This window comes from Seriola dumerili, unplaced genomic scaffold (assembly GCF_002260705.1).
Source record: "Seriola dumerili isolate Sdu_G_001 unplaced genomic scaffold, Sdu_1.0 BDQW01000147.1, whole genome shotgun sequence".
Taxonomy (NCBI): Eukaryota; Metazoa; Chordata; class Actinopteri; order Carangiformes; family Carangidae; genus Seriola; species Seriola dumerili.
Genome location: NW_019174402.1, coordinates 2827511 through 3115868, shown reverse-complemented (window position 1 = coordinate 3115868; position 288358 = coordinate 2827511). Strand labels below are relative to the sequence as shown.

At 40.7% G+C, this 288358-nt stretch overlaps 14 protein-coding genes across 25 annotated transcripts; 8 read left to right on the top strand and 6 right to left on the bottom strand.

Annotated features, from left to right (window-relative positions):
- The first annotated feature begins 61792 nt into the window (after positions 1 to 61792).
- Positions 61793 to 66465, top strand: LOC111225194 (protein FAM180A-like). Of its 3 annotated transcripts, none has more exons than XM_022749918.1 (4): positions 61793 to 62076; positions 64975 to 65072; positions 65193 to 65532; positions 66382 to 66465. In XM_022749918.1, exons 1-3 carry the CDS (start codon positions 61989 to 61991, stop codon positions 65520 to 65522), a joined length of 516 nt encoding a protein of 171 aa, XP_022605639.1. In that variant the 5' UTR covers positions 61793 to 61988; the 3' UTR covers positions 65523 to 65532; positions 66382 to 66465. The 3 variants fall into 3 exon arrangements, with proteins under 3 accessions (XP_022605639.1, XP_022605641.1, XP_022605638.1); XM_022749920.1 differs by lacking the exon at positions 66382 to 66465 and adding an exon at positions 66248 to 66347; XM_022749917.1 differs by lacking the exon at positions 66382 to 66465 and having other exon boundaries at positions 65193 to 65870.
- LOC111225193 (solute carrier family 23 member 1-like) lies at positions 65875 to 76581 on the bottom strand. The gene is made up of 13 exons (XM_022749916.1): positions 76534 to 76581; positions 75468 to 75608; positions 74757 to 74914; positions 72887 to 73046; positions 69540 to 69721; positions 68955 to 69075; positions 68696 to 68852; positions 68332 to 68585; positions 67988 to 68152; positions 67774 to 67882; positions 67571 to 67666; positions 66354 to 66618; positions 65875 to 65921 (listed from the first exon to the last, which is right to left on the bottom strand). The coding sequence occupies exons 1-13, from the start codon at positions 76579 to 76581 to the stop codon at positions 65876 to 65878; spliced, it is 1902 nt and encodes a 633-aa protein (XP_022605637.1). The 3' UTR covers position 65875.
- A 10966-nt stretch (positions 76582 to 87547) lies between these two features.
- Positions 87548 to 118219, top strand: LOC111225198 (protein bicaudal D homolog 1-like). Of its 4 annotated transcripts, XM_022749928.1 has the most exons (10): positions 87548 to 87763; positions 104395 to 104607; positions 107142 to 107294; positions 107806 to 108303; positions 110064 to 110456; positions 110557 to 111315; positions 111417 to 111568; positions 111721 to 111931; positions 114028 to 114113; positions 115740 to 118219. In XM_022749928.1, exons 1-10 carry the CDS (start codon positions 87548 to 87550, stop codon positions 115858 to 115860), a joined length of 2802 nt encoding a protein of 933 aa, XP_022605649.1. In that variant the 3' UTR covers positions 115861 to 118219. The 4 variants fall into 4 exon arrangements, with proteins under 4 accessions (XP_022605649.1, XP_022605648.1, XP_022605647.1 ...); XM_022749927.1 differs by lacking the exon at positions 114028 to 114113 and having other exon boundaries at positions 115740 to 115820; XM_022749926.1 differs by lacking the exon at positions 115740 to 118219 and having other exon boundaries at positions 114038 to 114869.
- Positions 118220 to 122614: 4395 nt separating this feature from the next.
- Positions 122615 to 172063, top strand: fgd4 (FYVE, RhoGEF and PH domain containing 4). Of its 4 annotated transcripts, none has more exons than XM_022749936.1 (18): positions 122615 to 122717; positions 150308 to 150391; positions 159408 to 159563; positions 160122 to 160332; positions 162920 to 163343; positions 165999 to 166088; positions 166278 to 166423; positions 166649 to 166805; positions 166991 to 167129; positions 167213 to 167271; positions 167376 to 167522; positions 167899 to 168071; positions 168383 to 168413; positions 168528 to 168608; positions 168693 to 168818; positions 168981 to 169118; positions 169250 to 169390; positions 169492 to 172063. In XM_022749936.1, exons 1-18 carry the CDS (start codon positions 122615 to 122617, stop codon positions 169759 to 169761), a joined length of 2676 nt encoding a protein of 891 aa, XP_022605657.1. In that variant the 3' UTR covers positions 169762 to 172063. The 4 variants fall into 4 exon arrangements, with proteins under 4 accessions (XP_022605657.1, XP_022605660.1, XP_022605658.1 ...); XM_022749939.1 differs by lacking the exon at positions 122615 to 122717 and adding an exon at positions 138840 to 138905; XM_022749937.1 differs by lacking the exons at positions 122615 to 122717; positions 150308 to 150391 and adding an exon at positions 152975 to 153038.
- Positions 172064 to 172505: 442 nt separating this feature from the next.
- On the bottom strand, positions 172506 to 187999 carry nup205 (nucleoporin 205). Its single transcript, XM_022749892.1, has 42 exons — positions 187965 to 187999; positions 186621 to 186763; positions 186313 to 186484; positions 185919 to 186063; positions 185604 to 185763; positions 185215 to 185443; positions 184887 to 185051; positions 184602 to 184777; positions 184322 to 184438; positions 184078 to 184215; positions 183781 to 183931; positions 183290 to 183495; positions 182962 to 183144; positions 182574 to 182624; positions 181928 to 182137; positions 181566 to 181803; positions 181272 to 181461; positions 180949 to 181069; positions 180714 to 180795; positions 180352 to 180516; positions 180092 to 180216; positions 179796 to 179910; positions 179263 to 179412; positions 178933 to 179007; positions 178603 to 178760; positions 178424 to 178504; positions 178054 to 178245; positions 177608 to 177809; positions 177400 to 177498; positions 177116 to 177264; positions 176570 to 176761; positions 176327 to 176448; positions 175866 to 175998; positions 175453 to 175579; positions 175224 to 175297; positions 174970 to 175098; positions 174559 to 174685; positions 174164 to 174336; positions 173815 to 173944; positions 173466 to 173594; positions 173152 to 173228; positions 172506 to 172969 (listed from the first exon to the last, which is right to left on the bottom strand). Exons 1-42 carry the CDS (start codon positions 187990 to 187992, stop codon positions 172817 to 172819), a joined length of 5982 nt encoding a protein of 1993 aa, XP_022605613.1. The 5' UTR covers positions 187993 to 187999; the 3' UTR covers positions 172506 to 172816.
- Positions 188000 to 188437: 438 nt separating this feature from the next.
- Positions 188438 to 192307, top strand: agk (acylglycerol kinase). Its single transcript, XM_022749964.1, has 14 exons — positions 188438 to 188704; positions 188793 to 188832; positions 188924 to 189003; positions 189086 to 189161; positions 189257 to 189382; positions 189485 to 189579; positions 189752 to 189821; positions 189985 to 190064; positions 190164 to 190221; positions 190849 to 190996; positions 191100 to 191197; positions 191362 to 191432; positions 191560 to 191644; positions 191771 to 192307. The coding sequence occupies exons 1-14, from the start codon at positions 188595 to 188597 to the stop codon at positions 191903 to 191905; spliced, it is 1272 nt and encodes a 423-aa protein (XP_022605685.1). The 5' UTR covers positions 188438 to 188594; the 3' UTR covers positions 191906 to 192307.
- A 4196-nt stretch (positions 192308 to 196503) lies between these two features.
- kiaa1147 (KIAA1147 ortholog) lies at positions 196504 to 200912 on the bottom strand. Its single transcript, XM_022749947.1, has 10 exons — positions 200684 to 200912; positions 200319 to 200575; positions 199510 to 199609; positions 199210 to 199368; positions 198099 to 198252; positions 197853 to 197991; positions 197454 to 197585; positions 197092 to 197242; positions 196852 to 196920; positions 196504 to 196708 (listed from the first exon to the last, which is right to left on the bottom strand). Exons 1-10 carry the CDS (start codon positions 200770 to 200772, stop codon positions 196513 to 196515), a joined length of 1446 nt encoding a protein of 481 aa, XP_022605668.1. The 5' UTR covers positions 200773 to 200912; the 3' UTR covers positions 196504 to 196512.
- Positions 200913 to 201957: 1045 nt separating this feature from the next.
- Positions 201958 to 206090, top strand: LOC111225233 (wee1-like protein kinase 2). The gene is made up of 11 exons (XM_022749977.1): positions 201958 to 202287; positions 202421 to 202629; positions 203048 to 203105; positions 203482 to 203651; positions 203750 to 203871; positions 204009 to 204155; positions 204266 to 204370; positions 204451 to 204536; positions 204705 to 204875; positions 205000 to 205148; positions 205672 to 206090. Exons 1-11 carry the CDS (start codon positions 201958 to 201960, stop codon positions 205835 to 205837), a joined length of 1713 nt encoding a protein of 570 aa, XP_022605698.1. The 3' UTR covers positions 205838 to 206090.
- A 3388-nt stretch (positions 206091 to 209478) lies between these two features.
- bcl2l13 (BCL2 like 13) lies at positions 209479 to 224725 on the bottom strand. Of its 2 annotated transcripts, none has more exons than XM_022749951.1 (7): positions 224618 to 224725; positions 223334 to 223538; positions 221095 to 221184; positions 220114 to 220270; positions 218956 to 219028; positions 218618 to 218746; positions 209479 to 212350 (listed from the first exon to the last, which is right to left on the bottom strand). In XM_022749951.1, exons 2-7 carry the CDS (start codon positions 223473 to 223475, stop codon positions 211286 to 211288), a joined length of 1656 nt encoding a protein of 551 aa, XP_022605672.1. In that variant the 5' UTR covers positions 223476 to 223538; positions 224618 to 224725; the 3' UTR covers positions 209479 to 211285. The 2 variants fall into 2 exon arrangements, with proteins under 2 accessions (XP_022605672.1, XP_022605673.1); XM_022749952.1 differs by lacking the exon at positions 224618 to 224725 and adding an exon at positions 223939 to 224091.
- Positions 224726 to 225484: 759 nt separating this feature from the next.
- LOC111225219 (V-type proton ATPase subunit E 1-like) lies at positions 225485 to 229938 on the top strand. The gene is made up of 9 exons (XM_022749960.1): positions 225485 to 225624; positions 226060 to 226125; positions 226608 to 226717; positions 227402 to 227468; positions 227894 to 227983; positions 228065 to 228133; positions 228278 to 228372; positions 228584 to 228671; positions 229293 to 229938. Exons 1-9 carry the CDS (start codon positions 225592 to 225594, stop codon positions 229353 to 229355), a joined length of 681 nt encoding a protein of 226 aa, XP_022605681.1. The 5' UTR covers positions 225485 to 225591; the 3' UTR covers positions 229356 to 229938.
- A 7-nt stretch (positions 229939 to 229945) lies between these two features.
- On the bottom strand, positions 229946 to 237517 carry LOC111225218 (mitochondrial glutamate carrier 1-like). The gene is made up of 10 exons (XM_022749959.1): positions 237392 to 237517; positions 235868 to 236245; positions 235510 to 235632; positions 234451 to 234506; positions 234121 to 234211; positions 233653 to 233768; positions 233209 to 233398; positions 232381 to 232553; positions 231550 to 231625; positions 229946 to 231431 (listed from the first exon to the last, which is right to left on the bottom strand). The coding sequence occupies exons 2-10, from the start codon at positions 235885 to 235887 to the stop codon at positions 231290 to 231292; spliced, it is 987 nt and encodes a 328-aa protein (XP_022605680.1). The 5' UTR covers positions 235888 to 236245; positions 237392 to 237517; the 3' UTR covers positions 229946 to 231289.
- A 3743-nt stretch (positions 237518 to 241260) lies between these two features.
- On the top strand, positions 241261 to 273587 carry LOC111225228 (cat eye syndrome critical region protein 2). Its single transcript, XM_022749970.1, has 18 exons — positions 241261 to 241380; positions 256753 to 256847; positions 259321 to 259504; positions 260280 to 260407; positions 260654 to 260737; positions 261342 to 261409; positions 261545 to 261705; positions 265397 to 265486; positions 265848 to 265998; positions 266964 to 267093; positions 267186 to 267223; positions 267321 to 267412; positions 267571 to 267697; positions 268445 to 268812; positions 268983 to 269141; positions 269470 to 270274; positions 270855 to 272916; positions 273536 to 273587. Exons 1-18 carry the CDS (start codon positions 241261 to 241263, stop codon positions 273585 to 273587), a joined length of 4914 nt encoding a protein of 1637 aa, XP_022605691.1.
- A 4615-nt stretch (positions 273588 to 278202) lies between these two features.
- On the top strand, positions 278203 to 284438 carry LOC111225201 (adenosine deaminase 2-A-like). Of its 3 annotated transcripts, none has more exons than XM_022749931.1 (10): positions 278203 to 278490; positions 278914 to 279240; positions 279992 to 280211; positions 280995 to 281208; positions 281835 to 281962; positions 282095 to 282185; positions 282366 to 282474; positions 283063 to 283220; positions 283349 to 283551; positions 283644 to 284438. In XM_022749931.1, the coding sequence occupies exons 2-10, from the start codon at positions 278934 to 278936 to the stop codon at positions 283732 to 283734; spliced, it is 1521 nt and encodes a 506-aa protein (XP_022605652.1). In that variant the 5' UTR covers positions 278203 to 278490; positions 278914 to 278933; the 3' UTR covers positions 283735 to 284438. The 3 variants fall into 3 exon arrangements, with proteins under 3 accessions (XP_022605652.1, XP_022605651.1, XP_022605654.1); XM_022749930.1 differs by having other exon boundaries at positions 278203 to 278496; XM_022749933.1 differs by lacking the exons at positions 278203 to 278490; positions 278914 to 279240; positions 280995 to 281208 and having other exon boundaries at positions 280035 to 280211.
- Positions 284439 to 284521: 83 nt separating this feature from the next.
- On the bottom strand, positions 284522 to 286538 carry LOC111225202 (RIB43A-like with coiled-coils protein 2). Its single transcript, XM_022749934.1, has 7 exons — positions 286422 to 286538; positions 286225 to 286306; positions 285595 to 285915; positions 285386 to 285504; positions 284964 to 285164; positions 284707 to 284873; positions 284522 to 284609 (listed from the first exon to the last, which is right to left on the bottom strand). The coding sequence occupies exons 1-7, from the start codon at positions 286536 to 286538 to the stop codon at positions 284540 to 284542; spliced, it is 1077 nt and encodes a 358-aa protein (XP_022605655.1). The 3' UTR covers positions 284522 to 284539.
- Positions 286539 to 288358: the final 1820 nt, after the last annotated feature.

The window sequence follows — 288358 nt, the reverse complement described above, 5'->3', positions numbered from 1 at the left end:
GCAGAAAAATTTCAAAAAACGTCATAGTATATACTATGGTAAAAAAAGTCACAGTATAATAAGGAAAAAAATGTCAAAAAATGTCACAGTATAGTAAGGCAAAAAATATCAAAAAACGTCATAGTATAGTAAGGTATAAAAATGTCAAAAAATGTCATAGTATAGTAAGGCAGAAAAATTTCAAAAAACGTCATAGTATATACTATGGTAAAAAAAGTCACAGTATAATAAGGAAAAAAATGTCAAAAAATGTCACAGTATAGTAAGGCAAAAAATATCAAAAAACGTCATAGTATAGTAAGGTATAAAAATGTCAAAAAATGTCATAGTATAGTAAGGCAGAAAAATTTCAAAAAACGTCATAGTATATACTATGGTAAAAAAAGTCACAGTATAATAAGGAAAAAAATGTCAAAAAATGTCACAGTATAGTAAGGCAAAAAATATCAAAAAACGTCATAGTATAGTAAGGTATAAAAATGTCAAAAAATGTCATAGTATAGTAAGGCAGAAAAATTTCAAAAAACGTCATAGTATATACTATGGTAAAAAAAGTCACAGTATAATAAGGAAAAAAATGTCAAAAAATGTCACAGTATAGTAAGGCAAAAAATATCAAAAAACGTCATAGTATAGTAAGGTATAAAAATGTCAAAAAATGTCATAGTATAGTAAGGCAGAAAAATTTCAAAAAACGTCATAGTATATACTATGGTAAAAAAAGTCACAGTATAATAAGGAAAAAAATGTCAAAAAATGTCACAGTATAGTAAGGCAAAAAATATCAAAAAACGTCATAGTATAGTAAGGTATAAAAATGTCAAAAAATGTCATAGTATAGTAAGGCAGAAAAATTTCAAAAAACGTCATAGTATATACTATGGTAAAAAAAGTCACAGTATAATAAGGAAAAAAATGTCAAAAAATGTCACAGTATAGTAAGGCAAAAAATATCAAAAAACGTCATAGTATAGTAAGGTATAAAAATGTCAAAAAATGTCATAGTATAGTAAGACAAAAAAAATTTCAAAAAATGTCAGAGTATAGTAAGGCAAAAAATGTCAATAAACGTCATAGTCTAGTAAGGCAAAAAAAAAAAAATGTCAAAGTATAGTAAGGCAAAAAAATTTTAAAAAAAAACGTCATAGTATAGTAAGGCCAAAGCATTTCAAAAAACGTCAGAGTATAGTAAGGCAAAAAATGTCAATAAACGTCATAGTCTAGTAAGGCAAAAAAATGTCAAAAAATGTCATAGTATAGTAAGACAAAAAAAATTTCAAAAAATGTCAGAGTATAGTAAGGCAAAAAATGTCAATAAACGTCATAGTCTAGTAAGGCAAAAAAATGTCAAAAAATGTCATAGTATAGTAAGACAAAAAAAATTTCAAAAAATGTCAGAGTATAGTAAGGCAAAAAATGTCAATAAACGTCATAGTCTAGTAAGGCAAAAAAATGTCAAAAAATGTCATAGTATAGTAAGGCAAAAAAATTCAAAAAACGTCATAGTTTAGCAAGGTATAAAAATGTCAAAAAAATGTCGTAGTATGGTGAGGCAAAAAATGTCAAAAAACGTCATAGTATAGTAAGGCAAAAAAATGTCAAAAAATGTCATAGTATAGTAAGGTATAAAAATGTCAAAAAATGTCATAGTATGGTAAGGCAAAAAAATTTCAAAAAACATCATAGTATAGCAAGGTATAAAAATGTCAAAAAAATGTCATAGTATGGTGAAGCAAAACATTTCAAAAAACGTCATAGTATAGTAAGGCAAAAAAATGTTGAAAAATGACATAGTATAGTAAGGCAAAAAAATTTCAAAAAACGTCATAGTATATACTATGGTAAAAAACGTCACAGTATAGTTAGGCAAAAAATGTCAAAAAATGTCACAGTATAGTAAGGCAAAAAATGTCAAAAAAACGTCATAGTATAGTAAGGCAAAAAATGTCAAAAAACTTCATAGTATAGTAANATGTCATAAAATGTAATAGTATACTAAGGAAAAAAGTTTTCAAAAAACGTTATAGTATATACTGTGGTAGAAAACGTCACAGTATAGTAAGGCAAAAATGTCAAAAAATGTCACAGTATAGTGAGGTAAAAAATATCAAAAAATGTCATAGTATAGTAAGGCAAAAAATGTCAAAAAAAACGTCATATTATAGTAAGGTATAAAAATGTCAAAAAATGTCATAATATAGTAAGACAAAAAAAAATTCAAAAAACGTCATAGTATAGTAAGGCAAAAAATGTCAAAAACCGTCATAGTCTAGTAAGGCAAAAAAATAAAAAAATGTCAAAGTATAGTAAGGCAAAAAAGGTCAAAAAACGTCATAGTCTAGTAAGGCAAAAAAATAAAAAAATGTCAAAGTATAGTAAGGCAAAAAAGGTCAAAAAACGTCATAGTCTAGTAAGGCAAAAAAATAAAAAAATGTCAAAGTATAGTAAGGCAAAAAAGGTCAAAAAACGTCATAGTCTAGTAAGGCAAAAAAATAAAAAAATGTCAAAGTATAGTAAGGCAAAAAAGGTCAAAAAACGTCATAGTCTAGTAAGGCAAAAAAATAAAAAAATGTCAAAGTATAGTAAGGCAAAAAAGGTCAAAAAACGTCATAGTCTAGTAAGGCAAAAAAATAAAAAAATGTCAAAGTATAGTAAGGCAAAAAAGGTCAAAAAACGTCATAGTCTAGTAAGGCAAAAAAATAAAAAAATGTCAAAGTATAGTAAGGCAAAAAAGGTCAAAAAACGTCATAGTCTAGTAAGGCAAAAAAATAAAAAAATGTCAAAGTATAGTAAGGCAAAAAAGGTCAAAAAACGTCATAGTCTAGTAAGGCAAAAAAATAAAAAAATGTCAAAGTATAGTAAGGCAAAAAAGGTCAAAAAACGTCATAGTCTAGTAAGGCAAAAAAATAAAAAAATGTCAAAGTATAGTAAGGCAAAAAAGGTCAAAAAACGTCATAGTCTAGTAAGGCAAAAAAATAAAAAAATGTCAAAGTATAGTAAGGCAAAAAAGGTCAAAAAACGTCATAGTCTAGTAAGGCAAAAAAATAAAAAAATGTCAAAGTATAGTAAGGCAAAAAAGGTCAAAAAACGTCATAGTCTAGTAAGGCAAAAAAATAAAAAAATGTCAAAGTATAGTAAGGCAAAAAAGGTCAAAAAACGTCATAGTCTAGTAAGGCAAAAAAATAAAAAAATGTCAAAGTATAGTAAGGCAAAAAAGGTCAAAAAACGTCATAGTCTAGTAAGGCAAAAAAATAAAAAAATGTCAAAGTATAGTAAGGCAAAAAAGGTCAAAAAACGTCATAGTCTAGTAAGGCAAAAAAATAAAAAAATGTCAAAGTATAGTAAGGCAAAAAAGGTCAAAAAACGTCATAGTCTAGTAAGGCAAAAAAATAAAAAAATGTCAAAGTATAGTAAGGCAAAAAAGGTCAAAAAACGTCATAGTCTAGTAAGGCAAAAAAATAAAAAAATGTCAAAGTATAGTAAGGCAAAAAAGGTCAAAAAACGTCATAGTCTAGTAAGGCAAAAAAATAAAAAAATGTCAAAGTATAGTAAGGCAAAAAAGGTCAAAAAACGTCATAGTCTAGTAAGGCAAAAAAATAAAAAAATGTCAAAGTATAGTAAGGCAAAAAAGGTCAAAAAACGTCATAGTCTAGTAAGGCAAAAAAATAAAAAAATGTCAAAGTATAGTAAGGCAAAAAAGGTCAAAAAACGTCATAGTCTAGTAAGGCAAAAAAATAAAAAAATGTCAAAGTATAGTAAGGCAAAAAAGGTCAAAAAACGTCATAGTCTAGTAAGGCAAAAAAATAAAAAAATGTCAAAGTATAGTAAGGCAAAAAAGGTCAAAAAACGTCATAGTCTAGTAAGGCAAAAAAATAAAAAAATGTCAAAGTATAGTAAGGCAAAAAAGGTCAAAAAACGTCATAGTCTAGTAAGGCAAAAAAATAAAAAAATGTCAAAGTATAGTAAGGCAAAAAAGGTCAAAAAACGTCATAGTCTAGTAAGGCAAAAAAATAAAAAAATGTCAAAGTATAGTAAGGCAAAAAAGGTCAAAAAACGTCATAGTCTAGTAAGGCAAAAAAATAAAAAAATGTCAAAGTATAGTAAGGCAAAAAAGGTCAAAAAACGTCATAGTCTAGTAAGGCAAAAAAATAAAAAAATGTCAAAGTATAGTAAGGCAAAAAAGGTCAAAAAACGTCATAGTTTAGCAAGGTATAAAAATTAAAAAAAAACGTCAGAGTATAGTAAGGTATAAAAATGTCAAAAAAACCGCATAGTATAGTAAGGCAAAAAAATAAAAAAATGTCAAAGTATAGTAAGGCAAAAAAATGTCAAAAAACGTCATAGTATAGTAAGGCCAAAGCATTTCAAAAAACGTCAGAGTAAAAAAATGTCAACAAATGTCAAAGTATGGTAAGGTATAAAAATGTCAAAAAATGTCATAGTATGTTGAGGCAAAAAATTTCAAAAAACGTCATAGTATAGTAAGGCAAAAAATGTCAAAAAATGTCATAGTATGGTAAGGCAAAAAAATTTGAAAAAAAGTCACAGTATAGTAAGGTATAAAAATGTCAAAAAATGTCATAGTATGTTGAGGCAAAAAATTTCAAAAAACGTCATATTATAGTAAGGCAAAAAATGTCAAAAAATGTCATAGTATGGTAAGGCAAAAAAATTTGAAAAAAAGTCACAGTATAGTAAGGTATAAAAATGTCAAAAAATGTCATAGTATGTTGAGGCAAAAAATTTCAAAAAACGTCATATTATAGTAAGGCAAAAAATGTCAAAAAATGTCATAGTATGGTAAGGCAAAAAAATTTGAAAAAAAGTCACAGTATAGTAAGGTATAAAAATGTCAAAAAATGTCATAGTATGTTGAGGCAAAAAATTTCAAAAAACGTCATATTATAGTAAGGCAAAAAATGTCAAAAAATGTCATAGTATAGTAAGGCAAAAAAATGTAAAAAAAAATATCATAGTATAGTAAGGTATAAAAATGTCAAAAAATGTCATAGTATGTTGAGGCAAAAAATTTCAAAAAACGTCATAGTATAGTAAGGCAAAAAATGTCAAAAAATGTCGTAGTATAGTAAGTCCAAAAATGTCAAAAAATGTCATAGTATTGTAAGGCAAAAAAATGTAAAAAAAATATCATAGTATAGTAAGGTATAAAAATGTCAAAAAATGTCATAGTATGTTGAGGCAAAAAATTTCAAAAAACGTCATAGTATAGTAAGGCAAAAAATGTCAAAAAATGTCATAGTATGTTGAGGCAAAAAATTTCAAAAAACGTCATATTATAGTAAGGCAAAAAATGTCAAAAAATGTCATAGTATATACTATGGTAAAAAACGTCACAGTATAGTAAGGTAAAAAATGTCAAAAAATGTCACAGTATAGTAAGGCAAAAAATATCAAAAAATATCATAGTATAGTAAGGCAAAAAATGTCAAAAAACGTCATAGTATAGTAAGGCAAAAAAACTGAAAAAATCGTCATAGTATAGAAAGGCATAAAAATTTCAAAAAACGTCATAGTATAGTAAGGCAAAAAAGTCAAAAAATGTCATAGTATAGTAAGGCAAAAAAAAGTCTGAAAACGTCATCGTATATACTATGGTAAAAAACATCACAGTATAGTAAGGCAAAAAATGTCAAAAAATGTCATAGTATAGTAAGGTATAAAAATGTCAAAAAATGTCATAGTATTGTAAGGCAAAAAAATTTCAATAAACATCATAGTATAGTAAGGCAAAAAATGTAAACAAATGTCAAAGTATAGGAAGCCATAAAAGTGTGCAGCCGGAGTTTGTAGAGGTGAACCAAGCCAGAACAAAGATAATATTCCACACAAGATGCCGCAAGACAGGATTCGAACCAACAACCTTTGGAATGAAAGGCAAGGCTTCTAACCACTGTACTGTCCTCAACCTTATCAAAAGGTAATATTGGTAGAAAGGGAACCACAAAGACGTCATGGTTTAGGAAGCCATAACATTATCCAAAAATGTTATAGTATACTCAGGCATAAATCATGATATTATAGTAAGGCAAAAAAGTCAAAAAATGTCATAATATAGTAAGCCAAAAAAATTTCAAAAAATGTCATATTATATACTATGTTAAAAAAAACCTCACAATATAGTAAGGCAAAAAATGTCAAAAAATGTCATAGTATAGTATGGCAAAAAATTTCAAAAAACGTCATAGTATGCAAAAAATGTCAAAAAACGTCATAGTATAGTAAGGCAAAAAAATGTCAAAAAACGTCAGAGTATAGTAAGGCAAAAAATGTCAAAAAACGTCAGAGTATAGTGAGGCAAAAAAAATTTAAACAACGTCAGAGTATAGTAAGGTATAAAAATGTCAAAAAACATCATACTATAGTTAAAGATAAAATTGCCAAAAATGTTATAGTTTACTCAGGCATAAAACATCATAATATAGTGAGGCAAAAAAGTCAAAAAAATGTCATAGTATAGTAAGACAAAAAAAAAGTCTAAAAACGTCATAGTATATACTATGGTAAAAAACGTCACAGTATAGTGAGGCAAAAAATGTCAAAAAATGTCATAGTATAGTAAGGCAAAAAATGTAAACAAATGTCATAGTATAGGAAGCCATAAAAGTGTGCAGCCGGAGTTTGTAGAGGTGAACCAAGCCAGAACAAAGATAATATGCATATTCCACACAAGATGCCGCAAGCCAGGATTCGAACCAACAACCTTTGGAATGAAAGGCAACGCTTCTAACCACTGTACTGTCCTCAACCTTATAAGAAGGTAATATTGGTAGAGAGGGAACCACAAAGACGTCATGATATAGGAAGCCATAACATTGTCCAAAAATGTTATAGTATACTCAGGCATAAATCATCGTATTATAGTAAGGCAAAAAATGTCAAAAAATGTCATATTATATACTATGGTAAAAAAACGTCACAATATAGTAAGGCAAAAAATGTCAAAAAATGTCATAGTATAGTAAGGCAAAAAATTTCATAAAACGTCATAGTATGCAAAAAATGTCAAAAAAACGTCATAGTATAGTAAGGCAAAAAAATGTCAAAAAACGTCATAGTATAGTAAGGCAAAAAAACTGAAAAAAACGTCATAGTATAGAAAGGCAGAAAAATTTCAAAAAACGTCATAGTATAGTAAGGCAAAAAATGTCAAAAAATGTCATAGTATAGTAAGGCAAAAAATTTCATAAAACGTCATAGTATGCAAAAAATGTCAAAAAAACGTCATAGTATAGTAAGGCAAAAAATGTCAAAAAATGTCATAGTATAGTAAGGCAAAAAATTTCATAAAACGTCATAGTATGCAAAAAATGTCAAAAAAACGTCATAGTATAGTAAGGCAAAAAATGTCAAAAAATGTCATAGTATAGTAAGGCAAAAAATTTCATAAAACGTCATAGTATGCAAAAAATGTCAAAAAAACGTCATAGTATAGTAAGGCAAAAAATGTCAAAAAATGTCATAGTATAGTAAGGCAAAAAATTTCATAAAACGTCATAGTATGCAAAAAATGTCAAAAAAACGTCATAGTATAGTAAGGCAAAAAATGTCAAAAAATGTCATAGTATAGTAAGGCAAAAAATTTCATAAAACGTCATAGTATGCAAAAAATGTCAAAAAAACGTCATAGTATAGTAAGGCAAAAAATGTCAAAAAATGTCATAGTATAGTAAGGCAAAAAATTTCATAAAACGTCATAGTATGCAAAAAATGTCAAAAAAACGTCATAGTATAGTAAGGCAAAAAATGTCAAAAAATGTCATAGTATAGTAAGGCAAAAAATTTCATAAAACGTCATAGTATGCAAAAAATGTCAAAAAACTTCATAGTATAGTAAGGCATAAAACATCAAAAAATTTCACAGTATAATAAGGCAGAAAACGTGAAATAACGTCAAAGTATAGTAAGGCAAAAAACATCATAGTATAGTAAGGCATAAAAACGTCATAGTATAGTAAGGCACAAAAACGTCAAATACACGTCATAGTATAGTAAGGCATAAAACGTCATAGTATAGTAAGGCATAAAATGTCACAGTATATTAAGGCATAAAACGTCAAAAAACGTCACAGTATAGTAAGGCATAAAAAGTAACAGTATAGTAAAGCATAGAACGTCAAACATGTCATAGTATAATAAGGCATAAAAACGTGAAATAACATCATAGTATAGTAAGGCATAAAACGTTATAGTATAGTAAGGCATAAAAATGTCATAAAACATCATAGTATAGTAAAGCATAAAACGTCATAGTAAGGCATAAAACGTCAAAAAACTTCATAGTATATTAAGGCATAAAATGTCAAAAAATGTCATAGTATTGTAAGGCATAAAATATCATAGTATAGTAAGGCAAAAAACGTCATAGTATAGTAAGGCATAAAAACGTCAAAAAATGTCATATTATAATAAGCCATCAAAACGTCAACAAACCTCATAGTATAGTAAGGCATAAAACCTAACAGTATAGTAAGGAATAAAACGTCAAAAAATGTCATAGTATAATAAGGCATAAAAACGTCAAATAACATCATAGTATAGTAAGGCATAAAACGTTATATTATAGTAATGCATAAAACGTCACAGTATATTAAGGCATAAAATGTCTAAAAATGTCATAGTATAGTGAGGCAAAAAAGTTCATAGTATAGTAAGGGATAAAAACATCAAAAAACATCATAGTATAGTAAGGCATAAAAACGTCTTATAATGTTACAGTATAGTAAGGCATAAAACGTCAAAAAACATCATAGTATAGTAAGGCATAAAAACATCAAAAAACGTCACAGTAAAGTAAGGCATAGAACGTCAAAAAATGTCATAGTATAATAAGGCATAAAAACGTCAAATAACGTCATAGTATAGTAAGGGATAAAACGTTATAGTATAGTAAGGCATAAAAAGTCATAGTAAAGTAAGGCATAAAAACATAAAAAAACGTCACAGTATAGTACGGCATAAAACGTCAAAAAATGTCATAGTATAATAAGGCATAAAAACGTCAAATGACGTCATAGTATAGTAAGGCATAAAACGTTATAGTATAGTAAGGCATAAAAACTTCAAAAACACGTCACAGTATAGTAAGGCATAGAAACATCATAGTATAGTAAGGCACAAAAACGTCAAAAACACGTCATAGTATAGTAAGGCATAAAACATCATAGTATAGTGAGGCATAAAAACGTCATAGTATAGTAAGGCATAAAAACATCAAAAAACGTCACAGTATAGTAAAGCATAAAACGTCATAGTATAGTAAGGCATAAAAACGTCATAGCATAGTAAGGCACAAAAAGGTCAAAAACGCGTCATAGTATAGTAAGGCATAAAACGTCATAGTATAGTAAGGCATAAAACGTCACAATATATTAAGGCATAAAACGTCAAAAAACGTCATAGGATAGTAAGGCATAAAAAGTAACAGTATAGTAAAGCATAGAACGTCAAAAAATGTCATAGTATAATAAGGCATAAAAACGTGAAATAACATCATAGTATAGTAAGGCATAAAACGTTATAGTATAGTAAGGCATAAAACGTCACAGTATATTAAGGCTTAAAATGTCAAAAAACATCATAGTATAGTAAGGCATAAAAACATCTTATAATGTAATAGTATAGTAAGGCATAAAACGTCATAGTATAGTAAGGCATAAAACATCAAAAAACGTCACAGTATAGTAAGGCATAAAACGTCAAAAAATGTCATAGTATAATAAGGCATAAAAACGTCAAATAACGTCATAGTATAGTAAGGCATAAAACGTTATAGTATAGTAAGGCATAAAAATGTCATTAAACATCATAGTAAAGTAAAGCATAAAACGTCATAGTAAGGCATAAAACGTCAAAAAACTTCATAGTATATTAAGGCATAAAATGTCAAAAAATGTCATAGTATATTAAGGCATAAAACCTAACAGTATAGTAAGGCATAAAACGTCAAAAAATGTCATAGTATAATAAGGCATAAAAACGTCAAATAACATCATAGTATAGTAAGGCATAAAACGTTATAGTATAGTAAGGCATAAAACGTCACAGTATATTAAGGCATAAAATGTCAAAAAATGTCATAGTGTAGTAAGGCATAAAAACATCATAGTATAGTAAGGCATAAAAACGTCAAATAACGTCATAGTATAGTAAGGCATGAAACGTTATAGTATAGTAAGGCATAAAACGTCAAAAACTTCATAGAATATTAAGGCATTAAATGTCAAAAAATGTCATAGTATAGTAAAGGATAAAAACATCATAGTATAGTGAGGCAAAAAACGTCATAGTATAGTAAGGCATAAAAACTTCATAAAACGTCATAGTATAGTAAGGCACAAAAACGTCAAAAACACGTCATAGTATAGTCAGGCATAAAACGTCATAGTATAGTAAGGCATAAAAACGTCACAGTATAGTAAGGCATAAAAACATCAAAAAACGTCACAGTATAGTAAAGCATAAAACGTCATAGTATAGTAAGGCATAAAACGTCACAGTATATTAAGGCATAAAATGTCAAAAAATGTCATAGTATAGTAAGGCATAAAAACGTCAAAAAACGTCATAGTATAGTAAGGCATAAAACGTAACAGTATAGTAAAGCATAGAACGTCAAAAAACGTCATAGTATAATAAGGCATAAAAACGTGAAATAACATAATAGTATAGTAAGGCATAAAACGTTATAGTATAGTAAAGCATAAAAATGTCATAAAACATCATAGTATAGTAAAGCATAAAACGTCATAGTAAGGCATAAAACGTCATAAAACTACATAGTATAGTAAGGCATAAAAACGTCAAAAAATGTCATAGTATAGTAAGGCATAAAAACGTGAAATAACATAATAGTATAGTAAGGCATAAAACGTTATAGTATAGTAAAGCATAAAAATGTCATAAAACATCATAGTATAGTAAAGCATAAAACGTCATAGTAAGGCATAAAACGTCATAAAACTACATAGAATATTAAGGCATAAAATGTCAAAAAATGTCATAATATAGTAAGGGATAAAAACATCATAGTATAATAAGGCAAAAAACGTCATAGTATAGTAAGGCATAAAAACGTCATAAAACGTCATAGTATAGTAAGGCATAAAACGTCAAAAAATATCATAGTATAGTAAGGCATAAAAACGTCATAGTATAGTAAGGCACAAAAACGTCAACAACACGTCATACTATAGTCAGGCATAAAACGTCATAGTATAGTAAGGCATAAAAACGTCATAGTATAGTAAGGCATAAAAACATCAAAAAACGTCATAGTATAGTAAAGCATAAAACGTCATAGTATAGTAAGGCATAAAACGTCACAGTATATTAAGGCATAAAATGCCAAAAAATGTCATAGTATAGTAAGGCATAAAAACATCATAGTATAGTAAGGCAAAAAAGGTCATAGTATAGTCAGGCATAAAAACGTCAAAAAACATCATAGTATAGTAAGGCATAAAAATGTCTTATAGTGTCATAGTATAGTAAGGCATAAAACGTCATAGTATAGTAAGGCATAAAACGTCAAAAAACATCATAGTATAGTAAGGCATAAAAACGTCATAGTATAGTAAGGCATAAAAACATCAAAAAACGTCACAGTATAGTACGGCATAAAACGTCAAAAAATGTCATAGTATAATAAGGCATAAAAACGTCAAATAACGTCATAGTATAGTAAGGCATAAAACGTTATAGTATAGTAAGGCATAAAAACGTCAAAAACACGTCATAGTATAGTAAGGCATAAAAACGTCATAGTATAGTAAGGCACAAAAACGTCAAAAACACGTCAAAGTATAGTAAGGCATAAAACGTCATAGTATAGTAAGGCATAAAAACGTCATAGTATAGTAAGGCATAAAAACATCAAAAAACGTCACAGTATAGTAAAGCATAAAACGTCATAGTATAGTAAGGCATAAAAACGTCACAGTATAGTAAGGCATAAAAACATCAAAAAACGTCACAGTATAGTAAAGCATAAAACGTCATAGTATAGTAAGGCATAAAACGTCACAATATATTAAGGCATAAAATGTCAAAAAATGTCATAGTATAGTAAGGCATAAAAACGTCAAAAAACGTCATAGTATAGTAAGGCATAAAACGTAACAGTATAGTAAAGCATAGAACGTCAAAAAATGTCATAATATAGTAAGGGATAAAAACATCATAGTATAATAAGGCAAAAAACGTCATAGTATAGTAAGGCATAAAAACGTCATAAAACGTCATAGTATAGTAAGGCATAAAACGTCAAAAAATATCATTGTATAGTAAGGCATAAAAACATCATAGTATAGTAAGGTAAAAAAGGTCATAGTATAGTCAGGCATAAAAACGTCAAAAAACATCATAGTATAGTAAGGCAAAAAAGGTCATAGTATAGTCAGGCATAAAAACGTCAAAAAACGTCATAGTATAGTAAGGCATAAAACGTCAAAAAATATCATTGTATAGGAAGGCATAAAAACATCATAGTATAGTAAGGTAAAAAAGGTCATAGTATAGTCAGGCATAAAAACGTCAAAAAACGTCATAGTATAGTAAGGCATAAAACGTCAAAAAATATCATTGTATAGGAAGGCATAAAAACATCATAGTATAGTAAGGTAAAAAAGGTCATAGTATAGTCAGGCATAAAAACGTCAAAAAACGTCATAGTATAGTAAGGCATAAAACGTCAAAAAATATCATTGTATAGGAAGGCATAAAAACATCATAGTATAGTAAGGTAAAAAAGGTCATAGTATAGTCAGGCATAAAAACGTCAAAAAACGTCATAGTATAGTAAGGCATAAAACGTCAAAAAATATCATTGTATAGGAAGGCATAAAAACATCATAGTATAGTAAGGTAAAAAAGGTCATAGTATAGTCAGGCATAAAAACGTCAAAAAACGTCATAGTATAGTAAGGCATAAAACGTCAAAAAATATCATTGTATAGGAAGGCATAAAAACATCATAGTATAGTAAGGTAAAAAAGGTCATAGTATAGTCAGGCATAAAAACGTCAAAAAACGTCATAGTATAGTAAGGCATAAAACGTCAAAAAATATCATTGTATAGGAAGGCATAAAAACATCATAGTATAGTAAGGTAAAAAAGGTCATAGTATAGTCAGGCATAAAAACGTCAAAAAACGTCATAGTATAGTAAGGCATAAAACGTCAAAAAATATCATTGTATAGGAAGGCATAAAAACATCATAGTATAGTAAGGTAAAAAAGGTCATAGTATAGTCAGGCATAAAAACGTCAAAAAACGTCATAGTATAGTAAGGCATAAAACGTCAAAAAATATCATTGTATAGGAAGGCATAAAAACATCATAGTATAGTAAGGTAAAAAAGGTCATAGTATAGTCAGGCATAAAAACGTCAAAAAACGTCATAGTATAGTAAGGCATAAAACGTCAAAAAATATCATTGTATAGGAAGGCATAAAAACATCATAGTATAGTAAGGTAAAAAAGGTCATAGTATAGTCAGGCATAAAAACGTCAAAAAACGTCATAGTATAGTAAGGCATAAAACGTCAAAAAATATCATTGTATAGGAAGGCATAAAAACATCATAGTATAGTAAGGTAAAAAAGGTCATAGTATAGTCAGGCATAAAAACGTCAAAAAACGTCATAGTATAGTAAGGCATAAAACGTCAAAAAATATCATTGTATAGGAAGGCATAAAAACATCATAGTATAGTAAGGTAAAAAAGGTCATAGTATAGTCAGGCATAAAAACGTCAAAAAACGTCATAGTATAGTAAGGCATAAAACGTCAAAAAATATCATTGTATAGGAAGGCATAAAAACATCATAGTATAGTAAGGTAAAAAAGGTCATAGTATAGTCAGGCATAAAAACGTCAAAAAACGTCATAGTATAGTAAGGCATAAAACGTCAAAAAACATCATAGTATAGTAAGGCATAAAAACGTCATAGTATAGTAAGGCATAAAAACATCAAAAAACGTCACAGTATAGTAAAGCATAAAACGTCATAGTATAGTAAGTTATAAAACGTCACAGTATATTAAGGCATAAAATGTCAAAAAATGTCATAGTATAGTAAGGCATAAAAACATCATAGTATTGTAAGGCAAAAAAAGTCATAGTATAGTAAGGCATAAAAACGTCAAAAAATGTCATAGTATAGTAAGGCATAAAAACGTCATAAAACGTTATAGTATAGTAAGGCATAAAAACGTCAAAAAACATCATAGTATAGTAAGGCATAAAAACGTCTTATAATGTTATAGTATAGTAAGGCATAAAACGTCATAGTATAATAAGGCATAAAAACGTGAAATAACATCATAGTATAGTAAGGCATAAAACGTCATAGTATAGTAAGGCATAAAAACATCAAAAAACATCATAGTATTGTAAGGCATAAAACGTCATAGTATAGTAAGGCATAAAATGTCAAAAAACATCATAGTATAGTAAGGCATAAAAACGTCATAGTATAGTAAGGCATAAAACGTCACAGTAGTAAGGCATAAAACGTCAAAAACATGTCATAGTATAATAAGGCATACAAACGTGGAATAACCTCATAGTATAATAAGGCACGAAAACCTCAAAAAAACGTCATAGTATAGTAGGGCAAAAAATGTCATAGTATTGTAAGGCATACAAAGGTCATAGGATAGTAATGCATTAAAATGCATAAATCGTCATACTATAGGAAGGCATAACACACCATAGTAGGCTATAGTAAGGCATAAAACATCAAAAAACATCATAGTGCTGTAAGGCACAAAAACGTCATAATACAGTAAGGCAGAAAAACGTCATAATACAATAAGACATAAAACATCACAGTATACTAAAATTACTAAAATGTCATAGTATTCATGTTGACATTTTCATGGGAGCTTTCCACAGAAATAAAACTCTATACCATTTCGTTTACTCCTACTAGCAACATGACTGCTTGCCTACAGAAGACAGAAGTCAGGGTTAGCTTGCTGGTTAATGCCAGCTAACATGGTTAAATAACATCAGCTGACATTTTCCAGTTGACATTATAGGCATAGACATATATATGTATATACATACGCCGCATTTGTCGCTTCAGCCCGTTGCTGCGATACTTCAACGTCGCCGCCACATTGGTCCAGGCGAAACTGCCCTATAAACAAGCAGGAATAAACAGAGGAGCTGCATTTTTTCTGGATAAAAAGCTTTATAATGTTTATATTTCTGAACCGATCTCAATGAGACGTTTTTATATTCAAGGTTTTATGATCTACATGCATTAAAAAAATTAAAGACTCTTTGAAATCGGTTGAGGAATATAGATGTTATAGAGCTTTTTATCCAGAAAAACTGTAGCTTCTCTGTTTACTTGCTCTTGTTTACAGGACAGTCTTGCACAGACCAATATGGCGGCGATGTTGACGTATGATCCAGCGGCCAATGCGGTGTCTACATCTCTATATGTCCGTGGTTATAGGTACCACTGTGATATTCTCACATGACGTGAGCCTTCACAAAAGCCTGCCTAGATAGCATGCCTAAGTCGAATGTCTTGTAGACATAGCCTCTTGGAGGGCACATTGGAATGATCTCATATGATTTCACTACAAACATAGAGCGAACGAGTTCACTCAGATATTGGTAGGGACAATTCTGTCCTCCCAAAATATTGGTAGGACATGTCCCTACCGTCCATGCACAAATTTATGCCCTTGCATGCAGTTACACCACATCCTGTTCAAATTATTTTTACACAGTCTAACTGTAATATGTTCCTGCCCAAACACTCATACTTGCTTTTCTAAAATGAACTACACAGACACATGTTGAGCTTATTAGTTTATTTGGATCTCAGTGTCACAAGCAGGGAAACAAACTATTGTTTCCAGGCTGTAATGTGTCCTCATTTGCCTTTAAACCTTTCAACACTTGCTAGCATATAATTTTGTTAGTTGTTATTAGTGCTGCACAGCTGGGAGTGTTAATGATAAACCGTGTCAAGAATCCGTTTTCATTGGCACCATCATTATGTGCAGCAGAAAGCCTGTAGATAGGAAGTGATAAGGCAATTCAGCATATTAAATTCTGCATGGTACAAAATAGATATGTCAGAAAAAATCTATCACAAAAATAAGACATAAAAATACTTTCCTCCTGTAGAAAATCTCATGCAACTTTCCTGCTCCTCTATCAAAATATTCAGATTTCTCTCACGTCACTAGTTAAACCCTGGATTCCCTGTGTCCAGCACCCAACAAAATGAAGTCTGTCTTCCACTCTTATGATTTACTGTACGTCACTGCTTTATATGACCTCTTGTATTCAGAAGAGTTCAAACTGGGAGAAAGGAATTTTTCTTATTATACTGTGATCTCAAAAATCTGCCTGCTGTTATCAAGCAAATATTTTGTGGTATGTGCTGATGAACTATCACCACTTTGATCTGAAGCGCTTGAGCCCAGGCGCTCACAGCACCCGGCCAGCTTCTGTAGAGCGGACGGCTGTGCGTGATGCTGAGAAGCCCTCTCCTCTGGACCCAATAGCCGTTGTTATTACTTGATAGAAGAAGCATTAAGATGAAGCTCCTGCATGAGATGCAAACTCTGCTTCACATTATTGAAGTGTTTTCATCTTCAGAAAGGAAATTGTCTTCCTTTGGCGTTATGTTACAATGCAATATGTGCAACTGCATGTCAGTGTAACAGAAGCTACTGTTTTTAAATACAAAGCGCTCATTAGAAGATGTCAAAGTTCACAAGCAAGGGGATTTAAAGGCTTTCTTGTATCAAATCTTTCAGTATACTGTAGGTAAATACACTATCATGGGTTTTTAAGCTGCACACTGTTTTGGACTTATTGTATACAGTAGCCTAAAGTGAAACACAAGCACAACAAAAATGGGTCAATCTCTCATAACACTATTTCTGCAGGATATTTCCAGGCCATGACCTCAACCGTTTGCATGCTTACATGCTAAACAAAGATGTTGAACATGGTAAATATTGAACTTGCTTACCTTCAGCATGTTAGCATTGTCATGATGAGAATGTGAGCAAGATAACATTAGCTTGTAGCTCAAAGCACCATTGTACCTAATGCAATATCCGAGCCAAGTAGGATAAACCATTCACGTCAGCCTCCAAGTGAGTGAGCAATTCTGAGCCAGAGATATTATATACACAAACAATATCTCCCCCCTCGTGAAAGAAACTACATACATGTCAACAAACTGTTGGTACCACTGCAGGCAGTTACATCAAAATAAAATTCAATACTAATACAATGGATTCAGCTAATTTTATAGGAGTGACACGCTGGTCATATCTGAAGTGTTTCAAACTGGTACAAATACGTAACACGACAAAAGCAGCGAATCTAAGATATTTATATTTATCCAGTGTTAACACAGAGGTATTAGCATGGCTATAGACTCCTAGCCTTGTTTTTTTATGAATTCTGAACAGACACCTAAAAGTTTTGTTGTTATCCTATTGTATCCCACGTTAAATACTACAGAATATTCTCCTCTTTTGGAAACTCAGTTTTGTACCTTCTGCATATATTCTAATACCAAGCATTAGAGTCATAATCAAAGCCAAACCCTCCCTTCTCATGAATCCTTTGCACATTGAGTTCCGTCCAGTAAAATGACAACACATTTATCAAAATGACACTGTCAAATCATATGCGTTCAGGACTACATGTAGATGTAGATATGCAGTGTAATAACACACGCCTGGAATGAGGTTTAGATATTATCAGTGAAATTAGTGTGCGTATGTGTGTGTAGAGAGAACTCTGGCACACTGCAGGAAATGAACACACAGGGCCATAAATCTTCTCTTCAACGCTACAGCACACTATATTTGGTTTTTAGCCTTCACCCCAGCCTCCTGACAAGTGTACACAGTGTACCGGTCTTCTGAAAGGTTTGAAGCTGGAGTTGCTGATGCATGTGATTCCCAGAATTCAGGTTAAGAGTCTCAGTGCCAGGTCTCACCTAAATGTCAGTGCAGACATGCAGGAATCCTTCAAAACCCATAATGGGTTCTGACTAATTGTTGGCAAAGCACCACTCTATTCTATTTCCCAGTTTGGACTTTATGCCCACATATACCAGCTACCAGTCAACACACACTCATGCTTGTGTGTGTGTGTGTGATCTTTCATGTGCGGTCGTGTGTGCTTGTGCAGGTGTACAATGTAAGCATAAAAAAGGAGTCAGAGACACAACCCAGATCCCCATCTCCCTAAAATGGCCACCCCTGAGGATTTACAGAGCGCTATTAACAGCCAAACTCTAGAGGCCTTCCCAACACACCATTTTGTGTGTTTTTTTGGCAGCTGAAACCTACGCATATAAGGAAATGGCCCCATTTTTTTTTTTCGTCTAAACCGACAGAATGTACTTTGTCTTCTTTCTGCCCTCACTGACATCGAGAAGCAGAACTGCAGTGTCCTCCGACAGTGCAGTGTGTGTGTAGACTTACGTGGGTGTGTATATGCCATATGTGTGTGTGTGTGTGTGTGGTAGCCAGAGAGGACGCAGGTGCAGCCTGAGCGTATCGCGACATCAGAATTGATTAGTTCCAGAGACAGAGACAAGATGTGAGGATCCAGCAGTGCACTGTCAAAACAACAGGCTCTTCTCCAGACAGCTGGATTTCCACTCAGACTATCACATGGACCGCGTGCATGCTTAGAGGGAAAGTACTCTGCGGGACCATAAGTCCTTTAGGCAGTACTTGCTGCCGCCAGAAGATCAATGTCATGCAATAGAGGGATGGAGAGGAATTACTCATTTGACCTGCAGAGAGGTGATTCCAGGTGATTTAACACATAATGACAGCCATAGCAGAGGTCTGCAGCTGTTTCAGCACTAGTGCGGGTGAACAGATTGCATATCTAAATGTAAAACATGGTTTCATCAATAGACTTTAGCATGTGTGGTTAATTTCTGTGCTGCTTATAGAGAATTGATCAGATTTCAACACTCACCAACGCCTCAACTTGGGGGGTGGAACTCAATAAAGAGTTCATATTTTACGTCAAAGTCATCACTAGATGAGTAACATGTTTACATGTTTACAACTCATAGACAATACAAGTATGCAATAGGTAGAAATTGCTTTGTTTTAAGTGGCTACAAGCCAAAAAAGGTTTGGATAGCACCAGAAGTAGAAAGATTGCAGTCGAGTTCATTGGGAAAGCAGTTGGAATCAATTTGGGACACAGTTGTGATGGAGAGACAATGCAACACATGCTTGTGGACAATGTTTTGCATCTGCAGAGGAAAGTCAGATTTTAATAGAGTTGGTTCCCATAATGTGAAGTGAACCAATAAATCATTACCAGTCGATTTGTTTGCAAGTTGTCTGCAACTCGTACTGTTTTAACTGGCTGGAGGAAACAGTGACTAATGAGCCTCTGCTCAAAAAGACCTAACGAGACATGTTTACTGTGCTAGGCAGTCACATTTATTAAGACACACAAAGTCACATGTCACAGTGCTGTGTTAACTGTCGAGTCCATCACAACATCATATTTCATCACAATTATTTGAGGGCTATTTAAGGTCTTCACCTGTCTTTCTAATTTCCTATTCATGCTGCTGCTGCTGCTGCTGCTGCTGCTGTTGGCTGCTCCAGCCTACACCTGCTGTAGTTCTGCTCTGTTTATATCCATCTTGGTGGTGGTTTTCTTCTATTTAATACCCACTGGGGGTCATTTCCATACAGTGTTCTGCAGTGCTGCTGTAGCAGGGAGACTTCTCAAGTGGAGAAGTCTTAAAGCCAAGTCAAACTGTATTGTCATCCTCATTTGCCATGTGATGTAATTGTTTCTGACAGAAGTGAACTGAGCCGGACATACATCATAACAATCTTTTCAGTCATCTGTCTTGTTATCAAGTTGCTCTCTCAACACTTAAGGAGATAAATACAAAGCCTAAAATGGTAATGTGGTCCAAACAGAATGAGTGAGAGATATATGTGTATATGCACGGAGGGATTACATGAGACATGACTAGAAGCAGACAATACTTTGACAATGAAATAGTGCAGTTGCAAGTAATCATGTGGAAGTCAATGAAGTGTATCTGAAGAGAGAACACATCAATCTTATAACTTTCACTAAAAACTTCTATCTAAATTTATTTTCCCCAATTATTTAGTTCGCTAAACTTCACTGTTAACTCATCTTCTTTAATGGGATTTTTTTTTTTAAATATGTGCTTTTGTCACTGTATTCAATTAGAGGTATTCTGCAAAACAGACTGTGGTTGACAGTTGTGATACAGTGTTGCTTATTTTTTTTGCACACAGCCAATTTCAGTCAGAACCCAAATGATGATACCAGTTAATGAGGGATTCATGATGCGACTGCAAAGCCTCCGCATCTGGGCAGGTTTCCCATCTGTCCGATGATGCTGCCATGTTGATGGAGTACAGCCGTTGCACAGACTCCACTGCACTGTCCGTCTCTCATGGCTCCATTACACCCTAATGCATTAGCGAGTCAAACATCATGAAATAAGCACAATATCAGAATGTCAATGAACATCAGCTTCAATCAGAAGACACTAACGTGAAGGGAGGAAAGTAGCTAAAGGCAATGAAGAGTTTAGAAATTTCAGAGGCTTTCAGGATTAGTATCTTATCTCCCCGTTGGGTGTGGGTATATTCAGGGTAGCATGATGCATTCAGTCTGTTGGAGGCTCGGCTGCTGGTGTTGACATGACCTGAGATGGAGCATGATTGAAACTTGAGTTGGCAGACTGAAGTGCAACATCAAAACTAGACAACTTGAGAGAGCATGGAGAAAAAGTAGTAGGCCTTCTACTGGTTGAAGTTTGACTTCATTAGAGCAGAGAGAGGGAGAGAGAGAGAGAGTGGCAGACGATACAGCGGGGTGTGTGTCAGAGGAAATATTAATTATACCTTTTACACAGCTGACTTGCCTTGAAATCCCTTTACATTCCAGCTCCTGGAGTCTGTTTACCTTACTGTTATAGGAGCAGGAAATTGTCACTCTCAACGCTGAGCAGCAAATTAAACAGAAAATTGTCATCCCTCAAAGTGTGTGTATTTGCAATAATTAGTGTTTGTAGTGTGTGGCTTCGGGTTGACATGTTTTCAATATTGTTTTTCTGGTTACTTGTACAATGAGAAACCTTGTAATATCCATGCAATATCCTCTACGGACTAACATGACCTAAGTAGGTGGTTTTATATGCTGCAGTTTTGACTCTATTTCAGCTGTAAAGTATACTGCGTGTATTGGCTCTAAAAATACACACCACTTGTTTTTATGTCTTTCTTTAGCTGTGCCTTTCTGCCTTAATGTATCTCAGTCTAAAAATGTAAGATCAGATCAGATGAGCTACACTGTACCCACCAAAATGAAAATAAATAGGCTATTTGTCAGCAAAGTAATTCATTAGCACCATTTTTCGGTTTATCAGCTCATACTGCAGATATTACTGACAACTGCGACTTCATTAATGCAGCTCACTGCCATGCTGGCCAATGGAGGCCGACCACTCCACTTCCTTCCTTTACTGTTTGCAGCCATCTGTTAAAAATCATTTCGAAGCGCTCCGTCAATACATTCCTGACAGCTGCAGCCATTTATTTCAAGTAGCCACTGCTATACTCTTGTTCCTAATCACATTAATGTACTTACCCCACTCCATGAGAGCATGCATATCAGAGAATGTGACCTGTATAGCGATGCATCCAGCTGTTTAAAATGCTGCACATCACTGTGTTAAGTGGATATTTATAGTGAGAGCTCTTGTCAGTTTAATTCTTTGTACCCCGGCCAGTTTCCACTGAAGATAAATCTACCGTAGCGGTTGAGCTCCTCGCATAATATGTTGCTGCACAAACTGTCTGTGTGGAATGACCAGACCAGAGCAGGCACACCTAACAGTACCCTTCACCACAGACTGACATCTGGCTCAATATTTTGGAAATAAAGATGCATTTAAAGTGCGTGTCTGCTCCTCAGACTTCACTTCTGATTAAGCTCGTTATCTTGCTAAAGGGAGTTCTTGCTATTTTTTGCACGGGTACCATCAGTCAGCTCCTTCTTGGCTGGACCCCCCTAGAGCAGCGTTGTCCAGCTTGTTATTTATCCTTAGCGCAGTGGGAATGGCTGATTAAGTTCCTCGGAGACCTATTAGAGCAGGCAACCTGTCCCGCTCAGCCACTGCCACCATCCATCATGCAAATCTGGAACACGGACACCACGCTCAAGTCTGCCACAGCCTGCTTTATTATACCCTCATGTCAAAAACCAGTAAAAAGTCTGCTGCTAACAACTCTGGACACTTCCTTTAAAAAAACTCCCATACCAACAGAAATGGGACACCAGTGGGTGAGTGTGGAAGGAGCAACAGGTCTTGTATCAGTACGGTTTGGTTAGCCAAGTTTGACACCCCCCACCCCCCCCACCCCCCCACCCCCCTCTTGGTCCTGCCTCATATCTCTTCTCCCTGCGGTAGCTGACCAGGTAGCTGGATCTTGGACAGACGGCGGGCTGCTGTGTGTTATTCTACCCTCGACTCTGGTGAAGGAGGTAATTTGCAAATAGGCTTCAGGACGCTAAGCACCAAGGTTTCAGGCTAGAGGCCCCCTGACAGGTCTGATATGAATTCCAATGGAAAATCTCTCAAAACTGCGGTTTGGACATCTACCAGTGGGTCTGACTGAGCTCCAGAAGTATCCTGGGGGCTGTTTATACTTACACAAACAGTATGTTTTCTCTTAATACTTTTTCAAATGTGAAATTCATTTGTGGTGATAATTATATCTATGATTACCACAGAAATTAGAATATGCCCTGAGAATACTAATCCATTCTTTCACATCTAAAGGTTATTAAGGTGTTTGAGGAAATGCTGTGCAGCTATTTCATTTACTGGCTACCTTTTAAATCGATCTCTTAAACGCTTGTTTTTAACATGAACAGTTTTCCTCTTGGGATCAGCTCATATGACAGACTCTTGATAAGGCCTTTGGGTCTGGCCCTGCAGAGGTATGATCACACACAAACCATTTAACGCTAGAAAATCTGAGCTGATGAAGTAAAATCGCTTCCCAAGTTTCAGCTTGTTACAATGATGAAGTGTTTATTTGGCTGAAATACATTCAGCGCTGTTAAAACAATTAACAGACAAGACCACATTTTGATTCATTGTTTGCCAAGACGTGTCTGTGTTTTTCATCTGTTTAAGCAACCTAAATGCAGCCTCACACACGTGTGGAGTCTCCCCGCTCACACGCAAATGTGTCTTCTGTCAAAAATACCTTCTTTTTTTTCCCTCTGAAACCAAAAGGATTTTTTTTTTTTTTCAAACCTGCTCTTTTTCAAACAATGCTCACAGCCCAATTACAAGCCTGATTGTAATTGATGCCTTTGATTGTGTCAAGCTTTGCCATCCACAACCAGGCGAGTAGCTTGAGGCCACAGACCTTCATCATGTGAAGAGAATTCCCAAAAACAGCACACACCACTGCTTCTGTTGTGTATCAAACCAGACTGAGGAGAAAATAGCAAAACCGAAAATCCACTGATGCTGTGTATTTACAGCGTAAAAGACAATATACCCTCCCATTTTTGCAGGAAATGCATGCTTTCGGGTAGACGCATAAAAACTGTTAAATGTTTGATCAGATTTAAACTAATAAACTAAAACTAATTAACACCCCATATAAGACTGAACTGTTTTTGTGCAGATAATAGCTCTGAGTTATGACTCAGTTGTTGTTGGACGTCAGTTGTTGTTGTTACCAGCCCAAACGACCTGAACATCAACCATGTTTCATTCAGCATATCACTCATGAAATGAGTGGATTTAGTGTGTTGTTCCATTTTGGTGGGAGAAGCAAAAAAAGGAGATCTGGAATCAATCAGAAGATGTTTATGTATTTGGCAAACTGATATTCACTTAATGCTGAGTGTAAAACAGAGCTGAGGCAACTGGTGGTTAGCTGCTTACTATTGCAGCCATTAGGCTGTCAATTTTAAACCAGTTATATTTCTTCATTAGCTTGAACCACAGTGCTTTACTGGGCTTTGAAGGCTTTTAATGATAAGAGTCTAAGTCTTATTGGTGAGTGTGTGCAGCACCATGACCAGCTCCTCCCAGTCTCTATTTTAACAGCTGTCTCGCGTGTGAGCATTTATTTCTGTCAGTTTGAGTTTGTTTTTCATTTTATTTGTTCATCTTTTGGTTTGTGTATTTGTAGGTGGATTACAGTTATCCAGAGTGTGGTGTGTCTGCGTGTGACACAAGTGCCGAGGCTTAGCAATGTGCAGTAATTAGCCATAATATAACATCATCATAAAAAAAAGCCACTCTCCTCCTCTGACTCTGTCCAGCTATCTAACATGAACAGAGTTCACCGAGTTGAGAGTAAATAACATGGTGTGCAGTGGGTGTATTTTTAGACAGCGCAGACCATGTAACACACCGTAATGTGGGTATAAAACTATTTTATTTATCTGTTTATGAAAGAAAAACTGCTTTTTCAGCAGACTGGATGCAACACTATTCTATATGATAATACTCACCATTATATAAAGTGTAAGGCTTTTAAACACAGTCACCGACACTGTGTGTAAATGATTTTTGCTGATGTTCACTATAAGAACTCTCCAGTATAATCTACAGTGCTCTCTCACCCAAATGACTTTTGTTATTCTCACATTTGGGCTGCAACATGCGATAACGATAAAGTACTCTATTGACAAAGCAAGTGTGTGTTTCTGTTATTTCTTATCAGTCGGCAGTAGGAGCTTGGATATGAGAGGGTTTCAGTCACAGCCGACACGACTGACCTTGTCGAGCACAACACAACGCCAATTCTGAAAGCAAAGTATGAGGTTTCATTTTTTACATCCTCCTTCTTGTCACATCCTTACTTCATGAAGTAAAAGAAACAAATTGAATCAGATTTGCATTGATTAAACAGTGCAGAATGCAGGTCATTTAAATCTCAGCTGAATATGAATTTGTCCATGCAGATGTACTTCTGTAAGTTAGAAATGTTCAGAAAATTAATTAGAGGGATTTAGATGAAATCAACCTTCCCAAGGGCATGTAAATTCAAATCATTACTGGTCACACACATGGAAGTGGATTTTCTCTCAATTTGCAAAATAAACAGAGAAATTGCCTGCTTCTTGGTCTGGGCCACACAAAAAGGTCAGACATGTCCTGTGTTAAACCTCCTTTATTGCCTTCTGTTTCGAGGAAACAATGTTGTTAATGAGGTGAAAAAATGTTCCCTAAATCATGATGGAAAAAGTCAAGTTGTGAGATTTATATTTCTTCTTTCTAAGCAGTTTGTACTACACTGTTTTGAACCACTCAACAGGATCTTAAAACAAGATTGAATCCTGCTTTAACTACAGGAGCAGATTAGTTTCAGACATTCTGACATCTGAATGTCTTGATGATCAAAGATGTGGTGTGTTTTGTGTGTTGGAAGCTGACTCAGCTCACACAAATTTTCCATCCAATGGAATCTGTTAGTTAGAAACATACAGTAACTCTTGTTTTCATTTGTCCGCTGCAGCATGAAAGAGGCATAATGTTTTAATAAGAGCAATCGGTATCAAAGATGGTTCTTTATAGGCTCTCTGTCATCGTACAGTGTTACACACACACACACACACACACACACACACACACACACCACAGCATCTTTGTTATGAAGTGACTGTTGGCGGGTATTGTGGTACTTTTACAATGAAATGCATTGAGCTGTCAGTTGGAGATGGGAGCACAAAGTGTTTGCAGCATCAACAATACCAGTAACAAAATCAGCTTCAAAGTCTAAATCCACATTTAATCAAAACGGGTAGAAAAGTGCTGCTGCTGTGATTCATTGTGGATGTGTTCTTAATGGTGTTTTTTTCTCCACAGGAAACTGAGACTTCCTGCTGAATTTACAACCAGTGAATTTTAGAGTGATCCTTTCTTAATTTATTTGAACTTTTTTTTTTCTTTTTTTTAATTGAATGCAGCAAAACATGCAGCACTCAGACAAAGAGTTTCATTGTGTGAATGTTGCTTTGTAATGACCCCAGGTATGGTTTGACTCACAGAGCAGCTCTTTGTGTGATGGACACCTGGAGGAAATAGTAAAGGAGGACGGAGGTGGTGCAGAGGCAGGACTGGTTTGTGGTTCAAAGGCTGTTTCTCCTTCTTTTCTGTATGATTTACTGTGTGATTCATAGTCCTGATTGGACTGAATGAGTTACTGGACAGTATGTCAACATGAAATAAACCACATTAGTCACTCCAATTAATTATGGTTGTATCAATATGAAATCAATGCTATGTCTTCATAAGCAGCCAACAAACCTTTTTGACGCAAGTGCCACTGTGGTTGCCAGACCTCTGACCGGACAACGATGTCCAGTGAACTGCAAGGAGCTAAAAATGTTCCCCCCGCAATTACATGTTCACCACAATTTCCTGGAAATCCCAGGAGATCATAAATCACTGTTGGGTCAGTCAACTAAAACACTTGTCTTAATACAACATCAACAGTAAATGACCCATCAAATGAACATCTGTGGGCCATATTTCGAAGGCTTCCCCATTAGCTCCAAGTGCAGGGGACCACATGTGAGAGGCGCTTGTGAGTCACGACCGACTAAATAAAAAGGTACAGGTGAGATGAAAAAACAGCAGATTTTATATTCTGCCACAGTGGGAGTCGGCTGCCCGGCTATGCTCAAGGGTGCTGTAAGAACAGTTGCTGAAAGAAGTTAGAGACTAACTTTTTTGTGTTCCCTGCCCTTTTCCTTGTTGGTTGAGGGAGTTAACGCAGTGACCTTTTGTTCACACCCCGGTTTCTGTAACCTCACAGCTACAGCCGCTACAGCAGTTCAATCAGCCAGCTCACGTGGAATGATTTATTATTGATGTTGAATATGTCCACAGTTGATATTTGGCGTTGGGGTTCTGATTGGTCACTCAACACAAGAATACACAAAACTTTGCACAACAGGGACTGGGGAGTGACGATAATAATGTTAAGTGCCAATGTAGGAAGTAGTGTGCTTCATTTGTAGCAAGACAGAAAGTGTGGAGGTCAGGTGGTGGGTAAAGTAGTATCTCTGACCTTTTCACATGACCTGAAATTACCCTCTGCCTTTTTACTAACCTTTCTCAAACCTTTTCTTTTGGTTTTAGTTTTTCTTTTTTCCTTTTCTTTTTTTTTTTTTTTTACTCTCCCAAACATACCCTTACCATAATCAGGTGTTTCAGTTGCCTAACCCTAAATGACTCTATTATAACTTAGGTTCAGGAACAAAGACGAGACTTTAATCCAGTTTCCTATGCCTACTTATATACAGTAGGTGTGTCTAACCCCTCTCTCTTCCATTAGTGTCAGGTCTCACCTTTGACCATAAATGTTCAGACTAATTTCCTAAGCATCATAGTTATCATTTCCTACCTGACAATCACAAACTGAAAAGCAACCTTCGTGATCGTTTGGTCATCTCTGAGCCTCCTCCACCCAAAGCCACCTCCTGACACCCACCGCTAACCACTTAACCATCCCGACAGCACTGATCCAAGTACCCCAGCAAGATACTTGGATCCAAGTTGATCCAAGTGTTGTTAGTGCTGGAGATTGGCACAGCTCCAACTCTCATGGCAAACATCCAAAGGGACAGTCACTTTCTACAGTGTGTCCTCAAAGAAAAGAATACTCCTTCTCTGTCATTTCAGCAATGACAGGGTGGATGATGAAGCCACAAAGATAATGGAGACGAGTCTTACTGTCTTGGTTCCTCTCCACTACACCTCCTGGTGGTTCATCGATCCCCACCCAGCACTTTGTTCATCGCTTCATGCACAATTTCATCCCAACCTCTCAACCCTCCTCATCCCTCTGTCCCCCAATCCTCGTTCATCCAACTCTGACTTTCAATCATACCCCCTGTCGACAACCCTCTTCTAATCCCCCACCACTTTGCACTTTTTGGACATTCATTTACTACAGTTAATATGATATAATCACAATTGTTTTCTTACCTTAACCATACATGTTGGTATTGTGCGTCAAAACTCAATGTCAACTTAGACTGAGTTGACATTGAGTTGTCTGGCAAAAGCATTGGAGCAGTATGTAATATGAGAGTATAGCAACAGACTCAAGTTGACAGTCTGAACTGGCTTGCAGGCCTCATTTCATAAACACTAGCACTGCATGCCAGTGGTATTGCGTCCATATTGTTTGCTTTTATGGAAACAAAACATTGCAATCAGTAAAACATGATCCCAACCATCTTTCTGTTCGCGATCCAACTCAAATGGTTCAAATTTTGTAGCAAAGATTATAGTGTAAATCTGTAAGGTAAACACAAACATTCAGCAGTGCCTGCCTCCTCCGTGTTTGGCACATGTGAGAAAATGGTTTCTTCTGGGGGGATAAGTCATACAGCAGATGAGCAGAAGAAGGAGTGAGAGAAGAAGGTGAGTCATGGTGAAATATGATGTTTTTTTTATCATTTGTCAACATGTTAAAACTTGACTTTTTTTCATATTGTTTTCAAGGTTTGCTCTATGATATCCATCTTTCCTCGTCAGCCTGCCGCCACATCAACCTCCTCTACTTGGATACTTGGTTTTCACGTGTGCTGGAGGTTATCACAGGACAAATTAACCAATCGTTGCAACATTATCCAGTTAGTGAGCAAAGCGAGCGTTGGAAAGCTTCCATGGTAGAGATCTAAGAGATTTTGTTTTGGTCGTCCAGAGGAGCACGAGTTTGTTTTAATGCTCAGCACTGAGCCAAAGTGGATGGTTGCTGGTGTGCAGACCTTATCCAAGATGATTATAGATTTTCACCATGTAATCATCTCCTCTAATCACATGATAGGCCTCTCTACTTTAGGCATCATACTTAAAGGCAATTACATTAAGTTTCTGGTCAAATGTCGAATTCTTGAGAGCTTGTTTATATGCAAGATATGTGAGCTCGGGTTTTGTTTATGTATTGCAGAGGCATCTTAACATTTTGCCAGATGTAGGAGCAGTCTGAGCTCAGGGCAGGGAGGTAAATATTGCTAGAGGTTGCTTGTGGTTTTGGATCTGTTGTTTCTAAGAAGAACCCAGGCAAAAACCAAAACCATTGTGGTTAAAGGTAAAGAAGTGGAATTATCTTATCCAGAAGTAAACAAGGAGAGATGGTAATAACTGTTCATTTTTGCAGAAATGAAAACAAGAGAAGAACATTTTTTTATGTTCACCTCCAAGTATTGGGTGTCTTAGATAAAAAGAAATCATTTTACCTTTACATTTTATTACCTTGCATGTTCTTGAAGCAATCTGGATACAATCTGGGTGAGAGTGTAAGTCACGCCTGATAATAATCAAATCATCTACAGCATGCAGTCCTTTACATTAATCAAATATATTAGTTCTGAGTCAGTGTACTCCTCACTTACCAAACACACTTGTCTGCACTATACTAACTGACATCATCAAGAATTTGACGCTCTACCATCTGTGTTTTATCATAAGCATCCTCTCCCTGGATAGCTCCTTTCACTGCTCATAATTTTTTCGATAAACAATCCCAAAGGTCGACACGGGGAGGGAAAAAACAGGAACGCATGAAAAAAGGTCTGGTTTGGTAATCAGCGTTAACAGATGTCCAAGGCTTTGTACCAAGTAAGAATAGCATTTGGGAAATAAATGCAGCTTATCACTTCAAAGGCTCCCGGTGGGCAGGATGCTCCATTTCTTATGAACATGAAAAAGTAGAAACGGTTTTCATTGCCAAGAAATGCTCATCCATCATGCCATCGTATGACAGTGGAGACAGTGGCCGTTATATGCTGATGTGATAAATCCCTCTGTTTCATCATTGTGATATTTGCCAGTGTTCAGCCCTTGATGGGTGGTGAGTATATTAGCGATAGAAGCAACTATATTTAAAGTCATCTTGTATTTATGTGTCTCTGTGGCAAAGCTTGCTTAGTAGCAAAACAAAACTTTCAAATAACAAATATTCATTGGTTTAAACTGTAGTGAAGTTGATATCATACATTCAAAAAATATGGGTATTGACAGGAAGCTCCCACATTTTAAAACAGAACAAAGTGTGCTTTGGCAATGGTTTCACTGAACTCATTTGTGGTCTTAGGACACTCTAGCAGAATAAACAAAAAACCTGAAATCTGACAGGAGTTGCTAATTTCATCCACACAACTGAGCACTGATAATATTACAACATGGCTAAACATGAAATAGCTGAATATAACATAAATGTATATTAAAAGTAAAAGTATGTTTATGAAATTAGCTACAGACATTCATGTTCCCCTCAGGGTAAACCGTAGTAACTTTGGTGATCCTTTGACTTTTCCTCTTGAGCTATATTTTGTGTTTTGCTCATGTGCTAATTAGCAAATGTTGTTAATACTAATGTTGCCTGCTTACATGCTAAACTAATATGGTGAACATGGTAAACATCATAACTGCTTAGTATCTATATGTTGACATTGTCACTGTGAACATGTTAGCATGCTGATGTTAGCATTTAGATCAAAGCCCCAATGTGCCTAAGTATAGCCTCACAGAGCTGCTAGCATGACTGTGGACTCTTGCTCTATTTACGCCTGTCCACCCCAGTTATGTCCTAGGCTATAAATTCTATGCAGTAGCCTACATGGGAACCATTGTCATGAACACAATCCATTCTGTTATTTGGTTATTTTTTGGTTGACAGGATCATACTTTAAGTATTTTCATGGTCAAAACGAATGAGATTTCCCTCTAAAATACAAATTCATCCAGCAAACAGGAGCAGCTACATTATAATTTCATTTTTGAACCTTTTGCTCTCCCCTATAACTATATCGGTTTCAATTAGTTATTATTGTCATAATGTAAAGTACTGCCAATCTAAACCAAGGAGTACATGCTTGACATAAAGCTTGTGATATTGAATATTATCATAGAAGTTATACCAGTAATTTCCCCCAATTAAATAGCTGTGGCCTTTGGCCTTTCAACAAGGGTTTCTTTTGCTAAGGTGGGTGGAAGCCAAAGTGTTCCTGGTGTATCATCACTTTTATTTTTAGACTGCTTTGGATAGTACATTTTACACAACCAAATAAAATATTTAAGCATTAGACATTTACAGAGCTTATGCATGTGACAAAACAGTGTAGTATACAAAGGTCCATTACCTGCATGAAAGAAAAATACAAGTATGAATCTAAAAGTAAACAGAAAATGACTTGTTGAAAACACTCCTAGCATTTCTCCACATGGTTTTCAGGGATCTTTCTTTCTCTCCCACACCTGGGTGGTTAACTGGCAAAAATCATTCTCTTGTCATTCATCACAGAATTTACCATCCAACACAAGCACCGCCAAACCTTTTAGTGTATTTGGTTTTCCAGGAATCTGAGACCACATTCCCATGTGGGCATTGTTCATTATGAATAGATTTGTGCATTTGAAATTAAACCAGAAGTCTTTCCTCGCCCTTGTATTTGATTCTTTGCAGAAGTCTATTTAACTTTCACTTTATTGAGAAAGGTCAGAATCATTTTCATTGCAGACCGAGAACAGAAAGCTACATTATATTAAAAATGCATACTGTGTGAAATCCTCAATGCTCCTCTAAAACACAAAACTGCGGTGCGTCTGACCCATTGTGACACTTGTTGCATTATTTATGGTTCATGAATAATAAACCGAACATCACAACAACCCTGAACATCCCTGTGAAATATCAGATAAAAATGTTTACAGTTCATTTATGGGCCAGCCAGAAGATTATCATTTTTTCTTTCTAACCCATAATCTGCAGGAAAATAAGTAAGTGAAAATGAAAAATAATTAAAATATGTGTAAACTTTTTTTGTTATTGTTATTGCATCTAATTTTTTTTCTGACACTGTAGCTGAATAATTATTCAACATGCAGGCCGAGGAAATGTACCCGATAATTGCTTTTGAAGGAGACCATTTATGCTTCCATAAAAGACCAGTTCTCAACCAAGCAACATTAATACTGTTGGCTTGTTTTCATCTGGGAGTCACCTGGCACTTTAGGCTGTGGACTGTTGAGCAGCCTTGCCACGATAATTAGCCACTACATGGCCCTCAAATCACTGCTCTGTTCATTTAGCCAAGAGAGGAAATAGAAGAGTGAGAACAGCCTGAAAAAAATCCAGACTGGACTTTTGGAAATGCTGTTTTATAATTTTTCCTCCATTTTGTACCATGACTATAGTGTCAGAAAATAGCCATATTCTTAAAGGAATAGTTTAACTTTCACTTACTTGCCAAGACTCTCATGTCTGTACAGTAAATATAAAGCTTTAACCAGCAGCCACATTGCTTTGCTTTGAATAGGTCCATAACCTCCTGTAAAATCACAACATATTGTTTTTGAACTTTGGCTTTTGTACAAATTAAACAAAAAAGATTAAATGTGGTAATTTGTGAGCTTTAGAGCTGCTGGTAGGCAGTTTTTTTTCCTCCTCCTTGAACAGAGAAGAGAGCCAAGCTAGCTGTTTCTCCCTGTTTTCCGTCTCTGTGCTAAGCTAAGCTCACCATTGTATAACATGTACATTGTCAATTTCATCATTTTTTTTTACAAAGTAGTTTGAATTACTTTTTCTAAGTAGCTTTAGTTAACCAAATGAGATTTAACAAGATAGCTTTGCTGTGGTTCAACTTCTTTCAGTGTGAAGTAATCAGTAGCTTGCAAAGCTATGCATTCAAAGTAGCTTCCCCAATATCCAAAATCCAACTAGCAACACTTCTAAATCTCAACAATTAGCACATTACTGCTCCGTTTAATCTGTACAAAGCCAAACAACAACAAGGTCACCATTTAATTGTGCAAGACTAGTTTTTGTCCCCTGTATCAAGTCCTAATGCTAAGCTAAGAAGCTGCTGACATTAGCTTCCTACATACTGTGCAGACACGAAAGTGGCATCAATCCTCTAAGTCTCAGCAAAAAGCTGAATATGGGTATTTCGCTAAATTTCAAACTTGCCTTTAGGTGCACTGAGTAATCAATCAGCACATTATCAAATAGCAAAGGAGGGGAAAGGCTTTAATAGTTTGTATTTTACACATTTCCCTTTGTGTCTTGAAAGCAGTTGACACAGCCTGTTGTGAATCATGTTCTGCCCACTCACTAGGTTTCTCTCTGTGTTAAAAGAAAGAGCTGGCTTTCACACTTGTCATTCCTTCGCTAATTCAAGATCAGCCTTACACTCCTAATTACTCACTCATTCATCCTCTTCACACAGTCTTTCTTCCATTCTGTTTCATGGCACCAGCAGCCAGGAATGCTGGGAGAGCGTCCTCATTATAGAGGAGACAGCAGTTTGGGAATAGTTCTTCAAACACAAGTTTGGTAGCTGCTTTACTTGGAGAGATACAATCGACCTTGGAGTGTCCCTGTGGGAGAAACACTAAAGCTGAGTTATGCGGCTGAGTGTGGGAAGAAAAGTGTAATAACTTTCACCTGAATGCCTCCACTCTACCAAACACCATGGGTTTGTCATTCACAGGCGTCAGACCCCCCCTGCATTCAGAGCAGGAGGCCCACAGGCATCTAGCACTAATGAGGCAGCAGGCATTTCTCTGACTTGTTACAAACCACTGTGTGTGGAGCCTTTCTCTTGAGCTGAAGCTGCACCCAGTACCAGCTACTATTTCTCAGAGTGAAAGGGATTCACAATTAATGATGCAATTATGCTAATGGAGTTGCCAGGCTGCTGGTTTGCCTCCCCTTCTACTAAGTATCAATCCTGTTGAAGAATGGCAAAGTGAAAGCATCACTGCTCAGACTCAGGACGTCGTATATTTACCCATGAATCGGAGGTTTCCTGAGAAATGGCAGGCGGTGCAAAGTTGATCACTACAACTGGCTTAGAAAAAACAAAACTCTTGTATATTGTCACTCAGCTTTTCATGTAAATGTGGAGTGTAAGTCTGACAGACTATAGTCTTGAGATCTAATCAAGTTTTATCCACAAAGTGAGTCATTTATTATTGACAGTATGACATCATTGTAGCTGAAGCCACAGACCGTAGAATGAGCTATTCTGGCATGAAGGTGCATTTTCCCTCTGTCAAGTAAGGTCCAACCTTTTCCATCCACCTTTAAGTCGAATTCGCCTAGTCCGGATGGTCAGATTGAGTCAATTTACATGTTGTTCATGGACACGCTCAGTTATAAGCCTGTGTGATTTTCAGTAGACCATACGGACACACCTTGACATCCGCTGGTCATATAGTTGAAAAGGCGCCTGAGAAGACAAATGCCAGTATGAAGGAACTTTTATTTTTTTTCTCGATCGTGACGAATGACCATTTAATGAAAAGAGGGCTGTAATTGTGCTTGAAGTGGCCACATTGGAAAACCCAGGGAGTAACCCATATTTTCACTGGCACTTCTACTATCATGTAATAAAGATTGCCGAATTACTTATGTTTCCATTCAGGACCAATGCCTAATAATTTCACTCAGTGTTTTTGTTAACCCTCAGTATAGCAGGCGAACCAGCAGCAACAGCAGATTATTCTAACTCAACATGTCAGCTTGCAGTCCTGTTGTAGCTTAAAATGCATTGACAAGCATTTATTTATTTATTTATTTATTTTGCCATTATCCACTGAGTGTGTGGGCAGGTGATATCTCAGTAGAGTCTACCACCATTTTTATAGCAACCTTAACAATGGTGTTTCACAGAAAGGAAAAACATCTCTATGGTTTTGGTCATTCCTTCTCAAAAGCCATATGTGTTGGAAATGGGTTTTTAAAGGCATTTTGTTATTTTAATAAATCTTTTTTTTCTCTCTTTTTCAGTCATCTACCATCAATCTCCTCAGTGCACCTGGAGTTTAAAAATTGTTTCTATTACTGTCCTGATTTGTGGAAGTAGTATTTTTTTTTTTGTGTGTGTGTTCAGCTTCTTTGCCAGAAGCTGTAGTCACTTGCTATTGTTTGCTGTTTTGGCTTTGCAGTCATCTCATCTCTTTGGTTGCCAAAACACTCACAGCCCTGACACATGCAACTAGTGCCAAGCTGCTAATCACACCTTCTAATCAGGCAAATAAAATCAACTAATTCATGCAACACTGAAAATAAAATGCTTGTTTTGTTTGCTTGTTTGAAGACAGACATTTCCAGACTGGATACAACGTAGGTTTTTTACTGGCAGGAAATGATTATTTAAACATCTTGCAACCCACAGTGCAGCCAACCCTCTAAACTATAATCCATAAACATGTAGATGGTGATGCTCTGGGGTGGTTGTGTTTTGATTAAGCGGAGGAGAGTTGTAATTGGAAATGTTACACCTGCGAGTCTTTGCATAATCATATTACTTCGTATGCTGAGGTCCGCCCCCACCCCCACCCCCCCCCTCCTGATTTCATCAGCGAGAAACTGCATATGTGGGCATGAAGACATTTGTGTGATTGTTTTGCTCCACTGTGCTTTGGCTCGCATGGGTGAGTAAAGGTTAATTATATAAGCAATGCACGAAGGAGAGGTGCGTGCCAGCCACAGATAAAATGTTGAATTAAAGGGCTATAGACAGAAGCTGTATAATGCATTTTAGCATTTGCATTTTGGATTAAAACTCATGGTAGCTTATCATTTTATTATGGTTTGATACAAAATGTTATTTCATTCCCTCTGCTGCCATTGACAAGCTTATTGCAATTCTCCAGTCAGCTTTACTAACAATAACTGTCACATTATACAACAACTAAAACCACACTACACAACCTGAACAATGGCTACCCAGAGCCTGACAATCAGTCAGTGGAAGAAATGAATACTAACTAATGGTAAACAATCCTGTCTGTGTTTATAAATGTGGGCAGGGGGGAGTCTGCTCAGGGTTCCCAGGAGATTTCCCTCCAATGAACAATACCATGGCTGCCTGAGTGTTTGCTCTTGTCTGTCACCTGCCAGATGACGACATGAGAGGAAGAGCCAACAGCAGCTTGAGTCAACTCCAGACTGTGATGAGAGCCCGGTAACACGGCAACAGAGCTGCCTCCGAACTCTGTGTGGAGACAAAGTAGGTTACACGAAGGTGATACAACAGCTCGTAACATGCATGTTTTTGTGGACGAGGTGTGTTTGCAATGCCACACGGATGCAGGAAAACGTTTTAGCATTCGATAATCATTAGTTGTGTATTTCAAAGTTTGTTCCAGTTTCTATAATTAATCAGGTTACACTTTGTTTTTTCATGTTGAAAGCATAGTTAATGAAATGAAAACAACTGTGCTGAAATCATAATAACCGTAATATTTTGATAAGCGGACTACAACAGCATGGAGGGCATTTCACAAAGTGTTGTTCACACACAGGCTCTCCCTGCTTCCTCACAAAATGACATCTCATATGTGTGATATATTGCAAGTGGAAAATGTAACACAACACTTGCACAGACAATTAATGTTGTAAGTGAAATGTAGAGTATGTGGGTAAGCCTCCACACATGGAAAGAGTTTACAGGGATACAAGCTGTCACGGTTATTTAGGACTGTATTATTATTTCTCTATTAATGATAATAATAATTAGAATGATAATAATAATAATAATAATAATAATAACAATAATGTAATTAGAAGAGGAGGATAATTTATTCTTCTGTAAGTAAATTTCATTAAAACAATCAATATGACACCAATAAACTCAAATACAAATCTCAGATCCAACATATACAACATGTACAGATGCAGTTTGTATATACATGTGAATATACAGGTGAAAATACACTTAATTCCAATCATGAGACTAAGTGTCCTTTGAATGTCTCTGTTATGTACAGAGTCTAATGGGAAAGTCTTCTTCTTTTTTTTGGACATATTTGTTCAGAAACAACACTCAAATTTAAATTTTGACCTGATGGTGATGCTACATGAAAAGTGAAGGGACAGCCAAAGTTATTAAAATTCATCCTGAGGGGGGATATGAATGTATGTGCCACGTTTCAAGATACATATACAACAAGTTTAGACATTTCATTCCTCATTCAAGTCACAGGATCCCCAAAGCCAGTTGGATTCATCCTCTGGGGACCATGAATGGTTGGACGAAAAGTCAAATGAAATCCATTGAATAGTTGTTTAGATATTTTAGTCTGGACACAAAGTGGTGGACCGACCAACTGACTGATCAGTCAGCAGACCTGCATCACCTTCTCTGGAGCCATGCCATTAGGACACAGTAGCTGCTCTCATGCGACAGAGCACTTATTCATTCATCCACAAAAATCTTATTTCCTTCCCCTTAATGTGCCCTTCACCGTATCAAGTACATGACAGTCGCTGCACAATGACATGGCTGGACAAAAATTTCACTAGACAGGTTTTATTCTTCCATGTTAGCTCTTAAACACAGTAGCTTGTCATCCAAATCCCAGCACCACTGCCAGGCATATAGCAATGTATAAAATATGCATTTTAAATCTATATTTAGATAATATCGTAAAATATCCCCCAGAAGTTCTTCTCTCCTTAGCTACAGAACAATACATTATGGAAACGAGTGCCCTTTTTACTTAGTGTCTTTCCTTTTCACTTTTTCATATCTCTACCCTAACACCGTTTTTTTTTTTGACCACCTAATTTACATTTCAGTGGCAGTTCTAGTGGAAAGACTAACAAGGAGCCGTCAAAGCCTTCGCCCAGGGCTTCTGTTCAGATGTGGTCCACTGTTTGACAGATGAAACACTGGTCAATCCCCAGCTCATTTCCTTTTCTATTGTAGGGAAATACTGCGGGTTCTGGCAGTTGTTGAGCTGCTGAGCGAGCCCCACGTCTCCAGGTCTGTTCTAGTGTCACAGAGCACCGCTCATGTTTAGAGTGAATGCTGTCTGTGATGCTGTGGCGAGGTTTCATTTATGACGACAGATCTTTTAGTCAGCTTGTCATCAGACTGAAAAAAAATGGCATCTACCGCATCCTCCTAACTATAAACCAGAGTTTAAACAATTACTTAATCGATGTGTAATGGAATAAGATGCACATGATTTGGAGTTTTCATATCAAACCAGCAACAGGTGGATCCATAAGCAGGGATAAAGAGCTCCCTCAGGGGGGGCTTATCACCAGGTGTACAGAGTAAGTGAGCGTCCCCTGCCCATCCTTTCACTTCCTGTCGCCCTCACACTGTGACATTTCAGTCATGTCCCCCATAACAGAATGTCAACCTGGGTGCTGTATCCTGGGCCATTAATCACCCTAATTGAATAAAGATGAAGAGAAACCACTGTGATGAGAAAGGGCAGAAGAGTATCGGGGGTGTGATTTAATGACCCAAGTGATTTATGGCAGAGCATAACACCCTGCTTAGGACTGTGTGGGTGGCATGTCAGAGGACAGCTCGCAAAAATGCCCTTTCCACCGTTCTCCCTTTAGTACCCAGGGCAAACACCCCTGCTGCACCTCAGCATCGTAAATTTGAAGCCGACAGAGAAACTGGGGCCAGTGTGAGAGGGAAAAAGTCTGTCTCTGGTGTGGAGTAAAGAGAAAGGAAAGGAAAGGAAAGGAAAGGAAAGGAAAGGAAAGGAAAGGAAAGGAAAGGAAAGGAATGGGAAAGAAAGTCCAGGTCAGTCTCTGTGGGGCCTGTTCTGCTGAATGCAGCATTAAACTGACAAATTAAAGGTGAACTTTGGTGGAGTATGGTCTCTTCCAAGGCTCATTAGTACACAATCACAATTTCTTTCATATACTGCAAGGTATATGGCTGCTGCAAATATTCAGTTTGATTAAGGCGTCAGAAACAGCATCCATGAATGAAAGATAGCGCACGGTTCCTACATCCTGTCTTATTCTTTTGATTCATTTCATCTGGATTGAGGAAAGGAGCGGCACACTGCAGTCCCTAGTTTAATGAGGGCTTTTTTTTTCACAGGAAGAAGCAAATGGGCACACACCTGTTTTTTGAAAAGCCTCCTCCTTCCTCCTATTCGCTTACAGATTTCAAAGGGAGCCTAATAACATTCACAGACACAGTGTGATTACATGGCATGTTAACACTCCTGAAGACAAAGTCGCGTCTCAGGCCTAGAAGGGAAATTTATTTTACAGCAGGGGCAGCCTGACACAGATGTTAACAGAATCACAGCCATCTGCCTGAAGGTGGCCGCCACTGTGTGCTACCTGCTGGTAAGTCATGCCATGTGCACGGTGGCACGGCACCATCAGGTCATCCGCAATGAAGGAAAGGTTTAAATCTGAACACACGCAGGTGGTCAGACACACACTGGTGTCATAGCGCACAGGCACAGAGGCTGAGGCGCCTCCTCGTCATTTGTAGGCTGTCGTCGCACGAAACGCAGTGACTGCAGGTTGGTGATTAATGGGCTTCTCAACATGTCTGAGCCTCCGGGTGCTATCACAGAACGCGTGCGGGTGTAATATTAGATTCTCAAATACAGCAGAAACGCTGCCATGAGTGTCTTGCCGGAGTATTTTTATACAAGCCCCTGGCTGACTGTGCAGGCTTGTTTCAATATCTGTGAATTTGCCTTTAATTCATTTATTGCTCCCAATATTCCAACCTCAAGACATCTGGGCCCAGCCAGGGGGCTGAATATACAGGAGTATGTTGAAACAGAGGCGTATCCTTGGTCCTTTTAAGTTCTCCAATGTGCACAAGAAACATTTTCAAAGCAAAGTCAGGCAGCTTCCCCAAAGTGACTCAATGCCAACAGAGGATGAAGCAAAGCGCAGGGCACTAGTCTTGGATGAGTGGCACTAAAAGCAGAGTCAGCTTGTGTTGAAAGTTAGAAAGTCGAGAAGATAGCAGTGTTTTCAATGAGAAGGCTGGATGGAAACAAATGAAGCAAACCACCTGTGTAGTCACGTCTCCCTCATTATCGCCAACCTCTGTTTCATGACAAAAGAGGAGAAGAGAGAAGTCAGATGATCTTCACATTCGCAAAGTTTTTACTGGAACTTGTTTGATGTCTCATCAAACATCTCAAGGCCCGACTGAAGTCAAGGCTGTGAAGCTCTCCAGCAGGGTAATTGCACCTCAGTGGCAGCTCTTTTCCTTACAGCAGGAGGCTCCAACTCTGCAAGTTTGCATGCATTTGGTCTCCTTATTGCCACATTTACATAACACCAACAGTCGAAGGCCAGACTGTGGGCGAGGAGACAAGGAGAGAAAGACAGGGGCACCCCAGAGGATTTACTGACTTTTATGACGCATGTTAATGCGGATAGCACACACAGCTTGCATTATCTTTACATAATGTCTTAAAAGGTGATTCATGTCTTCGCATACTGCATAAATATTGGATTATACACTTTCTTGGAGAAACATATTCATGCTAGTGACAGGACGAGGCTGCATGTTCCACATTTGAAGTCTGTGAAACGGAAAATTACGCTCAGATGAGCCAGGGAGCTCCAGCAGAGTTTATTGTCTTTTCTTATCTCATGTTAGAATTTGAAATAAGGTGAAGTCAAGGCGGGTGCGGTGGTGTGATGTTGACTGAACATTGAACATGCCATGAATTAACAATTGATGTTAGTCATGTAAAAAACATCAAAATTATGCATTAGTGAGTATCACAACCCCGCTCAAGGCTGGACAAAGGAAGGAAGATCATACATGAGTTATAACTAAAAATAAGTTTGTTTTAGAGAACTGAAAGGAAGGAAACCAGTCTTAAAACAAACAAAATACAACAAAACCAAATGGAGTGGAAACCATGGGAAAGAGAGACTGGCTAACTGCCACCAGCTTATATAGTGCAGCCGGTCCAGGTGAGCTGAGTCCTCCTGACGACCGAACCCCACCCATTAGGCTCCTGCAGGGAAAGGCCTGCTTAGAGAGGGTCGTCAAAATTTCTATTTCTTCCCCAAGTGGAATTTACTATGGTACTATATGAAAGTATCGTGGAATTTGTCTCTGTATTTAACCATCCTCTACTTCTCCTTCTCTATAAGTATGCATTACTTTCATGATCAAAACACTTTTATGGATAAAGAACAATAAAAAAATGTTTAATTTGAAAGGAGAGATTAACTTGAATAACTGTTTTTGAATGTGATCAGTAGGAGTAGATGCCTGCCTTTGTAATAAATGATTGAAACCGACCATGTGAATTTAGAAAAGAAAGGAAATAACCCACAGGAAGTCCTTCTTTACGTTTACTACCCTCTGGGAATTCTTAACTCCACAGCCACCACCACAATCTTCATCTCATCTGGTTGCACCGATCATAAAGTGCTCAAAGCTGAACCTTCCAGGCTCTATGAAGTCACCCACGTTAACTGCTCATGTTGCACATGAAAAGCAGAAACCTAACATAAAAACTTTACCCCTTTTCCCATATCATAATGAAATTGTTAGACAGGATAATTTCTTTAAATTAAGGACTTTAGGCGATATGTGTCCCTCTGCTGGCATAATGGAGAAATGCATCATTAATTCTTCTGAGGGGACGTTGCTATCATTAGTGTGCCAAATGATGATTTGTCTGTGTGTATGTGTGTGTTGTACGTATAGTATGATTTGTAGGACAGACACACCCCTGATGACAGGCCTGTACGTTTCCTTAAACCACTGGAGCTATGAGGCATTAAATTAATGAAATACTTGCCTTTACTGGTAATGATCTTTGAGTAATATTGGATTTTTACATCCTTCATCAAATCCTCATTTTCTCTTCTCTGTTCAATGTCACACTTTTGGAAAGGTGTCAAACTGCCGTCCTCATGGAAAACTGCTCTTTTGGCACCACTTTCAGCATCCCTGCACAATATTTGTGGGAGGTTGGGAGAGTGGCTCATATATTGAAGTTACATGCAACATTTTAAGAGGACTGAGGGTCAAGTAGTTTACCATGATGTGCCTGGTGCTGTGCTTTTCAGCAGCAGAGGGGCAATACGAGGACAATAATAGCAGAATTTATCAGTATAATCACGACAAATAACCAAGGAAGATTTGCCGCAGTGGCATGATGAAAACAATGCAGTAAAACCAAAATAAGACATTTTAATATGAGGATTAAAACTGTATTTTGCATGGTTGAAAGCTATTTTATGTGATGATAAAATACCAACCTTCTACATCCAAACATACAAAAAGACAGGTATGTATTTTAAAAAGGGTAACCAGTGAGTAAATCACCTCTGGAAAAGGTATTGATGCAGTACAGAGTCTCTCTTATGACTTTTCTTGCCCTATGTTGCATAATTATGAATTCTGTCCTGCTTTAATGACCCTGTAAAAGTCAAATAAATACAAAAAAAAAAGCATCCCATTTTGTCCTGGAGGTTAGTACTTTGGGACCTCCCTCTGAGATAACAGCAGCGCTCGAACAAAACTTTATTGCCTCTTGCTCAAACTGAGCTCTGTCTTTGAGTGAGGAGCACTGTCAGCATATATTTATACACATGGAGGTTATATGACCATAAAGCGTGGAGATAGAGAGCAAACAAACCATCTGTTTGGTAGTAAAGCTAAAGGACGGTGATAATATTCAAGGCAATGATGCGGATCCTGCTGCTTTTCCAGCTCCTGCTCTTAATGCTTAAATGTACCCTAAATTTGAGGTTTGATAATCAAACTAAACTCTGGACTGGAGCATCAATCTAAATTTTGGTTGTCCTCCCACCGCAGATCAGGAAAAAAATCCCCAACACGGGATGTTTAATGTGGTAAGCTCATCTGAAGTCTTCATGATGCCTGTGCTTGTCCCTGGACGTCATGCTCATTGAGTAATAGGCTTTGAAATATTAGGAGCAGTCAGATAGTCCCACTGTCACAGTAGCTGAAGACTCCAGTGTGACAGACCGTGTCGAAAGGCATAATCCCACTTTCCACTTGCACCGATCCATCAATCTGTGAGGATTCACAATGTTATAATGTGGTTTATTTTACCCGTCTCTCTCTCTCTCTCTCAGAGTACCCACCTAGTGTAAAAAGGTTGAATAAGACTCTTTTTAACACTCTTTCCCTGCTGTTGAATTATCTATTAGCACATATATGACAGAAGTAGAGTTGTTGTGTTGCTGCTGTCCCTGGCAGACAAGTGCAGAGCTCTCTAAATTATGGATCTAGTCGTTCTTCTTGAATTATGCCACTGATCTGCATGGAGTCGAACTGCTGGAGTTTTTGCATTCAGCAAAGATAGCTGTGTAGTCGTAGTTGTTATTCCAAAAACGGAGACAGAGTAACCTCAGCGTTACTTTCTGATGCATAATGTTGTTTTATCCCCAACTTATTCAGTGACTTATTTACTTTTAAACTTTCTGCCTCCATGTTGTAATGAAAGTTTATATCATTTGATCAATAAAAAACATTAAGTATTGAGGGAAAAAGTTTCAGCTATCTATGTCAGCGCATATTGCATGACCCCGAAAAATCTGCTCTGGAAACACTGTAATATTGCAAACAAATAAACAAATAACCAGATCTTCTCCTCTCTCGGCTTTATGAGTGTGTGTCAAGACTCTCATCCTTCAGTATCCTATAAGAGGAAGAGCACACGCAGGGCTAGCAGTTCGTCTTCGGGTGGATTAGAAAGAGAACTCCCTCAAGATAAAGATGAAGACAGATTCCTTTAATATCTTTGTCATAACACAACCAGGACACCTTGCCCTCAGCCTGCACTCCTTATAGATATTGTCAAGTCAAAAATGATTACGGCTCTGTGGTTAGCAAGGCCACCGGGGGGATAAGGGACCAGCTGTCGGTTCTCACAGGGCATTGGCACAATCAATCATTTGTTGTGAGGAAGTACCAGACAGCTCGAGGAAAAGTATAAGGGCAGGGATATGATGTAGACCCTTAGCTTTAAACACTGAACAAACAGTATGTAATCAGCAAACAATATTTGATAGCATTCAACCACACAAACCCTTCATTTGAGTTTGGTTACATATTCATGCTGTGCAAATGAGCATAGTTCAAATGCAGAGAGCTTAATTTGGAACTGTAGACACATCCCCAGGTTTTCCAAAGATGCCAAAAATGTCAGACTGAATTACACAGAATTGTGTAGAAAATGATACACAGCATACTTACATTTGATTCGATGTCGGGGTTATATAAAAACAGCAGATTATAGTATTTGACTCCCAGTGTGATGAAGCTTCAGTGAAGTTTAGGAAGATACTAAATATAAATGTGATATTGCATAAAAAACATTGACAGATATGTCTCTGCAGCCTTGCTAGCAGCTGTGCTTTCAGGTAAATTTGAATGTCAGCATGCATGCTCACATTGACAATGTTAACATAATGACATTTAGCTGTTCATCATCTTATTTTAGCCTGTTAGCATGCTAACATTTGCTAATTAGCACCAAAACAAAGTACAGCCATCCCTAAAGCACTGACATGAAAAAAGGCAATTTTCAACCACTTTTTAGCCATGCTAGTGGCAGCGTTTCCAGAAAGAGTGTTCCAATAATTCTAGATAATTAACGGAAGTCAATGAAACTAGTTTCTACTGAACCTGAACTGTGCTTGGAATGAAAATTGCGACTTTATTCCAAGAGGTACGGTAGATTCACCGAGAAGGTTTTTGTGAACTGGCGCTTTAAGGGGAAGTCAGCGGACAGATTGCGAACATTATGGTTCAGATAGTTAGATCTAGTAAATGTCCCATTCTCTTTTATTATTGTAATGATGTTTTATCCTCTGCACATGTCATAAATAAGAATCTGATGGTGATTTCAACCCAATAGACCCAAATCCAAAACATGTTTTGTGGAACCCCCTTGGACCAAAGCTTTCCACAGCACTTAAAAAGCCAATTTCTTAACATCTAACCAATGTTGGAGACATTCCACGATGGCACTGTGGTTGAAAATATCCTAAAGGAGCTCTCAGGGTGAGAACAGAGTGGAGGATGTTAAATCTTACTCCTCCACTGTAATTCACATATGACACACACAAGACAAAAAGAGAGCGATTAACCTCTTGAAAACAAGCCTCTTCCCAGCCACAAGAATGCAAATGAACAGTGTGTTTTCAATTATATGAAACCAGCTCCCCAATAGGTTGCTTCATTTAGCTGCCTTTCTTGGAGTCGCGTATAATGCTCCTTTTCAATGAATCACAGTCTCGAAAATAAAACATGTCTTTGTTCAGCCACCGTTGATTGGACGGCCACAGAGGCTTGTCACAAGTTTCTAATTTTCAGATCAAACTAGTGGTGGATTACTGGATATTCATGCAAAAATAGGCTCCCTCCCTCAAGCAAAATGCACATTTTTGTGGGCTCTGACAAAAAAAAAAAATGCCATGGTAACAATTATGAAATCTGCACTACAGTATTATTGCATACTCTAGCGTTAAAGCAGTGAATAATGTCAGAAAGACAATTTTTTGGTGTCTGACATCTTTTATGACACCAAAAAATAAAATAAAAAATTTTAAGACCTTCTTAATTCATCTTTATCCATAAAACATGTGAAAGGCAACAACAAATGATAACATACATCTGTAATCATGGGGATGAAGCTTGGTGGCTTTTGCTTGGTGACAAAACTTGGACTGTTAAAGTTCTCTGGATTGTGGTTCACCAAACCTCCCTAAAGACACATAAGCCAACTAATCTTTCCCAGGCAGTCCGTGTGCCAGATAGAGGTTTGCTTAATTATTTCCCATATGAAGGGACCAGTTAGCACAATGTGTGTTATTATGCTCATCCAGTGGGTGCTGGTTTTCATGTTGTGCCCCCATGCACTCAGGTTTTTCAGACTGTATAATTTCCCCCAGGTCTCTTGAACATGGCTGTCACTTTGACTCTGTCTCATAGTTGGGAAAGTGGCCACCTTCTCCTAGGCAGGCATCTACATACTCGGCTTGCCTTGGCTTGTAGACAGCGGGCTCCCAGTTCCCAGTCCAGCTTCGCGCTCTCCATGGAAGGCCCGGCTTGTGTGTGTGTGTGTGTGTGTGTGTGTGTGTGTGTGTGTGTGTGTGCAGCCTGGGAATAGAGGTTGAGAGGTTGGAGTGGGGACAGAGAGGAGGGAGCGGAGGCTGAGGAAAGAAGAAGGGGGCGCATTTGAAGGGATATTTCCTTTCATGGCTTCCGCTCTTCTCATTTTCTCATCATTATCAGGATGTCTGGTGCCAGACCTCCAGCTTGATCCAGCTGAGGTGAGAGATGAGATACAAAGTGCAGACAAAAAACTGAAAGTGGCAGTTGATCACTTTAAGACGAGGGGAAAATGCCAGCTCCTGGTCAGAGGTCTGCTTTTGATTAAGCCTGTGGCTCCTCCACCAGGAGGGGTTAAAGAAAGAACACTAGTCCCATTTATTAAAAAAAAACAAAAAAAAACAAACAACTTATTTATTCATCTGCCCACCCCCCCTTTTTTCTAAACCTCCACTAGATTAATCCCCAATTCTTTATCAGCAGCTTATTCCTCTTCACATCTCAGCGTGTTGCACCTCCTTGACTTCAGCTGTCATGCCACTGACAGAGATCCACAAAGGCCCCTGCACCTCCACTCCCACTTTCCCACAGCCTTGGAGAAAGATAGAGGTTTATCTGATGTTTAATTTACAGCGCACACTGCAGCTATACATCCACCAGCAGGCTACTGCCCTCCTCCGCCAGGCCACAACCTCTGTTGGCAGCCTGTGATGAGTTGTGCAGCCGCAGCCAGCACTTTAATACGCTGCCAAAAAAAGATTTGGGCAGAGAATAAAAATTGTGCTATAGGCAAAAGCATTTCTGCAGGGCTGCTGAGAGACTGAGCGGTTTCTCTGCCACAGGGATCCACAGCACAGTGGGACAGAGAGAGCTTCATGCACTCATAGAGACATTCCAGACATGCACAGGAATCACTACAGAAACCGTCAATCTCTCTTCCCCCAGGTTTCATCTTTCTCAACAGCTCAAAGACTGTTGCTATGTTACATTATTATTATTATTTGGAAAGGTGATTTATCCTTAAGATTTCAGTTTTCTTTACCTCCCGCTGTTACAGTAGGGAAGGTAACAGAAAGAGTAGTTTAATACTACCACAAACTGAGCAGCTACTCTGATTCTTTACCTTATGTTTCCTGTGGGTTCTTCACAATAAAACACAATTCTTATGTGAAGTAGCAGTGGGATGTTCGATTTGCATTAGCAGTAAGTGAATATAGCTCTGCTGCAGTGTAGAGGGAGCAAACAGGAAGCAGTGCAGCTGATATCAGTGTGATAAAAAAGAAAACTGTGCTGGATTACATGCATGTATCATTTCCTGTGAATCCCTCATGCAGATGTAGGCAATCTGAAACCAGCCCGGGAATGGCAGACTCCACCACTGCTAATAAAAACTACTATACATAGAGGTAATTATTGAAAGTAAATACACTGGATGGCTATTGCAGGAAAAATGTCAAATACAGAATCCAAAATGGGGTTTGATTTGATGAAAAACTCAGGGATTATAACTATAAATGCTTTATGACTCTTGCTTGGCTGTAAACTTTAGGTAGTAACAGTAGCAGGTAAGAATAAGTGCTGCCAAATCTAATCTTACCTTCAGACTGAGTGCGCTGACTTTTTAAATAGAGTCACTGCAAACATTTTCCTTGGCAAATGCTTTTCTTTCCAGTTTGAACTTAAGCTCCGCTGCTCTGCATTAACCGCTCTGTATTAGAATGGATCATTCATTAAATCAAAAGTGACTTTCAGGAAAACAACACAAAGAACCTGTTGACAGGCTGTGTATAGACAAATAAAGACTTTATTGACCCAGTCCCTTTTACAGTCCACTTTGAGGCTTTAAAAAGGGCTTTTCTCTCTGGGCAACATTAATGAGGTTTACCAAACTCCACTACCCAAAGGTATTGTGGTCTCCCATACAGCTGAGAAACTCTGTAATACTCGAGTATATGTGATTATTAAAAACTTATGGGGAGTATAATGGATAGGATATTGGTGTCTGGGGTAGATGGCATTAGCCGCAAGACAACAAACATTATTCTGATGCAGTGCACTCTACATTAGCCCATGAGACATTGATATATTACTTTTTACGAAGCACAGCTTCTGCTAAACGCTGAGGTGTGTGTTTACGTTGATCATATCCAGTGATATTTCTGCAGCCAGTCCTGTTTCCCCTTAACCATAAGTCATTGTCATGTGCTCTGGTCATTTGTCTCTGAATATACACAAGTGGAAAAACTCACATTCAGAGGGGTCATATTGAAGCAGCATAAGTGGAACAGCTTTGAGATTGTGATATTTTGCAAGAGGCACAGTGACAGGCCGGTGCAGAGGGGCGAGAGAAACTGGAGAGTGCGCTCATTATGCTGCCTTGACCTCTGAGGTCAGGGACAGGAAGGAAGCCGGCGGACACAGTGCCAAACTGGAACAGAGGTATTTTTTTTTTTGTTTTTAAACCAACCACAGATAATGAGATTTATTGTTTTCCACAGGAATGAGAAGGATAAAATTATCTCTGAACATCTCTTCATACTTTATCATCACAACTCAGTGTGTTGTTTATATTCAGGTTATTTATCTGTTTTGAGAATCCATGCAAGAATTCCACAAAATGTATCATGTGCTATACACTGTGTGAAAGAGGCCAGGCTCCCATCACTGCTAATAATATGGCAAGTACCTATGTAAACTTAGTATGAATCTGCAGGAAGTACAGTAGGCTACTGCAAGATTCATGCAGGACCACACAGAAGTGCCACAAACTGTAGTTCCTCCAATGGCCACCTGAGGCTGGCTCCAAAAGCGAGTCAGTTCACATAGACTCCCATGTTGAAATGCTCAACTTTACAGCATGAATCCTTATATAACTCACCTCTTTAAATTTTATTAAAGCTTAAAGGTATGCATAATTGAGGGCGTGGCCTCAGGTGGGTACGTTCACAGTCTACTAGCTGTCTGCTCGGCATCACTGCAGCTCTTTTGAGTCATTGAACGTGATCCCTGGGGCGTTTGTTGGGGGATTTTTCATGCACATATGAGACAAGTTATATGGCTTTCTCTCTTTGTCTTTATTTACAGTCTATGAGTTGAACCTGATCATACAATTACCACAAAAAAATCCAAGTAAATCCAATCCCTGTTTGTGCCCTGTATTGTTTCCTGAAAACATCCAAACATGAAGGTGGCCAGAAAATGTGGAAACGTCATTGCCTTTTCATGTTTTTTGAAAATGTAAATATTTAAGGTCTAACTCTCTCTGACCACACCCTGTGTAACTGAACAGTGTGATTAGAAATGTGCTCAGTTACACCCATAACCACAATCAACAGGGAAGCCACAGGGTCCTGAAGTACACAACAATCTTGTCAACAAAGAGAAAAAATTCAGGGGTTGTTGAGTTACTCTTTAAACAGCTTGTACATAGTTTAATTTGTCTTTTTATATTTTTCTGGGATTATTTACAGTGGCGGATTCGTACACATTTGCTGTATTGAGTAATTACAGAAGCTTGTTGTAGCAGTAGCCTACTTACTGAGACTTCAGTTTAATACTTGGGTTGAATGTATTTTTTACATATTAAGAATTATACATTAAACACGTTGTTTTTATTAATTATTAGTCTATCAAATAGCTATCACCTTGTTATGGATATATTGCATAAATTGTGGGGAATACTGTTTAGGTTATATATAGCAGTATAGTTTAAATTATACACTTCATGGATGAGGGTTAGGTCAAACCAGTGAAGTCTAATACATTTATGGAGAACTCGGGAAAGGAATCACCAGAGAATAACACTACATGTTTGCCGTGCTCCGATGTGATACTGTACAAAGAGACTGGAGATCGGTGCCAGGATTTATACATACACCCCGTGTTTTACAGTAGAGAGCCAGTGCAAATGCCCTGGAAACATCCCATTGGTTTGTGAACCGAAAGTCTGTTTATTTTTATTGCCTACAGTTGTGAATAAATGAATGTAAACTGGTTGCACCTCCCATGAGACCAGACAACCAAGTCATTAAGTGTGATGAAGCTTTGCTGGAAGGATGGAGGGGAAAAACGAGGAAGTGACAGAAAAGGGAGGGCTTGGGGGAGTGAAGGAGAAAAGGAGGAGAAAGAGGGAGGGAGGATGCAGTCTGGAGAGAGAAAACACTTAAGTTTAATTAAGACTAATGTGCATTGGGTAAGACCCATCATGTTTAGGGAGGACTGGTGTGGAGAGTTCGGCACAGCAGGCGAGCATTCACAACAGATGAGGCATGGCCTGATGTAATAAAGTGTTTGACGCCTGCAGCGTTGATCATGTTTTGCCACATCCAGCAGGAAGGGAAGGTCAGCAACTGTAGTGGAGGACAATTAAGACATAAGAACATAGTCAAGCATAGCCATAGCCTCAATAAACATACTTAGGTTATACTTCAGGTCTGTATTTAATGACAAATATTATAAGCAAAGCATTTTTCTATAACAACCACAAGCCTTTGTCTGCAGCTGTTAAATTGGCCTGACTTAGAAAGGATCAGGGTGAAAGGGTGAGACTGTGTTGTTATTAAACATGTGGCAATTGCTGTAATGATATAATGACTTCAAATTGTAATGCATACACAAAAACATCTTATGATCAGCATTTGGCTCCAAGTGAAGCCAACAAAAATCAAAGTTAAAGAGACTTTCCAACAGGATTATGCTCATAATGATCAGCTGCTGTGGAAGTGCACACCAAGCCTGAAATGTTTCCTTTCCTACTCTGCACAATGTGTTTCATACACTGACTTTCTTTTATAGCTTTTGTGCTAGTTTTGTCTCATTTGTAAGATTGTAGGATGATATCTGATTGAGGAACGGGACTGGATTCAAACCATCATTAAACTTTCATCTTCATGGCCCTGAATTCAACCATGAATTTACAGTACCTCGGTTGCTAGAGACATTTCATACATACAAATATTTATGTAGGTAGTGTAGATATTACTGTGAAATATGTGGGTCATAAATGAAATAAGGAGTGCAGCAAGCAAAATATGTCAGCCTGTCTTGTTTTTTTTTTTTTAGATGGACCAAGTACTAATCTCAGTAGATTCTGACTCAACAACATGAAATTTCTGCCTTTTTATTAGCAATATTTTGTTATGTTTGTTATCTGTGAACATAACTGGACAGAATCAGACTGCATTAGTCTGATCTTTTCACCTACTGCCATCATCAAGCCAAATTTGTATTTTTCTTTTTTTTTTTTTCTTTTATAACTAGAGCTCAACAACAGGTCATAAAGTAAAGTTTTGGGCTCTGCTCGAGCTCAGTTACTTTGTCTTTGTAAAAGACAGAATAGTCTCGGACTCAGGTCGGGTTTGGGTCTCAAATTCAGCAGTACCAGGCAGACTAAGTCAGGTTCCTCTGGGTCTGAAAGGCGAAGGTATGGGCTGGGTTCAGGTTGTGGTTTTGGCCCATTCCAACCCTGTCTCACTAACCATGATCTTTCTCTAACCTTAACCAAAGTGCTTTCGTTGCCTAAACCTAACCAAAGATGGGACTGTGGATGCAAACTCTGGTCTCTGGTGTGAGAGTTGTGTGTTTTGTACGCCTACCATTCACCCCGAACACGTCCTGGTGACTGCACTGCTGTTAATAAATGTAGCACTTCATGCAAAAAAAAAAAGCTGGCTCTGAACTTAATCTAACCAATGATTTGTTTCCAAAAAAACAGAGGTTTCTGTTTCAGTTTAATTGTAGCCTGTATCAGCATAATTTTTTGGAGACAGGGTTGCCGCCTGTGCAGAACCATTTATGACGAATGACATTCCCATCCCACCTCAGCTTTACTCATTGTGTAACATGTTGGGCTCTAATTAGAAAGTCTCAGCATGCTAACACACTCAACTAAGATGGTGAACATGGTGAACATTATACCTCCTAAACATCAGCATCTTGTGAGCATGCTAGCATGCAGACGTTAGCATTTAGCTCATAGCAGTTCTGTGCCTGAGGTCAGCCTCACAGAGCCGCTAGCATAGCTATAGATGACATCACGCACCAAATGAATAAATGTCTAATCACAAAATTACAGTTGTGACTTGAACACTGTGAGTTGTCCTGTAATGTGCCCTCGACCAGCAGTGTCTCCAGTGTGTTGAGGTTTAGCACACAGACAAAAGAAAAACCAATGTCGGTTTACAGATGTGGCAAACGTTAATTCCTTTATTTATTCATTTTCTTTCCCACTTACTCCATTTCATGGTCACAGGGGTCTGGACTCTGTCCCAGCATGCACTCAGTGGGAAGTTAAGTTATGGCAAAATGTGATTTAAGCAGTGAGAGGTCTGGATTTTATTGCCGACTGTGTCTAAACAGACAGTGAAACTTGCATAACTACTTCCTCCAGACTTCTCAGAGACTAATTCTACAGCAATTTAGTCATGGATACACAGCACTTCAAACAGGGGGCAGGGTGCTAACATTGTCCTTAAATCATGTAAATGGTTATTAAATCTAGTCTATCATTAAATCTACTCTAAGACAGATGGATATACATGAGAACACACAAGAGAAGCATCTGATGGGAAAGTGTAAAATAATAAAAGCACAGTTCAGGTTTGACAACAAGGTGATATGGGGTGAATCTCAGCAGAGCTGCTGATTTATGAGATAAGTGCAATCTGTAGCACGATCCACATGTGTATATATATATATATATATATATATACACACACACACACACACACACACACATATGCACCACACATACGCATTAGCTCCTGGGAGACACTCCAGAAGAGCTGTGGAGACCAAACAGCTGCTCTCACATATCACCTTTCACTACCACACCAAAAGCTCGCTAATGTCCATGTAGATACAGTCAGACAGGAAACGTCAAGGTCAATGTTAATTAAACTCACCAAAACAAATACCGATAGAGCCAGAACAACACACAGGAATCCTCTAACGATACTGTAAAGTGAGGCCCTACGCCCTCCTTTTACCAAAAGGAAACAAAGCAATGAACTAAAAGATAGATGAAATAAAAAGTAATTGCATTGTGGATAGTCATCAATTTTTCCATTTTGTTCTGGAACAGAAAGACACGGCATAATTGGCTTCATCTGTTAATTTTGATCCACATTCGGAATGTAGTCTAATAGCATGTAATCTTCATGATTACTACAACCTAGGCAATCTGGCCTTCATTTTATATTGCATTATATTTTGAAATCATTATCCCACCACTTTAAATTCCACCTCTTAAAATGGCTTTCTGGGTGTACTGATTAATGACATTCTTTGGCAGATGAGGCCACTAGACAAAGGAATAACTACCTTGTATTTTTTTCTTTTCAGTTATGTTGTTTGTAACATTTGAAGAATGAAAGAGCGCAGAGTGGTTATGCAGCCTCTTCTTGGTTAATTGACACATACAGTTTTTTCAAGGAAATAATTTCTCTCTAGCAGAAGAGTCTCTCCTGTATCTGAAAACCTGAGCCTGTTTATACAGTATCTGCCAGTGGTGAATGGAGGAGCACAGTGGGAGCAGCAATAAAAAAATCTCCTAATTTCAACTCGATTTGATGCCTCAGGAAAATATTTATATTGTCTTCTAGTTTGATAAACTGCTGTGGATGTCTTTCCCACTGAATCAGTACTCATCCACCTCTTGCCAGCAGAGATGCTGTCACCACAGGTCAGATATCCCGTTTTTACGATCAGTGCATTGCTCATATCCTAGTTTCTACTGCTGACAAATCATTAGTCACATTGTTGACCAGCCGGCTTTGGCACCCACTGGGAGACTCTTTGTCTATGATGTCCATCTGTTATTGTTTATAATGCAGGTTTGGCGTGTCTTGCACTCCATCTGCATACACTGTGCTGCACACGAGAATAGCTGAGTAATAAAAGGGCTGAAAGTGAAGAGTGAATGTGCAGCAATTTGCTCCTTTGAGACTATAAAATTTACTGGATTACTGAAGACAGTCATTTTCTGTAACTAAACTAAAGAACTAAATACCTGCTTAAAAACTGAACCACACTCCCCTTTTAGTGCGTGACACAGTTAGCGGTGAGACCACAGAAGGAGTGAGCCACCCACTCGACATTCCCGTATACAGAGAGGTTGTTTTGATTGAAACTGTATTGCATGTGACGGGTGAATTATCCCAGAGACTGCACAAAACTGATTCCAGTAAAACGATGTGTCCAGGCTCCAGACCAGCGTAGTCATCCAAGAGCAGCCTTTTCATTGTTAGTCATCTACCTGGAAAAGCTTTGGTGGAACTTGTTTGTTTGTTTTTTGCATTATTGTACACAGAATGTGAAATCAACAAATATAGAAAATGTACAAGAAGTTATATTAAAGTTGTGTTTTATTTTTATGTTTCACTCGACTCTGCAAAAGTCAACGGTGTTTCAGCTATAAAGCCTCTAAGACATCTAGCTTGACAGTTATTGTAATAACTGCAATTCCTCTGTTATTGCATAAACTACAAATATTGCATTTGCCATACAACTGTCTACTGTATATCAACTTTTTCTCAGTATGATTACAGCTACATTTTGTTTATGAACAACACTACCTCTGTGTCTCCCACTGGAGTCTGACCAGGACGCCCACACAGGGATGGGAGACATGAGTGCAGCAGCAGTCTCATCACTCTTGCAGCATTAGAGTCGGATCCCTACATTTAGCACCGCCTGGGTCTATGATTTCATTACAGATGCTTGATTCAATACTAACAACTCAGACGACTTCAGGTCAATTACTCAATGACAGCGCTGCAGGCAACATCATCAATCACCTACAAGTGACCTTCATCTCTTCTTCCCCAGTATACGCCGCAGCTCGACCCCGTCCTGTTCTCTGTAACAGCACACTCCGAGTCCCTTTCCCCTCCTTTTTTAGCTCAACTTGTCTGATACATACCAGTCACACCAGCATACAGCATCCACGCCAAGTGCACAGCTGTGAAAACAATTGTTTGACATTTATTTCCCAAATCTGCAGACTTAAAGTTATTTTGTATTCGGGCTCTGAGCTTGTGCAGAACCTGGGTATGCACAGGAGAATGTGTAATCGAGAGGGCGCCTTATACAGTATATGGTGGGTCACTGAGAGAGAGAGAGACATCAGATTGACAAGATAAGCCTTCTCTTCTGAAAGCCCAAGGTCAGGACTATACCTATCGCACAGAAACAGAGATGTTCAGTTGGACTGAAGGCATAAAGAAGCAAGACAAAGAGTTTACAACCATGCAAGCAGCTCTGTGAAGCTATGCTTGAGCTAAATGCTAAAGTCAGCATGCTAACAAGCTCACATTGACAATGCTAACATGCTGTTGTTAAACAGGTATAGGGTTTACAATGTTCACCGGCTTGCTTACATTTACTAATCAGCATTAAACATAAGAAATCACCACAGTTGCTACATATCATTTAATTTCCATTCAAAACCACAACTGCGAACCTCGTGGTGGTGAGTTAGAGGGTTATCAAAGTCACTTGGCTTGATCCTCTGGGGACTGTGATTTTATGGTAATCCATCCTGTAATTATCAAGATATTTCAGTATGGAACGAAGTGATGGACGGACTGAGACCAACAATGCTGTCCCTAGAGCCATGACACTAGCATGGCTAAAAAGGAGGAATAAAAAGGAACAAGAAAGGACTTGAGAACTTAGCTCAAGTGCATTAGAGGAAAATGATAGAGTGAAGTAGACAATAAAAGCTGAAGGGGGCTAATGTAATCTCCATCAGCCTGTGAAAGAGCTCAAATAGAAAGCCAGTAGCCTTAATTGTAATGTCAATGGAATGTAGGTCCATTAGGATATTGACTTCAATGTCACGTTAACTGTGGCAACATAAACATCAGTCCCATATAGTCTGATGAGTTTATATTGACATTTTATTGGGCTTGTGTGTGTGTGTGTGTGTGTGTGTGTGTGTGTGTGTGTGTGTGTGTGTGTGTGTGTGTGTGTGTGTGCGCATGTCTACACAAGTAAAATGTTGGAAAGTGTGTATTCATAAAAAAACAATTTGAGTGTTTACTCATCAGTCTGAGTGTAGCTCACCACTCCCCCCCTTTTTCTTTGTATTATTTCGCTTTACGGGTAGTAAAACATTAAAAGGATGATTAAAAGAATGGTCTCCTTTTTGGCCAGTTGGTTGAGATGCGGACACACTTCCCAGCTCCCAGCAGGACCCCCCGTTATAACTGAGGTAATGGCCTTGAACTGCAGCAGTCTTCACAGCCTGAAACATAGCCCCACGGTCACTCTCCCAGATTATTGAGCCATTACTACAGCTTAACTAGGAGAAGGAAGAGGAACCAAACTTGCTTCAAAGAGATGGAAGCGAGCTGTAAAATGAAGTTTTCCCTGTACAGAACTGAAAAAAGTTGTATTTTTATTTGATTTTGCACGATCATCTGTGCTCTGCATCGCTACATTTTCCCTCTGATCCTAAAGGAAGGAGGCTGACTGTAGATGGTCAAGGTCAAGGTAGATGAGAGGAAGCAGCAAAAGTACAAAAAGCTAAGGAGGATGTGGAGGAAGAGGGATATGTGAAGAAAGGAGCAAAAGACCTTGGATTTACATAAGTGACTATTGTGGATTTGGCTGAGGATTTGCAGACACACATAGTATATTCTAATAAAAGTGCACATACGCATGCACGCATTCACAAACTCAGACAAAGACTCTGAAAAGTGAATGTGAGTGATGAGGGGCATGTTCAAGGCCTTGCCACTGCAGACAGCTCATCTGTCGTCCTCAGAGATAAGAGGAGGATTCAGGCAGGATGGGTCCAGAATGTGAGGCAGACTGTGTCTCTGTCTGCAGGCTGAGCATTCAAGATTGAAATCTTTGAATAACCAAGCTGAATAAGATGAGAGGCAATAACTCAAAACTATATATTCAAGGATTTTCCTGCAGTTATTTTGTGTAAACTCTTGGAGGTATGGAAGTTTAGGAATGACAATATTAAATGAAGAACGTTCCATTGCACTGAAATATCTTTTACAATGTGTATATATAATGTAGAATACGAGAAGATAAAATGTTTTATAATGTATGAGCATCTCCAAAATAAAACTGCAAGTCTTGGCGTCATCTTTCCATCCAAGTCAAACTCTCTTCTTCATTGAGTAACAGTGTAATGAAACTAAATGTGAATTGGAATTTGTATTTTGTCATCTAAGTGAAGTGTACAGTAATGTGCTTCCTGTACTGCAACAAAACCTAAAAAGTAATAAATATGCAAAAATGCATCTAAAATGTAAATGAGCTATTCAGATTTAAGTACAGAGGCTGAGTTTGTGTTTTCATTTTCACATTTTTTCAGTATATTTTTAGCTAATATGAACATGAAAATGCCAACAGTTCATTTCAGTTTCATTTTAGTTTCATTTAAAACATGTCAGAGTTGTGCTCTGGAGTAATTAAACACCCATAGTTTTAATTTAATTTTGATTTTGACACTTGATTGATTTAATCTGTGATTTAAACTGTGATTTAATCATGAAAATAAAAACTGGATTGTTTTATTTATGTCATATATCATGCATCAACAAATGGGAAATTAACTTTCAAATGCACTGATTTATCCTCATATAGACTTGTCATTCCTAGATGCCCAAAGCATCTTCCAAAGAACAGAGTACTTTGTATATAAACACTCCACAGTGTTTCACCATCTGCAGTTTATTTCCACACAAAGAAATGTTTAACCTATCAGTTGGTTCTCGCTCAGTCTGCATTTGTGTCTTCTTAAAGCTCAGGAGAGAAAGCATACCATCAGAGCACTTATACTATTTATTCTTATCATCCTGAAACAATACAATTGCTGTTTTTGGGTCCTGATGGGGCTGGATATTTGTTGCAACTTAAACCCAAAATGCGAAAACATGGGTCATTTATCAAAGTACAGTAATTGTGTTCAGTTCAGAATCCAAAGTCTGTTCTGTTCCCACACTGCTATTTTTGGTTGCGATTTGGAAGCAGACTGTCCCAGAACATCACGTTTTGACTTCAGTCTTGGGGATTTCGAGCTTCCCCATGCAGCTAATTACAGTCATGGCTGTGCTCTTATGGTCCATGTCTATGAAGAACAGATGGACAGTGGGTCTGACAGTCTGAGTCGGTGATGTGTTACCGCGCCAGCCAGAAAGCTGGTCAGGGAGCGTGTCCCAGAAGTCAGAAATGATGAAGAGTTAGTATCACTTTAAAATCAGGAGGGTGGCTGAACGGATCATAAACTGGGTTTGGCCTGCAGACAGCAGCATACAATACAACTGCATAGTGATGACAGATGGTCGGTGAGGAAGCTGGGATGTCTGCAGTACCAGGCTGTGAAGTGGCAACTGCCCAGAGTGTGTGTTTCTCCAGCTTCTAGCATTGAAAATGCTTTAATGTGAAATTCATACAATAGTTTACCATGACTGTGTGTTTGTGTGGTTAGTAAGGTATTCAAAGTTTACAGCTTCACAGAATTAAGTGGAGTTGTGCCAAACGTCTTGTAGGCACCTGCATTAGACCTAAAATCAAATACAGGTAATAATGATGTACATTCACATTACATTCACATTTCCCAGGTTATCGTATTATTGATAAGAAAGTAGAAAACACTCAAATGAACCTTTCAGCTGAGGCTGCCCACAGATAGACAAATGCTTCCATCTAGTGGAAAGGTAGAGCTATTACAAATATTATTACAGATTTTAGGAGCTAGGTTGCAATTTGTCAAGGCATATTCTTTTATTCTACATGGTGCATTATATGATTTTATCAAATTTTGAGGCCAAAATAACTTGACTTTTAGTCCCTAGAGCATATCCACAAAAACACTGGATCCTACATGTCCCATAAAGCAAGTTGATATCATCCTACACTGTTCCATTCCTGCCTGATGTTCACCCACATCTTGCAAACTCTGCATCCCCAGTTTGCAACACAGGATTTCTGAAATCTCAAGATGAAACTGAGATACCCCTGATGACATCATCAGGGTTTATTTTTCTCAGACTTGACAAGCTCTCTCCAGAGCCACAGAAGACATTATACAACTATTTTCACAGGCTGCATAAGGTTCCTCATGATCAGTATATTGAACATCATGTGTAAAATTGGTGGATTGCCCCTCTAATATGAAATATAGATGAAAACTGAAACCAGCCCTTGTGCTTAGCATATCACATCATACGTTTCTGTTTTATTAATATGTTGTTGTAATTGTCTCTTATGTCTCCAAAGTGACCTTTTGCGGTTACCTTTGTTATTCTGTGATTTTGTAGCCACAGAGTTTTTGCATAATATTCTACATGAGGCATTTTGACTTGTCACGGCAGGAAAAAACACAGGTGTAACTAATAACACTGATGACAGCTCTGTTCTGTTAGAGCCAGCGTGCACACAGAGGCCTGCCACTGCCACAGAGTGGAATGCAGCCCTAATCAACATTATTAGTAACACCTGTGTGTGACACAGTAAAGCGTCTGCCATGAGAACGGTTTGGACTAACTTGTTCCCTCTCTCTCTGGAAGAAGTGTTTGTATCCTTTACTGAAGTAAGAGAACCAATATCACTATGTACAAATACATCAAAGTCCTTCTTTTCAATGTTATCTGAATAAAAGAAGAGCAGGAAATTATTTTCAACAAAAAGTACTTGAAGTATCAAAAGTGGTAAAAGCAGTAAGTAGTGAAGGTTAGTGATATATAATTATATGTTTTATAAAACTAATGAACAATTTTTCTTTTTTTTTGATGAACGATTGAATGATTGGTCAAGATGGAGCTAATTTTAAGTACTCGGCATTGGGTCATTGAACCTTCAGCCATGTATGATATTTCATAAGATGATCATAAGTTTGGATGTACAATATGAACTATAGTAGTCACAAAAAGACAATATTTCCCTGTACAACGTAGTGGAGTGAATGAAAAAAGTGGCATAAAGTGGAAATATTTCAACTGAATACCTCAAATCTTATAAAGGATGCTACTTGAGTAAAGAGTTACACCACACCACTGTTCGATGTTTCCTACACAGGAACACTCAGCAGTTTAGTCCCTGATGAGCAGTAAATTTAGATTTCAGACACTTAAATCATCATCATTTTGGGTCATCAGTGACAGTACTGTGGGATTTAAAAAAGGAAAAAAGAAAAACTTGTTCCATTTTCAGGAATTTTTGATATTGGTATGTTGAGAAAAATACAGCCATTGCTTTCTTGCTTGTGTGTGTTGTTTTTTCCATGTCATTACTGACTCTTTTACCTTGTACACTTTGTCTGGAAGATTTGAAAGACAATGTGGACAGTCCACATGTTGTGCCACAGAGTGATAAGCAGGGTCACTGAGTGCAAAAGGTGCAGCAGGATATAAGAGTCAGAAATATGTGGACGATGTCTTTTTCTGTTGTGTAACAGTCGGTCCGCAGGCATATCCTGTCTTAAATTTTTCCTCCCTTCAGCGCTGCCAACTTGATTTTGTTTGTGAACAAGTTCAAATGCAACATCAGACACATCAAGCCCCAGTGACTGACTGATTATTACTAACTAGGTGATCGTCCATTGTCAAAAGGACACACCCTATGCTAACACAGAGCTCTAGCCATCTCTGAGTCACTCACTAAGCGCACCATTTTAAGAAAGTAAATTATTTGAGGCCACAGCTCTCTTGCCAGCTGTAACACAGTCTGCATTCCTCTGCAGCAGCATGACTGCCACATCTCTCTGAGTCTGACTGCCACAGAAACACATCCTGAGGGTGAGGGACAGATGCATGGAAATAACATCTAGAAAACATAACCATGTGCTGTGCTCACGTGTTGGAATCAGGTTATGTGCCCAAATGGAATTAATTGTTGTTAATAGTGTTAAAACAAATAAAAATTTATTTTACATGGTTGCACTTCTGGTTACTGTTCCTCAGGCTTGTGGAGAAGGTGCATGGTGCCAAGCAGTGAACAAAGTTTTTCTTTGTGGTTTTCTGCATATGTTTTATGCCTAGCGCTTGGGGTGCGTGTTTTGTATAATTAGAAACAATAACTTAAAGGGGTTTCATGTTGATGGAGTGTGAACTTTCCATAGTTGTCCTACTGGAGAACACCACCCGATGGTCATCCTGGCACCAGCGCACATGCTCCAACCCGCTGAGGGAACATGCTGTTGGTAAAAACAGAACTAACTTTGACCTCAGAGGTAAATAAACACAGCTCCCATAGGATGAATAAACATGTTCTCTCTCACTTTCAATTCTTCAACCCACAAAAACAAGCCAAGACAAATCAGGCTTTGTACTACAAGATTATTTTAAAAGTCAGCAACAACAGATGTGTTCAACAGACAGAAAATGTTTCACATGACAAGCTGCTGGCTGAACAGACTGTAAATAACAGTGACAGATTGCTAAACTGAGGCTGAGAATAACATGCTGTACATGATTACATGGTTTGCTGGTTGCAATTGAACTATGGTATACAACCTTTCAAATTTAAAATGACTATGACTGGATACACTGATGAGAATTAAAATCAGCAGTGGATTTGAGGTCTTGATGAAAGCTTACATGCATTAATGTTATTAAGTAAATAAAGATAAATGAAAAAGTAAAAATGCTGCTGCTAGTGATGAAGACGATGCTTATAAAACAGACAACGAGGTGTCATCAGCATAAAGGCAGTAAAAGGCACAGGCAGACGACTATTGAAATGAAACCTGATGACAAGCAGCTGAAAGAATGAAAAGGCTTTCAGGCGGGTGTATGAGGGAGAGAGAGAGAGAGAGAGCAAGCAAGATCAGATGTTGATGGGAGGGGGGGGGAGAGAACACAGTCCCGAGGACAGACGGAGTCAGAGAACACGAATGATGAAGAGGGCGTATGGTACGATGTTATGTGGGGCTGCAGATGCACAGTAAAGAGAGGTGGAGAAATGCAAAAGAAGGGCACAGTGGGTGCAAAGAGGCAGAGACACAATAGTAGGTGAGCTTGAGCAGACCTCTGTCCAGCCACTGTTACGAGACACTTGACACATTGTACAAGTGACATGGCCACCATGCTACCCTGGAGGATGATCGCTGTTGGTCTTTTTTACTGCTATATCAAAGCAGGTGTCACACAATGTCGGACTAAAGGTAAGACTTTTATTAAATCCTGAATGGCAATAAGTTCATTTTCTGTATGTGGCGGGTTTATATTGTAATTTTTTCACATAGCAAGCAGCATATTTCGCAGCAGTGGTTGATGGTGAATTAGTCCCAACAATGGGTTAACTGTTTTTGTTTTGTTTTTATTATGCGTCTGGGCTGCCGGAGAATTTTGACAATTGTTGATTCTGTGTTAGATCTTTCAATAAACACAATTCGATTCAATCCAGATTCAAAATCCTAGCTTTTTATGGAACAGTGATTAAATTAATCTTGGCTGAACATTGAGTGTTCCTTGGTTTAGCTGCACTGTAATATTAAACCACGGAGAGAGTGACCCTCATCTTTTAATTTCTTTCCAAACCTGAGTGTTTTCACTGAAAACAGCTTAAAAAATATTGTGGTAATCATAGCTTTGCCAATAGAATGAATCATTATGTATATTGGACATGAATAGCTACATACTTATCTTTTTTCTTGTTGTTACAAGGCAGAGCAGAAGAATTCCTGCACCATTAACACTGTTCTGTCTGGAGGAGCACCCTTCAAAACAAAATAAGGAGTGCAATAACACCATATTACATACACAGCTTTAACAGAACACAGCACAGTACCAAAAATACAATAGAAGATTATCACATTTATGTATTTATAGATTAAATATCAATTCCAAATAATAGCACATTTCACTTTTGTAGGTTCTGCTGTGGGTTCAGAGGTCATCTGCACATGTTTCTCATGAGAGACGATGGCAGGGGTCCAAAACTGATCTGAGAGAGGAAATGAATGAATGAAGAGTGAATGAAAAGCATACCGCTGAGGTATTCAGACCAGCTCTGCTCATGGAATCCCTTTTGTCTGAGTGTTTCTGGTTCCATCACTCGATCAAAAAGACACTACAGACAGAAACAGAACTTAAACTGCAGTGATAAACTGCAGAACCACAACTGCGATGGTTAAAATCTCTGGTTTGGGTTATGGGCACGCTCCACTGACAGGAAGTTCCAAGTCATGAAATGAAAGCAGCAGTAAGGAACACTTCATCATAAAAAGCTGGACTCATTAGAAGTACATATTTGGCCTCTGCCATGCCTTTGATACAAAGTTCAGCTGCTAAACATATTCTGTGTGCAGTTTGCTGATGTGATGTTGCGTGATCTCTGAGTGTGTCAAATTTCCAGCTGGAGCGGCCAAGCAAGTGAAGCTGCCCGGCACAGTTTGAAAAGCACAGAAAGCCCGTGATCTTCGTTAGCATTTTTCCTTTTGGAAATACCACTTACATCAGCAGTTTGTTGGCCATCAGTATCAGTAAATACTACCATGTGATTTCAGCCTAGCTCAAACTATTTGCTCGCAAACAAAACAAAACAAAACAAAAGGTGCATTTCAGTTGACACAACTGGATTCTTTGGGAGGATAAGCAAAAATGAGGAAGTGGTTATTTAGTGGTTAATAATACATAAGTACTACTCCAGACTGGATGTCAGACAAAACTGCTCAGGTTAAATGAGTTTGATTGCAATGCTGCAGGTTCATGTGACAACATCAGACATCAAAGTGCATTTCCAGTCAGTATCAGTATCAGTCTCTACCTCAATATCTGCATAACAAGGGGGGGGGGGGGGGGGGGGGGGGCTCTCTGGTCTTCGTGCATCTATGTCTGCATGATGTCCTTTTTTCTTCATGGTTTCCCTTCATCTGTTCTCCTTTTGAACTACTCGACATTGCTACCTGCAGCTTATCCTTTAAACCATATGCAAAGCAAACTGCCTGAGCCCTACATTTTACTCCCATTAATAAAACCAGCCAGCAAAGAATGTTGGACATAATGGACAGTGCTTTAAATCAATTCTTGGCACGAATTTCTTTCTCTCTTGACCTTTTAGCCATGCTAGCACTATGGCTCTAGGGATGGCAATGTTGCAACGGCAGTACGTTGGATGGTAGGTCCACCCCTTAGGCCAAAACTGAAATACAGTACCAGTGAAAAGCTTGGACACAATTTATGAGACAGTGTATACCAGCTTTTGACTGGTAGTGTATATCTAAACAACTATTGAATCAATGGCTATTCATGTTCCCCAGAGGAACAACCCCACTGACTGGCGATCCCTTACCTCTAGCACCCCCATGTGGTTTTGTGCAAAATGTCTTGACCACTATTGAATAGATTGCCATGACATTTGGTACACACATTCATGTCTCCCTCAATATGAATTCTAATAACTTTGGTAATCCCTTCATTTCTGAACATAAGCTATGTTCCCAAATCAGTCAAGTCAAGTATACTTCACTGTTTTATCCTAACAGAAAAGCAATCATATTGTCCATGAATTCTTGACATTATGAATAGGTTATAAGCTGACACCATGCTCAAGTACAGGGAAGGGCTTTAGTCTGTGACCTTTCTTTGACTGCACAAGAGCTATTGCAGCTAACACACTGTTCTAAACTGTGATTTTGAGGAATTCCGTTAAAATGAGGCTGAAATGCTAAACCCACACACTGCATGTTGAAATCATCTGGAGCCGTGTGTTACTCCGCCTTTGATTCCTCTGCAGCCTTTGAAGTTGGAGGTCATGTCTCATCGCCTGCAGATAGAAGTCATCTGTAAGGTCAGAGATCGCAGGGTTTGAAGCGCAGTGTGTATATCATAGATTAACTGCTGTATATGTTGGTATGGGACCAATGGGTGTCATATGTGCTAGAACGTCAGCACCCCGGTGAAATCTGCATTTCGTGGTACCTAACAGTTTTGAGTTTGTTTGCTTGACACAGATATAACTTCAAGAGGCCTTTAAGGTACCACCGCACGCAGTAAATCACAAGACAAAAAAAACAAACAAAAAAAAACATTCTCATAATCTGTGTCTCTTTACCTACTAGCCCTGTTCCCAGCTGCAAGCAGAATAAAAAGAGGGGTAGCACATGGGGTGAACCCTTCTTTCCACAACTCCTTTGATGATGTTCATCTACTATTTGAGGTGAGACAAATCTATCAATAAATACAGACAGGTTTTTTTTTTTATTTTAAGTGTGAAACCAACAAAACATCAAGGATGAACTATCACTGATACAAATTTCCTCTCTGTTTTACCAAACAGATCCTACTGGCGGGCGTACACTTTGATGCCAACGGAGAGTTTTCAGTGAAAGATGCCGAGCTGGCTTCCCTCCGCAAGACACGAAACCTGGAGGTCATCTGTGAGGAGACTGTTCCCCGGAAGCTAACAGACATTTTCAGGCTCATCTCTGGCCTTTCAAATCGTATCGGTCGGCTGCATCAGGAGGATTTCGAGCGCACTTTGCTGACCTTGGTATACATTGCCCAGCAGATGGTCAACGCCACTACTGAGCATCAACGAGATGTATGGGCGGAGTCTTTTGTTAGCTTGTACAAAGCCGTCAAGCAGGATCTGACAGGGACAAACTGAACGGACACAGGTACTGGTACACAGATTAATAGTTTATAATGCATATAAGAAAAAATATCCATTGAGATCAGTGGATAGTCCTGGTTTGTGCTTTGAAGAAATATCATCTTTTGTACGATGACGGCTACGTATAGGGAGCCTGAGAGAAAAGTCCTGTCAGAAAATGTCGCCACAAATTGGTAAAGTGCATGGACTGGTAATGAAATGATATTTAAAATATTGATTGTCACAGCAAAAGTTGATTCAAACATGAGGTACTGTATAAACATGAAATATGCAATGGATCTATAGGTTGAATGTGGTATTGAACATCATGGATTTACTTACATTCACGTCTTTTCAGTGTTTGTTCCCTAGCACCTGGGTGTGATCACACTCAAAGACTGATAACAGAGAAACCTAAGAAAACACTGTTTAAAGTCAACAGTGTTATGCCTGGTGAATACAAATTACTGCAGAGAAAAAATGTTTTTAAAATTTCTCTCTCTCTCTCACACACACACACACACACAAACACACACACACACACACACACACACACACACACACACGGCTTTAATGTTGTGGCTGGTCAGTGTATGAATGTCAGCTTGCGTTGATCAACAGTTAACAAAAACCCTATGAAAACTAGGAAGTCCATATATTAGTCATTCTTATGCAAGATGTCATCTGCAAATGTCACTCCTAAAAGGTCATGTGAAATCCTTTGCACCATGTTGTTACAGTACAGTGTCTTGAACAGAGGACACAAGGTCCAAACTGAGCTGCCTCTGATGGTATTGTCTTTGGACAATCCCCGAAATGGCACGCTGAAGCAAGTAAACAACTTACAGAGCGACTCCGACAATGATCTGTGCAGGCTCCGGGTGTCCCAGTGGCTGCTTAGGCTCCAGGGATTTTGCATCTACTCCGCATCCATCCAGAGAGTTGGGCGTGCCAGGAGGGCAGAACGGTATGTACCGGATCCAGGAAGAGGAAGACAAGTAAGAGCTGATGCCAAAGGGAAGGTCATAGACTTCTCCACTCTCCAGTGTGTTGCTGGAGTCGTCCTCGTGAGCCTTGTTCCAGGCGAGGATGCCTCGCTCATGCTTTGATCCTGTTGAACGCATGTTAAATGTGTTAAACCATGTTAGCACAGCTTACTGAAAGGAATGAGATCACTGACTCTGTTTTCAAGTTATTTTCTGACTTGCTTGTTTGTTTTTCATAAAGCCTGGGACTGATGTATGAAGTGTTTCTTTCCAACCGCACAATATTCTCTTCTTAAAAACTGTCATTTCAAAACTGTTTTGGAACTAAAGCTGAACATCCAGTGGAAATTCAGTTTCATGTTCTCTACCTAGCTGGATTTTACACTACTTAGCAATGGTGAAAAGTAAGTATGTTTACTCCAGTTCTGCACTTAAGTGCAGTTTTGAGGTACATGTACTTGAGTAGTTAATTTATCTGCTACTTTATACTTTTACTCCACTACATTCATTTGATAAATCTAGTTACGAGTTACTTTCCACATTTACATTAATAATACAAAACATAATAATTAAGTTGTTCTGTGTTATTACAGGTTAAGATAAGACTTTATTGACCCCCAAGGGGAGGGGTCATAAGCTACTTTGCAGTATATACAACAAAGTGATTAAAACAAGCCCCACCTTTACCAGCTGCAACATTAAGCAATGTACACATTAATGAACAAATAATTATAATACAAAAATATAATATATAATATGAAATTCATTCTGCTTAATGAGTACTTTTACACTGACCCCATTTCAATGGCCAATTTCTTCCTACTCCTTTCTTAATCAAACCAACACAAAATATCTAACCATGGCCCCTGACACTCAGCAGTCACTTGATAGAAGATGACCATCAACAATGAAATAAGGGGTGACCCTATAGTGTTTTGCCTTGTAAAATCACGGTTTTGACTCCGCCATTGGCATTTAAAGTACTACATTTACATGCAATCACAGACTCAGTGTATTGTAACATACATATAACAATTAAATCAATACACTTATAATTCAATGAAAATAGAAGGATACCTGGAATGGTGTTGTCAAGTAAGAAGCCGAAGAAGCCTCCTACAAACATACTGGTTGTCAGAAGTACCTGCAGCACCTGGTCAAGTTCTACTACACCTGAACACAATGCAACACAAACAGTTAAACCCTGCTCCAATAGTCAAGTAACAGTATAGTGCTTCTTCTGAAAATACAGATTATACAATGAAACTTTATCCGTGTACCTGTGGCAATAGCTTTGGGGTTCTTTAATATCCAGTTAGGAATGACCAGACCAGAGAACATGGAGAAGCCAAAAATAAAGATGTTTCGAGACGAATTCATATCTGCGTACTGGAAGAAAAGTCAGAAAACACATGGGAAAGCTTTAGTACTATTTTCATGCAATATTTGTTTTTATCTATTTTGCTAAAATGTGTGAGATTTTGTTGTGTGTACCTGCAGATTAGAAACCCCCGCTGCAGAGATGACACCAAACATAACCATGAACATCCCTCCTATCACAGGTGATGGGATAGTGGTGAATATAGCGCCCACTTTACCAAACACACCCATGACAACCATCAACACTCCACTGGCTACTATCACCATGCGACTGCCAACCTGCAAGAGGAAGCGATTTACCTCTTCTTAAAACTGTCTGCTTTTAAAAGGCAACAGTAAAACTATCATATTTTTGCTCATGGATAAATATAAAATCAGTATAGGCCCTACACAGAGAAATTTTATCTACAAAGTTGCTATAGTAACTAACTTCCAGCTGACACAAAGGTTCATCTTACCTTTGTGATTCCAAGAGCGCCAACGTTCTCGCTGTATGAGGTGGTACCATTGCCTGTACCCCAGGCTCCAGCCAGCAGACAGCCTATTCCCTCAATACCAATACCCCTGTTGATGGCATGTTTAGGGGGAGGTGGAGCTCCAGACAGCCTGGCACAAGCATGGTAGTCCCCTACAGACTCTATCATGGAAGAAATCACACCAGCGAGGATGCCAACCACTCCTGCCAGGCTCACAGTCGGTATCCCCCACTGACCTGTTTGAATTCAAACAGTATACTTATAGACTATAATACTTTTTTTCTTTATGTTTTTTTTATTATTATTACTGAAAGGTCATTTCAGGCGACAGTCTCGCAGGCTCTACCTGGGTATGGGAAACTGAACCAGGGAGCTTGGCTCATAACATCTCCCTTTAGATCAGTTCGTGCCAGATAACCATACTGGTCTGGTTCAGCAGGTAGCACATTGTAGGTTGTCAAAATGTAACAGATGAGCCAAGATAAAGTGATTCCAAGCAAAACCTGAGGACACATAGAAAAAACAAATCATTTTTATCATCTACTCAAGAGGTAAAAAGACTAAATGCAAAATGAATTTCGTAATTCTTAATGTTTTATACATACAGGGAGAATCTGAAATACATATACACGGGAGGTGTGCAGTTTTTTGTCCTTGCTGTACGTAGGAAAGGGCACAGGTATGTGACGGAGGTACTGTGAGAACAGGATAATCAGTGCAGTGGTCCTGTGTGAGAGAGAGAGGAGTATTAAATGTACTTTAAGTAGGACTGCACTAATATGTAGCTGAAGCTGTAGTAGAGCAACTCAGGTTCTTTGGCAAGAACTTTTAATAGGCTTTCCTGCCCTGCCAGGAGATTAAAGCTTTACACAGATTTTAAGTCTATTAGTATTTTTAAAACCTTGGCTGTACTCTAGGCAAAGGAGGAAGCAGGTTTAACATGACCCATAAAACATGTTTGATTGAGAAAAAATGCATTAAACTGGCATGAACTCCATTTAAGAACTCTTTTAACTGTCGTGTAAAACCGACAAGGGTTGTGTTAGTTGTAACACAATCAGAAATTCTGAAGAAAAATTAAGTTATCTTAAATTTTATTAAGTAATATAATCACAGAGTTGAAGTAGACTACCACGTTTTTGTACTCTGTAGCACAATGATCCCAGTCTCTAAAATGACATTTTACCCACATGGAAGAGATGCCCCAGTGGTTTCCAGCACTCATTCCAGCTGAGTCAAACAGGGACAGTCCAATGAGAGAGATGGTGGGAGCGATGGTGAGAGGTCCAATGAAGCGCATGAAGAGGCCGATGAGGCCGGAGAACCCAATAAACACCTGGAAGAGCGAGCCCACCATGATGGACCCCTGGAGCTGGAGACAGACACAAAAAGAAAGATGATGAAATGTTAAAATTATCATAAAAGGTATTTGCCAGAACTGAGCACAGTAATCTTGTTACAAGCAAATTACACCAAGTCTGTCTGACTACCACATCTAACATGATAATGATAAGGTCAGGTTGCTAGGCTGCTTTCAAAATGAAGACCACATTTCTTTGAAGTGTTGTGATTCCCATTATTACTGGCCACAACAGCATGGTGTGTGTGTGTCATCGTGGCAAAATGTGGTCCTGGAGACACCAACCACAGAGGTGGTTTTGAGTACTTTGTCTGTGGACTGGGGATTTTTGTCACTGTACGATGGAAACACAATCGTGCTACGGTCACGAAACTTTAAAAGTTTGTGTAGAAACGTCTACCGAGTACTCACAGGTTGGAGTGTCAACATGTGTTTGTAGGTCTGCAGAGGAAGACCAATCATATTTGATTTTGCCTAGCAATCATTGCACAAAACAATAAAAGATTTTGCATGGAGAAATAGTGTTCCCAATTCTTTTTTGCTGTCAGTAATCAGTTTTATTTTTGTGTTTACCCCATCCACTTGCATACAATCTAAAGTCCATTGTAAAATTGTAGCGACAATAAAGTGTGCCCTTTTCATTTATTTACATTCATAAGTTACAGTAATGTCTCAAAATTAACATATATTGGATGGGATGGAAGTGCAATGCCACTCTTATTATTGTGGACCTTCTATGAGCTACACACAACCACTGAGAAAAGTCTATTTCTTATGATTTCAGACTGTTTCTCATCAATTACCACAACCACAACCGCAGCTACAACGACAACAGTAGCTCTGCATAGCTGATGTTATCACACACTGGAGCAAAGATTCAAGCTAGCATGAAATGTGCATATACAATATTACCGTTACACAGCAATCAAACACTGTCTACTTTTGTTCAGATGAAAGATCTGTTAAAAATTTGTGTTTGTCTCAGCACAGGCACTGACAATGACACAAATGCTAATTTGATACACTAATTTGATTTCCAAGGGACAGTATTTTCATAGGACAACACTGACATAGGAAAGTTGACATCCTCCCCACAGGAAAAAAAACTTGAACCCAGTCTGCACTCCACCAGTGTCTCGCATCTCCTTGATGAAGCCTCCAATAGGCTATTTAAGATGCTACTAATGTCAAACTGGCAGACAAGCCAGCTGGGAGAGGGGGGCCAACACGTCAGTTGCAAATGTTGCACTAGTTACTTTCATCAAATACACAATCATAGAGAGACATTATATTGCTAGTCATAACAAACAACAAATCATGATTACAACAGCCGCTGGAAGTCAGCTAACAATAAAACATAACAATGGGTCACAATAACCTGCTTGAACAGATGACCTATGGGTACAGGAGGGCAGTCTCAGTGGTTACCTACTCTGTACTTTCCTGTTGGCACTGACTACTTATGAGCCCTCCATTTTTAAGCAGCCGAACTACCTTGGACCTCAAACTAGCCAGTCAGCTCAGTCTTTAAAATGCCAACAGGAAAACTAGTATGAACTAGAAAACTAGTAGAGTATGTTTTCAAATCAAATAATATATGATTGCTTGGCAATGTAGAAATGTTTTCTACTGTAGATGCAAGTAATATTAGCTACCAATAGCAGCGAGCTAACAAGGCTAAGATGTTTCCTGTAACAATGCCGCCAGGAAAAGACCCAGTGGGGACACAGACACACAGAGGAAGGCAGATTCAGTGGAGCTGTCTTTAATAAAAGATAAGCTTACAGGCAGATGGGTGTATGAAAGTGAGTAGCTGAGCTGGCAGGCAAATAAGCAGGAAAAGGTAACTTGAAAAAAATCTGGTGACAGGCACAATGGAAAAACACTAGGAGACTAGAATGGCACTCAGTAGAGCATGGACCTCCACCAATGCCAAACAATCTTACACAACTTTCCGGTCCTGATTATTTGGATCTGCACCAAATTCACCAGAGTCATAGATCTCCACACCATAAATATGTCTGATTTTCTACATCAAGATCCAAACATTATTTCCTGAGAAATAGAAATTATTATTATAGTGTTGAAAATGCCTGATCTTGCAATGGTGGAAAGTGATTAAGACAATATGACCTGCTGACAAACAAAAAAAAAAAAAAAACATACGTGAAAACATAACCTCCTTGGCAGAGGTAACAAAATCAGGTAGCAGGTAGCAGATGCACAAGAAAATGCTAGGGAACAGAACAGATGAACTGACAGAGTGGAAGAAAGACGGGGACTAAATACACAAGGCAAGGGTGATTGAGAACAGGCGAAACTAATTGGGGCAGGGCAGGGAATCACAAAGGCAGGAAAGACACAAGGGCGGGAAATAAAACAACCAATAGACACACATGTCAAGTAATTTAAAATTAAACAGTAAATAATAACTCAGAGTCTGGATATGAAGTCACACAGAGGTGCAGATCTTGACAGGTTCCAGTCCACACAAAGCAGGTGCTGTTTTGTAGTTGAGCAGACCTGTGTGTTTTATCTTAAAGTAGCAATACTACATGGTTTTGTTGTTTTTTTTGTTTGGCTTGTTTTGTATTTTTGTTGTTGTGGTTGTTGTTTTGGCCACTTGGAGGCAGAAATCAACAACTAGTTGAGTCATATTTGCTCTGCTTAGGTCTTTGGCAATTCCTGAGAAATACATTATAAACAACTGTGTAGTTCTGAAATACTTCACAATGCTAAACAGCTAGTTGTTGACTTTGTATGTCTGCAGTTGTGGTGCTGGGCAGGTAGCATACAGTTGTTTTTTCACTGAAAATAACTGTCTGGAAACAAGGTTAAGACATATGACATTGAACCAAAACATCAAATTGCTACAGTAAAACCATAACAATAAGCATAAATACAATAAAACTCTCTGTAGAGAGAGGGTGGATTAGGATTAGGAACAACCAGAAATGGGAATTTTCTAGTCAGATTTTCAACTGGCTTTAAAACTGGTGTATGGCCCTTTAAATGTGACCAAAAAAAGTATATATATATATATATATATATATATATATATATATATATACACACACACACACACACACACACATACATAAAATGATTTGGCTGTTAACCAAAGTTTTGTGGGTTATGCTTTACATTGTGGTTAGAAAGATCAGATGGTTTACATACTGCTCTCATTCGACTCTGCCACACATCTGTGAATTCTGTGGAGGTGGTGTTGACTAGGCTTGCATTCTGGGTCCAAGCAGGGCATGTCCACTCTGGCATGGACAGCATTGCCATTGAGGGGGCTAACAATGTGAATGTGCCACCTTGAAGGATGGGCAGCCTGGAAATAAAGATGGTAAAGATACATCAGGAGGCAATTAACAGAAGAGAGCCAGACAGACATGACACCAGGATGGGAGTTTTTAAACAGGTCATACATGATCAGATATCATATATTGGGAAAGATAGTTTGGGGTGACTGGTAAAATTAGGCTGACTGCCATTTGTAATTATCTAAAAAGCAAGGCCTATTTCTTTCAAATGCACATGAATGAATGGTTAATTTAAATCACGTGAAGGTAGAGATTGACTCTAATTAGACAAACTGCGAGACCACAAGAGGTTAAGTAAGTTAAAATCATCTGCCACATAATAAGCCCCGTTATACTAGTCACTTCACTTTCAGCAATTCACATCACACTGTAGACAGTGCAACATGCACAGCCGTCTCTCACAGCCAGTCATAACAGTCAGAAGACAAAGGATTTTTGTAGAAAACATGGAAAACTCAGGGGAATAGTAAAGACATAGCTAGAAAATATCTTTTGATGGGCGTTTACAATGTTTTCATCCTAAGGGACACAAATAATTAGCGTTGTTTTTCTTTTAGTTTACCCAGAACAGAGTATCATTAAACACACATTGTTTTCCTTAGAGCTAACCTCCAGGTATTTGGAGAGAGACAAGAAAGCATCAGCGGTGCTAAACCAGGGGAATGTGGATTTAGCAAGAACTAGATTCCAAACATAATAAGATGGAAATTCTTTCACTAATCCTACTGTGACACCAATATTCAGCCAGGCTGAGTCTGCACAAGCTTAGTACAAATTCAGAGCTCCAAAACATGGTTTCAGTTTGTAGTTCTTCAAAACAAAATCAGCCATTACATCATACTGATTCTCCTATGTGTATGTAACTACTAACAAGGGGTAATACTGTGTGAGATGGGTGATGCTCATTTCTGTTTTGACATTTCACACAAAACTTTCTCGCATCATATTGTTTTGTATCACATCCTATCGTATCATACGTTCTACTGTATGTCATACTGGATGTGCAGTAGAAAAACTAGATGGATAGAAAGATACTTTATTTATCCCCTAGGGGAAATTCATGTGTCTATTAGCTCATTGTTAATAATAATAATAATAATAATAATAATAATAATAATAATAACAGTTGATAATAAATAAACAATAATAATTAGATTAGTCCATATCCTTCAGCTGTGGTGTTGTATAACCAAATAATGCTAACTATCTTGAGATTATAGTATCAAGGTAGGGTAAAGTAATAAACACTGTTGAAGCCATCGTGGCTCCATCATGGCTCAAATACCTTAACATCTGAAAGCATCTTTATGTTAAAGTTCAGCTATTTGAAATTTTTACTCTCTGATAATCCCTTAAATAGAGGCTGCTCCCACTAACACAGTGAAATATTCTATTGTTCATGGTGAGGGCTGGATACTGACTTTGGCAGGCCTCTCAGTTCAAAAGAGATTAAGAAGGAAATCCTAGAGGTTGTTCTGTTCAGCTTGTTTAATTAGAAGGAGCAGCATTCTTAATTCCACTTTAATGCACCCTGCTGTACTTCTGTGTTAAAGCACGAACCAACACAACATGACAAATCTTATCCAGTGAATTAATGTAAATTAGGCTTAGATGGAGGAATCACTGACTACAACTATCTCTAATTAAACAAAACATTTATCACCCCAGCATCCTACAAATATCATCCTGCTCATTAACAATTTCTTTTTCTTTTTTACCTGATGCCAAAAGTAACTTGCAACAGAGTGCAAATGCCAGAGACGAAGAAGATTGTACTGATGAGGTGGCTTTGTGTGAGGCCGTCATGTTGCAGACACAACCCCTGAGACAAGATTAACGGGATGGCGATGATACCTCCAAATGCAGTCAAACAGTGCTGAGAGAGCAAAAACAGGAAGAATATCGAGAGATACATTTATTTTACGGTTGATGTACATGTGGAAAAGATAGCATGACATTTTATGTGCTTTGGGGAAATAATCAGCAAGAAGGTAATTCAATCACCTTAACACAAATTACATTTTGGTACAACATTGAATATCACTGTGAAAGTGCAGTGAGTGTAAAGCCTGTGCAATACATGTATACTTAATGAACCATGATAGATGCTGTACAAATGGTAAGATGATGTAAAGGAGAAAAATAAATTGTTTTTATGTGTAAATATAACTCAGTCAGGAGTGATCACAGGTGCTAAACACATAAAACAAACTCTGACTGCCGTCTCAACTGTATCTGAAGCAAATTTCACAATCAGGCCTACATGAATTAAACAAACGCTAACCAACCGTGAAGGAAGCATCAAACCAAGGCTCTCATGTGACACTGTGGTTATATTTGCATTGTTAAATAACATCAGAGACTCTGCTACATAGGCTCTTTATCAGGAAATGAGTGGAGACTCTGTCAAAACCCCTTTGCTGACGCACCTGGATGCCTAGAATGATGCACAGGTACCAAGGAGGAACATCTGTTACACAATACGCAAGCTTGTTGTTGTCTCCATCCGTGAGGGAGTTCAGTTCTCCTCCATTTTTTTTGTCAGGTAGATCACAGAAGCGTCCTTCAAGCTTCAGTGAATCAGACAGAAAGGCAGACAGATGTCAAATAAAGATACATGTGAAATGAAGGGATGCTGCAGGTCTCCGTTTGGCATTGTGGCAATCTGTAATTTCGTAATATGGGTCAAACGTCAAAACAGAAAACAACAACAGAATGCCTAACAAACACTCATTCATCCTAGACAGCTTTGAGATGCCGATACACTTTGCTGTCTGAACAGTTCATTGTGAGGGAATGTGGTGAACTGCCTGTTAGCTCACGAGCTTCTAGCAGCCTTAAAGTAAATGATTTTCACAAGACATTAATTTTCTTTTACCGCATCCAAGACATTACAGGGTAGTTTGAACAAAAAGCCACAGTCGGATATGTAACTCATTTTCAACAGTAGTGTTACAGGTTCAAAGCAAGAATTCTTTCCTAAAACAGTTATTGATTATAAGTGATTTCTTTCTATTTATTTTATGAAAGTCCAGACAATGTCTCATCTTTTTGGATATACTTTGGATTGAATCCACACAAAAAACAAAGTTTCTGCCTCTGTTTCCCTTTCTAAACAGCGTGATTTTAATCACAGAGGAGCTGGAATGTAAACAAGTAAATTCATATGCATCCATGACGATACTTTGCTAGATATGCTACATGGTGTCAATTATTAACTGACCACAACATCTAGTTTCTGCTGTGGTACTTAAAGTCGAGTCACGATGCATGTATTATACAGTTCGGTGATCAGAGGAGAGATTAATCAACAAGTTAATACTTTTACATACAATCCAGATATGTTAACATTCACATAATTTAAAAATAAATCACTGGATTTTTATATTATTATTTACAGGTAAGAATGCTGGAATGTGATATTTAACTAATGTATTCTACATTTTACAATGTATGGAAACTCTTGTAGAAAATGAAATAAAAATTTATACTCACTGCAAATGCATAGTTATCAAGGCCATTACTTTCCTTTTCTGGAGCCATGTCAGCTTCAGCCTATAGGCTCAGGTGGTGGACTTCTGAGCCCGAAAACAAACCAGAAAAGTGAAAAAACATCAGTCAAAGGGGAGGGGTCATGGGAGAGGGAGTCTGATAGAGAAGGGGGTGGGGGGGTGGATGGGGGGCAGTATGGTAGGAAGGAGCAGAATTGAAACAAGAGATTGCTGTGCTTGTTACCCAGCAGCTCATGTGAACCCAATTACATCAGTAACAGCAGCTGACCATCCAGCATCTGGCAGGCAGGAGATATCCCTTCAGACAACTCTTTTCTCTCTTTCTCCGTCTCTCTCAAACACACACACCTTTTTCAGAGCCTGAAAAAGCATTATAACAGAGATATGAGTTACTGAGATTGGTCTACAGGTTAGCTGAGGGAGCAGATTCTTCAAGGCAATACTTACTGTTTGCTCTGGCCTGTTGTTTCAGCCACTGTTGAGTCAGATTCAGAGGTAGTGAACAGATAAAAGTCTCCAGGGCATAGCTCAGTTATGTCTTGCCCTTTCCAGCCTACTTTCCCTCTAATTTTAACACCAAATGTTTGTTTTGTGAGGGCAAGCTTTCATAACTATCACATGTTCCCAGTCTATCACGTGATGCAAAGCTGTTATTGATGATGGTTAAATGTTCGGTAAATGTTAACTTCATTTCCTAATTTACCGTACAGCTCTACTTTCCCTAAAATGATATTAGATTAAATTAGATTATTTGTCTAAGGATCTTGATAGCAGGCCACATCTACTTAATTAAGGGGACCCAAACGGCATTCCTACTGCTGCAAAGGAAGTTTGGTCACACACTGTTGGCATCCGTATCTGGGTGCATTTTCACATCCATTTCACATCATCCATCTCTCCATGTCCCAAAGTCAAGATCCAGGTCCCAAACTGTCAGCTGCATGACACCAGGAGCAAGAAAAAACAAGCAACATGGGGGCTTTCAAGAGCAAAACTGATCAAAAGCAACACTTAAACAGCTTCCCACATACAGATATGTCGATTTTAATGCCCATCTCACGTAATGTTTGAAAACCAACACTGGAGTTTCTTTAGCTATTACTCCTGCAGTTTATCAGATGCTTTACTACAATACAACATGCACACATTACACCCCACCTCTTTTCAGCCTCTGGAGTTACAAGAAATGAAACTCATTATCATGTGGTACACATCTCATGATGCATCTCATTATTTTCCAGTTGTTGCCAGTCCTTGTACAGCACACAATATTTCAATTGTATAACAAGAAGGGAGTCTGTGGTAGCTCTGTGAGGCCGAGCTAAATGCTAACTTCAACATGCTAACATGCTCACAATGTCAATGTTACCACGCTAATGCTAAGCAGGTGTAACGTTTATGGTATTCACCATCTTAGTTTAGCAGTTTAGCATGCTAACATTCGCTAATTAGCACTAAATGCAAATGTATTTAGTTGTAAATCGAAGCATCGGACGAATTCATACATTGAACTGCCGATGGCGCCAGATGGAAAGTGAAGGGATTACCAAAGTTGTTACAACTCATCCTGTAGTAGCACTTGGCGTCACTCTTACGGGTGCAGTTCTTTTACTTGTCTGTATGTCTTCTAGCACGGTGAAAACTATAAAGAAAATAAACACTAATGTAAGCAGTTCATATAAAATAAACCCTTAACTTTTACAGTGTAATACTGTACATGCACACATTCACTCACATTAACTTAAAAATGCCAAAATACATATAAATGAAAAGCATTTAAGTGCTGGCTAAAACAGCTCATTTAACCCATAATGAATACTTCAAGGGTGCTCAACTTAGCACATTTAACTTTCCTCTTAGCATAAAATAACGTCATATAACATCACCAATACCACTTGCAGTTTTATAACTTATTTACACAGAGCATAACGTTGGTTAACGTTGGCATAACGTCGGTTGAGCAAAGCGAGGTGCTTTGCTCAACCGAGGGAAACGTCTTGGATTTGGCTAGCCTCGTGTACACAATTAGCACTGCTAATCTGATGAGAAACTCCTCTACAGAATCAAACTGCACCGCGGCACGCTGAGCATAAACAAACACATACACAGAACAGTGTCCATAAGCGCTACATTGAGCATAAATGATACTATATAATTGACTGAGCTGCATTACATACCATTTTCGCTCACACGGAGACACAGGTGAGGAGAGCGAGAACAAGCTAGGGGACTTCAGACATTTTTTTAACACAGGTTACGGGGCGGCAACCCGGCCTCACTGCTTCAACCCGATTACATGAATGAAATAATTGAACTCAGTGACAGCACTAGTGGCCCCTTACACATCCTGAAGGCAACATAAATGTCTGTACAATTTCATGGTGGTCAATTTAACAGCTGTTAAGATACTACACTCAAAACCACAAATGATTACCTCGTGGCAGTGACAGAGGTAAAGTCAGGGCATCACCAAAGGACCATGGTGTCTGTAAATAATTTTGTGGCAACCTATCAAATAGTTATCGAGACACACCAAAATAGACCAAGGTGGTGGACTAACAAAGCAACTAAACCAACCAACATTGCCATCCCTTGAGCTAAGCTGCTGGCAACTAGTAAATAAATGTGCATATGGGATCATCATGCAGTTAGAAATTACTATACTATGCTATACTATACTATGATGATACTATTTAGAAAACTTCTGTCTTGATTTTTTTGGACTGTTCAGACAGGGGGAATAAGAGCTTGAAAACAAATGCACATAAATAGAACAGTTAAAGGAAACTGAGCTCACACGAGACTTGCAAAGCAAAGAGAGAAGCACAGCTGAGAAATCATGAGGTTATCTGTACTGTGTGCATGTGACTGTGTGCAGTATATAAAGGTCCATCATGTATCAGTTGACGGCCTAGGATTGTAGCCAGTATTATTTGAGATTATTTATGAAAGCTGAATTAGGCCAGCGTATTACAAATGCTATGTATGTATATTTTAGTGTTAGCATTTTTTTTTAAATGTATTTTACCTTCACAATGAGTAGTTTCAGTAATATACAGTTCAACCACTCATTGTTGTCATCTACTCATTAAAGCTGCTTAATCAAAGTTCTGACTACCCTAACATGACTCATCTTTATGAATGTGTGTCCAATCACCAAAGCAAAGCCAATTATGTGAAGAAAAAAGTATGATCTGCCTTGTTGATCATGTCATTCACATCAGGCTCTGTGTCAGACACTAATTCAGACGCGCATGATCACATCAAGTCACAGAGACTGTGTACCTCGCAGTCTGCAACCAACAGAATGGACGGGGAAACCTTTACAGATTAACATGTTACACATGTAGAAATTAAGAGGCAAAAATTAATATTGATTTCATTTAAAGGCCTATTAAAGACAAATGTGAACAGAAGCTGCAAGTGCAAGAAAAACTTAATTTTCTCCTCTGCAAAATGTGCTTTCATTACCAGTATCTAAGAATAACATAGAAATCTTTGAAATCCAGGGTGAAACATTTTGAATTGGAATATTACAATACACACATAGACCAATATTTTGGTAATGATGCAATTTCAATGTAACAAGATACTTTTATGTCCCATTTTTACATGTATTATGTTACATTAATACAACAAACTAACTTGTTTTGTTTCAATAAGAATTATTTTTGTCAGAACAGAGTACAGTATATGATGTTGTCATAACAAGAACTGTGTCTCAGGGTAAATGATTAGGTTTATCTAGGCAATAAAAATGTGTAAAATAATATGTTATCCCTGAAAAGTAGTTGAACGGCGCACAAAAACAATGAAGTCATTATCCTCACTGTAGCATGCTGGGAAGTCCTGAGGAGATGCAAACTAGGAGACTGTAATAACATGTGATGTGATAAAAACTGCCTAAGTCAAGCTGTTTCTCCTGATCCAGTATCTCGCTGCATCCCGTGACCTTGCTGATTCTACAAAGAGGGGAGCTTTGAGTTCATTCAAATAATGTTTAACCTTTGTTTAACCCACACACATCAATGGCGCAGAACAACATTTTTGTTCATAAAATTTATTCTTCCATGACCATTCATTAAGTATTGTTGTCATTAATTTACTGCAAGCTTCCCTTCGAATTAAATATATTTTTTGTTCCCTTTGTTTGAGTCCTCTCATGGTTTCACACTCTCCATGCTAGATTACCTACGGACCACAAGAGACTCAAGTGTGTCACATGTTGCAGAGAAAATCTGTTGTTTTATTTACATAAATCTTAAATCATTACACCACTGCATCTATAGCTACTGCAGCATTAAAGCTCAGTGTACACAAAAGGTTAACACTGCATTTGGACAAGAATCTAACATCTGTCAGTAAAGTTATTTAGATGTGCAACTTATAATTTTACGCATATGTATATGTGACAATGATGTAGGTGCACCATGTCATTCTTCACATGGTCTGCTCACTCTGCATGAGGAGCACTTGTATGATGATTTTCTGTGGCTCTGCAGGAGTCGTACTGTAACAGAAAGCCTGCTTTTCAAACTGGGAGGGAAAATCAACTGAATGAACCACTAGATGGAGACATACTGAACGCACGAGACATTATCTCCTGCACGCCACAGGGAGTCGCTAACAGCCTGTGTTCCCAGTGTCTGAAAGGTGAACTGAAGTGTTAGAGGGTATACTGAGGCCAACGTAATAAAGATTAGACTTCCAATAAATCAGGTGATAAGAAATAGGAGCAACAATTTGAATATGTTCCATAGTTGAATGTTGTCTCTGCTGTTGATCAAGCCACAAAACCACAGAGATTGTGTTTAGGACTGGCCTTGCAAACGCAAGAATTTGTTAGTAAAGTATGTGCGTGTGCATGTGTGTGCGCGTGCGTGTGTGTGTGTGTGTGTGTGTGTGTGTGTGTGTGGAGAGCGATAAGGGCAGATAATTATATCAAGAGCATAAGTTTATATATTTACTATGAGCACACCTTAAATTAGCAGTTCATTACTGAGAAAAAAGATACTGATGGGAATAGATGTTGATTACTAGGTTTTGCCAGAGGTATGCTGTTATATACTGCCGGTTGCTCCTCCCTAATGATAACCATGTGATGCAGGTCAAACACAGGCTGACAGGAGAGGGAGGACAACCTTACTGTCCTCACCGTACAGATAGTAGAGTGCAACGTAGAGGCCAGAGAGGAGAAGATGAAGTCAGGGCACAAGAGTTTGTTTCCTTAGCCTGAGAGGCGTTCGTAAGAGAAGGCGTCTGAATAGCAGTGAATAAGTCTGTAGTATAAAGAGACATCTGATGACAAAGGTGCTGATGGCAGGGGATAGAATACTGGAAATGTGGAATAGAGGAGATACGGAAAGAGAATCCTGCGTGGATCAAGAAAGAGAAACTCAGCCGTGTAAAAAATTATCCCATTCCATTGAAGAGATACTGAGGAGGCCCACATGTGTCAGAAAAGAGAAAAGAGTTCATCGTAACTGGTCTGTTATAAAGGAGAACACCAGAGAACCAAACCAGCACTCGTGTACAGGTATGTTTTGGTTTTTTTACCCTTTTTATTAACTGTCTCAACAGGGTTTGTTATAGCATGGTTCTCACTGAAATATGATTCCAACCATTATATTCATTTTAATGTTGAAAATGTATCTCCATAGAAACACCACAAATTAGACTACTTGAAGAGACCACAGACTGCACGAGTGAGTATTATACTTTATATGTAAGATAAATCCAGAAACACTGATGGTGATCCTGAGCTGCATGTTTAGATACATGTGTGAATGATGCTGATGATGAAGATGACAGTGACTATCATTTGTTTACAGGTCAGAGGAAAAAGAGGCAAACAAGGGTCACATTCACACCGTTCCAGGTGCAGGAGCTGGAGAAAGTCTTCCAGCAGACTCACTACCCAGACGTCAACACCAGAGAGCAGCTGGCCTCTCACCTGCACCTCACCGAGGGCCGAATACAGGTAGGACACATACAGCTCATCATTTGCGATAATTGATAATTGATAATTGATAATTGAGTGTATTTGTTAAGATTTGCCAGTTGCCTGTTTTTACACGAATGAGTGACTTTTTGTACGTGTCTATGTGTGGTTTTACCAAGTTCCATCATGTCAATATTCAATCATACATTTACAGGTGGTTTGTGTAAATGTTACAATACTCAACATCTAATATGGCAATATTCAACAATAAGAAATAATTCAGAAAAAATTCAAATATGCACAACAGCAACAAATTTGTGTCAAATCCAACCCAATATTTTTTTTCCTTTTCTTATTAAGTTTGGTCCCGTCCTTAAACATCAACCACATACATTGTTTTTATTTTGTAACTGATTATATTTTACCAACGTTTTTATTTACTAATTGTAACAATTGTAACTTGTCCATAAGTCAAACTGGGGTTGCAAACAATTCAGTGAATGCTCTCAAATAATCGACTGATAATACTAAAATGTCATCAGTGGAGCAATAGTAATGGTATTAAGGTATTACCTTCAAAATGATAAATGACACGTTACACGATGAGATGATGTGTACTGAAAACTGACGTGCACACTAAAAATGACTGGGGCAATTTGTTTGCTATCTCGGTTATAAAACCGTCTGAGCCAAGATATTGTTTTTTTGAGCTGGTGTTGTATTACTGTCAGGTTATTTATTGAGAATAAAATATGGACAAGGACGGTCACTGCTCTAGCTCTATTTAAACTTACATATCACTATGTGTTAATAATTGATAATGATATGTGTATCCTTAGCAGTTTTCTGTGTCATATGCACATCATTTTGTACAACTAACAATACATTTGTGACAGTTTTAAAGTCAGATTTGAGTCTATCCCATTTTAAAATATTTAAAATAACCCAACAGTAATACATATAAAAAAAACACTTATACTGGGTCAAAACAACCCATTAGTCCTGGGGAAAGTGACTCCAGTATTGTGACGGTGCTATATTGACCCAAATCTGAATTTTTAACCCAGTTATTTTCAGTGTGTAGGATGATTTGCTCTCAGTAGAAAGTGACATGAAACTGGGTCTTTCTTTACTCTGCTGTGGCTAAGAAGAAAGTATATATCATTCTCATTAAATGTTTTCTCATTATGCGTCGTTTGTGCTTTAGATTTGGTTCCAGAACCGCAGAGCTAAATGGAGGAAGGCCGAAACACTGAAGGATCTGGAGCTGATGACCAGACAGCCCGTACACTCAGCCACTCATGAGCTGCATTATTATGAGGTAATGTATGAGGTAACACTACTGATCATACTGTAACGTCCATTTAGTATTAAATTAACTAGTTGAAAGAGGGAATCTCCGGTGAAATCACTTGATGGGACAAAATAACAGTGGAAAACTGACTTACAGCAGTTATCTGACGCAATGATTCCTTTGTTGTTTCTCAAGGATTATTTCTCATTTGTATGCGCTCTCTCTCTGTTCTTACAGAAGGCCCCGCTGCAGGCAGTGTGCTGCTGGCTGCCATGCTGCTTACCTAAACCTCTTCAGTCGAGGCTGTTCCTCAGAACAACAACAACACCGGCCTCGCTGACCAACACACATTCCCCAGATTACAGAACTCTCTATTTTGATCCGCTGTGGACAGAGAGATAGCACCTTCAGTATTCCCATAATGATGACACTGTCCTGTTTCTTTGATTACATGTGGTACAAAGATCATAATGAGTTGACACACAAAACCACAAAATGTAGACTGTGATCTGTAAACTGTGACAGCTGTTTGTTTGAATATTTAGCTTCAGTTGTCAAAATGTGTTTTATATACTGTGCTGTCCACCTGGAATAAAGTTTACATGTTTGCAACTGTGCATTTTTGTGATTTAGTAATAAAATTGACCTTTCAGTGTTGATATCCTTCTTGGTTACTGAAAGCCTTCAGCTGGGTTTCTTTGTAATAAAAGACCTTGTGATAAGTCTGTACTGATGTATTCGTACAGATCAAGGTTTGAGGGCACTCGTTATACTGTGACATGCTTCTTGGTAGAGAGCTGTGTATTCACTGTGTTATTGTGAAGGAGAGCCTTCAAGTTTTTTTCATGACACCACACTTCCTTGTCAGAGATAAGATATTGCACCGCCATAAACTGTTCATCTGTTTGACTTTCTGACAACCTCTCCTTATCTTAATTTGGGCTTGTAAATGGAGGTTATTGGCAGGTCAGCTGGGAAATTTATAGAACTTGTCATATAGGATCAAAGGGAAAATTACTATTACTGGTATTACTATATATTGGGGCTGTAGAGATACAGATGAGTGACAAATTAAAGGGAAAACCAGAAAAATAAGTGGAGAAACAAGATGACAATGGCCGCATCCATAGGGCACGAGAGGTCACTGAATTGTTTGATGAGTATGAAAATGATGTGGCCTTCACAGTCACCAGATCTCAACCCAGTTGAACACCTATAGGAAATTTTGGCCTGATGTGTTAGACAGCGCTCTGCACCACCATCATGAAGACTCCAAATGAGGAAATATCTTTTGGAAGAACGGTGTTCATCTTTCCAGGAGAGTCCAGAGACTTGCAGAATCAACGCCAAGGAGCTGCTCTAGTGGCACATGGTGGCCCAACACCTTCCTGAGACACTTTATGCTGGTGTGCCACCCATCTGTATGTAAATAATTGTGACATAAATGAAATACTATAATAAAATAATATAATATATATATTATACATATATTAATGTCTTAATTCATCTTTATTTATTTGTGAAATCAATATTACAGACAAGGCTCCAGTAAATGTATTTCACAACCTTCCCATTAATAATATCTGTCTTCTATTTACCCTGAAACCTGCTTCCTGTGAGAGTGATATCCTTCTGAGAGAAGGCTCCAGCAACCGCTCACATCACTTTCTTTCCCAGAAGTGTTACATAGGCCATTTTTTAAATAATTACTAATTATAAGAATGATAACACACCAACGCTATCTATACCATAACTTACTTGACAGCACCATTACTGATTACATCTAACAAGCCTCTGAGCGCGGCTAAACTTTTCACCCCGGTTATGTCTCCCTTTATTGCATGTGTAAGCCGCAAGATAAACTGTACTCCTGGCTGCAGGGGCGGGGTCAAAGAGGACAGGACAAAAATAGTTGGTGGAAAGCATCAAACAAAAATTAAAAAAAAAAAACATAACCACATTTGTATAATCAAATTTTTATCATAAAGTGGGCGATTCCAAATTGGCATCTATAGTTCTGTATTTATTATAAGATGAAAACATGATATGATTGATAATATCACAAACAAAAAAACACTATTCCCATAGGTGATTACAATGAAAATGCTTTTCATTACATGGAAATGGTAGACCATTGTTGCTGTCCTGAATGGTAGCCTACTTATTAAGGAGAAAGATATAACACATCTGATAATTACAGCTCTCCTTAACATTTTCTAAGATAGTAGCAGACAGTCATTGTGAAATTCTCAATAGCATTACTAGTGAAAAAGGGCCATAAATCAATCTACATGTGGTTATTGAAGGGACCAGTCAATAACACTTGTCTTGTATTATTTTGCACAGTACTCTGGTAGATGCACTGGCTAATAGGAGCTCTCAGTATAATGGATTCAGGGGAATTAATAAAGGACTTCTACAAAATGAATACATCCCATGAGGGAATTTAAAGTTGTCCGAGTATTTGCTGTGTGATTCCTGTAATGTCTGTACTTCTAGTGGCCAGTAATGAATTTAGTTTTCAACTGTAACATTATGAAGTAGGAAGTAGGTCTACCTAGGTGAATGAGAGGTTTGTATACTATAACTCATATAATCCAATAGAACTGTTATTTCGCAAAGTCTCACTTTACGGTGCCTGTAATGTTGAATGTAGAATTTACAGCAGAGCTGTTGTACTGAGTTGCATTAGATTGAACATGTGTACCAAAAAAGTGGCCACTGAGTGTTTTATTTTTATGTTGAATCTGTTTTTAAAAGTTTTAAATAGCTTACAAACAAAGTTAATAAAATCTTTATAAGGTTTACAAAGATACCAACTGGAACAAATAAGATGATCTAACTAAACTGGACATGATTTTACATAAGAGCTCACAAACGCATGAACAACTAAAGCTGCACAGCGGCCAGTTGTGCTGCCTGGATATGATTATGCTTTTAACGCATGAAATATAAGTTCAGCTCATAAAGATTAGTTCTGAAGAGCAGAATCTATCGGGATGAAAAATCCAGATGATGCAAGTTAAAAATAATAATACTCTTTTCAGCCATATGTTTCACATATGATAATAACAGTATTAACAGTACGCTCATGTACCTGTACCAGCATTAATGAAAGCTGCATTCCACATCTTCAACATCTTTGACAGTTTTGAGATTTTCCTGCCATATCGCAAGTAAAAATATCTGCTGTTATTAAATGTCTAATGCTGAACTATACAACAGCCAAATCATTTTTAATTCTACTCTGTTTTTCTTTTATTGTTCTCATAGAAACTTGTAATATACAAATAGATAGATAGATAGATAGATAGATAGATAGATAGATAGATAGATAGATAGATAGATAGATAGATAGACAGATAGTACCTCAAAGTGGCGGACAGGTGGCGCCCTTGCTCCCGTGAATAAGCAGAAATGATGCTCTGTATTTTGCTGAGTGTCATACAAACAACACTGACCTAATTTTAACTCGCAAGGCTTCATCTAACAGCCGTTATGGCCGTCTTAATGTTATTTATCAGTTATTAAGTTCTGTTGATGACACCGCTGAGGCGATTGTAAATAATCGGTTTCGTTTTATATTTCTGTTGCCTGCCTGCACCGGCTCTCAGGAGAGAGGGGGGGCGGATATTCAGTATCTCTCAGCCTCCGCCCGCCTCTGTGGCTCTGTCCAAAGCGGTGGAGAGACAGGGAGGTGAGGGGGGGGGGGGGCGCAGACCGACAGGGGGACAGACAGAGGCACAGAGAGAAAGAGGGGCGATGGCTGCCGGTGTAGGATGCGGGGAATCAGTGGATCAGTACCGGGCCGAGGTGGAACGGCTCACCCAGGAGCTGGCCGAGGCGAACCGGGAGAAGATCAGGGCTGCGGAGTGCGGTCTGGTGGTGCTGGAGGAGAACCAGGCGCTGAAGCAGAAGTATGCAGAGCTGGAGACCGAGCAAGAGACTCTCAGGAAGGAGTTGGAGCAATTACAGGAGGTAGGCTGGACGGGGTTGTGTTGCTGTTATTCACACCGTGGCGAGGCGAAAGCACTGCAGTCAGGTGTGTGGGATCAGCTGCACCAGCCCAGCGGGTGTCCACCCACTATGACTGATGTGTTTCTTGTTGTGTTACCATGCTCTCAGCGGGTATCAATAGACCTTAGTGCCATCCGGAGCAGGGCCAGAGTGGGGAATGGGGACCGGCAGGGGTCGTTGGGTGGTCTCCAGGGTCCTTAACAAAATGAGCAATAATTTAATATCACTTAAATGTAATTTAATTGAAAATCCTCCGAATAGGGATTACATAACAACGTCTTATCTTATGATGGTATAGGTTTCATTCCCTCTGAATAAGTTATAATTCTAAAAAAAAAAACGTGAATAATTCATGCTGTTTCTGTGCAATGAAGCTACAGAAAGCAGCACTGAACATCATAATATCGGTTTTGCAAGCTCAGGATTCTGCAAGCACACAGTAACACCCTACTCCACCTCCCACACCGGTGTATTTCATTGTTTCAAGACTCCTTCCCAGTGTGTGCATGGCGCCAGTCATTACTTTCAGGCAACTCTGTCGGGACTGAGCCTGTTGGTGTTTTGCCAAGATTTTTTTTTTTTTTCTCAAGAAGCTAACAGTAATTGGATCTTCAGAGTTGTTCACTACAGTTGCCCCATTGATCAAAATGTCAACATAAGTATTTCCATAAAGAATGTGCATGGATACAAGGACATCAAGACTCTCTGTGAATATGCAATATTACACACACACATTTATTCATATTCCATAACAATTTGTTGATACTGTTCACATCATTTGGGGGAGACAACGTTAAAAAGTCCACATCCAAAAGCTTCAAAGTCAAGAGAAGTGCTGTGGGACTCAGCCTGAATAATGAATTGGCTGTGTTTATTCATTAATGTATACATGCATACAGCAACAAGAGGTGGGTGCTGACAGGGCTTCACAGCTCAAGGTCGCTTATAGAGATGTCAGAGCCAAAAGGCCAAGAGAAGAAGGAGCTGAAGGCTGTATTTTTTATTTTTTTTTGCATGTGTGTGTTAAAAAGAAGGGGATGTTTTCTCTGTGCTGCCACCTCAGAAGGCCTCATCGTTATTTATAGTGTCATCTCTGATCGTGCACAAACCACTCACTTTGGTCTTAAATAAAAGTCGCACAAAAATCCTTAAAGCACATTAGAGCTTCAACGATAAATTGATTAGTCGATCAAAATGCCAAATATTTGTTGGTTTCAGGTTCTCGGATGTAAGAATTTGTTGATTTTCTTGCTCTTACGTTATAGCAAATTGAATATTGATCAGTTCTGGGCGATTGTTCTGACAAAAAAAGACATCTGATGATGTTACATTGAGCTTTAGGATACTGTGATGGACATTGTTCAGTATATTTTAACGTTTTATGGACCAAATGATTATTGATTGATCAAGAAAATAACTGGCAGATTAGCTGATTATAAAAATAATCATAAGTTGCAGCTCTGAAGTATATCCAGTGTGTCTTGTCCTTATTAAGGCCTTGAAAAATGTGTGAAATCCATTATATGGAAGCCAAATGACAAACTTTGTTAGCTCTGTCTATTACTGTAAATAAATATGAATATTTATAGTCATTTTTTATTCAGTTACCTGCAAGATTATATCCCTGGGCCAAGTACCTGTCTTCATTTATTCTTTTCACTCTTCCAAAGCCCTTTAACATGTGAGGCCTGCATTGACTTAATGAACCACACACACATGAGCGATACATTTCCTCCATACTGTATATTAAAAAATACATCTGCATGAAAACAACATTGTTTCTGTGCACGTGCAAAAAACATACAAACTGAATTGTGACAAAACAGAGGAAATGATTCATTTAAGTCTGTAAATCTTTACTCTATCATTTCAAACAAAAAGAGGCAACGCAATGTCCTCCACAAAAGATTAAAAGACACATAAAAAGCAAGATACAAGAAAAAGTGAAAAACATGTCAGATTAAAATGGACTCCATCAGTGGGCGTTTCTTTGCTCGGGTTGCTCAGCATATATAGATCCAAATAAAAAATTTATGACATCACATGCTCAAGCTACTGTAGCATTCACCATGTTACATTATACATGCATGGTTATATATTTACATCTCACGCTTTTTCTTCCCTGCGCCCTTTTTATTCCACTGCTTGACTAGTTGAACATTTTTGTTTTGACCCGCACGCACGAATCAGAGTGATCTTTGTGCAGCTCATAGAAGCAAGTTAAGACGAAGAGACAGCCTGACACCGACGGCAGCAGAGCACTGTCTCGCTGATATCTCACACTTATGGATTATTGGATGGATGGGTGATGTGGCGGGTGACGGGGGGAAAGATATGATGAGACAGGGAAGACAAAGAAGCAGAAATATGAAGATGTTGGAGTAGGAGAGGGAAGGATAAGGATAGTGGATTGTGGATGTTTAGTAAAACTTAGATTTTTACCCTTTGTGTTCTCTGCTTCCCCACCTGTCTGTCTGCCCATCTGTCTGTCTGTCTTTGTTTGCACTCGTCTCACGGAGGGAACATTTTCCGGAGGTGATATTACTTCCACAGAAAAACACCTCCTGGTCCCTGTCTGTCTGTCTGCCTGTCGCACACTTCTATAAATATGAGTCCACACGGCAGAGTGCAAACCTGCCACTACAATAACATCATGTCTGCTCTCTCCCCGCGTTTGGGAGAGGTGCATTATAAAAGGGCAGGGAAACAGCAAATAGAAATTGGGATTGCTTTTGGGACCGAGTGGCCTATCTCATGACTGTTGGTTATTCCTATGAAAAACCATAAATCCATTACACAGTCTCACCATCCTTTTTTCTTCTATTTGAGAATAGATTGTATCTTCTGTTTCATCCAGTCAGTATTCATTTTTTTAAAAGCTTTCAAAGACAATGTGTTACAGGATATAGTTGTATACTTACACCCTCAAAACAGACAACAGACTATTATATCATACAAAATAATAGTTTTATGCTTGAAGCTTGTATTTGCTATTGGCTTTTTATCGACATACTGTAGATGTCCCATGGAGTGTAGTCTATTGTGTGGGCATGTGTGTATGTACAAGCTGGCCAGCTTTGCATGTGTGTTCCTACTGTGTTTGCATATGTTGTGTGTTCACACATACAGTATGTCCTGCATGCTCTGGTCCTCTGCCCTCAATTCAAGTCCCAGCTGGTGGAGAACAACTCGCTGCAGCACTGCTTGTCTTACGCTCACATAGACACATACGTTCACCACCCACAGACTGCACACACTCATGCCTCAGCTGGGTTCATTTGGTCTTGCTTTACCAAACTTTGCATTTGTGTGTGTGTATCTGGCTACGATTTGTATCTGGTTATATTTAATAGAAAACATAAGGAAATGACAACAGAATACCATCATCATGGGAACAATCTTGAGAATTTTGGCTATTATTTTCATTATCAATTAATCTACCAATTATTTTTTTCAATTAAGCAAGCATTTGGCCTAAAAATGTCAGAAAATGAAATGAAATGAAGAAATAAAAAGTGCCCGTTGCGTTTCCCAAAGCCCAAGGTGACATCTTCAGACAGTTCGACCAGCAGTTCAAACCCAAAGAGATTCAACTGAACATAGAGAGGCATTTAGGCTCCATTAAATGATTAGTCAATTACCAAAATAGTACCTGAACTATTTGCTGTTAACCGACTAATCAGATAACAAAAAACGTCTTCAAAATGTCAACTAATATTTCCTTGACATGAGATACTGATCTTAGCAATATAATACTGTTTATTCTCTTATTATTTGTAATCTATATTCACTATATATATATACAGACGACCTCAGAAAAAGCTGTATTAATCTGTATGCTGTCTGTAGGGCCCAAACAGAAATAGGAGGCTAAGAGTGTGTTTTGGAAGCTGTCAACAGAAAAAATGTTTCCTTGCTTTGTAGGATCCTCTCATCTCCTGTATATTTTCCCTTCACCCTGCTCTTTCACTCAGCCTCCCTCCCCATCTTTCGCTCTGCCTCCCGGCCCGATCACTCTCTCATGTCTTGTATTGCCGTGAGTGTGTGTGTGTGTGTGTGTGTGTGTGTGTGTATGTACCGTAAGTCTCTGGATAGCTGCCTAAGCAGTGTCGGAGACACCATTTCCCCGTGGTTGAGGCTTGTTAGTGCTGTCTCCGGGCAGATGAACCTCAGATAGGGCCGGAGGAGGAGGATGCCATCACTGCAGAGTAGGAAGAGCAGTGTATTCATAGGGCTTACAGTGTTTTCATCACACTCTTGAGGCGTGAAGTCGTCTGTAGATTGAGCACACTTGCACAGCAGCCTTGCAGTCATAAAAAAGATCAGAAGAAATTATTTCCTTCGTTGAATTAAACCTTTAACTTTTTTATCAGAAAATTACCCTGCACTCACTAATGTCGAGGTTAGACTCTTAAGTCACCCAGACTCCTAACATCTCTGCAAAATATAAATCCAAAGAGGAGTGTGAGGAATTAGTCATTTCAGATACTGTCATAACTCATCTTTTCAGGTATTGTTGACAAGCTCTTTTGAATTACAAGTCTATGGAAGAATTGACTTTTGTGACATGTTGAGAACTGGCAGTTCACAGGTCAGTTCTGTTCTCGAGGCTTCAGGCTGAGAAAAATGCCAAATGAGATCTGCATCAAATTCTTCACATGGTATCTTTAAAAACATAAAGAAGGAAGATTCAGTCATGATTCATCAGTTCAGCATGAAGTCTTTGTTCTTACAGAAAGAACATAATGCTGACGGGCTGTGCTCTGGGTTCAAGACTTTGTTGTTTGGTTTTTTTTATTTTGATAATTATTGATATTGAGATTTGAAAATTGATTTAAGTTTAAAGAGACATTCAATATATATGAATAATCCCCCAAAGTGAATTGTTTTACAGATATTGTAATTATAGTCAGTGTCTTTATGTTACAGGAAACAGAACAAGGCTAGCTGTATGCTGTTCCCCTGTATCTGTTAGGCTAAACTAAGCTAAGCTAACCACCTGCTGGCTGTAGCTTCAAGTTTAACATACAGACATGAGCGGTGTCAATACTCATCTCTAGGTAAGAAAGCAAATAACAGCTACAACAGTCAATTAAAACAAGGTGTCAACAACACAAATGTCATTCTTTAAATTTTTTTTTTTTTTTTTTTTAAATTGATTAATGCCAGATTTGGCCTTTGCTTTTTTGAAATCCTGCTGCATCGACAAATATTTCCCAGTGTATCAAAGTTATAATGGTGCATTATCCTCAAGGGTTACCTGTCAGATAAAGAAACAGCAGAAAGCATAATATGAGAATATACTGTAATGATTGATTAGCTGTCACTCCATTCCCTCTGTGATTTGCTCCACAGTGTATCTGCATAAGTCAAGTTAATATCATGCGACTGCTCGGTCATCAGGGGCCAGTGATGAGGGTGTGAAGCTGTTGCTTGTCTCAACCTCCTTCAGAATGAATTATAAAGCCCAGTGAATGACCTGCGCAAAGTCACACTGATCCACAAACCTTCTGTGTCCTGTGCAGCGAGGAACAGCAAATCCTGAATATATTAGAGATGAGGAGTGACATTTCCAGAGGTGTTTGAACATATCTCCCTCGCCAACTGTTAACTTTTAACTGGGGAAAGGTAGCAGACAAGACTGTGAACGTTAGGTGCTAAGCCGGACATTTGAACCTGCTTTGCACATCTGTTTATACCAGATGGTGTCTGAATCTGTAGAAACAAGAGACACTGAATGAAAAGAAAACCAAAACTTGAATACGTATTAACTTATTAAACTTTTCTTTTTCTCCATACATCCTGGTGTGTTCGATCAGGCCTCAAATTCTGGGACAATAATCCAGGCGTGAGAGCAGCTGTGGTTGTAAATTTATCTGCCCTGACTGGGGAGAAAGGATGCATTACAGGTTCCTGTCCCCTCTCCTCCTCCTCCTCCTCCTCTTCCTCTCTGCTCCTCTTTTACATTAGCAGGGCTCAGTACAGGAGGGCAGTAAACATGGATGGAGGGGATGAATCAATACCTCATGAGATGGTACTGTTCCCTTCTTTCACTTTTTCTCTACACCATCAGTCCACCATCCCCCCTCCTCATTTCGCATGGCTCTCCCACTCATGCCCCCCCCCCCCCCCAACACACCCTGGAGTGAAGTGGGAATTATGCATCGATTTCTGAGCGAAAACGTATGATGTCTGAGCTAAGCTGCGCTCTATTGTGTGTAGCGTGGAGTGCATTGTAGAAATCGGTGCATGTTGAAACACATCTGACACGTTCAATGTGATTTCTACGATCATATAGCACAGGGAACAGCTGTTGAATCAATCACTTACAGAAGCTTTTACAAGACAGGAAATCGTGTTTTGGCACCTTGTTGCGTCTGCTTGACGGTAGTCAGCCGGCCAAACCTGTTTCAACACTTAATAAATGTATAGCTCACTCAAGGATGTTGTCTTTCAAAGCGACTGTGGTTATCTGAATGTAGCCATTAACACGTTATAGTATTGTTCATTCAGATTTAGTGACAGTGATGTTTTCAGGGAGGGAATGAGGGAGGTCTGCTGTGTTGTGAATGCTGCAGGTTCGGTGGCGTTGACCTGTAACCCCAGCAACAGGCTCAGGGATGCAGTTGAGCATAGAGATAAGGACCTGTCAGTCCTTGTGTTTGGCCATTGGTGTTTTTACATTGGGGTGGTTGTGTGTGTGTTTGTGTGAGTGTGTGTTTTGTCAAGACCTGAAGGGAAGGTCATTTGTCTTTGTAGTTGAGTCACACATTAGAACCACTTTTCCTGCATGTGCGTATGGCTTTCCTTTTTGTTTTTCTCTCTCTCTCTCTCTCTCTCTCTCTCTCCTCTGCCTGTATGCCTGTATGTGTAGCAGGAGAGGTGGGGGCTTTGGGTGCGGATGTTGTGATTGAGACCAGAGAGGGAGGGGCAGCAGGATAGAGTGGTGGTGGTGAGTGACTCCAATCAGTTGGTTCTCTTTGTTGTTTCAGCATTTTATGGTTGTGTTGACTTAAGGGAGATGGCGGGAGGTAGAGAGAAAGTGGGGAGTGGACGCTGTTTAGAGAATAATATAGAATATGTCAACAAAACATCAAGGTTTTTCTCATTTAATTCAGTCTAACCCTTATTGTTATGTTTTGTCCCCACGTTTGAAATCTCATGATCGTCTCACGAGGGAGAAAATGACTTAATGAAGCTGTTCAGTCTGCAGAGACCCTTCAGGCCTGCCCAGATTATGTTTTTCAGAAAGCTCCTTTTTGCTGCAGTGAAATACAGTAGTGGGTAAGAAGGAAGAGGGAACAGGACTCCCCTGCCTGCAGGCTGCTGTATTGATTAGTCGTCTACTTTAGCTGTGTGTGCTGCAAACTCTGAAAGCGTAGCAAAAAACGCAGTCTGTCCTCTCACAAGGAAAACTTTTGTATTTGCAACCCAAAGGCCTTCATTGTGTGAAGAGCTGTGCTTGTGCCATCTGTTGTCTGTGTTTATTGTCATTCTTTACATTAATTAAATACATTTTTTGACTCCAGTTATTCTGACTTGGTTGTGTCTAGACAGAGAGATTTCATTTCAGCTTCTTTCACAGTTATCATCTCTGCATGCAGAGAGAAGAGAAGCCGTCTATCTAGATGACCAGAGGCCATTATATCCAGCGACGATGTAGAGCAAGGACAAGCCTCTCCCTCATCACAATTACAGCGCACATATACACTGGCATGCATGAGCACGTGCACACCCAAACATGCACTCATAATGGGTGTGTGTGACACAGAATCAGGGTCAGAGGATCTGTCTTTGTCACTTTTACCCTGTTAGAGGATGTATTGGCTTAGACAGGTATTAAATCAGCCCCTAGTTAAACCATTTAATTGACCCTGTCCTCCATCACCAGAGAGCTGGTGTCAAGTTAGGTCATGAAACTGAATGAGCTAAGAGGAAGCTCCATTATTGTATACATGCTTTTGGAAGGTTCGCAATAATGTTGAAGGTGACAGGCCTGAGAATTAAATAGACCAAGGCGCCTGATGTTTTTGTTGTAGGTTGTTGTAGGCGTGTCTCTCAAAGCACCACGGCCTCACAGAGCTGCTAGCATGGTTACAGACTGTAAACAGTCAGTTATCAAGCAGAACTTTCAGTAGCAACTTAATGTCTTGATCTGTGAATAAAATCTTGCCTATAGGAGCTGTCTAAATTTCTTCTGACATGGAATCCTTGCTGTAGAAAAGGTGATTAGAAAGACAAAAATGTGTGTGTGACACCGAGACAAAAACAGAATTTACATGTGCCTGATGAAGTGCATCAGTACACAAATAGCCTGCTTCAACGGCAGTGTGCCCGGTAATTTACTGTGCAAGGATTCCCATAGGTCGGCAGGTTTGGCATGGATGCTCTCCTTAGGCCACACAAAAGCACTGAGTCACCCCGAGGCCCCATGTGTGGTGCAGGCTAGCCTTTCCATTGTAGCCTGTGTTTGTCTGGCTCGGCTGAGTCGTCTTTATCGGGAGAGACCCACTGCAGAGAGAGGAGACGATCTTATCTGTTTATTCTGTCTCCTATCGCTCTGTCTCTCCCTCCCTGCGTCTGCTGGCTCCGACACAGAATACCAATCACCCGGCGAGCTTTGAAACACCTCCATCTTTTTATTTCTCAGTGTCATTCTCATTACTCTTTATATTTCCACCACTTAGTCAAAGAAAGGGAAAAAGGACTATAGGGAGGTGGGAGGGAGGGAGGTGGTGTGTAAGAAAGAGAAGACAGAGTGGATCAATCTCCACTCCCTCTACATTAGTGCTCTAATTTTTCTCTACCCCAGGCAAGTTCCTGAAGAAGTCGAATGACTGAGGGGACTCTGCACTTAGTTAGGGATCAAAATGAAAATGGTCTGTTGTCGTTAGGAGGATTATGATGGAGAGAGAAACCACTTAAAGGCTTCTGTACAAGAATGGATAAAAGTATTAGAAACAATTTATCCTTAGAGAGATTAGGAGCAGAAAAGAAAGGATTCAAGTTTAATGTAATAAAAGGCCATTTGTACTGTTATGTTGGAGAAAAACATCTTGTTGATAGAAATCTTTCAGTTAGCCTTGTTTATTCTGTTACTTCAGTCTTCATGGACTTCTGAGCCTCTGTGAGTCACTGTTTGTCAGGCTGTACCCCGAGGGCGAGGATTTTTCTGAGACACTCGCACTGACGCACTCACACAGTCCAACACCTGCACACACAAACATGTGCACCTTCAGGATGCACAAGGCTGCAGTGTCTCTTTGAAATGGTATTTGGCTGCAGTGCACATGAGTTAGCAAGGAACGCTGTAACACTGAGGACTCACTGACATTTAACGGTGATAGAATGCGTGGCGGAGAGTGTAAAGTACGGGCAGAATGTTGTATTTCTCAGTTTCCGAATTTTTGAATCTTTGCATCTTCTTTTTCTTCTCAGCTCGTGTAAAAACAGTCGAACCAGAACAATTTGTTTATTAGTCGGTTAGTCAATCTACTATTCAACAATGTAGATAATAATTATGTAATTTTTAAAGCAAAAGTGCAAGAAATTCATTGATGTCAGATTTCTGTCTGACAATTTTTGGACATTTTATAAACAACTTATGAATTATTCAAGGAGATAATTGACAGATTAATTAATAATGAAACTAATAGTTAGCTGCAGCCCTTACCCTTTATAGTGTAATAAAGTAGTGTTAAGTAAGGACACATTTCTTCCTTCTCTCTGTATGTCTGTGTTGAAGGCGCTCTGAATTAAAGCCTCTTCTCGTCCTCATCACTCCTCTCGCTTTTTGTATTTTCCATTGCAGCCTGGCGACTCTTTTGCTCAAATGAATGGCAGGAGTCAGGGATGAATACCAGTGGAGTGCATGTTGGAGTGTGCCTGTAGCCATGTGTATTTTTGAACATATATCTATATTTGTGTGCTGAGATGGCCTGAAGCGTAGCCCGTGTGTTTTTGTGGTCGACTTGCTCATGATCTCCTTGGGGCTACATTACCAAGCAGAGAGAAAGCTACACATGACACAGTTTCAGCTGGTGCAGTTTGTTAGCGCTCTAATGGGTTTTCTTCCTGTCTGCTAGCAGTGATCGGAGCTTATAGCTAGCTTATAAAATTGCATGCTGCCTATGTTTATAGATGATAAACTGATGAAACACTACAGGGCTTACAGGGGAGAGAAGGATCTAAGGGTGGATTTGAAGAGAATGGAGAGGAAATAAAGAGTAATTTGGGATTCAGCAAACAAATCTTATGCCCAGCTGCCTCTCGGTCTCCCAATTCGATGTCCATTCAGCCAGGCGTAGACTGAGCTCACATTAGTGATAGGCACTCTGGGAGAGAGTCCAAGCATCTTTCTTATCATGAGCAGACTTGAGCCAAATTGAATCATTTTAACAAGCCACATCTTTTTTACAAAACACAGCCTGTCCCCTGGCAGACCTCTCAGCAGCACGTACTGTACACAATTGTGTTGGGGAGAAAGGGACAGATGTGACACTATTGTGGATTTCTTGTAACTGCCATGGATTTTCCACTACGGATCTCATTAAGGCATTTTTCTGCTGTTATCCTGCATTGTAGATATTTTTTCCTGAGTGTCGGCAGTATAGCTTATTATTATCAGAGGGATAATAGGCTTCAGAGCACTAAATAGCATTTCAGTAAGGAGGAACAGAAAGCAGGGCAATTCACATTCACCCTCCTTAGTATCTATAAAAACATTCATATCACACTATCGGTGTTTGTGTAGACAGTAATTCATGAACAGAAGAGCTTTCTATCAGCTGAGGAAATTAAAGTAAAGGATTTAAATGGTGCAGCAGAGCATGCCTGGGCTCTTAGCATTACAATAATAAACTATAAACATCTCTGCGGATTCAGTAGAGGACACCTGGGGGCTTAAAGCACATTAACAAATACATTTTATGCATGCAAAGTTTGTGTTACTGAATGTATTTCTAACAATGTAATTACTGTTAATTGTCTGTTTTATTTTTTAATTTTATTAGTGTGATTGACCTCCATTTTTGCTGGGCTGTGATTACCCAGCTTCCCCTCGCTTGTGGAAATGTGATTGTGTGTTTTTATAGATGACAGATCTCTTGACTTGGCACTTTTCCCTGTGGCTGAGATGCACATGGGGACATTTCTGTGTCCTTGTTAAAGGGCAAAATATGCCACAGCAATGTCTCCTATAAACACGCTTTAAATGGCACATCATGGGTATGGCTTTTAAGTACATCAGAGTCACTTTAGGATATTAAATATGTGAAACAGAACATGTCATCTGTGGCTCTGGAAGTATAAAGTTTGAAAAAAAAAAAAAACCCGATGATATCATCATGATGTCATCAGGTTTATCTCAAGTTGGGCTTGAGACTTAAAAGAGAAAGCCTGCATAGGAAATTGGAGGTGTGGGATTTTAAAGAAGTGGACAGTTAGGAGGCACTGAGGATATAATGAAAGACACTGTTGAGTTGCATTATGGGAAATGTAGGATCAAGTGTCAAGTCAGAATATGTCAGCCTCTGCAGCTTTGATCTAGACACCCCATTTAAGATATACAGTAAATCTGTTCTTGTTCTGACCAATAGAAGCTCTAGATCACTTTACAAAGGAGTGAATCTTTCCATTACCACAGAGCAGTACAGTGTTATTTAGAAACATAGAAATAGCACATTCTGCATTGAGAGTTTTCAGAATTATGTAAAGTTTATTCACGAACCAAAGTAGGGAAACTGCATCAACTGATTCATTTGAAATTTAGCATGAGTGATCACAGAGAGAGACTGCAATTTGTGAATTAGGAACTCATTCTGCCATGCTGTGTTTACCTCCACAGACTGCAAATAAAGAGTGTGTTCGTCAAAAATAGTGAGTGAGTCAGGAACAAATCTTGTTGGCTGACTGATGTGTTCGTGTGTGTTGTCTTGTTGTGACTGGAGGTTGATACATCTCACGCTACCCTCTGACTTATGTCTCTAACATCTAACATTTGTTCTTCTGATGGAAGATGTTTTTTTTTTTCTTACAAATGGATTATTTGGCTTGGCCTCAAACAGTCATGACAGTGCTGTGGCATGCTTTACAAGTGATCATCAAGCAAGTGAATAACAAAGTGAACACACACACACACACACACACAGGGCTCCCTTCATGACGCTGACAGCTGCATGACTTCACAGCAACAGCAGCCCTGCATGTCTCTCTCCATGGTACTGAAATCCCTGATGTGGTTGGCTGGGCTGACCATCTGGACAGGACTCAACTGTGTGTGTGTGTGTGTGTGTGTGTGTGTGTGTGTGTGTGTGTGTGTGTGTGTGTGTGTGTGTGTGTGTGTGTGTGTGTGTGTGTTTCAGCCATAAGAATTTTGCTTCTTATGAGTTGACTAATACCGTGATTTCTACTTCCTCATTACTCATCAAAACATGGCCGTAGCAGAGATTTGGCTTGAGCAAGCTGTGTTTTGGTTGATATTTAAATCACTTCATGATCAAGATTCAGAGCGGTTTTCCTTTTTCTAATCCATCAATAAAAACAGTGCATTTCTCATCTTGTATGTTTATGAAACATAGATGGATTACTACAGCGTACCACAGTTTGTTCAATCCACATCTATCATGGTACCATTTAAAAACCTCGACCTTTCTTAATTTTCTCCTTGTCACATTATCCATCAATTAATCTGTGACTGTGCAGTGATTAACAATTAATTAAGTGCCACGGCCATTATTCAAATATTAGATTATCCAGATCATCTAATTAAAATCCACATTAACTAGAACTTGAATACATGAGGACACAAATAAATAAATAAAAAATGGTTGATGGTTGTTACTCTTGCCTGTGTCAATATTTCTGCAGTATTTGAAGTTAAACTCCATCTTCTATCATGTGCATTTCGCTCTAAGCTTTGCTCTCTGACCTTGAAATTTTAATCAAGTCTGGACTCTTAGCTAGCTTTGTATTGCTATCTATAAATAAACTTGTTTTTGCTGGTGGGTAGGCCTCATACGTCACCGTAATAATGAAAGTATGGTGGAGATTAATTAGTTGCAGAAATAGTTCACTCGTTTTCTCCCTCCTGGGTGTAAAAATACACTCTTGCTGTATATACATACACATATACAAGATCTCACACCCATGGGCCCTCATTATGGACTGCAACAGACAGGGAAGGATTTCAGGGTTAACCACACACACACACTGGTGCAGCGGTTGGTTTGTTCCCTCTGTCTGCTCCTCTTCCCATGGCCCCAGGGATGAATATCTATAGAAGGGGACCCTATTGTCTGGACTTTATCCACTGAGGCACAGAAGGCTGAGGAGCCTCAAGGTTGAATGCATTATGGGGTTTTCAGTGCACAAAACCAGACAGGCTGCCAATCGGTGGCTCCATATTAATATCATCCTCAGGAAATGGTATTAAATTTTAATCTTCCACGCTGTTCCTCTCATGTTATCTGGTCATGTTATGTTTGCCAGTTAGGACACAGACACAGGAACACTGCAGATCCATCACTATAATGATAACAGCATGCAGTATTGTCAGTGCTGTTCAAGTAATTAGCCTGAAAAATGCAGTGCTGCCACAGTGTTATTTTTAGCCCACCAGAAGCTGTACAGTGAATGAGCAACAGGAGGGCCGGAGCGTACTGTGCTCCTTTATGTGCAAACGTTGAAGCTCAGCCATCAGTGTCACTCACTGTGATTTCCCTGAAGAGGAGTGGTAAGCAGATGGAGCGAGCGGACTTCGAGGAGCGGGGCTCAGCCCATGAAGGAAGGTTGTTATAAAAGCATCTGCCTCTCATTACGCATCCGAGACCCACCCGATTCTCTGTGGCTGAGTCGCTGCTGAATCACTGCCTGCAACTGCGGCGGCTTTTCTGCCCCTGACTTTCAGTCAGTTGGCCTGGTTATCAATAGGGCTGGGTATCAATCCTAAATTTTGGACAAAATGTGACTGTGGAATATTAAAAACTGCAGTATCATAAGTTGGCACAGAGGGCTTAGTCAGATACTTCTCTGTCTTCTTTACTCATTCTTTAATTTGTAATTACCTGATAATTGAGTTTAATCTTTTTAGTTTAAGTTAAATTTTTAAAGATTTTTTTATTATTTTTATTTTTGTACAGCGGCAGGTGTGCAACACTTTGAGAGATAAGCATATTTGATTCCCAGCTTCCAGTCTTTATGCTAAGCAGCTAAGCTTCCTGCTAGCTTCATATTTACCTACAGATATGAGAGTACCAATAAAAGTGAGCTAAGTAATACTAGTGCTATGAGACATACAACAATTATGCAATCAAAAGATAAGCATATTCTGCTAAATGTAATATAGATTTTTATTCTTCAGACTAATTAACTGAAAAAACTCCAATACCTAAACAGCCCTGTCTGTTTTGAATAGGCCACCAGTCACAGCACATACAGTACAGTAACGGTTAAAGTAACACATATGCTCTGTTCACACACTCTCTGCTCTCTCTTCTTCAACCTCACGACACCGGAGATCCAGCAGCGGTGCCCTGTGAGGACAGACGTTCACCGTCCCTCCTGCGGGGCTCAGCTGTTGCTATGTGGGGCCTGCTCAGACGTCGACAGCCTCCCATTTGAAGCGAGAATTTGAACTCATTCAGTCACACTGTGCTTGGAATTAATCAGCTGTTTTGTTCCAGAGGCCCTCCCACTTAATCATTCACCACAATCACACTGTGCCTCCCCCCAGAGAGCGAGAGAGAGGGCGCAAGGAGAGAGAACAAGAGTGTGAAAGAGAGGGAGTAATACAAGAGAAGCAGAGAGAGACTGAGAGGGGAAAGTGAGAAAAAAAATTGTAATACTTTTTTTTTTTTTTCCAGTTGAGAGTTTTCTAGTCATTACAAAGCAAGTCCTTGAGGACGGTTTCTGTGGTTGAGTGGCTAAATGTTCTGTGTATTTACAGACGTTTTGCTGGACTGATTATTGCTGGCTCTTATTCATATGCTAACTGTTACATTTGTAATTCAAAGGGAAAACAAAAGAGTCTGTTGAATCACACTAAATACGTCCACTGGAGGAATCAGTGCCTTTATGAGTGAATACTACTTGTTACCTGGTTTACATGCATGTAGATAAATGGTGAGTTCATATCGACAGAATGGAAAAGCATGAGCATAGATTATAGCTGTTTGATTGTGACTGTGAACCTTATGAAAGAACAGTGTAGACAGTGAAAGTGGAATTTCATTTTGCAGGTGATGAGTATTGAAGCAGCAGGTCAGATGTGGCAGACGGAGGGGGTCAATAAAGCTAATTAGGTGGCGTTGAAATCTCTCGGCTGGTAAATCGCCTCATCATATTCACTCACACGCACCAATTTATTTAGCGTTCAACACAGTGGTTGGACCTCATAACATAGTTTTATAGTGGCTAAACAGCCACAAGACAAACCACCCTCTCTGTGCCAGAGCTATATACTTCAAGATCTGTACTAAAGTAGATTTCTGACTGTAATAAATTCCCCCTATCTAAGAGCTCTCTGCATGCTGCTTGCTTAACCTGTTAGCTCATGAATCAACAGTAAATACAAAAATGAAAAATGACTCATTCAGTGAGAAGAGGAGGCAGCTGCACACTGGAGCTCATGTCTTCTCCAAATAACGGATTCTTATAGCTTATAAATGATTTATCGCAAACAGAGAAAACGTTGTTGTTATGGTGAAGCGGGACTGGGAAGACTGTGAATTATTAATACATCTATTCCAAAATATGGCTCCCCTATGATTTAGGCTGCATGGTCGATTTGGTGGAGTAACTCTGTCCAGGAACTGTGTCCTGAAGGTTGTAATAACTGTACATGCTGTACTGTTTACAGTTTCATGTGGCAATTTCAATCCATAAAATATTTTTCAGACGGGTCAGTATTGATCGATCGTCTCTCACAGGGGCCACCTCAGGCACCATACCCGCATCTTTTTCCTGCTGATCTGCTGAGAAAGTGAAGGATGGTTCATAGTATTTATTGAACCACTAAGGCTGCAGCCGCATGGATGTCAAGGAACAGTTACAACCTATGAATTTGTGTCTGTGTTCAGGCAACCTTGTCAGGAAGATGGTGCAGGTTCATACAATATAAATGTATGTTCTCAACTTTGCATGAAGTAACTGTTTAGCAAAACTATTGTGGTCCACTGAGTTTTTGTGCATTTGTTACTGTCTAGTACAGTAGCTCCAGTGTGGTAGGCCTGTTTTGCTGTTGATGCCTGCTTTGATTTTCTCAATCAGGCCTCGGGTCCTTTATCATGACAAGTCAGCGCTCAGTGCCGTGAAAACCTGTGTCAGGAAAATGGGAACAGTGTGTCTATTGATCACAGTGAAACACCATCCCATACACACAAAGCAGGTATCCTTGAGGGACAGCCTCTGTGCCTAATGTGCTGTTGGTGCCGTGGGTGGTCAAAAGAAAAGCAGGAGTACACCTAGTGGTCAACTGTGAAAGATGTACTCGATTTACTCTACGTGCCAGTGGATGCAACTCCTCTCATGATGTTATATGACAGGATCTTATATGCCCACATCTTCTAACCATTCCTCCTCTTATTCCTCCCCAGGCCTTTGGCCAGGCCTACACGAACCAGCGTAAGGTGGCAGAGGATGGGGAGACAAATGAGGAGACGCTGTTGCAGGAATCGGCCTCTAAGGAGGCCTACTACACGGGCCGTCTGTTGGAGCTGCAGACGGAGGTGACGCTAAGCCGCTCTGTGGCGTCCAATGCCCAGGCGGAAAATGAAAGGCTCAACGCACTCGTGCAGGAGCTAAGAGAGGTGAGCTTCTAAAACAGGACAGCTGTGATTGGTAGCATTTATTATTTATCTATTTATTTAGAGAATATTTATTTTGAATGTGCATCAGTATTGTTTCAGTATAGCACTGCACAAATGTAGTAACTGACATCTGCTTTTATTCTGTGGTAGAGTTAGAGGTTTGGTGGTTTGGTGACTAAGAAAATGTCATTTATTTTGAAAGGTGCGGTCACCTCTTGTACCACAAAAAAAAAATCTGCAGCTTAGTCCATGGTTGTATTAACTTTGTGAAGAACAATGTCTTATTTGCTGCACATTAACCTACATGACACCCATGTGTCTGATAAAGGCCAAAGGTCACAGCGACAGGCAGAGCAAGGTCAAACCTCACACAGAGAAAACAGTTTACATGTGCGTACGTGCAAGCATGTGTTTATGCATGCATGCACGACACGTCTGCAGCCACTGTGTCGGGCAGTGCAGAAGTTCGAGCCGGGGTCAGACACAGCGGCCACGACCCCATTGTGGGGGGCAAATCCGGTGCTAAGCTGGGGAATAAGTGAAATGCCCTGAGCTCGGCACATGTGTAGGGACAGAGTGAGCCAGGCTGCTCTCATCACACAACAACCAACACTCCACCCACGGGACACACACTCCCCATTCACTAAATTCATCAGGGAGTGTTGTGAGGTTCCCTTGTTGCTGTGTTATAGTCTGAAATCCCAAGATTTTGAAGCATATTGGACAAAATCAATATTTTCAATTTGGAAACTAATTCCCTGATAAGCCTGGTCGACATATTGATGGTGCACCTGTCACCTGTTTGCGTCGTGATCGTGGCTCTTTGAAGATGTGTTCATCAAATGCCTTCTGCCTGTCTTTGAAATCCTCATTAGCATGTGTGATGCCTGTTAATGAGGAGTCACCGCCTTTTTCATCATGAGAAGCAGGTGTTGGCAACCACACTGGGGGCATCATTCGTCACAAATCATGTCTAATCAAAAGATTTTTGCAAGTTCCAAACAACCCTTCAGAAACATTATTAGCATATGCAGATTCATCCAGAAAAAAATATCTGGGGAAAGTTTCACTCAAGCAGGAAAAGTTTGCTTCTGCTGTTTGTAGTCAGCAGGTGTACATCAGAACATCAGAAGTTACAATAACTGATGGACATATATATGTGTGATCACCTTACTGTATATTTGTCCAGGATCCTGTCAGGAATGAGGGGAATTCTGTCTTTATTCCGCATCACCATGGCCACGGCGCTGGTGTGATGATGAATGAATACAACATGGCTGGACTTCTGCCAGTGTATCATGAATCTCTCTGAGCTGTCACAGTCACAGTCAGTGCTGTGAACTCCAGGTCAGGGGGTGGGTTTGCCCAACTCTGGCCCGTGGCAGGCCCAGTGCCAGTGTTGTGTGCTGCACTGTCCCTGACCCCGGCCTCTGTAGCCCCTAATCAGCTACGCTTCTATGGAGCCTCACTGACTGATAATTGGCCTCTAATCCTGTGCACTTCACACACAACTCGGTGTTAATTCCCCACATTAGCGTGAATATGTAATTGGATGTAATTGGAACATGTTATTGTATGATTCAGTTTTTTCTTAAATTGTCATGTTTGGTTTCTGTCTCCTTATCCTGGATCAGAGTAAAAGTATTTTTCAGTGCAGCCGATGAAGCAGCCCTGCTGTACTTCTATGAACTTTGCAGTTTAGCCTCCATTAGCTTCATGAATACAGGAGCTGCTGTCAGCCACTGTACAAATCAAAAGATTCAGTGTATCATAACGGTCGTTAGTTTCAGTCCATTTGCCAGTTTTAAAATTGCCATCCACCCCTAAACACACACAGGAATATAGAGATCCTGGAGGCCGTATGTGTCTGTGCTCTATGAGCGTCTACCTCCTGAGTGTGTACCCACTCCTGACACTGGCTCTGGGTCAGCACTTCTGCCATATGTACAGGGAGCAGCAGGGAGCTCTGCAGTGAGGGAAGTACCCACATGCGCACAGACTTTCATTATTAGCTATTCTATACTTCATATAAGCCATCTATATAAGCCCAGTAGTTGCATTGTACTGTACACAACCCTATTATACCACCCCTATCAATAAGTGGACCTTACAAGCTAGTAAAAGTTGACTGTGTCTGGGCTTTTAAGCTAACAGAGGAGTTCCTTCAGGTAACATTAGTAATAATGTGAGCTCAGATGATTTTGCTGAGGTCTCAATATATTCCCAGGGCTGCCGCCTACTGTATGTAGATTTATGACTTTTGTGTCTGTGCATCTCTCCCAGCGACACTTTATCTGGTCCAGCATATACGCTTATGTTTCTGTCTGTGCAAAGCAGATGACTAAAAAGAATGATCTTTCTAGGTGTGAGGGTGCTGACTCATTGCATTTAAGATAATGAAAATGTTTCATAAACTTTCTTATCCTCATGCTCTTTTTCTCCTCCTTTTCTCCCTCTCCTCACTCCTTTGTCCTCATTGTACCCATCTTTCTGCCCCTGCTTTTCTCTCTCCATCCCTCTTTTCTGGGCTCCAGAGTAACGAGATGCTGGAGCTACAGAGGAGCAGGATGAGGGAGGAGATCAAGGAGTACAAGTTCAGGGAGACCAGGCTTCTTCAGGATTACACAGAGCTGGAGGAGGAGAACATCACGCTGCAGAAACTGGTCTCTACACTCAAGCAGAGCCAGGTCAGTATGAAGAACCCTCAGCATTTTAGTTAACAGTTCTGTGATGCACTGGATCAAACAGTGCTCTCATCTAGTTGGTCATCGTCCTTTATTTTCTGTAAGGGGTTACGTTATCCCCTATCCAATTACACAGACTCATACAGCGTCTGTACTGTTTACAGTAACAAAATGCCTGTTCTGTGCTGGAGTAGATTAAGGCCATATATCATCATAAAATCACTATTGTGATGTAATTCTGCTGGTCTTACTGGAAGGCTTATGTCACAGTAAGCTCCAGTTTTTTGAACTGAATGTAAAAAAGAAAATGCCTTTACCTGCTTTGTAACCAAATCCAGATTACTATTGATTTTTTTTTTGACCACATCATCAAGCACAAATTTTAGATTAAGTATTGCATAAAAGCTTCTATATGGAAGCCTAAAGGGGACTATATTAAAATGATAATAAATTAAGTAATTCAATTAATTGTTTTCTACTCCTTTCTTTTCCTGTCCTTTCTGTTTCCCCCCAGGTGGAGTATGAGGGACTAAAACATGAAATCAAGGTGCTAGAGGAGGAGACTGTTCTTCTCAACAGCCAGCTTGAAGACGCTTTACGTCTAAAGGAAATCTCTGAGGGTCAGTTAGAAGAAGCCCTGGATGCCCTCAAGAGTGAGCGAGAGCAGAAGAACAACCTAAGAAAGGAACTGGCCCACCATATCAGCCTGAGTGACAGCGTCTATGGAGCAGGGGCCCATCTGGCACTCACTGTCACTGGCGTTGAGGGCCTCAAGTTCCCAGAGGAGACAAACGGAACCAACGGCACCAATGGCAGCGCCATCCCTACTGCTAATGGCAATAATGAGGACAGCAACCGGCGCAACGGTCACCTCCACACAGGCACAGGGCTGGCTAAGATGAATGGGGAGTACCGCCCAGGCCGAAAAGGAGAAGCCCTGCACCCTGTGCCAGATCTGTTCAGTGAACTCAACCTGTCAGAGATGCAGAAGCTCAAACAGCAGCTGCTACAGGTGGGTCATAGTAAAGGGCCTTAAAGCAGGGCTATAAATGAAATTACCCATAAAAAAACCCAGTTTTATTCCCACATATTTTTTGTTCAGACCTTTTGTGTCATTTAATGTTCATTCTCATGGACAGTTGTGACGCCACTTGTCACTTTGGTTGTGGGTAGAGCTGCTATCTCCCATCGACACTCCCTCTATTAAATTTACTGCAGAGGGATGGAGCCAGACACACCTCACATAAGCAAATGTCTATTCTGATCCACTTTCCTACAGCACATTTGTAAGTGTTCATTGCTCCAACAATGAACGCAGTCCTGTTCACAGTGTGCCGATGGTAAAAGCAAGGAAATGACAAGTTGATGAACAAAAGAAACACAGGAAAAATACCACAGGTTACTTTACTGAATGCCATAATAATGACTTTTGCCAGTGACCCACCATTAAGATATAGCAGAAATATTTGTACATGTGCATTTGATGCAGCATTTATCTTATATCATGTATCATGTGTCAAGTGTCAAGTAAACTTTTTAAATTTGCAAAGGTGGGAGTAATGAAAACTACAGCCAAGCCATAGCAGAAGCACAACATGGAGTCCAGTAGAGTTGCTGCGTGTACATATGCGTGTGCCATAGGGAGCCCTGTCAAGGTGATTAGCGTCCAATAAGCAGGAGGAGCAGATCCAGCTGCAAGACGGAGACAGAAACTGACTACCTCTGCTTTCAGTTTAGAGACAGGGGAACAGAAATAGAGACCCTACCAGGGAGGGAAAATGTCATATAAGTTTTTTTCCACTGTACACTTACAATTATACCACAATTACTTCTAAGCTTGCACTGTGATAAGCTACTTCCATATAAACAAAGACTATAAATATAATGATTATATAATACAGTGTAAGAACTGTCTTTCTCTTACTCTCACTAATGCACTGAGTCACATGAGTGCATCAAACATTCATAAACAGGCATACCATACAGGGGGATATGCAAAGTATGTTAAACGATATAGAAATCAAAGGTAAATCAGATTCATGCTAAAATCTAATTAAGTCATTACTGTACTTTTGTCCCTAGCTGAGCCCCATTGGGAGATAGAAAATTAGATTTGTGGCTGCTATATTAGCAGTGTGCCCTTCTCTGTAAACACAATTACTCCCTAATCAATTTTCACTTTCCAGTTGATTATTATGGGAAGGATATAAATGGCAGCAGCATCGGGCTTGTGATTGCTAGCTGAATTTTCGCAAAATCAGTTTTTGTCTCTCTCACTATAGACACTGTTCAGGGATGTTGGATCAGTAAAGTGTCACCCTTTCAAAGCAGCTGGTGACGCACAGTCAAGAAGCAATTAAACAGCAACCATATGTCATTGCACGCCTTTGGGCAAGTCAGTACTGATATGATACATTGTCCATGATTCACCTGTGTTTGTTCACTTGCAGCCTAGTAATGATGGTTTCATGGTGTATTGTTTTTGTATTTATTATCCCCTTGATGTCACAAAGTTTAGGCAGGAGTCCTGCTATAGCTTTTATTGGCAGCCTGCTATTTTGATCTTCATTTTTTTATTGAGAAAAGTTTGCAAGTTCATTTATATTGAACACATAAATGTAGTTACACTGAATATTGTGATTGAACGACATAACATATGATGATATAATGTGTAAATAATAAAAAAAATAAAGGCTCTCGTTGTTGTTGATCATTGTTGTTGAACATCATGAAACACTAACTCATTATGGTGTGTGTCCTCCCATCCTACAGGTGGAGCGGGAGAAGGCAGCGCTGCTCATGAACCTGCAGGAGTCACAGACCCAACTGCAGCACACACAGGGCGCCCTGACCGAGCAGAATGAGCGGGTCCATCGCCTCACTGAACGTGTCAATGCCATGAAACGCCTCAATGGAGACAAAGAGCTTGATGACCCACAAGAGAGTGAGAAGCCTGACGGTGGCTCTGTATCACCGCCAGCCAATGGTCACCATGATCCCGATATCCACGGGTTTGAGATCCTGGAGTGTAAGTACAAGGTGGCGGTGACAGAGGTGATTGACCTGAAAGCAGAGCTGAAGGCCCTGAAGGAGAAGTATAACCAGGCTGTGGAGGGGCAGGGAGATAGCCACAGTGACGACAAAGTCCAGGCACTGAATGAACAGGTTTGTCAATGTCACGTGTAGCAATGTGTAGCAAATGTTTTTATTGTTCAGTTCTGCATCCTATAACATCCCAACTGTCCAAATGACTTCTTCCAAACAGGTAACTCATTTGGAACGCAGCTGTCGTGAGGGCCGGGAGAGGGTGGTAAGCCTGGAGGCAGAGCTCCGAGTGGCCTCAAGCACAGCCACAGAGAGCCAAGGCATGCTGAACACAGCACAAGACGAGCTGGTAACCTTCAGTGAAGAACTGGCACAGCTGTACCACCACGTCTGTCTGTGCAACAACGAGACACCCAACCGCGTCATGCTGGACTACTACCGGCAGAGCCGCGTCACACGCAGCGGCAGCCTGAAAGGCTCAGATGATCCTCGGGCTTTGCTCTCGCCTCGCTTGGCACGACGCCTCGCTGCAGCATCTGCAGCTTGCTCCTCTGAGTCCCCACGCAGTCCCATGGACTCCCCATCCAAAGATGCCCATCACAATGAGACAAATACCAACACAGCGGACTCTTCATCCTGCCATAGCAGCCCCACCCGCAACGCCACCGGCTCCCCAGTCATCAGCATCTCTCCTTGCCCGTCTCCACTGCCCTCAGAGGCAGGTGGGGACCTGCGGAAGGAGCCCATGAATATCTACAACTTGAATGCTATCATCAGAGACCAGATCAAACACCTCCAGAGGGCTGTTGACCGCTCACTGCAGCTGTCAAGGCAGAGGGCTGCAGCCAGGGAGCTGGCGCCGATGCTTGACAAGGACAAGGAGTCATGCATGGAGGAACTACTCAAGCTCAAGTCCCTGCTCAGCACCAAGAGAGAGCAGATAGCCACACTCAGGCTGGTGCTCAAGGCCAATAAACAGGTGAAGGTTTTTCTTTGCTCTTAATACATAGTGAAAAAATAGTCATAGCATGCGATTTCCATGGAAAGTGAAGAGTTAAATTCAAATGTCCTCCTTTGCAGACAGCAGAGGTTGCGCTGGCTAACTTGAAGAGCAAGTACGAGAATGAAAAGGCGATGGTGACAGAGACCATGATGAAACTGAGGAACGAGCTTAAAGCTCTGAAAGAAGATGCTGCCACCTTTTCGTCTCTTAGGGCCATGTTTGCCACAAGGTGAGAGGGGTTTTGAAAAAATGAAGCATTAAAAGATGCAGAAGTATAAATGTAAAGGAATGTTAGTGTGAAAAAAGGCATAGGGAACGTGTTAATGTGAATAATAAATTGTGTGATACCAGATATCTGTCCTTTTACCTCTCTCTACCTAGGTGTGATGAGTATGTCACCCAGCTGGATGAGATGCAGAGGCAGCTGGCGGCAGCAGAGGATGAGAAGAAGACATTGAACTCTCTCCTCCGTATGGCTATCCAGCAGAAACTGGCCTTGACCCAACGCCTAGAGGATCTGGAGTTTGACAATGAGCAGACCCACCGTGGCCGTGGCGCTAAAGTGCCCAAGATAAAAAGCAGCCCGCCCAAAGTAAGTCGCAGAGGCGCCTTCACGGCTCCACCCAGCCCTAACAGGCTCCACAGCCACTCCATCATCACCACCCCCACCCTGAACACCTCCCTGACCCTCGGTAGTGCTCCCTCTGTAGAGATAACCACCTGTCCGTCCATGTCTGCGTGGATTCCAGACACACTCTCTGAAACAATCCAGACCTCAGCTTCAACTTTGCCTGACTTGAGTTACTCCAGTTTGTCTCTGGACAGCCAGCCCATCATGATAGACACTGAGTGGCTAAGCTTAGAGTGCAAACGACTCATTTACGCGAGACAAAACATAGGTCAACTGTCCCCATCACACAAGCTCAGCATCAACAGCCCCGCCTCAATATCTCCTCACCTTCGTCGAAAGCGATGATTCATCATCATCTGTACACTAATATCCACTGTGTACCCAGTTCCCAGAAGCCTTGGAATTAGGTGGGATACAGAGAGGAGGAAAGACTGGTATAACATGTCTATGGTTTGAACATGCAGCAACACTCAGGAGGAAGGAGTCCATGACAGCAATGACCATCCTCACAAACATTTGCTGTTGTAAAGGTTGACTGACAGTTGGTCAGCATAGAATTTAATAATGAACACCATTATGAATTCGATATTTTTACCAGCTACCATAACGTATTACATCATGTATCACTCTCCTACAGTACTGGGAAGTGTTTCAAAGTGAAAACCAAGTAGTAAAAAATGGCTGCAGCATCTCTGTCCATATACAATGACTCAGAGCACCTCCTTGTGGCAGATTCAGTAAATTACATGTTAGAAAGTTTTTTTTATTAAAATGTTTAACCTATTACATTAAGCCTTTTCTCAATTATGTGTTGTAAAATGATATTTCCTGCAGTTTATCTTTGCATGCCTTATTTTGTCACATGTAAAGGTCTGTTAAAAAGCATCTGACAGGCTTAGAGTGTATTAAATGGTTAATGTGTTGTTTAGAGTAGTATAGAAACCAGTCAGACCTCCTCTCTGTGCCTCAGCCTCCTCTTTGATTGTTCATCTATTCTCATCTCCTCCTACCCCGCATTTGGTATAAAAAGAAAAGCAAATGGGACAGACTAAATCCCTATATACCTACGCTGATGACCAATTCCCTGACAAACTGCTCTTACATTGTCGCCAATTCTTACCACCGGATGGCAGTGTCTGAACACATTTTCATTCTCTTTCCTGCCAAATGCTGTTGGACTTTCTTCCTCCCTTATCCCACCTCAGATAATCATATCATTAGTAAAACAAATTAAACATTTAACAGACATCATACATGTGTTCTCTAAGTAGGTAAAGTATTGAAAACAACTCTTAAGTGGAACTGACAAGCTTGACTTGTGTGAAGTTTGAACATATAATTGAAATGAGTAGCAGGTGTTATGGAGTTGAGCGGGATTGGATTGTTCAACGATAATCCCAAGTATTTGTCCTCCCCCTTTTGTGCTTTACAAATTAATACAATAATGGATTTACATGTGTGTCTGTGTGTGTGTATGTGTGTGTAAATGTGTCCATGTTTCTGACTCTTAGGGTGCTATGTGTTGTCCACCCCCAGTGCTGATTGTGTAGCTGTGCAGAGACTGATCCTGTCAGCGTGGTCAGATGAGACTGGTTTACATTATTACTACATTATTAATTCCATTCACACAAGTGACATGTTGTAGAAGCAGTCAGGTTATACTCAGTCTGGCTTCAAGTATTTCCCTCATATTTCCATCATATGATCTTTTTCCTGTATTGCTCTTCTTGTTCTTTCTTTTCTGATATGGCTCTAAAATGTAAAACTCTATGTTTCTTGTTCTAGAGAAACTTAACCAAGCAAAAACACAAAAGTAAGATTATCTCAGATATTATGAAAAATTATAAACACCCCTATGACTTAGCTGTGCCATGAGAGCAAGTGTATACGGATGAGGATCATATTGTTACTTCTACATTATGTAAACCAGCTATATTGGCCAACCAGTCAGTCTCTTTGTCTCTGACAAAGCCTTCCCCTGTTTTGTCCTCCCTGTTACTCTGTTCTATTGTCTAACCCTGAGTGTCACCAGTCTGTATATCTGTCTAATTTATCAGTTTCTTGTAGATTGTCAGCAGCCTGCTGCCTCAGTACCGTCACTCTCCCCACAACTAAGGCGAGGGAGAGCCTCCCTAGCCCGCAGGTAACAAGCTGTAGAACCTGCTAGTAGTAGGATCACCAACTTCTATCTATCTATCTATCTATCCATCCATCCATCCATCTAGTTGTACAACTAAGTAGTTGTAGCCTATCGCTCATCACTCTTTAATGTAGACTTTTTCACATCTTTTTAAAGTAGCACATCTGCATTTGTAAAAGCTAAGTTATGGCTGAAACCCTTCTATTGCATAAATAATAAACACTTCTCAATGGGCGAGGGATTGGTAGAATTTTTCTTCACTTTGCATGTATAGTTTTGCATGGCAGTTTTATATATGTGCTATTAATCTACTTAATGTCAACACTCATATTCATACTTTCAAGTCAAAATCGTGATATTAAAGTAAACACTTAAGTTAAGATTTAGTGTCAAAGGTCAATGTGAATTTAGGATGAGTGCTATAGTTTTCCCTTTATAGACTTTTTAGTAGACTCAGTAGCAGGGGTGGAAAGTAACTAAGTACATTTACTACTGTACTGTACTTAAGTACAATTTTAAAGCAATCTTTTGGTTACTAGTTATGTTGCAGATTCTATTCATACAGCATATAATCAACAAATAATCATATATTATTACAGATTAAGCTACCCAGCAGTATTTAAAGAAATTAAAATTCGTGACATCATTACCAGCTGCAGCATTAAAGTGACGTACACATTAATACACCAATAATTATAATCCAGTAATATAATATTATTCTAAATGGGGCCACTCTGTATAATGAATACTTTTGGTACTTGAAGGATATTTTGATGCAAATACTAACATATTTTTACTGAAGTAAAATTTTGAATGCAGGATTCTTACTTGTAATGGAATAAATTTACACTGTGGTATTGCTGTTACGTAAATAAATATCTGAGTATGACTTCCCTCAATGCTCATCAGACATTGAATTTCCATAGCAGGAAAGCACACATGCAAGTTAGCCAGTAGCTGTAATTAGCATCATTAGTTACACCTGTGTTTGACAAGCTGTCCACCGTGAGGGAGCTACATTAGCTTAAGCATCGCATTCATTCACTAACATTCGGCTAGTGGGCTAATGTTTGGCTAATGTTTTGAGTTTACCAACAGGCATGTCATAAGTTAGAGACATTCACACAAGGCAACTAGGACACTGCTGACAGATCTGAGGCCGTTTGGTTCAAGTTTTGTGCTGGTTAGCCTTTCTCTCTAACCCTGTTTTGTTCTGTAGATGTACTCACCAAATACTTTGTCCTGAAGTATGAGCAGCCCTTCCCTTGTATCTGGGGTGGTTTGAAAGGTATACTTTGACTTTTTGGAAGCTATGTTTGGATAGCCCTTGAGCTGAGCTAAGCTAACTGGCTGCTGGTGGCAGCATATTTACTATATACAGGCATGAGTGGTATCAATCTTCTCATCTAAATCTTAGCATTAAAGCAAATAGTTTTTTCCCAAAATTTCAAACTTTTCCTTTAAGCAAACCACACCAGTCTTTTGGCCTTTGTTATATGTTGCTTTTTTTATTTATTTGGTGTAACCTTGTTCTTCCAACCATTGTTTCCCCTCTCCTACAGCCCTGAAAATACATTTTTTCACTCAGTCTTATTTATTCTTCTCTCCTTTGTCTCTGTATTTTCACAGTCCTAAATTTGTGGCAGACCTCCAGGATCACCACGCAGTCCTGTCCCGCAGCAGTAGCCTTCTCTCCCCCTGCGACCCTTGTAACTGTCTGGTCCAACAAGCCCATCCCCCCGGCACCTAACCTGGCTGCTCCAGCCCAGGCCCTGGCCTGGGTCTGGTAGGAGTCATGCAGAGACAGAGACACTCTGGAAGGGGGTCCCCCCCCCAACCTCACAGTCCAACCTGGTGCCTAGTGGACTCTGTGACCCCCAACCCCCCAACCCCTACATGGCCCGGCCCCTGGCAGGCCTCTTGGTTACCTCGGTCGCAGAAGAAGAGCAGGGCGCTCTCATCTTCTCTGGAAGTGACATCCTGTCCAAGAAAAGACTGGACCGAGGCTCAAATGCCAGAGTGACAAATCAGGGGAATCTCTTCCCTTATTCCCACCAGTATTTATTTATAATTTATTGATTATTTATTTACATATTGATTTGTGACAAGTTTCTGAGATATTTATTACTGGAATGTGTTATTTCTGTGTTTGTTGGTCATTTTTCAGGATGGAAATCAAGATGTGTTTTACTGCGTGTGGTGAAGACTTCAGTGATCACAGACACCTTGGCACATTTATGGCCAATTCTGTTCACTTCAAAAAAGGAAAACCAATGCAACCAAAAACAAAACAGAATTTCCTCATTGCAAATCTTCTTACTGGTCTAGTGAGCAGGTTTAAAACTTGCCTAACCTTACTATACATTTAAGATGTTAGATTTTGTCAGTATAATAATCAAAAACTATACAGTATATGCCATTTTTACATAGGGGTGTGAGAGTACATTGGGTTTGAAATTGCAAACAGACTAGTGAAGGTAAGCATTTCATTACAAGGAAATTGTTTCTTGTGGTGGTGATGGGTGGATTTCAACTACCTTTCTAATGCCACTAGTCTTTCTTGGAATGCCTGTGTTTTTTTATACAAGTTTTGTTTTGCAAATCATGTGCATAAAGACTATTTTATACCTCCTTTTATTTTTATTTATTTTTACAGCAGACTCTGGTGACGTGGTTCTGTCTGTTACGTAGCTCAGATCTCTGTAGAGACTGAGGTAGATGAGAGGAAGTTTGAGATCAGGACTAGGGCTGTTGGCCTGAGTTTTTGCCTTTTGAATTGCACAGGTGTAGGTGACCATGGAGTGATCTGACCTCTTTCTTTTTAACATTAGCTACGAACTGAGGATTCCCTCAAAGGTGTGCTTCCTTGTTGAGTTACCGTCACCTTCATCACCACAAAGTATTCTCCATGAGCTTCTTTCTCTGTATTTGTCAGAAAACATATTACCTTTAGTTTCCCATACCATGACAATGATAGAAATGTCAACGAAATTGACACTTCAAGCTACCCTAGTCTGTCATTGTAGCATCTCCTTGTTGAGCTGTCTCCACATGCTTCGTCCAAACAGTATGCAGTACTGTCCAAGCACAATTATGCAGTATGCATTATAGCAATACAGTAGCACCGGTCGTAGACTGATCTGGATGAGATTTACATTTAATCTTTCAGCCAGTTCTGTCACAATGAACTAACCAGCAGGCTGACTAGAAGAATAAGACAGCAAGAGTGTCCCCAGCTTTCTTAAAACAGTGGAGACATGGTTACAGCACTACTGTCAGTTTCCCTTGACACAGTCAAAATGTTGTTTCTTTGTGAAACACTGTTTTGATCACAGAGGAGTTGGGCTAAGTCTGACTGAGATGGATGTATTTTGTGACGTTTGTTGCATAATTGAAGTCCCCTCTCTGTATTGTTACGCCCTCATAATTTCTTTAATGTTGATGTTGTCCTCACAACACATAACTTCTGCCACATGGATATGAAACGGATAGACTAAAACATACATAGCCAGTATCGTGTTGTAATGACAGATAAAAAAGCATTTCCTGTTACAATTGTGGAGAATGAGTGGACTCTTTCTGTTCTGTGTGTGTACATTTGTTGGATTTGTCTTTGTCAACGGTGTAGATTGTTTGACTTTTGACTACAGAGTGATGAAAATATTTGTGGTCCAAAAGTAGCCTCTGAACCCCATGCAGGCTCATTGGTGAGCTAACTCTCTTGGTTTGTTTGCACAATATAGCAGTGGATGGAGAGAGACTAATCCAGATAAAGAAAATAAAAAACTAAAAAACGTGGTTTAAAAAGAATGATAGCTGTATGCTGTACTACAGAGGGTTTTACAGTTTCTCCTCCATTTAAACTATTTAATTGGTTTCACAAGTAAATTAAAGATCTGTCCTTGGATTTGTATGTGACTTTGTGTGTGTCTGAATCTCTATCCCACAATTTTTTACACAAATTATCCATGTATGCATACACGCACACACACACACAGACCATATGTTCATCTGTTGATGGATAATGATCTGGTCTGGCTGGACATTTGTATTAAATTAATCTCAGTCTGAGCTATCAATCACATTCCTATGACATTTTGTTAGCTGCATGCCCCTCACTATTGGAGTGTCTATCTAAATCTCAAATTATAATATTTCTTTTCTTATTATTGTAAAATTGTGATTTACATGCACCTTTTTTGCTTTTCAAAGTAAGAGCACGCAGCTTTTAACGTTTACAAAAAATTCCAAAGTTTGTAGTTGTAAACCTGTAAAATAAATCTGCATGAAAAATTCAAGATTGTGAGTGTGAAAAAATTGTGCTTTCGGTAAAGAGATGACCAGTGGTGAGGTTACACAAAGAAAAAGAAATGGCTTTAAAGGCGCTAAAACTCAGCACTCTGACAAATTTCAAATTTTTACCCATGTAATGTCAGTGGCACACACTGGGGAAACTTTTGAGTGCAGAGTTTTACAGTTTTCTGTTCTGTATTAGTACACAGATGTTGACAAAACCATGTCTTCTTTTTTTATGTCTGTGCAGCCTCAACACTGATTCTTTGTTCATAGTTTTGATTCACATAGTCTTTTTAATGAATACAAATCTCTTTGACACAAGCACATTTTTTTCCACATGTAGAAACTTTAATTTCTAACAGACTGATTTTACAGGTTTACAAAGGTTGATTTACAACTAGAAATATTGGATTTGTGAACATCACTTTACAAGTTCAAAATCATTATAACCCTAATTTGAGTCCATATACGTATGGGGGTGTAGTCATATGCATGACTTACCAATTCTTGCTGGATGTTAGGGACCTCAGTGTGGTTCTAGCCTGAGGTGGATTCTGGTGTGCCTATGAAAACACATAATGGTAAATGTATTAAATAAAAAAGCAGTAGATGCAGCTCCGGCTCCGATCGGCATTGATATTAACACAACACCCAGGTAATTTTCACCCCTTTCCTGCTAAAACGTCTTGCAGCGCGCAGCACTGTAAACACACCTGTCCAGTCCAGACTTGATGTAAAACACCACAGTTACCCCAAAATTAGTTTTTAAAAACACATATTAACCGATCGCAGGTTTTGACACTTCTATAGGAGCACAAACCCGGAGATAAGATGTCACTGATCCGTTTTACCAGTATGCATGGCGGCTAGGAGCTTACTCCCCCTCCCTGACAGCTGACATCACAATCCTCTACACTGAAATTTCAAAAACACAGAGAGAGAGAGAGAGAGAGAAGCCATAACTGACTGCTAAGTTAAAGTAACTAGCAGATGAATAGCATGTGTATGTGTAACCAATCAGATCAAACATCCCACAGTTTCCACTGAAGTGCTGCTGTGATGCACAGAAAGCTTGCTGGCTAGCCAACATTACGAAGAAGGAAATATAACTGCTCACGTCTCAAACCCATGGCAACCTGTTAACTAACATGTGTACAGATAGTTTAACAGAAAACAGAAAGACTGAGAGTGTGATTTAAATAAAGCTATTGTAAGATGATGCAGGCTGCTGTTAACACTGCTTACATGAGAGAAGAAAACAATAAACCAAAATGGCGTCCCGCACAGAACCTCAAAACTACCATGTCCCACAGCGGTCAAACAACACCAAAACCGGGATTCACCTGGGAATAAACATTGCAATGGCGAAACCCAGTGGCTTATTTAAGCTACTGTACTACTCATGCATAACTGTATGTATACATGTATGTACAGTATATAACTGATAGTATGCATGTATGTGCAAGTGCTTAATACCGGTATATTTGTATGTGAAAGTGAAGTATTCAGTTTTAGCCTAGCAGCTTCTCATAGAATTGACTAAAACTGAGTGACACATTGATATTGTGGATAATAGCAAACTGAGAAATAGATTTGAGCACAGAATAGATTTTAGTTTGCTCAGGTTACGGTATCATTTGCTCAAAAATATTTTTTCTTCAAAATATAATTTGTGTTTGCAAAATGTATTTGTTGTCCACAAAAAGTCCCACTGTGCATTCAGGAATGAGGCACAAAAATAACTTTTACAGTAATTACTATAAAATGTATGCTCAGAATATAAAGTACAATCATGGTTTCCCTTTCACTGATATTCAGTTTGTGATATGCAAATGTTAGTTTTTGCCTATTTTTTGCCACCATCCTGCTTTTGTTTTATATTTAAAGCAAAGTTGGCGCCTTTCGGCCGAATGCCCGTATGTGCTCAGTCCATTAAAGTCGACAGATGTGCGCCCGTTTCCTGTTCGTCCGATTTCCAAAACTGTTTCTGCGTTTGTTTGTTCTCCAGTTTACTTTTCTTATGCTATTATTAAAATTTTTCTGGCAATGACTAGGCCGGGTCTGGGCCGAGAGATCCGGCTGCAATGGTTTTCGGGGCTTATCAGCACACCACACGTCCTGACGGCCATTACTGTTCTGGCGGTGGGGCTTGACGGCGGTTGTTAATTTCCTGCTATTTTCCCATGCCAGCCCTTCCCTCCCATACAGGATGGAATCAGATTACATAACATGCTGTTTTATTAAACGACACAGTTACACAACACAAGTACTCACATTTTCATGGACACAGAGTAAACCAACATGAAGTCCGCAAGTGTAGCGGGTTAGTACTCTTGCTTTGTGTAGATTAAATAATGACCCACTCTCAGTTACTGTTCGGCTTGGACCCCAATTTATTTTGGCACTGGTGAATAAACACATAAAAATCAGCATCCATAGCCAGCTCTCATTAACGATGCAGCTCAGCATACACTAAAATAAAATGAAACAAAACACATGAGGCTTGCTGCCAGTCAAATAGCGACACCGCCAGGATTAGCCACGAGCTAACGACTAGCAAAGCTAACAAAGTTATCTACACATTAACCTGTAGAGCAACTTGCTCCCCATATATTTCAACCACCCACCATCATCACGGAATATTAGTTAGTGTTGTCAGGAGCTTATCTCCACATATATGACAAATAAAACACACTTTTACCCATAAAAAATAAAGTATTTTGGCGGAGCTTAGTGTAAACCAACCTACCACGAGTTCAGAGTTAGACTGTGACGAAACACGGAGTGTTTCCGGCGTGAAGTCTGCATGGGTTAGTCAGTATGGCGTTCAAGTACGCAAAATAAAATAAGAAATCTCCATGGTAATTAATACATCACAATAAAACAGTAAATAACATAACATTGAAACAGGTAAGTTTGTAACAATAAATTAAATTCAGTGCACCTTCAACAATGACAGCAAGACATCTTGTAAAGGTAACTGAGATCACCAACTTATGAACTCCGTGACACAAGCAGCAGCAAAAATCAATAAACTGCGGTGGTAAGTGAAGGTAAACTGCAAGTGTTAGTCCAACAGCAGCTGTACACGAAGTTCACGTTACTGATAAATAATAATCACAACATTCATAAACATACAGTTCATTCATGGACAAGCAATTTTGACTAAATGAAAGGCTTAGATGTCACATATGTTATTGCTCTGCCCAAGAACAGTGAGGCTGTATTATCTCCCCCAAAGTTAGACATCAAAGAATCAATTGATCGACACAAGGGGCACTGACTTTTCGAAGTATCAACAGTTGTGTGTTCCATTAAAATGTCGATTAGGGGCGTCGAATAGCTCAGTTGGTTTAGCATCCGCCCCATGTGCAGAGGTCCTCGCTGCTAAGGCCCCAGTTCGAGTCCCGCATCGGGCAGCCCCTTGCTGCACGTCATCCCTTCTCTCTCTGCCTCCCCATTTCCTCTCTCTACTGCACTGTCAATAAAGCCATAAAAGGCCCAAAAAAATAATTAAAAAAAATATATATATCTATTAATTGTGACAAAAGTGACAAATGAAAATGTGGAATGCAGGAATAGCATTACCCTTTTTAATTAAACCCTTACTCTTCCACATTTATTTGACAATTTTAGTTACTACTACTTTTCGGTTTAAGAAGAAAATACTGACTACTAAATCTTCTAAATCTTGTAATAAGGGTTAGTTATAGCCTACAATTAACATAATTATGAGACATGAGCTTTTTTTCCAGTCCCAGTGGGCATATAGTTTTGTTTGTGTGTGTGTGTGTGTGTGTGTGTGTGTGCTTGTCGCCGCGGCCAACAGTAAGTACACTGGCCATAGTAATAAGGAGGTCTGCACCACTCGAACTCATTGAGGGGGAGAAAGGGCGTGGCAAGAGAAACACCCCCAACAAGGTGACTTTGCAGGGGGGCAAGTGGATGGAGCCGACTCTGCTGTCATAAGTATAGCCTACAGCTGTTTACCGGTTTCCGATGTGTCTAGATTACTTTAATGTTACTTATTCACCTGCGCAGGCAAGTCTGATTTTCTTTCTTTCTTTCTTTTTTGTCGCAGGCGCATATGCGCTGCCGCGGAGCAGCTGGACGCGGCGCTGAGATTGTGGCAAGGAGGGGGACTGCGTTTCTTCAACTTTTGGAGTTCTTTTTGATCATTATTGAATGCGACTTTCTAAAGTATATCAATGCTGGAGCGGTCAGTGCCTTTTTGTAGAATGGATGGATTTAATAGAGTCGCTTTTCGCAGGAAACCACGAAGTCTGGAAACTGTGGAGCCAGAGGAAGAAGGTGAGTTTTTAAGGAATGCTGGGAAACCATTTTCATAAACAGAACCATACTAGCCCAGAACTACTGCTAGATATTCATTATGAATATTACAAATAACTCTACGTTTTATCTGGACTGATCATGCCCACTTATTAGGTACATATTGCATTTCTGTTCATGAGGAGTTATTACTGGCTGTCAATGCTCTACCTGGCTTCATGGTGACTCACTGCTATGTCTTGTTGGCTGTCTCGTATTAGCCATCATTTGTTATTGGCAGTTTTGTTGGGAAAGCATGGAATGACCAGGCTGTAACACACCTACACACCTTCATAATAATCCTTGTTTACACACCACTGATGAGTTACTGGCTGCTCAGCAGGTATGAAGGAATCAGAGGCAAGTCCCAGCCTGTTGTGTAACCATCTACATGCTGGAGGGCACATTTTTTTTCCTTCATTCTGGAAAGCACCTCTTCATAGGAAGTCCAAGGACTTAGTCTGCTGAGAATGCATCTCTCATCTCCGATCAAAGATCAGTCCCTTAACATGTACTCTTGCATTTTGTATTTCAGCCTTGGTTTTTAAATGCGATCAGACACAGTCTTGGGATCTGTGTCCTTGCAGGCTTCCAGATCGATCTTTGCAGAGCTGCAGCCTGGGCAGCTGTAACTGAAAGTTTGCCCAGGCTTCAGTTGGATCAGTATGTCTATATTTCTCAGAAAACAAGGATCTGAATACATACACTGTCTGTCTCGGCATGAACCGCTAAGATAGGAGGAACTCGCATGACTTACTCTTATCTTGCAAATCTGCGGAGCGCTTGTGCAAACATGCAGCTAAGGATCACTGTGCTGTACTTGCAGTTTGATGTGAACTTTGCTCTGTGCCACTGTTAAGATCGGGCAAGGTGGCTTCAGCTCACAAGTCACTAATGTGTCTGTCAGCTCTCAGCCCCAGTCACACGTCTGCAGGTGATACGCTGTGAGTCAGGAAGTGAGGTAAAGACAAGACAAGATATATGAGATATTATCTGTCAGTGAGTCATTGTGTGTTAGCAAAACTCCAGTCAAATTCATATTGCTTCATCATCACCATAGCTGCCGCCTGGATTGCAAATCTGTGTTTTTCTCTCATAGATGAACATTTCCTCTTGTCATCCCATAATCTGCTCCCCAGCCTCAGTGCTAGTCTCACTGTTTCATTACTGAGCCATTGTAAACATATGTAGTGCTGTTTCTGTAAAGTTAAAACTAACCTGTACTTGACCCATGGTTGAGTTCCAGAAAGTGAAAGCACCAAATAAAACGAATAAGTATAACTTCATCGCCCCTGACACAGTTAAACAGTAATTCCTTCCATTTGACTTGGTTCATCATGACTCCTAATGATCCAGTGTTTTTATTATGCCTGGCTGATCCTGCATTTTCTTGGACCATGGATATGCTTTCAGAGGAGAAGTCGTATCAGACTTATAATGATGCTCTGTCATTTTGACTTCATACTTCTAGGTCACTGGATAAAACTGGACATTTGAAGTCCATTATTTTATGCCAAAGAAAGGGCTTTATTATGATTTAGTGCTTTATTATGATTTATTTCTGTTTTGATCCCGTCTTCCTGGACTAAAGGTCACATGTGCGTCAGTGTGATGTCCTTTCATAGGGGTTCATCTTTGAAAATAAAATTTGTATATTACACTGTCATCCTGTTAGCTGTTGCGTAACAGAGTTGGGTTACACACATATAAACACTATAGTGTTTTGGGATCTGTGTCTCTCGTGTGTGACGGCAGGTCGGCAGTAAGCTGAAACAATTTGCTTTGCTCTGGAAAAGATCTCTTTCTCTATTGCTTTATACACAACACATCCCACTGGTCAAGTATCTTATCTTATTATATCTCACATGTAGAATGAAATTTACTTAGTGTTGTAAGTCCAACTAGCTTGGGGGCATGTCAGTCTGAGATGGTGAGGACAGCTGTATGAGTCTCCAACAACAGAGCTGTTTGTTTTCTGTCTGCTAAGACAGAAGCAGTGGGACTGTATGAATCAGAAACTGTGTGGCCTGTCATAGCCTACTGTTGCTGCTATTGTTTTGCTACAGTGATACCCATTCAGTCTGAACTGAACCTTCTCACTGTTCCTCCACTGGCTTTAACTCACTTCAGGCAACAGTGCTTCCCTTGTGCAGCTCAGTTCATGATGGTTTGAAGATGATTTGTTTTTATATTCTGAGTATTGCTGAACCACACCACTGTAAACTACCCATAAATCATAGCTCCTGGTATGGAGAGGCAGTGTTTCATGTGTGTTTGGTATTTGAACTTTAAAAGGTCAATTGGAAAGAATTTTCTTTTCCCTCTGCGTTGAGGTTATATCAATTTCTAGTCTTGTAAATAACCAATGAACAAAAAAGTCTCATCCTCTCAGAATACACATCATTAGACATAGATGATAGACACTAATCAATATATTTATATTAACAGTGGGAAAAAAATATTAAAGTTATGTGGTGTCGCTCCTAGTGATGAATTGTTACCCACCTCTGCAGTTCTCCTCAGCTGTGCAGTGCGTTTTAGCATCTTTCAACTCATTGTTTTGGTTTTATGAACCAGACTTTTGGTCCACTCTCATTCCCTCTCATTAACCTCAGTTCCAGCGATAGCAGGCAGCAAAGTTAGCGAGTAGCTGATGGAGAAATTGGAGCACTTAGCAGCTTAAGAGCCAGATGTTTTCCTGAAGGGTTGGTAGGAACCAAACCAGCGTTAAAAGGAGAGTGAATATCTGACTTATATTCAGCGGTGACTGGAAACTCTACTCCATGTCTACTGTAAATGCTAATGTGGCTCAGTCGCTGCTCGATGTGGAAATAAGTTTGTTTGGTTTGTTTTGTTTGGTTTTTTTCACTATGCATTTTTCATTATGTTAACATGTTTATCATAGTATGGTGTAATTCATCAAATTTGCCTTTGCAGCTTGTTTGCAGATTTCAATATAGATTTGCATTCAGATTTATGTGTTTTTAACCAGTCTTTATAATTGTGGCTCAGGAATTCAATTTTTTAAAAGATTTTCTGGCATTAATTCGACTCCATAAATACTGTTGTTTTGTGTTCCTTCAATATCCGGCTTGGTCTTTGTGCTCTGCACATTGATCAGGTCATGAGACTGTGATTAAGCAAGGCACATTTATTTATTTATATAGCAACATCCAGACATAAAGCAATTCAAAGTGCTTTACAGAGGAATGGAAATCTATCTCATTAGGGAATCTTGTCCTGATGGAGACTATTAATATGCCACAAGTGAAGTTCCCAGTGTATTGATCTTCTTCACTTGTATTTTATCACTTTATCAGCTATTGTGTTTTGCATGATTGTTCTGTTCAAAAGTCAGATTACATTTTGGTACTGCAAAGTGCATAACATTAGTGACTATGGTGTATATTGTTGTCATATATGGCAGTTGAATAGTTATCAAAGCACTGTTTTGTCTTAAAGTGCAAAACTTAAGGTGCATAAATCTAAGGGGCCATAAAAATAACACATCATTTCTAAGGAATGCAGGATTATAAGATTTTCCTTATCTTTCCCCTGAGTTTACTCAGTGTCTAGCAGAGATGTCTCAGACTGGACGTGGCTGTGCATGAAGGTGTGGAGGAAGTTATTGTTTTTGCTCAGTTGAAGTGGGTGTGGGCTGCACTCAGGCCGGAAATGGCTAAGCCATGTGTTTGCTTCTGTAATATTGCTCAGTAGTTGCGCACACATGCTCACACCACACAAAAACACCAATATAATATTCAGAACCCGGGTTGAAGTTTTCAGATGTGCCAGCAGGTGGAGGTAAACACTCAGAAATGTTTCACCCACCGACCTGAAGCTGGACCTTCGTGCTCAGTGTGTGATGAGGACGCACGCAGAGTCAAGTACTCCTCCACTGCAAAGCAGCCTTCCACTGGCACGATACTGTGCAGCTGCTCCCATATCAATTAGGAAAATAATCACTGTGTTTCTCATGTTGTCAAAATGTCTGTATAAAAGCAAGAGTTCCTCCCACATGAAAGCAGATTATTATGCTTTTGCTCTTTAACCACTTCATTTTGACTCATGAATACACACACACACACACACACAAACACACAAACACACACACACACACACACAGACACGTACGCACGCACGCTATTATCATGATTCTGGGAAGACAGGGAGATATTTCTCACGGATGGCTGCAGGAAAAACAATGAGGTGGAGAGAGGAAGCTAACAATGAGCTACTTTTAGACTGTTTGTATAGAAATGCGTAAAATTTGACTAGCAAGAAAAGGTGGTTTAAGGTGGTTAAACATAAAGTCTGACACCACGTATTGGTAACCGTGTGTGTGTGTGTGTGTGTGTGTTTTCAAGGCCCGATTGTTCTCTAATGGATTCTTTAATTGACTGTAAATTTTAATTTCGCCTCCAAACCTTATCAGTTGGGTTTGATTGGCAATCATTAATACTGTCAGTCTGAATCCCAGTATGTCCTGTGAATAGCAGCCTAATTGTCTTCTGGGTTTTTTTTTTTTTTTTTGGCAGGAAGCACTGTTTTTCTTTCCATGCACCAGCTAGGGCTTCCTGACTGGTGTGTGTGTCGTTTCCCCCTCTTGACTGGCATTGTTAGCGCGTGAAGTTCTTCTCAGAAAGCTGAAGTACTCTGGATTACCTTACATGCTACAATCAAGGGGAAGTAACTTCACAGAGAGGAAGATGTGGAGGAATTGTGTAAACCAACCTTCTTTTTTTTTTCTCCTCACCTTTGCGAAATTATGGACATTCCATTTGCAAGAGGACATAAAGACGTGGAGGTGTTGATGGTTGAGTGACTCGTCTTTCTCTTCAGTGCTGTCTTCTTCTCCTGTGCTGCAGAGCATAGTACAGAACAGGGTCCTGTCAGGAGGAGGAGGAGGTGGTGGGGGGTCTCATCTACCTCTTCATTCACTGGCTGAGGTGGAGGAAGGAAGAGGAGAAAGCACCAAACAGAGGTGCATTTAAAACCACTGTTTGCATGTGGAAAGGGAAACTTCAGTTGTTAGTTCTTGTTCCTTGACCTCATCTTTGCATACACATCAGTTTCTCTCTCCACTGTTTCTACCACGCTCTGCCCACCAGCTTTGGACGCAGCATGGACTGTCGGGCCGCTGGTTACTGGAGGTCCCGTGTGAGACGTGTTGCCTCTGGTAGGTTGATCCTTAATATCCTGGACAACATAGTGAGGATGAACACTGTCAGCAGTTGAATAGATAGGTCAGGAGGAGATATTTGGTTGGTATTTCTTTCTTTCTTTTTTTTCCTTTTTTTTTTGTTCTTTTCTTTTTCAAAATATAAGACACTGGACTGACAATGAAACGACGGCGCAAATACTGGTTTTGGAGCCGGAAAGGTAAAAACTCAAAGATGTGTCTGCTCTGCTGTTACGGTAAGATTTGGAGACTCCGTATTTTATTTTGAGTTAATGTTAAATGATGAAAAGTATTAATATGTGAACAAATGTTGGGTTTTTTTTTTTTTCTGCCCATCCTTTCATACACATCAGCTGTGACTCATCCCTACATTTCCCTACTTGTCCCATCCCTGCTGCTCTGTTATCCTTGTTTGACTGGATTTCAGCTAATCTGTATTTTCTACCAGCGAGCGGGATCCATTTTCTAATGTTATCATCATCTGGCTGTTCTCCCTCATAGACCATTTATTTTTCACTCTGCTGATGTTTTTGCTGTTGCCTCTGACCATGTGGTTTGTGGAAGTGCCAGGGCTGCACAATACAAGAGCAAATTATCTTAAAAGGGTTTCTCCTCTCTGCAGTATACGTCTGTAATTCTTATTTTTATTAGGTCTTGTCAGCAGTCAATGCTTAACCAGAATGAACATTTGTTAAATGTATTTGCTGCAGTATTTCTTGTCTTATACAGTGGACAAACTTGGAGTGTTTGTGTTGATTCACTGAGCTGCAGCATTGGCCTCCGTGTGGACCAGCCTGCTGTGAGTGTGAGGGAGCATTTAAATCCAGCATGCTGGAAAAAAAGACAGTTTTGTTCTCAGAGCCCTGGGAACCATTTCCCCCTCTTAAGACCCTCTTCCAACCACTCTGGCCTTTTGGCAACATCCCCAGTGGCCCATTACCCAACTGCATTTGAGTTGTGTGTGTCTTTATGCAGCATAGTAGGCCAGCGTCCATGTGTGTGTGTATCTGCGTGTGTTTTTACATTGCAACCCCTCAACTGTGCTGCATCTCTCTTAGGGTGGCGAGCGGGGGTGAGTCACCCTTATTTCATAGCAGAGGAGAGGAAACAGTGTGAGGCATTCTGCTTTCATTCTCATTGGCAGGAAGGAAAAGGCTGGGAACACCAGCAGGCCCAGGTCCTTTCACCACGCTCATTGTTTCAACATGGGAGAGGGTGTCACAGGCGATAGTAACACAACATGTTGATATCAGTGTGTATACACTCGTATGTTTGTATTAAGTGTCTGTCTATTTATACTGGAGCCTTAAAATCTTCATCCCTAACAGTTAGGGAAATGTTTGAGAGTGTTTGGTCTTACAGATAATCACAGACTTTACATTTTGTGGTGAACTGTTCCTTTAAGATGGATTATGGTGCGTATTAAAGGGGTTATTAGCTTCTGTAAGTAGTAATAAGCAGTAATAAGGTGATATTGACAAAACAGTAGTTCACAATCAGAGTTATACCGATAATCAGTCAATATTAGCTTATTGCAGATATATTCAGTGGCGTACACTAAATGTCAGCTGATAAATGACAAGACAATGCGGTGCAGAAATGTTAAAGGTGTGACTAAGGTAGTGCTGAGACAGTGTCACCATTACTTAGTTTGTCCACCAGAGAGCAGCGACAAGTTTATTTTTCACAGCACATTTCTTTACAATATCAGCTGATGTGTTATTGAATTGTTGGTGGGGTTATAATCACAGTATTTTTAATACCTCAACATTGATACTCCAACATTATCTTAACAATGACTGTTGCTACTTTTTTAGAGGCATTTAGTTTTAACTTTAATGTAGCCTTCAAGAAAAAATCTAAATATGAATTTGAATATCATTATGCTGAAATCAGACAAAGAGTTATTATACATGTAGCAATGAAGCTGAATTTAACTGATGAGCTTCAGGCTGGAGCCTGTTTGCTTGTTGGCTACTCTAAAAAAAGTTAGTGGTGGCCCCAGGGCCTTTCCTCCTACACTGTGTGTTCAAGGACAAGAAAACCGTGTTGTCCTTCACCACTGGTTCTCATGAGTCCATGTTCAGTGCAACTGGCAACAAACAGTTTTTCACTTATACACAAGATATATATATATATATATATGTATGTATAGGAAGGTTGACATGAAATGTATGAAACACATGCATGCTCTCTAGAGGACAAACCCTTTTCTGTTTTGGATATTTAATGAGCTGTCCTTTTTCGTTTAGGCAAAAACTTGAACACAGTATATCTCCCCAGTTTGTTCCATCCACCATTTTTGCACTGTATTGTGTAATGAACACTGTAGCCTTCACAGGCATGACTGGTAGTTACTTATCATTACCTATTATTTTCCCTGTTGCTTCCTTATGTGATCCCTAAGGCTCTGAATGTGGCTCAAGCTTCAGATTTATAGAGCTTCAACAGCACAGTATCTTCTGACTAGATAAAACTGGTGTGTGGATCCCTGAGTCTGGAGGCAAACTAGAACGTCAGGTGAAGGAGATGATGATGAGCTAAATTTAGAACTGTTGTTTGTTTCCACTCGGTAAGTGTTGTTGTGGTTGTCAGCCTCTTCTGTCAGTAGGTGCTTCCTGGAAGTCAAGTATTTTTCTTTCCTTCTTGCATCATCTGTTTGTTTTTTTTCCTCTTTGTTGCTATTCATTTTTTCCCCTCAAGCCTCCCTCTCTCTCTTTCTGTCTCTCTCTCTCTATTGATTGGAATTCCTCCTGGCATGCCTGAGTTCTGACATCATGTGTGCACCCATACACATCCACGCAAAGATTTACTAACTCTATTCACAGTCCATACAGACATGAATAAGTCAAGCAGTATGATACCTAAGATGCTTCAAACGCCAGCAGTGACAGAACGAGTGCTTTGCACCAGAGCTTTTTTTTTTTCATTTCCTACAAAGCTGAGTGATCAAAATCTCTGCCTGATGTGTGTGTTTTCAGTGGTGCTTGTATTGTGAGGTATGAGGAAAGGATATAGTGTTTCAAGACGATGGGTTGTTTTTCTAATAAAACTTGCTCACCCAGTGCATACACCCAAAAACCTTTTTAGCTTTCCACATTCTTGATTCATAATAACTCAAGTCTTTCTCTGGTTCCTCCTGACAAACAGGCCTCACTCCCAAATGGCACTTGAGTAATGTAAAAATCTGGCTCTATGACTTTGATATACCATTTCTGCCAAGGTAGCTATTCCTGTAATATCTCAGGGTGTATGTGGCCACTGTGGAGAGCATTAATGTGATAAAGCACCTTTATTTCTCAGGTATTTTATTTACTGGATTGAGTTAATGTGAATAGAATTTACTATTGGATGATGTATTAATTGTTGTCTTGGTAACTGAGGTTAACCTGCAACCTGTAATCTCGACTGTGTCCACCTGGGGGCTCGCTGCCAACAATCTTGTCAGCTGATCAAAGGCACCCTTGGCTGAAGCTGTTGCCATTGTCAGGCAGCCAGTCAGAATGTATTAATATTCAACATTTTAAATTGTCGTAGTAGGAAAAGCACAGGGGTTACTGAGCCAGCATGGACAATACCAGGGCCCTGAAACTGAAGCAGCTTGTTGAAATTCAGCCGTCATAAATGCTGTTATTTACACCTGGGGTTTTTTTTTTGACAATAATTCAATCAGTATGTAGATGAAATGTAAGCCTCACACTTTGCCTGTCATCAGCCAGAACAGGGCACCCGATCTGCTGTGATGTGATTGCCCTGTTAGAGTGTTAAATGATGTAAAGGGGAACGCAGGTAATCCTGTTAGCCAGGATGTGTTTTTTAGTAATTCAATCAGGCAGAGTAGAAAGGTTGGGACATTCTGCAAGGGTTAGAAATCAAAGCACATACAGTTCTTTCACATTGTACCTACAGTATTTTACCTCAACTCTGTCTCAGGTTAAATACAAAGACCATTTGACCAGGAATCAATACTAGACGTCAAATGATCAACATACTAGAATGGTACTTGACTTGATAAACCTTTCTTTTGTTAATGTCCACAAAACATTCTTTCAAAACATCCTTCATATGTGCTTACTGTGCACTCATGCTCACACAGGCACGCATGCCGTCACTGATGCACTCAAACATGAACATAACAAAGTACTTATCGCTCTCAGTGATCCCTTTCAACCCTTGCTGTTAATTCACAGTGGATTATAGCGGGATTTATTCTGTGTGTTAACTGTGAAGAAACGTGAGAAAAGATAAGGTGGATAACGAAAGCATCCAAGCGAGATGGTTTTGAAACAGTCTCAGTAAACTAATTGTTTAATCAATTTGGTCTCTAGATAAACGCTATTGTCTAGCCGGGGTATTATCCATCTCACAGCACTGCTCAGGACGGACACAGTCAGCATTGATTTTAGCAGGTTGTTGGGGTTTTTATTTTTTCAGAGGCAGATTGACAGCATTGATGGCATGATGGTGTGTGTGTGTGTGTGTGTGTGTGTGTGTGTGTGTGTGTGTGTGTGTGTGTGTGTGTGTGTGTGTGTGTGAGTGTGTGCCAGGCTGATTTTGGGAACCAATCCAAGATGGGTTGTTGCTGTGTTGCGGGGACAGATGTCGTCCCGTCCCCTCATGACAGATGTGCACTGCTGAGGTAGAGACAGAAAATTTGCTTTTGTACCTTGTTTGCTGTGTCATGCTGTGTAGCTTTTGTTCTTGTGTGTGTGTCTGTAAACACGTGTGCGTGTCGGCAGACAATACCCATCATTCATCATTGACCTTCATAATGTGCTAATGCACAGGCTGGAGGAGGGAGTCAGCCGGGGCTCAAATGCAGTGCATGCCTGCTGTGTGTGTGTGTGTGTGTGTGTGTGTGTGTGTGTGTGTGCTGGCAAACATGCACATGTACATGCATTTTAAGTGATGTGGGTTTAATTAATGATGTGTGTGTGGGAGGCCCACAGTTCTAAGCTTATAGAGATGTGGTGGGTAATGGCCTGGAGCCATGCTGCTCTGCTCCCCTCTCCTCTGCTCTGAGGCCACAGAAAGAAGAAGGAGATGGATGGTGGAGAGACATGGAGGAGGGTAACAGAGTGGCAGGTGGATGTGATAGAGAGACAAGGGAGATAGGGAGGGAAACACCAGCTGCAGCGGCAAGCAGGTAGAAAAAAAGTGTGAGGTGGGCAATGTGTGTGTGTGATGAGTGGGAGGAAGGAAGTGAGGCATGAGGAAGCAAAGGACAGAAGAAAATATATGCACGTAAATTATATTGTTTCATGCTTGGAGGTGGGGGTCACAAAAAATAAAAAAGACCAATTGTGATACATTCATGAGGTTACTTAAACAGTGGGCATAATGTGAGAATTGATGCAAAGAATCTACCAAAAAAAATCTAAATGAAATATAACTGAATCACGTTTTTTTTTTAACTTCAGTTCAGCATTACAACATTTATGAGTATATGTTATCAAAATTGTTATGTATGTGTAACAGTCATCTGTAATACACTAATACGGTGTTAAGACAATAGGTTGAATCCATGAAAAAGACACTTTGAGAGAGGGAGGTAGAAAAGAGACCAAAATCCTTAATTAAATAACTGCTAATATGTTTTCCCTCAAGCTTGATCCTGCAGTGAAAGAGACCCCTCACAGTTTAATGAACTACTTCTCATTTAATGTGCTCCTGGTAGTTTGTTGAAGGGCAATCTGAAAAATGTAAATTATTTCACTAATTCAATAAGGATTACAATAGAAGGCTTAATAGGCTTAATCCATGTCCAGGAAATACCCACTGCCCAAAACATTTCTAATTAAAGGCCAGAAATTGTCTGAGGATAGATGTTATGCAGATTTCCAAATCTCCCCACATCCTGTGAGACTTGGCTGAGTGTGAGGGGCAGAATTCCCAACAATTAACTGATTGTAAGAGTTGATTACAAAACTGTTTCCCTTATTTGGATTTCATAAACATGAGGTTAAAATTATAGATCAAATGTAAAAAATCTTATTCTATACTCTCAGCAACTCAGTGTTGTGAGTTTTCTTTGTGAATGCCCTCTATTTTTACTCTCGAAGACCATGAGTGCATGACGGCTGCTAAGTATCCTTTCTGCAACTAGTCCCTCCACACTCTCAGAGGTGTGAGGTTGCGGGTGCATTGGGGCATGTGAGAGCATCAAGGTCACCCAAGTGTGAAAGGGAGAGTTTGAACCTGGCAAAAATAAGTTCGTACATGATGTGTTTCATTACCTTTGAATTTTTATTGGACACCAACAGACAGAGTTGAAAGCAGGCAGAGTTTGTGCCTGTGTGTGGAGAGATTCAGACAGGATTCTTGGAGCTACCATTCACAGTGTGAGACAACAGATTGATCAGTGGTTGCAAAACAGCGAGGGAGGGCTTATCTACCACCAGGCTGTGCCTGCACCGAGTGTTTCATTGCATTTCTCATGTGCGTGTGTATTTGTCGTGTCTCTGTGTGTGCTTTGTGTGCACTCGCGCTATGCATGAACCCAGGGTAAATAAGATCTAATGGATTTGCAGGCTGTCTTCATTCCCATGTACCTGCATGACGGTAATGCCTGCGTATATATGCCTGTGCTCACTTCATAAAGTGCATATTGTACAATGAATACTTAAACAGGCCCATTACTCACTGTCTAAAAACCGAAACCTCCGTCAAGTGTTGCCATGGAAACGATTAGGCCATTCTTCTGATAATAATCAATGAACGTATTGGCATATAAGAGGTTTGATTTCCTAACACAATATTCAGATGTCCACCTCACGAAAGATGCCTGACATTCTTCTCGAAGTCATTTCCTGTTAAAATAGTGCTCGGCTCTCCACTGGCAACCACTGATGGAAAAGCCAGATATGATTCTACCACTTCTGTTGAACATTATTTTTTGTGATGTTTTTTTACTACTGAAGCGGAACATTGCTGGGTCATGTGCTGTCACAGTCAGTCTCAGCTCCTACTGTGCAACAGTCTCACTGATGTTATACAACATTTTAACAAAATTAGAACCAATTAGGCTGAAAGCTGACATGGTTAGTGGATTAGGACAGATGTAACACTGCATTTGTTCCTCTCTTGTCACTGTTAGGGCAGTAACTGTCGAGCTTAATTAGGTCTTGAATCTCTGTGTTTAGCCTTAGATGCAAATTTTATAATGAAACTGCAAGTAAAGCAACATTATAGCGGGGCTCAAGCACTTTATTCTCGGCGGATGATTATGGTCACATATCTGCAGCGATACATAAGCTACATGTTAGTTGTTGTCTTGGCCCTTTCTTAGGCCACATCAAGGACTTGCACCACAATGTGTTTTAGCCCACCCCACCCACGCTTTTGAAAATGTCAGCGTGTGTGATGTTTCTATTTGCATAGACGCTTTTTGATAACACATGCATGTTTTCTTTTGGCCCAGTATACGCCCGGTTCCACGGCCCAAATCTGGCCCATATGCAGCATGGTCACCACATCTTCCACATCTGGACCAATTCTGGTGCACACACAGAAGAACCTCTGGCTGTCAGCCAGTACCGGAGGATAACAGCCGGAATCTGCCCAGATGTGGAAGTAGGACCCAGGTGTATGTTGGGCCAGAAGTTTCATTTTACTGTCTATCTAGTGTTGTTATGAGTTATGGAGAAACCATATTATCTCAAACAGTCCATCTAAACAACATCACAAGCGCTTTAAGATTAGCAACATGAGGTTGCTAACGTGACTAGCATGATTAAGACACCAGCCGACACAGTCCTGACCAAACATTGCTTAACAGTCCATGACAAGTCTGTGTAACATTACCAGTGATGGGTAGTAACATAATACACATACACTTAATATCTCATAATCGTAATGTAATTCCTTTGGGCAATTTGCAGGTCTGTTTGCTGCCTTACCAGGAGTTTAAAAGAGGGTTAATATCAATTTCGTTTGAAGGCAGACTGCTGTGGGACGTGTTAGCTGTAATTAGGCGGTTAGCCTCTGCCAAAAATAAGAAATGAGCCTAGACATTGTTGTATTATACTTTGTATCTTCTAAGCTGCCATCCAGTCACTGGTGGCTTTGCCTAGACTATACATTCAGTTGGTATGAGTTGAGTAATTAGTGAAGTGATGAGTATGAATATGTAATAAGAAATGGTGGCATTTTTCAAGTAACTTGCCCAACACTGATTAAAACACAACAGGCGTGCAGCAACTTAGTGTGTCTTAGTGTGTTTTTGTGTGTGTGTGTGTGTGTGTGTATGAGTGTCTGTCTCTGTGCATGGCTGCAGGCCGCGTGACCCGTGAGCAGCAGAACTGACCTGTTGGTGGTAATGGCTCTGCAGTGCATGGCCAGGAAGAAACAGAGCATACAGTTATTTCTGTAGCACCCTGACTTCCTGCACATGGTTTACATGCACACACCCGCGGTGACATGCATGCAACACAGCACACGTTCTGCTAACGGTGAGGTCTGGATATAGTTATTGCTCTCTCGGCCTTCCGGTCACTAATTACAGTGTAAGGAGGCCTGCACAGACTCATAGAGTGTATCGAGGCATGTGTGAGATTAAGAGAGTGGCTACATGTAGGCCATGAGCTGGTCAGTTCATATAACTGATGGAGGAGTTTCATTTTAATGGGCGTCCATGTCTGGCACTGGTTCTAAAGAGTTAACTTTATAATTATTATACAAATAATCACTGGGACTATGAATTTAGAGCTGTTGTAAAACATTAGCAATTGAGAAGTGAGATGAAAAGAGAGAGAGGGGGGAGGTCAGTGAGGATTAAAGTGTGAGGTAAAGTTAAAGGAGACAAAGAAAGATGGCCGCAGTGACAGAGAGGAGAATAGAAAGGATTGTGATGGCTGCCAGTCTGATTTAGAAAGGGGATGAAGGTCCTTGACATAAAGACAGTTTCCTTTCATTTGAGTGCCTGAGGTGTTACCACGTGTGTGTTTGTGTGTGCGCTTGTGTGTGCGTTTGTGTGCACGTCGCATTCAACCAACCACAAGCGTGTTTCATCACACGAGTTGTGAGAGCAACACTTCTCTATGCCACTTTAACATTTATCGGTGCCTGTAGGTCATTTCCACAGAGAGGGTTTTACAGTTTGAGAACAACTGAGCGCTCTTTCTCACCATGTCAACACCTCAGCTAGTTCAGCCAACCACAACAGAGATCTCTCCGCTCTGCAGTCGTCTGTACTCTGCTGATGAGCACGGTTGTGACAATGGACTGCGAGGAAGAAGACACAAATAGCAGTACACCTACTGCATCTATTTGCACAAAACACAAGGGTATATTTTTTTTCATATGATAAGACTCTGCTGCAAAATGTATTCACATTTAATTCAATTTTGGTATATTTTTTAGAGGTTATCTATTGGGTAAAAAAAAAACATGCATTGTCATCAAACCTCGCTAGTTCCTGAAATTTAGACACTTGAGAGGTTTTCACAAGATCTGTACATTTTAGACTTGAACTTGAGTCAGACTGGAGACTTGTGAACAAAAACATTCAAGTCTTGAATTTTAACCAAGTCCTCTCCAATAGATAAGAGTGAGTGTGTAGCCATGCCATCGGCTCTGTGACTGGTGCTTTGAGGTTAGCACAACATGCTCACACTAGTCAGAGTTTTCATCCAAACAAAGTGGGTTAGTCAGCCGGACGATCAAACCTGTGCCTCAACAGACGGAACATCTGTGGCAGGAACGATTAGATCTGCAACACACGGTTATACTGACAGTATAAACTATGCATTGTTGAGACATGCTTTATGTTGAAACACTAATGGCTACAGAGCTTACTATAACTGTCTGCGCCAGATTTCGTCATTCCAGCTTTGTAACTGCAGCTTACCTATAAAGACTTGAGACCTGACTCGTCTTGGTTGACTTGGAAAGTAAAAAAGCCAGGCTTTCACATGATATTGTTTTTTTTTTTATCTGTATCTGTTTAAAGAGTATCCAATTTTTTTTTTTTTTTTTTTTTGGCTCTTTTTCTGAATATATCTCCAGCCACTACATCTTTGGAGTGTGCAGCCACTCATTTGGTTTTCATGGGAAAAGAGTGGGTGGCCTTTTTTTTTTTTCCCCCACTACCTCCAACCTACATTGTGCTACTCGGTGTGAACCCTGGAAGGAGGGAGTTCAGAGCACATCACACACCGGCCACTGAGAGACACTGAAGATGACAAATGATAACACAGAGTCCATGAAGCTCTTCTTCAGGCCTCTACTCTTTAACAGAAAGATCAATTCTTCATCAACTCTCTGTCCAGACACCATGCCTCCCCACCACCACTACCACCACCACCACCCCCACATCTTTCTGTTCCTGGAGGGGTGGGGTTGGGGTGGGGGGTTTGTTTTGTGTCACACTCAGCACCTAGTATATCTGCTATAGCCACCACCAGCAGTAGCAGCAGCAGCAGGGACAGCAGATGAGTGTGGCCATTGGCTTCTTCCCCTCTCGCTGGCCCTCCCCTCATCCAACACAATGGGACTGATTGTCCATGCGACACACACAGGCATACGTAGACACACACATGCACACACTCACACACAGAGGGGGCTTTACTCTGGGGCTGAGTGTCGCTCCCCCGCCATATGCCCCGTCTCCGCTGGAATGTGATTATCTTCACTCGCCGTAGAGAGGAAGACAGAGCAATGAGGAAAGGGTAAAAAAAAGAAAAAAGAAGAAGCATCAGAGAGTGCAAAAGCGGAGGTTGAATGAAAGGGCGAGTCAGTCTGTCAGTGAGCCTCCAAGTGTGTGCGTGTGCGTGTGTGTCTGTGTCTGTGTGTGTGTGTGAGAGAGAGAGAGCGAGAGAGAGAGAAGGAAGGGAGGATGCAACCAATGCAGCGAGGCAGCAGTTTAACACAAGCCTGAACCTGCCAATGCGAGCGACAGAGCGCAGAGAGAGAGGAGGGAGAGGTCTTTTCACTTCAGTCTAGCAGAGTGGATTTTAATTTTTTCACTGGACTCACGTCACTGGATTCAGGTTAGTGTCTCTTCTCCTTTTAGACCGGTTTGCTTGTTTTATCCACCGTGTGCACAATGCAGCCGTGGGGCGTTGGGTTAACAGAGCTGACAGACAAAATGTGGGTGGTTCATGACCACATAGACACTCACTGCACATAGACATGTCCCCTGCTGAGAGTGATGGTTAAACAAAGGGAGGAGTACACATCACAAAAAACAAACCCTAGATCTCACCACAGGATGTTCCTCTGACGGATGCTGTAAGTAAGTGTGGTCGTGTGTGTGTGTGTCCGTGTCTGTCTGTCTGTGTTTGTGTGTGTGTGTGTGTGAGCTCTGTGGGTACTCTAAGCAGTGGGAGCTGTATTGGCTGGAGGGGACTATTAATTTTCTTTAAGGCGTTGTTGACTGAGTCTCTCAGCTGCAGGCTGTCTCAAGATATGCACTACAGATCTGCAACTCACACACACGCACACACACACATAAATGCACACATGCTTGTGCACGTAGAGGCTGCTGCTGTTGATTTCAGTTAACTCTGTTTGCCATGATTTGGCGTAATCGGTCTCAGCTGTCCACAGTGAGCTGTGGGAAAATATGTGAGTTTGTGTGTGTGTGTGTGTGTGTGTGTGTGTGTGTGTGTGTGTGTGTGTGTGTGTGTGTACACTGTGGCCTGCTGTTGGTGAACCTTATACAAACAAAACTATCATTTCAAGTCACCTTGTCATTACAGCCGTAATACAATCTCTTGATGACAGATGTAATCCTAACTGTGTGTAGTTGCTGCACACTGTCTTGATTCCTAACATCAACAAAGAAAAATGAGTTAGTAAATATTATTCATAATAAATTGTTGCAATAATGAGTTTTTTATTACTGGGCACATAAAAGACAAAATATGCTTTTTTCTCTTGGGGTTCAATCTCCCCACTCCATCTCCCTGCTGTGTGCACTCAATGTAACTCATTTGGCTTGCTATCTCTGCAGTTTATCTGCAGCAATATATTTTCTCTAGAGCTGCCTCCACTCCTCGAGGCTTCCCATACAGGCAGGCAGGCAGCTACAGGGGTGTTATCAAATCTCGCTGTTTGTGTTGTAATGGAGGCAACCATTCACCATGTGTGATCCTGCTGATGGGGTCCCTCCAGGCTTAAGGAGGTCCCTGCAACAAATCCAAGAGCTCAGGTGGAAACAACAGGAGGTTAGGAGCTTTTTATTTATTAGTGGAGATGCTTCTGTGGCTCAAATGTGAATCAGTAAAGGGGGGCGTTGTCGAGATTGAAGTGTCTGATTGCTCACTAGACTCATCCGTCTGTCACATTAATAGCTTTCATCAGAGGAAATTTGACTGTCAGGCCAAAATATTGTCAAGTGCGCCTGGATCACAGTTCTATCCCTAAGATATTTAAATAAACAGACTCTGGTGGACGTACTGATGGATCAGTGAGCAAAGGCATATGTACATTTGTAGGTCTGTAGGTCTTGCAACATGTGCTCTTCATCACCCTTCTCTTTTCTCCCATCTCTCCTGTCATCTTCTACCTTATTTATGTGGTAAATAACTGGAAAACAGAGATTATGTCTGAGCTCACAGTATCGCTGCTCAACCTGTCGTTAAGGCGGAAGGGGCCATGTACGTGATGTGACCAAAAAATGAGAGTAAAATGGGAAGAGCATGTTGTTTGTAAAAAAAAGCAGAAAGGAGGAAAGAGTGCTAAGAGCCTCGTCACAATGAATACTAATGCATGTTCAAGGATAGTAACACTGAGTCTGTTTCTCGGAAGCCTCAGTTATTCACATATGGCTCATTCTTGCATTTTGTAATGTCTGTGGTCAATGTCTGTGTACATGCATCTCTTCTTCTTCTTCTTCTTCTTTTAATGCTATAATTATAAATGCTGTGTCATGGCTCTGCACAGGCATCACTGATTCTGTTTGTGGCAGCCGATCATCTTGTCATTTTGTCCTTTCTGTGTATAGTTTGTCTCTCTGCTGAGCCTCCCATGAAACAGGCCAGAAATGCTGATGCTATTTGACACTATTCCACGAGGACGTGTCAGATTAAGTGCTGTGTAGGTACATGTGTGCAGGCTGTGTGCGCATCTGAATGCAGATTTATAGAAAAGCAGACTTAGTTTATGTGCACTGTGAGTTTGAGAATAAAGTGTGCAGATCTGCTTTAAAGGAATATTTTTGACAAACAGAAATGAGGAACAGAGGAAATAATTTTAGTTGAAGAATGATGAGTGAAACAGGAAGTTTTGTATCAAGCTAATTCTTTTCCTCTTTCTGCCTCATTAGTGCCCCAGCCTCGGTTGCAGGCTTGCTTTCAGGATTGCAGGGTTTTCTGTGCATTCCAGCTCTGTGCTGAGAACATGGTCTCCAATGCCTCCAGTCAGAGGGGCTCATTCATACTGAGCACAATGATCCTGTTTGAGACTTAAGTCTTTACCCACGCTGTTTGATTGGCATTATATTCAGCATCTATTTACTTCATCCATAATGCATTCAGTCAACGTTGTTTGGCATTGATGAATCTCTGTGGCTTACTGTTTCCTAAATGTGCAGGGATCAATGGGAGATTAAAAAAAACAGACATTTAAGACGGATCTAAATTAAGAATTCATCAGTATTTTAAATCAAACTATGAGCTGTTGAATTAATTAACTGTTCCCTAAGCTTTTCCCTCTTAGTCGTGTTGCTATGTCCGGAAAAGTTTCCATTCTTGCACAGCACACATTAACAAAGATAATGTTGGCAGACTTACCACTTGAAATTTCTTATATATTAAAGAGTATTTTCTAGCCATCTATGGCAACTGTCACCAGTAAATTTGATCAGCTTTAGATAGCTAGCTACTTAAGCTAACACCAGAGAGATGAGATCTGTGCCTAGCAAAACCCTGTTTGGATCCCTTTGAATAAGAAACAAACAGATTTGATGTACTCTTTATTGTTTGTATATTTTAATTAAACAGTAAGTTTCGATTTGAATGTAACATTGTCTTGGATAACAAGTTCTGCTGCAGTTGTTGAATTGTGCACTTCCTCAAATATAATAAAGAGCAGGACAGTGTTGCTAACGCGAACCTACATTCTAATATAGCAGCTGTTTCTGCACAGAGGGGCATTTCTACATAATGAACGCGATATTATGAACTGAGCTCTTTTTCCATGTGTGTTTTTGTTTTTTGTTTTTTTGTTACGTAATTCCACAGAGTATGTCATGCTCTTTGGGCTGGCCTTGGAAAGTAGTAAAGTAAAGCTAACTAAGTAAGCTAATTGGCACTACATTAGTAGTTTACATTGGAGTAGATGCCACTCAATCGGTTTCTTACACTTTTGCTTTTGGTTTTGTGAAGACTTAAAAAAAAAATGCACGCACAAACCTCCAAGATTTTTACATACAGAGTATTGTTCTTATTATGCAGTTGCATAATGCGTAACTCTTCAAGGTGGGCAGGAAGATTTTACTGTATTTTCAGGGTAAACAGTAAAATAGTCATGTCCCTGCAAAACTATTCATAGGCTACTCATTGCATAACAGCCTCTGAAATGTTGTCGACAAAATATCTGTCCAAAGTGTCCTTTCACAAATGTCATGTGCTGTCAGTCCTCCTGTTGACAAGGCGTCTGTTGTGGCTCTTTGCCTCATGTTGCATCTAAATATTAGCAAGTTCATGTCTTTGTTTTCAGTGTAACACAGCATGTGTTGAGACGAGTAATAACGTCTTTGCAACAGTTTGTGAGAGTTTCTCATGGGGTTATTTTTGGAGCTGGAGCCATATTTTCACTTCACAAAGTCATTTACTCTAGCCTAGACGATGGAAATTTGAAAGGTTATTTTTGTAAACATTTTGCTCATAAATGGGCTGCACGGACATTGAGTGGAAACATAGCTACATTGTCGGAAGAAATACCCTCGGGGTATGTGGCTCTGCAGGGTTCAACTTCAATGATTTTACACAAATATGTGAGTGCAGCTGGTTTGCTGGGGTTTACTGTAGTTTATTGCTTTTTATAGACATCATTCTGATTGCTTTTCTGTTTACAAAGTAGTGGTCTTTTATGCTGGATATAGGTCACTTTCACATGTCTGCGCTTCATTTGTGAGACATTTCAAATCCATTTGGTTCAGTCTTATCATAAAAGACCACGCTGTGAATAAGCACTGTTGTTCATTTAGGAACAGACGGGTCTGCTGGGGCCCAGTCAGACGTGGTGATTGAGCGGACAGGATATTGATTGACACATTTGGGAGCTCCTGCCCAGCAGCTGTGATCTGTTTTCCAAGGTAGCCGGGCCAGGTCACAGGGGGGGGGTTGGAGGAGGAGATGGAAGGAGACCATGAGGAAGAAGGTGATAGGGAAGGACAGAAAAGAGGCATAATAAAAAAAAAAGGGAGGTGGAGTGTAAGAGAGATAGAAGAAGAGAGAATGACTGTTGTCTGTTGATGTTATCGCATACTCTCACTCTAACAATCGACCCCTTTCTCAGTGACCGCTGATGGTAAAGTCCACTATCTCAACGCTGTTGTTTGGATCTCAGTTGTGGGGCTCTCACCACCCTCTTTCTCCCTGCTACTAACTCAACTCTTTTTTAAACATATCAACCCAAGGTTTCATACCTTAGATCAGATATGAAAGTAAACATGTGTCTGAAATCCAGACAACATTTAAGTATTTCATGAGGCCATTGTTCCCTGGTGGATTATTATCCCTGCGGTGATTTCTCTGTCTTTCACTCTCTGTCTTTCTACATTTCTTCTTTGAAGTACAAACAGGAAGTGTTTAACAGGGGGGACTGCTGTTCAGGTTCATGTTCACAGCGCGCCCCACTTGGAGTGCCCTCATTAGACATGGGCCAGAGAGCATGTTCAGATCATGCTAAAAGCTTATCTTCACATGCTGGGGCTCCATAGGGAGGATGCTGGGAACCAGTGAGGAGATGGGCAGTGTCAGCACAAGATGTACACATTTTATGAGGCACATGTTTAAGTAACTGGAATGTGAGTGAGAAAAAGAATAAGGTGAGCAAGAGACAGTAAGCGCACAGACAGTTTTGTCATTGAAAAGGAAGGTTTTCTGGTGGGGGCTTAGCTGCTTTCACAAAGGAGGACCCAATTATCACCCAACTCTGCACTTTTTCTCAACTCTAAAGAGCAGTTTAGCATCTTTCAGCTCATTGTTTTAGTATTTTAGTTCATATTTCCAGCTGCAGCGGAGAACAGCCAAATGGCAGACAAGAGTCAGCAACTAGCTGGGGAACATAGTGGAGATGAAGACAAAGCTAAAAGGAGAGTGAATATTGGACATACATGAGAAGCGCTGCACCGGCTCATCATAAATGTGCTGTAAAGGCTTGTACAAGAGTTCATCACAGAATTGAATTATTAGATAGAGAGTCAATAACATGATGGGTCCATGTTTGCTGCATGGGCTGAAGACAGGGGTCTCATCTGGTTACCTTGACCACATAAAGGGCTTTACAAGGTCTTTTAATTTTCACTCTATTATGTTTGTGGCAGAAAACCATAACTCTCTGGTAATTGTCCATTATGGAAGGACAGGAATGGGGAGGGGGGGGGGCAGACGCAGCTGGTCTCATTCAGTAGCCAATCTCTTCTGTGTCAAGCATGAAAACCTCAGACAGACCCACACACCCAGACAGACCCACACATTATCACCAGCATGAACCCCAGTATGATTAAAGGGGTGTGACTTGGCATATTAATACATTCTCCCCTTTCCATTATTTATGAGTTACATTTGAATGGTAGTTATCTCAATCTAGGGCAGCCATGCAAATTAGGTTACTTTGCATTCTTGTGTCCTTATGGGCAGAATCGGTCCTTTTTTATATATTTAATGGTATCTATTTCTCATCATTATAAGATGCTAAGTGCAGATTCCCCTCTGTGACTTGAGCTTTTTTAATTTCAGATTCTCTGTGTAACATTAGTTTACTGCTGCAGTATATCAGGATTCAGATTAGTTTAAAATTGGGCTTTTGGGGGGTTTGTGAAGTCAGATCTGCGTAACACAGTTACCATGTGAGGAAATACAGTTAGGATGCTGTGGCTCGGGAGCAGAAAATGAGCAGAAAATTAAAAAAAAAAACCTTGTAGAAAATGTGTTTAATGGGCTGGTAGATTATTTGGCAGAACTACAGATGGTTAACTATTAACTGTTACAGCAGGTTGATTTTCAACTCTCTCACTTCTCTTTTCTCACTGTACTCTCTCTCACTCTGTCCTTCACCTTTCCTCTGCAGCGATTCACAGTGTTTCCACCCCCTCCTTTAGTATCTCTCCTCTTCTTCTTCTTCTCTCTCCTCCCACCCTGGGGGTGGCTTTGTCCTTGAGTCCTGGCATTATTATGGAAATGGTTAAAAGTGACCGTGAAACAACATCCTGAAGGGCGACTTCTCCCTCCTCCTTTCCTGCTGTTCCCTCCCTCACCTGGTGACTCTCTGGTTTCCAGGGAACCGGTTTGTACAGTGACGAGACAGGTACTCCGAGAGTTTGATGAGTTAATCCAGACATGAAGTAACTAGACAGGGAAGGCTACATCTGAGGAAAGGAGTGTAAGTTTCTCTTATATGCTGTTAAAACTGAGTCAAGAGGGGTCCTGAGATGGATAAACATCGTGTGGTTGACTGGATGGAGACAAACCAGCTGCACTGGAGAGGAGTCTTGAGAGGTACTGCAGAGTTTCTTTTGGTAAACAGGCAGGCAGCTCAGGAAAACACACATTGTTTTGGTTTCAGTAAAGGGTTTTAGATGTGAGCAGCACTGTCGGTGAACCACTTGAGGAAGCCCTGGTTTTATCACAGAAACCCACACACACAGGTGCTGCTAGACAAGCGTATCCATCGGTGCAGGTGCAGTCACCTTAGAAACATTCTAAACATGCAGCTTGTCTGTTGAGGGGAATCCATGTAGATAATTAGTCATGACTCGTTTGGTGAACAGTGAATTTACCTAGAGGTCTGTATTAAAGGTCGGGCAGGTTTTCCTGCTCACGGTTTCCAGAAAATTAAATTAATAGTAGCAGTAAAGTCGTCTGTGACACCCACATGTACCATATGTGAATATGAGCGTCAAGATGAATGTCATTTGGTTTGAAGACATTGTCTAGTTGACTGGTATTTCTAAATTTGGGTAAAATCATCTTTTAGTTGGAAGGATTTGTTCTCTCTGTTTAGAAACATATTAATATTTTGGGGTAAGCTCAACAAAAGTTTCCTATCTGTGTAGACATGGTAGTTGTTTCGGGGGGGAATGATTTGATGTTTAATCTCCACATTTTGAAAATTCTTCTTTTTTTTCAGGTTTTTAGTTTTGATTTGTTTTTATAGTTGATATTAATTGAAGGACGATGCTTTTCTCACTTTGTTATTGTCAACATAAGACCAAAACCATCATTGAATTGATCCAACTAACAAGTATTGTCCATATGTTCCTCCAGAATATGTAAATATTAAGCTATGTCAAGCAGTTGTTGGTGTTTTCAAGGGATTAAACACAGAGAATTTTGCCAGCCTGTTCAGATGTGTTGTAATGATATATGTACGTATGATTTAGTTTCTTTTTCTTTTTCTTTCTTACTGTATGCCCTCTGTGCTGGAGAATACTAGTAATCGTTTCTCTCTGCTCTGGCTGACATCTGATTCCACTAAATACCAGGCATCCATGATACTTCCATATACTCCATCTTTTCTAATGTGAATTACAAAGCAGCTAGAGGTGGTGACAGATAGATAAAACCTGAGTGGTGACAGTGGCAAGGCTACTCACATTGCTTCATGTGTTGACTGAAGGTCAGACACGGGTCATAACTCGTTTGGTGTTTGCCTTGACTTCTGTGTGTCTGAGTCTTCCTGCTGCTGTGAACAGCAGCAGCTGGGAGATCGGCCTGTGTGATAAAAGGTTTGTTTACAGCAGTTATATAGGTACTTACACATGCAGTTGTGTCGAACTGATAAATGTCACAGCCCACTGACTGTCCTGCATAAGCACATCATCACCACTGTGATCAGCTGCTGTCATTTCAGCTATATATACTGTAAATAAAACACTGTGGTATTGGTGTGGTGGCGGAGGTGCCTTCATGTCTTACATAAAATGCAGGTTATTTCAGGAGAAGAAAAGGCTTTCATTCTGCGACTGATTGCAATGTAACTGCTAAACTAGATTTTTATTTTCCTTGACTGCCATCTTTGGAGCATTTGCTGCAGTTTGCCACCTGTGTTGATGAGTGTGTAATTCATCAAGCTTAAGTAGAGAAACACTGAAGCCCAAAGGCGAAACAGGAGGTGGATATGAGATTTCTTTTTTTTTCCAGTTGGCAGATTGGGTTCAATACAAATCTGACATAACATGACATGACATGGCATAAATCCATTAATACCCCTGCAGTTTGTGTTTACTGTAATTGACAGTAAACTGCAAGCAACACAGACATCAGTGGAAAAAAATCGATTCAGCTCTTTCAATTCCTCAATTTCTCTCATGGTATCTTTTTTCTCAGGTTTTGTGGATCTCAAGATTTGAGTCATTATCACTGCTTCTGCACAGACTTTAATTTGACTGACTGGCATGAATGTGGCTCTGAGTTTTATTGCTCATGATTCAGATCTTATTGTGACCCTCACACCACTTCCCAAAACCAATAACCAATAAGCCACATTATTTCTTGTAGTCTCTGTGTTGGCTGTGGTCAGAGTCTTATTATTCTGAGACCTCCAGATTATACTGTATGAATATGAAAAACAGGAAGTTGACAGACAGGAAGAGGAAGTTTGGGGTCGGGCCAGTAGCTGGATCAGTAGACTCTCCACCATGATACGTCTTCATAGATGTATCATAGACGTTTTTCACCCCACACCCACTCACTTGACTTTTACATCCTCTATGTTGTCAGTTATGTGCGTGTGTGTTTTCTGTGCTGACATGGTAACACATCCCCCACTTCAGGAAACAATAGGTGTATGATGACTGATCACATTGCTGAAAGTCTGCTGGGGGGGTGGGGGGGGGGGGGGGGGGGGGGTCATCACAGTTTCCCTATAGACAAATGACTGATATGTAGATAATGCTTTTGATAAGCTGCTTACATTTATACTCTGAAAAGGCAACTTATATAACAGATTGGGGTTCAACTTATGTACCGTAAAGTAAGTTTATGTGTGTGTCAGTGCGCATATGTGCGTGAACAGCAGGCAAGCCTGTCATGAGAGGTCCAGATGGTGGGTGGAGAAAGCCCTCCTTTAATCCCTGAGCCAGGATATTAGACAGCCCCCAACCCCCCCCCTTCAAACCAACAGACCCAACCACAATCAGCAACCCACACACACACGTACACACACAGTCATTTGTACCTCCTCTCGACTGTTTGCACAGCCCCACGCTGAGTCTGTCCACTTTTCTTTTACGTGACATTATCCACACTCCATTATGTCGCTCTCAGTTCAGTGCTGCTGTGTTGTCATAACCCAACTGATACTGTGCTGAATACTCGGTAGTTTGGTGCGTTCCGAGAGGTAATGACACGTGAGTCTAGTAAAAGGTTAATTCAATGACAAAACCTGTCTAGACTTGTGTTGATACCCTGACATCCTGTTTTCTCCGTAGCTCTTTTTAGATTTTAGAGCAGTCTGTGTGGATTCTTTCCTTACGCTGTTACTCACATCAACACGACTGATTTGACCTTGAGAATAGCGAAAAATTCAGTTTTTTTTTTTTTTTTTACATAAATAAACACATATTTTGTGATAAAGATACGTCAGAGTAAAGATATTGTGCAGTTGAATGATAAACATGATGCTTAGCTGTGAGGTTTAGCATGCCCACCATCTAAGTGTGTTAGCATGCTAACAGTAAACACAAAGTACAGCTGAGGCTGATGGGAGCGCCATTAGTTTTGCAGGTATTTGGTCAAAAACCAAATTACTGGACAAATTAATTACTCGGTGCCAGATGAATGACATGAGTGACTTGCACCAAATTTCATGGGAATCCTTCGAATAGTTGCTGAGATATTTCACTCTGAACCGCAAATGTCAACCTCATAGCGGTGATGGAAGAAAATCTAAATTGTTAATCATCTAGGAACCACACAAGTCTGTTCAGAATATTGTGCTTGTGTCTTTATAATTCATCCACTGGACCATGAACATTTCTACAAAATTTCATGAAAGTCCTTCAAGTAAATTAGACATAGCAGTGTATTTTTTTAACCATAAATGTGATTGAAATTTAGATATGACTATAAACAAAATTAATTAATTCATTTTCTACCGCTTATCCTCTAGTAGGGTCGCGGGGGGGCTGGAGCCTATCCCAGCATCCTTTCGGGCGAGAGGCGGGGTACACCCTGGACAGGTCGCCAGTCCTATAAACAAAATACAAAATAAAAATGTTAGACTTTAATTTAATTTATTCCTGCAGTTTGCAGCTGTGATAATCCAGTATTAGTTGATAACATTGTGCTACATGAATGGATCTTATGTTTTGAAATAAAATACATCTGGACTCCTCCTTCAGAAACAATTAGATCCAACAATAATGAAATAAGCTTCTCACTGTTGTGATTGGTTGGCGTCGTCGTCGTCGTCACCTCATTGTCACACGCTGCTGGAGAGAAAAGTCGGGTCAACTTTAATTTGCTCAACTTTCATTTGCGCTGCTGTACAGCTGTTATACTGTGCAGTGTGTTGTTCATGTCCGCTTTGATGCTGTAAATTATATCAGACTGTGAGAGCACAGGTTTGCATGTATGTGTGCGCACCAGTCTTTTTAACTGTGTCTGAGTTGTGTGAGTTATACGTGTGTGTGTGTGTGTGTGTGTGTGTGTGTGTGTGTGTATGTGTGTGTGTGTGCGTGCGCCCATCAGTGTTGTTACGACCGTTGATATTTTCTCTTTAATCTTTTATGTGCATATTAAACGGCTGTGTTGAAAGAGTGTTAGCTCTCCCCACAGATGATGCCCTACAAATCACAGACAGACTAATTAGGGTTTCTGTCTCCGGGGGTCGGTATATTCCTTTTCATTCTCAAAACAAACACAACTTTCCCCCTGATCTTGATAAATGCAGCTACCACAGCTCTAGCAGCTTTGCATATCTCCGGCTTCATGCGTGTCCATCACATTGTGCGCTTATTGGAAAATGAGAAATACAGATTCTTGATCCTTCCTCCATCTCTCATTTTCATCCCCTCTCTCTCTCTCTCTCTCTCTCTGTACAGCCGAGTCGGTGCCCCTCTTAAATTAAACATTGGGTTTGCCTGGAACTGCTTGAAGTTCCTGCCTCACATGTGGGTCGAGTATTAAAATATCCTCCTGTTCTGCGGTGCGCTCGTACTCTACGACAAGTGTGTCGGCTGTGTTCATCCCACATTGAACCTTGTGTTCTGTTGTTGCAGAGAGGAAAGGCGAAGCTGACTGTTTCCAGTCCAAGAATGCGGATGAGGAGGCCTGCGTGGCTGTGAAAATCGAGCACTCCACAGGTAAGAAACTTCACCTTCACTCACCTTACAGCCATCTTTCCCCCCTCCTCCTTCTTCATCCCCCTGTTTTCTCACATGCATCTTTTTTTTTAAATTGTCTGTATCAGTGTCGAAAAAGGTCACCTGCCTCTCAATAAAGAGATGTGTAGCTTTTTTACAGATCACTTATATGTAGATGTGCGGAGGTTGTTCAAGGTCCTGTGGTTTCCTGTCTGTACTCGTGCCGGTGTTGACGCAGTCTGTTTTTTGTCTGTCTTGTCCATTTTCATCTTGCGATGTTTGGGAGGTAGCGCTAGCTGGTGTGAAGATGAGAAAAGCTTTGTTACTTTGTCAGTCACCACCTCTGATTCACAGCAGGAGGGCTGCGCATATTTGCATTTGAAATCAATATCACCAACGAGACCGTGAGTGTTTTTGTAAATTTGACCGAATCTAGTGCAAATCTTCTGCTTCTTCTAAGAGCAGTATGAACACGCCTCCCTGCAGCTCACCGCTGTGCAGGGGTGTGAAGAAGGCTGCTGGTCTCTGCTCTATTTTTATATCAAACTTGTGTGTGTGTGTGTGTGTGTGTGTGTGTGTGTGTGTGTGTGTGTGTGTGTGTGTGTGTGTGTGTGTGTGTGTGTGTGTGTAGTTCACAGCCAGCATCTTCGTGATGAATGGGTACTTCCCTCCAGTCCCCATTGTCTTCCTATTTTTCACTTTTTCTCTCCTCTTTTGTTTCTCCCCTCTTTCTCTTTGCTTGTCTATTTTCATCATGCCCTCACTTCTCCTTCCTTCCTGTCTGTTTGATCCTATTTTTCTTCACTGCTCTTGAAGTTTTTTCTCTCACCTTTTACCTTTTTCTCATTATCTGTATCCTTCAAAATAAACCGTGCCCAGTTCTCTCTCTCTTTTCCCATCTCTTCCACGTCCGATCCTCTTGTCCCCCCGTGGCTCCTGGTTTGGAGCAGACTGGGGTTCTAATCTCACTCTGGCCCTTGGATTAGGGAATGAGGCACGGTTAATCTGAAGAAAGTCTGGGTCGCTTGAACACAAGCGGCTAATCCTCCGTGCGTGGTGGTGATGGTTATCTGTCACCCTGTCTGTTATATACACACACACACACACACACACACACACACTCCGCAGTGTGTGTGCCAGCACGACGGACACAATGAAGGCTTCATGTAGCAGGGTAAAACCAGACACGCACTGTAACTACACTCCCTCTAATCTCATTGAGTGATGTAGGGCGCCAGAAACAGTTAGACTCTGGGTTTTGTGTGTGTTTGTGTCTATGTGTTGTGTATGTGTGAATATGTGAGTAAGGCATCTACATCTGTAGAGTATTTTCTCCCACTTTTACTGTGTCTACAGAGCATTTAAATCTCCTGCAGACGAAATATCCACAACATGAAATCATAAAACATGTTACAAGGAACTATAAAAAAAAAAAGTGAACTTTGAGTGTGGATGCATGTACTTAAGTAACCTATAGTATCATCTTTCTGCAGTAACATCATTTCTTATATTTAGTGGGAATAATAATTCAGGTTTCTTTAACTGAGGTGTAAAAAACCAGGTTAACAGGGCTCCATTTCTGCTGGAGTGACCTGATTTCTTGGCCGTGTGTGTTTTTGTTAGACAGAGGAAGAATTGTTGTGACATTACTCTTAGAAATAGATTCTTAAGGCATTTCTGCAGCTAAATAGATTTATGTTGAATTTAAGTTTAACCACGTGGATGTTTCTTTCAACACTCGGCACAATAAAAACATTGAGAGAAGAAACCTGAAAATCAGATTACTGTCCAGCTGCTTGTAAATGCAGGTTGATGCCTGTAAACACATTTCCCGGGTGAACGAAAGCATTTAACTGTATGCGTCTGTGCAGCTCCTCACTGAGGACAGACGTCAAATGTCACTGGCAGCATTCTTTGATGGCACCGATCAATCCTCAACAACACGGCTGCAGGCATCTTACATAAGTTAGTAAAGTGACAGCGACACGTTTCCACCAGCTGACACAGGAGCAAGAGAGTGCACTTCTGGTCACAGTTGCACAATCATTTAGGGTTTTTTTTGTTTGTTTGTTTGTTTCTTCACTGTGGGAAGATTCATCCTTAGCGCTTAAAACAGAGATGTTTGTCTCAATTATATGGAATGACATGAATGATGATGAATGAATGATTTTGAATTTTGCTTTGCAGTCCTGTAAGTAAAGGAAATTGAAAGGGAATGGAATTTATATTGGTGAAACTGGTTTACTGGAAGAGCAAAATAATGACCGTTATTCCTCCCAACCATGTTCTGCTGACAGTACACACATCAGAGAGCATGCAGGTGTTTGATTGTGTCTGCAGTGTTTGCATGTGTGTGTGAGAGTGTGTGACATATTCATAGATAGGAGTTGAAATAAGCATGACTTAAATTAAGGCTTCCTGTTGTGGGGTTTTTTTTTTTTTTCTTTTCTTTTTTGTAACCATGATATGGTTCAAAGTTGGTATAAAACATAGATGTAGATCAGCAATTACTCAAAAGAGCAAACACCTCTGAGCTGCACTGTCACAGACAACAGAGAGCAACTCTCAGAGCAACTCTGCAGCAAAGGATAGATACAGAACATGGAAGAGCTCAAGTCGCAGTTCCCTGTGCTGACTTCTGCAAAAGGTAAATCTCGTTCATGTTCCTGGGATCTTTGTTTCATTTTCACGTATGTTAAAATAGATTTCAACTCATTGTACCAGATGCAAATTAGTTTTAACTTGTTTGTGTGAACTCACTTTGTTTGTCCAACGGTTTCACTCAGTTGTCTTATTTTTAGGACTTTAAATATTTGCACAAGTAAAGTGCCTAAGGAGGAGACGTTGGTTTAAAATAAAAGATTATAGGCTCTGGGCTTCATTTAGATTCTATCAGGCAGATGAGAGAACTGGTGTGTGGAGCTCCAGGCCGCTTTAGTGCGGTGCGTGTTAATCATTGATCAAACTAACTGATGCCAGAGGCAGACAGAACGAGAAGTGCGGTGGCTGTTACACACAGGCCGGGTCTGTCCTCTGTACGAGTGGTCCCGTTTCACACACCAACACTCTGCTTCATTTGTTTGCTTCTTTTGTTAAGGTCAACAAGTTAGAGGAAGCTGGAGAAGACTTTACCCATGTTGTGCCTGCGGGGTGTTGTGTACGTACGGCTGAATTTAATGTGGCAAATTCCATATTACCTGATTAATTTACTGGTGTTCATTTCTACATGTTATCATTCAAGAGAGAAATATTGTCTGTGCAGGAATGTGTAGCCGAACTCTCACTGGTGCGGCGCGTAGCTTGTGAATTCTACATCTGTAGATCCTGTCAGCTCAGAGGCGCAGAGTTCTGTGTGAACCTCTAGATATGTGTGTGTGTGTGTGTGTGTGTGTGTGTGTGTGTGTGTGTGTGTGTGGTGTCTCAGGCGGTGTGGCTCTGTAATTTTTAAAAGCCACTTAAATCAGGGGGTGTGTGAGCGAGAGTGAGGGAGGAGCATTGTGCAGCTCTGTGAGTCTCCATGCTGAGCTGAGTCACTCGGCGGTGGTGCTGCCTGGGAAGATCGCAGGGAGCCTAAACTCGGTGCTCTTCTGGGACACACACGCACACTCTCTCTCTTTTTCTGTCTCACACACACACACATACACACATACACACACACATACATAGCGAGGTCGCTCACTGAGGATACTCTCTACAGCTGCTTTCCTGTCTGTCTCGAGCACAGGGTGAGTTCATTCACTGGGATTCTCAACTTCACAAAATATTTTATTTTCTTCTTTGTCAATTTTAATGCTTCACCTTCGATCAGCGTGGTCTTCGCTCTCTGTGATGTGCTAGTTTTTAATCTTAAGACACCAAGCGGAATGATAAGAGTACACGGTCATACTTTGATAATGGCTTACACAAGCGTGCATGCTCTCATGTTGACCCGTTCCTTTATCTGTTGATTTATGTGTCAGCGTTGCAGTGTTTACACTCTCACACTGGCTGAGCCTTTCATATGATCAAGAGCTGATGTATGTAAACAGGCTCGGGCAGGTCGCTGCACTGAATAATTTCTACCCTTTTGTACTTTAGACCTGCTGTAACAGTTGCAAGCTTTCTGTCTGACTAAAGAGGGGAAGCATGAGGGTTTTTTGATAAGAAATTCATCGTTTCTCATGTTCCCCCGACGTTGCTGTGCAGCGGTGCAGAAGCCACCGAGATGATCATTTATATGCCAACCCAGTTATTAAGAAGAAGCAGAATTTGTAAAAAAAAGTCCTCTCAGACATTCCTTGTGATCCGAGTGTCGCGACCGTGAGGGGAGAGGCGAGAGGACAAAGCCTTAGTATTGAAGCTGTGTGAGACACTCCTCTGCTGGCAGGGTGGGGACACACTGCACCGCACAGACAGGTGTGCCTTTTGTATTTTTTTTTTTTTTTTTTTTTTTTTTTACCTCGCTCTCTCACACTGAAGTATCGACACACATACACACACACTCTGGCAGAGGAGGTTTGGGAGGGAGGGACGGGAAGAGTTTGACGAGAGACACGTAAGAGACAGGTTAGACAGTCTCGCTGTCGGCCGACAATGCTTCAGGGAGGTGGTGGTGTAATGAGCGTGAGGTAGAAAATGTCCTGAACGTGCACTAAATTAGTGTTTGGCTGAGAGGCTGAGTGGAGATTACCGGAAGGGTGCACCTGCCCACCTGCAAAGCCATGAGGACTGTTTGTTTCTGTGCTCATTGAGGCTGTTTTTAGCCAGGCTAACTGCATGGCTCCAGGGTGGTGGTGTCAGTCTGGCGGTCCGTCCACCACTTTGGACCGGACTGAGATGATTGCCATGAAATTTTGTACAGATACTCGTGCGTTCCCAGAAGATGATGTTGAGTTAAGAGACGAAAAATCATTCATTAGGAGCTGAAGTGATGGTGATGGTGACCATGACTATACAAAATTTCAGTAGTTATTTTGCTTAGGATCAAAGTGTTTAACCAACAGACCTTGCTTTGCCTGGAGCCAAACTATTTTAGGCACTAGTTGGAATGATTCACTATTTTCAGACACTGTTTGTTTTTTTGTTGCAGGGAAAGTTATTTGTGCCAAAATGCTACATTCCTTCAGGCTCCTTTGCCAGTTTGCAGGAAACTCACTCCTCTACTGCTGGGATATGGCAGAGCTGGAGGGCTGTGGATGGGGGAGGGGCTGGGAGTGTGATGTCTTTAATGCTGTAGTACCATACACACATGTGCACATAACTTGCTGAGCTCAGGTAAACTACAGATCGTAGATTCAGCCTTCTCAAGAAGATGGATGTTTTTGGAGAGATTTGGCACAAGTCTGTTTTACTGATAGACTCACACAGAAAGGGATGGTGTTAGATAAGTTATTTGTGAAAGCAGAAGAAGCTGGCTGCTTTTGCAAACCAGAATTTTTACAGCAGCCACTCTTATCTACAGCGTGAATGACACCTGACTTTTACAAGAGCATTTCTTCGCACTCACTGCTGTGCAGTTTTTGGATTCATTGAGATAGAGGCAGATGCCTTCAGGCTCAGTCCGCTCAGTAGCGGAATAAATTTAGCATCTTCAGAAGGTAACGGGCTAGTTGCCATGACAGCACGTCTCACCATCCTGCAACAAAGACGGAGGCAAAGGTCGAGTCTCAGTTTGACTTGTCAGCTCCTCATTTCCTGGATTGCTGCAGCCTCCAACAGTGTTTTGGTTTCTGTGCAGTAGCAGACCACCTGCGTACAGTAAACACACTTCATACCATCAGTGAGGATGCAACTAATGCTATGACATCGCATTCGACCTGGACTGTGCTTGTCTGTGCTAGTCCTTGACCATCAGAAGCTCCTGTTCTGTTTACATCAAGTCTCAGCTCCAGACATAAGTGCTCCTTCCCCGTCACACAGACGGAGGAGGAGAGTCAAAGTGTTTCAGCAGGGTGGTGGCTGGCTGCTTTTCATTTACTGTACACAGTGGTCTGTCACTTGTGCCAAGTCAGTTTTAATGACAAAGATGCCAGAAAAAAGTGTGTTACCAGGAGCTGTAGTTCCTGCCAGGCACTGAGAGAGGAAGTGAAGCTCATGCTGTTTTTACTGTAACAGAACTGGCTGCTTCATGGTGAACATAAAAGCTTTGAGATCCTAACTCAAAATCTTTTTCTGCACAGTTGACTTGCGAATTGGTATTTACAGATCCAAGCCAAATATATTTCTACTTATATCTCTGTTAGCATCTGTCTCTTCCTATCTAACACTTAAAACACCTGCATATCTCTCTCTGGTTCAAGTGAAAGTCTGCAGCACAGAGATGATTTACAGCTGAGGGACGGGTGTTTGACACAGTTAATAACAACCCCAGGAGACAGAGCCAGGCTGTGGAGAGTTGACCCCCTGCAATCTTCCAGGAAAAATGCCGTACAAGGAGTACAATCTATAAGCAGAGACTTCATTCTGAGCCATATATGTTTTCTTATAATCTCTTAATGTGGCCGTGTGTGGAAGCCAAGCGCGTAATCACGAGAAAATTCCTGAGGCCGCCCTCAGAATTGATTGGTAATTTTGGGGTCCGTGTTTAGAAAGTCTGCCCTCCCAAGCACAGAGAGGGACCGTTTCCAGTCAGTCAGTTGCTCGAGCTGTTGTCTTTAATTACGGTCATACTGTCAAAAATAGAAACTGCAACTAGATGATTCTGTGGTGATTTTTTTTCTCTTTCTGTTTCAGGATTGGTAAGATAAAGATGACCGTAGAGAAAATAAATATGGGTCCTCAAGCGGGCACCATTTTGACAGATAGTAATAAAATCATTGTAAACGAATGGCATCTGGAAGGGCACACCTACACCTACCACCGCCTACAGTATATAGCACATACAGTGCGTTTTTCACTCTAATACAAGTCTTTTATATACTCAAAGCTGCACTCAATATAATTATGTCAACAACAAATCAAATGATTATACATCATGTGAAAGGTGCCGCTTATAGCAACGAAGCCACAGAGAATTAGCACATCACACTGTAGTTAAAGGGCCCGTCACGTTTGGTTTTGGTTCACCCTCTCGTCTCTCATCATCCTCTCCAGCCATGGCAGATGTTACCCGCAATAAAACTCTGATAAAACACGTGCCTAGCACCCAACGGGAGACACAAAATTAGCAACTAGCTGGACTTTTTTTTCGCACCCCTACAGTCACTTGGCAATCTGCATTAAGCTTGTTAAGAGCCAGCAGAACAAAGCTAAAAGGGAAGTAAATATTGGTTGTATGCTTGTAAGAAAAATGTCAATTTTATGTGTACAGCTTGTTATGCTGCCCCCAAGTGGAAAACAAAATTCCAGCAAGATGGAAGATAATTTTCTGAAATACATTTAGCTTACTGGATGATGCACTCTCTTGAAAGTGCGGATGCTTTCAGCTATTTTTGGATAAGAAGAGACAGTCTGTCAAGAAATTAAGACCTCTTCTCAATGATTCATGGTGGAAAAGATGGAAAGTTTCTCTTTCCATATTAGCGTCAAAGAGTGTCGGACAGAGGACAAGGCTTCTCTTTCTGTGATATGTGACATCGCCGTCCCCTGTGAGTGGAAACAGAACAGACACGAGTGGAAGCCGCTCCAGTGTTTTTGTGAAAGTGTAAGCCTGTAGGCCTTACGCTCCACTCTGCAACTTCAGGAACAGATTACACTCCTCACTACACACAGTGTTTATCCGTACAAGTTAGTCAAGTGCAAAGCTACATTGATTTCTGCATCTGACCTATACATCAGTGCCACTTGTTAAATCACGCACACCCGGTTAAGTGACCACCCTAAATGGAAACTAATGGACTAATAGCTTGTAAACTAATGAGAGGCCTACTGGCTCCTGGCTATGTAGCTCCATATATGGGTATTTGCCTTACTGGGTTGTGTGTGTGAGTGTGTGTGTGTGTGTGTGTGTGTGAGTGTGTGTGTGTGTGTGTGTGTGTGTGTGTGTGTGCTGTGAGGTCAGAGAAAGGTAGATTTAGGCTACTGTAAACACTGCCATTTTGTGGTCTGCTGCTCCATTAGATCAGTCTGCCTGCGCTATCTAAACACTGATGCTGTACCATCTGTGGCCAGCTGGTTGGGTGAAAGCCTCCCTGGTGCTGATCATCAACTGGATCATTAGCTGGATAATCAACTCAACTGTCTGACACTCTCTAATATTTAAACTGCAGCTGTTTATCATAAGCATTTTTCCAGCAATTAATGCACTACGCGCTCTATATGAATATCCTGTGATATTGTGGGAGGAGTTATGGAAGGAACTATGTGTCCCTGCATGGGACACACTCGGGCTTGGAAATGTTTGACTTGTTGTGAATTTGAATAACGTGAAAAATAAAGTTGTAAAAGGTTTTTGAAAATTCATGTGTAGCCTTGAAAGTAAAATTAAAAATTAATCAAGAATATAAATAAATAAATACAAGGCAGCATGGCCATATGGCTGCACTATCACATCAATTTAAAAATTTCTAAATAACTAGATGTAACATTTTGGAAACAGTGGGTTTGAGGAGTGATTGTCTGATCGTGCTGTTTCTTTTCACTGGATGCTAAATAATTCTAATAAGGAAAAAACATCAAACATTTTCCAACAAGGTAGAGGGACACAAACGAATATCACTAATGAAAACTGGCAGAAGGCTGAGGAGCCAGAGAGCAGGACAATTTTTCAGATTTTTGAAGAAAGGATAGAGCCACGCCTCAGTGTCACCTGAATAACTACTACAGTATTAGTGGGATTTACTTATAATGCATCCTAATATGCGCTATTGTGATAATTTAGCCTTCTGTCATTTGCACAGCAGGTTGTAACAATGGACCTGCCCAAAGAGTTACTGTGATAGCTGAGTGGATGGATTGGTTGCTTGTCAGTCATTTTCTATACTGTTGTATCATCGCTCCCCTTTCATTGTTCCTTTCATTGACTGTGAAAAAAACAGATTGAACTGAATTGATCTTATTGTAACGGTCATGCTCTCTCTCTCGTCTCTGCATCCTCCAGCTCTAGGTAGCAGCCCGGCGTGCGAGCGCAGCAACCCGCCCAGCGTGCAGGCGTGTCTGAATCGGGCGAGCCGCGGGACGACTGACAGGAGCAGGGGAGGAGGCGTCAATGGAAGAGGCCCTGGCAGCAGGCCTTGGCTGCAGTCTAAACCACAAGGTAAGACGTAATGACGAGTCATCGCAAATTCAGCCAAAGACTACACACAACTGCAATAGCGTATCGGTGTGTGAGTCACACATGAAAGTAGTGACATGCACTGACATATTGTTCAGTCTCAGAGTGACCTTTCTCCCGCTTTAATATTGTCCCTCGATGCTTATTTACTCCTTAGCTCCCTAGAAACACTATATAATAAATAATTCACTTACTGTATGTCTGTGCTCATGCTCAGGAAACAGTGAAAATAGGAAAAGAGTTATGTAAGCCGGCCTGGGATGAGTGAACACTGAGCATGGTTCCTCTTTTATTTGAGCTGAGTAAATAATTCTACACAGAAAAGGAATGAACAAAGCAATGTGATTCCTAACACATGATTTGAGAGGAAAGTAAAACTGATTTCTCTCTGCAGAGCTGGCCAACTTGTTATTTTCAAGCTGAGTGTGTTGAATACAAAGTCAGTATTCTGCATTTGGTGTCCGTTGGGATAGCTTACACTGCCCCCCTCAGCTCTGAATTGAAATTGCAGTTAAATATTCCCTCTTGTCTTCTCACCAGTGCCTCCAAAGCCACTGCATCTTCAGAGCCCGGTGACGGAGCTCTCATCCCCATTGGGCCGCAGCCAGAAACCATCGCTTAGACCGGGCATGGAAGAGGAAGGTGGAGGAGGAGGAGGAGGAGGAGGAGGAAGAGGGGCTGTGAACCGGGAGAGGGCCAGGGACAAACACTCCAAAGTCTCAGACCTGATCAGCCGCTTTGAGGAGAACAGGTAGGGGGGCTCTCTGCTCTCAGGTGGTGTGTGTGATGTCCCCTCACAGAGAGGAGCTATAAGGAAAGAATACTCTGTCAAGAGACGTTGACTGGGACTGCGCTTTTTGTCAACTCTGTAATATTATTAAGTAAAAGTGGCTTTCGCTTGAGAAATTTTCGCTGACTCAAACCATTATCACACCCTCTGTGACTGGCAGTGCAGTTTTTGTCATGGTATATTGGTTCTGGTTGAACTATTCCATCTACGTCACTTAATAGCTTTTGTAATGAAGTGACCCCGTTCAAGCTGTTGTAATCGCAGCGACGGAAAACTTTGTCTTTCCTAATGTTTCCTACACGGGCTATTTCAAGGGGGGAAAAGCAGAAGTCTCTCGATTAAACTCTTCAGCCTTGACTCATTGATAGTAGCTCAGACGAGAGCTGTAGACGGAACGAGCGGAGATTAGCCCGTGCTTCACAAGCCAAGCGTTAGCGAGGGAGGGAGGGGATGAAAGGAGATTTGTACAGGCGAGGGCGAACACAGCTCCTCATTCAGTTGTGGGACAGGACTCAGTGTTGCGAGATGAAGCCCAGGAGAGCGAGGTAGGATCTCTACGACTTACTTAAATGTCCACGCTTTGATCTTGTCTCCTCATAGTTACATGGAGATTTAAGTATTCTGTTGGCTTGTACTTTTACACAAACTCTTTAAGGCTGAGTCGTCTAATTCCAATGTAGGATCAAGTGAGATATTTCTGCAGTGCTTACCGGTGTTTACTGATGTATCCCCCCCCATCTTTTTTTTGTGTGTTACATTTTGTTTTATTGCAAAGTCATGTAAGTTTTGATTGTAGCTGCAGCCTCAGATATGTGAGGGAGGCCCATTGATGGTGGTGAGAGGCACAACAATGGTGCCCTTGTCCCGACTGCTCATACAGTAGAGCCCAAAAATATTCAGTATGCAGCAGTGGCAGCCCACTAAAGTTTCACCCTCGTCTCTTCAGCCTGTTGCTTCTTATTCTAACTCATCTGTGGTTTGGATCTCTGAGAAGAGAATTACAAACTCCTAGGCTTCCCCCACACCTTTCATCACAGTTTGAGGTGTCAAATGAGGTAAATGAGAGCGATCTGGTGTAACATTTCCATTCAGACTCTGCAGGACTGTGGGGATTAGCCCTCTAGTGGCTCTGGAACAGAAAGAAGAGAAAGGCCCACAGCTTCCGAGAACAGAATTAGCCTACTAATATACTAATCTGGTTCACATGGCACTTGGCTGCCTTAAAGGTACCTAGACTGCCACATGGCAAGTGAAGCTGTGCTTAAATCTTGTCTAGTTCCGCCTGTTTTGAAACAGTCATGTACTGGAACACCATACGTGCAAAGAGGAACTGCCGGGTGCACCTACACACCACAAAGTGTGTGTAGTGTGTGTGTGTGTGCGCATGTGTTTTTTTTTTTTCTTTTGAAAAGTCTCCCCCCAGCTTATCATGGTATCATTCAGTCTTTCTCTGAGAGGGGGAGATGATCTTTTGTTCAGGGTTAAGCCCCTCAGGTGGCAGACAGCCCAGAAGTGATTAATCTGTGGAGTGTTTCACCAGCCTGTTGTTGTTCCTCTATTTATACCTACTTCCTGTTTCGACCGGACACTGACATTCAACGCAACAGTGAATGTTGCTGAAGCTAAACATCACCTGTTTTGTTTTTTTAAATTTTTTTTTGCGTCAGTAAAGGTTGGATTACAGACGAACCATCATTTGTCTCTTTGCTGGTAGAACTGGTGATGTTCTCAGTGCCGGAGGTTTTGCTTAGATCTGATCTGAGGCCAGTTTAAAAGCACGAAATCCGCTAAACTGAGCCGAGATACAGGAGCTACTTGCTGCAACACTGGAAGTCTTGAGGGTCGTTTACAGGGAAACAGCTGGGCTGACTGCTGGTAGAGGATGTAGAGCAGCTGAATGGTGACATTGTACGTGCATGTGTGTGTGTGTGTGTGTGTGTGTGTGTGTGTGTGTGTTTGTTTTTTTTGCATCTGTGTTAATTTGGTTTCCATTCCTGTGCTGTATTTCAAATCATCTTGTGCAGACTGCTTTTACCATTTCAATTTCAATCATGTTCAAGCAAAGGATGAAAGTGATGTTACAGCACAATATATAAAACAGGTTCTGTGTGTGTGTGTGTGTGTGTGTGTGTGTGTGTGTGTGTGTGTGTGTGTGTGTGTGCGCGCGCGCAATAGGAAGTAGGACAGCGTTGATCTCTTGGGAGTAGAGTTGTACCTCTCCTCCTCCTCCTCCTGTCCTCCTCATTACTGTACCTCCATTCCTCCTCTGCACACACCACACTTCCTCTGCATTACAGCAGCTCTCCGCAGCCTCATAAGATAGATGGAAGTTTGTGCATCTCCACAGCTTTATTTTTAACTCTCACACTCACATGCGAAAGCTCTCACCACTGCACCACACTCCCAGACCAACGTGTCGGTAGGGCAGCTATTAAACAGCCTCCTGTGATCTCTTTTTTTTCCCTTTTCCTCTCCTTTGGGGAGGGTTGGTAGTTACCTCTTTCTGTGCTGACCGACTTCCCCTTTGCCTTTTCCTCTGTTCCTGCAGCAGCACAGAGAACAAGAGAGACGGCTCACCGCTCAAAAATATCAGCAAGTCGAACAACTGCAGCCCAGCCCACCGCCCCCACCAGAGGCAGACGGAGACCGGCAGGAATCAGGAGAACCACACTTCCACACCGGCCGGGACACACCAGGATGACCAAAAACCGGCGGCTAACGGGTTGCTAGCGCAGATGGAGCAAGGAGACAAGGAGAAGGAAGATAAAGAGGAGTCTGAGAATGAAAGTGTGAGGATAGAGACTGCGGGGCTGGTAAATGGAGATATGGGGAACGGGAGTGCAGAGCAGGATGAGGATCGTTCGTCTCCACAGACGGACAGGACTGATACAGAAAGCCACACTGAGATTGAGCACGGTGGGACTACAACAGAAAGTGAGCACAGGAATGAAGAAGGGAGCAGTGACCATAAGGTACGAGCTGGTGGATTTTTTTCAAATCTATTTTGTTTGTGTAATATATTTGCAGCCTGGCAGAGGCGTCAGGTTGCTCTGGCTCTGCAGTTTCTGATAAACAAACCGTCAGCACTTTATTTATGCTCTGTGGTTTCAGCACAATTAAATCATGTGAACTACTTCCAGTTCTGGGTCACTCTAATATTGTAAGGATAGAGTTACAAGGGAAGAAGCCTGTATGTCATTCCTCACTGGTGTGTGTTTAAAAGGGGTTATTTTCTGCGAAGGCCGAACAGATGTCAAACGTTTGAGCAGCTGAGTTCATGTTTTAAACCCATAACCCCCCCACCACCACCACCACCACCTCCCCCCTCTCTCCCTCCCTCACGTGCCCTCCTACAGGGGGCTTACAGATTATAAATATCTCAGGTTCTGATCAATCTTTGTCTTCTCAGTGCTGAAAACAACCACACAGTTTCAGTGGTATGGGAGAGGAAGAGCCATGGAAAAATGACAGTCACATGGGTTCATGGTGAAATGTTCAGAAGTTTTTTTTTGTTTGTCTTTGAGCCATTGCATGTTTCTCAACAAGTCAAATCTAGCAGCCAATCAAGGCATATGATCAATTAGTCGGATTTAGGTTTGAGTGGCTTTGTTCCAGTTGGTGGATTTCTCATCAGATCACATTTGTTCTTTGTGTTGGTCGGTTCTAAACAACTTTGTTAATTTCCATTCAGCCAGAGGTTTTTATATATGTGCCTTTTGCAGTGGTGGAAGCACGCAAATCCTTTACTGAAGTAAAAGTACTGATAAAACCATGTGGAAATACTCCAATTTAGTCCTGTATTCAAAATCCTACTTAAGTAAAAGCACTAAAAATGTACTTGTAAATGCCTATAATTGGTATTTTTATCAGACGATGTGAAAGTATTATCACCTGAATCTGCAGCTCCCCTCGGCTTTACAGAGCCTCATAGTGAGTTTCAGATCACTATGGCTCAAGATAGCCTAGCCTTTAGCAGCTCAAGAGCCAGATATTTCCCTCAGGAATCGAAAGAGTTACAACAGAATGAATGTTAGACATAAATTGGGCGAGACTCCAAAAAAATGTTGTTCCATAACTGCTGGATGTGGAAATAAGCGACTGTTTGCAAACAAATTTTCAATATCAATATAAAAACTGATAATTACCGAAGTGTTGTGTTCACCACTCGCCCCCAAGTGACCAAAAAATCTGTTTTTGAAGCTTTAATAATATCAAATGGAAAATAATATTATTATACATTACATTATTAGATTGTCATGATGCATCTAGTAGAATTGTACTTTGGTAGCATTTCAAGGTCGAGCTTGTTTTAACTACTTTTTTATCCAGTTGAGCAGTGCAGTCCGGGTTCCCAACCTAAGGGTGGGTCCCCTCCAGAGGGTCACTAGATAAATGTCAGGGGTCGTGAGATGATGGGATTGGAAAAAAGTTAAAAAAAAATAAAAAAAAAAGTAAACACACATATTTGTATTTATATTTTTTATTTGGGATATTGGAAAATTAAAAAAAAGAAAAAAAAATTAAAATCAAAATTCTTTTCAAATGTAAAATCTAAATCTGAAAAGTAACTTGTGACAACCCTGACACTCAAGTAAAGTACAAGTACCTAACAGCAAATGTATTTGAGTTTTGTCCTTTCCACCACTGCCCTTTTGTTCTGTTCATGTGACTATACGACATAATTCTCCATTGACCAGTGTCCATCTGAAAGGCATGATGAAATGCATTTTTCTTATTCTGAAACGTGATACGCCGTGGTACGAAATATTCCGTTGCCATGTTTGTTGTGGCGGTAAACTGTCCTGACACGTAACACAAACATCACACTTCATCTTGTGTGGTGATTTTGAGGCTTCCCTGATTGTCTGTCCTACTAATTGACCTCCCACATAGAGCTCTGTTAGACATAGTTGTGTCTTTGTTTGATTTGGTGTCATTTCCCTTCTTCCACATTTTCATTTCCTGTTCTGAGAGCCCCCTGCTGCACCGCAGCCCAGGTCACCATCACCCCAGTGTTAATGACGCACACATGCACACACCAGTGATAAATGTCGCGCTATGCAACAACAGCGAACCAGAATTTAATGCAAGGCTGAGCTCACACAGCGGACAAGTCACTGAGGTGTTGAGCCTGAATCAATATGATAAATGCAGGATTTGCTATGAACACAACATGATGGTCCTCCACTATTCACTCTCTGGTGGCTGTTTTAAAAAGTGTGAATTCAGTCTTAAAATGAGACCCGAACCAATCAGGAACTTGCAGAGGGACGGGAAGCTACGCTCGACAAAGACAGCGATGTGGGAGTTGAACCAAAATCAGGAGCTCTCTATAGTGTGTCCCGCACTTCTGCATTATTTTCAGCTCTGGTTAACTTCATCCTTTGTGTTGAAAAAGCTTCTGTGGCCCCATTCTCTGTGGCCCAGCTGACAATAGCAATTCTTCATCATTAGAGAAGTATTAGACTGAAACGGTCATTATGCAGCCTACAGACTGTATGGCCGTGCTGCTAACAGAATGAGATCACATTCACACCTCACTAATTCATTAATGATCAGAAGTTATTTAAGATTGCTCTCAACACAAAATGTTCAAAATCCCCACTAATGTGCCCTCTTTTTTTCAGGAGACAAATGAACAGAAACTGTTTAAGATCGCCAGCGAGCTCTTGCAGACAGAGAAGGCCTATGTAGCAAGACTTAACCTGCTGGACCAGGTGAGGAACTCAGAGGTTCACTTCTCTGTTTGAATCATATTACGTAGTAAAGGGTTTATATTCCACAGTAGAGAAACCTTGATGTGAAACCAGCAAAGCAGGTTACATGAATTAATGTCTTGTTCTTGCAAAATGCAACTTTCCAGTTGTTAGTCACTTACCGGTTCCATGTTGTGTATGGTTCTTCAGGTATTCTGTGCTAAGCTAATGGAGGAGGCCAACAAGGGAACGTTCCCTGTGGACGTAGTGAAGAACATCTTCTCCAACATCTGCTCCATCCATGCCTTTCACAGCCAGTTTCTGCTTCCAGATCTGGAGAAACGCATGGGAGAATGGTGAGCTAATAAATGTTATAAATGTTACAGGGCTCTGTATAAAACCCAACAGTCAAACAGCTGTGATGATAAAGCTGCTGTCGTTGATGATGATGGCATCAATTTTATTCATTTTGATGCTTTTTTTTAAATCAAAATACTCATATATATAATCTAGTAGATTTTTAATGATACCGATTTTGTACAGTAGTGAACGAACTCACCGCCCTCTCTCCCTCCCTGCAGGTCGTCCACCCCTCGCATTGGAGACATCCTGCAGAAACTCACACCCTTCCTCAAGATGTACGCAGAGTATGTGAAGAATTTCGACAAGGCCATGGAGCTGCTGAAACAGTGGACTGACCGTTCGCCTCAATTCAAGGCCATCATTCAGGAGATACAGGTACTGTGAACCAGAATCCAGTACAAAAAAAAAGAGATTCAGGTGCTGATCTTATGTTAAAAGCATCATTCTTGTGCTGTTTTTATCACTATCAAATAGGTTTTGGGTCAAATAAGCACAAAATATGTTGCAAAACCTATAACGTAAAGTGAGGAAATTCAGTTATTTTGGTTATTTCTGGACAGAGTCAAGAGGCCTGTGGCTGCCTGACGCTTCAGCATCACATGTTGGAGCCTGTGCAGAGAGTCCCTCGATATGAGATGTTGCTTAAAGACTATCTGAAGAAGCTGCCTCAGGACGACCCCGACCGTCGAGATTCTGAAAGTAAGTAGCACCTAAACGTCTCACTGGTGTCCTTTTTATTTCACTTAGGCTATGTTTAGGTAACCCATCCCATTTTTTTTCAGAATCATTAGAAATCATCGCTACAGCCGCGACTCACTCCAACAGCGCCATACGAAAATCTGTAAGTACGAGTAGTAAGGTGTTTTGAACCATTTTCTTTAGACTTGTAAGACAGATTCTCACCAACACGTCAACATCCGACTGAAACGACTCGTCCATGTTTAGGAGAATCTGAAGAAACTGCTGGAGATATACGAGATGCTGGGTGAGGAGGAGGACATTGTTCACCCTTCTAATGAGTTCATCAAAGAGGGCCACATCCTGAAGCTGGCAGCCAGGAACACCTCGGCCATGGAGAGATACCTCTTCCTGGTGAGAGAAACTGCAGAGCACAGAAATATTTTCTCATCTAGTAAAGGGCACTGCAGGGAAATATGCTGAGACCACAGACTTCATCTGCACAAGTCAATTGAAACAAGTGAATCATTTCACACTAGGACCACCTCTGTGTAAGAATACATCAGGGGCACATGAGCAGATCTCTCAATTACTGAGATTGCCAGATGATGTGATTATGTTTTGGCTGTTTCATATTAACCTCAGGTTGAATATCTCCCATCGGTGTGATTCAGGTCACCTGCAGAGCTTATGACTGCCCCTCTTTAGAAGAAAATGTTGTCAGAAACTTAAACCAGAGTGGCGCTGATCTGTGCTCTTACATGTTCTGTACTCTTTTTTTTCCTGGCAGTTCAACAACATGCTGTTGTACTGCGTGCCCAAATTTAGCCTGGGAGGGCCTAAGTACACAGTGAGGACACGAATCGGCATCGATGGCTTGAAGGTCCTGGAAACGACCAACGAGGACTACCCTCATACCTTCCAGGTGTCAGGGAAGGAGAGGACACTAGAGCTACAGGCCAGGTAGACACAACACACAAAGAGGCTTGGCAGTGATTAAAAAGTTTTTTTGCAAACACTTTAAAAAGGTGCAAAAAGACCCCTCCCACACTGAAGCATGTAATTTTATATAATTTGTACCTCGTACAGTATAATTTCACTTATATTTGGAAGGCCACCTAAATGAGCACACCCAAGGTTCATTCTTCAATGTTGTGAACCTCCAAATAAACTCTTTGCCCAGAGTTAATTGCTATGTTGGTTTAACTCTGGGTTATAAGGGGAGCAGGAAGACTGTTTTTAATGCTTATTCTGGCTTTGTTTCTCCTTCTCAGCTCAGAGCAAGACAAAGCCGACTGGATTAAGGTACATACAGTATAATCACAATGATTTTCAGATCATTTTCCTATGTAATTATATGAGACTGAATGTCATTTAGCATGAGTTCCACATGAGTGTGATGTCGTCTTTGTCCTGCAGGCTTTCCAGAAGACCATTGAGATCTTCCAGCAAAAGAACGAGTCATTCAAGAATGCATTAAAAGATGCAGAGGAAGTATCGGTCAGTGTCACATCAAAATTATGAGTTACACTGTCACCACCATTTCTGTGCTGTCATATTGAGTATGTTTTTATTTTAACATAGAAAGCAGAGCTGGGGAAGCGTGCACCTCGTTGGATACGCGACAATGAAGTGACAATGTGCATGAAGTGTAAAGAGCCTTTCAATGCTCTGACACGGCGGAGACACCACTGCAGAGCCTGCGGCTATGTAAGTAATCTTGACATTGTCGTGCTATGCATAATGCATGCAGAGTAGGTGGAAGAGAGAGAGTACTGTGGTGGAGTAAAACCTCATGAGTGCAGTTGTATACATACAAAACAGTTTTACACATTCAAGAGGTTTGAGTATGACTCTTCCCGTTTCTTCCAGGTGGTGTGCTGGAAATGTTCAGACAATAAGGTGCAACTAGAATATGATGGCAACAAGATGAGCAAAGTCTGCAGAGACTGCTACTCCATCCTGACTGGAGAAGTGCTAACCGAGGGCAAGAAGAAGGGCATCCTGGAGGTAAAGAGGATGTTTGGATACCTAGATAAATATAAAAACGTGTTGGGATTCCCATTAGAATTTTCTAGGTAGAGATAACTGATATAAAAGTATTAGTTTGTACTAATTTGCGGTCGTCTTCTTTTGCGCAGATAGAGGCAGCTCAGTTCTCAGGCAGCAGCATCATGTGTGGCTTCCTGCAGTACTGTGAAAAGAACAAACCCTGGCAGAAGGTGTGGTGCGTCATCCCCGAGAAGGAATGTCTGGTGCTCTACCTCTACGGCGCTCCGCAGGTAAAACTGCAAGAACACAAACCAAAGATTTGATCACCCATATTGATATAAAATCCATCCATACTGATAACATTCTCTCTGTCTCCGACTACTCTCCCCAGGACGTGAAGGCCCAGTGTACAATCCCCCTTCTGGGTTATTCTGTGGATGACAGCACCCGGCCCACAGACGCTCCAGCCAGCTTCCGTCTCTCCCAGTCCAAGTCCGTCCACAACTTTGCTGCTGAAACTGAGGAGCTAAAGCAGCGCTGGCTCAAAGTCATACGAGTGGCAGTGACAGGAGAGATGCCAGAATGCCCTCACACCAACGGCGGCAATCCAAACATGATGGACAACAACAACACACAAGAGGCTGCTGCTGATAGCACATAAAGCGGCTGCCGGACTTTTCTACAAGCAAACTGCTGTTGGGTTGCTCAAGAAAGACGGGATGTGCAGATGTGTACTGCACAAACAGAATACAAATGCACACTCTCCATGATGTTCTTGACTCTGAATCTTCAAGCTAAAGTGAAAAAATCAGTGCTGGATAAGCTGCCTTTTCTTGTCACTCTCCTCTTCCCCCGTTTCCTCCGGGATTTTCTCATAAACCCAACTTTTGATTCACTGCTAAGGCTGTGCTGGATTACTAAAGAACATCTCTGGTACAATCAACACTAGAGCAAGGGGCCTCAGGACTGATTGACTTCCCTCAAACAGGCACTATTAAGGACAGCTCAAATTCATTCTTTATGGACCTCTATCAACTCCTCTTGAGCTAGTGGACTACCACAGACTTGCACAGCGCTCTGTACAGGATGTGAATCAAAGCAAAAGGACAGTTCAAACTAAGTCTGCTGGTGCTGTAACTCAGCTCTGTGTACATGTACAGTATAAATGTTTTTCTTTTTGAAAAGGAACAGTTGTGTTTTTAATGCATAGAAATCAGTCCCAAACGTTGTTTCTATAACACAGAAGATCATCTAAGTATGCTATAAAGTATTTACAGTATTCCCCCTTTTCTTTGCTTGAGAAGATGGTTCCAAAACTGGAACTGAAAATGGTCTTGTGGTTGGAATAATGATGGTCTCATCTCCCTCTCTCATCCCTCAGTGAAAATTAAGCAACAGTCTAATCAAATCCTGAATCCTACAACGGTGGGCGATAAAATCTCTCAGATATAAACTGTTAAAGCAGTACATATTGTGCAACGGTAAATTTTGCAGAAATGAAAATGAGAAACCATTTATAGATAAAATAACCAAATGTGAATGTCTGTTTTAGGCTCATCTGGTATAATTGAATACCTGACAAATCAGCACGCTTCACTACATGAATGCAACGTCGATCCTGTAAACTCAATACTACAATAGGTCAGTCCTGCTCACTGACAACGGGGTACAACCAGTGATTTGGCATTGCACTCCCATAAAATTGGGAAAATAGCAAGAGGCAGATTTTAAAAAGATTTAAAAATCAAAGCAACAGAGGCCAAACCCCTGGGACAGTCAAGCTTGAAGAATGATATATCCTACAATTCCCATAATGCAACTCATTAGCATCGTCCGTTAGACTTCCCTGATTGTTAAATCCCATCATATTTGACACTCCGTTACCCAGTTTACAACACAGGTTTTCTGTCAAATATTGCAAGGCTAAAGCCTAACTCAAAATGACCCTGGTGACATCACTATGACATCATCAGAGTTATTTTCTCAGACTTTAGGAAACCCCCCACACACACACACACAACTGTTTTCTCCACTCAGCTTGAGCAAGGCAAGTAAACTGAACGCTCTGTGTAAAATCTGTGGAGTGTCCCTTTAAAGGTATACTTGCCCGAGTAGGAAGCGCAGCAAACTAACAAATCTCTATGGTCTGATGATTTTGGTTTTGTCGCACATCGCCCACACCTATGGCCTGCACAGTGCAGTCTGTATTAAACAATCATCTATTCTAATCCGGCTATGTAAATGATGGATGATACTCCTTCATGTGCAAATCTGAGGGTGAACAGCAAATGGTAGTCTAACTACACAACAGTCATGGACGTCAATTCATGTAGAGAAAGATGAGCAGGGACCCTCATTATGTTTGTGTGGCAGTTTTCTATTTAGATGCAAATGCAGCACAATCACAGGTATAGCAAGCTGGCGCGAGACATGTAAATGTGTTTTTAATGCTGTAATTATTATTTAAAAGTAATTTATAGAATATGACAAGCATGATCTGTTAAAAGTAGCACAAATTTGTTCCCTCACTGTCCACTAAGAAGTGCAGTAGGTAGATCTTATTTTTTCTGAGAGCAGATGTTTTTCCACTAACCCATCAAACATCACCTCGGTTCTTCAGTGTGACACAGATCAATCGTGGTGCTGGATGGACTGTGTGGGGGGGAAATGTGCCTATATTCTCCATAATGAGCGTCTTTATTCACATGTTCCCATTTGCAGAATTCCCCCTCTACGCAATGCTGGTGCTTACCTGAGTCTTACCCCTCTGAATTCCCCCTCCATCCTCAGTATTAAAATAAAAAAAAAACTCAAAGAGCACAAACCTTGCCTGTCTGTAAGATCTGAATGTATATCCAGATTTTTATGTGTCCTCGCATCCCCTCCCCAAAGGTTTGAGAATCTACGCACTTTACAGTCCTATAAAGTGTACCTTCAAAGAAATAAAACAAGATTAAATATGATTTATGTGCATCTATATTGTTCCGAACATTATTTTACTGCTTGAGTAACTTGGCCAACAGTGTGTCTCTTTGTAATGTTACTTTCACTAAGAAACATCTTGTTTTGGTTCCTTGTTTTGCTTCTCCTGATAAGATGATTTTCACAATGAGTCACCGCAGACAGACATACTTCTAAAAATAGGTAACTTCAGTAGTTGCTGTTTGTCAGAAGTGGTTGATGTTCTGAAGCTGTACATGATAAAGCGAAGTCCTAAAAAAAGAGTTTTCTAGTCAGACACACTGTGCACACCAGCCCACACGTGAAGAGACACAGACTTGACTAATTAGTGGTTTCGTTTAGGTTGTTTGTTGAGTGATCTGTGTGAACTACACAAGCATTTAACAGATATAGAAAATGTTTTTATTTTCACAAAAGACAAAAAAAAAAAAAAAAATCAAACCAAACAAAAGAATATCAAATTCTTATTAACGAGTAAAACTTTCATAAGTGTGTTCTGCAAGTTACGTCTCACTTACATAATTAGGATTGGTCACACAGAATGCACCACGTGTTGTGATGGCGGTAACATCCCACATTACTCGAGAGAAAAGATCAGTAAAAAGGAGTGATGTTGCCTGAAAAAGCAAACTGACAGAAAGTCTGAGATCATGGTAGTTTCCTGGTATAGCTCATCTTTATGCTTGTCAGAGGTTTTGATTGAGTAAGAAAGGGAAATTTGGATCTAGGCCAGTCTTTGTGTTAGTGTGTCTGTCTCAGCTTTTGGGTTGTCTGAGCAGGCCACGGATCCGGCGAACCAGGGCCTGGATGAAGGTGTATCGGGAGCGGACCTGGCTGTACAAGCCCTCCACATCCAGCAGCTTCCTCTGCAGAGCTTCTCCAAAACCTGCAGCCATGTCGCTCTTCAGCTGCAGGCACACAACCAGGAGACAAACAGAGGGATTAATAATAATAATAATAATAATGTATACATATGTCAAGAGGTACAGCAATTACTGACACAACATGGGTGACAGAGCTCGCATCCAAAACCATGAATGAATATGACCTTCTTCACTAAATGTGCAATATGTACACAGCCATTTCTTACCAGGTCTAGGTCTTGCTGGCTGACTCGGGACAGACTGAGTCCACGGCCTCCACTTGCATGCAACCCGCCAAAGGAGTCTGAGGAAAACAAATTTAAAATAAACAAACAAGCAAAAGTTCCCTCAATTTCATCGCCAGTGATGGAAACAGCAGTTTCGCAGGTGAGCTTTACTCAGCAGGTCTGAAAACTGCCGGCTACGTCAAGTCTTATAGTAATTACCAATTCACTCTTACAGTTTTTGTCTTTGAAATGCTTCCTCAGACCGTGTTAAAGTGAACTGAACCGTACACAGTATCTGGAACATATTTTCTTACCATCTGTGAGGCGTGACCTAAATAAGCTGGCCCCTGGCATCAGGGAATCCTTGGGGTCAGTGGGGGTACAGTGCAACAGGTAGTACTCCAGGTGGCGCCACAACACAAACAAACATGTCTCGATAACATCTGAGAGAGAAGCAGGTCAAGGCGTTTTACACCGACTCATGCTGTGACATTTCCACAAGGTGTTACATACAATAACTTAATGATGGACAACGTGTTAGTGGATTTTTAATTCTGGTGTGCTGAAAAGGGATAAAAGGGGGAAAAAAAACAACAACACTCCTTTAGTCTGACGCTGTTAGTCCTGTCACTACAACTGTGCCTGCGAGGGACCAAAGGATACAGGAGCACAGGGCCAGCAGCTTGGCTCTGTTGTTGATAAGCTGGACCAGTCGTCTCTTGGCAAGCAAGCTCCTCTGGACTGATGAGATTTTCTCCACCCCTCCTGGGCCTGACACCAGGCCCTGGCACAACTACAGAGAAGATATCTGTGCTTAGAACTCAAGACAAAGCATGGTGAAGCCAATCAGATGCATAAAGTAAAGAATAGTTTGTTTTTATTCATTCCTCTGTTGACATTAACTTTTATATAAAATTCACCATTTATGAGGTGAAAGACAATGTTTGCTCAGTGTGTACAGCAGTGTGGTGTCTGTGAGACAGATTGAATTAGTCTATAAGACTATCATTACCTCCTTGAGCTCCTCAGGAGGCAGCTGATCCAGACTCTGCAGCTTGCCAAGGCTCTGTCTGTGACTCTGGTGGAATCTGAAGAAATCTGCAGCGCTGTTTTTCAGCAGGTACAGGACCATACCCAGGCTGGGTGCTCGGGAGTAAGACATCGACGGCACAGTGGATGAGAGATCTTAAAAAAACATTGGAGCCACAGTTTAGTCTTATACTTACTGAAGAAGAAAAGCTAACTTGTGGTAAAAGTGCCGCATGAGGTTCACTGAAAAACGTCTTTTTACAAACAGGAGGGGACTAATACTGTTTGTATTAACAAATATGGCTTGCTTATACAGTACACAGCGACATGAGTCAAACTCCTTTTCCTCTTCTTTAGTATGGGCAGAATATCACTGACCTGTGCGTCCTCCGTCTCTGCCAGCTGGCTCGCTGCCTGAGGGGCTGAAGAGGCAGATGCTGAACTGAGCCTGGGCTGAGCTCTGCAGCAGCAGAGTTTGGCAGTACTCCATGATGTTAGCACACACCTGGGGACAGAGGACAAAACCTCTCAGGTCACTGACAATGCTGAACTGATAAATAATCATGACTATGGATCCAAGACTCCACCACACATTGTTTCAACGCCTTTCTCCTGACTATTCATCACTGTACTGTTTGACCACCTGAAATGTATGATGGGTAACACCTACTACTTAAAAGGAGCCAGTCCCTGAGAATACACCTTAACAGCTTTTAAAACTACACTACAATTCCCCCCTTCTTCCATATAAGTCTCATTACTCAATGTACGGAGCACTTATTGCCAAACCTGTTGCATGGCCACCTCCATCTCCTCTCGTCGTTCTGCTGACTCTCCAGGGGCAGCGATCTCAGCCTGCTTTAGCAACCTTTCTCGCTCGCTCCCCACCAGACAGCCAAGCAGAGACAGACACAGACGCTAAAAAAAGGAAGACATTATATTACAACTGTGCAGGTAACACACTAAATAGGAGGTGCGTTAGCAAGGATAAATAAGATCGCAGGGGCATGAATAAGATTAAAGTGTAAGTCAAAATGTTTAACCTGGAATCGGTTGATGTGACCCTGGAACTCCATAAGAGCAGCACTGTTGACCTCCCCGCCCATCTCAAGGGCACCTGAGACCAAGCAGTACATGAACATCACCATTCACTGAATCACTGATATGTACATATGTGGTTTACAGAATAAAAATGGGAAAATATATAATAAAACAAAGTGAATTAAAAGAGTAGAGTCACTTTAAGGTTGGTGTGTATGGTTATTTTTGTACCTGGCAGAGCCGTTTTACTGATGATGCCAGTAAGCAAAGAGAGCTCCTGCAAAGCTCCCATGCTGAGCTCCTGACAGCGTAACAGGGACTGAATGGTGTCAGCATGGACTATTAGCCACTGGAGAACCTACACACACACAGCATTATGGGATAGTTAGACTGTAAGTGTAACATTTATAAAACAGTTTGCAATTTTTTACTAACATGAAGATGATGTTTAAGATAAGATTTTCACAGTAACACACAGGTAAATATCTGAACCATTTACCCCAGCTAGGCTCAACACAGCTGATGAAGGGATGAGGCAACATATGATGATGCAGTGGACTCATTAATAACATACTGATTGTTGGGATTTTCAGGGTAAAATTCAAAAATTAGTCCTCTTCGAAATACAGCAACCTTGTGCTAACCTGTGCTGCCCCCTGCTGGTGATTCATGGTGGTAGAGGTCAGGATCACTTGAAAGAGTCTCAAGGTCGGCAAAAGAATCTGCCTGTAGCGGTCCATAGGACTGGGGATGAAGCCTGATGGGTCCCTCATCACCCTGTAGACCACAAAGAAACATACCCAATATAAGGAATACTATAAGGCATTGGGAGAAAAAAGAAGGATAAAGGATATTTGAATTCTTCCTCCTAACCCATTATACCAAAACTGCCTGACCTTTCTGCCTGCAGCTAAGAAGCTTGTAATTGTGGTGCTGTAGTAAGGAAATATTATCACAACATATACTTCATAAACCCATTTGAGGAAAATCAATAAACTGAGAAGTCAGGTCTAAGGACATTTTCTTCCAAATGCAATGTTATAACAATAAACAATAAGAAGGTCACAGGTAAAGACACTTTCCCCTTCGCTTTCCAGACCCATACCTGTGTGCGTCGCTGTCAGGTACCATGTCAAACACCTGGCACTCCATCAGCTGCGCCACCAGCCCACAGCGCAGCAGTTCCACAGCTCCCTGGCCTGTCTTAGCCACACGGGTCAGCAGAGCCTGAAAACACACAGACAACTTTCATAATGTTGTACTTACAGAGGCTTTTATCTAGACACTCCCTAAACGGGGCTTTTTGAGTCAGACTTTAGAAGTATGTCAGCTGTCCACATCTCCTCACCATCTTGCTCTCATAGATGTAAAGTGGTTTGAGGAGGGGTGGCTGAGGTGCGAGCAGGCTCTGCAGGGCAGCGTCATCCTGTCTCAGGCTCTCCACTAGCGAGCGCAGGTAGCCACTGTTGCAGACATAAACCAGCCACTGATTCTGACGGTCTATTGACAGGATCCGGTCCAGCACTGCCAGGGCCAGCATCTGACAAGGACAACAAACCATGACACTTTGTAGCAAAGATCAGGCTAGGTGAGAGATGTTCAGAGGCGTTTGTTTTAACTGTGATCATTACATTCAGAGAAAGTGTTTTTGATATCACAGTGCTTCTCCAAATTTTGACGAGACACAGTAAATATTATATTAGACAGAATGAAGAATATATATAAAAGTATTAGAGAATTGATGATTCATAACCTTATATATACTGTAAAAATATAAGATCAGACTTCAGTAGATATTCAATCAGAATTGGGGAAATCACAAAGCATCATGTCAACATGAGGCTAAATCTGGTAGCATCATATTGTTTTAGAGAGTGTATGGTTTGGCTCTTACCCTGCTTATTTCATGGCCGTCACAAGCGTCCCTGCACACAACCTCCATGAGAGATTTGCCATAACTTTCAATGATAGCGAGGTTCTCTCTCTGGAGTTTGGAGAAACCGTCTTCAGGAGCTGTCAGTCGTTCCCACATTGCCTTCCCAGCTGGAGGAGGGATCGAGGGAGAGATCTTATAAAAATGATACTTAGAAACTTATCTGTAAAAATCTGCCCATCAATATTCTGACAACTTCTGTCAGAAAATATCATCACATATCAAATTGTGAAATAACAGTGTACCTGTCTGCAGAGTGTCTGGTTCTTCAGGTTTCTGGGCAATTTGCAGATAGTACAGTAGAGACCCGTACAGGTGAGCACGCAGACGCTGGTATCCACCTCCTTCAAGTGTAAAAGACAATATTATAAAATCTACTATGGCCAACTTTTATCTTAGCAGCACAGCCCATGTGAGAAATGTGAGTGAGAGGGGTTTTAAGTCATCTCTAACCAGTACAAAGGATGAAATCCAACAGCTTGCGGAGGATCAGATGCAGGGCGGAGTTGGCAATGGAGGCAAAGCCTGAGGATGCTTCTAATCCCAACCCCTGCTGCTGCTCAGACAGCACTGATTGGCTGAGGTGGGCTGTCAGAGTGAAGACTGCCCCGGCAACAATGGGCATCAGTTCTCCTGCAGCATCCTCAGATAACACCTGGACAATGCAGGACAACATTTTAATTTAGTTGATATAACAATCTTTGGATTTGGGGTTTGTACTACATCGGTCAATTCTTGCTTTGATTCATTAAGTACAAATCTAATGATGAGCACTGAATGACAGCCACAACACCATTTAAAATGTTCTTACTATGACAACAGAGTGATTTGAAATTGTACCTAGTCAAATCTTTTTATGAATTGTTGCATAATAGTTTCACCCTCCATGCCACACTGACCTTATCATGCAGGTCTAGCAGCAGGTCTCTGATGATGAGCTGTCGATCATCAGCAGGTATGAGATCAGCAGGGCAGGCGGTCAGCAGCGTCTCCACCAGGCTCCTCCAGGACTGCAGCGCGTGTCGCTTTGCACTCAGACTTCGACGGACACGGTTACGTTCCACCACCTGCTGCAGGATGGAGTTCACCTCCTAGATGACAACGGGCAAAACATGTTTGCTCAACATTAGCTCTTTTACAGTTTTCAATGACACAATATTGGTCAAAGGGAATTTTTTTTAATTTTTTATTTATTTGAAACCACATTTCAAGTTACAATCCATTTCATGAGGGCTAAAGTTATAAACGCATCATTTTAAATTCACTCACCTCCATTAATAGGGGCCTCTGTCCAATGGCTGCCATTCCTTGCAGGGCATTTACCTCAGCAACCAGTACTCTATGAAGCAACTGTGAAAAACATTAAAACATTATGATATGATCTGAGAAAAATATTTGAAAACACAATAGAGAAAGAGAAGATTGCATGTTCAACTTAGAAAACCCACCTTAACATTGCACACAGTGTGTCCTTGCTCATTGACATGCTCACAGTTGGAGATCACCTGCTCTATCTGAGTGCGCTCGAAGAAGTCCAGCTGCAGCAGCTCAGGCATGTCCTGACTGAAATCGATGGCGTCCAGCACACTCAGCAACTTCCTGCGCACTGATGGCACCAAACAAGGACACGATGAGCGTCAAAGTCAAAAACAATCTGGTCTCTTGATAAAAAAAGAGCTGTAAATTAAAGCTGATACGAACAACTCAAACGTCCAGTGAGTCAATTCTAATTATGTATTGATATTTATATTTGATTTCTGCACTAAAATGCCACAAACCTTTAGAAACTGTGTCAAAATGCAGGAAACCGCTGACTGATCTGGTCTCTTCCTCCATGCCTGACTCCCCATCGGCTGAAAGGAAAATGAGGTTCTAGGTTCATACATTAATGTTGTGACATTATGATGATTGTAACTTTAAGTCCCAATGAGATACAGTATGACAATTATTTTTGTATATGCATCAGAGTATCGACAGGCCTACAAGTGACATAAAAAATACCTTTCAAATGTGGGCATAAAATGAAACTATTACAGTCTTATGTTTGGAGAATTTAACATCGTGTTAAGATATCTGACACAAACACCTACAGACACCTTATCCCATACCTGTATGCTGAGTGTGTGGCTGGTCGTCCAGCAGCAGGCTGACGAGGCGCTGTGTATGTGAGCGCTGGCGGTTCAGTGAGGTCACTCTCAGCTCAATTGCAGCTGTTTTCATGAGCCAAGACATCTGAGAGAGGGCAGCGATCTGGTTAGCTGAGGAGTGGATAAAGAATAGTCAAGGCATTGAAAAAAAAAAAAAAAAACACAACTACTGTCATTGCATTTCCATCAACAAGTTACACATTTATATTTTATTAGTGGCACACACAGGTTTGTAACATTAAAGGGGTCCATCACTGCTGCTGTTGTTTCCTGGCTTTGTTTTTACATTCATATCTCTGGGCTTCAATTTTTCCATTCATTGTTTCCTTTCTGCAGGACGACCATACAACCACTAATTTCAATTAATTCTTTTGCATTTCCTCCGTTCCTATTTCCTGTCTCTTTTGTTTCATGCTTTTCCATCATCACATCTCTAATGCTTTTGTGATTACATATTTCAGGTCCAAGCAGATCAGTGGGGATCCTGTACTCACTGGACAGGATGAAAGGCAGGTGCTGCAGGTGAGAGAACAGGAAGTCCTGGCTGGTCCTCAAATAGCGCATGGTGGGTCCAGATGTGTCTGGGCAGGCACACAGCTGGTAGATCACCTGAGAGAGAGAAACACACATAAAAAAATCTAATTAATCAAATAGCCCACATATCAATTTCATATATACATTCAACCTTCTGGGCATAAAATGCAAAAATGAAACTGCTGCTGTGCTACATCTCTCAGTGCTGAGACTGATCTCCATGTCAAAGTCTTTATGGGCGTTCTGAGTAGAGTACCTGGTAGCAGAGCTCAGCCAGGTGTGGGGCCTGCTGTGTGAGTACAGGTCCTGATCTCTTCTCAGTGCCTCTCTGCAGGAGACTCAGGATGGCATGCAGGCAGCTCCGTGGACATCCCAACACACCTACAGCACAAAAAGTAAAAGAGAAGTCTTTGGTCATCTGATACTTTTTCTGCCCAAACCAGAATCCCACATATATTGCAGAAATCGCCACTGCCACCAAAACCAACATGCCAGTGGCTGAGGTTGTGGTCTGACCTGGGTCCTGGAGGTTGGTGGAGGACACGGGCTTCTTTACTTCGTAGCCCAAAAGGTAAAGAGCCAGATTGGGCGTCTTCAGCTCCAAGGACGTGATGAGCAAGTTCAGAATGTGGATCTGGGTTTCGTGTCGGATTCTTGCCACCTTCTTTTGTTGGTCTGAGTCTAGAAACAGTTCAGTGGTAAATGAGGAAGCTGAGCTTGAGTGTGACATTTCTAAAACACAGGTTTAGCTTTCATAGTATTAAATCAACAGGAAGTAAATGAAATGCTGAAGATGGTACAGCTTTAGGATCATGAAAAGTCTTACAGACAACAAAGAATAGATAGAAAAGAATAGAAGGAATGTCTCTCTTCCTCACCATCTCCTTTCTCGGTCCCCTCCTCTGCCTCTTCATTATCCAGACACTCCACAAAGCCTGCCATCAGTTTATCACTCACTGTCTGTGGGACAGAGACAGAAATTGTTCTCAATTTCACACACATCACTACAGTGAAGGTCACTATTACCACAACATACCATGATCCTTTCCTGCACCTATTTAGTGAAATATCCTATAGTTTTGTGGGAAAGGCAACTATTAGATTTGCACATACCTGGTCGTGTGTGAAATCTCCCACCAGCCTCATCTGAATGTTGGGGTAGTTGGCGATACGACGCAGGATCTTGGCACTTTGGAAAGCAGCCTCTGGGTTGGAGCTACTGTGATACAGATACCTGCAGGAGACAAACAAGGTTCCTCACTTAGTTACACACATTCTGTGACTATCAGTGTTTCTAAGAGTGTAATTATTTGATACATAACCTACATAACCAACCTGGTGACAAACTATTAACTAGGAAAGAGTGGATAGACAGGACAAACAAGACTCAACAAAAATCACAACCAGAGTTTGTACTTCCATCTAAATGCGCTTACCTGGCAATACTGACAATGTGATCGGCCCTTCGGGTTTGAGGACTGACACCCTGGAGTAGCTGCTCCAAAGGAGAAACCAGCAGGGAGGCCTGGCTCTCCCTAAGAAGATCCATGAACACCACCTCCTTCTGCAGAGCCAGGTCCAGCAGGCACAGGCAGTGCAGCACTGCCGACTCCAAGTGCTTCTTACCTGTAGGGGGGGCAGTTATGGGGTGTGGCGTTAGAACAAACACACACACACACACACACAAGCTATTTCACTTTCTCTGACAGCAGCAGCGTATGTCCTCTCACCAGGGAAGGGTGCATAAGTGTCCAGCTGGCGTACACCCTCCTCCAGCAGGCTGAGGCAGAGCGCCAGCATGGGCGAGTCGTTGAGCAGATGGAACATGATGCTGTGGCCGGGAGGCTTGTGGGCTGGGACCTGCTCACCCTGCAACTCCACCATCTCCTGGACAAAGTCTGATGGCTGGGGCTCGTAGTCCCGCAGCAGCTTGTGGAACACCTCCAGGACAGAGTCAGCTACCTCCCACTGAGAGGTGGCAAAGGAAAAAAAATTAAAAAAATTAAAATAACAGATGTATGTGAATTGAAAAAAGAATACAGGCTGTAGCTATATGTCTACACCTCGTAAAGAGTCTGGAGGAGCTCTTTACCTTCTCAGCTGGGCGGCGATATGCTCTGGTGGGGAAGGGGAGGAACACAGAGTCACGCAAGAAGTTCAGGTAGGGCTGGAATCCTGGCACGCGTAACCCAGCCCCCAAATTAACAGGCAGGCTGCTCTCGACCAATGTGCTGATCAGATGACAGAAGCCTCGTGTCAGAGGGTACTCCTCACAGCTTGACTCAATCTCATTCAACTCCACCTGACAGCCAAGAAAAAAAAAAAAGAAAAAAAATCAGAAAGTTTGCCAACACAAATGTGCATCTCTTTATAGGTTATAGAACTTTGAACACAAAGTTTTTCATAGCAATGACAGATTAAAGTCAGTTTTTACAAAGAGTGTTTTTTCCTTCAATGATTGGCAACAGAATCATGCAAAGTGCTAACTTTTGCACAACAGACAACAACTTACTTACTTCCTGTCTGCATTATTTTGTATCACAACAACAAGATGTCTTAAAAATCAAACTGAATTTCTCCCTTTGGCCATTAGTTAAGTGTTGTCTTGTTGCACACAAATTAAAAATGATCTTGGCAGCTCCAAGTACTCTAATTGGTCTCTTTACCAACTAATGAACCTTTTTATTTGCTTATCTTGAAACCAATAGGGAAAGATAGACAGTTTCACTTCCCCTCACCTCAATTCCAGCTGCCTGCCTCTGTCCTGGGGCTCGAACAGTCTGAAGGATCTATGGTAGAAAAACGTTGAAAAAGCTGCAGATGATCTGACACAGAATCATATGTAACAACAGAAGCTGCAAAACTCAAACCCAAATCACAACTTTAGACAAGGACAAGAAAAGGGCTGAAACACTTCTACCATTTGAGGAAGTTGATACACACTCAATGGGACTGACACAAGCAAAGTTTAAATTTCTGTTTAAACCATAAAATAGAAACCTTGAAAGCCCTTTATCTCCATAGTGACAATACTTCACCATTTTACAGATGTTAAATGATCAACTTTGAGTGATAAAGTTAATAAATCATGTGATGACAAATGTGTAGTCATTTTTAAAGGCTGACCTGCGTGTACTCCAGCGACTGCCAGAGTGAAGCAGCAATCTCTGGTGACTTCCCAAAGGCAGCCAGGCAGTGCAGGACCTCCGCCTTTAGGACAGGTGGAACACTGCACTGTAGCAACCCCAGCATCACTACAACTGGGGTCCACTGGGGATGCTCACACAACGCCAGTCGAGCATTTTCACTCTAGATAAGAAAAAAACATCACACCCAAAGATGCAGTTAGTTAAAATGTTACATGTTAATCTTGACCTTATTTTTGCTCTATAATCCACGTAATATGAGCTCATAACCAAACATGCCCATCCTTGTAGTGAATGTTGTACCATACCCATGTAATGATGGTGGTAAGCAACTGCAAAAATGAGGTGAGTCCTTCCAGCTCCCTTTGGGTGATGCCCCTCAGTGGCGGGTGGCGGTAGTGTGCAGCATCTGGATTTGGAAGGTCTCGTCGCAGGTTTTCATGGTACAGCATGAGGGAGTGAAAGAAATGTTCCCAAGACACTGGGCTGCCTGAAACTCCCTGAATGTTGTCACCTGCACACATGTACATGAAGTTAGTTGGCATTCTTTTGAATGTGCATTAAACTAAAACAACAAGCTTTTCCAGTGTGATGTTCATGTCTCCTAAATGTTAAGATAAATTCATAAGGCTTTGAAAGTACTTTCATATTTACATCTGAACAATCAGTTACTTAAAGGCCAAACAGCACATTAAATGTTCAGTGATTTCAGAATCAGTCTGCAAATACATATATTCTTCTTCAGTCACCGAAAATAAATTCATGAAGTTTTTGTGTTATAGCAACAATCTGCTCTTACTGTGTGTGGCTCCGTTGGTTTTCAGCAGGCTGAAGCAGTAGTGGGCACATTGAGGACCATTGGCGAGGCCTTTTAACATACGCAGATAGGAGATATAGAGGGTGGAGGGCAGAAGGTCTCCCATCTGACGCACAAACTTGGACAGAACCACCTGCATGAAATCACAAAAAAAAAAAAAAAAAAATTTCAACAGAGAGAAGCAGATGGTATGAAAAACTTGCTTCTCTCAAGAGAACCCAAATACACATCAAATTTGGGGATTTTTCTATACCACAGCCCAGAAAATAAGGCCCTTACCTGTTTATGAGGAGGCCTTTGTAGTGCCATTGCCAGGTAGGATCCCTGCAGAGAAGTGTGTTGGAGAGACTCTGTGGGACACCAGAACTCCAGACCCAGCTCCAGCCCAAACAGGTCCTTACTGTAAAACTCTCCAATCTGAAAATAAAATTAGTTATCAGTTAAAGCCTTAAAATGTAAAAGGTGATGTAAGCTGAAGTGTATGTTTGTGTGTGCGTGTAAAAAAAAAAAAAAAAAGACTGACGAGGATCATGAGGTGGTCTAAGTCCTTGCGCAACGATGATGGAAGCTCACTGTCCATCTGTAGGGACATGTGCACCAGGCGGGCGTCCTCATCAGCACGGTTACGAAGCTGTTTAACCTGCAAAGAAAGCACAATTAAATAATTTAATCAGGATGCAAAATAACAAAAACACAGCCTGATAACTAATCAGAGAAATGTCCAATTCTCCCAAGCTGACAATATAACGTGATATTCAAAATCATCAATCTTTTACTACAGAAGAAACATTGGCATCTCTCACCTTCATTGGCATTAGTGCCAAGAAGTCTGTGATGAGCGAATGGAGGCGGCGGATGTAAAACTCTTCCTGGGCAAAACTCTCACACCCTAGCACGCCCTCCTTCATAAACAGGAAGACATCTCCCAATAGAGCCTGGTCAGCTAGAGCCTCATCTGCCTCAGTGAACTCAACCAGGGCTGCACAACACACACATACGAATACATTTAAATGGCAATTATCTTTGAGAAGCTCATATTCCTGCAAGTAAGGCACATTTAATATGTGTCGCAGAAACAGACGACTTACCAGACCCCTGTGGTAGCTGGGAAAGCACCCTCAAAGACAGAGCCCAGGCCAACCGACACACAGCCTGCAGGCCTGGAAGCTTCCACGGCTGGCCATCCATCAGACGACTGTGCACTGCAGATACATACTGCCTCTCTGTCAGCAGTGGCAGTGCCTGGAGCAGATCTAAAAGAACATAGAGACAATCCTTCAATGGCTGTAAAAACAAAACATTGAAGCTAAGAGCAATGTTATGCATACCTACAAGCAATTACGTTTTTAGTGGATTTAACTGTTGACCTAAATTAAAGTTTAAATTGAAAAGATTATGTATTTAACATGGTCCCACCTTCTCTGTCTTCAGTCCCCTGCTCTACAAAGCTGACATCCAAGCAGTAGAGCAGTGCCATGACCAGAGCCAGGTTTACACTGTCCAATGAGCCGTCAGCTTGAGCTGTCACCGTCTCCAGGTGGCCAATGAGAGCAAGGGTGTCATCTTTAGTCAAGGGTGACTGGCAGGTCCATGAAAACAGGCTATCAGCCAGGGCCTGTCGGCTTTCTTTGATGAGGTCAGAAACCTGGTAACAAGAGTGGGAGTTAATGGTGTCCATATTGCTCTCCGTATATTCCTCTACCACATTTTTCTGTTGCATCCAGAAAGCTACTGACTTTGCAATTTAATTAGAAAATTATTATTTTTGTTTCAAAAAACATAAAACATAAAAGATTTGCTCCCACCTCCTTCCTGTGCTTTTCGTTGCCCAGGCCACGCTCCTTCTGGAGTCGTTCAAACTCACGCGTCACACTGATCTCTGACACCAAGGTTAGGATGCGTTTGGTCAGACCTTGGTTCATCAGTTCATCTGTAAAACGTGTCGTCAAAGCAACCAGCTCTCCACTAAGTGAGAGAACAAATGACAGTACAGGTCAACCACAATTATTTACAAGTTAAAGAAAAAAAAAATCAACCACAGGACAAGAATATGCTCATCATGTGGACCTTTAAAACCACATGTCATTTTTTGAATGAGCTACTTTAGATAACATTATTACCTCAGATCCAGTGTGAAGGTCTTGCCATGGCGTGACTGGATGAGTGTGCGCAGAGAGTTGGCCACACAAAGTTTTCCATCCCAGTAGAGCAGCACAGCTACAAGTCCTCGTGTCAGACCTGGAAAATGGGGCTGCTGCTGTTCACCTGGAGGAAGACAAGTACAATCAGTTGTGTGAAATGTTAATGCCTGTACGAACGGAATTCATGCAAGGCTTTGTCCCCAACTCATTGATTTAATCAGGACAAACCTAAAACAAAGTAGTCATTATAAACTGATGTGAGTGCTGTATCTATAACACAATATACACTGTAATATGTGGTCAGCAAATTTACTACATTCCTTTATTTATACATTTTCTTAAAAGTCATGCTTTTTGCTAATGTTCACTTCACCTGCCAACAGAAGCTCCAAAGCTGCCAACTCTCCAATATCAAACAAGTCACTGAGGATGAAGGCTTCAGTCAGGAGCTGCTCTGGAAGGAGCCGCGACCCCTGTTGACCCTGGATGGCGATGCCTTCTGTGCTGGCTTTCCGCACCTTCTCCCTCTGCTCTGCACTCTTGGGCTAAAAATAATGAGAGGTTATTGAAATTACAGTCCTAGACACACTTTATAGCAGAAATGATATAATCAAAAGTGCACCAAGGAAGTTGTAGATTACACTGGAAGAATACCAATTTAATTGTTTAATTAATTCTCACCGGGTTCTTAAAGAGTGATAAAAAGTGTGGTTTGTGTTTCTTCAGCTGCAGGTCCAGTAGATGGACGCTCTCTGGCTGTCTCCTCAGCACAGCCCCATCCACTGTCTCCCACAGCTCCTTCAGCGGCCCCCACAGACTGGCTCCTGGGTGGGAAAAACAGGCTTTCAATGGTCTTGTCTCATCAGACATGCACACAACTGATTTCTACCACTCCTAATGTGCTACTTTCTTATAACCATACTTGGCATTGGCATTTCTAGCCTTTTGCATTGTGCGCATCCCATGTATGATGCACACACACACACACACACATTATATATATATATATATATATATATATATATATATGACTGTCATACAATGCAGGACTCCATTTTGGGAAGAGTTGCATTCTATTCTGGCAATATGCTTTTACACAATCAATAATTCTGCATAATCTAACATGTCTCTGACAGGACTCATGCTAAGGAATTACGTTTTCATGATGTTCACAGTGTGAACCTCTTTCAGACAGCAACCATCAGTACTGATTAATACACATGTGGCACTAACGTATTAACACCTTACTGCTTTATACAGACTGAATGACCATGTGATTCATGATACCTGACAATATCAGTGATCCTAATATAAGCTCAATTATTGGTCTGAACTAGAAAGGTTTCTTTACTTATTATGTTTATTGACGTTTCAGGTTCCTTATTCAATTACAAATTGTATTATTGTCTACAAAGCCCCTAGGAGGCATAGCTATCACGAAGTTAAGCAATATCAATCAGGTCTGTACAAATCTGAGCAACTTCACCTGTAACTGACAGACTCTGACTCATACTGACTGACAGGAGTATAACAAGCCTCGCCTCAACTATTACACGAGTTTGCCAAAGAGTTCAAAACAAATCCCCACAAGTACAGTAACGTATGGTTTACAGTGATGCCAAACATGTCATTGCTTCTTCCAAGTCACTTTGTTTCAGTTTTGTTTCCACGTAAATAAACTGGTCTGCAGACCATTTGAAGTGGTGATGCATCAGGAGTCATGTTGCCCGTCTGGCTTTAGCTTTACTGTGTCAATGGATTAAATGCGAACACGTTCGCCTACTTACTGCTTGTTTTATCAATATTAGCTAACCAAACGTTTACTTGCAGGCTAGGCTAAATTAGCCTAGCAGCCCGAGCCTGAACTTGATGGGTCCACCACCATGTGGTCAAAACATAGGACATGCTCGCAAAACTGGCACAGAAAAGCGTATATGTACGTGCCTGTCTATGAAATAGCAATTAATAGCAACTACTAGAAATTAACACAATTAAGTGACTCAATGAAAGAAATATAGTTCATACCCGAATTTACCGCCATCTGTGCCGCCATGATACACTCGGAAAATCGGACAGAAGCTTCTAGGCCTGTGCCAGTGTCAAATTTAAAATGATAAATTCTGTAAACATAATTTGAAATAATTTCCTGAACTAGAAATTAATTACTTATAAATGTACGTATATGCTTGGGAATGAAGTCAGTTAGATATATTTTAAACCTTGCTGTAATTCTGTAAATCTCTACAGGCGAGGTCCTCGGACCGTTGGAGCCCTCTAGCCAGATGGGAATTGTAGTTTACAAGCACAAATTCATTAAATAGGTAATTTAAATGGGCTTCCGGGGGATTTTATGTTATTTTCCATTTTAGAAATTCAATTCTCTTTCGACTATGTTTTTCCATGAAATGTTTATAAACCATTACTCGTGATTCGCTGGAACCTGTTTGTGGACCATATGTAGCACCAACATTGGTTCCGCCTTGTGCTGTTCCGTACTGTTTTGACGTTACACCAACATGTCCATGCCCGTCTGATAGTTGAGAGTCTGTGACCGCTGTGATGAAAAATTGTCATTCGTGACTTTTGAATGTAGGTGTCGTCGTAAATGTAGCACCGCATTAAAACAGAGGCTTTGGGGAAATTTGAATCATAAGAATGGCTCGGGTTGTGAAAGTGTTTCGGACTCTGCGGAATCACTGGAAGAAATCCACATTTGCTGTGTGCGTTCTGTCGTACGGGAGCTACTGGTTGTATGGTAAACACTGGTGGGTATCTTAAATTATGGTATTTACATGGATATCATATCACAAAGTTGCTCACGTGTCTTATATTTTGTGACTTTCATCCTATTAGTGACAGTCTTCTGCGGAGAGAGGCTTGTCTAGTGGCCAGGGTAAGACATCAATTACTTTTGCTCATAATTTGTTAGCCATATAAACAAAGCTTCACGTGCCCATATTCCCACTCATCATAACCTCTTGTAGGAATATGGGCGTCAACAGATATCACCACAGGAGAGGCTGAGGAAAGCAACAGTGATATTGAACCCTGCAGCTTGTAATGGGTAAGACATCAAATCTGTTTTGATTTCAGACACCAGTTTATCTGTGATTTTTCTTCCAACTTTGCCTCTAAATCTCCTCCAGGAAAGCCAACAACCTGTTTGAAAAGAATGCTGCTCCTATTTTAAACCTGGCTGGTGTGGAGATTACAGTCGTAAAGGTATCCTTCGCTTTTTTCCCCTTGGAATCAATTTTTAGTGGCTCCTGTATGGTTTCCATTGTGTGACAGTATATATACTGCCTCATCCTCTGCAGACGGACTATGAAGGCCAGGGGAAAAAGCTGTTGGAGCTCATGGAAGAGACAGACATGCTGATCGTGGCTGGAGGGGATGGCACCTTGCAGGAGGTCATCACAGGGTTACTGCGACGGACAGATCAAGTAAGTGTGATACAGGAATTGTGTCAATCTATTTTGTTGACAGCTAAATGAGACAGGGACAAAATTCATCTTTTTTTTTTCTTCTTGTTTTTGTAATTACAGGACACATTCAGTAACACACCGATTGGATTCATTCCTCTGGGCTCTCATAATTCCCTGAGTCCAAGTCTTCACCTCCTCAGTGACAACAAGGTCAAGTAAGTAATCTCATCAAAATCCTATTTAAACATCCAAATTCTGTCATCACACACAATAAATAGCTCATCATGAAGTTCATGATGAGCTATTTATTGAATGTGTTTCACTGAGTAAATAAATGATACACCATTGATTTCCTGACAAGTAACTTGCACCTATTACATTTTCCAGAGACATTACATCTGCAACATTGTCTATTCTGAAGGGAGAAACTGTACCTCTGGATGTGCTGCAAATTAAAGTAAGAAACTGGTTTTGTTTACTCAGCAAAGCTTCAAAGTCATGAACTAGTTTTTTGTCTTGAATGCAGATAATTGCTTGTGTCAGTTTTTGTTTTCATGTAAAATTAACATACAATATGCCTTTCTCTCTGTGTGTGTGTGTGTGTGTGTGTGTGTGTGTAGGGCGAGAAAGAGCAGCCAGTCTTTGCTCTGATGGGACTGCGTTGGGGAGCTTTTAGAGATGTGGCTGCAACAATCAGCAAGTAAGAATACTTCATTCAGACTGTAACCTTGGGTAAACAATGCTTATGTAATCCTCCTTACAAACTATAAGACTTATTAACCATAATATTTCCCCACAGATATTGGTACCTCGGGCCACTGAAGACAAATGCAGCACACTGGTTTAGTACTCTGAGGGTAAGGCAATATGTCAAGCTATGAACTGTCTGATATTGGATAGCCATGTCATGCCCATAAAATAGCCATATAAGGCTACCTGTTACACTTTGTTTGTGGGAAAGTTATATTAACAAAAGAGTAAAAAGAAGATTTCTACTCTGCGTGGCTTCAAGTCTGCTGTCACAAATCAGCAACCACAACATAACAAATTTAGCACAGACTCAAAATAATTAGAAAATGTTGATTACACATCTATCAATGACACTGGAATAAAGAGGGAGTGGTTAAGGCTATGTGAAGGCAGACGCAAGAATATTACAGCCTGCAGTAGGTGATGTTACACTGCCGAGTGCAGCAGAGGATGATAATGGACAGAGACCACCAGCATAAAGACCTTGAAGCAGCAAGAGGAGAGAGATAAACCCCTTTCTAACACCACTGAAATGTAAAAGCTGCTGTGAAGAAATGTGCCAGTAAAAATATCTAAATCTAAAAAAAGTCATATATATATATGTATACATGCACTGTAATATTTATGTATGTATGTAGTATATATACTGTATGTATTTCAGATGTGTCCCCTGTTAAATAACTCTGTAGATGCTGATGTATTTTAATCACACATTGTGGTAAAATGTCCCTCAGGAGTGGCCCCTGGTCCGGGATGTCTCGGTGTCCTACTTGGCTCCCAGCCTTCGCCCCCCTGACCTGCCCCCACAGAAGCCCCCCAGGCCAAATCTGCTCTACCGCATCATCCGCAGGCTGAAAAACTACATGAACCCACCTGTTGAAGGTGAGTGTGTGTGTGCACGTGTGACTGTGTTGATACATGGATCCCAAAAATACTGTGATTTTTGACAGGAATGTTTTTGGGTTGTGTGTCTGTGTTTGCTCAGAGCCTCCCAAAGTGGAGGAGCCAGAGAAGTGGGAGGAGCAGCAGTTGTCGACGTTAGAGCTGTTTATCCAAACGCACAACAAAAACCCTGTGGAGAGGGTCAGTCAAAAAATCATTGTATTTATAAAACCTAGTACCTGCTGTTCTCATAAACCCTGAGCACTTGAATGTTGACATGATTGCATTAAAACCCATCTGCCTTGTTTTCCTCTTTGATTTTTTTAATATATATACATGGGTATTGTATTTATTGTAACCTGCAGCGCACAAATGACTCCCTGATGATCTGTGCGGAGCCCAGCGACTTCACTGTGAGCGAGTTCATCACTGTCGGGTCAGTAGTTGTAATTTTCTTTTTAAGTCTGTTGGAAACAAAGACCTCTAGTGAGACAATATGCATTATATAAAAGTTCATGTTTATGCAAATTTCAGTAACAGAATGTAAATCTTGTTCATTCTAGAAATAAAAAAGAAGAGGACTCAACTGTATTCACTAAAAACTCCACAAAACTCGAAGCTAGTGCTTGCCAGCTGCAGCTGCCAGAGGTAAGAAACCCTTTCAGTGATGTTATCTGGTTCATTTTATCAGTTTTACTTTATAAGTCAATCGGCTTTCTGAAGCAGTGTACTGGCTTTTGTCTTGACATTTAACTTTGTGTCCTGACTCCGAAGGGTGCCGGTGGCTTCTTCAACATCGACAACGAGGAGTATGACGCTATGCCTGTGGAGGTAAGGCTGTTGCCACGGAAACTACGCTTCTTCATCAGTACAGAGCGCAAGGAGCAGCTCCTCTCACAGACGCAGTGATGAGAAAACCTAAAATGTAAAACTTCAAAGAAGACGAGCAGCAGGATTGATTTTAAAAGAAACACACAAAAAAAAACTGATGCTATGAAACTGAGTTTATTTTGAAAACAGATTTCTGCTTTGCCATCAGCTGTAAATGATCATGGAGTGCTGATGGTTTGAACAATCTGTTTTACTACATGTTGACATGAAATATTCAGTTGTTGTTATTTTTAACAACCATGGAGAGGAATATATTACAGGCTGTTGTATGTGAAAGGACCAAGACTTTGATTCTCTAAGCTTGTAACTCATGTACAGGTTGTCTTACAAATGGATTTTATGTTTACTGAATTGTTTACTGTTGCCATCATATCTGAACTTGGTCAATAAAAAATAATCTGTCCAATTCAATGCAAGGCATTTTCATACCGGCGTGACATTTAGTGCGTACACATTCAGCAGATGCCTGGTTGAGATAAGGGGCAGGGGGTTTTGCTGGAGGGCTGCAGGTGAAGGTGTGACATAAAAACTTCTGTCAGGGCTGTGTTAGAAAATGAGAAGAGTGCTGCTGTTTTCACTGAGTCGGGAAGCTCATTCCTCCACTGAGGTGACCTTAAGGGAGAGGAGAAAGGACCGGCATGATGGACCGGTTGTCATAGAGACAGGACAGCTAATCAAAGTTGTAAGATGTGACCAGCTGCTGGGACTTAAAAGAGTACGGATAGGGGGGAAGTAGTCTACAGGGATGAACATGAAGGAATATAGTGATGCCGCAGCACTCTGAATGTGTTGCAGGAGCTTGGAGCAGGAGTTTGGCGCCCTGCTTTGTGAGTCTGCATCTGATCTGACAGATGGCGTGGAAAGCAAATCTGCAGGATTAAGCTGGTGGCTGCATTGCAGCCCTCTTATCATATTTGGATGTTTAGGAAAACACTAAGGGATGCTCTCGGTTTCATTTTGGTCGCATTAATTGTGGAGGATAAATCTGAAAAGGGAATGTAGATTTACTTAAGTACAATTTTAAGGTACTTAAGGGAAATATTGTACTTTTTAACTCTACTATATGTAAGTCACAGCTTTAGTTACTTTGAATATGAAGACTTGGCAACACAAAGATACATTTAATTTCAGTTTAAACATTAAAAATGATGCATTGTTATAGATTAAAGGGGAACTCCAGTCGTTTAGTATTGCACCTGAGGATCTTAGAAAAGATAAAACAATACAAAATAGCAGAATCAGGCTCCATAATATAAGTCAAGCTCCAAAATGCTGAATCCTACATTTCCACTGGATACTGGATAGCACCTTTAATTGGACCCCACTTTCTTCCCTAAATGGTGACCTCTTCCAAACCCCACACTTCATGTTAGCGACATAGGCTTTCTGTTTCCAGAGCAACAGAAGATAATATACAACTTTTTTCACAAGGCAAGTCCTCGTGATAAATAAACTGAGCTTTATGTGTAAAATTAGCTCCACCCTTTACCAACTACAACAGTAAAATGTTGCTTACACATGAAGCCGCTGTAATATTAATTAATTGATCAAATACATAGTAGAATAACACAGGGGCCATTTCTCTGCTAAGGGAAGATGAGCAGCTCTGTCTGTTCCAGATCATCCTCTCAGCTGTTTTGTGCTTTAGGTGTGTCTTTGGAAAAGCATTGAAAGCAGTGAGGCTGGTTCGAAAGGGGAGGAGCGGGGTGTAGGTAGAAAACAGTTATGCATGGTTAGAAGGAGAGGATTAGATAGCATTTAACCTGTATCAATGTTTTATTGTTTTACAATGGCAGTACAGTGAAATTAACAGTTGCTCATGCTATTGAGTTCATGTTTACATTACTGACATCTCTTACAGTGTTTCACATTAGTAAAGGTGAAGACTTTAACTGTTACTCTGTGGATAATCTTGAATTACATTACAATCAAGAAGAAAACGGTTACACTATTTGGATGTGCTGCTGCATGTGTGCAATTGTTTCGCTGTCTTTGACATTCAGTAGAGTGACAAACGCTGTACAAACGATTCGTTTAGCTAATGCTGGTACACATCAGTGAACGACCCCACAAAGAAGGCATTTTATACAGTGGTGCGTGTTGTGTACATTCCCTTTTACATTTAACATACAGCTGTAAAGCAAACACCGTCAAAGGCAAGAAAACACATCTGCTGAAAAGCAAATAGAGTCAACAGGTTTCACTGGAGACAGTAAGGTCATTCAGAATTGCTAAGGACAATGGACTTAATCTTTTTAGCAAATAATGTTGACGCACATACAGTAAAGAGTCGGTCACTTTGCTGAAGTAAGTTTGAGAAAGTCACATTTCCTTAAGGCCTCATTTAAACAACAAAGCTTAAGTGCCCTTTTTTTCATAATACAACACTTAATGCACTTTCTTCATTTTTTAACCAACGCAGAAAACATCCTGTACAATACAGTCTATAAAACTAGCAGTTCTCAACCTGGGGATCAGAACCCTGAAAGAGCATGTTTGGAATAGGACAATGAAATTAAAGGAATATTTGTTTCCTCAGTGATTACCAGTAAATGATCAGAATCAGAATCTGCTTCGTTGGCCAAGTATGGATTGTGCATACGAGGAATTTGACTCCAGTTTCCAGTGTCTCTCAGTGTATTTACACACAGTACACAGCACCAATAATAATGTGCGGGGAGAGGAAGATAAAGATATGTTTCAAAAATGACTTGGCGTTTTAGCTTGCATCAGGGGGGCCCACGACAAGGCTGAGAACCACTACAAATTTATACAAGGCAAACATCAGCCTCATGTGTTCCAACATGGAACAAATTATCACTCCGATTGGCAATGTGATGGATGAACTAAACCAGTCTGCCAGCAGTATTCAAAAGACACAGTTGGCCCATCTCTAGAGCTGGATTCACTGAATGGGGCTGTGATGAAAAGAATGAGAGAAACCCTCAGCCGGAACAGACGGGGGCCCTTCTGTGAATCTGCCTGCAGAGGAGGAGTTAAAGCTCCTGCTCCAGCCCCAAACTATGACATTACCAGATCTCCAAAAACACAAAGAGATCTTTGTCATGGACACAGACAACTGGAGAGGATCTCTTTGAAGCTGATCAACAAGTAAACTACAAACAGCTCCATCAAGGACTCTTCACTCAACAGGATTACAACAGATATATTATATTAGCTTCCACTGATGAACCAGCTGCTGGTTTGAGTAAAAAAAAAAAAAAAATCTATGAAAGCCTGTATACAGTATTGCAAACAACACACACACACACACACACACACAAACCCCTCCATTCCACAACCACTTGCTGGCTCAGACTGTAAGTCATAAACATAAAAAAACATCATAGTTAAGCATGATCACTGTGTGCATCAGGAAACAGTCCAGAGGTGGACATGGTGCAGCATTCATGATAAGTTAGTGTTATACAGTAGAGTCACATTCATTTATAAATCCTCTGCCAATTACGACAAATTAGACAAATAACATGACAAAAAGTTTCCAGAACACAAACCCCTCCTCCTCTCCAAATCACTTCCCTTAAACTGTGACCAGAGACACATTATCAGATCTACCTCGTGCTGAAGGTGCATACACATGAACTATATATCTATAACAGCTTTTCCCGTCAGAATAATTAACCCTACCCATTATAAAAAGAGGTTATCACACTCAACATGTTTCAGTTTTAACTCACCTCTCACTTTCAGCTGTGAAACACTAAGCATATGACTGTGAGGTTGAATATACATTAAAAAGGCCAAAACTTTCAACCAACACAGACTCATATTGCTTTCTTTTTGAAAAGGCAAATAAAGTGGTCAAAAAGCTTTGATTTTTCAAACTCCAGAAGTAGCTTTCACGAGAGCAAGACACATTATTCGTACACCTAAATATGGTATTACAGCAGGGAAGTTGTCACATATCATGGAGGCTAGAATGTCTACTGAATGAAACTTGAAGGACACTAATTCACTTCTACGACTTTTCCAAATCATAAAGATCTTTTCTTCAAAAAAAAAAAAAAAAAAAGTGATCACCAGAGCTGCAGGATTGTGAATGTATCACTGACTTTCTTCATTGATATGAGAACGATCAGTCATCCTGCTGCAATGACCACACCTGATAACAACTTTTTATGCTTTCATCCAGTGCTTAAAGCCTGGCCTCTTAATGCCAGAATCAAACTCAGACAAGCTCACACAAGAAAACAGTATTTCTGACAAAAAAAACAAAAAAAAAAACAGCACAGTGTGATATAGGATGTGAATGGCTACAAAAGCGCAAAGCTGCCAAGCTGCACTGTCTGCTAGGCAGGTGTTTATCATCCACCGTGGACCAGTGCACCAACCTTAAGTGTCCTTATCACCCACGCTGGTTGGAAACAGTCTCCGCAGGTCAGATGAGACACACACAGAGGGGAAACAGACACCCAGGAGGGGACAGCAGGCAACAGATGAAGCCCTAGGGTGGTGGCAGTGTCTTCAGTGTCTTGGTGTGTGTGTGTGTGTGTGTGTGTGTTTGTGTGTGTGTGTGTGTGTGTGTGGGCCTTGAAGGCACAGATAATCCAGTGACATCCCGAGTTTCCCAGGCTGTGGTGGTGGTGGTGGTGGGTGGGCGTGGTTCAGGGGCAACAAAGGTTGTCTATGACCAGGGTGACGTCGATACCGTACACCTCCAGCAGGTCAACCAGGAAGGAGCGATCGCCCTGGGGATCCAGCCCCATGGCTCTCACGTGCTCAGTGGTTAGGGTGGGATCAGTGCTCCCTGCTACATCTGACAGGGTCTGGAAGATGCGGTTATTCAGCTCCATGAAGAACCTAGGACGGGATTAAAGACAGCCACATCATGCTGTGTTCCTCTGCATCACATTAAAATGATCAAAGCATACTCTCCTTAAACAAACTGTCTGTGGTTATGACTCAAGTACACTGACGACAATGAATACACGTCAAGGACTCACAGAATGAAAAGATCCTCTTCATTTGACGTGCAGTCTCCATCCACCTCCTGAGAGTACAGCAACATTTGTCTGCGAAAAAACAGTCATCATCCATCATCATAAAAAAAACTAATGGATCAAAATGAATCATTTCTCAAATTTTAATGCAAGAACCTAACTGTAATTGATTAAATTCTGGTACAGTTCATTTTACAATAAACATAATGCTATTTCAGCAGTATTTTACAGTTCTTATTGTACCTCTGTTCACTCAGTTTCCTGTACTTCTCCTTATCAGCCGCATTCAGTCGGAGCAGCGGCTGCAAGTGGCTTCTGTGCGTTTTCACATTCTGGTTATCAACGTAGACGTCGTATAGCTCCTTCTTCTCCTCAAAAATCTTCTCTGTGGTACCTTAAAACACATAAACATATGTTCATATATAATTCTTTATTTCCATAGATTAGAAATTCAAGATTCTATTGGATTATCATTACGCAACACAGCATTGTATAAAAAAAATTACAGATGTCATCCTTTTATGCTACTCACAAAAAAAACAAAAGTTATATAAATGAACGAACAATGGTGGTAAATTAACTATTAGCAGTAAAACCTCACTCACAGGCCACGTATGACATCTCCGTTTCCAGGGCAGTGATGTCGGCTATGTTGATGTAGAAGAAAGGCCGTAATTCAGGCACAGAGACACCAATTCCAGGCAGAGACACATTGGCCAGGGAGCAACAGCAATACACTACAGGAGCATGCAAAGAAGTGCATATTGAATGAATCATCTCCATGGAGATATATAAAAAAACAAAACAAAAAAACAAAGAAACACTTTGGTTGCAACCTTTAGCATATTTATTACATCCTGTGCCATTTGTGTTAAAGAGTAACAAGAACAGAATCTGTGTTACAACCACCAGATTACTTGGCAGACTGTGTGTGTGTGTGTGTGTGTGTGTGTGTGTGTGTGTGTGTGTGTGTGTGTGTGTGTGTATGTATTTAAGCTACTCACCTCTGTAACAGACAACACCTACAGGAGGAGGGGAGAAGATGAGAAGACGTTTCCTAAGCAGTGCAAACTTCCACAGCACCATTATCTGCTCCCCGAAAAACTGGATGAACTGGGACATGCAGCCAGCTGGATGGGTGATCTGCAGGGAGCAAATAGTGACAAAAACAGTTAGTTTTTTGTTGTTTTATGGCACTCAAGACTGAGAAAACACGAAACAACATATGTGTGTTCCAGTAAATTTCGGACCTTCATTTCTGGGTGCATGCAGCGGTTGATGGTGGTAACACTCCAGGTTGGACAAGCAGTGACCAGGCCGTTTCCTATAGGTGGAAGAACTGCCTTCTTATCCTCATAGAAGGCCTCCAGTGGAGAATACTGGCCTGGACACTGCAACTGGTGTCTATAAGACAAGAGGGAGAGGAAGAGGAATTTATCAAGTGTGAGCCATCTCAGCATTTTCAGATTTGTATCACTAAGCAGATTAATCTTGCTAAATGTGCATTTAATTAAATCACATGTTATTTTCTGTTCAGTTGTGAGTTTTCTGCATATTCATCATCTGTCAGTATTGCTCTATCATGAGTTTTAGAGACTTGCATGTACACTCACTCACTGTTTGCTACACACTGTAAACGTAACGTACGTCTGTGTGGAGGAAATTGTGCATTCGGTACCAGAAGCTATTTAGGTCATCCATAATGCAAGATTACAGACTGCACTCCGTTAGTGTCCATCACTTGTTCTGACATTGCATTGTGGGATCATGTGAGGCCACTACATAAATACCTCTTTTCAGTTTGGTTTAACCACTTCAACCTTTCATGCTTCATTTCTCACACCATCTGTGTGCTACTGCAAAGTGACTGTAAAGCCACAGGAACCTCACATAATCTGAAGGCCGGATAGTCACACTCCATACAGATGAATTCAGATGCACTTGTATTCGGGAGTATCCTCATCCCTTTGTATTTGTAACCTGAAGTGGTGGCTGTTATATATTTATACATAGTCAATGAGGAGATTAGGCTTCGTGAGAGGACTGAAGCAGAAGGGCTGAGTTACTGAGGAGAAAGACGCTGTCAAGGTTTCTTCCACTTCTGTGCTTAAGACGTCATACACAAAAACTGCATGTAAATGGGCTCCTGTGACGATAGCTGTAACTAGGACTCTGGGTTCATGTTTAATAGATGAGAACATTTTAAACAAAGAAGCAAGGACAGGACGTAGACATACAAAGAGAAACTTGTAAACATGGTTGGGTGAGAGATAAATAAGGTAAACAGAACACAAATAGTGAAAGGAAGGGTGACACAATAAGAAATGCAGAAAAAGTAACTTGCACACACTGCTATCGCACCTGACTTGGTTCTCCAGGAAGTGCATGTAGCGGTAGAGAAGAGTGTAGGAGGGAGACAGGATTCCCACAGACTTCATCCTCGCTCCTCGCTCCAGCTCACTCTCCACAGGCATGTTAGCAAAACAGGCCAGCCCGAAGTAACAGCCTTTACGGAAATATCTAGCCAAAGGCAAAACAAAGAGCAGGAGTAAACACAGAGGTACAGATTTCTGACAGGGATTTAACAAACCCACTCCTCTAAAAAAAAAAAAAAACTACACTGGATTTCTTGGTGTTTGACTGGTGGGAGGGAGTACGTACATAAAGTCACTGGTGATCCGATGGGAACCGCTGGCCATTGACTTGAATTCAACTCCATCTAGGTTGATGTCGTGAGGCAGGCACCACTCTACCATATTCCCTGCCGTTCACACACACACGCACACAAACACACAAAAATAAATCATGAGATTACTTCCCATTTTTCCCTTACTTTCATTCTGACCACTTCCTTGAATTCTCTAAGTCTGTTTATAGTGGCAAGAAAGAACATGGGACAGTAAGATACAGCTACTGCAACTATCAAAACACTGACCTCTTCCATATGAAGCTGAACCACTGACATCCTGGCCTTGTTCTCTTCCTTATTTGACTGACTATTGATTTTATATCTGTCTATTTTTAATTATTTGGATACACATAATACATTTGCATGAAATTCTACACTACCCCCCCCCCCCAAGAGCATCTTGGGCTTCAGTTGTTTTACTGTTGCTCTTGCATGAGCTTTTTGACAGATTGCAAAAACTGAAAAACCAGACCAAGGAAGTTCACTTCTTTTGTTAGGGTTGCCCCAACAGAATTACAGCTATTTCACCACCGTGTCTTGTGAATCCACAGTGTTTAGGTGGATCTTGGCGTTTCACATTTTTACAACCCCAGCTGACAACTCTAACTGTATATTCATCCTTCAACCCCATGACTCAATAACGCACTCAAGCACATCGGACGGAAGAAAATGACATTAGAAAATAACAATATGTCCTGAGGTAATATCATTTCAGGAAGTGTGGTTATCTGAGAATTTGAAATATGAAAGAGTACGCTGTTGCTACTGCCTGAATGCTTACCTGATCTCGTATCAAAGGTAACCACAAACACAGCCACGATCTGGTCCTTTTCCTCCCACTGATCCCTCACCGAGAGGCCGGGGAAGTGAACATTACGATCTGTGCCGAGAGGCTCCGGGCGAGTCCACCCGTGCCCACGGAGATCTGTACGCGGACGGCCGGGGCTTCCGTCCCTGCTGGCAACAACAGCTGTTACACTCCTAGACGGGCTGCAGGTGATGGTGGTGGTGGCGGTGGCGGTGCTGTTGTCGCTGCTGCTGCTACTGCTACTGCTCCACCCAGTACCAGCCGCAGTGCCCGTCTGTGTGCGCCGCCCGACTGGCTGCGAACTTTTTTCCGCCGGAGCGTCTTCCTCCCGCGGCGGCGCAGGCGGCGGCGGGCCCGCCTGGTTCGGATCGGGCGGTGGGATCTCCTCCCAGTCCAGCAGTGGGGCTCGATCCGACTGCTCCACCATTGCGCTGCTGCCTCTGATGATACGGGTAGGAAGAGAAATAACACAGAAAGTCCGACGTCCGGCTGAATTGAGCAGGCTAAACACGCTGCTGGAGCTGGATCATGGTTTGCTGCTGCTCGCTGGGTTGTTTTCTATGGATCTGTAAGCGTGTCACATCCACTGACGGGCTGCTTTTCCTCCTCCTGTCTCACTGTTTTGATGACGTCGCTAACTTCCGCCCACGTGTCTATATTACTATTTAATACAGTGACCTAATTTTGGTTATGGGCTATTTATTTTATCCATACATATTATTGGACCATTCATATTGAACATCGTCAAATGTTTTACCCATTAATCTGTGTGACACAACCTCATTCCCAAGGTCCCTCACTGTATTTTCATGATATTTTATTTTATCTTCATATAAATTTAGTTTTCTCACGATAATCCCACAGTATGCATATATATCATTACATACATAGATGATTATATTGTTATGGTAACTGCATAAAAGTGTTTATGCAATTAACAGCCACTTTAAAGTCAGGTGTTTTGTTTAGGAACATTTCAGCCAATCAGAGAGCTCAATGTGTTAAGCAGGCGGCATAGTTTATTTAAACAGGAAGTTATTTACATACAAGGCGCGAAATTCAAGCGTGGTGAGTGTGGTAGTGCCTGAGGCCACTCGTTCGTGAGTATATACATGATAAACATACATTAACTCAAAGTCAGATCACACACTGGTGTGTAAATTAATGACAACAATGTGAAGCATCTGTTTAACTTTCAGATAAGTCTGAGAATAACGTCACAGCTTTACTGGTGCTGCTTTTCAGTTGTCCTGCATGATTTGGTCGGAAGAATGGCCTAAAAAGTTAATCAGTAAGTAATATTGACTTGTTGATTAAATTATGGGTCTTGTGTTGTGGTAGTGGAAATCAGCAAGGAGCTAATAGTAGTGACCTATCATAGTGGATACATGTAGGCCTGCTGATTTATTCATTGGGAGTTTAATTAGCAACATGTCGTCAATTTCCTATAATCTCCATTATCTTCCCAAGGACAATTAAATGCAGGCCTAATAATCTAAAGCATAACAACAATCAACATTGTAGTTATCATCAGCATGGTGGTTTTGCTCTCTAAGAGCAGTCAAATGCAGGATTAAGCATTTTAATGGAAACTTTTGCCAAAATTCCAAGCATGGCGACGTTGTTTGATGGGATCAGCCAGCAGCTGGACTTCTCTAGCTGTGGAGAAGAGGGGAACAGCAGTGAAAACAGCTCCGATGACTGCGCCCCAAGGATCCGAAGTCCCAGGATCCGAAGTCCCAGGATCCGAAGTCCCAGGATCCGAAGTCCCAGGATCCAAAGTCCCAGGATCCAAAGTCCCAGCTCTGCATGCAGAACACCCAGGGTCCAACACCAGAGCAGCAGAAGCAACATCATATCTTCCCCTTTACAGTGCACCAGCCCCATACCTTATGCTGTCTGGAGTAAACTGAGGCTCTGTGACTCCCCCAGCACGCCCAAGGTGGGGAATAATGATTAAAAACTGATTATCCTTATTGCGCCCCTGTGATCTTGGATGATTTATCAAAGTGTCAAAACCTGTTTTAAGTTCACTGGGCTAAATTGCATTTCTCTTTTTTTTTTTCCGCCTGCAGAGTCTGCTCTCAAAGTCCTCTCACCCTTGCTCCACCTCTAAGATAAATCACAATCGGAGGACCCTGCGTCTCACCTCAGCTGCTGCAAACCTCATCCAGGCACCTTCTGTCAACGTGAATCCTTTCACCCCTGACACTGTACGCAGGAACAGTGAGGAGCAGTGGAGGAATAGCTGTAGGAGTGATGAGGATGATGACTATGGACGCAGGTAACTGCTACTTGTTGTGATATTGTAGGTCTGTAAGGGTATGAGTTGTAAACACTAGTATTTTTCGACATTTTCAATCACAGATGAGGATTTCTGATGTTTGGGAAACTGCCCACATGTGTGTTTTAGAACATCTCACATTACAGGGAAGTTTGTCAATTTCGTATTATGGTGTACTTGTCACCCTAAGAGTTTTTCTTTTTTTTTTTTTTTAATAAACAAACACTTTCTTTCCTGGCAGGTAGATTCCCACCACAATCCACTAAGGGTGAAATTGATTTTCTAACGTGGTGGGGATTGAAATGGTTCCTTACTGATTTAGTGCCCTGACACATACTGTGGGCCCGACTTTAAATCCCTTACTAGTGTAGTTTAGTTCAAAGTATATAAATGTCTAAAGGCCCCTTTCATCTTTCAGGTTGAAACACAGCCTAACGTCATCCGAGGAGGATGACGAGGCCTTTCTCCCACCAAAGGTACAACTATTTTTATCTGTGCTTTCTGGTGAATGTAACCCTCCCTCTCAGATGCCTCTGATATGATTTCATCATCAGGCTTTGTCATCTTCTGCTGCCTCCTCACTCATTATTTTGTCCAAAATGACATGCTGCCAGCTCTACTTCCGGGATTTCTCTAAGGAATCTCCACCAAAGAAGGGGAAAAAAAAAAAAAAGCCGTCAGAATCTTCACAAAACACTTTCATTGTGGAAGCGCTACCATATTTGGTGACGCATCAAAGAGAAACCCTGGTTCTCCTGGCTGTAAACTCGAGACTGAGGGCTGTGACGCGTGTTCTTTCTTTAGAAATGTCTTTGGTTTTACCACAAGGCCCTCCGTCTGTTTATCTGGCAGAGGCGAGCTGTCCAAGCTTTCATGCTGTCACGCTACGAGAGTGAGTTCCTGGAGCTGGAGTGCATTGGCGTGGGCGAGTTCGGGGCAGTTTATAAGTGTGTGAAGAGGCTGGATGGCTGCTTATATGCCATAAAACGCTCTCGCCGACCCCTCGCAGGCTCTGCCAATGAGTGAGTCAGCAGCATGTCATTCTCTATCAGGCAAAATCAGTCCTATTTTTTATATTTGGTTCCTGAATTTATCCATGACCATTAATATATCCTTTCAGGCAGTTGGCCCTAAAGGAAGTGTATGCACATGCTGTTCTTGGGCACCACCCACATGTTGTTCGCTATTATTCAGCATGGGCAGAGGACGATCACATGATTATTCAGAATGAATACTGTGATGGTAAGTTTCCCTTTTTTTTTTTTTTTAAATCAAAAGCACATTATAATAGTAAAGTTTACTCTAAATATCTCTAAGTAAGGCATTGAATTGTGGTTTAATACGGTCATCCTGTGTGTATACGTGCGTGTGTGTGCCAGGTGGAAGTCTCAGTGATGCCATTGTGACGAAGCAGCTGCAGTGTGAGCTGTTTTCAGGGGCAGAATTGAAAGATCTCCTCTTACAAGTGTCAATGGGTCTAAAATACATCCACAGCTCAGGCCTAGTGCACTTGGACATCAAACCAAGTATGTCTCATGGAGCAGTTTTCACTTTGCATTTATTATTTTGTTCTGTCTAAACCTAACATCCCTTCTACTTTTTTTTTTCTTCAATTAATTTCTTCATCTCTCTGTAGGTAATATATTCATTTGCCAGCGACTCAGCACAACTGCAGCGGTTGAGGGTGAGAGTGAGGAGGAAGATGATGGAAGCACTTCAGCAGGAGTCGTTTATAAAATTGGTATTACATTTGATGTTAAAATAAATGACTACCTTCAAAGTTTGTTTGCTGTTAGTTCTGATTCTTGTTTTATTCTGCAGGGGATCTGGGTCACGTGACATCAACCAGCAGCCCACAAGTTGAGGAAGGGGATAGCCGCTTTTTGGCCAGTGAGGTTCTGCATGAGGTAAAAAAAATCTGTGCCAGTTAGATTTTTATCATTGATTTTATTTAAAAAAAAACAATAAAAAAAAACAAGTAGTTTTGTAGTCTGAGCTGGTTACAAATTCATAGATCAAGTCTTTATTTGCGTTTTTTTTCTAGCATCTATGTAAGCAGTCTCTCTGCTCCCCAGGATTACAGCCACCTCCCCAAGGCAGACATCTTTGCTCTGGGTCTTACGGTGCTGCTGGCAGCTGGGGCTCCTCCTCTGCCTCAAAATGGAGAGGAGTGGCACAGCCTTAGAGAGGGGAAGCTCCCCAAGCTGCCACAGGAGCTCTCTCCTCCCTTGAGAGACCTACTCCAGGTATTTAATTAAAGAAATTTGATTTGAGCTGCCACCCATGAATGTCAATTTTAATATAATACCAAAAACACTTAAATTCAGTCCTCACTGGTAAACAGTAGCTTGTTGACATTTTTTCTTTCAGTTGTTGCTGGATCCAGACCCGCTGAAACGTCCATCTGCCAGGGAGCTGTGCAAGCACACAGTCTTAAGGGAGGAGAGGACTGGGAGGCTAGCTGCTCAGCTACGCAGAGAGCTCAATGTAGAGAAGTTCAGGACAGCCATGCTTGAAAAGTAAGAAGGGATAATTAAAGGATAATTAAATCTGCATCAGTAATTCTGGGCTGCAGGCTACAACTCTTCAGCAATCAGTGGATGAAAGAATTAGACTCTCTCACACCTTTCTAGTGTTATACCACAAAATGTGACCAGGAATAACCAGTCAAAGACCTATACACTTTTTTGCATATCAATAAATTTGTGTAAGACTTTACCCCTTCATAGTGTGTTGGAGTAATTATGAAATACTTTATACTGCTGAAAAATCTCACATGATATCTGCAATGCATGTTAAGTGAAATGTAAGGAAATGTAAGCCTAATTCTGAAGCTCTATTAGAGCCTGAATTACATAAATATGACCAGCAGGGGGTGTAATTTCATTTATTTGAAAACAACCTAATGACTGTTCTGCAAACCTGTATGACTACAAACTCCTACTCTTTCCATTTAATTTAACTTCATTTTATAAAGTTAATATATTGGTCATTTAAATAATAACATGTTGAAGTCAGTCGTTTCCATTTCCCTCAACACAGAGAGCTCCAGGAAGCTCGTCAGGCAGCATTATCACCCAAGCAGAACCTCTCTCTTGGGCTGAAACCTCCTGCCAAGATGGGCTCTCTACCCAGAACAGGGAGGAGGCTTGTTGGTAGGAAGACGGCACGATCCATGAGCTTTGGTTGTCCCGGATATGGAGTGTGATGGGTCAATGTGGGACCTGTATGCGGTCCTTGACACTGCATAATGTGACTCCTGAAGCAAGCTTGTGGTAAAAATGCAAGTGACAAGGTTTTCTACACAGGGACTGGAAGTTGAAATGACTGGACGGACAATCTTGTATGTGCCTTCTGAGAGGACAGATGTAACTGAAAGACTGTGGAGTCCTTGACACCATTGGTTTGAAAGGATTAATCTGGTTTCAATGCATGTCACAACATCTTGTAACTGCTGTAGACCAATGTACCTGACCTGACTTATTTTATATATCATTTTTATTGTAAATAAACATTTTTAAGCATTTTATCAGATGGGGTTCTTTTTTTCTAATTTCTTTGTTATCTTGTGTCTGACATCGTCAGACAAATCCAAAGCAGGGACTTTCCAGCAACTTTCCAGTGAAGTCGATAACCGCGGCGATCTGTCTGTGCCAGTGTGAAACCGCAACTACGAACGGGCCGTCACGTTGTATTTGGTTTTCTTTTAATGCAGGTCACATGATTACATTATTAATTATTACTTTACTGCTCTGCTAAAGTTCTTTGTCCTTGAAGTAATTTTCGCAAACGGGTCATATCGCTAAAGTTATCCAAAGTCACATGACCGTCAATCGCTTACGTTACTATTATCAACTTGGTTCATAAAGTTAAAAATAAAAAAAAATAAAAAATGTTGAGGCTATAATTAAGTAAAGATGAGTTGGACATACTGTAGGTTCTCTCGTATGCATTGCCAACTTTAGGAAAATTTTAATTTTACATCTCTTCCAGCTGGCTACTTGTTTCTCTCTCCATTGTGGTTTTCTGATGTCCTGAGGTTTATGTTTGGTTAATGTGCGGGCTCATCGAAGCGAATATCCTATCAAATGGCAATGCAGTGTTGGATGTTGGAATATCCGACGGTTTTTGAATGCATCATGATACACTGGACGATCCAACCCCCCCCCCCCCCCCCCCCCCCCCCCCCCCCCCCCCCCTCCACCAACCCGCCGTCGCATTTCAATGTAGTTGAGGAGCTGCTGTTTGTTTAGATCTGCTGCTTGTTGCACAGTGGTCGGTGATCTATGGCGCATCGCTAATCGAGTCCATTTGTTTGTGTGAAGTGAAGAGCTAACGTATGTGGCACAAGTAACGAATGTGAGTAAAATGAGTAATTTTGCTTTTGCGTAATGTTAACGATAACTTCGATGCTCGAAAGTTAACGTTAGCTTAGCTTTCGAGCTAGCTAGACAGCCAACTGAAACATGGAAATGATACTTCCGTTGTTCACATGGTACGTGGTTGTGAATGATAAATGATATGAATGTTTAAGTATCCTTAGTTGAAATGAGTCCGCTACTTAAGTTACTTTTCTTCAGTCACTTTTCTCTTTGATGGAACTTTTGACTGGGGTTAGCAATGTTAATCTCAACACTTCAGTTTTTCCGACATGGTTGACTTGCTATAAATCAAATGAACACGAGCAGTTACTCTCATTGTTGTTGTCTAAATTACAAAGGCCGAGAGTGTTCAACAATGGACGAGCTGTTGAATACGAGTGGTGGTCAAAACACTGCCCTGGTCATTTTGGCCTTCCTTCAAGCAGACTGTTGCAACGTAGATTACAACAAGGAGCTTCATTCTTTGGGCACGGGATTAAATCTCACCCGGGACATCAACTGCAATGGCTCCAGGATACATACCCTGGACGATGGTGACCTTGAGACTGATGGTCATCCGGTCAGCTCTTTCTCAGGCTTTCTAAATGATATTGAGCCTTCGGTGGAACATCAGTGGCCTAGTGAGTAACTGAAACTAAACTAAGTTCAAACTGTGACATTACAGCTAGTTTCATAGTATCATAACAAACTCTGTCATCACATCAGCTGTTTCACGTTTCTCTGTTTGTGGCTGATTGTTCTCAAAGCAAAACTTTGGCTGGATGTATCAAAAATAAATCCACTTACAGACTCAAATCTGTACTTTAATACACGTTGACCCACATATTATAGAAGTTATCCCACTGTATTGCAGCCTTAAAGCACTCTGGCTGTTCTCAGTGACAGTAACAAAGGAACTTGTGACTCAAAGTGAAAGCAGGAAGAGACAGCTGTATATGTGTGTGTGTATATATATATATATATAAGTCTTGTTGCTGTATGTTTACTTATGGAAACTTAACTTTCTTTAATTTCCCTGTTGAATCCAGAGACATTAAACATTATGTTGACTCAAGTATACTGATGTTTGGGCAATCTTGTTTTCCAGTAGGAAACCATGAGGCTGCAGCAGCCCCTCAGCAGGTTGCAATAGAGCTGAGAGAAATCGCAGACCAGTTTGAGCGTGAATTTGTGGCTCAGGCTACTGTGAACCTGAGAAGAAGAATATCAGCCTCCAACTATGAAGTAAGTCTGCTCTGAGCATAGGGGATTTATGAATTGTAAATTATATGATGGCCATTATCTGTAATAACTAGGACAAACTTCTCTTATCACTGAGTAGTCGTCTTAGCAAGCATTTGCTGTCATGCCCTAATTTTTGTGACAGGCGCAATGTCCCATGACATACTACAAGAGTTTAAACTGATGATTTAAATGATAATCCACAAATGTTTTGCTTTTTGGCCCAAGAACACTATTAATCTGCCATAATTTGTCTGAGGTACTTGGGTACTGACACAGCTTGTTTTTTAGTTTGTAGATGATGGGCTAAATAATAGCTATACACTCATTTAATGTATATATAACATTTGCTGTATTAAATGATGCCTCTGCTCTTTTTATTTGGCAGGTAATGTTTAATTAAAGGTTAATTTGATTTCATAACAGTGTGGTAGTCTTTGTCTGCAGCAAGGTAACCCATGTCTGCTATAAAACACTATGATAAACCGTGAGTGATTTATTTTAAACTCTGCATTCTGTTATTTGTATCTCAGCAGTGGAATAACTACCTTTCCCAGGAAGTGGAGTGGGTTATGAGGCACATCAGGGTCCCACAGCATCTACCCCATGAGCAAGTCATTATGGCCCTCACACTCACCCTGGTGAAGGGAGTGTGTCAGCAGGCCCCACGGTTTCTGAAACACCTCTTCAACACTGCACTGCAGTACATCTGTAGAAGTACCCAGTGACTCTTGAACCGTAGGCTGAGAGGAAATAACAGAGAAAGAACAGCGTATTCCGAAACTGACACCTGCTCCTCATGACCAGTCCAACTGTGAAAGGAGCTGTGTTGACACTTTTCAAACTAAAGGAAAGTGATAACGAATCATTTGATTTTCAAATTTTGTAAAATGGAAATTGAAAATTGAGTTAATGACACTTGAAGCTTTTCATTACTTTATGTGCTCTGAATCTTAATGCTTAATCTTAAGTCTTGCTTAAAAGAGTATCTTTTCATTCCATACTTGAAATACATGATTGTATTCAGTCAGTTTTATATTTGGTATATGAATGTAGCCAGTATATTGTGTACCTTGGAACAAATAAACAGTGTTATTCCTGGGATTTAAGTTTACTTTCAATCATAAAATAAATACTTTTAGATTTTATTTTGTATCCTATAAACATTAAGTTTGTAAAATTGAAATTTACACACTGAAGCATTTTAACAAACGACCACAGAAAGCTGCTCAAATAGTTTAATCTTTTTATTATTATTTCAAACAGTGTAATGTAGGAAAGTCAAGGTACAAAGTGTCGCGGTCAGGACCTTTTGACATCCATCCTGCTCTGTACTTTAACAGTTTCCCTTTGAAAGCAGGCGTAGTTTGAGTCTGTGGGTATTACAATGTGTAATACTGAGACATACATGGAAACATCCTTTCTGCATCAAAGAAGACGGTGTCTGTCCAATGCCATATTCTAACAGCCATTCATGAATTCTCATGGTGGTACAACTTACAACAACAACAACCCCAAATCCTCAAAGTATTTAAATTGTGTGGTGGCAGCAGTGAGGGCTTTCAACCTTTTTGTTTTCAGAACTTCAAATCTTCGTTACAGCGTTCTTTATGTGAAAGAGGTTGATAATTTTTTGATTGTCGCTAAAGAGCTGATTGTTGCCTTCAACACCTCACAGTGAACTACTACCTCTACACCAAGGAGAGTGTAGAGTTGATATACTAATAAAAAAAAAAAAAAAAACAGTGACAGGTTCACAAGCCATCGTTAAGTTGTGGCATGAGTCAGTAATAGAAACAGTAGTACAGGGCAAAATACTGACGACTTCGCCGGTCAGAAAAGGTGATTTAAGTGGGGAGCTGCCCATCCAGTAAATTCAACCATGAAATAGATTTTCATTAAAGGGAAGACTGAGTTCACACGCTGCAGTTACATTCCTACTTCACTCCTGATCTGGAGTAATACTGCTCACTTTGGCATGGTAAGCATAAGCAGTGGCTGACACATTCCTCTTCAATGCAAACAAGTTATAGTGCAGTTCACACAAGGACTTTTTATAGGCAACCCAAAAAAATCAAGGTATCTTTAAAAAATTGAAAAATCCATTGACAGTTTTTTGGGCCTTCACAATATTTTCAGATTTACATACTGATGGTGGCAAAAGAATGACTCCGGACCCTGAAGTGTGCAGAGCAGCAGCAGTACTTTACCTTAGGAGACATTCAAATACTTAAATCCATCCTTGCACATCATTTTCTAATGTTTCAATTCACAAAACTAAAACATGCTGCATGTAAAGTGATAGAAATCCTTTGTGCAACATGGAAAGAAGGAACATAAATCGTATCCAATATTCCTGTTTTGTTGTTGCTTCCAGAAGTGGTTTCAAACTGACAAATAAAAAATCAAATTACTGGTTTCATTTCCATACCATCATACATTTGGTTTGTTTATCAGAGGAAGTATCAGAATATCTCATCACAGTTAGAGGGAAAAAAATATAAAGAGATGCTACTTTGCTGCATAGAAAGAGAGAGTGCAAGAAAACCTGAATTCACACAGCAAGAGTAAATGTGGACTTTGAGGTTTTCTCCAACTAACAGTGTTGTCAGTGAATTTTCCATGTAGCTAACACGGACTCAAATGGCACACAACAATCCAAACAGTAAAGCCACAGACACAACAGAAACTAAAAGGATAGGGATGAAAGTCACACACTTTCCAATCTAGGAGATGAAGGGCTGGAGACTGAAGAATTTAAACATACAGTTCCAAGTAAGGAAGAAAATAAAGAATAGAGTGGAGTGCATTGTTTTCCCCCTTCTATGTTTGTACCTGGTGGAGTGACGCAGTGAGGACTCTTAGCAATTGGATTGTGGATGAGGATGAGGTGAAAGCAGGGCAGGGAACAAAGAAAAAAAAATTTAGCCTCATTTGATAAAGCCAACACGATTTGGAAGGAGAGTCCCACCATGTGCTTACTAGTACATTTATTTCTACCATAACATCTTGTAATTTGAATTCTCCTCCCCTGAGAAAGATACTTCTCTATTCTACTTCCTCCTGCAGCTTAGCACACCGTATGCCATTACAGCAGCGAGAGCCACCAGTGCAGCACCTCCATAAAGCAGCACTGGGAACTCTGACACCGGCTCCGACTGCACTGGAGGCTCCTCAGCTGGGGCTTCTACAGGGGCCTCTGTGGCGTCCGAGACCAGGGGTGCAGCCAGCGGGGCCACAGCTGGCTCTGCCGCAGTCTCTGGCTCTGGCTGGGGCTCCTCTGGCTGGGGAGGCACTGCTACAGGCTCCGGCTCCTGTTCTGGTTCAGAAGCTGGTTCAGGTGTGGCGTCAGGCCCTGCTGGTGCTGAAGGGGTTTCCTTGTCCAGAGATGGGGGTGCCACCTCAGTAGGCACTGGTGTAGTGGCAGCAGCTGGTTCTGGCTCAGGCTCTGGTTCCACAGCAGGAACAGATAAAGGTGCTGTAGGTTCTGGCTCAGCAGGAGAAGGGGCAGCAGCTTCAGGGGCCGGAGGAAGCAGCTCTGGTTCTGAGGAGATGAGGGAAGGTTCTGCTGACAAGCTTGTAGGCGTCTCTATTACAACTGGCTCCTCTAATGAAATCAGGGAGGCCGGGGCTGTGGAGTCTGCCTCGGCTGACACTGGAACAGGTGGAGTCTGGTCCCTGAATTCCTCCCTGAGCTCGGCCAGCTCGCTCTCTGTGCCTAAAACACTCATCATGCTCTCCTCTATCGCTCCGACTTCACCGCCTTCCTCCAGCAGCTCAGCCTCCTCGCGCTCTACGTGGACAATGTCCGAATTTGAGGAGTTGTTTTCACTGCGCTCCTCGGCCAGAGCCACGCCCTCATTGCTGTCCAGGCTCTTGATGTCTTCAGGGTCCATTGCACCAACCTGTGCCCAAGACTCGTGGCCGGCCAGAGACACAGGTAAGCTTTCTGTCTGCCAGGAGCTCTGCTCACTGCTGTTGTCTCCAGTGCAGAGGAGCGATGAAGGAGGGCTCAGCTGGTCAGGATGCTGCTCCCCTGAGAGGATGTAAATGTCGTTGCTGTCTTCAGCGATGGTCACACCTCGCTCCTCTTCTGACTGAAGCCTGAATATTTCACCCTGTGGTAGACAGACAGGAGCAAAGATGATATATTTATATTTTGTACTGTATTGTGAGCTTTTTCTTTGGGTGTGACATTATGGAGGACAATTTCTTCCAAGAAAATCACAAGAATTAACTATCATATACTAGTACAGAAACGTATGTGAACTATCGCACAGGTGAAATTACATTTAGAATCATAAAATCAACTTATGCCATCTGAACTTCCTATGACTAATCAGATTTCTGGGTTTAGACACCAAGTAAAATTTAGCATTCACTGCACTGCTTCATTCTTTAAGTTAGCCTTTTCTGCCACCTTGTGGTAAGCAGCTTGCTACCCAACACTGGATCAAGCATCTCTAATGCTTTCCTATTATGTAAAGGGCATATCATGATCATGTGGGTATGAGTAACTGCCATAGAGGTCAGCTTGCTCATGCAAAACCCATGTAAGTTAATTGAATCAAACACAAAGGTCTGCTGAAGTGAATTCATGTTTGACCTCATAATATCAAAAAGCTCAAACTAATTTCCACAGCTGGATTGTCATAACAAAACTGCCATATCTCTCTGTTTGCTGAGTGTGCAGGGAAGTGGTGCAGAATCTACATTATGTGGCTCAAAAATAGGCCAAAGAAGAAGATACATAATGACATGCTCACTATCTTGAGGGCAAACAGCTTCTATATTCATAACAATAGATGAATAGGTTAATACAACGTTTTTATGAGAGGATTAACAAAGTCAGATCATCATCTGGGGACCATGAATATCTATACAAATGTTCATGGAAGTCCACTCGGTAGCAGCCGAGGTAATTCAGGCAGGCCAAAAGTGATTGCTATACACAGAACCACAACATTGGCATAGCTAACATCGGTCTGAGCAGGTGAATCTAGCAGATGAAAAATGCTGAGACAAGGCTGTATGTGTGATAAATAACTGATCTGCATTTACAGATAAAGAACTGGACTTCATTAGGCTGAAGTTAAATTTGGATCTGTCACAAGCAGGCTTCTCTGTTGTGTTGCAGTGCGTGTCACGTAGGTGTGACTTGAACAGATGAGATTCAAATAGACAGTAGGCACAGCCGTGTTTGTCTAACAGGGAGGGGGAGAGATTGTGTGTTTGTCTGAGCGGCACATGAAAGGTCCTGACAGCAGAAAGCAGCTCCAAAGGCAACATTCTCATTTGGCAACATGGTAATAGGACATTATGTTCTTTACAGTGTCCATAACCACCAATTTGCATCTGATCAACACACCATTCAACTCCTGAAGAAGCATATGTAAACTAGTGATCACCTATGTAAAGATGATTTTTAATGACACAGCCAAGCTGTGAAGGTTATTTTCCTTACAAGGACACTCAGTGTGGTGCAAAGCTGCATCCTGGGACGCAGGAGAGAGATTAAATCTAGCAGCGCTCCATCATTATCCAACATTCGCTTTCTCCATAAGCTGATTTGCATGTGGGAGAGCAAGAGTGTTTCACAAAACCCTCAGGATACAGCTTCCCCATCAGCTGGACACAACAGGACAGGACAGTACAGGGTTGCCATGTGGTAGAAAATCGACAGCAAAATGATGCTGATTTTACTCAAGAACAATTATAATCAACAACCATCACCAACCAGTTCTCACTGGTCTAAATCCAAACCGACATTTAAACCTCAAAAGGTGGTTGGTGCCACAGTGGAAATTGCATTGTCATTAATGAATAATACAAACTGGGTTTCCCCAACTATGGCACACAAGCTAGCAACTATAAACCATTTATTCTATAACTTTAGGCAGTTTAGTGGTAGCTGTTATACAAAGCTTTAAGTATAAAAATTATAGAGGAAAAATGCACCATCTAAACGGGCACAGTCCAAAGTTAGACGCTCTGTAACTAATAACAACACCCAACACAAAAAGATTTATGATAACAAACAGCAATTCTTGCAAACTCCTTTGAAACCTGCAGCAATAATTTAACATAAAGAATAAATAATGAAAGAAAAACACACCTAGGAAGACAATCCACTCTGAATCACTCACTCACTGAACTATGTTTGTTCTTGCTTGAGAGGTCCATGTTGTTGGGAAACATACTAAAGTTTTAAGAGGTGTTCTGTTGTCAGGCATGTTCCACAGTTCTCCACCCTCGCCCTGAGGCAAACACAAACTATATAAAAACAAGTCCACATTCCTGAGGTAGAGGTGTACAGTCGACTAGTGCTTCACTCTTAACACAACTTTACACTGCGCTGACATAAGACACTGCACCTGACGGGGGCCAGGTAACATAGCTGCTGCCAAAAAGACCCTGAACAAACAATGAGGAAAATAGTTGCTACATTTTTGTGACCATTTACATGTACTTGCTACATTGGCACATGACTCCCACATACAGTCAACATGCTGCATCCACTTGCAAATCCAAACATCAGATCTGGGTTGTTACAAAGAGCACACTTTCTACATCAACAAAATGTCAAACTATCCTACAGTATCTCAAACTGGCGTGAACCAGTGACAATTTTCAATTTTGTGATTATTTTGATCAATGTAATGTTCACTGGCTCATTTGCACGCTCAACATTTATGGGGATTATGTCATCACTGTTCCAAATGGACAAGCACTGCAAGAGGTCACACAGCAGCTGACTGAGACCAAGGACTGAGAGGGACTCATCAACACCTAATTGTAGCTCCCATTTCATTTTTTTTTTTTTTCAAAAAAAGAGGTTTCAGCCGGCCTCTGGTCATTAAACTAACTTATTATAATGCAGAATGGCTATGAAAACTAAATGGTAAGAATTTCCATCACCACAAACACAGAAGTTTTAAATACTTCACTAGAATATCTGCTGTACAGTTACATTTGTGAGTGCACATGTTTCCGTTAACCCAAAACGGAGCAGTAAGACATTATTATGGGAAAACACTGTCAAACCCACAAACAAATGCTATAAAAACACATTAAAAATCTCTACCTCCATCAGTATATTTTCTATTTAATCATCATGTTTAGGGAACACTTCATCACCTTAAGTTTCTCACATGCCCACACATTACTGTTACTTGTTGACAGCAGTATAAAACAGCCCAAGACAAAGCATGGTTATTTTGACAACTTGCTGATGCAATCTGACAACTCTGGGAGAGCCTTGGGCTAATTCCCTTTTATACTGATGCAATAGTCTCTTGTTGTGTGCAGCTACGCAATTTGCATCAGTAAATATTGGTTTTTGGCCGGTCATCATTAACAGTGTTGTGGCAGCAGTGAGACTCATGGATAGGCAGAGAGACAGAGAAATGGACAGCTGCCCTGTTTAAACCCTGGCAGTCAGCCAGTGTGTTGCTGCTGTAGCAAGTTTTGCAGCAAGCTACAAGTGGGCCAGTCAAGCCCCTGGTGATGATGTTTTTAGAGGATTATTAGAGTTATTTTTGGGGCTTCCTCTGCCTGCTCAGGCACTTTGCTCTAGTCCGGTCTCATGTTGGTGCAGTGGCACAGTGATGCACATTATTTCACCCTGGAGCTGCTGAGAGGGTGCTTACGTAACACGGGGGGGAGCACTGTTACACTGTACAGCGTGATGTGCCCTGACTCGGCCCAGACTGGAACCCTTTCAGCACCTTGTCCTTAAAATATCATCACTGCATCTTCACGGTTGCTGAGCAGGAGGAGCAGGAGCAGCAGGAGCAGCAGCAGCAGCAGCAGCAGCTATCGCCACCATAAAACTAAGGGCCTATAGAAATTCCTTGATTGCCCTTTAAGATCTGCTGCTTTTACTGCAGCATATTTGATAATAATTTGATAGTCAAATAATGTATGTCTTCATTATCCCTTTCTCTTTGCCAGGAGGTCAGGTGCAATTGTCAGTCTGACACTTGAAAACCTCTGGCGTCATATTACGTCACACTCGCAAGGACTGTAATATGAAATGGCTGATGTGCGCACTCAGGCCTCACAGCTGTCTGATTCCTGAAGGACAGGCCAACAACAGTTGACAGACAGACAGACAGACTAGAATCTCTTTCACCATGTAAGCCTTTTTTTTTTTTGCACCATCTCCCCCCTTGTCCCTCCCCAATCATGTCCTTCTCCTATCCGCCCCTGGCTGTCCGCTGTCTGAGGGCTGTTGGTTTTGTTCGTGCCAAATGAAGTGTACACCACATTAGGGTCATAACAATCCTTATTGTATTCGGGTGTAACTAAACAAAAGGCAATGATGAGAGCCACCCAAACCTTGCATTGTGCGTCACTTGCACTACTGTTACAACGATGTCCTAGAAGAGGACGAGACGAATAGATAGAATATCCACTTTCCAACAATTCATCACAGAAAAGGGACCGGTACTAATCTGTGCAGATCTCTCTTCTATCGTTTCAAAACAAAATGTGATAAAGGATGAATAAACGAGTAAATGTCTCTGCTCTCCGTCGTCTCTTTTCTAATATAAAAAAACTTGATGTTCCTCATTTTTTAGCAGTTAGCATCTGCAGAAGGTTTGTTGCCGCTGCACAGTCACTCTTTCTCAGAGAACACACTCATACATAAACATCAACCTAAATCATCTCACTCTGTAGTTGCTTTAACAACCAAAATAAAACAATCCTACCTCAATGCAAAGTCTTGCAACCCCCTGGTTTACACTTGAATAGAGAGTCAAGACGATAAGAGAGTCTAGGAGATGGAGTGGAGGTAGAAAGCCAGTTGGAGAGAAGTGTACTTAGAGGCAGCTGTCAAACTAATGGAGATTTCACTATGCTCTCTCACCGTGCCCACCCCGTTTCTTCCTCATCTCTCACCCCTCCCCTCCCTCGTATTCCCTCCCTTCCTATCACCAGTCTCTTCATGCATTCTCTCTCTCTCTCCCTCCTCTTCTCTCTTCATGCCTCCATTGCTGATCCTGTCCCTCATCCGTTCATCCCCTGTGACATAACGCAGAGCAAGAATGTGGCTTTGTTTGTACCCAGCGCACACGTTACATTGCATGAAAACCAGGCTGAGCATCATGACAATGAGGTAATGGCGACCAGGGCAGCGGTTAACATGTTAGGTCACGTGACTGTTCGTCAGTATGACCTGGTTCATAGGGAGCCATCTGTGACGCAGTGTTCCACTTATTATAACATTGGAGAACTGAAGCCACGCCAATATCATCACTGAAAAAAGAATGCAAATCTAAATCACAAGAAAAGTTGCAGCAAAAGTAGCATATGTAGGAGAATATGAAAACATGTAAAGTGTGAGCATAGGGAACAGTAAGGAGACATATTCCTGAGTAAACTGCACCCTGGAGTTGCTTTATATTCAGCATGTTCTCACCTGTATCAGTTGCAACATGCACAGCTTGAACTGCAAGTTCCAAGATGACTCAATGTTTGAACAAGTTTATCATCTTAATACAATATGCTTTTTTTTTCTTACAGAAAAAAAGCCACAGAAATACAAGCACATTTTTGGTCCAAACCATGACTGAATGTTGTCAACAGATTAATGTTAATGATGTAAATAATCACCAGGGACATCACATTAAAGTTACAGCATAGGACTCCGGACTGAGACAGGGGTCGCTGGTTTAGTTTAAAATCAAGCCATTATCCTACAAAGAGAGTAAAAACTAGTGAATGAAAATAAGATTAATGAAAGAATTATAAGGTTAATTAGACTGGAATATTGTCAGGTTATTTATGTACACTATCTGTTGAGGCTTTATTATAATCATAAATACTTATTCCAGTATGTACATATGTACGTACATTTGAATCTCATGTGTACAGTTATGGGGTTGTTGTAGATCTCAAAAGGGACAGGGACTTAGTCTGGGCTATGAAATAACTATACAGGTAGCCCACTGGTGCCCTCATCTGGCCATTTAGAAGCGTGTACATTTATTTTAACCATTTTTCCTGTTCACTTTGCACTACATCCCAACTTTAAATTTGATCCTAGCTACCCCTGGCACAATCTTGCAAAATATTTAGCCATTAATACAACTAAGAAGCACTAACTAGTTGCTGCTCTTTATTATACTGAACTTATACTTCACCTTTTAGATTGTATCACCATCTTTGTAACTTGAAAGTAATTAACAGGCACCATTTTTAAGTATATTTATACTCTGGAGTCTTCTCAGGAATAGTTTTTTGTTAGTGTAATTAAAATTCTCGCTCATCTAAATAGGCTTAGTACAGTAACAGGAAGTTATTTTTGATTTATGGGTGGTTAAGAATAAAATGTACTGGTATGCATTTATGGTTTCCTCCATTGCGTGCGTAAAACTCACCCATCCCCCTTGCTGAATAATGTAGTCAGCTTCATCTTCCTCTAGTAAGCGTACCCCCAGATGCAACAGAGTTGTCACAGACTGTCCCTCGCTTTGTAAAGCCTGGAGCAGCACCAAAGGCACTACCACCTGGGAGAGAGGGAAGGAAAGATGAGTAGAAGTCATAGTTAAGGGGGAGACAAAAAGAAGGAAAGAAAGCAGTGGAGAGTTAGTAAGAGACATTAGGTACCAAATATATAAAAAGACAATAGTGCACAGAACAAATGCTGCACCTTTTGCTTGTGTTGAGCAATTTTAAAAAGTATAAAGAGGACAAGTTAAACTCGTGACTTGCTCACCTTGCTCCAGCCTCCCTGTGTCTGTCTTGAGAGAATCAGTGTTGTGTCTCTGAATCTCTGGTAGTCCAGAGGCCTGAAACACACACAGACGTCATCGCTGGTATTAAACAAGAGTTTGACACCTAGTTGTTTAGGACATATTAAAACATATTTTACAAAAACATATTTAGATGCCAAGACATAGGTATCCCTGACTGAAAACACTGAGGTTTGATCGATAAATGTGGTTGGACATTAAATTTGTTGTTGTCGTTGATGTTGTCGTCCAAAAGGCACTTTGTACTCTCTGGGGAATTTCCCCAACTATGAATGCTCTTTTGCCACCATGTCCCACACACCACTCTCACACAGTTCCACTCATTCACAGTTGGAAGTTGCCCAGTAGCCACTAAGCTGCTCTACTGGAGCATCTGGGGATTACGTGCATTGTGCATTTGCAACTCACTCTCAACCAAAGGCAAATACTAGTACATATTTCAATACAGTGCAAATAGCCAACATGTTTGGGTTACGATTATGACTGAGCAGTGTGTGACCATTCCTTTCCCAGTGACTCCAGGATTTCCAAATTTGTCTGGTTTTGCAAAGCAGAAGTGAATGAGTGTGTGAGTGTGAGTGTGTGTGTTAGTGTTTAGAAGAAAACTGCATATATGGATGGGCTATGAAATGATGCCATTGTTTATACCCTATCTGTCTTTACCAGTGTAATATTTTAGTTTATAGTTTGATACTTTCTGTGCCATTTTGTCACAGTTATGTTTACATTCCTTTGTTTACACTCCCTCAATTGACTGCATAACTTGTAAAGTTCAAGAGTTAACTCAGGAGAAAATGAACTACAGCCGCAGTATATTAACACTGACTTTGTCATTCCTTTGAGATTGTGGAACAATCATTTTCCCCATACTGTGAAATAAAAAGCAACCAGTATTATAGTGTGGTTGCTGCACTGACACACACAATAATGCTTCCTCTGAAATGCATGTTTTTGGATTGCCCATTTGTAAGAAGTAGGAGTAATAGGAGTGATAATCTCAAAGCAGAAACAACTGATGCTGTTTTGGCAGCATATTTATCTAAACCAGCATTTCCCTGTGAACTTAAATCAATTCAATAATTTTTTTTTCTCAAATATGGTCACAGCTCTGCAGAACTAACCCTGTGAGTAGTGTGTGTACAGCTTCTGCCAGGGATGTGTCAAGCTCTCTGGCCACCCGGTCTCCCATCACAACCAGGCAGTCTTCAATAGAGGTCTCTGGGTTGGCCGGACTGAACACCAGCGATGAGTGGCGGTCGAAGCCTGTGGTGGTAAAGGCTGGGGTGGTAACAGCAGAGAAAGGCAAAAAAAAAAAAAATTGAATCAAATTTTATTGAGATGGTACCTCTGGACACTTCATAAAATCTAATGAAGATTCAGACGGACTAGTGAGAAAATGAAAGATAGAAATTAAATTTATGCAAATATATTTTTCAGACTGCACATGAAGAGTTTGAAAGACTCTATAAGGTTATTATGAAAGTTTGGGTTATTTATGTAACTATGGTTCACTGAGTAGCATGAATAAGTGTCTCACTTTGGGAAGATCTCCTGTGACAAATTAAGGATGTGAGTTGTCAGGAAGAAAAGAAATTCTCTACTACTACTAAAATTGGGCTCAGTCATGCTACTCAGAGAACTGTGGCTATGTAAAGAAACACAGCATAGATGTCATGTTTTACATTCACCAACACTGACTTCTGAATTCCTTTGCACAGACAAACCAACTGTCGCCAGAGAATTTACAACTGACAAAAAAAAGTTTTAAAGCCTTGATGTTTTTGAGTTTGTGTTTCCTTTCATTTATCTACAGAGTGCTGTCCTTTAAACTATCATTATTGAGGTTTGCATACATCTGCATATGTACTTGAATGTCTACACGTTGTTTCTAAAACATTATGGAGACTTGACCCCATAAACTAAAGACTTGAGAATTAATTTTAATTCTATTTTGACAACCAAACATTTTTTTGAGAACAACCACTGAAGTAGTGTGTGTGTGTGTGTGTGTGTGTGTGTGTGTGTGTGTGTGTGTGTGTGTGTGTGTGTGTTAGTGTTAGTGTTAGTGTTCAGAAGAAAACTGCGTGTGTGTGTCCACTTACAGGCAGTGATTTCATCTTCCAGTTGCCTCAGCTCTTCCTCTATTTGCGTTTTTATCATTACAGTCCTCTCTCTCTCATTCTGGCCATCTCCTGAAAGAGATAGACACATGACGTACAAACTGTCTTTCACTCCCTTTGTATCACTCTCACACACACACACACACACACAGATGCACACTAGCTGACTCTTCACTAATACTACACAGCACTTTATAAATTATTACACAAAACCACTAAAGAAAAAAAACTGTTTACCCTATAATTTCTGCATCATAACTGAATATTTTGTATGCTCTTTCGTAGTGTGTGTGACACTTGTCTTAGTCTGTTTATGCTGTCTGTATTTATTGGTATTTTGTTGTTAACAATGTTCTTATGCTGGCCTTTTGGCCGAAAATCTCTTGAAAAGCAGATTTTAAGTCTCCAACAAGTCATTTACCTGGTTAAATAAGGGAAAATTTACTTTTAGTGTGCATTGTACAGCTGTGTCATTTAGGACTTAAAAAGAAACATAAACTAAGAATAAATATTGGATCTGACTTGGTATCGGCAGACATCTAATATCATACCATTCCTTGACTCCACCGTAATGATGAGCCAATGACTCCTGCACACTTGACATGACTACATACGCTCAGTTTTCCATACAAACCAGAAATGCATACATCGACTTTCCTGGTGGGGAAAAAATGTTTGCAGACTAATACTAACACCCTCTACTTTCAAGTCATTCCCCTTCTCCTCCTCCTCAGAATGTTGTCGCTGAACTCGGAAGAAAAAGCTGAGAGTGGTGCTCTGTCATCACGTGCACACAAGACACCAGTGCAGAACTTATGCTGGAGGCTGCTTGGGTGTATGACCGCGAGCCTTCACATTCACACAAAACCCATTCTGAATGCAGCCATTCAGTCTGGAAAGATCCTTCAGTCATTTGATAAGGAAGGGTGACACTTTTTCCTCTTCACACGCTCAAACCAATGACATTGGTTATTTCCACTGTGATGGAATGTGGACTCCATTAGTTCTGTTGGTTTGAGACAGCACAGCTAAACTGGGGACTAGCAGCCAATAGCAATGAAGTACAAATGACTTTGAAATATCATTCTTCATTGATTTAACACATGGGAAATTAAATTGTTTTTTAACAAGGGGACACTCGGTCAACCCCTTTCCCACTCTCTCTATCACTGCAGCTCATACATGAACACCCTGAGGACCAGTGTTGGTTTTTCCTGGGCTTGGTGCTGTTTCAGCATTCAGCCAGACAGCTAGCCGGCCAACTATTTCGCTTTGGTCCATTGGCGTGTGAGTAATCCTACGGTGATTACACATGACAGGCTGTCAGAAATTGGACCGGGTCAAGCGGAAAGCAGGGATCAGCCACTCATCTGCCCTTCTCCACCCATTCTAAGCATGCACACAACAATAAAAAGGGACAGGAAATATAGAGGACTTCCCCTCTCTCCTTCTGCTTTTTTTCTCTTTTTTTTGCTTTCCCCCATATAGTTCTGTTCTTCATCCCGAGACAGAAGGAGTGACATGCCTGACCTAAAATCCTGCAGAACTGTCTTACCCTCCAACTCTCTTTAATCAATAAAATTTATTTCACCACTAACATGCTGTGGCCATAGATTCATTGCAGAAATTAAGACTCATAACATGCTGGTGGCAAGCGTGCGATTTAGTTTCATACATTGTTTCTCTAACAGCACATAACACACAAAGATTTATACAAGAATTACAAATGTCATATATATATATATATATATATATATATAACAAATAAAAAAAATACTTTGCTGTTTTTTTTTTTGCATTCCAGTCACACAGGGAACAAGATGGAAAATAGGAATGCTGCAAGCCTGAGGTCATGGCACAAGGTTGCTATAAAACCCTCTGTGAAGACAGGCCAGTCTTCAGCTACTCTGAACAACATATTGAAATTATTGCAGCTAAGCTTAGATGTATTCGTTTACAAGCACTGACCACTTCATTAATGTCATGTGTACATGGGCACAGTCTTTGGATGAGTTTTTAAGTCAGTGTAAGAGAAAGCTAAATTAAGCTGGTAAACAGGTGCCAACCTGCCTACACACACCCGGCATATTTTCTGTTACATGTGCATATGCACACAAATCTATTTGTGTGCAGTGTAAATCCGAAAAGTATAAGGGTTGCCCTATATACGTCAGACTGCACAACATGAAGAGAATCAAAAGTCTAAAGTCTTTCCACTTACCTTGAGCTGTGGTTAGCGTGTGTGATCTACTAACAGGCAGCATTCTCAGGTAGTTGAGAACAATGTACTTGGTTTCATAATGGAAACCCTCAGGCACAACGGCAGTGGTGGAGGCAGAAACGATGGAGCCCGAGGTAGCCATTGAACAGACTTATGTCAGACTCTCAGGCACATTAATTCTCACAGTCAAAGCCGGACGTCTCACCTGAGGAAAATGACAGCCAGAAGAAGAATAATGAGTTGTCACTGTGACAATCAATGCAATCTGCAGTACAGTCAATTCTGGCTAAGGCACCCATCAACAAAGAAAAATAAGGAAATCCATGTCAGACTCTGGCTATAAATCATGATGACTATTGTTGTTTAACTGTGAAACAGCTGTTGCATGTATGACATAAAACGGATGTCCCACTCCGTGTCACAATGTCCTGTGCCCATTGTGTAAGGTGGACATGCTCGCTGGTTTGACAATTGATCATTAATTGTCATTTTTGATGCCTTTGGAACAATGTGGCTGCTAATAGAAGACATAGATGGAGCAGCACAAATCGAAAGTCCCATAGTTGGTACTTTTTGTATTCACATCATGACACAATTTAACTTACATGACACACGTGGCGGGCAGATGGGCGTGAAAAGTCCTTCAATAAAAGCCTTTACTGAGCAAATGTTTAGTGGAAATTAAGATATCGCTGAACTTCACTATTAGTCTCCTGTAGGTTTGCTGGGCGTAAGAATGCTCTCACTGACTCAACAAATGTTAAGTCCAAGCTTATCATCTCACATCGTCCTCCAGAGATGAGGTGCCACCACGCGGGCCAAAAGTTTGATAAGTGACAAGTTTGCGAAATGAAAGAGAAACTTCCGGTTTTAACTGTCAAAATAAACCCTCTTGCTGATTAGCGGAGTTCCAAAACAGTTAATACCAACGTTCCAATGTTTAAATAAAAATATCATAACGAGTTTAGTAGCCTATGTAGAATATAAGTAAAATATATCGTAATATTATCGTTCAGTTTTATCCAAATGACAGTATGCTCCAATAGCTAACGTTATACAATCATACTCATTTAATATAATACATATAGCTCATTAGCTAATTATCTGTCAAATTAGAAAATGGTTTGCTACACAAACAAGTCCGTTTTTGGTTAGACGAGTCGTTACTGGAACCCCTCAGCACACATGCAAGCTATAGCTAGCTTTAACGGTACATGTTTTAGGTGCTATTTCGGAGACGCAAAACTTAATTGTAGTTAAGTCCAGTTTGAGCCGATTTCTTACCGTCCTTGTCCAAAGGCAACCAGGTGCTGACAGACGACAGATTGAATGGAAATATGCGACACAGTCCCCTGCAGCAGTAGCTGTAGAGGGCAGACCACCACTGGCAGGCAGCAGTAGCACTAGTACACAGTGTGCTTTGGAATCTACACAAGCTAGCCAGAATATAACACCAACCTTCCTGTCAATACCTTCAAAATAACACTCGCGTTAAGTAGCGGACAGTGTTTTAACTTTTTTAAGCGATAAAGTAACACTAACATTAAAGTGAAAGTGTGTGATATTTTTGGATGACCGAGCGTTGATTAAAATTGCCCAGCGTATCCTAGCAACCGCAAGTGCACAATGTCAGTTGAGCATGGGAATGTAGTAGTTAACAACCAGCTAACAACAAAATGCTGTGTTTAAAATGTGACTTCTCCTAAATGAAAATGATAAGCTTATTACCTTAAATTACCTTTGCAGAAACTTTCTGCTGCAAATATCAACAACTTTATAAACCTCAAAGATGAGGGACCAAATTACATTATGGCCGGGGTTAACAAAAATTACACAAAAACCCTCAGAAACCGTGCAGTCCAGGGTCCGAGGACAAAACCGTTTTCCTGACTGGAGTCTCCATTCGCTGCACCCTCGCATCACAGTTATTGAATGAAAATATTATGGAATAATTACGTTAATATGAAACCATTAGAAAACGCTGTGACCAGTGTGTGTCAACATGCTATAAAAAATGGAAGAGGATGGGCGCTTAACTGTTTCCTAATCCAAGGACTCGATCCATTAAATACGCGTGTAATTTTAAACTTTAGAACCGGAAGTTGTGTTTCGTCTTCTGTAGTTAACTCGACGTGAAACTTACAAGAGGAGGACAAGTCTGTTCCTAACTGTTTCTGCGTTACTGCACTGTTCGAGTGGTCGAGACGATTTAGTGTTTTTACAGGTTTTACATAAACAAAACATTTTTAATAACAGACATGGCGCTCACCGATGCCGACGTACAGAAACAGGTAAAGTAGACAATGTTAGGCTCGTGAATTTTTTAGATTAAATTTATCTAACTTTGTCCCAGTGACTTGGTTATACATTTAGGTAAACATGTCAAACGTTAGCCAAAGGGCTAAACCCTGAACTACAGTTACGTGTACCTACAGCTGTTTACTATTCTGCACTAACTGTTTCAACAGTCATTTGACAGAATTGTTTTGTTACATGTGTGAAGTTGAAACAGACTGTCGGGAATGGCTACATATTAACGTTCCCGACATACAGTATTAATACAAGCCATGTGAATCTTTTCGGAGTAATGAGACAGTTTTTGTATGTTATAATATGTTTGCTATGAATTGTGAATTGAAGTACTTTTATTCAGAAAATTAACATAACGTGATCTGTAAAGTTTGAACTTTGTGTGACATCTCTTGTATGTTTGTTTTGTGTGGCAGATCAAGCACATGATGGCCTTCATTGAACAAGAGGCCAATGAGAAAGTTGAAGAGATTGATGCTAAGGTAATGAAAGGTTGTCTGTCTGTCTTGTCAACCAGTCAATCTTATGATTTTTGCTTTGCTTACTTTGTTTACATGTGCATTGGTATCCTGGTTTGACCCTTGATTTTGATTATATTCAGGATATGGTGTTTACATGGGGTGTGAAAATCCTGGTTACTCATATCCCTGTATACATGATCGTAACAGTATCCAGGTTTCTGATTGTCTGCCTGCAGATGTGTCTTGACATCTCACCTTCTCAGGTACTATGAGATGGTTCAGGAACCTAGATGATGTATTTAAATGCTACAGTATCTTGGTTTCTGTCAGAATAAAAAATTGGGATAAGGTTTTATTCAGGTTTCTAAAACCATGATATGCTGTTTACATGCACAAAATATAACCAGGATACTCCAAAAACCTGATCATAACCAGGATACTAGTATGCACATAAGCACTCTCAGTGACTAGTAATGGGTCTTGTCATACCCATCTGTTTACAGGCGGAGGAAGAGTTCAACATTGAGAAAGGTCGTCTGGTGCAGACTCAGAGGGTGAAAATAATGGAATACTATGAAAAGAAGGAAAAGCAGATTGAACAACATAAGAAAATGTGAGTTGCTAGGCATTTAGTGATTAACTTTTCATTAGCATTTAAAAATTGTATCTGCAAAGAGATATAAGTTAAGTTAAAGCGTAATAAAATTATTGTTTCACCCCCTTTGATTCATTAGAGGTGACTTCAGCGTTTTGAAATCCTTGGCTTTACTAAACAATGACAAACAGTAGAAGCCTTCCCATATCCTGTGTATGGGCACATTGATTTGAAGTGAGAGACATAGGATCATGGGGTATTGGAATCTCCACAAAACATAGTTTAATGCATCACCACACCACGGTTGTTTTTTCCTGTTTAGAGCTCAGCTATTGTCTCAGTTTGCCTGTCTCTGTCAGGCATTGTTGATTACAGATTTGAATCTGACCGATTTTACATTTTTAGTGACTTTGGCAGATTAGAGAAGTCCATAGAGGAAAGAGAGCAAATAATTATCTGAGCTGCATCAGCAAACTGAATCAGTTCTTACCACATTTTCTTTTACCCCCACTGTCATGGCTGTCTTTTAAATCTCAGGGTGCTGCCCTTGGCATGGTGTGTAAATAAATTTAACAGTAAAATTAAACTGTAACTACATCACCTCCCTCTGTCCTGACCTCTTATGGTAAAGACAGGCATGCTGTATTACATGTTAACGTGTGCAGCCAATTTACTCATCCACTTTTTCTCGCACTGTCACAGCCAGATGTCGAACCTGATGAACCAAGCAAGGCTGAAGGTGCTGAGGGCCCGTGACGACATGATCACGGTTAGACATCATGTTCATACTTGCATTTCAGTTCATGTCATACAACTGATTTACAACTACAACAGGGCTGCATTCATGAGTGTCTGCATATTTATGCATGCCATTAGTGTCCACGTGTGCTTATGTTTGGTCCTTTTGAATCCTGCATGAAATTCCTCAAAGTTCAGTTCAGTTCAGTTCAGCCCACCACCCCAGTAAGATAGTGAATGGATTTTAATTTATGGTCCTCATTGGTCCCATGGTCCACGACAGACAAGCATTTAAACACAAATTCCTATATTTATATAAGCTTTACTTATATGCTTACTTATATACCTTACTTCAACAGTATCTGAATAAGGGTTTTTATGAGCAACATGTAATGTTAAAGTGATCTAAAGTAAGCTGTAAAAATTGCAGACTTTTTCTATGTTTTCCCTCCTCAGGATTTGTTGAACGAGGCCCGTCAAAGACTTGGAGAGATTGCAAAGGATCCTGCTAGGTACTCCACCCTATTGGAGGGCTTGTTACTTCAGGTAAATTGCTCTTGCACCCTGAAAACTGAGTGATTTGTTGGTTCTCTATGTTTCCTCAGTTTGTGCTTTTTCACTTTTCAGGGATTCTATCAACTGCTGGAACCTAAGGTAACCATTCGCTGCCGACAGCAGGATGTGGAAATGGTTCAGGTGAGGTTGAGCTGACTATAGTGTTGTATGTTGTGATTACTGTAACAGCTTATATAGGAGAGCACAGGGTCAAGAGTCTTTGCACTCTTTTTTACATTCATGATAATTGATACTGTTGTGTGTTTCTATTTTATTACCTGACAGACTGCGGTTATTAAGAACATTCCTATCTACAAAGAGGCAGTGAAGAGCAACATAGATGTCAGAATTGACCAGGAACGTTTTCTTCCCTCAGAAATGTAAGATGAATGAATGTACTTTAACATCAGCTGTTCCACTTTGATTTAAAAAAAAATGTATTGTCAGATTCCTTAGTTTTTATTGTAACTATTTGTGACTGTATTTTCATAGCGACTACGATTGATAGTGGAGAGGGTGAAACAAAAGACAGACGTAAGCTGAGTTTGGTCCTTTCATATTTGCAGTAATGTCTACTCTCTGTTTTAACAGCTGCGGGGGAGTAGAAGTGTATAACGATAATGGGAAGATCAAGGTGTCCAACACTTTGGAGAGCAGGCTAGAACTTATGGCACATCAGGTAGAGTAACTCTGACTATATATCCAAAATTAAATTCATAATTTCTGATCTTAATGACACAATACAAGTACTTTCTGCTGCTCGCCTGTGGAGGGCAGCAGAGCACACTAGGTTTCCCAGTGAGCTTAATTATCTAAAGGTGTGGGAGTTGAAATAGTGGTTGGTCATGTTAACCGCTCATTTAACAACATTAATTGGTTGTTACTTCATTGAGTTGGATTCAGAAAAGGCTGGAGAATTGATTGTGTACTAATTACAAACATCTTTGTTTTGCTTTTGTAAGTTAATTAGAATGTATTCATTCATGCTTTGTGTGTAGAATAACTGCTCTTGTCACAGATAAACTGTCTGAGTGGTTAGAGGAATTGTTTTTTGAGTATGTATCCCAAATGTTTTCCGCTTCAAACACACAGCTGCAGATACACACAAGAGCATTATCACTGCATAGGCACCTTGTAAAAAATATTACAATATTATTTATAAAATATTATTTAATAAAGCCTCTCTCTTGCATTTGTAATGTTGCTTCACTAAGTTACTTCAATCATTTCTTCAGGTTTGTCCTATTTTAGTTTTTTCTGTGGGTGTTTCTCATTTCTATCCTTACTTTACCTTTGACAGATGATGCCTGAAATCAGAGTGAACTTGTTTGGTGCCAACCCCAACCGCAAGTTCATGGATTAACAGTGGATTTGAAGGGAGCAGCGCGTACACAGATGGGATATTTAAGGTGACCACAGACTATCATCATAGTGGACAAGAGTCTGCACAATCACCTACCAGTCATCAGGGTCAAGCAAAAGATTGATTTACTTAATGGGGTGCTATGGATCTGTTCATATATCTTTATATTTTTGTACTAATGGACTGAGCAATAATTCAACATTGACTTTTACTTACGTTTAAGTGCCCTCTATTTTACCTCTCCATGGATTCTCTAATGGACTGCTGCAAATTGCAATGGCATTGCAAATATGTATTTCCCAAGTTGTTTTGGGTAAACAGTCGCTCTTTACTAATTGATTAAAATAATGAAAGCTACATGTTGATACACATTATTCCTACACATATTTAGTCTGCATGTTTTGTAGACTACAGCCTTAATGAGGTTGATTATCTGGTAAGTTTGCCAAACATAACTTTTTTTTTTAACAGTTTGACTATGTGAGTGTGGGTGGGCAGAGAAAGGATGTTAACCATTTTTCTGAAGCACTTAACACACAAAAACCAAAGAAATAAATGCGTGTGACACAGAGAAATCAGCATGTATGAGATATCTTTATTTACAGCTTGTAAACAAACAGTTTACTCAGGCTATGTTCACTCTACAATGAGGAAAATGTAGTAGCCTAGGTACACTAGCCACATCAAAATGTGTCTTGCATTAAAAATGTAAAAAACAAAAATGCTTTTAGTGCCACCCAGTGGACTTAAGTAATGGCAAACAGTTGGCAAGACAGGGTGCCATACTCCCTCCATGGGTCTAACAAATACAATTGTCCTCGCTAAACTGGACTCAAGTACCAAAACAATATTTCAACACCACCAGTTCCACTGAATTCATTCAAGACTTACAGTTTTGATGCTTAAGAAACTATCAGCAATGATAAGGCTTTAATTGCATTTTTTTTAAAGTTATTGTGCGCACATCATTTGAAGCAACATATTTTTTTTTATGTATATCTAAGCAGTAAAAACAGCCCTAGACTTCTCACAGGTTTTTTAAAACCCTTCCAAGCTGTGAAGAAGAGGAAGTCAAGGCTACAAGACAGTGGCCCAGCAGTCTAACCTGTGGCCTTTAGGCAGGAAGTGAGCTGTATGTTAGGGTATATTGTACGCTAATACAGGGATTAAAGCATTACCATCAGATTAACAAATGACCTTAGAGACACTAACAGGCAGTACCTCCCAATCCAGTGAGGGAATCCAAGATTACAACTCAGACCTCACGGATGGAGTGAGAGGAATGCATTACAGGGTAGGTCGAAGGAGATCGAGCTCCTCCTCCAGAGAAACACATCAAACACTGAAGTCTAAATGACTGGCATTTGATGGTCAAGCCAAATACCTAGTTCAGACTCTGAGGTCAAACATTAGACAATAGCATTTGATAAAGACTGAAAGGGGGATTTGTCACTAACGCTGAATGATGCACAGTTCTTCATCACGACCATATAAATGGTCAGATTGGTAGGCATTTTAGTTAGCAGCCTCAAACAACATGTAGCAGCTCTTTCTTAACAACCAGACAGAAAGGAAGAGCCCCAGACATATTGCAGCAAGCTCGCAGGGATAAACCAGACAACTTGGGACACATACCCTCAGATTAGTTACACACACATACACAGGACCCTGTTTAACCTACTGAACCCTGCTGACAGCATGTGAAAACCTAGAGAAAGTTGATTAGTGTGAACCAGTTGGTCCACATATTAGTAAATAGAGCCTCTTCCAATCTCGGACCATTCTTCCTCCTTTGGTTAGCAGATCATGGCTGCCTTCTCCCTCTCTCTCTTTATTCACCGTTCACCCAGTGGTGTCATGCATTCAACGCAGATTAAAGTGGCAAGTTATGTGTGCAGAGATAACACAACTGCCAGCACTAATGCCAAGCACCGCTATCCCAGCAAACCCAGCACCATCTCCCCTACCCCAAGAAAGTAGACACCCTGCGCAATGCCAAAAAGAGGAGCAATGACTAAAGCACGACATGTCGCACCCTTTAGGAATGCTGATGGGCCCTCTCGCCTCATGATGCGCCTGCAAAAGTATACAGAGAGGACAATGGGAGGGTAGTTGAGACAAGCAGTTGTTACTCGGGCCTTTACACTTGCAAATATTAGGGCAGCAAATATTTTATTATAGCATCCAGTCGTACCTTGTGCAGTCAATAATTCCTCTGTATGTGTCCTCCCCCTCTCCTTTTTGCAAGGTCTGCAGACGAGTCTTTATTACTGTATGGGTATTTAAAAGAAGGAAGCACCATCATTGCTTAAACTGAAAGATGACTTAGTGTCAGTTAAAGCAGACAGCAGCCACTGTGGCCACAAATCACAAGCACAGAATAATTGTAAATGCTAACATAGTAGCACAAGTAGAGAAGTCAAAAACTCAGTAATATCCGTTAAACACAATGGCTGTGTCTGAAACCCCTCCCTATTTACTCCCTGCCCTATATGGAGTGTCAGAGTTCATCTATAGACACAGCTATCAATGAGGATGTAACATAATGATGATTAGTTCAAAATCCTTTAGACACTTCAGTCCTTTATTTATTGCTAACTATTAACTAAACTAGGAGTATCTGTTACATATGAAGAAATGAATGAGTGAAGGAGGACATGATTTCAAACACAACCAATGTCTATAGAACTCGCTAACATTTGCTAAAATTAGCTAGTCTTAGCAATGAGAAGCTACTGGTCATACCAGACCAAATGAGGCTGTATATTGAATTGGGTGAGGATGCATTTTATTGCTTATGAATTCAACTTTTCAATTGTAATAAGAAGATTTTGTTATGTAATCTTTCAAAAGTTACATAGTCTCACTTTAAAATATAACATTAAATGGAGGTTTGTTTTGGAAATTGTAATGAAGCAACACTGCAACACTGCAACACTGGGTAGGTGCATACACCTGCTGTCTTTGTGAGTAGGAAAGACTTTAGCACCCCTACCCTCCATTTCTGTTTCTTTCTCCCACTCACCATCCAGTGGTGTTACAGCCACAGCTGCCACTGAGCCTGCGGCGCAGCCTGCCACAAAAGACTGCCAGAATGGCGCCCGGGCCTGCACATCACCCTGACCACCTGCTCTTTCCAGACCCAGTGCGTTGAGGTTCGCAAACAGCGGGAAGTAGATCATTGAGAAGGGGACATCCCTGATTTAAAAAAAAATGGTTAGATTAAATTAGATGGACAGGAAGGAACCCGGGAGAAAGGCTGAAGTACAGTTTAGGGTAAGGAGAAAGAAATTGGATAGCCTGAGAATTTGTGGTGAAAAAGAGGGAGAGGGTGATGTCACATGTGAGAGGAAGGGAGACATGGCCTCATTCAACTGCAGTACAGCAGCCAGACATAGCTGCAGGAATCTATTGATCAGTGTTGATTGTCAGAGGTGTCAGGAAATACAACAACTGCAGCATGAATTATGCAATCTAAAATCAACTCATTAAAGAAGTGATGATAGAGTGGAGCTGGAGAACACTAACCACTGAACAGAGGCATCCAGTCGATAGTTTCCAATATAAGAGCAAAGTATAGAAAACTAATTGTCATGGACTTAGGGATACCAGTGACAACAAGTGAAAGTGAAATAGAATGGACACCAGAAACAAACTGTGGAAGAAGCAGGTGTGGAATAGTTCAAAACTGTCTGGAATTATGGAAAATGACAGACTCTCAGTCTGGCTTTTCACTTTAGTTGTAAAATAGTGCCAAAATATACATTAAAAGAAAAAAGGAGAAAACAATTTGCATGTATTTTGAGTAAGCGTGGGGGGGTGGGGGGGGGTGTTTATATCTTGTATGTATGACCTCATTAAGGTGGCCCCTGCCCCCCTGTAGAGGCCAGCCAGTCCACGGGTCTTCAGCAGCTCCACAGTGATGCTGGTGGCCGAGGGCCGTTGTGGAGGGGTCGGCCGGGCTTCTGATGGAGGGGCCACCAACGATGGAGCTGGACCAGGAGCAGCAGCCTGAGCTGCAGTTGGCATGGGCCTTTGTGCAGCTAATGGATAAACACAGACTGTCCCAGGTTAGAAAACACATACAGACTAATGTAACCCTGCAGCTGTCACCACATGTGCTTTATGTTACTGAACAAAGGAGGGGCTGCCAGCAATTTGGTTCTGTACTTTATTAAGAAACATTTACATTACATTGTACAGAAAAGTCAAGAGGAACTGTGGCTTATTTATTGAGAAACACGTTATATGACTAAACTCATATCAAATAAAAAAAAAAGTGTTCCACAATCCTCACCGAGCCGTCCTGCGTCCTGCAGCTGGATCTTAAGCATTTCCATAGGAGTGGTGACGACCACCTGACAGGTCCCAGCCCCACAGCCTGCCAGCACTTCCCCCCACAGGGGCAAACGCCTGGAAACACAGTGTCAGTAACAGATATAGACTATGAACAACAGGACACAACAACAGTAGTGTGTCCAGAATTATCAGAGCAACTAAACAAGTGTAGGAAATTGTTGCACAACAATACAATACAACAGCAACATTAATTCATATAATATCTTAAAGAATCCCAAATTAAGAATTGTCTTTTTCTCCCAGTTGTTTAACAGCAGTTAACAGCATGTCCTTTGTTTTTGAACTCTAGTATCCTCTGAAATGTAATATATATAAGGGGATGTTGGGTTTCATTTAGACCTATTCTGTATTATGGGATTATCTTGATGTCTATTCATCGTGTGATGGATGAGTGAGGGTAAGTTACCCATCTTTAGAGAGCTTCTGTCTGAAGACGTCATTGGCCGCGAGCTTGATGGCTTTTTCTGGTGTAACAAGCGTGAGGTTCACTGCTGCACCTGCAGAAGACAAACAGGCTGATGACACACAGCAGTTTCCACTAAGGTACACAAATAGAACAGACCTACACAGGAGCTTATGGCTCACCACCGGGGGCTAATGGCAGCAGACACTAGTTATTATGATGAAAAGACTGAGAGCTCATGGTGCAAGCAACAGCGTAGGTGGTCAGATTAAGCTTATAGTAAAGCACAGTTGTAGCATCGCTTGTCACAGGGATTAGAAATGCAAAGAATACCTCTGTAGCATCCAAAATAGCCCTCCGAGCGTACCGTCTTTGCCAGACAGTCCAGCCTTTAAAGACAAAAAGAAAACAACAGATGTTTTGTCTGTTTTTGTATCTTCTTGAAATACAACATAACAATGGTTTAGTCTTTCACCATTAACTCTACTGACATATATTTAAGTCAAATCAGTAGTATTATGCCTCATTTGTCATCATCACCATCATCACTGGCCTGGCCTTTACCCAAACACACCATGACCCTCTATCCACTCCCAACGACAAACTGTGTTAACAGTTATGTTGAAACTCTCTTTTTTCTTTGCAAAGAAAAAAAAACCATCCAACCTCAAATTTGGTCTTTGAGGAGAATAAGTTATCCGAGCTAATTTTCCATCTCTGACTCATAGTGGAAAACTGCAGTCTGCTAAACACAGGATGGCCACACCCAGTCCGCCAGTAGTATTCATGCCCACCAGATGTGTGCAGTCAAACATTCAGGGTCAGAGTGTCTTTTAAGGACACAGAATTTGTTTTTCTCTGCATCTCTTGATTTTGTTTCCAGTATTAAATTAAATCACAAACTGATCTAACTGAACTGTTAGTCCATAAAAACAAACTCTATACAGCCATTCCCCTAATATCATCCCACGAGTGAGTTTTGTACAGTCTCACCAAAACTCTGGTCCAAATATGGGAAGAGTGTTCAGCTGTGTTCCTTTGCCCTCTGAGATTCAGTGGAAAAGTATGTGAGATATGGTAATCTAAATAATATTATCTTGTGTGTAGCTGAAATTAGAGAGTGCTGTTAACCAGAGTACATGAGAAACCATTTACCACCAGAGGGATTTGGATATTTTGAAAAGGTTTTGACATTGTTTTTGCACATATTTGCATGCAAATGATCGTCAGCAGCCCTTCCCCAACCTTAAAGATAAAGATTAACAACAAGAATTTAAAAAGCATCATTTGGTGATGCTAAAGTAAAAAAGATTGCACTAATGTGAAAGTCCTGTCTTTGTATGTTGCAGATCAATAACAGTAGTGGGTAAACTTGAGGGGAGTCCTACTCACATTCCTTTGTAGACTTGGACGCCCTGCTGGTTCTGTAGGCGGGTCTTGGCCAGGTCAATAGGAAATACACATGTCACACCAACCAGGCCTGCCACGCCCCCATTAATCAGCTTAGCAGGGAGGCTGCAAAGGGATCAACATAGACACACGCACACACGCATGCACAGACCCATTTACACGTAGTCACCGACACAAGCCATGCAAATGACACATCCATTCATAGTCAAAAATGCACACAGACACAAATACGCACATGCACACACACAGAGAATGTAAAGCACTAACATTAAGCCAGCTGCTGCTTCAGCTTGGTGAATTCATCATCACTTAGCAAAACAAACGTGACGAACACACATACCTAACTTTCTTCTCCGCCATCCTGCTCGTGTTTGGGCTCCAGGCCCAGGTCCACTACTCCTCTCCTCCTCTTCCTCCTCCTCCGCCTGCTTCTCCTTCTCTCCTTCCTCTTCCTTTTCCTCTTCCCCACCACACTTCGGCACGCAGCCCAAAGTTGTCACCACAGCTTAACCCTCACCTGCCCACCCACGCCACAAATGGAGCTCACTGTTTCTTGAAATGCGGCAGCAGTGAAACGCCTTCTTCTCCCTGATATGGCAGGGGTGGACGCACTTTTTTCTGTTGTGGCCAAAAAACCACCGCTGTTGGATTTGTGTCTTCTGGCCAGCCTTTCTGCTTTGTTGTACCTCACACCAAAAACCAAGTACTCTCCCACTTCCTGGAAAAACAAAACACATGCAGTTAATGTGGATTAAATACTTCTAAAGTAGAGTGCAAGTGACACCAGTGTGTCTCTATCCTATATTACACATAGGTTGTTTTTTTTCTCTCAAAGCCTTGTTGAATATACATTTGTGATGGCTTTATAAGATAGTGGTTGTGATGGAAGAATGACACATTTCACATTGACTATAAGGGTCTATAAAATCCAGACTTAGTCATTCATAAATGTGAATAGAGGCATATCCCAGGACTACCACACAGAGACAGAACATCTTGAGTCTCTCTAATCTGCCAGCTAAAAGGGATAAGAGTATTTGATCTAGGAAGGAGGGCAGAACTAGAAATGAGTGGCTTACTGGTATTCTTTTTTCTGCATTTGGAATCCAGCATTTACAAAGGACTGAAAAGAAGATTTGAATGGAGGTTGGTAAATTTGTTTGACAAGTTTTTTTTCTTTCTTTTTCTTTGTTGGAGTACAATAACTGGGGGTCTAGCCTAAGATTTGTGCATTATAGGTTTTACAAATGCTGTTGAAACCTTATCTCGGGTTCACAGCTTGTCCGTTCCTTTACTATAGGGTCTCAGTTTCTTCAATTCTTTCCCTGCCTTTTCCCTTCCTGACTTCCCCCTTCCCTCAGCTCCCTAATTAATCTCTCTCTTAATCTCTCCCCCTCCATTCTGTCTCTATTTTTACCACTGTAAACCTTCACTCTATCCTCGCCTGTCTTCTCTGGTGAGAGTAGCGGAAACAATCACTTTTTGCTTTGCTCATCCTCTATTTGATTTGTATCGTTTGATGTCTTTTTTCCATCACCATTCCAACTTTTCATCTCCAAATATTTCTTCTATGTCCCACTTCAAGCTCTGTCTTTTCCGATGCTCGATCCTAGTCACATATTCTACACATGCCTTTCGCTGAGCCTCTTTCTGTGAAACTTTCTTTCAGCTCAGCTCCATTCACATACACTAGTGACCCTGCCAAAACACTGACAAGGGTGCCTCACCCCAAGCCAACCCCAAATTGCACTAGAACACCCCGCTCACACAGTTCACACAGCACAGCCCCACGAGACAGCTTTAAAAAAAAAAACTTCATTTTCTTCCATTACACAGACATAGCAGTAGGGAACAGGGGTCTTACCTCTGTCGGTGCATCCCACAGACAGGATCAAGCTGTCCACTTTCCTTTCACTTCAACAATGCGTGCAGCAATGGTAGTCAAGCGAGAGCGATATGAGAGAGCCAGCCGCCACTCAGGGGCCGTTGCACAAACACCAGCATTGTCCTGCTGCCTCTCGTGGTCCCTCCCTCTCGTGGTGACTCCCTGTGTGACACAGCCACAGCAACACTGCTCTGCACTAACACAACTCGACATAAACTCATGCCTGTGGAGCTGCTTCCACAACACATGCAACAGACACAGCAGAGACAAATACCAACAATTATAAGTCAGTGTGTATTGTTTTAATGATATGTAGAAAACATGAATAGAAACAAAAAAGGCTGCCCATCCCTAATGAGCTCTCTATTCAACAGCCCTGGTATTACATAATACCTCAGGACACCCTGAATACCACAAATGTTCACAGATTTACAATTACTACTAAGGTAACAGTGATAAACCGGTATGGTTATCACTGTTTGGGACATTTTACAATTGCAAAGTATATGTAAAAGAAGATACTTAAAGGACAAAAAAAGTTATGTAAGGACATCAACAATGAGAACATGTGACCACCACAGCAAGTGTTCATTGCCCCTACACTATTTTTTTTAATGAGCATTGATTGATGTATTGATTCCTGCTAATGGAAAAACATTTCTATCAGTGACTGTTTCACTCATCAGCAGTGAAAATCTTTCATTGAAGACATTAATTTTTCATTCATTCATTCACTTTTCTAATAACATTTAAAATGTAGTTTTGCTATACACTGTTAAAAAAGAAGATTATCTGTGATGAAAATCCAAAACTGCTTGTGGCCAACATGCTGACTCAATGTGTAATAATTACTCTTTTGCAACAGATGACTATTCTTAACATTTGGACTGGGGATGAATGCAAGAAAACTTTATTAGAGTATAAAATGATAAGGTGTGTAGATTATAAAAATATATAGGAATAAACTTTGACTCTATGAAATGTATATAAATGTATAAATGCATATAACATAATGTCAAACAAACAAAAGTCTTCTGCAATACACATTAATATGAGATATTAGTTATATCCTCTCATTATATAGTATCTTAGCACACTGAAATATGCCAAGTGAGGAAACAATTGTCAGTTTTATTGTAACAGGAAAAATGTGGCTCCAGAACTGGTATATAATAAAAAACATAACAGGTAGACAGAATATAACTAAGTACATACTTTAAGTATCATCAGAAGAATGTACTTAAAGTAGAATAACACAGATATACAAACACATATAAACATATAAAGTTCAAAATTGTATTGAGGACCACTATTTGAATAAATGTATGCCTACTGTTTGGATTTCTCTCAAACTCTAAAGTCAAGTCAGCTGAAAAAAATTCTGGGTAATTATCAGTTGAAATGACTGGCAATCAGACCAGAGTGGTTCCTTGTATTCTTCACACTCCATAAAGATAGACAGTTAATTACATTCACAGAAAGGCTTAACCACAGCTCTTTTTGCCACTCCAGTTTGTACTAATGATCCAATTGGACAGCTCCTCTTTAGGGTTTTGTAGTTCACTGGCCAGGACATGCCACCAGCATTGCCAGGGTTACAGTGACTAATAATAAGATCAACTCCATGATCTTAAATGAGAATAAACCGAAGTAATCAAATTGATTAATGAGTAATTACATGCAATATGGAGCCTTCTCTGTAAAGTTAATGGGGATCTGAGGACGCAAAACAGGGTTAAGACAAGCTTGTATTTAAAGATACAGTATACTCTTAACAACCTTCCTGAATCCCAGAATTTCCTCCCAGCTCACTCTTCATGGTTTGAAATGCAATACTTTGAGTTTTAAAATGAACCATTAAGCTTAAGAAGTTACCAGATTGCTCTGTCGCCTAGCAACAATCACTAACCTGGGACTGATGACCCAGAGAGAGAGCTGTCACTATACTGACAGCACTGTGGTGGCTGACCACTAATGCCCTGCCCCACTGACAGCTGCTGTCACCTTATAGCACTATACAGCTTGGAAGGCCAATCAAATGTAATTTATTATCACATTATCACATGGTCATCCAGATCAGTGGGACTAACAAATGAGTAAAGTCATGTGCAGTAGTCTTAAGTCTTAGTGAAAATCTGTACACTCCCAGGCCTTTTTTACACATGGGTTGCATCGCAGTCAGTTTATCCACTATTTAGCCCTATTAGCCCTATCAAGTTGAATTGTTCTTACTCAGTTACTCAGCACACACTACAATAAATATAGCAGAGTATAACATATAGCCTCAGTATACTGTATATATTATATATTAGTATATGATGTACATTTGCCCCTAATTTAAGATGGTCTCTGAGAATTCATGAGCGTCCCTCCTGCACCACCTTTAGGCCAAAATGTCAACTTGCACTCTAAATACCTAAATCTAATAATGTAGTTTCATGCCATTGAAGCTTTTGATTATAAGGAGACTATTACCTTTCCTCTAGTGCCACCCTCAGGGCAAACCTTAAATTTTTTTCACAACTATTGGGTAAGAGCAAATACATGGTGTAATAAATCTGCAGCCTCTATGCGGTCCCTTGAATGGGCTTTAAGTTTGGGATTTTAACTCCTGTATTATACCTATTACTATGTGAGGAACAGCTTTTTAAAGAAAAAAGTCACTTTTTTTCTTTTACTGATGGTTGATTGCCTTATTACTTCCACCAAGGATGATTTTACTCATGTCTGTTTAATTGACAGCAGGATTACGTAAAATATAAACTACTGAACCGATTCGCAACGAACTTGGTGGAGGGATGGGCATGTAGCTATCCAGGGATCATTCACTATTATTTTTTTCTTCTCTGAAATCTGGTCTTAACCAGTACAAACTAATGATGTCAGCTTTTTTAATCCCCATGACGAACACCGAAATCAGCATCAGAAACACAAGTGTCAGGTCTGACAGTTTTCAAATAGGACATAATAGGAGATATGTGCATGAGTATCTAACTCTTAACACTAGCCCTTGTCACTCGCTGTCCCTTGGCACTACCGCTGTCTAACAGCATGCACTTTTCACATATTGCGATGGGGGGAGCCCCGGTGTAGTGTATTGCCCAAAACATTCGCAAGGCTGTTTACAAAATAAGAAATGTACCTGACAAGTTTGTTGTACCCAACAATGATCAGAGGAACGAACCTTTAGAATTTAGGATTGTTTGAAAACTTGTTGTTGTAAGTATATGAAAAGGGCGGTTTTAAAAACATAAATCACAGGAAATTGACAATATTGGAAATTGAAAATGTAGCAAAATATGCCATATGGCAGAAAACTAAAATCAGAACAGTAAAAGCACACTGGTGTAACTTCAAAGAAGTTATCTGACTCATACCTGGATCCACCTTTTAATTGTTTATTCATTCACCATTCACAAGCATTCCCTTTAAACGGCCACCGCACTATCAACCCGGCGGGGTATTGCTGACTATAGGTTTTTGTTATTATAATGACCAGACCAATCTGATTGCAAACATGCTCCTCAATTGCAGTTTATTCTCTTAAGAGATAAACAGGCTCGACACTGTAAAGTCTTCTTATGCTCACATGTAGTTTAACATATAGAGCTAAGTAATCGCTCCCCTCTCGTCGTCGCGGGGTGGTATCGCCCTCCCCATCTGTTCAGCTCCGGTGAGACTGATTGAAACAGATTGTAGCGCTCCCCGGGTCGCAATGGCAACTGTCCGGACAGAACGGCAGCAGCAAGTTTTGTCGTATTTGTAATGTTAAGGAGATATTATAAGTCGCTGAAGAAACTACTTTCTAATGTGAGAAACAAACGTCACACAATTTCTCCAGTCCGAAAATGTCCCAGGGATGTACAGTTTCTGTGGAAGAGATCCAGTCTTGGTGGGAAGTCCCCGCCATAGCCCACTTCTGCTCGCTGTTCAGGACAGCGTTCAACCTTCCAGACTTTGAAATAGAGGTAAATTAAAATTATGGTTGCTTTCAGTAACATGAATGTCTTTCATTACGGAAATGAAAAGTTGTTTGTGTCAGCTTTTTTGTCTACGTGATGTGTCGAGCGCTTTTTGTTTAACTAGCTGTTTGATTAACCAGCTTAGCAGTGTTCTCTGAACTTCTCATACGTTAACGTTACTAAGGCAATCCTGTTAGGTAACGTGCTAGCCAGCTCGTTAGCACAGCTAAAAGCTAGCTTTATTAGCTAATTGCTGGTCATTAAAGTTGAGGGAAAATGTCGTAAGAGAGCTCAGCTGAATCGAACACTGATGATATGGTTTTATTGTCCGATGTACATAGTAACGTTAAGGGTTTTTCATTATCTGAGGATGCTGAGTAACTTAAGATGAACAGAACCATGTGCCGTCCGTTTGTTTTCATTTGGACAGAGCCTCATGTTTGAGTTGAAGAGCTACCTTAGTTGTGGTCGTTTAAACAAAAAGTAAATGAGATAAAATACAACATTATGATCGAGGGGAAAAGTGACAAAAAGATGCGAAACTTGTGGATATTTACAGGGTAACCTGATTTAGTTCATATTTATGCGACCGTATAAATGTGTGTGGAGAGTGAAAAGTCGCGCACTAACTGGAATTCTGGACTGGACTTACTGGATGCACTTTGCTGCTGTATTTGTGTTTCTTTTCTGTCAGGTAAAGTTAAGTTCATGGCGTGAGGTTCGAGTTTATTGTCTTGGAGTTGCAAGCCATCTGGCTTGGGTAGCCATAGGGACGCAGATGCTGTTCAGGCATTGTTTGTTCGCCCAAGTCCCGTTTTGTTACAAGAAGCGATGATTCAAACGTTCGTTTCCGATATCACTTGGCTAAAAGAAGTTAGAGAGGTAAAATCAACCACTCGCGCTTCGTACTATAGCCGAATAAACTGAGTTTATTTCACCATGAATCCATAAATCAACTTTATCATTCGACCTCTTTGCTCTTTGAAATGTATTCATAGTTTACATAACAGCTCATTTCAACATACATCTATTCACGTGTTACATCAGAGTTAATGGAGATTGTTCCGTCTTTCGAAAAATGATTGCACTTTAAAGAAATTGGTAAGGTCAACATCACGCATCAACAGCCCCCATCATTCATTCATCCCCACCCCCTTCGAGAGAGAAACACGCGCAGGCATCGCTTTGTTATTAAACGAGGTGCAAGCCAGATGGGGGGGATCGCACTGGGCTTAGTTTACATGAAAGTTGAGGGTTTTGTGCTGTTGTTTTACTCCTTAGAATGCATTTGGATTTTCCCAGAAATACATATTGTTGAAGCCAATATTGAGTTATCCAGCTGCTTGATTTTTACTTTACAATCTTTCCTGTAGGTCAAGCATTATATCAGTCGTTTATTTTTTAACGATGGTCGTTCTGCTGCTACTCAGTGCAAATGATCTATTTGTCTTTAACTGCATCACTAAGCAGATCACATGTGTGGATACACCCATTCAGATGGATTTCAGGAAATATTGAGATTAATGTTGTAATCCCTTACTTTGACATCTTAATCAGATGCACAAGTGTTGAAGGTCATAACTCCTTTGATTTTCTATAAAATGATCTGCCGCTGCAGTTGTAACAATGGCCGGATGCTAACAGAAATGTACTGCTTTGGGTCTTTGATTGAAAGCCATTGAAAAATGAGCAGTATTGTGTCTGTGAGACAAAATATCAATGCTGAAACCTCCACTTCACATGCAACTGTTTTGGGTGGGGAAAAACTACAAGCACCGCACATGATACTGAGTTCATCTCATCTTGTCACTCATGTTTAGTTTCAGCACTCAATCCAGATCACTGAATGAATTTTTGGAAGCCCTGTCATTCGTCCACTGGGACATGGGATGATTTTGAATACAATGCAAATTGGCTTCATGACATTCTTGGATCATACTTTGTGATACTTCTCACAAAATGTATCATTGAGTGTCAGATTCTCACTGAACATATGGGTATGTGAACCTACCAAGCATTTAGATTTAGTACTTTTTTTATGCAATAAAAACAGCATTGGAATCTGATGGCCAAAACTGCATCTCTGTGTTTAAGAGCAAACTATGAACTTAAAAAAAAAATGTAAGCCTACCCACCATGTTTGATATTCAAAACATAGACTGTGGGTTTAGTACTTTTTTCAGTTCTTGACAAAGGTTTTGATATTTGATAGCAAAAGTGACAATTTAGCTTCACAAAAAGTGTCCTGTGTGATGAATGGCTCTCAAGTATGTTAAACAAGAAATCATGTTCTTTCTTTCCTCTCTGTTTTTGTATTGAATATAGCAGGTTACTTTCTTAGTTTGTAGCGTACAAATTCAGACCCTTTTTTATACCACTACCACACACCATTTGATTTGATAATATGGAGACTCTTGTTCCACTAATAATCAAGATAAGAGCTCAGTCAGAGTTGAGCTCTTATTTATAGTATGTCCAATTCTGTCACTCGTGTTATACTATCTGGCACAGGGCTGTTGTGTAATCTAGAAACACGAAATGCATCTAAAGAGGGTGTTCAACTGTTAAGCTCATATCTGTCCCCTCTTTTTTTAAGGACTTGGTCCTGGTTTTGGTCTCACTCCTTCATCTTTTCATGAAAAAAACACTATATCTCATTGTGGCAACAAGGGTGCTTAGAGCTCTGCTTTTACACCTGTGTGCACTTTTCCATTTGTTGCGTAAAGCAGGCTTTTGGACAGATGCCAGTTTTAGGGTGTTATAAAATTAGGTGACACAGACTACCTTAATCAGACCCTCTGTCTTTTGCACTGCAGATACCAACAGGAAGACTTTCCACAAGTCACTAAACTTTGGATATAACGATATAAAAGGAACAAGCTGAGTCAGTTTTTTGTTGTCCTGTCGCTCTGTGATCTCTAAGATCAAATGGCCAGTGTGACCTCTGGTACACCAGTGATGTAGAACAGTAGTCAGCAATGGCTTTTTCCAGACTCTGGGCATTTGGATCAGACATGTTTACTTTTTGAGGACTTTGTGTTTTAGAAATAAGAGGAAACTGTCATGCCGACATGTTTGTTTTGCTTAGTGCCACATACCAGCAACAAGACAAGCTGGCCCGGGCACTGTCATAAGTCAAGCACAGTGGCTGACTCTCATTTACTTTTGCCTGGATTTGTATAGTCAAGGTTAATGAAAATTGTCAGTCAGTAAATCTTGAAAGCTGACAAAGTCTTTCATCTTGAAGTTAATTATCTTTTGTCTTCCTCTACAAGATGATTTTCACCATGCTTGTGTGAGAATGGTTGGGTGATGTCAGTCAGCTCCAGTTGCAATCCTGTCTGTGGATGTACAGGTTAAATTACCCAAGAATCAGGGGTTGGGAGAGGGGGCAGGAAGTGGCTGTCATTGGTCATGACAGAGTGGGGGGCGTCGAGTGATTTCACTCTGTTCTGGGCTTTAGTGTCAACATTCTCTGACATACCATCAGTCCTTCCTTGTGGACACAGTGTCTTATATTGGCAGCTGTAGACCTGAGTCAGGCTTTGCCACCTGGCCTCTATATTTTACAGGTGAGGTTAATGTTGTGGCCGCTGAGGGCGTCGACTAACGGTGCATGTCACAGTATTTCTTTGTATTTCCTTGTTGAACGTCTATTCTGGTTTTTCCCTTTGGTGTCAGCTGAGGGAGAATCATGAGAGGGTGTGGGCACACATACCCACACCCTCAACATTGGTTTGTTGTGGAACTCGATTGTAATTAGTCTAGGGTCTGTTTTCATATTTCATCACACTCATGACATTAAAAAGTAGTTTTTTTGATATTCAGGAAAGGCATAACAAGTATGGAGAACTCAGGATGGCAGAGACTACTGCCTGATTGACTACTGTAATAGTGTCACTGAAACACCTGTTTTTTTTTTCTCATAATGGAGACTTGTAATGAATTCCACATTTGAGACCACAATGTTTTGTACCCTGTGAAACTGCTACCAGACTGGATATTGACAAACTCAGTGATCCAGTCCAACAGTGCTGCTGTGGTACTGTTCGGGCAGCTCTTTTCATTCTACGGTGCTGGTCAGTGATAATGGAGTCCCCTCCCCAATCTCCTTGGCTAGCCTTACAAAACAGCCCCTGCACATTGTTCCTGGGCTGATACACTTCACTGTCACTGGTTTCCACTTTCCTCAGGCTGTAGGCAGGGAGCTGGGAGGTGTGTGTGTGTGTGTGTGTGTGTGTGTGTGTGTGTGTGTGTGTGTGTGTGTGTGTGTGTGTGTGTGAGAGAGTGAGAGCTGGGTGGGTGAGAGTGAGCTGGATGGGTGAGATGGAGAGAAAAGAAAGAATGATTAGGAGGCAAGGGGAAAGATGGGAAGTGGAGAAAAGTGTCCTTAAAATGGAAAGTGAGGAAGCGAAAGGACATTAGTAGAGCGAGAGGGTGATCTCCAGGAAGGAGGCCCAGGGTCAACATGGCTGTCCCCCTTGCCTGGCTTTTTCTCTCTGTGGCGTATGCTTGATTTCTTGGCTATGTATCTGTGAAATGATGCCTGAAATCCCACAGCCAACAGACACTTCAGGCCTCTGTTGCTAGATCCTCAACGATATGCGTTTGAGCGTTTATTGCCACACATAGGTTTTCATGCCAAGGACCTTTGTCCCTGTCATCTTTCCACTCCACGCTCTGCTGGCAACCTTTTTGGCACATCGTCATGCATTTATTCCATGTATCTTCATCAACTGCTTGTCATCATCTATATTGTGGGAGCTCCTCTTTGGAGATGTTCATTATTAAAGTGGCGATGAGCTAAGACAAGTGCGAAATCTATAAGCCTTCAAGCTGGACCTGTGGCTTGTATTTCATTTTAGTGTAGATGTTGGTGTGAAAGCCCCCTTAATTGAATCTTATGACTGTGGCATACACATTGTTCAGTTTATACTTTTAATTTGATAACAGGAAAAACAGAAATTACACAGTGGCTACACAGTGGCGTGCTGACAAAGCTAGTAAGCAGTCTTGAGAGTGCTTGTCCCATACAGGATTACAGTAATTGATTCTGTTAAGGGGAGCCATCATTGTCAGGATCAAAAAACAAAGAGAAATTTAGTGAAACATGTTAAATATCTACTTTTCTGCTTCGCTGTATACTGGAGGGTCTATTTTTGTTTATTCTATGGGTTTTTTTTGTCTGTGATGAATATGATCATATATTCAACAGTTTCAGTTGCAAAATCCTAAACTGGGGTCTAGGTTTGACCTTAAATTTGAAAGTCATGGGCCATTTGGGTTACAGCAGCTGTTCTTTTTACATCAGGTCTGGTTTAAGTCGTGTCCCAGAAGATGTGAAGTCACAAGTTGTGCAGGGGGTCTTTGCCACCCTGGTGTGAGAAGGACCTGCTGTTCCCACATGCTGCAGCTGAGCAAATTCCATCTGTATTAAACGTACTTGGTATTTATAAGACATCTTGCTGATCATGTCACTCAGATCAATGACATTTCAGCAGTGTTTGTCATCAGCACTAGTGCATGAACAATTGATCGTGAGAATGAATATGCTGCCATTAATTGACCACAACTACAAAGGACCCACATTAATTTGATTATTTACATCTTTATCCCCTCTTGGTTGCCACTGGTTGATGGAACTTGTTGTTCCATGTTGGGATCACTAAAACTTTATTGTGTTACATTGTTGTTGTATATTATTATTGTGTGTGAGTGTTATATTGCTCATGATTGCCTCAGGCAAAGAACTCAACCATTAAAGTATGTTTTTTTTTCCATCGCTTGTTATTCTTCTTTAGCGCTTGCTACAAAGCCTTAGTAAGCAGACACTAGTTTTTAAGAAGAAAATTGGCTTCTGTCTCCATTTCTGCTGTTTCACTCTGGGCAGAGAATCATTTCTCTCTGTCTAACCATTGTCTGTATGGGATTCAGTTTTAAAAGCCACTTTTAGATTTTTATGTATCCCTTTATTCTTATTCCCATGTTGTTTTGATGAAGTTAAAGTTGTGGTTAGACTTTTCCAAATATCTCCTGAACCTTTAAAGTCCTCACACACCCATGGTCCACCCACACAGGTATTTTCACTTATGTTGCCCAACTAGACCTCTTGTCAGGGCTGTGTGGGCGTGTACAGGCTGTACTTGACTGGCAGCTTGCTCATTCACCTTTTTGTTATATTGCATTTGCGAGTGTGGGACAGTTTACACCATTATCATTGTAGTTAGTTCATAGAGTTGGTTTCATGACATAATTCCCCATAAAGATCCACCGAACATCAACCTGACAAGATGTCTGATGAGCCAGAGGAGCTGAAAACACCTGTTTGGGTGTGCAGAGCCTTTAAGATCTAAGTAAACATTTATTCTTGTTTCTGCTTCTGTTGAGTGATTGTGTAATATCCTCTCACTTGTCATTACCTGTCAAACTACAACCCAGCATGTCCAAGGGTTAACCTCTCTGTCTACCTCTCCCCCAGCCCCATCCTTATTGACATCACTTGTCCCAGTACCCTATACCCATTAGCAGTCCCTCTACCCCATCCCTTTCTCTAGCCCCAGCAGTCTCCCTATCCCTGAGCCTCAGCCCCTGGCATCACCATGACTAAACCCCAGATGGTGGTTCTTTCTTTCCCTTCCCCCTGGAGGGTGGAGGCTCTTCACTCTGACTGGGTGCTAGCTGCTGCTGCTGCTGCTGCAGCCCTTCTGGGGAGGGGGCTGCTATTTTTTTGTAAAGCCCCCAGTGTGATTGTAAAAGAAGATTTAGTCCTATTAGATCTGGTAAATAAGCGAGAGCAGGCTGCCTGTGAGCACGTCCTTGTTTCTGTTGTCTACAAAGCAAATGGATTAACAAGGGGAATAGGATCAAGGCTTAAGTGTTGCTCCATCATGGCCCAACTTCAGACAGGCACACACTCCTGCCGATTCTCAGTTTTTGGAATATAACTGCAGATAGCCCTCACTTAATGTATGTTGCACGTCTGGCCTCAATTAGGGGGCTTTGATGTGAGGGCCAAGGTTGGTTGTGGTGAAGATGTGTGGCAGCATATCATCATTAGTGATTTTTCTTAACAATTGAACAGGTCTTTGCTGTGATATCTGCTCAGTCATCATCAGGGATCAGTAGTTGGTGACTGAAAGCACAGAAAACATGTTTACCTTTGACCTTGGCCTGCTTTACCTTCATTGTCAATCCCAGGGAGAAGATTGGAGTTCCCCCTGACAGCAACAATGATCCATTCTCATCCCAGATCTGCACTGCTCATTCATCCCTCGCATCCCTTCCCTTTCTTTTTCTTCTGTCCCACCCACTGACACATCCCCAGCTCAGCCCTTCTTACAGCCTCACAGACACCAACCTCTGACACTTTCCTTTCCAGAACAGGCTACACATAAAGCCTTCAAAACTTTTTCACACTTGGTGAATACCCCTCCAAGATCAAGAACCTTTTTTGCGTGTCTTTTTTAATACCCTCCCTTGCATGCACTATGAGGGGAGCTTTGTAAGAGGCTGCTGCCCCTCCCCCAATTGTGATTGACAAGTGAGAGCAGCAGTACATGCATCAGATGGTTTCACATGGGGAGTGTGTGCACAGAGGGGGAGGTGGAGGGGGCACATACACTGGGGTTTGTTTCAGCCAGCTCCATTGTTGCAGCTCCCCATGGTTCCCTCTCTCTGTCTCCAGTCTGGGGCGGCATCCCTCCACTGTTGCTTTCTCCCTCTGTGTCTTTGCAGCTTATTATGAAGCAGAGATGAGGAGAGTGAGACAACCCAAGTGATGACAACTTCACCAAACCGGGTCTCATCCAGTGGGAGCCCTGGAAAGCTTACTGGTTAATATGTTAAGCCTGCGAAGAAACAAGGTTTCTGTTGTGTTGGTGTGTGTGTCTGTGTCTGCGTGATTCAACATTACAGTAAGAGGAGGCAAATACAGAAAGAGATCTATTCTGGAACTTGCCGCTGTTTGTTCCTATTGAAAACAGAGAGTAGTCACAGAAAGCACAATGTAAAGAGGGCTGGAGCACTGAGATGTTGAAAATTTTTAGAGCAATGCTGACTAGAGATCTGTTTGAGAGTTGGAGCAAGGGGATGCAGAGGAGGCACACCCTTTGCTGAATACATGGATTGCAGAAGACCAGGTGTTGAAATTAAGATTTCTGGTTGGCACACTTAGTGTTCTCAAACCCAACATATCTCGTTACACTGTTTGTTGTCAAAATATTAACTGTCCATCCATTCATCCATTAATTTTCTGTCGCTCAGCAGGAGTCGGGTCACAGTGGCAACAGGATAAGCAGAGTAATATTAACAAAAGCTAAAATATGTAGGCTGTTCCTCAACTGCTGTTGTTCCTATCAGACGCCATAATGGGTATTCAGATCAAAAGCAAGGTGTGGGCATATTGTTGCTCTTACCAGTGACAGCTGGTTTTAGTAATAAATCCATCTGAATCATATGTCAAACCACAAGTTATCAATTGGACAGTCAGATTATCTTTCATTCTGACAATTCCCAGGTAAATAGTAGAAATATGACATCGATGTTACAAAGTACTCTTACACATATTTGATCAGCCAACGCAGCACCTTGCCAGATAATGCTGTGCTGCGTTCCAGCTGAAGCTGAGCCCGGTTCATCTTTTTTGCCCGGTGACCCTGCTTTTTTTTTTTTTTTTTTTGCTGGAGCCCTCTGCATTGGCACCCCTGTTACATCATGGAGTGGCCTCATTCAGATGAATTAGGGGGCTGGGTTTTTTCACAGTGGTCGGTCTGAATGTGGCCAAAGCGCCTTGGGAGCTTTGCGCTGTTGTTTGGGAATGTCAGGACCTTGACACGCTAGGCTGACTTCAAAGAAATAGAGCCAACAAGACTCAATGCTGTGTCACCACACGTCTTCTGGTAAATGTTGCATTTAAACGCAGTGCAATACTATAGCCAATGGCCAGCTGGCTGCAGACATGCTCAGAATGCAATTTGAAAACATGTCTGCTTAAATACATAAATGCAACTAGCATTGTTAAGTTTAGCTTCAGGCTGCATTGAAGTCACTGATTGAGTAGGCCAAACAACTAGTCAAACAGCTCACGCTCTCTGTCTTCATCTGATGCCAATTAAGCATTCTGAAAAAAATATTACTCACTAGTGCACCTTTCCCATTTGCACACCCAGCTATGTTTTTTGGACTGCTTTCCAATTCAGGTGTTAAACCAACATGTCACAGTCTTTGCCGCTTAGCATTGTCTCCAAAGTTTCATATCCATTTTGGAAAGTGGTACGCTTCTGTTCTCAGTATTCTACTTGATATGACAAAGTTTTACTTTTTATGTAAAGGCTACTGTTGTTTGACTGTTCTTCCTCTCCTGTGAAGTAGCATTTCCTCCTCATGTATCTCCGTTTTTACCTCCCCAAGGCTGCAAGTCATCCACATCATGTTTCTCCTTTTTTAAGACTCCACAACCACACTGGTCAAGGACTGGATTTTTTTTTTTCTCCTCAGGGCCAGCAGGCTGAATAACTGTGTTTGTGTGTGTATGTGCACATAGATACTGGTGCATATTTATGTAGTCAGACAATGGGACCGCTGGGATGTCAGCTGAAGCAGGAAACTCCATTTTATATGAGGAAGTTGATGATGTGGCTTCCTCAGAGCTGGCATTGAAAGCATGAGATGAGCTTCTGCAGTGGGGGGCCTCCCATCTCCTGTGCTTAATGATCCTCACCCACATAGCCAGAGAGCCAGGCCAAGGCACAGAGAGCTTGGGTCCGGAAGGATCTGTCCACCGTCCATCTATTCACTGCAGCTCAGCCACCTGTCCCACCTGGCCCTGACATTGACACTATAATAAAACTCAGCTGAAAGTTGAAACTGACATTACAGCTGTATAGTCAATGAGCTATATTTAGCGTTTGTCACTGTTCCCACATGGTGTGGTGGCTCGTTTAGAACAACCTGTAGTCATTCTTCCTCTTCTCATGTTTTCATAAGCAAATGGTGTCCTTCGCCTGGAGGATCTAATTGTTATAATGCGTCAAAATGCTGGTTGTGGCAGATGTGGAGGACGTGACTCTTCACTCTGGCTCAAACAGACGTTGTAAATCAGGAATGACTATACAGGCAAATCAGCCAACAGGTTCTTGTTTTGATGCAGTCAGTCAGATATATCTGGCAGTAACTCAAAGATGCTGATGCTTTCCTCTGATGATCAGATGAACAGTACATCCTGAGGATGCGAGGGCGTTTTCCTGTGGTGTTATGGCTGTGTATGCATGTTTGTCATGTGGCAGGAGGTGGTTACGTGTGGGGGTGGAGGGTGTTGTCAGATGATGGCTCCTGGAGGAACCATGTGTTAGCTGAAAGTGGGAGGGGAGTGGGGGAGGAAGAAATAAAGAAAGAAGCAAAGGAGAGGAAGAGAGGAGCCTTTACACAACAAACAGGCCTCCCTTCCCCCTCCAGCTATATGTGCATACGTCCTCCAACTGTTGGTGATATAGACCCCGGAGGAGCTGTTAACAGCAGTGGCATGGAAAGTGTTTGCTGTGAGGGTAGCCAGAGGCCAACCCCCTGACACTGCAGGCCCTGTGGATCTGCCACAGCCTTGGAGCTGCTGCACTGCTTATCACAAGCCTTTCTCTCTCTCTCTCTTGCAGCTTGCATGGGCCAGACACAAATACACACATTTTATTTCTGCTTTCTCTCTCTCTCTCTCTGCAGATATGGTTTGTGACACATGATGGGGCCTTATTGTCCACTGAGAAAAACACATTTCGCTTTTATCTGCAAATGCAGATGGTCTGCCTGTGAGCCTGCTGGCTGTCTGAGTTTTTTTAAATATCAGTTTAGCCTTGATGTTTCATATCTTTTAAAAAGTCAGACTCTTTCCTCCTCTCACTTGATCCATGTCTTATGTCTTGTTAACATTTATCATACCTGGTGGTTAGTCCTTCCATGTGATGCTCATCTTTAGCTTGGTATTTTAAACCCTGCATGCATGATGTGGTTTTACTGAATGCAAGTTTGAGGATATTAGAGGCAGACTGCCACTTACATTATCAAGTTCTTTTGACAGCTTCCAGCCTACTTGACTTTGACAAACTGTGCACGTGTGCTTTGGTTCTGTAATATTTACCATGGGTTTAGCCTAAGTATTAAGCATAGCTAAATAGGAGGCTTTAATTCGTCTCCAGTGGGGAAAAAAAGGTTTAACTTGACCTTGAAGTCACATGATGGTGCTGCTTTTAACTGTCATGCTTTCTTTTGTTTTTGCCATCCACAATATAATACTAGACTGTCATTTGGAGATCTATTTTACATTGTAACATTTCGAGCTCGATGTAGCTGGAGTGCTATAAGAAACTTAAAAAGATGGCTTTTGAAATTTCTGTCTTCATCTGGTTGGGCTGGGATATTTTTTTTTTTTTTTTTTTACACCAATAACAGAACTTACCTTACCTTGTCTTACTAGAGCCCCATCATGTAATATGCAAAAGGTGTGTTTAATACATGCAGACTTTGCTTGAGTTTATACAACAATTTGCTGGTAGGATGGCTGGTTCATGTGTAACTAGGGAGGCAAAAAATGATGCCAGTAGTAGTTGGTGCAATATGACTGTCCTTCACATAACATAACTTAAATTCCATACTGGCAGGTTTTTGTAGTATTACATACATTAGTGGTACAGACATGAACAACACCAGGACTTAAATGGTAGTGTGTGTGTGTGTTCCTCACACATTCAGTAAAGCTACCTTTATTGAAAAAATTCATGTATTTTATTCTGTTATGGTTAGTGAAGGTACATAATGTGTGACAAGGCCTTCTGAGGCAGAGACAAGGACAAGTGGCATGCTGTTTTGACACCACAGGTGTTGCTTCTCGCACTGTTTGTCGTTCTGTTGACTAAATGTGAGACAGTGGCTGAAAGATTTCAAGTTGTTTTCAGTGGAGATTTTCAAATATGTCGAGGCTAAATGCTCCTTTATATTTTTTCCACCTTGCCAATGAATCATTTTTGGAAGAAATGCTGTCGATCACATTCTCCTTTTTGCTACGAAGAGTCTGCAGTGTCCTCAGCTACAGTGGAGCCGACAACTGGCTTGAGTAAGGACAATGTGTGTGGGGAGAAGAGAGATAAGGAAGAAGGAGAGAGGAAAAGAATGGGGTGGAGAGAGGGTGTTGTCAGGGGAATAATAGAATGCCTCAGAGGCCCTTGTAGACACTGGGCAGCAGGACAGGGGGAAAAAAATGGTGTGGAAGAGAGGAATAAGAGGTTAAGCCAGTGAGAGAAGCAGAGGGAGAAACAGCAGGGTGAGAGAAGTGGCAAATAGCTTCGGGGTGAACTGCTGATCTCAAGTCAGGCCTACAGAGGGGTTGTGGTGATGACACACCTTTTGACTAAGCCTTGACTCACCCTCCAATCTTTGTCTCAGTGTGTGAATATGAATAGCCAGTTTTGTTCACAGCAGTAGCTTAGTGATAAATCTGACAGTTTGGCTCTATGATTTCTACTCTTTGTAGCTTATCACTTATCCAGCTCTCTTATCTTGGAGTCCCATTGATCATTAATGTGAAGCAGCTAAGGCAGTGCACTGTGCTCATTCTGTTGAAACGTGTATGAGTGAATGTTGGGGAAAAGTGTGTGTTTTTCTCTGTTGTTGACTGTGTTTGTCAAAGGTCGTGAGTCGTGTCCTTGTAGTGCATTAGTTTGGTCACTGCTTTTTGTGTGTGGGGTTATCGCTGGGAAAGGTTGCCACAGGACATATTCAGCTGCACGTGTGTCCCTCACAGCCCTTCATCAAGCTGAGTGTTTGTTAGCACCAGAAGGATTGGCCGGCTGGATGGATGGCTGAAGAAAGGGCACGGACACCACATTAATTCCCCCCTTCCCTCTGCCATCTGAGATGCTGTGTGGCACTTCAAAGGTGGAGCAGGGTGGTGTTAATCCAGGGGCTGTAACAAGCTCTCCACTCTGCCGTGCTGCATTCAACTCTCCACTCTTCCCCCAGCTGTGGCCCCCAGCTTTTTCGAAGTGTGATCAAAGTGCAGTTTGTGTCTGATGGATGTGCTCACTCTAGCCCAGAGGCTGCCTGACAGGGGACCAGGAAGTGGAAGGGAGCGTGACACAAGATCTCTTGCCATCCTGTACACACGCTCCTGTACGCACAGAGATAGACATACCTTCTTTCTATCCTTTAATGATCAGAGCTTTGCAGCTGAATAACATACGTACATGTGAACAAGTCATGACACATGTGCTAGCTTAAGCAACTGTTTAAACCAGTGCAGTGCTCTTTGCTCTTAAAGCTCTGCCTCCTTTGTCTTAGGCTGGATGTACATTGTACATATTTGAATTGTCAAAATTTGAGGGCTAAACTCTACAATAGCAGTGTCTTAAGAAGCACTGTTGCTCTTGTGGTGTGAGATGTAGATTTTCCACACTTGGCAGTATATGCAATAGCAATGCTGCAGCAATAGTATGAATCTAATTCTGTGGTATTTAAAACTGAACTGAAAACTTGACCGCTGAATCACAAGCATGCCCAAATTCTGTTTCTTTGTGTTTATGTTCTTTTCCTGTGAACGTATGACTGCACAAATCTGTCAGCTGGTTGCTGTGCTTGTGTTTGACAGGACATGACAGGAAATGGATCCTGGATGCCTACAAGGTTTAACTGTCTTCAAAGCCCTTGTCATTGTGGATGTAAATTGTAATGTTGCTTGAATTGTCTTGTCATTATGTGCTTGCATCATTGCCATGGCAATACGGGAAGTATGGTTGGTAAATGTCTTGCTACCATAACACTTAAATACCATTTGGTGTGCTCCTGGTCTTACTCTCACATGCACACACCAATCCCATAACCTCAGGACCTCCTGTCAAAGTCTTGTTGTTGAATTATTCAGAGATCCATTGCAGTCTGTCTTGTTTGCCAATTGTCAGCAGGTTGATATGTAGGCTTTTAAATTGGTCATTAGAATGATCTCATAAAACTTAATGAACTGTTCTTCCTTTGAGTCATGAGACTTGGCGGATTTTTATCTGTTGCCATCAAACTCGTTATGGTGGTATGTTTCTATAGTAGCTTGAGTCAGGAGCCAGGAGCAAGCTATCCTGAGTGTTTCCCTCATGCTTTTCTTTTCTAATCTCAAGCAGAAACATTCATCTTATCCTGTTTTTCAACTTCTCTCCTAACCTCCTTTCTGCCCCTCCCCTCCCCCCCTTCTGTTTTTCATCGCACTGACTTGTTGGCTCCTGGCTTCCGTCGTCCTCCATGGCCGGGAGGTGTGTACGCTGACCTTTGGTGACCTCTGAGCTCACCCAGGTTCTTCAATAGATGCAGATAGTGGAGAGGAGAGTGAGTGCACAATTATTAAACATGCCTCTGCATCCTTGAGATAATTTTTGACCACTTTTTTGTTCTTCTTGAAGCTGGGAGGAGAGTATACCATGCAGACTAGAGTTTGTTGTTAGTTAGAGAGCGGTCACTAAGAGGGGTGAGGAGTGGTCAGCTGCAAGCAGCCATGTTCTTTTTCTGAAGAGCAACTGGTCGGGCTTCAGCCTGAAGGGGCTGCTTTGCATCCCGCAAAAGAGGCCTTTAAGTGAAATGGACACTTGGCTGATGGAGCACTTTGCATTAGCATTTCTGCCCTCTCAGCCTCCTGTTCCCTCTCTCTCCCCCTCCTGTTCTACTCCAGAGCCTTTGGGTGGGTATCATTGGAGAGAGCAGTGCATGCTGGGAAGCTTTGCGGGGTTGGTCAGCAGAGGAGAGGAGGGGGCATGGCTGTGTTGTAGCTCCAGGCCCCTGCTGCCTGCCATCTCTCCTTGGTGCTTTCAGGTCTTTTAGAGTTTGCTCGGCTGGTTACTGCCGCTTCATAAAACCTCAATGGCTGAAACACAATGCCAGGCAGGAAAGGGGTCATGGCTGAACTTGAACCTCAGCTCCAGCCAAACAACCACTGGCAAACCAAGAAGCCCTAATCAGACAAGTTGCAAATTCCAACCATCCCTCCTGCTGTCTGCCTCTGTCAGATTACCTCACACTGATACCAACACTCTTAAACATGTATGCTGAGGCCTCACTAATATAATGTCTTATTCTTTTGATGCATAAACTCACAGCTGATATATTGGCTTTTCTTTTCATATATAATGACTAACAATGGTTTGATATGTCAAATATCACCTAATGGTCATAATGCGTTTGTGTTTTTAAAAGAGTTATCCTTTGAAACTGCTCTGGTTCCATCATTGTGCAGTGAAGCTGTGACAACATGTAGTAACTTTGTACCTTTTGTACCAATATCTCTGGTCTGTTAAGTGAAAGTACATTGTAGGTGAAAGTACGTGCGTTGACCCTAGTTTCTCCTTTTGTTGTGTCCAGGAGTTGGAGAAAGCCCTGTCAGAGCAGGACTTGGACTTTCTCGGGGACCTTATTGCCTGTCTGTTGCAGGGATGCTACCAGCGCACCGACATCACGTAAGTATTTGCTATATTGGCAACGTCTGTCGAATCTAATGTCAATATATTCACTGCAATAAGGTCCCTCTGTGTTTTGGTATCCCCAACAGATACAGTAGGTTTTGAGTCAAATACAGTAGGACATGAGTTAAGTGTTTTTTGTTCTTCTATCATGGCTGGGATGTGTTACTTGAGTTTTGGCACCAATATGAAAACGATACTTTTTAAACAGCTCACTTAAAGAAATATAAACATGTTTTTCTAAACAAATCATTTTTCATTTACAAAAGAAGGCAAACTTTTAGATGTTGGTTCAACATACAGCCATAAAACTACATAACGTTGCCTAAATAAAATTGTTTTAAATTGGAAATGTTTCAAGTTTAAGAAGGTATCTAGCCAAATACAAGTAAACACAATAGTAAAACTGATCAGTTAGTCGATGCCAGCGCTGGTTACTGGACAGTTTTTGAAACCCTGCCTCGTTAAAGTGCTCTCAAAAAAGAATAAATTTGACAAGAAAGTTTAATGGTTACCAGTGAATCATGATGGAGAACGAGCAGCGATAAATTGTACAAGGTTTGGTTTAAGGTCATTAAATAGAAGGATGTGTGTCATACACCTTAAACCAGTTTTAAACCTGCTCTGACTTGTGTTGTTGAATTATGTGCAACAGACCCAGATCTAGGTCTTAATCCTGCTAGAACTAGTACAGTGTGTGAAAACATTATCTGCAGGTTTTTTTTTTGATAAAACATCAGAGACACAGTGGAAAAGATTCAAGGAACATTTTTTTTCATTTTTATTTGGAGCTGCCAAAATAAAAGTCTTTCCATTGACAAAATTAGTCAGAGAATGCACAACCTGTCATAGGACGTGTGTGTGTCATCAGCATTATGACTTGCTGAGGAGTCAGAATTTACTCACCATACGATGAGTTAAGGGCTGGTGAAATCATGCTCTACTATTGCAGTGATGAATGAGAACAGCATACCCACTGAAACTTTTATCTTTCCTGTGACCAAGTGATGGGAGAAAGTGAGTATGTAGCAGAGCTTGTTATTCAAATCCACAAATGTGCTTTATCTCTAACGGGGCTTTCCCCTGTGTGTACACCTCCTGTTCTAGCACATCATTAGAAAGTAGCATACTGGTACAAGTGAACTTATAAGCAGAGAGGCAGGAGTGATCCAGTTTTTCCATCCAGGCAGCCGGTAACAGGAGGACAACCTGCTTTATTGGACTGGACAGGCGCTGGCATCCTGGGGGTGGCTGCTCAGCACTGGCCTTTCACAGAGCTGCCCTTTTCATCCGCACGCGTTAAACGCTCTGCCGGAGCGGGGGAAAGGAGGGAGGGAGGATGTCGGAGAGAACGAGGGATAGAAAAGAGGAGAGAGATGGGGTAGTGGGAGGGGGAGGCTGCAGCTGTGTAGAAAGTGCACACTGCTCTTTCAAGATAAGCCATATTTTCTGTCCCACTCTCTTTGCTTTTGCATAGATGCTCACCCCTGCCCCAAGCTCTTGTTCTGTTAATCTGAGTTGGAAATGAAAGTTTCAGATTAATCGGCTAGACCCAAACAGGAACCAGCATTTATTCACCAGCTCCCACTCTTAGCAGAGATACAAACCTACTCCCATTCAAAGAAACTAGTCTTTTTCTTCAGCCCCACCTCCACAGCCACTGTGGTAGTTTGAACTTTGTTTCTTAAGCTATGTATTACAATGGCACCAGTTGATATTGAAACTTGGTTGGCATTTGCAATTGAATTGGTTGCATTTATCCACACTGACAGAATTCAATGGACCAAAAAAACCCTCTGTCTGGCTTCTTTTTTTATTGTTTGTTCAAGTAAACATCATATGACATCTTAAGTCATAGTTCATATATTACTATTTTGCTAATGACATCACGATCTAGTAAGTTTGTAATAATCATTTAAGAGTCAGATATTTGAAACAGGTCAGTATTATTTATATAGCGCTAAATCATAAAAGAAGTTATATAGACATAGTCTTGCCACGGCTGCTCAGCACCTAAAACCTGAGACCCTCACAGATGGTAAGACACTAGTCCATTACAACTTTCCATAGTAGGAACAAATGAAGGATCTTATGTGGAGAGAACTCGGCAAATTCAGACGAAAACGGAAGAATAGTAACTGACACTCACAAGGAAATTGAGACAACCTCAAAAACAAAAACAAAAGATTGTGATCATGCAAAAGGTACCTCAACCACAAGAATGTCACTTGCTGCTTCCTCTATAGGTATAGTGCTAGTCATAGCACTAAGAGAGTATAAAGTTTTTTCAAATGAATTTTCTATACTGCAATGTAAGGCCCAAAATTATGTCAATAATTTTAAGATATTCTATCTGCTTTTGAAAATGCTCTCTTGTTTAAAATTCTACATTTTTGTGGTCTTGAGAAACACAGCATCTGCCGTTCTCACTTCCTGTCAATCTCTCTTGCTGTTTCGCTCTGCTCTTTAGCCCCCAGGCATTTAGCAGTTACCTGGATGACATCATCAGCTACAGGTGGGAACTGGAAGAGGGGAAGCCCAACCCACTCAGAGAGGGGCCCTTTGAGAATCTCCCCCCTCGCACTCAGGTGGAACTGCTGCACCGGCTCTGTGACTACCGTCTGGATGCTGCTGATGTCTTTGACCTGCTTAAGGTACATCACTCATGATGATCAGCTGAAAGAATCTAGATATATTTGTTTCATGCATGCCATTTATTTATTTATTTTGCGTTACACAGATTTATTTATTTTTCGTCACAACTGAACTGAAATTCAAGCATGTAGTTGCAGGCAATGATACTGGGGTTCAAGGCTTTGCACTAACTCTGTTGAGCTTGCATTAATTAATATGGAATAACAGAATGTGTATGATGGTGTGACAGTACGTAACCTATAAGCATTGTATCCACTAACACTTTGTGGTAAGTACATTTTAAAAAACCTGCTACTTTAATTCGTTTTCACCTCTTATAATGGTAGTAAAGCACTTTAAAGCACTGTAAGATTTATCTTTTTTATAATCATGGAGGTGTCATTTTTATGTTCATTTAAACTTATAATAGAAGTCAGCCGTCTCACAAAGAGAAGCTCCTGGACAATAGCTCAATATTGGTAAATCTATGTCGTGGCATAAACAAAGGTATGATTAATAATTACTTGAGTGTGTTATCCTCATGTTTTCTGTCAGTCTACAATTTTCCTCTAATATATATATTTTCCTGTTTTCTCATGAGATATGAAAAGTATCAGATTCAATTAATGAATGCAATTTCAGTCAGATACTGAAAGCGCTTCATGTCTGCAAGATTCACAGCTGTGTAGGCTGAAAGGACTGAATGACATCACCCACTAATGACTGAAGATTTAGAAACACAGTCCTACACATGATTTAAGAAATGTGATGTCCCCACCCCCACCCTCCCCTCAGGGACTGGATGCAGACAGCCTGAGGGTGGAACCACTGGGGCAAGATGGAAATGGAGCCCTCTACTGGTATTTTTACGGCACCCGTATGTACAAAGAAGAGCCAGTCAAGAGGAAAGCAGACAGGATCAGGTAAATACCACTGAGCACTGTGTGTCTTCTTTATCCGTCCAATACACAAGAATGAATGTAATGCCACTGTTCGTGTTTTTGATGATTAACTATTGCATGTGCTAAGTGTGTAATTGCAGTGTTGGTTTGACACTTGTTTACAGGCCTGTTAAGGGTTAATTATAGCATCCTCCCATTGTAAATTACCCTTGTTAAAAGGCTGTAATTTTAAAGAGTTCTTGCTACTTTGTGTTGTTTTTCCAACAGTGAACCCTCTGAACTAACTTTACCAGAGAAAAAGAAAAGGGGAAGACCTCCAAAGAAGAGAAAGTTGGATGACCCTCAGCTAAGGTGAAAACCAATTTTGTTTTTTGGATATTGCCAACAGCATATTGCAGAGAATTGCTGATGTGTAGATGTGCATGTGTTGCACAGATATACTGGTTACGTCAAGAGAATACATGGATTTAACTGTTACAGCCATGTTGGTTTTACCATGTGGTCTTTCAGTGATATCAGATATTAATTAGGGTTTCATACAATCATATTTAAAATTACAAATCAAAAAATTGTAAGACCTTTTGTCAAGGTCTGGAAAAGTTCTATAAAAAAATTATTCTACAAAATGATTCACAATCAGATTATTTATGACTTGTGTTATCATTTCCTTTATTCTTAGTTAATTGTTGACTGACCTGTAGCCTCCCACTTGATCTGAAATGTAATAAATAGTTGATTGTTTCTTGGTAGTCTCCAACCATATGGTGATCACAAGTGAAGGTCAGAATTTTAATTTACTCTATAAAGCCTAAAAGTCATGGAAGCATACTGTTATTTCATTAACAAAGTACAGGACTGCTGCTCTTACATTAGAACCAATGCATTTTTTTTTTTATTATTTTGTTCTTTGAAGCTGTTTTGGATCTATTTATCTTCAGTTATATTTTCCTTTCAGTGAGGTGGAAAGAGAAGTGACAGAAGTCGAGACAGAAAATGGACTGGAGGACTTGCCCCCAAGCAAAGGTGACAGGATCTCAGCAAAATAAGCAATTTATTTTTATGTTTACTACAGGGAATCTGTTGTTCACTGAGTTAATGGTCTGTACACATTTTCTTTTGAATCAATAAGCATATGTTTCTCCTCTTTGCTTCCACTAGGCCATAAGCGAGGCACTTGGTCCCTTGTTTGTGATACAGAGGAACAGTGGGTCAGACTGGCAGAAAGCATCAAGGACAAAACCTCCCCACAGGACCGCCACCTCTACCGTGTCATCAGCCAGAACTTCCTGCCCGAGATCAGCAGCATGATTCAGCACAAGGTCAGACACAGAAGAGACACTAGCATTAGACCCCATTAAAGCAGCTCACACTGTCTTCTCAAACCTACATTTTTCATGTCCAAACATGGTAGATGAGTCAACATCTAAAAATGCAAACTGATTTTTAGCTTCCTATTGTCACTCGCTTGACAGCTGGAGTGTTTTCTTAGTCTGTTTATTTGCCACTGTTTTTTTTTTTGTTTTTTTTTAAATATGGGCTACTAGTGAAATCGGCTCTCTTCCTAAATCCTGACTTAATCTTAACCTGTTCTTTGAGTTGGAATTAAATTTTCAAAAATCTCTGAGATTGGTGGTCCTAAACTATTAACTAATCGAGCTGGAAAAATTGAATACAATCTACATTTAGCTACTTTTATGCTCTGGCGCAGATCACTGTCCTCCTCCAGTCGTTGTTTTTGGGATCCTGCAGTCTTACCTGGGATGGCTGCAGGACAGGTGGAGTGAAAGAAAGCTGGTCTGTGCTTGCTCTTAATTCTGCGCACCTGTTGGTGATGAGGTTGGCCTCAGGCCTTTAACTTAAGCCTGACAGTGGAGAACTATGCTCTCAAGCAAGTTTGGCAGAATGAGGGCATAAGTTATGTAGTCAGTCTTTTCTGTGCTTGGCAGTACGTTAGGTCATGCTCATCTGTTGATCATTATCTTCCTTGGAATCTCTCAAGTACGTATAGCATATTATAGACATAGTTAGACATTTTTTGTTTTTAGCAAGCATGAGTTAGATGCAACAGCCTAGCCACTAATTTTTCCTTCCAACTTACAGTATGTCTATAGTTTGCAATGGAAGTCATTTCTGTGATTGAGTGCTACAGTTATTCAAAGCTAGAGTATGTCCTTGATTTTTATCCTACCGTTTGTATAAAGGCGAGTGGGTTCTTTCCACTCCTATGATGTATAACCAGCACTGACTGTTGCTATAGAAACCCTCTCGGCCTGTATCCATCATCAGCAGCAGTGAAGTAAAGAATCCTGCTGGCCGTTTGATGGCGACAGAGGGGTCACTCACTTATCACTAATGGTCAGTAGATGAATGTGGTCTTGTCCTTCATTAACTGTACACTCAGCTGTACAACTCAAGGCACATTATATATGGCATTCAGAAGGCCTTCTGTCTATAGCTTCGCTAAGTACAGAATATTATTCAAGTGTTCTTGTGGTCCTTTGCTCTTGTATTTAATCTACAACTGACTACATTATTTTTACAATGTGAAAATAATCAAAGAGAAGTGCATTCCTCTATTGTTCTCATATGCAAATAAATTGCACTCAAGTCGCACAGCAGGAGATCACGCTAAAATAGCCTTTTTATTAATTACGTTCATTATGCCAACACATTTCACTGTGGTACTGTACACAGTCCATCCCTCATTTAAGAACACATGTATCTTAGGCAACAAAGTGAGCTCTAGCAGGCGGCCTTTTTTCTATTTGATATTGAGTGGTGTCTAATTAAGAAAGACATTGTTACTACTTAAAACCATAATCCCCTGCTTTTAAGTTTATCAAAGGCACATTCCCCAGAGCCTTAATGTAATGTCTTAAAATTGTGTTTTTGTCTCACCAACAGTCCAAAAGGCAAAGTTATTCAATTTACAATGATATATGTACTGTATATATAAAAGAGAAAAGCCACTCCTCCCATTAAAACAGGTGGAACCAGCAAATGTTCAGGATTTTGCCTGCTGAATGATATCAAATATTTACCATTCATCAATATTGTCGTCATAGCATAGCACAGTGTGTGTATTTATATATACATAAATATATCTGTCTTTATGTGGGTGTGTGCATACAAGCGTGTCCAATACACAGTGTGTATAGTCTTTTGAATCTTTCTTCCTCATGTCTCATGCTGCTGTCACCAGCCATTTCACGGGGCACTGACAGCAGGCGGGAGCTCACCTTGAGGCAGAATGGAGCCTCTTGAATGACAGCTCTGCTGTGCTGCAGGATTCTCCAGACCTCTCTAAGCGGTGACACCAGAGGCACTCTATCTTGTGTGTGTTGGTTGGAGGGGGGATTTAGTGCTAGTGGTAATGTAGAAAGGAATTGTGTTAACCCCAGGATATGGCAGTGTCACTCTACGACAAGGCAGAGATGGAATGGGAACAGAAGAGTTGTGGTGGGCAGTATAGATCAGATCGTGAACAGCTTTTTTTTCTTCTCCCACTCTCCTCATTTGTTTTCTCTGCCTCTCACTCCCCACCCACATCTTCCTTCCTCATTTGCCTTTTCACCTGCAGACGTGCGCAAGCTTCATGCAACTGCTAATGCATTTTTAAATATCCAAGTTACTTTATGGATGGCCAGATGCCTGACTGTTACACCTCTCAGTGCTGTTAGCTGCGCTGGGCTGACAGTTATTCTCAGTCGTGCTTCCCTGATAAACTCTGACATGAGCTGTAGAGGCTAGTCCCTGACATAGACAGGCTTTCCAGGGATCTACTTGGAGCTCTCTGTTGGCTGGTGTTTCACTCCTTTGCTTCATGCTCTTGATCTGGATCACTGGACTCAAATCAACATTATAGACTTTATTTTCAAGATGTATTCTGAAGAATTCAAAAAAATATTGTGATCAAACATTCCACAATTTGCAGTTGGGTGCAACGTGCATTTACACGCACCACCTTCTCTAATCATTACATATGATTAGTAGAGTCACGGGGGCCACACATGGTTTGATTTCCTTTTTTTTTTCCTAAGCTTGGCTGTCACCCCAGGGAAAGGTGGGGAATGTACACAGCAGAGAGAGAGGGTGGGGGGAGGGAAGAGCAGAGCCAGTGACCTCTCAATACTCAATGCCTCTTCACAACTCCCCAGGGCCTGTCAGTGTGGCTTGTGTGTGGTGGTTGTCTGTTGATCTGTCTTGAAGGCTCAATCAGTAATTTGTTGACTGTATCAATTACAGACATTTCCACATACAGTATGTAATTCAGAAATTTTCAAAAGGAGCTGTGATTGTAGAGGAAAATGAGAAATTAAAACATAAGATCACCTTTTACATTAAAAGACAAACATGACCGTCTAATAATTTTAGTTGTCTGCTTTACTTGGCTTACTGAAAACCAATCAGTCCAGGAGTGAGGTTCCAACGTGGCATCGTCCTTTTCTCTACACTTCATGGATCATGGATACACGATATGTTGTGGATGTTACAGACCCAGTTCACACCTGGCATTAGAATGTGTCTCCACGTGCATCCAGTGACCACTTGTGATCGAATCTCACTTCCCTGCTCTGTATGCGAATATACACATGGGCTGCTGTTTTTAGCCAGTCCGACTATGACAGATGGGTCCGTTGTCAGTGTGTTTGACAGAGAGAAAGAGAAGAGGGCAAGGAGGGGTTGAGCTGCTCACAGATCTACAATAAAATAATGTTCTACCCATTTGAAATCGTAAAATATTTTCGGTTCATTATGAAAGTGTGGTGGGACTAATTGGACTGTGGCAGAGGACCACTTGCAAATGTGGTCCAAGTGACCGAATCTGAAACACATCCTCAATACGTCTTGTGTGATCCACACCTGAACTTAGAGCTGTCCACTTGTAATCGGATCACCTGAGACGGATGGTAATGCCCGGTCTGAACAGGGCCGCAGAATATCACAGAACAGGCGTAATCATAGAGCTAAACTTAATTTTTTTTTCCTCTGTGTTTATTTTTACTTAAGGAGCGGGAGCAGAAACAGAAACTACTGGACCCAACCCCAGTGCGCATATCGGAGCGCTTCTCTGAAAAACACATTCAGCAAGAGGACGAGGTGTGTGTGTTTGTCTCTGTACATGTTTTTGGTATAGTATTGAAGACTGTAGGTATAGTGCTGCAGTAGGATAATAGAATATCCAATTTGCAGACTTAATTTGTAGCGATTCTTTTTATTTATTTGTAATTTAGTGATTGATTTAATAATTGATTTTGTTTTTAGCTAGTGCAAACATCTCCATGCAGTGGGGTGTCTGGTTAGCCCCTAGCAGAATCTTTTTGGTTTGGGTGTTCCAGTTGCTTACTTCTGTACATTATATCAGACTTGTGCATACAACATTAGGAGTAGAGAGATCCAACTTTCAGCTTTCCTACCATGAGTCCAGAGTGGGTTAATGGACTTGTGTGTATGTATTCAGGACAATCAGAAGGCTGTGGCAGAGGACGAGAAGAGGAAAGATGAAGAGCTGGATAGGCAGGTGCTGCTGGCTGAGCAGCGACGAGAAGAGGAGAGGCTTCTGCAGGAAGAGCGGCAGAGGGAGAAGATGGAGAAGATCAAAGCTGTGGAGGGTAAGATGAATGGATACGCAGACAGATGGAACACAAATGGAAAGCTCTGTTTGTGCAAAAGAACCCATATTTTCAATCTGATTTCTGAGTGTGACACTGCAGCAACCTTATATACTTAAAAACTTGGTAGTATATGCAGAAAGGATACAAAACAAAAATGAAGCTAAGTGCAAAAAGTCAAATATAAAGGAGCAGCAATAATTTCATATTCTTTCATCAGCAGCATGTCAGCAGCAGGTAGGGGGCTTTCATGCTCCTCTTCCAACTCAGGGATCAAGGGCAGAATGGATTGTGAAGGGCGCCCCATGCTCAGGCTTTCACATTTCCATTGCTGTAGTTTGGTTCTTAACGGCTGAAAAATCTGCAGTAGCATAGCAGCACTTGAAGCCTTGTGATTTATGTATAGTACACAGAGACTGTGAGAGGGAATGTTCAGGGCCTTTAATCACAGGATCACTTCTCTTCTTCTCCCTCCCTCTGATGTCATCTGTCAAGGGTTAATGAACTGCTGATTGTGCTTCAGTGGAGGAGCCTCATTAATGTATTATAGATTAACAGCAGGACCTGGTCTGCTCTCTGTGTGGATTGCATATGTGGAATCCTCCCTCAAACATCTTTAATCCACACGGCAGGGGGGCGGGCAGGCCGCTCTTCCTTTCATGTTAAAAGATAAAGCAGTGATACATATGCACTTTCTCTGCTCTGCTCTTTTGATCAGCTGGGCCTAAGAAAAGATGGCTGATGAATCTCTCATTCTACTTATCTGAGCTGCTGCTGTCTCTGATGGCTAAGGCCTGGTTTTCATTGACTCCCCTGACAGCCTGAATGGGCAGACCGTGCGATTTAAACTGTAATTCAAGAGCCTGAAAAGCAATTAAAACATTGTTTGCCTGAAGCCTCCCAGGACTGGTGTGTTTTATTGTTTGTGCCTTTAATTTCTCCTTGTGTTGATCCTCCTCTCCAAGAACGAGCAAAGAGGCGGAAGATGCGAGAGGAAAAGGCCTGGCTGCTGTCTCAAGGAAAAGACCTGCCACCTGAACTCCTGAACCTGGAGCCGTCTTCCCCTGTCCACAGAACACGCAAGAATAAAGAGTTGTAAGTGGCTTTGTACATTTGACATCAGATTTTGCTTTCTATTTATATGACTCAATCTTGTGTATTAACATGTCCTGTGTTCAACCTAATAGCTATGAAATTGATGACGACTACACCGCTCTATACAAAGGTATGCTCACAGAATGGTTACTGAAGGCTATTTCTTTATCTCAAACCACATTAATGTCTGTTCTAATGCTTGGTCTGATCTAATCTCTCATCTTCAGTGCTTGAGGTCCTGAAAGCCCATAAAGATGCTTGGCCTTTCTTGGAGCCTGTGGATGACTCCTATGCCCCCAATTACCATGAGATCATCCAGGTACAAATTATTGTCATTGTTTTCACAAAAGTGGTGTTTTTGTGATTTTGAGTTTATGTTTGTCTTACGTTCACATCTTACTCAATGTAGCCGACTGCAAATGCATATAATGCATGTGGTTTTAATTGTTTGTAATTGTATTATTCCAATCCCTTCAGACTCCCATGGACCTGTCCACCATTGAGAGGAAGCTCAATGACGGGGAGTACGTTGCTAAGGAGGAGTTTGTTGCCGACGTGAAGCTCATGTTTGAAAACTGCGTCGAGTACAATGGAGAAGACAGTGGTAAATGAGCACATCCAGTTCCACTCCAAAACTCCACTTGATTCCATTAACAGTCGGTCTCAGTTTAAGACTAATGCATCAAAATCAATTTCAGTAGGTGTGTGTTGTGAGAAAAGAAAGAAGTGCATACATGCATTTTTGGGGGTGAGAGGCAGGGGGTGAGAGTGGGAGAAAGAGCAAAAGAAAGGGGGCCGGACTTAGTGGTGTGTTGGGGCCGGGGCCAGGGCAGCTTTGACAGTGATTAATGGGGAGTGATTGAGCTGTGCTCTAGTGCTCAGGGGGATCTGAGCCTTGCAGTGCCAGAGAAACATTCCAGCCCCTAAGCCCCCTGTCTGGAGTCATCCATCCAACTGAATACTCTCCCCAGGGACAGGGGGAGGAGAGCGGTCAGGGGGGGCCTGGGTGGAGCAGGAGGAGAAGGAAGGGGTTGGAGGAGCAGGGGTCAACCTACGCCCTCTGACCTGGTCAGTCGGCCAGTGTGAACTGACAACAGAGGAGCAAGTGTGTGTCTATGGGTACATGCCATGCGTATTGAGTGGTAGGGAGTGACTGAGAGATGAGTGAGGTTGTGTATGTGTGACAGGAAGGGAGTGAATGAAAAGCTATTATTTGAGAGTACATGATTGGTTGTGCTATAGGTATGCGTTGTGTGACTGTATTTACGGGGGTGCAGAAGATGTGGTTGTGTGGAAGAATGTGTGTGTTATCATATGAGCATAGCTGATGTTGATGTCATTCTGCTTCCAGAGTACACTATCATGGCGGAGTCTCTCGAACGGTGTTTCAGTCGGGCCCTGTTAAAACACTTTCCGTCAGAGGATGGCGACACAGATGAGGAATTCCACATCAGTCGAGAAGACAAGGAGCGCAAGGACAAAAAGCGCAACCGTGGCAGTAAACATCTGGGACCTGAAAGTCTGATCAAGGCCACCGAGCAAGTCCAACGTAAGCGTAACTCCCAGGGTGGCAAGGGCAGCACACCCTCAGAGGAAGAGGACAACAAGCTGACACGGCCACTTCCTCCCCCTCACTGGGCTCACCCCCACAGCCTGCCTCCAAGCCAACAACGCATGCGGGAAGGAGACATTAGGGGCATGTACCACCCAGGGCAACAGGTATCAACAGAATAACTTGGCTTGTTTTTTAAAGTGCCTGCATTTCTAAAAACCTGTGCAACTAATTTGTCAGTTATCTCTCATAACCACCTTAATCATTTTTTTCTTGATTTCTGTCTGAAATGTACAAGAAAAACTTAAATAGTGAATTCTCTCTCTTATCTCACCAGCTCCATCGCCCCCCTGGTCCCCCTGGTCCTCATGGTCCTCATGGTCCACACATGTATGCTCAAAGAATGGCTATGGATCCCCGCTTCGCTTACCCAGGTCACATTCCCAGGCATGGAGACCCCAACTTGAACCGCTTACCCCGCAACTTTAACATGCAGGTATAAATTATTGTAATATTTCATTGGCAAGTACATATTCCTCACATCTTAACAAACTGTTTACTGTAAAGATAAATTTGTTAGATTAGATACCTTATTCTCATTTTCATTAATCATCAGCTGTTCTTTTCTGTTATTTTAATATTTTAACTGTCATAAGTATCAACAAATTGATTATATTTTTATTTATGTGTCAGCAAGAACAGCCTGTCCACAGTCACATAGAGAGGGATATTATAATAGAGACCTTTGTATCTTGAAGGTGGTAAAATGTGATGTATAGGTATACTGATCAAAACCCTTAACTAGATTTCTTCTGTTCTCTCAGCATCGCATGGTTGAAGGACATCACATGGGTCCCAGGTATCCAATGGGTCCAGATCCTAACCAGCAGCGGCCTCCACACCAGCAGCAGCACCCCTACATGGGTCCAACTCATGGCCCGTCTCTGGGCCCGCGTCCTGTGGCTCTACAGCCTGGACCTCCTCCTGAAGCCAGCATGTATCCATCCCACCACCATCCAGAGGGCCACACCATGCACCACATGGGCAACAGATTCTCAGGACCAGATGGACCACCTCAGCACAACTACCCAGGCTTGAGGCCCCCTGGTATGGGCCTATCCAACATGTGGACTGGTATGAGTCACCAGGAAAGACCCAATGGGATGGGCATGCAAGATCCCAACATGGTGAACCAGCGCAGCTATAGTTATGGTGGAGTCCCACCTCCAGCTGGGCATAAACCATGGCCAGAAGCCGCTGGATACCCCCACCCTTCTCCAAATGCCCAGTATCAAATGTCTGCAGGGGTCAGCTCCCAGGGGCCGATGTCCTCATGTCCCCCTGTTCCCCACCCAGACTCTTCTGGCAGGACACGCTTGGCTTCCATGCTGGAAAGCCCAGAGATGCTGGCCCTGCAGCAGCTGTCAGCCTCCTCTGGACCCCCTGCTGGTGCCCCTCATCAGCACATGGGCAACTTTCAGCAGCCTGGGCCCCCATCAGGAATTGGCAGCATCCCAGCTCACCCCTCTCAGCAGCCTCCCCCTGCCCCTGAGGTTCAGCTGCTGCGTCCTGCTAGAGACAATGGGCCAGACAGCCAGCCTTCCCAACAGACAGACATGCAGCCCAAAGGTAGACCTGACCTTCTCTCGTAGTGTTTCATCAGCCATATATATTCTGCATGAAGGAACCTGAGCACAGTCAAGCCTTTTTCTACACAAATGTTCTTTCTCGACTGTAGTGTCTCAATTTGTTAATCGGCACAGAACACATCCATTCCCTTTCTCCCTGTCAAGTGCTTTTTGTAATTTGATTTAGATTATTTTTCACAGTAAGAGGCTAATTGAATATTCATTAGTTTAGTGAAATTTCTTGCTGGTTGCTGTGAGGGTACAAAAGAGATGACATGTCATCAGTTAAGCTTCACTAGCAATCACTACAATCTACAAAATGTGTTTACATCTTCATGGTAACGGAACAGGGCATGGGTTAATTTTTCGTTTGCTAGTTTTGTATTGTTCATTTTTTATATGAATAAGTAGCATAAAATTTCAGTAGTAGACTTCAGTAGTTTCTTTGTCGTTTTGATCTTTTTATATTCTTTCACACAAAACCTTGTTCTTGTAATTATAGTTAATTAATCGTAAATGCTAACCTCCCCTCTGTTGTTCTTTTTTGCTAACTCCTCTTTCATCATTCTGTATGTTAACAGGCACAACATCAGAGAACAAAGTGGCTGCCAACAACATTTCAGATATGGCTTCATCACACAAAAATACTGTTTCAATTAATCAAGAGCACCTGTCCAACCCTAGTCCCACAGGACACCACAGTCGGGCAGCAGAGGGAAAGCAGAGCCCTGCAGCCCCTAAGGTGGGCAGATCACAGGAGAACCCGTCTGGACCGGGGCTCCCACAGAGTTCAACAGAGAGCCACAAGCAGGAGGTAGATGGCCAGAGACACTCTGCCAGCCACTGTCCTCCTCAACACAATAGTGCCGCTACTGTTTCATCCCATGTCAACACAAGTAACAACAGCTCCACTGATCCAACTCCACCCAAGCCCCTGCAGCATACACAGAACAGTCCTCAACAAAATACTCCAAGCCCTGCACTTCCTCCCCACAATGTCCTGCCACTGCATGTGTCAGCATCTCAGAATTCCACTCAACAAATGTCAGAGGACAACAACAACCAAAAACAGCAGCAGCAACCTCAGGTAACCAGGAGTTCCCCTCCTCAATGCCACCCTCCTAGTTCTCCTCAGCTGATGACCCAGAATGCGCAGCAGAAGGGTTCTCTGCTTTCTCCTAATCACGTCCCCCAAAACATCTCTCCGCCACGTCCCACACAGAACAGCCCCATGCATGGGATGCCACAGAGTGCCACACAAGGAGTCCAGCCTGGACCTCTACAGCCAGCTCCGCTCACATCTTTGCCACCCAGTCATCCTACCCCACTATTACCCTCCCAGCCCAGCCCAGCAGACCATGGAAATCAAAGACCTAGTGAGCCTACAGGTAGAGCAGACACAGAAAGTACTGCCGTTCCTCCACAACACACCGTGGTGAAATCCGGGCCTCCAAATGGTATTTATAAACACCAAGATTTTAGCCCCAATCACCATCAAACCCAGCTGGTGGGTAGTAGCACGGGTATGCAGGCTCAGAGAGGGCCCTCGCCTCATTACAATCCAGCCATGCCTCCTCACTCCCAAGGCCAGGTAAATGGAGCCATGGGGCCATACAGCATGGGGAACCCTCCACATCCACACTACTGCCAGCCCAACATGACCAGGTCCATGCCTCCATCTGCTCCCCACCCTTACCACAACCAGGCCATGAACTCCCTCCACAATCCTGTTAATCACCCCACCTATCATCAGCAGGGAGGGACTGCCTACTCCTACCACATGCCAGGCCAACAGCACCCTCAGGCCCACCCCAACATGTACCCACCTCACCAGTACCAGCAGCAACACTACTACCCCCAGCCCCATCCGCAAGCTCAGACCCATAACCAAGCCAACAGCAGAGGGGGTTACCCTTCCGAGGAGTGGCATCGTTCTCAGTATCAGCCTCGCCAGCCAATGCCGCCTAATGCCTACCTACCTATAGCCAGTGCCAGAGGCAATGGTCAGTCGAAGGAGAGCAGTGTGTCGCCATTGGGCTCTGAGGGCTCCAGTGGTGCTAGTTTAGTGTCCCCTGGCCCTGTGTCTGAAGCAGGGCCACACCCTGGAGGCCCAGAAGATGGCAAGCGTGAAAGCAGGGTGCAGGGCAGTGGAGGTAGCAGCAGTGGTGGCAGTCCAGCAAACCAGGCTCATACTGAGAGTTCAGAGCGATCTGAAAGCCCGAAAGAAATCCTAGACCTCGATAGCCATAACGCTGCTGCGCGCCGCCGTAGCACCCAGCCACATCAACAGCAGCACCCACCTGCTTCTGCTGCACACATGGCGTCTGGCTTCATGTACGGCCCTCGTGCCATGCACCCTGGGATGCAGCAAGGCGGCGTTCCTCCACCACACATGATGTCTCAGGCCCGAGGCGTTGGAAACGGAGGCCCTTACCCTGGCCAGCCATACCCAGATCCAGGACGCTATGCTGCCCAAAGACCCCACCCACACCTGATGGAGGCTCTGCAGCGGCCCCAGCAACTGCCTTACTCACCAGGTCAGACACGCATGGCCATGTACCGACATCCCCGGCCTGCGGGGCACTTCCAGGGCATGATGATTCAGCAGAGAGGCCTGGCACCAGAACACTTCTTGCACCCAGGGTAAAATAGTTTATCTGCTCTTATGTAGTTTATAGTTCGAAGCCTTATATTATAATATCTCTTTCAATCTGTAGTTTGGTTTCTGAGTCAAATTTTTTTCTTTTTGAGCATTTGTGTACTTTTTCTGCATTTACCTGTTTTATACTGTATATATCTATTGATTAAATTCATAATATTTGCAATTAGTATTGTTTCTGTAGATGCTGGAACTCCAGAGGCTGCAACTTAGGCTTTCTGTGTGCTCTCATGAAATGAAATATGGCTGTTCCTTTAAATGTGCAAAACAATGGCGTTTGTGACAGAAAATAAGCACCACATTTGGCTTAAGTTACAAGAGGATACACAAGCAGGTCACACAAATCTCATCCACAACTACATAATGACGTGGAGATATCATGTGACTGGTTACGTTTTTTGTCCTTCAAATTTGCAAGTTTGTAAATGTGGTGATTTGCTGCTTTTCTCTTTTCTGTACGAGATTCATTAACTTTGGATTTTAAACTGTTGACCAAACAATTAATCAGTTAAAACATGGCAGGTTATTTGATGATGATTGTTGTTTGCAGTCAAAATCATTACACTGGCATTCTTTGTTAAATCCAACTGTATGTGTTCACAGGCAGCAAATGATGGCTGGCCCAGGCGGCCCTAGCAATAAACAGGGAGTGTGACATACACCATGTGATCAGAGTGAGTGAAAGTATCTTCTAATACATTATACTGTACATAACTTTGTTATAATAGCAATTTCTTATTTCATCATCCTTCCTTTAATTTTTTTTATACCTTCTCTTCTCTGAAGGGACCAAAACACAGATCTGTTACATGACACTGTCAAGCCATGTTCGTATTGTATGTTAGTCCTAAATTTGCTCAAAGTCCAGGTGTTTATTATTAATTAATTGTTATTATTAATTGTTCCTCTTCTTTCAGCGCCGTAAAGAAGAAGCTACTCACATGCTGACTGGGCAGACAGAGACTACAGAGGGGATGCTTTGCTCCACATACGTCTTTTAGTGATATTCTTACACTGGACAAAAACCTTTGGCTCTGTTTTGCTCACCATTGGACTTGAAGATCCGACCAGGCAGCTGGTCTTACTAAGATGATAATAATGTGAAATGTTATTGAGCCCTGGAGAACAATTCCCCTGCTTTTCTCCACACAGAGCTCACAGTGGTCATTAACAGAATAGCTCTGTGGGGTAGAACTGGTGGGGATTAACTAACTTGCTCAAGGACACCTCACCTGAACAGTTGCTTCCCATCACGAGCGTTTGAACTTGGATCCTCCAGCTGAAGGGCAGCCTTTTTAACCACTAGGCCAACCTGCCAAATACAAAGGACACTGCCTTCAAGAACACTGGATTGGCCCTTCCCTTTTTGAGGAGTCAAAATACGGATGGATTAACACAGCCTGCCCACTTTGTTCACTGACTGTAGTGCTCGGTAGACCTGTGAATCCACTGACAGAACTGAGGACGACTGTGATGAAGAGGAAAGGGATTGTTGTTTTTACTACTATTTTCTGTTCCAACCATATCTTTAAAACTCAGGTGTAGAAAAGGAGGTACTATGAGACTGTCACCCTGACCCAGTCAACTCACAGGCCCCTTACAACTGCCTTGGTTTCCTTTGTGAATGTATGAGTGAATGTGTAAGTGCAGCACAGTAGCTGCATGTGAAAGGGCACATGATCACACTGATCATCTGCCTGAGGCATAAACCGTCCTGACAAGGCCCAGTTATTGTCAGTTACTGTCCATTTCCACCCCCTACTTTTAACAGTGTTTCTCCACTTGTGGAGGAAACGCATAGTATATGCATCTTTCAGAGCTGCCTTCATTGATAAGAATGTCTTTGACTAGCAGAGAGGGACCGACAAGGATGTCGCTGTTTGTTTCTGACTATACCCGACTCTGTTATGCACTATATGGTTTTTGTTAGTCAAGACATTCTGGAATCGAGAGGCCTTGGATAGTCTTATTTTTAGTCAATGCCTGTTAACATATATATGTATGAAAATATATATATTAATGAACCCTTCACTGTAGAGATGTACCTCTTGTCCCACATGAGGCAAATCTGAAATTCTCACACAGTGACATATCCTACAAGCTGGTTTATGCACATACACAGAACAAACACAGACGCATCAAATCCAATCCTGCTCCTGTGTTTTTTTTTTTTGTGTGTTTTTTTTTTGTTTGTTTTTTTTTGTGACATTTTTGCATTCCACATACAAATTTGTAGCTTTAGTTGTTTGTTGATTCACAGCCCTGCCCTCTGCATGGTTGCTTCTTTGAATGCTTCCTCGTCCCCATGTCATTACTAAACATATCCTCAGGGTGTACAGTTTCTATATACGGGTATTTTTCTGAATTATTATTTGAAAGAGGAGCAGCAAAAGTGAAATGGGACTGCAACTGTGGCAAATCAGTCCGCCTTGTGAAGAACTTGGCTTTTAAGGGTCTGTATTCATTGACTAATATTTAGCTTAGCACACTGCCAGCCTGTTAAACCCCTGTTTTGTTTTGTTTTTTTTCATCTTCATCAAAGTTGATTGCAAGTGAAATGGATCTAATCTGAGATATTCTACATTCCTGCTGATTTGATGTTATACTATTTGTAATCACAATTCATTTTGGCCTTCAGCAACCAATGTAGTTTTTCATAACCGGTGTGTATTTAGGGTTAGAGTTTTTTTTTTTTTTTCCCCCCTGTCATCCTTCACCCTTTCATATCAATGTTGCACCTGTGAGACCTCACTCGTGCAGTTAAGTGATGGCAGCAAATGAATCTACCTCATCTAGCCAGTCGGTGGCATCTACAGAGCCCCCCCCCCACTCCCACTCCCACTTCCTCTCTTGCTCTGCAAGACTCCTGTGGCTCAACATTTTAAGACCAGCTGATGATTTTAGCACCACCTTTAGTTTTTAGGCTCACAGAATTGATAATGAAATGACCTTACGATACATTTCCATCTTGGGAGAAAATCTTATGTCAGGTTGCTGTGCAACTTGACTCATATGTGGTGCTCACTGACCATCGACAAGATGCTGTCGTGATTATTCATCTGTCAGTTTGGCGCTGAGTGCAGGTGCTCTGTAGAAGAAGCAATCCTTGAAAGTGTACACTTTTTAATGGGTACTTTCACTTGAGTTTTTTAATGTCATCATTGGAGTATGATGGATGATTTTACATCATATGTCTGAAGTGGGACTTAGTTGTACAGATTGCATGCCTTCCTGCCTACAGGTTGTTGAGACTAGACAGAGTAGGCCGTATTCCAGTCTAGGGTCTGTAATAGACTTCATAGAGTTTGCATTATGATGGCCTCAGTAATAGGTACATAAGGCATTGTAAGTAAATATATTTGAGGAAAAATGCTAGAAGCTGTGAGACTATTTTATAAATGTGTTACACATGACTCTTCATGGTTGACTTGCTATTTTGTTAAAATAGGGAATTGTCTCAAAATTGAGTGAGCCTGATAGGGCCACTTTGGAGGTAGTGTGTTCCCTCCTTCTGTCTAATGTATGAAGGGCAGTGTTGTTTTTAAAGATCTGTGAGGTTGTGATGTCTTATGGTGTACAGATGTGGTGTGCGTGCGTGTGTGTGTATGTATGTATGTATGTGTTTCTGGTGTGTAGAATCGGCATCAGATGATTGGAAGTGTGCATTCAACTCTTCATTTATTCTGCTGTCATCCCTCTGCACTAGTGAAAACCATTTAGACGTGATTAAATGTGAATCATATTTATTTGCTCTTTTAAGAATTTTTGTACATTTTTGGACTTGTTTTAATATAAATGTGGTGTCTGTTTCTTTTTTTCTTGATGTTATTTTTAAGCAGATGTCTTTTACCTCAGTAGCATGGTGGTTTAAAAAAAAAAGACCTGTACGTTTCATTTTTAAGTGACGTTTACAAGTTCTTATCTGACTGACATAGATTATTTTGGAAATGGAACGGAATATTTTCTATACTGTACATTTCTTAGAAATAAATAACTTTTCTTGAACAAGACTTTGTTTTATGTAACTACAACGGCAGATCAGTGCATTTTTCCCCCCTTCATTTGACCTGAAACTTGCAACAGTCTTTTTTAACTACTACTGCTGTGAACAGACTGGGGCCGTGCGATTCCATAGTAATGTGGCATGTATCTATAATCCGTTAAAGAAACTGAAAGGCTACAAGTAATGAAATGCAAACAGCCAAACCAGAGGGCCAAAGCAAGACAATGCATTAATCTACTGCAGTGGCTCACACCATCGCCTTCAATTAGTGCCTATCCTCTTGACGAACACCCTCCACAGAACGTATGCTGCTTCCTCTGACCCTTCTCATGTCTGCAGGAGTCAGTGATGTGATGTGACGTCAGTGGAGGAAGAAGCACCACGGCTCCTCAGTCCTCCTTCAAGGGGCTCCTTGTAAGCTAACAAGTAATATATTCTTTTGTTCACGCCTAATGAGGACACAATTGGCAGTAGAAAATGCAAATGAGGCATGTAATTAAGGCACTTTAATTGAGCCTAATTACGCAAGTTGTAGAACTAAACTGAATGGGGGGAAAAATAGGACAAAATAGAAAGGTAAATAGACAAATTTAACTTTAATAAATATATATTTTTTTATGCAGCTTTCATATTGTACTCTTGTTTGTTAATGTTATAAGAAACTTCGTTTTCTTTGGAAAAAAAACAAGTAACACTGACTTCTTGTTCATTATCCCATCTAAAATATTTAATGCCTGCTGATATGAATTGGTTTTTATTAAGATCTAGATTTTAATAGGTCCTTCATGACTGGAACACAGAATAGTGTTTTTAACAACAGGTAGTGTCTCAGTTTCATCAGTGACTGGGTGAAGGGAAATATTTGCTCTGCTTTACATGGAATGGATCATGCTTTATCTGGTTTAATACTTGTACATGTCTTAAATAGAAGGATGCTTAATTAATTAGTTCATAATTGTAGCATGCAATGCATTTAATTTTTTGAAAATTATTCCTATAGCTCAGTATTTTTATTTTTATTTTAGTTGTATTAATTGATAAATGCATGAGTGTGTCCTTGCCTAAAAACAAACCACGGGTTTTCTAGGATAGAGAGCTGTGCAGTGAACTTTTTTCACTGATCTCTGTCTTGCCGATCTTTGTTTTTAATGCCACAATCCACCAATCAGCTTATCACCAGGGTTCAGCTTCAGCCAATCATAGCGAAGGGGGCGGGGCTTGGGTGCACAATAACAAAGTGGGCTCCCTGAGAGGCTTAAAACTGGGAAGTAAACACTGAAAATACTGACAAGGCAGACCACCGTTGTAACCCTTTAGCGCTATTCATTTGTTAGCTTTTTTGTTTTCATGACACTATCGTTACACAGTGAGCTATTTGACTAAAGCATACACGTATTTACAGCTGAAACCGTTTAGCAAGTTTTGGCGTGGTCTGCTGTCTAACAGTCCGCTAGACTGTTTTCAAAATCGCCGTCGCCAGCTGTCGATACTGCATAACGTGCTCTTACTGTTAAAATACAGTGTTTCACACTCAGCAGACGCCACGAAGCTAAGGGTAAAGGTAACGTTTCTTTGGCCGGTTTTGTTGTGTCGAAGTCTGTTTAGCGTCTTTAGGAGGAAGTAAGACAACAACGCTCTTCCTCACAATAATGACCTGTAGTTAACAAGGCAAGGCCACTATTCTTGTTTTTATTCATTTTCATTTTACTCCAGTTCTACTCACCGGTCATACCCGTCTTAACGTCTTTATATCACTATATCCCTTCTATACAGGTGTATGTAAAAATTGTATAAATAGAACAACAGACGACAAACACCTGGCGTCTTTTTACTCTATTCCAGCTAATGTTGGAGGTTGAATGATTATTTTTACCCCAGCTAGTGTCGAGCAGGTGTTTTCGGTTCTCTTAACGAGCCTTCCTGTTTTCTCTGTTGGGTTTTGGCGATAAACCCTTGTAATGTTTTCTCTTATATCCAGCTTCTTACACTCTGTGGACCATGGCAGTCGAGCTCCAGTGCCCCCAGGCGGCTGTGGCCTGTCTGTTCCTCTTGCAGTGCTTGACCGGTGGCCTGTCCATCCCAGACCCCAGACAAAGAGAGGCCCTTATAAAGCTCGAGATCTCCATGCAGACAGGTGGGCAGCTGGTTTTGACTGATGCGGAACAGCGGCTGGACTCTGTGCTGTTTAAAATGAAACAGAAGGAGATAGTTGGACCAGACTGCCCTCCTGCCATGCACTTCTTCAAGGCCAGACACCTCATCAAGACCAGTCCCATCTTCAGCCTGCTGCAGAAGATGCCCAAAGGTGTGTTCAGTCTCACACCTCACCACTCTTGTGCCATTGTATTTGTATAGTGTTGGTTGTTTGGTTGTGAACTGTGGGTTACAACGACTATATTCTTGAATTGCTTATGAAAACTTTTGGCCTTCATCATTTGCCACAACATTTTAGCTGCCACAGATACATCAGGATTTTAACATAATGACCTGGCCCTAATGGCAACCTCTGAGAACATTAGGCGTTATTTACAAAACTAAAAATTATCTGGTCTAACTATCAGATAGCAAAAGAAATGTGTCTTTACAGGCTGAAACAATTAATCAATTAAGTTGATCGACAGAAAAAAAATTGGCAACTATACTGATAATCAATTAATTCCTAGTTAAATTCCTAAATCCCTAGTTATAGCTGCTCAATAGAGAAGATTAGCCTATCTTTCCTTTATGTCATTGTAAACTGAATGTTTGTTTTGGACATTTGAAGATGTCACTTTGGACTCTGGGATGAACATGTTTCACCATTGCTTGACATTTTAAGTTAAGCAATGAATTAATTTAGACATAATTTAGACAATTATCATCATTAGATGAATCGATCTCTTGCTAGTGACACACTGACCTACTTTCATATTGTTCTCAGAAGATGCTGGAATCACAAAATTTGGAATTCCCCATTCAGGACATACAGTAAACACAAACTTTTAATTAATACAGAAAATTTGCACTGGGTATCCCAGTTCTTTATATCTTAATAATTCTATAATTCACTGTTTCAGGGGGAGCTCTCCATGTCCACGACTTTTCCATGGTTAATGTAGAGTGGCTGGTAAAGAATGTGACCTATCGACCCCACTGCTACATGTGCTTCACTGACAGTCAGTCCATCAGGTTCATCTTCTCGTCTCAATGGCCCAAACCTCTGCCACATTGCTCTCCCTGGATCCTGCTGGAAAACCTCAGGGCCAAGATGATCAACACTACAGATCTAGACAACAGGTAACTTACTCTTTGATGCAGTTCAGAGTACAAAGATTTTTCTAGAGTTATCATAGAATAAAGACAACCCACAAGGCACTGTATGTTTTTATCTTGTGTAATAACACCCAGACAAATTTATTCTTTGAAGCTCCATATTGGAATATATTTGTTTTTGTCTGCATTTGTATCAGGACGTGTTTTCCTGGATTCTGAAGAAGTCATTTGATGCTACCAAGGCCTTTTATATAATTTATCATTTCCTGTTCCATATTTATATCTTGTTGTCAGAACTGAGTGGCTTTAAATCAGTGTATCATTGCATCCTGCTTCTACTGTCAGTTTACCTGAAACCAACAGGAAATAACATTTTGAACACATGCCTCTTTTTATAATGACATTAATTGTCATTTGTTTGCCAGTTTAATTTTGTCATTACTCCCTTAATGTGATTTATTTCCTTTTGAAGAAAGATTTTGGTACAGGATATCAAAAAGAGGGGTTTTCAGTGTAAACAGCTGGGCTATTACTTATGAAAAGAAATGCAGTTTGATTTGATAGGACAGGCAAAATGTGGGATTATCAAAACATTTTTTGCTGATTTTATTGTTTTATTTTTTAGTTAAACTCTTCATGAGGTCACCACTGCAGCCGCACTGTCTTCTAAGAAATAGTATTTCTCTAGAAAGCTGGAGCCCATCTACTCAGAAATGTTAAGAAATACAATCTTTGGCAGTGGTAAATGGACCCAACATGACACTGGTAATCTGATCTCAACCTCTGTCTTCATATTTACACATTCAGCATCATGGGCAACCTGACGCTCTTCACTGATCAGGATCCAGAAACAGTGTATCCCAGTCAGGATGTGGTATGGGACAGGTTTGAACAGTCCTTCCTTGCAGTGTGGGGTCTGGTCACATATGCTCCCGTGTTCAGAGACTATTACTACCAAGGCCTCACAGAGTTCTACATGGACAACATCATGTATTTGGAACTACGAGCTTTACTCCCAGAGGTAAACTAATGCCTTGCCTGGTGCATTTGGTGCACTCACCTGTCAGTTAATTGGGGGTCTAACCCAGAAGGGGTTGGCCCAATAATTGGAAATGGTGTGCATGTGCTTCCCAAGAAATATGAGCCCAATCTGCCACATGGGGGTGCTGTAATTGCTTTTATTTTGAAACTGAGCTTTTTCTTCTGTTTTTTGAGAATGGAAGCCCTGCTTTCATATACACAAAGTTAAGTCCAGATATTTGTGGAATTTATCTTAAATCATTACTTTTTCATTGGTAGACTAACGAATGGGTATACAGTAAGTTATAATGGAAACAGTGTCATTAGATGGATGTGTCACAACCTAATCTTTGAAAATTACTATAGTGTCATTCACCTTTCATATTGATGATTGGTGATGATTTGCAGACACAATAGAGTTTAATTTTGTCACAATGAAGAATATGGAGACCACTGTTGACTGGTAATGCTTGACAGTTATAGTTTTACTTTTTCCAGTAATGAATAGTATAATTAATTACTATTTAAATCCCAGTAATAAGCACAAAAGGGTTAGAACCCGCAAATTGCCGCTTGCAGGTATATTTTATCATTGTTTTTAAGTTTGTTTTTCTTTTTGGTACTCAGATATATGAATTGGACGGCAGCACTCATGACACAGCCTGGACTCTGAAGACCTACCAGGAGGTCACTAGGCAGTTCACAACAGACCACCCAGACTTCTATGGAGCAAGAATAATCTTCACAGTCCATAGGTGACTGCTCAGAATGCCTTTCAAATGAATTTTACATATTATCCTGAACTGTGTACTGCTTGCTGGCTCACTAGCAGAGATCAGAGGATATTGATATGATCACTGATCACACTAATACACTGTGTGCTTCAGGGGAGTAAATATATCCACGATGACTGGAGCTGTGGAGAAGGCTATGAAGCTTCAGAGAGACTTCCCAGATATCATGGCTGGTTTTGACCTGGTGAGAGGCAAACAAGAGTTATTGTATGAATAGTATTAAGAAGCAGCAGTAAGAGTGGGCAAAGTTTGTACTGTTTTTTAATTTCACTAGTAACAACCATTTTAAATTACTTAAGACAAAAATTGCTGAAACACTATTTAAACATGGCTGATATAATTTATGTTCACTCTGCATATACAGGTGGGCCGCGAGGACACAGGCAGACCCCTGTGGTACTTCAGAGATGCCTTGTCCCTGCCAGTAGAGAGAGGGGTCACACTTCCTTTCTTTTTCCATGCTGGAGAGACCGGTGAGCTCGAGTGCCCGATGTGTGCAGTAACTTCATATAGTAGTGTGTAGCTCAGAAATGAATCTCGATGCCAGTGCAAAAACATAATAACATAATTAATGTTCTTTTCTGTGTAAATCTTATGCATAATTTTAAACATATGTCTTTTAAAGACACATTTTCAACGATCAAAAATGTTGGAATGGAGAAGTACAAGCTTCATTTTAGTGTTTGAATGTTTTATTTATCACACACTCAAAGAATACATTTTGTTTTTAGGATTACCATGACAAGTTTTACAGTTAAATATACTAATTAAATGCTTAAACCTGAAAAAAAAGTGAGACAGTTACAGGGCAATTCATGTATTTTCACATTGTTGTGACAGTGTTATAGCCCTAAATCAAAACTAAGGTATCATGCAAACCAACTCACAAGTGTTATATCTGTTAGAGAAGTGACAGGTTCTTTTTGTCCTAACCCTAAACCAAAGAGATGAAGTTTTCACCAAGTGGAGAGCCAGTATAAGACACTCAAGAACCATAAATCTCTATTTATAATAACATCCACAGAATAATGTGTTTTTTGTTGTGTTTCCATTACATGCAGATCTTGAGGGCACAGAGGTCGACCAGAACTTGTTGGATGCTCTTTTGTTTAACACCTCTCGCATTGGACATGGATTTGCTCTGCTTCGCCACCCAGTGGCCAAAGATCTATACAGGAGGAGAGACGTGGCTGCGGAAGTTTGCCCCATCTCCAACCAGGTACACTTCCAACTTGTGAATGACACTCTACAATAAAAATACTTCTCCAGCTACTAGTGTGTTATTTAATGTAATTTAATTGACATTGCATCTTACAAACAAGTAACTCCTTTCGTGTCCTCATTCAGGTGCTGATGCTGGTAAATGATTTGCGAAACCATCCAGCAGCTGCTCTGATGTCAGAGAACCACCCAATGGTCATCAGTTCTGATGACCCTGCCATGTTTGGTACCTCTGGCCTCTCTTATGACTTCTATGAAGTTTTTGTGGGCTTTGGTGGCCTTAGATCCAATGTAGGCTCCCTCAAAGAGTTGGCCACGAACTCTATTAGGTGAGGTTTAGCTGAGATGTGATTTACAAATTTACATATTGGCCAAAGTTTTCAGCTAACTGCTCTCTGACATTTCCCTGTCTATGTTTCAGGTACAGTTCTTTGACTCCAAAGCAACAGGAGGAAGCCTTAGCTCTGTGGCAGAGAAGATGGGATAGGTTTGTCTCTGAAAATGCCTTTTAGAAAGAAAACTAGTGTTTTTAAAAACATTGTCTGCAGGGCAATCTTCATGCTTGACTTCATGTTTCCTTTGAGAAGGAAATGCCTTTCGGCGTTGGTGAATTAAAAATGGAAAATGAATACAATACTGCACAGGTGAGCAGGTTTGTGGTAGGAACAAAAATCTGACAACAAATACATTTCATGTCACAGTAGGAAAAACACAGAATAGAATTAATGATGATTTGGCCAGTGTGAAACAAACCTAGATTTTGTCCCATAAGTATTAGGGCTATTACTTGAACTACACAAATGAAATAGCTTTTATCAAAGGCATCTTATTATGTCTGGTTTAATAAAGAATTTTCAATGTATTTGCACTTTAAGATTCAGGTTTGCCTCGGCTTTTGGGGGACAGTAACAGTTCCAGAGGGCATTGTTAACTGGATGAGGTGCTTAATGCTGTTTAATTTGTCCTTGTGTGTTTGTGGTTTGATTTGTAAGAGTGTAATAGGTTGCCTGTTGAAATGGATGTTAAATGATGTGGGCCTTGGAAAAATATTCTTGAAGGACACTGATTTTTTCTTTTTTACATTGTTTTATAGGGTTTTTATTTGGATTTATTTTTGAAGCAATAGCAAAAGATTGATATGAACAACTGTCAGCATCATCCAGACATATTTGAATGTTGTGAAGTGTCCAAATTAACTTGACATAATTAAAAACAACTACTGATTGACTGTTGCTCAGTTTATTCTGTGTTCTTGTCATGTAGCACCGTTGTTAATACTTATCCACTGAGCGAGTCATCAGTGCAGTGTGTCATCCGTCATCTGCTGCAGGTGTTGAATTTGGAGAAGAAGTTGTCATCAATGCATCCTCTTTCAATGTCTGGTTTCCTTGAAATTAAATGAGTTTAAAAAAACAGTGAGATATACAGTGGATATACTCTGTAGAATTTAATGAAACAGTTCATGTCTTATAAATGCTACTGACAGCTGTTTGTGTGTTTCGGCCAGTTTGATGTTGGTGCTGTCCAGGTGTCGTCTCATCTGCTTGTTCAGTTTTGCCTGCTGCCTCTCTATAAGCAGAGCCGTACGAGCCGAGGCCAAGCGAACGTGATCATGCAGCGTCTCTTCTTGCTTCTTCTCTAATTCTATCCTCTACAGATGCACAGACAGGCGACCAGTGAAACAGGTTCGTACGGACTGCTTTTCTTAAATGATCAAAAAAGAGCTTTGTTCCTGTTTTACCTTTCTCTCCTCTATTTGGTATTTCTGGAACTGGATGACCTGCTGCAGGCTCTCCGGAGGGGCTCTCCTATACCTGCTGGGAAAGAGACTTGCTGCTCCCACCATGTCCAGGGTGGGTTTGACATCTACACCTTTCAGCTGTCCTTCCGGTTGGTTTGATTTGTCTGCTCTGTTCTGCTCCTGACGACGCTTCTCTTCAGTCTTTGCCCAAACAAATCCAGCGAGAAGGTGAGAGTGATAGAGGGTGTCAGTTCTCTCGATTCTTAGTTTAAACTTAAAAAACGTAATATAGTTTAACACCACATAACATAAACACAAAAACATGCATTGGTGGAAGTTATGAAGTTATTCAGTACATCCATGTTTTCAAAGCAAGTTTTGCCACCTTCATCTGACCATCAGCAAATACGGGAATGACTTACCTTGGCCAGATTATACTCTTTGGTGGCAATGGCTTCTGCTTTTCTCCTCTTCATCTCAAGGCTCTGAAGCTGCAGAGCTTTGTTGTCCATCTCTACTCTGCTTTGGTCATAGTGCTGCTCTGAAGTGCAGTAGAGAGGGTAAAAGTGAGCTTATGTTTTGTGTGCATGAACTGAGGTTGCATATACTGTATGAGATGAGACAAACCTACCTTCCAACTTTTGTTGATGCCTTTCTGCTGCGCGCTCACTCTGCTGCTGGATGAGCCACTCTCTGAGCTGCTCCCTCTGCCTCTGCACTCTGTTTTTACTATCTGGGTCCTCGCCCACTAGGCCTGGGGGCATCATCTGTGCATCGTCCTTGTCTGTTTTTCTACAGCGGTCTGGGTCGTTCAGATCATACTCCCGCTGGCACCAAGGCTGCTGGTACTGATGGCGGTAGTTGACAATGGCCTTTTCCATGGCATGCTTCTCCTTCACTTCCCTGCTATGGAGAATGCAAGCTACTTTGCTATTATGGCGCAAATCAGCATCTATAGAGAGATAAAACACGACCCCACACACAGACATCACAAAGCATTTCATTAGAAATTATGAATGTCCAAAAGTATAAGTGGCAAGGCATGTCTATAGGGATGTCCAAAATAAGAACCTCCTTTTGGTATTAAATACTGTTTTCTATCAGTAAGTGATAGGACTTTAATCGTGTGACCTCTGTTCTTAACTGCTATTGTTTTTCTCTGTGATTAAATGTGCTCATAGAACACAAGATGCTTTCCAATAAAAAAAAAAACAAAAAAACAATGAAGTCAGTTAACACCAGGGAGCGACCTTTAACTCACCGCATGCGTTTTGTTTCTCCTTTTCTGCCTCTTCTCGTTTCTTCCTCTCTTTCACCTGCATATCCAGGGCTTCCTTGTCAACCTGTAAAACAGCAGCAGAAATGCAAACACACGTTTTTACATCAGAACTATGCTACATGTTAGCATCCTTTGCTAGAGTCACAGTCAGTTGGAGTGCGGAATAATTAGCCACTTACCCCGATGGTCCTGACTTTGTCATTAAAAATCCGCTCTTGTCGTTCAGTCTCCCCGTCGCGACGCTTCTGCAGACTCGCCCTCGCCATGCGGTCACACAGTAATTCAACATTAAGCATTTTGACGGACAAACTGTAGTTTAATTATGCGTTAATCTTTGCGTTAAAACCAGCCGCAGTTCTTTGTGAGAGAGACGACAAACTTGAATCGCAAACACACTGGTTGCCAAGAAACGTATCGTGAGTCCTCGTAGAATGTCGGCTTTTTCCGCGGTTTTTGACGTGACGTCGCACTCGCATTTATCATTCGTTGGTGGATTACCTTCATTTTTTTCAGTAAAAGCTTTAATAGTGGCTATTTGTTATTGTGTTACTGAAAGAAAGAAAGAAAGAAAGAAAGAAAGAAAGAAAGAAAGAAAGAAAGAAAGAAAGAAAGAAAGAAAGAAAGAAAGAAAGAAAGAAAGAAAGAAAGAAAGAAAGAGCATCCTTTAAATTTGGTTATTAAAGAATTGTGACCATTATATGTCGTGAGCAGGACATTATACATTTGGAAAAGAGACTTGCCAGTGGTCTCTAGTGGGCAAACAATGTAATGGCAACACAGTCTCTAAGTTACCTCATTTGTATTTTTATTCTTATCTGTATGTTTGGCATTTCTCCAGTGCAACTGCTTGTTATTTTTGGATGTAATTATAAAGAATGAAACTGGTTGTATAAAATCTGATGTATTTGTCATGCTCTAAGCTCAAGATTGTCCTGATTGTGTTCGTATATGGTAATGATCATGATGATTTTGGTAAACCCCTGATTTTACAAGTACCTCCACAGTAAATTGACAATTTACAGTTTTATTTACAGTGCACTTTTTTTTGCACTTTGGTAAATTATAATGAAACTAGACCATGTTCATGTTCTCAATTTGACAAACTCTTGTGAGGTACATGGTCCCATTTTAGCCCCATTACTGGCTTGAGGAATAACAAAATTATCCTACAAAGTCCACAGCTGTTTTTTCCGAACTGACTCTATTGGATAAAAAAATCAATACAGGATATTAAGTCATTGTTTCCTTAGCTGCAGCACAGCTCTTGCTCTTTTGATGAAGATTCACAACCAGATCATTAAGGTTATCAAAATGCTCCTGCATGTTGCCCTTCATCCTCAGGCAACGTGATTCTCTGAGCTGTTGGAAAAGATGGCGTCGTTTGCCTGACCTTCCTCTGATAAAGCTGATCACACAGACTTTTCCGTTCACCACTAAGTTTTGAAAAAGCACACTGATGGATGTGAAGGGGCAATTTATCTAAGCAACGATTTGCACAGAGCTTCGCAAGAATGACCTTATACAATGCACATCTGTCAGTGGAACGATCTGCCACTCTGTCCATTGCTTTGTCGTAAGCCATCTTTTTTTTTTTTTACCAAGCACACATCTTTTAACACTTCTGCATCTGTGAAAGGCATGTTATTTACACTCAGTATGAGGAAGCATCTCTGAGCTTTTAGATATGCCAGTTCTACTGGCTGTGGTTCAGCCGGTAGAACCAGTGGTGTTGGTGGTGTTTCTCCATTTCTTGGTCAGACTAGTGCGGACTAGAGAGACCAATACATGATGAACTGATGAAGCCGCTTGGATAAGAGGCGAAACGTCTTCCACAGACAAATACAAGTCCAGTTGCCTTCGATTTAATTTAAGAGAGAGAAAACCAGTGGTGTTGGTTTAATTCACCCTAAAGCTCTGAATAAATGCAGCCATTTACAATTGTGAATTCTATTTGACTAGTGTATTATCTAATGGAAGGCCGCATAGGCCTGTTGCAGCAGATGAGGTTTACGTCAGAACTTCATTTAATAAAAAAAAAAAAAAAAAGAATTCAAACATCAACTCAATTTAAAAAATCCATTTTATTTTCAAATTCCAAAAGAAAATTTCAATATTT

Bases quoted from the DNA above. Each gene is read 5' to 3' on its own strand.
- LOC111225194 (XM_022749918.1), top strand. From the start codon at position 61,989: ATGGCCACCATGCTACCCTGGAGGATGATCGCTGTTGGTCTTTTTTAC. The intron at 62,077-64,974 runs GTAAGACTTTTA...TTTACCTACTAG, and splicing joins CACACAATGTCGGACTAAAG to CCCTGTTCCCAGCTGCAAGC. The intron at 65,073-65,192 runs GTGAGACAAATC...TTTACCAAACAG, and splicing joins ATGTTCATCTACTATTTGAG to ATCCTACTGGCGGGCGTACA.
- LOC111225193 (XM_022749916.1), bottom strand. From the start codon at position 76,581: ATGGCTCCAGAAAAGGAAAGTAATGGCCTTGATAACTATGCATTTGCA. The intron at 68,586-68,695 runs GTAGAGCCTGCG...GAATTCAAACAG, and splicing joins GTTCAGTTTCCCATACCCAG to GTCAGTGGGGGATACCGACT. The intron at 66,619-67,570 runs GTATCCTTCTAT...TGCGTTCAACAG, and splicing joins ACTTGACAACACCATTCCAG to GATCAAAGCATGAGCGAGGC.
- LOC111225198 (XM_022749925.1), top strand. From the start codon at position 87,548: ATGGCTGCCGGTGTAGGATGCGGGGAATCAGTGGATCAGTACCGGGCC. The intron at 110,457-110,556 runs GTTTGTCAATGT...TCTTCCAAACAG, and splicing joins TCCAGGCACTGAATGAACAG to GTAACTCATTTGGAACGCAG. The intron at 111,569-111,720 runs GTGAGAGGGGTT...CTCTCTACCTAG, and splicing joins AGGGCCATGTTTGCCACAAG to GTGTGATGAGTATGTCACCC.
- fgd4 (XM_022749936.1), top strand. From the start codon at position 122,615: ATGCTGGAGCGGTCAGTGCCTTTTTGTAGAATGGATGGATTTAATAGA. The intron at 163,344-165,998 runs GTACGAGCTGGT...TCTTTTTTTCAG, and splicing joins AAGGGAGCAGTGACCATAAG to GAGACAAATGAACAGAAACT. The intron at 167,523-167,898 runs GTGAGAGAAACT...TTTTCCTGGCAG, and splicing joins TGGAGAGATACCTCTTCCTG to TTCAACAACATGCTGTTGTA.
- nup205 (XM_022749892.1), bottom strand. From the start codon at position 187,992: ATGGCGGCACAGATGGCGGTAAATTCGG. The intron at 177,499-177,607 runs GTTAGAGATGAC...TTACACTTGAAG, and splicing joins GGATTTCATCCTTTGTACTG to GAGGTGGATACCAGCGTCTG. The intron at 175,999-176,326 runs GTATGGGTCTGG...TGTGGTCTACAG, and splicing joins CCTGACAGCGACGCACACAG to GGTGATGAGGGACCCATCAG.
- agk (XM_022749964.1), top strand. From the start codon at position 188,595: ATGGCTCGGGTTGTGAAAGTGTTTCGGACTCTGCGGAATCACTGGAAG. The intron at 189,822-189,984 runs GTAAGAAACTGG...GTGTGTGTGTAG, and splicing joins TGGATGTGCTGCAAATTAAA to GGCGAGAAAGAGCAGCCAGT. The intron at 190,997-191,099 runs GTGAGTGTGTGT...GTGTTTGCTCAG, and splicing joins CATGAACCCACCTGTTGAAG to AGCCTCCCAAAGTGGAGGAG.
- kiaa1147 (XM_022749947.1), bottom strand. From the start codon at position 200,772: ATGGTGGAGCAGTCGGATCGAGCCCCACTGCTGGACTGGGAGGAGATC. The intron at 200,576-200,683 runs GCCGCCGCGGGA...TAGCAGTAGCAG, and splicing joins GCGGGCCCGCCGCCGCCTGC to CAGCAGCGACAACAGCACCG. The intron at 199,369-199,509 runs GTACGTACTCCC...GCCTTTGGCTAG, and splicing joins CGGATCACCAGTGACTTTAT to ATATTTCCGTAAAGGCTGTT.
- LOC111225233 (XM_022749977.1), top strand. From the start codon at position 201,958: ATGGCGACGTTGTTTGATGGGATCAGCCAGCAGCTGGACTTCTCTAGC. The intron at 204,156-204,265 runs GTATGTCTCATG...ATCTCTCTGTAG, and splicing joins GCACTTGGACATCAAACCAA to GTAATATATTCATTTGCCAG. The intron at 205,149-205,671 runs GTAAGAAGGGAT...CCCTCAACACAG, and splicing joins AGGACAGCCATGCTTGAAAA to AGAGCTCCAGGAAGCTCGTC.
- bcl2l13 (XM_022749951.1), bottom strand. From the start codon at position 223,475: ATGGCTACCTCGGGCTCCATCGTTTCTGCCTCCACCACTGCCGTTGTG. The intron at 220,271-221,094 runs GTAAGTGGACAC...TTACCACCCCAG, and splicing joins GGAAGATGAAATCACTGCCT to CCTTTACCACCACAGGCTTC. The intron at 212,351-218,617 runs GTGAGTTTTACG...TGTCTACCACAG, and splicing joins TTATTCAGCAAGGGGGATGG to GGTGAAATATTCAGGCTTCA.
- LOC111225219 (XM_022749960.1), top strand. From the start codon at position 225,592: ATGGCGCTCACCGATGCCGACGTACAGAAACAG. The intron at 227,469-227,893 runs GTTAGACATCAT...TTCCCTCCTCAG, and splicing joins CCCGTGACGACATGATCACG to GATTTGTTGAACGAGGCCCG. The intron at 228,373-228,583 runs GTAAGATGAATG...CTGTTTTAACAG, and splicing joins CGTTTTCTTCCCTCAGAAAT to CTGCGGGGGAGTAGAAGTGT.
- LOC111225218 (XM_022749959.1), bottom strand. From the start codon at position 235,887: ATGGCGGAGAAGAAAGTTAG. The intron at 234,212-234,450 runs GTATTCTTTGCA...TGTCTTCTGCAG, and splicing joins CTATTTTGGATGCTACAGAG to GTGCAGCAGTGAACCTCACG. The intron at 231,626-232,380 runs GTGAGTGGGAGA...ATACCCATACAG, and splicing joins GGCTGTAACACCACTGGATG to TAATAAAGACTCGTCTGCAG.
- LOC111225228 (XM_022749970.1), top strand. From the start codon at position 241,261: ATGTCCCAGGGATGTACAGTTTCTGTGGAAGAGATCCAGTCTTGGTGG. The intron at 265,487-265,847 runs GTGTGTGTGTTT...GTATGTATTCAG, and splicing joins ACATTCAGCAAGAGGACGAG to GACAATCAGAAGGCTGTGGC. The intron at 272,917-273,535 runs GTAAAATAGTTT...ATGTGTTCACAG, and splicing joins GAACACTTCTTGCACCCAGG to GCAGCAAATGATGGCTGGCC.
- LOC111225201 (XM_022749931.1), top strand. From the start codon at position 278,934: ATGGCAGTCGAGCTCCAGTGCCCCCAGGCGGCTGTGGCCTGTCTGTTC. The intron at 280,212-280,994 runs GTAACTTACTCT...TTACACATTCAG, and splicing joins ACTACAGATCTAGACAACAG to CATCATGGGCAACCTGACGC. The intron at 283,552-283,643 runs GTGAGGTTTAGC...TCTATGTTTCAG, and splicing joins TTGGCCACGAACTCTATTAG to GTACAGTTCTTTGACTCCAA.
- LOC111225202 (XM_022749934.1), bottom strand. From the start codon at position 286,538: ATGCTTAATGTTGAATTACTGTGTGACCGCATGGCGAGGGCGAGTCTG. The intron at 285,916-286,224 runs GTGAGTTAAAGG...ATCTCTCTATAG, and splicing joins GGAGAAACAAAACGCATGCG to ATGCTGATTTGCGCCATAAT. The intron at 285,165-285,385 runs GTAAGTCATTCC...GTTTGGGCAAAG, and splicing joins AAGAGTATAATCTGGCCAAG to ACTGAAGAGAAGCGTCGTCA.